This window comes from Delphinus delphis, chromosome 2 (assembly GCF_949987515.2).
Source record: "Delphinus delphis chromosome 2, mDelDel1.2, whole genome shotgun sequence".
In the NCBI taxonomy this organism is placed as follows: domain Eukaryota; kingdom Metazoa; phylum Chordata; class Mammalia; order Artiodactyla; family Delphinidae; genus Delphinus; species Delphinus delphis.
Window position 1 is genome coordinate 41514494 of NC_082684.1, and position 262969 is coordinate 41777462.

At 37.1% G+C, this 262969-nt stretch overlaps 3 protein-coding genes, 1 long non-coding RNA gene and 2 pseudogenes across 7 annotated transcripts; 4 read left to right on the plus strand and 2 right to left on the minus strand.

The window, feature by feature from the left end:
* Positions 1-40276: 40276 nt before the first annotated feature.
* Positions 40277-56771, plus strand: DHRS7 (dehydrogenase/reductase 7). The gene is made up of 7 exons (XM_060004460.1): positions 40277-40568; positions 46731-46883; positions 48642-48748; positions 49218-49457; positions 52043-52165; positions 53373-53588; positions 56258-56771. Exons 1-7 carry the CDS (start codon positions 40436-40438, stop codon positions 56303-56305), a joined length of 1020 nt encoding a protein of 339 aa, XP_059860443.1. The 5' UTR covers positions 40277-40435; the 3' UTR covers positions 56306-56771.
* A 2721-nt stretch (positions 56772-59492) lies between these two features.
* On the minus strand, positions 59493-102917 carry PCNX4 (pecanex 4). Of its 4 annotated transcripts, XM_060004455.1 has the most exons (11): positions 102452-102917; positions 91934-92678; positions 86541-86720; positions 85936-86450; positions 85587-85687; positions 85339-85461; positions 80735-81095; positions 78065-78168; positions 73971-75007; positions 73423-73609; positions 59493-61056 (listed from the first exon to the last, which is right to left on the minus strand). In XM_060004455.1, exons 2-11 carry the CDS (start codon positions 92620-92622, stop codon positions 60805-60807), a joined length of 3549 nt encoding a protein of 1182 aa, XP_059860438.1. In that variant the 5' UTR covers positions 92623-92678; positions 102452-102917; the 3' UTR covers positions 59493-60804. The 4 variants fall into 4 exon arrangements, with proteins under 4 accessions (XP_059860438.1, XP_059860439.1, XP_059860440.1 ...); XM_060004456.1 differs by lacking the exon at positions 102452-102917 and having other exon boundaries at positions 91934-92801; XM_060004457.1 differs by lacking the exon at positions 102452-102917 and having other exon boundaries at positions 86541-91370; positions 91934-92061.
* A 116-nt stretch (positions 102918-103033) lies between these two features.
* On the plus strand, positions 103034-192787 carry LOC132420231 (uncharacterized). The gene is made up of 3 exons (XR_009518333.1): positions 103034-103175; positions 189553-189603; positions 192586-192787. It is a non-coding gene; the product is annotated as an uncharacterized lncRNA (long non-coding RNA).
* LRRC9 (leucine rich repeat containing 9) lies at positions 133981-240613 on the minus strand. The gene is made up of 32 exons (XM_060004461.1): positions 240566-240613; positions 233257-233475; positions 232497-232637; positions 231901-231964; positions 231555-231625; positions 226815-226997; positions 223248-223403; positions 219869-220065; positions 218840-218971; positions 204508-204684; positions 204060-204177; positions 200359-200491; positions 198126-198248; positions 197402-197517; positions 192415-192627; positions 187376-187495; positions 178310-178501; positions 176936-177061; positions 174656-174790; positions 173456-173633; positions 171136-171356; positions 170084-170206; positions 165683-165813; positions 161853-161961; positions 161071-161210; positions 158114-158250; positions 147985-148202; positions 146031-146099; positions 141089-141229; positions 136870-137014; positions 134896-135064; positions 133981-134139 (listed from the first exon to the last, which is right to left on the minus strand). Exons 1-32 carry the CDS (start codon positions 240611-240613, stop codon positions 134100-134102), a joined length of 4485 nt encoding a protein of 1494 aa, XP_059860444.1. The 3' UTR covers positions 133981-134099.
* LOC132421345 (U2 spliceosomal RNA) lies at positions 143249-143346 on the plus strand (annotated as a pseudogene).
* Positions 240614-250779: 10166 nt separating the features above from the next.
* Positions 250780-251322, plus strand: LOC132417782 (transformer-2 protein homolog alpha pseudogene; annotated as a pseudogene).
* The last annotated feature ends 11647 nt before the right edge of the window (positions 251323-262969 follow it).

Genomic DNA, 262969 nt, shown 5'->3' on the forward strand with positions numbered 1-262969 from the left:
AAGTAAAATAGCTGGTGGGAAGCAGCCGCACAGCACAGGGAGATCAGCTTGGTGCTTTGTGACCACCCTGGAGGGGTGGGATGGGGAGGGTAGGAGGGAGGGAGATGCAAGAGGGAGGAGATATGGGGACATATGTATATGTATAGCTGATTCACTTTGTTGTGGAGCAGAAATTAACACACCATTGTGAAGCAATTATATTCCAATAAAGATGTTAAAAAAACAAAACAAAACAAAAACACTGGCTTATAAAGTTTAATACTGATTTTTTTACAGTTTTTTTTTTTCTTTTTGGCTGCCCAGAGCAGCATGTGGGATCTTAGTTCCCCAACCAGAGATTAAACCCATGCCCCCTGCATTGGAAGCGCAGAGTCTTAACCACTGGACTGCCAGGAAGTCCCAATACTGGTGTTTTTTAATACTGATATTTTCAATATAAATTTTAAAGAGGCTAGAAGGATATACTTTAGAGTCTTAATAGTGGTTTTTTTTTAAGTGATGAAACTGAGAATTATTTTATTTTTCTTTTTCCTTTTTCTTTTTCTATATTTTCCACAGAGAGCACTTATTGTTATTTTAGCTGAAATGTTAGTTGAGATAAGTGTATTCTCACATGCAATTATCACAACCAGGATATTGACACTGATATAATCCATGGATTTTGTGCAGATTTTTTTTTTAAGTATTTTTGGGGTTTTTGTTTGTTTTGTTTTTTGTTCGCACCATGCAGCTTGTGGGATCTTGGTGCCCTGGCAGTGAAAGGGCTGAGTCCTGGATAGCCAGGGAATTCTCTGAATTTCTTACTTTATTGTACTCATTTGCGTGTGTGTGTTTAGTTCTATATAACTTTTATCACACCTGTAGGTTCATGTATCCATCACAAGCAAAATACAGAACAGTAAGAAGCATCCCTCCTGTTTTCTTTTATACCAACATCTACCTCCCTAGTCTCCCACCCACCCTCCTGATCCCTAACCCTGAAAACCACTATTATGTTCTCCATTTCTAAAATGTTATATTAAATAAGTTAAATAAATGTTTAAATTTGTTAAATAATTTAAAACATGGAATGTTAAATAAATGGAGTTAAAAGTTCAAAATGTTAAAAATATGTATTAAGTATTGGAATGTTAAATGTTAACATTTAAATGTTAAATAAATAGAATCATACTGTATGTAACCTTTCAGGACTGGCTTTTTTTTTTTTTTCACTTAGCATAACTCCCTAGAAATTAATCCAAGTTGTCACGTGTACCGGTAGTTTTTCTCTTTTTTTTGCTGAGTAGTATTTCATGGTATGGCTGTGTCACAGTTTGTCGAATCATCCAACCGCTGACGGACTTTTGGGGCTATTCTGGATAATGCTGCTGTGAACATTTGTGTACAGGTTTTCATTTAGACATAAATTCTCATTTCTCTGGGGTAAATGCCCAAGAATAGAATTGCTACATCTTAAGGTATTTGTGTGTTTACTTCTCTGAAAAACTACTAAACTGTTTTCCAGAGGGCTGTGACATTTTACATTCTCCCAGCAGTGTAAGAGTGATTCAGCTTCTCTGCATTCCTCGCCAGCATTTAGTGTTGTCACTACCTTTTATTTTCACCATTCTGATAGGTGTATAGTAATATCTCATTGTGGTTTTATTTGGAATTTCCTTAATAGCTAATGATGGTGAACATCTTTTGATGTCCTTATTTACCATCTTCAGTGAAATATCTGTTCATGACTTTGACTCATTTTCTAATTGGATATTATTGGGGGATATTTTTAGTGTTGAGTTTTTATTTTTATATATTCTAGATACAAGTCTTTGCTGGATATGTGGTTTGCAAGTATTCTCTTTCAGTTTGTAGTTTGTTTAACCTATTCACATGGTCTGTCACAGAGTGAAGTTTCCTTTTTTCTTTTCCTTATGAATTTCTAATTGATTTTAAAACCTATCCAAAGAGCATTTGAGAAACTGGGTATTTTTGACAATGCTAGTATAAGATTGCTGGGTTATATAAAACTAGTTAATGTCCAAAAGGCCATACTATAACCTTTGGGATTATCTGTTCCACCAGACAGAAATTATTTGTATACCAGATATATAAATTCACCTCCACTTCTACAGAACTGTAAATAGCCCAAACAATAGAAAGTCGAGCTCAGCACTATATCGCAAGAGTACTGAGTAACCTCTTTTGTTTCTTTCCAAGTTGAACAATGTGCCAGGAACACAAAACTAAACTACAGCCAGTGAGAATCTTCAGGTCTTGCACTTTATTTTATTTTATTTTTTTAAACAACTTTACTGGAGTATAATTGCTTTACAATGGTGTGTTATTTTCTGCTATATAACAAAGTGAATCAGTTATACATATATCACCCTATCTCCTCCCTCTTGCATCTCCCTCCCACCCTCCCTATCCAACCCCTCTAGGTGGTCACAAAGCACTGAGCTGATCTCCCTGTGCTATGTAGCTGCTTCCCACTAGCTATGTATTTTACATTTGATAGTATATATAAGTCCATGCTACTTTCTCACTTTGTCGCAGATTACCCTTCCCCCTCCATGTGTCCTCAAGTCCATTCTCTACATCTGCGTCTTTATTCCTGTCCTGCTCCTAGGTTCTTCATAAACTTTTTTTTTTTTTTTAGATTCCATATATACGTGTTAGCATCTGGTATTTGTTTTTCTCTTTCGGACTTACTTCATTCTGTATGACAGACTCTAGGTCCATCCACCTCACTACAAATAACTCAATTTCGTTTCTTTTTATGGTTGAGTAATATTCCATTGTATATATGTGCCACATCTTCTTTATCCATTCATCTGCTGATGGACACTTAGGTTGCTTCCATGTCCTGGCTATTGTAAATAGAGCTGCAATAAACATTGTGGTACATGTCTCTTTTTGAATTATGGTTTTCTCAGGGTATATGCCCAGTAGTGGGATTGCTGGGTCGTATGGTAGTTCTATTTTTAGCTTTTTAAGGAACCTCCATACTGTTCTCCATAGTGACTGTATCAATTTACATTCCCACCAACAGTTCAAGAGGGTTCCCTTTCCTCCACACCCTCTCCAGCATTTATTGTTTGTAGATTTTTTGATGGTTTCTGCCCATTTTTGGATTGGGTTGTTTGTTTTTCTGATATGGAGCTGCATGAGCTGCTTGTATATTTTGGAGATTAATCATTTGTCAGTTGCTTCGTTTGCAAATATTTTCTCCCATTCTGAGGGGTGTCTTTACGTCTTGTTTATGGTTTCCTTTACTCTGCAAAGGTTTTTAAATTTCATTAGGTTTATTTTTGTTTTAATTTCCATTTCTCTAGGAGGTGGGTCAAAAAGGATCTTGCTGTGATTTATGTCATAGCGAGTTCTGCCTATGTTTTCCTTTAAGAGTTTTATGGTGTCTGGCCTTACATTTAGTTCTTTAATCCATTTTGAGTTTATTTTTGTGTATGGTATTAGGAAATGTTCTAATTTCATTCTTTTACATGTAGCTGTCCAGTTTTCCCAGCTCCACTTATTGAAGAGGCTGTCTTTTCTCCATTGAATATTCTTGCCTCCTTTATCAAAGATAAGGTGACCATATGTGCATGGGTTTATCTCTGGGCTTTCTACCCTGTTCCATTGATCTATATTTCTGTTTTTGTGCCAGTACCATACTGTCTTGATTACTGTAGCTTTGTAGTATAGTCTGAAGTCAGGGAGCCTGATTCCTCTAGCTCCATTTTTCGTTCTCAGGATTGTTGTGGCTATTCAGGGTTTTTTCTGTGTCCATACAAATTGTGAAATTTTTTGTTCTAGTTCTGTGAAAAATACCAGTGGTAGTTTGATAGGGATTGCATTGAATCTGCAGATTGCTTTGAGTAGTACAGTCATTTTCACAATGTTGATTCTTCCACTCCAGGAACATGGTATATCTCTCCATCTGTTTGTATCATCTTTAATTTCTTTCAACAGTGTTTTACGGTTTTCTGCATACAGGTCTTTTGTCTCCTTAGGTAAGTTTATTCCTAGGTATTTTTTTCAATTCTTTCAGAATTTTTTCATTAGTGTATAGGAATGCAAGAGATTTCTGTACATTAATTTTGTATCCTGCTACTTTACCAAATTCATTGATTAGCTCTAATAGTTTTCTGGTAGCATCTTTAGGATCCTCTATGTATGGTATAACGTCTCATGCAAAAGGTGACAGTTTTACTTCATCTTTTCCGATTTGGATTCCTTTTCTTTCTTTTTCTTGCCTGACTCCTGTGATAAAACTTCCAAAACTATGTTGAATAATAGTGGTGAGACTGGGCAACCTTGTCTTGTTCCTGATCTTAGAGGAAATGGTTTCAATTTTTCACCATTGAGAATGATGTTGGCTGTGGGTTTGTCATATATGACCTTTATTATGTTGAGGTAAGTTCCCTCTATGCCCACTTTCTGGAGAGTTTTTATCATAAATTGATGTTAAATTTTGTCTAAAGCTTTTTCTGCATCTATTGAGATGATCATATGGTTTTTCTCCTTCAATTTGTTAACGTGGTGTATCACATTGATTTTGTGTGTATATTGAAGAATCCTTGCATTCCTGGAATAAACCCCACTTGATCATGGTGTATGATATTTTAATGTGCTGTTGGATTCTGTTTGCTAGTATTTTGTTGAGGATTTTTGCATCTATGTTCATCAGTGATATTGGCTTGCAGTTTTCTTTTTGTGTGACATCTTTGTCTGGTTTTGGTATCAGGGTAATGGTGGCCTCGTAGAATGAGTTTGGGAGTGTTCCTCCCTCTGCTATATTTTCGAAGAGTTTGAGAAGGATAAGTGTTAGCTCTTCTCTAAATGTTTGACAGAATTCGCCTGTGAAGCCATCTGGTCCTGGGCCTTTGTTTGTTGGAAGAATTTTAATCACAGTTTCCATTTCAGTGCTTGTGGTTGGTCTGCTTATATTTTCTCTTTCTTCCTGGTTCAGTCTCGGAAGGTTGCGCTTTTCTAAGAATTTGTCCATTTGTTCCAGGTTGTCCATTTTATTGGCATACAGTTGCGTGTAGTAGTAATCCCACGTGATTCTTTGTATTTCTGCAGTGTCAGTTGTTACCTCTTTTTCATTTCTAATTCTGTTGATTTGAGTTCTCCCTTTTTTCTTGATGAGTATTGCTAATGGTTTATCAATTTTGTTTATCTTCTCAAAGAACAAGCTTTTAGGTTTATTGATCTTTGCTATTCTGCCCTTCACTTCTTTTTCATTTATTTCTGATCTGATCTTTATGATTTCTTTCCTTCTGCTAACTTTGAGGTTTTTTGATCTTCTTTCTCTAATTGCTTTAGGTGTAAGTTTAGGTTGTTTATTTGAGATGTTTCTTGTTTCTTGAAGTAGGATTGTATTGCTATAAACTTCCCTCTTAGAACTGCTTTTGCAGCATCCCATAGGTTTTGGGTCATCATGTTTTCATTGTCATTTTCTTCTAGGTATTTTTCTATTTCCTCATTGATTTCTTCAGTGATCTCTTGGTTATTTATTAGTATATTGTTTAGCCTTCATGTGTTTGTATTTTTTACAGAAACTTTCCTGTAATTGATATCTAGTCTCATAGCATTGTGGTCGGAAAAGATACTTGATACGATTTCAATTCTCTTAAATTTACTAAGGCTTGATTTGTGACCCATGATATGATCTATCCTGGAGAATGTTCCATGAACACTTGAGAAGAAAGTGTATTCTGTTGTTTTTGGATGGAACATACTATAAATATCAATTAAGTCCATCTTGTGTAATGTATCATTTAAAGCTTGTGTTTCCTTATTTATTTTCATTTTGGATGATCTGTCCATTGGTGAAAGTGGAGTGTTAAAGTCCCCTACTATGATTGTGTTACTGTCAATTTCCCCTTTTATGGCTGTTAGCATTTGCCTTATGTATTGAGGTGCTCCTATGCTGGGTGCATAAATATTTACAATTGTTATATCTTCTTCTTGGATCAATCCCTTGATCATTATGTAGTGTCCTTCTTTGTCTCTTGTAATAGTCTTTATTTTAATGTCTATTTTATCTGATATGAGAATTGCTACTCCAGCTTTCTTTTGATTTCCATTTGCATGGAATATCTTTTTCCATCCCCTCACTTTCAGTCTGTATGTATCACTAGGTCTGAAGTGGGTCTCTTGCAGACAGCATATATACAGATCTTGTTTTTGTATCCATTCAGCGAGTCTATGTCTTTTGGTGGGAGCATTTAGTCCATTTACATTTAAGGTAATTATTGATATGTATGTTCCTATTACCATTTTCTTAATTGTTTTGCATTTGTTACTGTAGGGCTTTTCCTTCACTTGTGTTTCTTGCCTAGAGAAGTTCCTTCAGCATTTGTTGTAAAGCTGGTTTGGTGGTGCTGAATTCTCTTAACTTTTGCTTGTCTGTAAACGTTTTAATTTCTCCATTGAATCTGAATGAGATCCTTGCTGGGTAGAGTAATCTTGGTTGTAGGTTTTTCTCCTTCATCACTTTAAATATGTCCTGCCAGTCCCTTCTTGCTTGCAGAGTTTCTGTTGAAAGATCAGCTGTTAATCTTACAGAGATTCCCTTGTGTGTTTTCTGTTGCTTTTCCCTTGCTGCTTTTAATATATTTTCTTTGTATTTAATTTCTGATAATTTGATTAATATGTGTCTTTGCATGTTTCTCCTTGGATTTATCCTGTATGGGATTCTCTGTGCTTCCTGGACTTGCTTGACTATTTCCTTTCCCATGTTAGGGATGTTTTCAACTATAATCTCTTCAAGTATTTTCTCAGTCCCTTTCTTTTCCTCTTCTTCTGGGACCCCTATAATTCGAATGTTGGTGCATTTAACGTTGTCCCAGAAGTTTCTGAGATTGTCCTCAATTCTTTTCATTCTTTTTTCTGCTCTTGGTAGTTATTTCCACTCTTTTATCTTCCAGATCACTTATCCGTTCTTCTGACTCAGTTATTCTGTTATTGATTCCTTCTAGAGAATTTTTAATTTCATTTATTGTTTTGTTCATCATTGTTTGTTTCCTCTTTAGTTCTTCTAGTTCCTTGCTAATCATTTTTTTTAAATTTTCTCCATTATATTTTCAAGATTTTGTATCATCTTCACTATGATTACTCTGAATTGTTTTTCAGGTAGACTGCCTATTTCTTCTTCATTTGTTACGTCTGGTGGGTTTTTGCCTTGCTCCTTCATCTGCTGTGTGTTTCTCTGTCTTCTCATTTTGCTTAACTTATTTTGTTTGGCGTCTTTTCACAGGCTGCTGTTTCATAGTTCCCGTTTCTTTTGGTGTCTGCCCCTAGTGGGTGAGGTTGGTTCAGTGGCTTGTGTATGCTTCCCGGTGGAGGGGACTGGTGCCTATGTTCTGATGGGTGGGGCTGGATCTTGCCTTTCTGGTGGGCAGGGCCACATCAGGTTGTGTGTTTTGGGGTGTCTGTGGACCTATTATGATTTTAGGCAGCCTCTCTGCTAATGGGTGGGGTTGTTTTCCTGTTTTGCTAATTGTTTGGCATGGGGCATCCAGCAGTGGAGCTTGCTGGCTGTTGGGTAGCTCGATCTTAGCATTGAGATGGAGATCTCTGGGAGAGCTCTCGCCGATTGATATTATGTGGGGCAAGGAGGTGTCTGGTGGTCCAATGTCCTGAACTTGGCTCTCCCACTTCAGAGGCTCAGGCCTGACACCAGGCCAGAGCACCAAGACCCTGTCAGCCACACGGCTCAGAAGAAGAGGGAGAAAAAAGAAAGAAAAACTAAAAAATTTTTTTAATAAATAAAATTAAGGAGGAGTCAAGATGGCGGTATGAGAAGATATGGAGTTAGCATCTCCCCACATCTAGGGCGCCTTCTGGCTGCTGGTGGTCGACTCAGACACCCAAGGAGAACAGAGGAACTCTAAAGTGAACTGGTAGGATGTAGGGAGACTAAGGGAGGAGGAGAAGTGGAGGCCAGACAGGATTGGCACCCCTGAGGCCAGGGAGATCAGGAGAGGCAGTCGGGAGGGGCCCTCAGGGAGGAGCGGAAGAGGAGTGGAGGGCGATTGCCCCACCCACTCAGGCATGGGGAGCCTGCTGAGCTCCCAGGCCAATCCCCTGCCCTCCAAAGTCCCCTCCGCGTGGGTCCTTGGGGGCATAGGAGGGAGGCCGGGGAGATTAGGAGAGGCAGGTGAGAGGGGCCCTCCCAGACCAGAGGAGCAGGAGAAGAGAGGAGAGCGTGTGTCCCACCCACTCGAGTCCAGGAAGCCTGCTGGCCTCCCAGGTGGGGTCCCCTGCCCTCTGAGACCAGGGGTGGAGGGCACGCCTGGGTCCCATCTTTTCCTTGAGCCTGAGCCCCACCCCCTACATCCCCCAGGGCCTTTTCCATCCCTGTGGGTCCTGAGCATTGGCCCCGCCCACCACCCAAACTTCACCCTTGCTTAGGCCCTGCCCCCCACAGCCAAGGCCTTTTGCTCTCATCTTTTTTTTTTCTTCTCTTTTCCCTCCTCCTCTTTTTTACTACTGTGGTTGATGTACCTTCCAGTTGTTGACTCATCTATATTTTAATTTTTATATTCTTCCTAACGTATCTGTTAGTTTCCTAGTCTAATTTTATATTTTACTTTGTTATTGTTCTCTTTTTTTTTTTTTTTTTTGCACCTCATGCAGCTTGCGGGATCTTGGCTCACGAGCCTGGGGTTGGGCCAAAGCTCCTGTGGTGGGAGCTCCGAGTCTGAACCACTGGACTAACAGAGAACCTCAGATCCCAGGGAATATTCAGCAGAGTGAGTTCTCACGGAGTTCCTCATCTCAGCACTAAGACACAGCTCTACCCAATAGCCTACAAACTCCACTGTAGGAAGCCTCAGGCCAAACAACCAGTAAGACAGGAACAGACTCCCACTCATAAAAAATAAAATAAAATGAGATAACAAAAAACATGTCACAGATGAAGGAGCAAGGTAAAAACCTACAAGACCAAATAAATGAAGATGAAATAGGCAATCTACCTGAAAAAGCATTCAGAGTAATTATAGTAAAGATGATCCAGAATCTCAGATATAGAATGGAGGCATGGATTGAGAAAATACAAGAAATGTTTAACAAAGATCTAGAAGAACTAAAGAACAAACAAACAGAGATGAACAACACAATAACTGAAATGAAAAATACACTAGAAGGAATCAATAACAGAATAACTGAGGAAGAATAACAAATAAGTTAAAATGGTGGAAAAAACTGCCAAGGACCAGAATAAAGAAAAAAGAATGAAAAGAATTGAGGACAGTCTCAGAGACCTCTCGGACAACAATAAATGCACCACCATTCGAATTATAGGAGTCCCCAGAAGAAGAAGAGAAAATATTTGAAGAGATTACAGTTGAAAACTTCCCTAATATGGGAATGAAAATAGTCAATCAAGTCCAGGAAGCACAGAGAATCCCATACAGGATAAACCCTAGGAAAAACACAACAAGACATGTATTAATCAAACTAACAAAAATTAAATTCAAAGAACAAATATTAAAAGCAGCAAGGGAAAAACAAAAAATAACATACAAAGGAATCCCCATAGGTTATCAGCTGATTTTTCAGCAGAAACTCTGCAGGCCAGAAGGGAGTGGCAGGATATATTTAAGGTGATGAAAGAGAAAATCCTACAAACAAGATTACTCTACCCAGCAAGGATCTCATTCAGATTCAATGGAAAATTCAAAAGCTTTTCAGACAAACAAAAGCTAAGAGAATTCAGCACCACCAAACCAGCTTTACAACAAATGGTAAAGAAACTTCTCTAAGTGGGAAACACAAGAGAAGGAAAAGACCCACAGAAACAAATCCAAAACAATTAAGAAAATGGTAATAGGAACATACATATCGTTAATAACCTTGAATGTAAATGGATTAAATGCCCCAACCAAAAGACACAGACTGGCTGAATGGATACAGAAACAAGACCCATATATATGCTGTCTACAAGAGACCCACTTCAGGGTGGGTCAGTGTAGGGACACATACAGACTGAAAGTGAAGGGATGGAAAAAGATATTCCATGCAAATGGAAATCAAAAGAAAGCTGGAGTAGCAATACTCGTATCTGATCATATAGACTTTAAAATAAAAACTGTTACAAGAGATAAGGAGGGACAATACATAATGATCAAAGGATCAATCCAAGAAGAAGATATAACAATTACAAATGTTTAAGCACCCAGCATAGGAGCACCTCAATACATAAGGCAAATGCTAACAACCATGAAAGGAGAAACTGACAGTAACACAATAATAGTAGTGGACTTTAACACCCCATTTTCACCAATGGACAGATCATCCACAGAGAAAATAAATAAGGAAGCAAAGCTTTAAATTACACAATAGACAGGAAATATCTAATTGATATTCATAGAACATTCCACCCCAAAGTGGCAGAATACACTTTCTTCTCAAGTGCACATGGAACATTCTCCAGGATAGATCACATCTTGGGTCACAAATGAAGCCTCGGAAAATTTAAGAAAATTGAAATCGTATCAAGCATCTTTTCCGACCACAATGCTATGAGATTGGAAATCAATTACAGGAAAAAACTGTAAAACACACAAACACATGGAGGCTATATAGTATGCTACTAAATAACAAAGAGATCACTGAAGAAATGAAAAAAGAAATTAAAAACTACATAGAAACAAATGACAATGAAAACACAATGACCCAAAACATATGGGATGCAGTGAAAGCAGTTCTAAGAGGGAAGTTTATAGCAATACAATCTCACTTTAAGAAACAAGAAAAATCTCAAATAAACAATCTAACCCTATGCCTAAAACAACTCGAGAAAGAAGAACAAAGAAAACCCAAAGTCAGTAGAAGGAAAGAAATCATAAAGTTCAGAGCGGAAATAAATGAAATAGAAATGAAGAAAACAGTAGTAAAAATCAATAAAACTAAAATCTGGTTCTTTGAGAACATAAACAAAATTGATAAACCCTTAGCCAGATTCATCCAGAAAAAAAGGGAGAAGACTCAAATCAATAGAATTAGAAATGAAAAAGGAGAAACCCAAATGACACTGCAGAAACACAAAGGATTATAAGAGACTACTACAAACAACTATATGCCAATAAAATGGACAACCACGAAGAAATGGACAAATTCTTGGAAAGGTACAATTTTCCAAGACAGAACCAGGAAGAATTAGAAAACATAAACAGACCTATCACACGTAATGAAATTGAAACCATAATTAAAAATCTTCCAGCAAAGGGCTTCCCTGGTGGCGCAGTGGTTGAGAGTCTGCCTGGCGATGCAGGGGACACGGGTTCATGCCCCAGTCTGGGAAGATCCCACATGCCGTGGAGCGGCTGGGCCCGTGAGCCATGGCCGCTGAGCCTGTGCGTCCGGAGCCTGTGCTCCGCAACGGGAGAGGCCACAACAGTGAGAGGCCCGCATACCGCAAAAAAAAAAAAAAAAAAATCTTCCAGCAACAAAAGTCCAGGACCAGATGGCTTCACAGGCGAATTCTATCAAACACATAGAGAAGAGCTAACACCCATCCTTTTCAAACTCTTCCAAAAAATTGCAGAGGGAAAAACACTCCCAAATTCATTCTACAAAACCACCATCACTCTGATACCCAAACCAGAAAAGGATCACAAAAAAAGAAAATTATAGCAAATATCACTGATGAACATAGATGCAAAAAATCCTCAACAAAATACTAGCAAACAGAATCCAACAGCACATTAAAAGGATCATACACTATGATCATGTGGGGTTTATGCCAGGAATAAAAGAATTCTTTAATATGCACAAATCAATCAATGTGATACACCATATTAACAAAATGAAGGATAAAAACCATATGATCATCTCAATAGATGCAGAAAAAGCTTTTGACAAAATTCAACACCCATTTATGATAAAAACTCCCCAGAGTAGGCATAGAGGCAACCTACCTCAACATAATGAAGGCCATATATGACAAACCCACAGCAAGCATCATAGTCAATGGTGAAAAAAGAAAGCATTTCCACTAAGATCAGGAAAAAGACAAGGATGTCTACTCTCACCACTCTTATTCAACATAGTTTTGGAAGTCCTAGTCACAGCAATCAGAGAAGGAAAATAAATAAAAAGAATCCAAATTGGAAAAGAAGAAGTAAAACTGTCACTGTTTGCTGATGACATGATACTGTACATAGAAAATCCTAAACATGCCACCAGAAAACTACTAGAAGTAATCAATGAATTTGGTAAGGTTGCAGGACACAAAATTGATGCACAGAAATCTCTGGCATTCCTATACACCAACAACGAAAAATCAGAAAGAGAATTTAAGGAAACACTCCCATTTACCATTGCAACAAAAATAATAAAATACCTAGGAATAAACCTGTCTAAGGAGGCAAAAGACTTCTACTCAGGAAACTATAAAACACTGATGAAAGAAATCAAAGATGACATAAACAGATGGAGAAATATACCATGTTCTTGGATTGGAAGAATCAATATTGTGAAAATGACTATACAACCCAAAGCAATCTACAGATTCAATGCAATCCCTATCAAACTACCAATGGCATTCTTCACAGAATTAGAACAAAAAATCTTACAATTCGTATGGAAACACAAAAGACCCTAAATAGACAAAGCAATCTTGAGAAAGAAAAACAGAGTTGGAGGAATCAGGCTTCCCAAGTTCAAACTATACCATAAAGCTACAGTAATCAAGACAGTATGGTACTGGCACAGAAACAGAAACATAGATCAATGGAACAGGATAGAAAGCCCAGAGATAAATCCACACACATATGGGCACCTAATTTATGACAAACGAGGCAAGAACATACAATGGAGAAAAGACAGCCTCTTCAATAAGCAGTGCTGGGAAAACTGGACAGCTACAATGTAAAAGAATGAAATTAGAACACTCCCTAACACCATACACAAAAATAAACTCCAAATGGATTAAAGACATAAATGTAAGACCAGACACTATAAAACCCTTAGAGGAACACATAGGAAAAACACTCTTTTACATAAACCACAGCAAGATCTTTTTTGACCCACCTCCTAGAGTAACAGAAATAAAAATAAACAAATGGGAATTAATTAAACTTAAAAGCTTTTACACAACAAAGGAAACCATAAGCAAGACAAGAAGACAACCCTCAGAATGGGTGAAAATATTTGTAAATGAAACAAAAGGAAAGGATTAATCTCCAAAATATACAAACAGCTCATGGAGCTCAATATCCAAAAAACAAACAATCCAGTAAAAAAATGGGCAGAAGACCTAAATAGACATTTCACCAAGGAAGACATACAGATGGCCAAGAGGCACATGAAAATATGCTCAACATCACTAATTATTAGAGAATTGCAAATCAACCTCACACCAGTCAGAATGGCTATTATCAAAACATCTAGAAACGGGGCTTCCCTGGTGGCGCAGTGGTTGAGAGTCTGCCTGCTGATGTAGGGGACACAGATTTGTGCCCCGGTCCAGGAAGATCCCACATGCTGCAGAGCGGCTGGGCCTGTGAGCCATGGCCACTGAGCCTGCGCATCTGGAGCCTGTGCTCTGCAATGGGAGAGGCCACAACAGTGAGAGGCCCATGTATCACACACAAAAAAAAAAATCTAGAAACAATAAATGCTGGAAAGAATGTGGTGAACAGGGAACCCTCCTGCACTGTTGGCGGGAATGTAAATTGATACAACCACTATGGAAAACAGTATGGAGGTTCCTTTAAAAACTGAAAATAGAACTACCATATGACCCAGCAATCCAACTACTGGGCATATACCCTGAGGAAACCATAATTCTAAAAGTCATGTACCACAATGTTCACTGCAGCTCTATTTACAATACCCAGGACATGGAAGCAACCTAGGTATCCATCAACAGATGAATGGATAAAGATGTGCCACACTTATACAGTGGAATATTACTCAGCCATAAAAAGACATGAAACTGAGTTATTTGTAGTGAGGTGGATGGACCTAGAGTCTGTGATACAGAGTAAAGTAAGTCAGAGAAAAACAAATACCGTATGCTAACACATATATATGGAATCTAAAAAAAAAAAAAAAGGTTCTCATGAACCTAGTTGCAGGGCAGGAATAAAGAGGTAGACATAGAAAATGGACTTGAGGACATGGGGTGGGAGGGTGAAGCTGGGGTGAAGTGAGAGTAGCATCAACATATATAAACTACCGAATGTGAAATAGTTGGCTGGTGGGAAGCAGCAGCATAGCAGAGGAAGATCAGCTTGGTGCTTTGTGATGACCTAGAGGGGTGGGATAGGGAGGATGGGAGGGAGGCTCAAGAGGGAGGGGACATGGGGACATGTGTATGCATATGGCTGATTCACTTTGTTGTGCAACAGAAACTAACAGTATTATGAAGCAATTATATTCCAATAAAGATCTATTAAAAATTTTTTTTAATTTTAAAAAAGTATTAAATAAAATAATTTTAAAAAAGGAAAAAAGAAGAGAACAACCAAACCAATAAACCAATCCACCAATGGTAACAAGTGCTAAAAACTAAACTAAGATTAACATAAAAATCAGAAACTAATCAGTCACAAACAGCAAACCCCAAATCTACCATTGCTCCCAAAGTCCACCGCCTCAATTTTGGGATGATTCGTTGTCTATTCATGTATTCCACAGATGCAGGGTACATCAAGTTGATTGTGGGGATTTAATCCACTGCTCCTGAGGCTGCATAGAGAAATTTCCCTTTCTCTTCTTTGTTCACACAGCTCCTGAGGTTCAGGTTTGGTTGGCCACACCTCTGTGTGTAGGTCACCCTCAGGCATCTCTTCCCCACCCAGACAGCAGGGGCTAAAGCCACGGCTGATTAGGGTGCTCTTGCTCACTCAGGCGGGGTGGGGGAGGGAGGGGTATGGTAGTCATAACTGGAATGCAGAGCGAGCCTGCAGCAGCAGAGGCTAATGTGACGTTGCACCAGCCTGAGGTCCACCGTGTGTTCTCCCAGGGAAGTTGTCTCTGGATCATGGGACCCTGGCAGAGGTGGGCTGCACAGGCTCCTGGGAGGGGGGTGTGGATAGTGACCTGCACTTGCACACAGGATTCTTGGTGGCAGCAGCAGCATTAGCATTTCATGCCCATCTCTGAGGTCTGAGCTGACAGCCACAGCTTGCGCCTGTCTCTGGAGCTTCAGGTGTTGCTCTGCCTTCTGTGGGCACAAGGGAAAGCAATCCCCTCTCCTCGCACACCCCGAAACAATGGTCTCTTGCCTCTTAGGCAGGTCCAGACTTTTTACCGGACTCCCTCCCGGCTAGCTGTGGCGTACTAGCTCCCTTCAGGCTGTGTTCATGCAGCCAACCCCAGTCCTCTCCCTGGAATCTGACCTCCAAAGCCTGAGTCTCAGCTCCCAGCCCCCACCTGCCGAGGGCTTCCTAGTGCGTGGAAACTTTTCCTCCTTCACAGCTCCCTCCCAGAGGTGCAGTTCTTTTGTCTCTGTTTTTTCTTTTGCCCTACCCAGGTACGTGGGGGATTTTCTTGCCTTTTGGGAGGCCTGAGGTCTTTTGCCAGCGTTCAGTAGGTGGTCTGTAGAAGTTCTTCCACATGTAGATGTATTTTTGATGTATTCGTGGGGAGGAAGGTGATCTCTGTCTTACACCTCCTCCATCTTGAAGATCCCTCACGTCTTGCGCTTTAAATGATCGATTTCCAATACACAGGTAATCGATACAAACTTGGGGTTCTTGGCCGATTGTTTAGCTTAGGGCAGACCATCTAGTTGATGCTGACCAATCAACGAATAAATTGCTAAGTATTTGCTTTCCAAGTCACTTTGAGGAAGGCTTAATAAGCTTCCCTTAAATTTTCCAGGGCAACAGTTTATAATGAGGGCAGTGAGTCAGGTGTCCATATTGGTCATGGCAAAGTGTAGTGACAACTCCCTACTGCTTACTACTCCATCATTCTAGGTTCCATTTAAAATTGTTGGAATCCTGTCTCCAGGCTAGCAGTCCCTGAGATGTTTTCCCGTTCATCTCAGAGCACTTTCATGGGCCACAAAGCCCTATGGGGATTGGCCAGTTAGAACACATGCCTGTGTTCATGACTCTTCATGACAGCAATGGATAACCCTAATTCAGATCAAGAAGCTGCAACCTCAACTCCTCTGTTGTCCGGAGACGGCAGTGGCATGAACTAAAAGAGGACTCCTTCTCCTGGGGCACCAGCCTTCAGGACCTGCAGAGGGCTCTCATTTCCACTGTTTGGAGCCTTCCAAATGCACAATTCCTGGTGGTCTATCTAATACCTTGTTTGCGGAATTCAAAAGCTTACATTTATTCATTAAGTAGTGTTTCTGAGCCATGCTCCTGGATAACCAGATCCTGGAGGTGGCTCCATTTCATTAATCAAGGTCTCGACTAACTTCTCCACCCTTCAACCTCTACTTCAATGAAATGAAAGTGGTTTCTGTTTCTAGAAGAGGTGCCTTCTCAACCTCCTCAGCCCTGACAGACACCCCTGACACACTAGAGTTTGCTCTCTTTCTTTTTTTCAAAACATGAACTATCGTGTACACAAAGAGTGTAAAACACAAACGTACCACTGTTTAATGTGAAATTATGGAGTGAAAATCTGCAAAACACCATTAATCAAGGAAGAACATTGCCATCCCAGAAGCCCCAGTGTGCCCCTTTCCAAACACAACTCCTTCTCCCTCCCCAGAGGTAACTACTATCTTGACATTTGAACTCATTATTTCCTTACTTTACTTTGTAGTTTTACCAATTTTGTATGCATCCCTAAATAGCATAGTTTAATTTTGCCTACTTTAAAATTCTTTGTGAATGAAGTCTTACCATATATCTTGCTTCTTTCATTCATCGTTATGTTTATGAGCTTTATTCATTTGGTTGAGTCTAAATGTAGTTTGTATACATTCATTGTCCCATTTTTTATTCGTTCTACTGTTGATGAACATTGACTTTTTTTTCAGTTTTTGGTGAATAGGAACATAAACTATAAAGATTCTTGCACATATTTACTGGTGCAAATGTGCCAATAGTTTCTCCAGGGTAAATACCTAGGAGTAGAATTTCTGGGTCATAGTGTAAGGATATCTCTGACTTTAGTAGATAATGCCAAAGAGGTCTGCCAATTTACTCTCCCAGCAGTCCCCATAACTCCATGTGAGCAGTTATATTTTTAGAGTTCTGATGGAAAGGCCTATGTGGCTGGTGATTTCATAGAGTAATGCTTTTTTCCTTTGCTCCCATGGGTCCACGCATGTCAAAAGTAGCCAGGTTACCCAGAGCCCAGATTGAGTCTAACTCCACCAAAAGATAATAGGTGTCAAAGTCAACCTGAGGAGGTGGCCATATTGCCACAATATCATGGACACACTGCCAAAGAAAAGATATAATTTTGAACACTTTAGATAATTTTGTAAAGCATAAAAATATTTGTTGCATTAAATGACATTAGCAGAAAACAAGAACAAAATATTTATTGACAATTCTGCCACTCAGCGAATCATACTGTCTTTCCGTTGTTTCCTGCCAGACCTGGCCTAATTTACTGTTATCATTTTTTTACACTACTGTAGTCACAACATAATTTTGTGCTTTGCTCTATTCCCTTCACAAGATACCATGAGCATTTTTTTCCTACCTTGCTATATAAACTTCCTAATAATTATTTTATTCACTGTGCAATATACTGCCTATAGTGGCAGCTCTGGAGCATAGCTGGGGCAGGTTTTAGTGCCCCCCAATTCCATTCTTCATTCCCCACAAAAAGCCTCAAATAAATATTTAGCCCAAGTAAAAAGAGCAGGCGCTCTGTTGAAATGCAGCTTTAAGCCCCCAACTTCCCTCCAACAAAATTATGTATCTCAAACACTTATCATGCAGAAATGCTGAGATTCTACTGACTACCAAGGGTATTACCATAACTGATTTAATTGTTCCCCTGTTGGTGAGCCTTCAGGTTGTTCCTAATCCCTAGAAATTTTAAATCATGCCCATTCATAGGGCCATTTTCCTTCCTTTGGGCTATTTCTCTAGCATAAATTCTTAGAAGAGGGTTAATGAGTCAGAAATGAATGTTTTTTCTGGATCTTGATATATAATACTACAGCACTTTACAGAAGTGGTGTTGCAATTTATATTTGCATGGAGGATGTATGAATGTGTATACTATATTAATCAAAGTCTTTAGTTGCAAACTAAAGAATTATTGGCCCTTCCAGAGGTCCAGAGAATATGTCTTGGAGGCTCCACAGCCATGAAGAATGCCTACACCACACTATGGGACAGTTCCAGAGAAGATTCTGTTGTTGTCATCAGGAGACAACACTGCAGCTCACCTGCTGAGCCTGGGTACTGGTTGATGATAGAAACTCTGCTCTCTCCAAAGCTGCACACCTCTGCTGTCATCTCCATCAGAAAATGAATTCTGTGCATCATCTGCTTCCTCCTGTTTCCCTCTTCTATACCAAATTCTTAACTGGATGTATTTGTAAGTTACAAGCCTATATCCCTGTTGCAAAGGAGCTTGGGAAAATGAGTTCTGTATTTTCCCTTAAGAGGTAGGACTTAAAACTTGACAACTTCCTCAAATATAAAAAGATTGTTCAAAAGATGCTGGTGGCCACAGACATAATATGAATATGTGTCTGCCTCACCTTCCGTAACTGCCAGCATTAGGTGATTAAGTTGCTTTTGCTAACCAGTTAAAAAATAGTTCTTTTTTCATTTATCTGATTACTAATTAAAGTTTCTGTATACTATTTTTATATCCACTCACATAAACTATCAGTCCACCTTCTTCATCTTTTAGAAACACCTGTGAATATATTTATTAATATATTTCTCATGGATGTAGAGGAACTTTTATATGCGATAGAGATTAACCTTACAGGTCAGTGTTTTCATCTCTCAGCATCTAAATGTCACACTCATTTCTATGCAGGGCAAAGGTTAGGTAGGCTCAGCTTATTTGGCTTTTGTGCCCTTTTATTGCCAAGATAAAGAAGAGAAGAAAAAAAGAATCCAAAAATCACAAATATTTGTTTTAAGCCTTTGCACATTTCATGGATCTAGTTATTCTAGGAGGCATGAGAATATTGTGCGCTTAAGTGGCTGAGATGGATCCTCATCATGTCTCAGGTGATATTTTTCTGAACCAGACAGACAGACTTGACCTTGACATTTTTCTCCCGTTTTCATTATGGACTGATGAAACAAAGGAAATAATATTTGTTCTTTATGTCTAATCTTTCACCCAAAGGATCATTAGTTTACAAACATTGACCTCAAGATGAACCCAAGCTCTAATTCTACACTCTGTAAGCAGCCATTTTACATATGGGGGAAAACAGCCCAGTTATTTTATTAAGGTTATAAATATTTTATCAACAGAGTCAGGAATTGTCCCTTTCTCCATTCTGGTCGCTTACTATTATTATCTCATATGCCCCTTATACAGAATTGTACAACTGCCAAATCACATTCTCAACGGCCGGGGAATTGCGCAGCATTCTTTGGGTGCTCTAGGACATGATTTTCTCCTCTACCATGAAAGCACAAAAGGTGCAGCTTACCTCATAGACCACTGGACAAATGCCTAAATCTTTCTGGATTAGATCTGCCCATGTTTTCTGACACATATGGATTTGCCCTAGCTAATGCTGCCCATGATTGGGAACGTCTCTGGAAGGACTTTGACGGATGAATGGCTCTTTCCACTACTTGGTGAATTGTGTGCTCCCATGGATAATAAAATAAATCCAACCGACAAGACTGCATTTCAGAGAAGGGGTAGCAGAGGAGTAAGCAACCAATCAAAAGTATCTAAAGCACCAAATTATGCCCCAGAGGAGTAATCCTGCATATCCTTGGTTCTGTTTCCATGGTAGTAAGGAGTGCTTGGGATATTCAAAGGTAATTTAAATGCATTTAGGCTACAGCTTACAAGGGGATCATCTTCGGAAAATCAGAAGTGAGTAAACATTAACTGCTAGTAAAAATAAGCAGTCTTAAAAACGACACTCCATCTTGCTCGCTTTTTTATTTAGTAAAAAATAAACAATTTTTTGACATCTGGAAACTTATGTTTGCTTCTAACTTGGGCTTAGGATGACTCATTTCAAGAGAGCACCACAATTGCCATAGGCTAGAATACAGAAATTTGAGGCCGCTTTTTTTTTTTTTGCGGTACGCGGGCCTCTCACTGTTGTGGCCTCTCCCGTTGTGGAGCACAGGCTCCGGACGCGCAGGCTCAGCGGCCATGGCTCACGGGCCTAGATGCTTTGTGGCATGTGGGATCTTCCCGGACCAGGGCACGAACCCGTGTCCCCTGCATCGGCAGGCGGACTCTCAACCACTGCGCCACCAGGGAATCCCCGAGGCCGCTTATTTTTTTAATTTAATTTTTAAGCTCAAAACTGTTAACTTACATTACCATTCTCCCCAGGGCCAGCATCAGGAGTGTGAGACCAGGTACAGGAAGTGTACCCTCACCTGAAAATACAACTCCTCAGTGATGTGTCAGTGTTGGAGATTCATTTCTTTAAGCTCTGGTGACTTTCTCAGCCTTTTAGAGTCTCTGTGGAATTCAAAGTACCCTCTAGAAGAAGCTTATCCAGGCACCTTAAAACATTACCAGTTGTGATCTGCTAACACCCTGGTAGGAACCTTGAAAGGGGGCTAAAGATGAACATAGAAAAAAGAAGAAGGGATTGAAAGAAGGAATTGTGGGTAGGAAAGACAAAAAGCTTACTTCTGAATTTTTCCCCTAGGGCGTTGTTTGATTGCAATAATGGGACCAAAGCCTCATGTTGTTTTATCTATTTTATAATTTTGTTTAACGAATACTTTCATAGCACTCGCTCGATGTTAGACACTATTCTATGCACTTTACAAATATTAGCTCATTTGTATCTCATAACCACCTTAAGAAGTAGGCATTTTTATTATCTCAGTTGGATAGATAAGGAAACACAGAGGCTGAGGTGAGGGTACCAAGGGTCCTCACGAGCCAGTAAGTGGCAGATCTAGCTCCAAACTCCCCACTTTTAACCATTCCACTCTGCTCATATACAAACTATGCATGTTTTCAGCTCTCTTTTAGAGCTTTGGTGGTAGGGGATGCGGACAAGGAGAGGTCAGGTTAATGGTAACAGCTAGCTCCCAGGATTCAGCTCCCAAGTGGAGAATATACAATAATGTCTACAGAGGACTCAGGAGACATAAATCCTGGAATTTGATTCTTTCCTCTGCTTTGTGTAACCTTCAGAGAGCTACAGCAACTCACTGCCTCTGTATTCATCTTTGAATGGAGATTTTGATGTTGATCAGATAAGAATTCTAATTTTCATATAAAAGAGAGGCTGAACTCCCCCAGGGGGCAGTTGGGCATTAGCATGATGGCCTGTGAAGGAAACTTTACTTTTTGCTCCTTTGAAAGCAGAGAATAGTCGGATGGTAGAAAACAGTAGGGAACTCAAAGTATTTTGTGGAATCTGAAACTCTTCTCTGTGGCTGAGTATCATGGGAATTTTCTTGGCCTGTGCTGTGAAGGTAGCATGACCCTCTCTCTATGAGGGATGTGAGTTATTCACTATTTCCAACCATACAATTGCTTCATTATGTCCACACCCACATTTTTCTGTTTACAGCCAAAGAAAAGGCCCATTGTTGATGCCAAATCAGCACCTGAAAACAAATGTATCATAATTCACCTAAAATGTCTTAGACTGTTCTGAGGAGCAGTATATTTTATTTGAAACTGGAAAGCAATTTTCAATCATCCCTTATTTAAGAAAATGGTAATAAATCTTTCTAGGGTATTAAAATACCTAGATCTTTAAAGGTATTCAGTCTTAAAAGGTATTGCAAATAATCTTTCACTACCCTCAAAACTGTGTTTTTCTCTTAAAAATGTTATGTGTTTTTGTGTATTCATAGTTTATCCACAGAAGCCTGGGTTTCTGGCCTTTGAGAGCTGCAGAGGACTGAAGTGGCTGTAAGCCATTGTTCAGAGACCATTGCATTCCAAAGCCTCAGTGGAGAGCGATTTTGGTCCCTCAGGGGACATTTCCTGGCTATAAACAGAAAACTGGCGGTGGGATGTTGTTACTGGCATCTAGCGGGTCGAAGCCAGAGATGCTGCTAAATATCCTACAATGCCCTGGACAGTTTCCTACAACAAAGAATTATCTGGTCTAAAATGTTGATAGTGCTGGGATGGAGAAACCCTGCAATAGAGATGTTCAAAACATTATTTGTAGGACTTTTTACTTAGGCCCTTCATTTTATGCTGCTTGCCTTACAAACCTCCTTTATACATAACTAGTCCGTCCATCTTGGAGCTTACCAGCTCGCAAGGGTGCCCGGCAGGACTCCTTGTTCACAGAGGATCAGAGAAGCTCTATTTCAGAGCTTAAGGTTCCAAACCACACTAAAAGCAGTTCTGTAAGCTAGTCCAAGAACCTAACCCTCATTTATAATTTAGAACAAGTATTTGCTAAGTCCTAGTCTTAGAATGAACTTTTAAAATGTACCTGTTTGAAAACTGGGTGCTGCCTTGATGGTATTTCTTGTTTCAGGTCACTGGGAAAACAGTGGTGCTTGCATTGTTCAACTTCATGCTCTTTAGCTCCTGGAACTACTAAAGAATAAGTCACTACTAGTAAGATCTCTGTCTGAAGAGGACGAAGTATCACGGGGTGGGGTAAGATGATGGGCTTTGGAGCCAGTGTCATTGCTTTCGGATGTGTGGTCTTCGCGGCTCTAATCCTCAGTATACTCATCTGAAGATACCAATTTTTACAGACTTGTTTGAATGATATGAAATGATTTAACCAAATCATGTGCTCCAGTACCTGGCACATAATAGATGTTCACTTAATGCTAATTTTCTTCTCCCCACCTATTTTTCTTAAGAAGAACTCTTCCTTTCTTCTCCTAGCTCATAAAAAATGAAACATCCACCATTTTGCAAGCAAGGGGAAGGGAGTTTCCATCCTTTCTTCCATCTGTTGAATTCTTCTCCAGGGAAGGGGGAAAGACTCATCTGATTGGCGAGATTTGAGGAAAGCATATGTAGTAGAGCCCCATGAGTTCACATGGAGCTTTTGTACAAATGAGACAAAGGTCCCTCTCTGGATGGACACAGCCCTTTAAACACAGGGCTTGACAAGCAAATGGTATTTTTATTCAACACAGACTCAAACTGGTGTGCCCAGCTTGGCTAGCAGAGTGTGAGCTGGATTTCAGCCCCCTCCTGCCCCTCAGCTGGCACCCCATGCAGAGAACAACTTGCACTAAAACATGCATTCTCGGGACTTCCCTGGTGGCGCAGTGGTTAAGAATCCGCCTGCCAATGCAGAGGACACGGGTTCGAGCCCTGGTCCGGCAAGACCCACATGCCACGGAGCAACTAAGCCCATGCGCCACAACTACTGAGCCTGCGCTCTACAGCCTGCGAGCCACAACTACTAAGCCTGTGCGCCTAGAGTCCGTGCTCAGCAACAAGAGAAGCCACCACAACGAGAAGCCCACACACCACAAAGAAGAGTAGCCCCCACTTGCTGCAACTAGAGAAAGCCCACGTGTAGCAACAAAGACCCAACACAGCCAAAAATAAAAACTTAAAAAATTAAAAAAGAGCATCCTCATTTTTATAACTGGCTTCCCTGCAAAAAGCACACATTTCCCTCTGCCCTTGATTCTGTGGGTAAGCACACCTGGGTCAAGGCCCATGGACGAGCTTCCAGAGGCAGGCCTCTCTCTACTCTACATGTGATAGGCGTAAGGCAGGTGGCCACGTCCCCTGTGGGATGATGGCTGCTCAGCAGACCTTGTCTGACTTCCAGGGTCTAGAAATCTAAACTTCGGGGGAGGAACAGGAAGCCTGATCCTGGCTTGTGGGTTCTGATGTCATTCTCCATCTGACTCCTAACTCTGTTGCCCCATAAAGGAAAGAGGTGAGAGTACCATTTTGGAAACTCCAAGAACATATTCATTAATCCTTACCTCTATTCATTTATTCCACAAATGTTTTTCAGTATTCTCATGTGGCAAGTACGATGTTAGAACTTGCGGGTAAAATTTTGAACAAGACAATCTCTGCTCTAAAAGTACTCACAGCCCAGTGGGAAAGAGAAACAAGTCACAAAATGGTATAACCAGTTCTCTAATAGACATATCTTTGGGGTGCCTTGGGAACATGGGACCAGATTGAGAACTTAACTCAGCCTGAGAGGACCAGGGAAATCTAGGTTCTTCCCAGGAGAGGAACATCTAGTGAGTCATGAAGGCAGAGGAGTTTTTGTTTGTTTGTTTGTTTGTTTTGCGGTATGTGGGCCTCTCACTGTTGTGGCCTCTCCCGTTGCGGAGCACAGGCTCCAGACGCGCAGGCTCAGCAGCCATGGCTCACGGGCCCAGTCGCTCAGCGGCATGTGGGATCTTCCCGGACCGGGGCACAAACCCGTGTCCCCTGCATCGGCAGGCGGACTCTCAACCACTGCGCCACCAGGGAAGCCCGACAGAGGAGTTTTTTAGACACATGGAGGTAAGCAGGAGGATGGCATCTAGGGTGATGTTGAGGTGTCTGGCTTGGACAACTAGGTGAATAACGGTGGCAGTAATTAGGAAAGAGGATGTAAAGGGAGACGAATCTTAGACATGTTGCTTAGAATTGATGACCTGTGTGTCACCTGGAGTTGTCTAGTAACCAGGTAGCTATAAGAATTTGGAGGAAAGGGAAAAGAGAACACCAGAGTTTTGTTGAAAACCTAATATATGCCAGATACTAAGTGATTTACATGCTTTATTTCATTGAACTTTCCTCAGACTCTGTGATTTATGTCTTATTATTTCCACCTTGCAGATAAGGAAAACAAGGTCTTTCTCAAAGCCACACAATGGCAGAGCTGGAATTTGAATCCAGGTTGTTTATGCTAAAGCCCATGATCCTTCCAGGATCCTGGAGAGATGATGGAGGTCAGGGTTGGAGAGTCTGGTTTAGGATTTTTAACCCAGAAATGATGGTTTATTCTGAATTTGCATTTTGTCTTATTATGGCTGCATCCAGGTGTTCTTGTCGGGACAATTTATGGCACATAGTGTAATTTACATTGGGTTTTCCTTTTTTTTTTTCCTTGCAAGAGCTATTCATGTAGTAGTATCTTTTAATTACTATTTTTTTTCTTGTAAGTCTGAATTTGGGCTAGATATCAGTTGGTTTTCATGCTGTTACTATGTTGGATACAGCAGTTTGCTGGCTGACTCTCAACCAACAACAATTCTATCAAAGCATAACTTTTTCGCAGCAGGAGAACCAATCATTATAGTTGACCAGGCTTACAGCTTAAATTTTGTCTCAAGAAGATAAAAAGTTTATCTCATGAGCTAGAATTAGCATACACATTGTAAGAACTGCAGCTGGTGATGTCACAAAGAAAGCATTTACTTGAGTTTATTTTTGAGGTTGCCAAAGTAGGAAACCAGTACCCATTTACTCTGATGAGAACTGGCTCTCCTTCTCTGGCTATCTGTCTCTTTCTCCCGGTCTCTCCCTGTTTCTTTCCCTCATCTCTACCTCTGTCTTTCTGCCTCTCTGACTCTTTCTCTTTGTTGTTAATGCATTGGAATTCATTTTTTAAACTTGCAATTCTAAAAATTAGAAAAGGAAGCCTCCTCCTTTTTTTAAAAAAAATCTTTATCGGAGTATAATTGCTTTACAATGGTGTGTTAGTTTCTGCTGTATAACAAAGTGAATCAGCTATACATATACATACATCCCCATATCTTCTCCCTCTTGCGTCTCCCTCCCACCCTCCCTGTCCCACCCCTCTAGGTGGACACAAAGCACCGACCTGATCTCCCTGTGCTATGTGGCTGCTTCCCACTAGCTATCTATTTTACGTTTGGTAGTGTATATATGTCCATGCCACTCTCTCACTCCGTCCCAGCTTACCCTTCCCCCTCCCCATGTCCTCAAGTCCATTCTCTACGTCTGTGTCTTAATTCCTGTCCTGCCCCTAGGTTCATCAGAACCATTTTTTTTTTTAGATTCCATATATATGAGTTAGCATACTGTATTTGTTTTTCTCTTTCTGACTTACTTCACTCTGTATGACAGACGCTAGGTCCATCCACCTCACGGCAAGTAACTCACTTTCATTTCTTTTTATGGCTGACTAATATTCCATTGTATATATGTGCCATATCTTCTTTATCCATTCATTTGCCAATGGACACCTAGGTTGCTTCCATGTCCTGGCTATTGTAAATAGTGCTGCAATGAACATTGTGGTACATGACTCTTTTTGAATTATGGTTTTCTCAGGGTATAGGCCCAGCAGTGGGATTGCTGGGTCATATGGTAGTTCTATTTGTAGTTTTTTAAGGAGCCTCCAGACTGTTCTCCATAGTGGCTGTATCAATTTACATTCCCACCAACATGTTACTCTCTCACTTCGTCCCAGGGAAGCCTCCTTTTTGAGGAACATATTATTTGACCATACTAATAGGCATGGAGGAATATCCAGACAGCTCGGATGTCTTAGTTTCCATGCAGCTTTCACTGAAATTCAGAAAAAAAAAAAAAAATCAAAGATTCTATTTAAATCACCTTGGACACAATTGAGTAGTAAACAAAGATTATCCAGTAGAGGGCGGTGCTGACTTATTCATGGATGCCTTCCATAGAAGATGCAAAATTTAGTAATGAAAGCCCCTCACCCCCTTTTGTTTACTTTAAAGGAACCCCCTGATAGACAATAGGTAGTTTTACCTGAGATCCTTTGAATTCAGCAAAAGTGCCTTTGTTGGAAAGAAGAAGTGTGGTCATCAGCTTTAGTCTCTGAACACCTAGGTTTTGGTGCTACCTCAACCCAAGTACCGATGAAAAGGTACATTTCTGACTGCTAAACCTAGACTAAGGTAATGTAGACTCCACATTCCCCCACGACTCAAGTCCCAGCCCCCATCAGTGTCCCTTCATAGACTCTGGTTGGGGACTTGTGCTGGGGAAATGATTCAGCATATCAGTGGTGCCTGCTCTCCTTAACTGGTCCACAGGCTGGTTTGCAGCTCCCATGGAGAGAAGGGTTTGATGCTGATAGGATCTGGTAGACTTACACTAGCTTTGTGAGACTGAGCACAGAGAATAGTACATAAGGCATGGGGGAGGAAGAAGATGCTTTCCTTCCTTGCAACCTACAGACAGAAACCTTGGAAACAGAAGCCTGGACACCAAACTTGAGGTTCTTGCAGTGGTGGGTGGAAGCAGTGAGATTTCCACAATTCATTCTGCAAAATCATTTAAGGACAAGTTGGAGCAGAGGCAAAAGATTAGGGCAGATGAGTTGTGGTTGTTGCTGACACTCTGCTTTGCAGGTCCATGTGAATCTCTTTTTTGGGGACACCCGACTATGGGTGAGAGACATCTTTTTTTTTTGAATTAGTACTTCATCATATTTTTACAAATTGAGATATAATTGACATATAACATTATATTAGTTTCAGGTGAATAACTTAATGATTTGATATTTGTATATATTGCAAAATGATCACCACTAAAGTCTAGTTAACATCCATCACTACAGTTACAATATTTCCTCTTGTGATAAGAGCTTTAAAGATCTACTCTATAGCAACTTACAAATATACAATGCAGTATTACTAACTATAGTCACCATACTGTACATTGCATCTCCATGACTTATTTATCTTATAAGTACTTTTGACTATCTTCACTCATTTCGCCCACCCCTACCCCCTGCCTCTGGCAACCTCCAGTCTGTTCTCTGTATCTATTTGTGTATACTGAAGAATCTTTTTATTTTACATTGCACATATAAGTGAGATCATGCACTACTTGTCTTTCTCTATCTGACTAATTTCACTTAGTATAATGTCCTTAATTTTCTTTCATCCATATGGTTGCAAATGGCAGGATTTCCCTTTTTTCTATAGATGAATAATGATCCATTGTATTCCACTATATATATATTTCACGTTTTCTTTACCTACTCATCCATTAATGGACACTTAGATTGCTTCCATGTGTTGGCAATGCTGCAATGAAAATGGTGGTGCCATTTTCACTAACTTATTTGAGTTAATGTGGTTATTTTTTAACATCTTTATTGGAGTATAATTTACAATGTTGTGTTAGTTTCTGCTGTATAACAAAGTGAATCAACTATATATATACACATATCCTCATATCGTCTCCCTCTTGTGTCTCCCTCCTACACTCCCTATCCCATCCCTCTAGGTGGTCACAAAGCACCAAGCTGATCTCCCTGTGCTATGTGGCTGCTTCCCACTAGCTATCTATTTTACGTTTGGTAGTGTATATATGTCCATGCCACTCTCTCACTCCGTCCCAGCTTACCCTTCCCCCTCCCCATGTCCTCAAGTCCATTCTCTACGTCTGTGTCTTAATTCCTGTCCTGCCCCTAGGTTCATCAGAACCATTTTTTTTTTTAGATTCCATATATATGCGTTAGCATACTGTATTTGCTTTTCTCTTTCTGACTTACTCCACTCTGTATGACAGACTCTAGGTCCATCCACCTCACGGCAAATAACTCACTTTCATTTCTTTTTATGGCTGACTAATATTCCATTGTATATATGTGCCACATCTTCTTTATCCATTCATCTGCCAGTGGACATCTAGGTTGCTTCCATGTCCTGGCTATTGTAAATAGTGCTGCAATGAACATTGTGGTACATGACTCTTTTTGAATTATGGTTTTCTCAGGGTATAGGCCCAGCAGTGGGATTGCTGGGTCATATGGTAGTTCTATTTGTAGTTTTTTAAGGAGCCTCCAGACTGTTCTCCATAGTGGCTGTATCAATTTACATTCCCACCAACAGTGGAAGAGGGTTCTCTATCTCCACACCCTCTCCAGCATTTATTGTTTGTAGATTTTTTAATGATGGCCATTCTGACCGGTGTGAGGTGATACCTCATTGTAGTTTTGATTTGCATTTCTCTAACGATTAGTGATGTTGAGTATCCTTTCATGTCTTTCTTGGCAACCTGTATATCTTCTTTGGAGAAATGTCTATTTAGGTCTTCCACCCATTTTTGGATTGGGTTGGGTTTTTTTTTGATATTGAGCTGCATGAACTGCTTGTATATTTTGGATATTAATCCTTTGTCTGTTGCTTCATTTGCAAATATTTTCTCCCACTCTGAGGGTTGTATTTTCATCTTGTTTATGGTTTCCTTTGCTGTGCAAAAGCTTTTAATTTTCATTAGGTCCCAGTTGTTTATTTTTGTTTTTATTTCCATTACTCTAGGAAGTGGGTCAAAAAGGATCTTGCTGTGATTTATGTCAAAGAGTGTTCTGCCTATGTTTTCCTCTAAGACTTTTATAGCGTCTGGCCTTACATATAGACTTTAATCCATTTTGAGTTTATTTTTGTGTATGGTGTTAGGGTGTGTTCTAATTTCATTCTTTTACATGTAGCTGTCCAGTTTTCCCAGCACCACTTATTAAAGAGGCTGTCTTTTCTCCATTGAATATTCTTGCCTCCTTTATCAAAGATAAGGTGACCATATGTGCATGGGTTTATCTCTGGGCTTTCTATCTTGTACCATTGATCTATATTTCTGTTTTTATGCCAGTACCATACTGTCTTGATTATTATAGCTTTGTAGTACAGTCTAAAGTCAGGGAGCCTGATTCCTCCAGCTCTGTTTTTCTTTCTCAAGATTGCTTTGGCTATTTGGGGTCTTTTGTGTTTGCATACAAATTGTGAAATTATTTGTTCTGGTTGTGTGAAAAATGCCCTTGGTAGTTTGATAGGGATTGCATTGAATCTGTAGATTGTTTGGGTAGCATAGTCATTTTCACAATGTTGATTCTTCCAATCCAAGAACATGGTATATCTCTCCATCTGTCTGTATCGTCTTTAATTTCTTTCATCAGTGTTTTATAGTATTCTGCAAACAAGTCTTTTGTCTTCTTAGGTGGGTTTATTCCTAGCTATTTTATTCTTTTTGTTGCAGTGGTAAATGGGAGTGTTTCCTTAATTTCTCTTTCAGATTTTTCATTGTTATTGTATAAGAATTCAAGCAATTTCTGTGCATTAACTTTTTATCCTGCTACTTTACCAAATTCACTGATTAGCTCTAGTAGCTTTCTGGTAGCATCTTTAGGATTCTCCATGTATAGGATCATGTCATCTGCAAACAGTGACAGCTTTACTTCTTCTTTTCTGATTTGGATTACTTTTATTTCTTTTGCTTCTCTGATTGCTGTGGCTAAACCTTCCAAAACTATGTTGACTAATAGTGGTGAGAGTGGGATCCTTGTCTTGTTTCTGATTTTAGAGGAAATGGTTTCAGTTTTTCATCATTGAGAACGATGTTGGCTGTGGGTTTGTCATATATGGCCTTTATTATGTTGAGGTAAGTTCCCTCTCTGCCTTCTTTCTGAAGAGTTTTTATCATAAATCGGTGTTGAATTTTTCAAAAGCTTTTTCTGCATCTATTGAGATGATCATATGGTTTTTATCCTTCAATTTGTTAATATGGTGTATAACGTTGATTGATTTGTGTATACTGAAGAATCCTTATATTCCTGGGATAAACATCACTTGATCATGGTGTGTGATCCTTTTAATGTACTGTTGGATTCGGTTGCTAGTATTTTGTTGAGGATTTTTGCATCTGTGTTCATCAGTGATATTGGCCTGTAGTTTTCTTTTTGTGTGACATCTTTGTCTGGTTTTGGTATCAAGGTGATGGTGGCCTCTTAGAATGAGTTTGGGAGTGTTCCTCCCTCTGCTATATTTTGGATGAGTTTGAGAAGGATAGGTGTTGGCTCTTCTCTAAATGTTTGATAGAATTTGTCTGTGAAGCCATCTGGTCCTGGGCTTTTGTTTGTTGGAAGATTTTTAATCACAGTTTCAATTTCAGTGCTTGTGATTGGTCTGTTCATATTTTCTATTCCCCTTCCTGGTTCAGTCTCAGAAGGTTGTGCTTTTCTAAGAATTTGTCCATTTCTTCCAGGTTGTCCACTTTATTGGCATATAGTTGCTTGTAGTAATCTCTCATGATTCTTTGTATTTCTTGACTGTCAGTTGTTACTTCTCCTTTTTCATTTCCAATTCTATTGATTTGAGTCTTCTTCCTTTTTTTCTTGATGAGTCTGGCTACTGGTTTATCAATTTTGTTTATCTTCTCAAAGAACCAGATTTCAGTTTTATTGATCTTTGCTATTGTTTCCTTCATTTCTTTTTCATTTATTTCTGATCTGATCTTTATGATTTCTTTCCTTCTGCTAACTGGGGATTTTTGTTCTTCTTTCTCTAATTGCTTTAGGTGTAAGGTTAGGTTGTTTATTTGAGATGTTTCTTGTTTCTTGAGGTAGGATTGTATTGCTATAAACTTCCCTCCTAGAACTGCTTTCACTGCATCCCATAGGTTTTGGGTCATTGTGTTTTCATTGTCATTTGTTTCTAGGTATTTTTTGATTTCCTTTTTGATTTCTTCAGTTTAAATTTAAAGTGTTTCTTTTTTAAAAAAATTAATTAATTATTTTAATTTTTGGCTGATTTGGGTCTTCTTTGCTGTGTGCAGGCTTTCTCTAGTTGTGGCAAGTGGGGGCTACTCTTCGTTGCGGTGCGCGGGCTTCTCATTGTGGTGGCTTCTCTTGTTGTGGAGCACGGGCTCTAGGCATGTGGGCTTCAGCAGTTGTGGCTCGCGGGCTCTAGAGTGCAGGCTCAGTAGTTGTGGCGCACGGGCTTAGTTGCTCCACGGCATGTGGGATCTTCCCGGACCAGGGCTCGAACCCGTGTCTCCTGCATTGGCAGGCGGATTCTTAAACACTGTGCCACCAGGGAAGCCCTAAAGTGAGTTTCTTATAGATAACATTTAACTGGGTATTGTTTTTTGATCTACTCTGACAATCTGTGCCTTTTAATTTTTGTTTTTAGACCACTGACATTCAAAGTGCTTATTGATATAATTGGACTAATATCCACCGTATTTGTTATTGTTTATTGCTCTATTTATTGCCTTTGTTCTTTGTTCCTAATTTTGTCTTCCACACTTTTTCTGCCTTTTGTGGTTTTTAACTGAATATTTTATATGAGTGTATTTTCTCTCTGTGATGGTTAATTTTATGTGGTAATTTGAGTGGGCTAAAGGGATGCCCAGATAGCTGATAAAACATTATTTCTGAGTGTGTCTGTAAGGGTGTTTCTGGGAGACTGCATTTGAATAAGTAGACTGAGTAAAGAAGATCACCCTCACCAATACAGGTGGGCATCATCCAATCTGTTGAAGGCCTGAATGGAACAAAAAAGCAGAGGAAGGGTGTATTTGCTCTCTGCTTGAGCTGGAACATCCATCTTCTCCAGATCTCAGATATCAGTGCTTTTGGGCATTTGGACTTGGATGGGGACTTATACCACTGGCTCTTCTGGTTTTCAGGCCTCTGGCTAAGACTGAATTACACCACTGGCTTTCATGGTTCTCCAGTTGGCAGATGGCAGATCATGGGACTTCTCAGTCTCCATGATTGCATGAACCAATTCCCATAATAAATTTCCACACACACACATCTTATTGGCTCTGTTTCTCTGAAGAACTGCCTAATACGCTCTCCTGTATTAGCATATAAATTATATTTCTTTTTTGTTAACTTTTTAAAGTAGTTGCCCTAGAATTTGCAATATACATTTATAATTAATCCAAGTCTACTTTCAAATAACACTACTTTAGAGCAAGCATGTTATAACAAAATATTCCTACTTTAAAATGATTATAGATTCATAGGAAGTTGAAAAAATGAAACAGAGAGAGGTTCTGTTTACCCTTTACCCCGTTTTCCCCATTATGTAAAATGGTAACATTCTATATAATTTCAGAACAATGACAGAGCCAGCAAATTGATATTGGCACAATCCACAGAACTTATTCAGATTTTGCCAGCTTTACGTGGGTGCGCATGCGCGCTCAGGCACGCATGTTTAATTTTACACAATTTTACCACAAGTGTAGATTTGAGTAACCAGCACCACTGACTAAATGATTTACTGAGATATGTAAAAGGAAGTTTGAAATGAGGCATTCAATGAGAGAGACAGGGAAACAGAGAGGGAACCATATGGTGAACTTTTCATGTTTAAGAGACTCAAGATAATCTTGAAATCAGCTAATCTAAAGAAATGCAATGATATGCAGAACAACATGTGGCCAGCAGTGCAGTGAGATGTTCCTATTGAGGAATCCCATGAGATTATCAAAGAGAAGGAAGCAACTTCTGTAAGAGATGCAAGACCCTTCAGGTAAGATGTTGTCTGCCTGCAGAATATCAGGATACTAAACAGTAACCCGAATGCTTGTACATGCAGTATGGCCCAGGAGATGCACAGGGTATGGAGGAATCCTTCCCTTAAGCAGGGGATAGACCACAAAGCCTCTCTCCACCATGGCCAGGATGCAGTATTTCTGGACAGGCACTGTGGGCATTTTGGGCCAGACAATTCTTTATTGGGTATGTCTTTACACGCTGCACAGATATTTAGCACACCTGGTCCTTGGCCACCAGGCACTATGAAAACAAAGCACGTCCAACAGATTTCCAAAAGTACCCAGGGGTTGTAAACATGTCTGCAAGCAAAAGCCACAAACCCCTTCTTGTTCTTGAGGGAGAATATTCTCTCTCCAGACTTCCTCAGTCTCTGTTTCCACGCACAGGGTCTTTCTTTTTTCTTCTCCCAGATACTGCCAATCTTGGAGGATCTGGATTTTCTAAGTTATTTTTAATATATGCTTTTATTATGGAAGGTGACAATTTTCTTATACACCACTGCTTACATCTTGGCTGATCTACTTTGATTGGTCCTGAGCCCATACATCAAAAGTGACCATTACTAAAAGGAGGGAAGGTGGGGTATCATTCTATCACAGCTGGAATTAAAAACTAAGGTTACAGATTATACAAAAGCCCTTGCTTGGGACTTTATTCAAAGCATTTTAATGACACTAGGAGAAGTTTGAATTATTAAATTCTAGGAACTCTCATTCTAATAATCAACTTGAGCTGAGAGCTTCATGGAGGTTTAACTTTCAAAGAAAGGAGAATTTAATTCAATTTGGGGCTTACCGTTTGTTATATTTACACTAAGCTAAATATTGCAGACCCTTCAAAAGAAACATTAGCTTTGCTACTTTATTTCAAGGAGCTTAAAGTTTCATTGAAGCAATAATATATTAGCCCTAAACATAATTAGAGATATCAGAAATAGTTCCAATCAGAAGTAATTGTAAAAAGAGGTAAGACTAGGAGGAGGTGATATCGCTCCAGACAGCCAGAAAAAACTTTCTAGAGAAGGATGGGAGTGGGCAGGGGTTGGTGGAGGTTTGCAATGGGATTGGAAAGAGACAAAGAAGAGCCGTTTAAGGAAATTTAATTATTGCAAGCAACATTCTTCAAAAACTTTTGAAGACGAAAGAAAAGGAAGTTTCATAACTGGAAAATAAAACATTGAGGAAGGAAGCCGCTATCTCACTTTCATGACTGTTATAAAGTTATATTTGGCTTCTGCCAAAGAACAGCCTTAGATGTCAGAGCATACAAGGTATTGCAGGAGTTAGAATGGAAGTTCTGTTGCATCAATGCCTAGAACATTCTCCATCTGACTATATATTGTCATCAACTATGACCTCGTTTCTCTGCATGCTACCTGGGCCCCCATGAGGCTTGTGGATTGAAACACTTTTGCTTTTAAATGCTTACGAATAAGAAAGTTGCTGCTGTTGATGCTTGTCTAACATATGTAGGTGTTTAGGAGGAAGCAATTAAATGCTTTGAAGCATATTTCTAGTGGAAATTAATCAAGAATAGTATCTTAATGTTTTGTGAATTAGAGTGGTGTTTTGATTACTTTCTGTTTTCACTGTATTGTGAAATTTAGGATGTGAATCATGGCTTAGGTAGGGGGATGATTTAGCACCAAACTAGGATTTATTTGCCAAAATGGATACTTTTGATGAGAGTAAGTTTGTGTGTTTGTAGAATCATGTTGTAAGGTGCTGAAATATATTGGGTTGGCCAAAAAGTTCCTTCAGTTTTTAAGTAAAAATAAAAGACACATTTTTCATTTTCATCAGGAACTTTACTGAACAACATATTCACTCTTTTGTTCCACTACCTTCTGCCATTTTTCAGGCAACTTCATCATAATTCCATCTTCCCCAAACTTTTTATCTTTCTGAGCAAAGAACTGTTCCAGGTGCCTTTTACAGTCTTCCAGGGAATTGAAAGTTTTTCCATTAGGAGAATTTCGTAAAGACTGAAATAAATGGAAATCCGAAGGTGTAACGTCTGGTGAATACGTTGGATGAATCAGAACTTCCCAGCCAAGCTCTAACAGTTTTTGCCTGGTCATCAAAGAAACATGCAGTCTTGCGTTATCCTGATGGAAGATTATGCGTTTTCTGTTGACTAATTCTGGATGCTTTTCATTGAGTGCTGCTTTCAGTTGGTCTAACTGGGGGCAGTACTTGGTTGAATTAATCATTCGGTTTTCTGGAAGGCGCTCATAATAGTGGACTCCCTTCCAATCCCACCATATACACAACATCACTTTCTTTGGATCAAGACTGGCCTTTGGTGTGGTTGGTGGTGGTTAATTCAGCCTGCCCCATGATCTCTTCCGTTCCACATTATTGTACAGTATCCACTTTTCATTGCCCATCACATTTTTTTTGAACAAAAACAGAACGTTTTCGTAACGTTTAAATAGAGAATTGCATGCAGAAATACGGACAAGAAGGTTTTTTACTTAACTTATGTGGAACCCAAATATCAAAGCGATGAACATAACCAAGCTGGTGCAAATGGTTTTCAATGCTTGATTTGGATATTTTGAGTATGTCGGCTATCTCCCGCGTGGTATAATGTTGACTGTTCTCAATTAATGTCTTGATTTGATCGTATCAACTTCAACTGCTCTACCCGACTGTGGAGCATCAACCAGCGAGAAATCTCCAGCACGAAACTTCACAAACCACCTTTGACATGTTTGATCAGTCACAGCACCTTCTCCATACACTGCACAAATCTTTTTTTGCGTTTCAGTTGCGTTTTTACCTTTCTTGAAACAATAAAGCATAATATGCTGAAAATGTTGTTTTTCTTCCATCTTCAATATTAAAATGGCTACACAAAAATTCACCAATTTTGATGTTTTTTTTAAAAATGCACACTGATATGACAGCTGTCACAATACAATCTAACAAAATTGTTTCGAATGAAGTTAAAGACAACTAAGCGCTGCTAGAGTCATCTTACAGAAAAAAACCAAACAAACCTTTTGGCCAACCCAATAGTATATGGTTTCAGCCTTTTTTCTCTAATTGTGAAAGGCCCCTGTCCTAACTGAGGGACCACTGCCTTGGCTCGTGGGGACTTAAGTGATGGCCACACTCATCAGTGCTGTCCTGACCTCATAAAAATATACTGAGACGTGAGGAAAGGAGAATCCACTGCTCTTTCCAAATGGGAATGGCATAGGGTCTGAAGTGACAATGATTCTCTCCTTGTCTCTTGGCAATTGTTTAAGTTGCTCTGTTCATAGAGGAAATAATGTAGCTTATGTTTGAATAAGTTTTTTAAAAAATTAGTGGAATGTTATATTTCAGTGGTTAAAATTTGTCAGCTCATGAATGGACTGATTCAGGAGAGGCCAGATTTCCACTGCTCTGCCTCTTATGCCCCACTGGCCTCAGAAGAGTCCCTTCATTTGTTCATCTGTCTTTCATTTGCTTTGAGCACTTTGGCTCCAAGTTTTAAGGTAAATTCTGTGCAAAATGGGAAGAGGCAACCCTAATGGACACTATTTATGAAAAGAATTTGCTGAGTATCTTCACCAGAGGCGGCAGATCTGAAGCTGGATTTTTCTCACTGGTAAATAGAACAAATGGGGACATTTTATATTGCAAAGGTGTTAGTTATAATAGTTATTTTTTCTGATGATAGTAACTAAATCTTTAGACATATACTTGAATTCCAAAATGAATTATGCCTGTATTCAGGTAAAATAAAATTTCTGATGTGGAAATTTATACATTAATTTGTTGTTTTCATTTTCCAATGCAAGAACTGCTGGTGAGGTGAAATGACTGTGCGGTTTTATTATAGCTTGTGTACTAGTTAGGGTTCTCCATAGAAACAGAACCAATAGGAGATACACACACACACACACACACACACACACACACACACACACATATACCTATACCTATACATATACAGAGAGAGAGATGTATTTTAAGGAGCTGACTCACACAATTGTGGCGGCCAGCAAGTCTGAAATGTGTAGGGCAGGCCTGCAGGCTGGAGACTCAGGGAAGAGCTGACATTGCAACCCAAGTTCAAAGGCAGTCTGGAGTCAGAATTCCCTCTTCTCGGGACCTCTGTCTTTTTTTTACCTAAGGCCTTTAACTGATTGGATGAGACCCACCCTATGGAGGCTGGTCTGCTTTACTCAAAGTCTACCGACTTAAATATTAATCATATCTAAAAAAATTACCTTCACAGCAACATCTAGACTAGTGTTTGACCAAAAACTGGGCACCATGGCCTAGCCAAGTCAACACATAAAATTAAGCATTATAGCTTGTTAATTAATAAATGTCCATAAGTTTACAACAAGTACATACCCTGGAATGAATGAGACATTCATACTGCACCAAATCATCTGATTAAAAGACAAAAACACAGGGATAGATTGGGAGTTTGGGACTGACATGTACACACTGCTATCTTTAAAATAAAATGCTTTTCCATTAAAAAAAAAAAAAGACAAAGACATATTTTTGAGACTTAGATGTTCAGAGCTCACGTAGACCTCTTACTCACCAGGGATGGGCAGACCAAAAATCATATTCTTTGGGCCAGTTTTTCCCAGCCCTGGGCCTGCTTCCCAGCTCCCACTCCCATAACTGCCATCTGCAGACCTGTCCCCTTTCACACACACACACCCACCACCACCACCCCCAGCTGGAGTTTGTGATGGAGAACAGAGTGTACCCATCCATGGGTATGGTCTGGCTTGGGACATTAAGTCTAACTCAACCATTTCATTTTACAGAAGGAGAAAAAGGCTCAGAGGAAACTCTTGAAAAGAATTTGTTCACTGTAGTAGTATTGAAACCGAGCAGGACCCTGCGGGGCCCTCCCAGGTACAAAAGCGCTTCCATGTACAAAAGCGCTTCCATGTCCCGTTTCTTGTTTGTAGAAAAGCTGTAGTCTCTGAGGCCCCCCCTGAGTCGCAAAAGAGCAGGCTCAAGCAGTTCATGATTAGGACAACAGAGTCACAGAATCTTTAGTTCCTCCCTGAAGAACGTAGATAACAGTGTCTGATGCACATTCCTGAATTGTTTTGCAAAATACTAAAACCACTACCATATGGAAAAAGCTAACTGTATGATGACTAGACTATAGCCATGACATAAGCTGCTCCATCTTACACAATTTGCAAGAACCGGCCTCAAGGAAATGGAGACAAATCGACCTGGAATTGAAGATTAACTGCACTTAAAACAATCAAGATGACACCGACCAGACCACCACATGACCAGTTTCAAGATGCTTGTCGGAGCTGACTGTGCTGTTCTGCACACTCCTGAAACTTCTCCATTTTTCCCTGTAAAACCCTTTCCCTCTAACTGACAAGTGGGAAATGGTTTGGGGGTTGCTAGTCCACCATCTCCCTAGGTTGCCGGCTTCCTGAATAAAGCATCTTTCTATTTTCAACAACCCTTGTCTCTTGGAACACTGAGCAAGAGCAGCTGAACCTGAGATCGGTTCCAGCTCCAGCTGGTAACTATTTATAAGCACCTTATTTGAAAAGTCATTTGTCATAAGGAAAACAAAACCCATATTGTAAAGGTGACAAGGCAATAAGGGTAACTCTTGAGCAATATTATTCCAAGTTGTGATGAGGATAAACTACCAGTCAGGGTCAAGGTTTAGCTAGGTAGGGCACATCTTCCTCCAGGAACCCAGAACAATATCACAACAATTTCTGATTCAACACAGTGTAAACATTCTTATGGCTTTCAGGTGTAAGAGAACTCTATAGGTGTAGAATATAGAGTTTATAAATAAAGCCCTCACCTTTCAGGTTGGAGTCTAAGAAATGATAATTATAATAGAAACAATAAATAATAATAATAATTAATTCTAATAACTACAAAAGAATGAATATAATTACTGCATATGAGCCACTGTGCTCCTCTCACAGGCATTTTTCTCATTTAAATTACATATTCTTGGGCTTCCCTGGTGGCACAGTGGTTAAGAATCTGCCTGTCAATGCAGAGGACATGGGTTCGAGCCCTGGTCCGGGAGGATCCCACATGCGCGGAGCAACTAAGCCCGTGTGCCACAACTACTGAGCCTGCGCTCTAGAGCCCGCAAGCCACAACTACTGAGCCCACGTGCCACAACTACTGAAGCCCGTGCGCCTAGAGCCTGTGCTCCTCAATAAGAGAAACCACCAGAATGAGAAGCCGGCGCACCACAACGAAGAGTAGCCCCCGCTCACCGCAACCAGAGAAAAGCCCGCGCGCAGCAAAGAAGGCCCAACGCAGCCAAAGATAAATAAATAAATTTGTTTTAAAAAATTACATATTCTTTGTGGGTACAGATAAGGAAAAAATTTACTCAGGGTCACTGAGGGCTCAGCTACCCGGACTCCAACTGAGTTGGCTCAAGTCCCCAGTCCGTGCTCCTAGCACTAGACTCAAGTTGCCCAACCTGCACTTTCTCATTCAGCAATGGGGCCAGGGTCACTTTTCAAGGTGCTTTCCAAATTTAGGTGGACACGGGGCCAGTCTTACTCAGCCACTGGGTTAATTCGGTGAGGCGGTGGGGGTGGCGTGGGGTGGAAACAAATTGACGGTTTGTTGGGTTCATCTAGTTAAGGAAAGAAAGATAAGAAGAGGGAGGAGGAGGTCGAATTCATAGGTTGGAATATTTGTGCTCCTCCTGAGCTTCGAAAACTATTTGCCCGCAAAACAACTGTAAAAGAATCGTTCTTGAGATTATAAATGCTGTAACTACCGTACCAACAGGAGTATCGCCAAGTGCTTAAGTCATCCACGCCGTCTGTTCCTACTGCAACCCCTTATTAGGAGCACAAGCAGGCAAAACCTGGGAAGCGATCGCCGGGCTGGGCGCTGGTCCGGCATTGCCCACGCCCAACGCGCGCAGCCGAGGGGCGGATCCCGGCCGGCGGGGAGCCGGTCTGGGAGCACCTGGCCACTCCTCCCTTATGCCGGCTCTCTGGGCGGGCCCGGGCCAGGGGCGGGCGCGGCGGCGGCGGAGGCGGTGGCGCTGAGGCACGACCGCTGCCGCGCGGCTTAAGACTAGGGCGGTGGCTCTGTTGGTCTGTCGGCCTTCGTCCTACGTAGCAGGGCGCGCGCGGCCGCGATGAGCTGGAACCTGCTGCTCTGGCTGCTGGCGCTGTGCGCGCTGCTCGCTCTCGTGGTGCAGCTGCTACGCTTCCTGCGGGCCGACGGCGACCTGACCCTGCTGTGGGCCGAGTGGCAGGGGCGACGCCCAGGTGAGGACCCACAGTCGCCTTTCCGGAGTGGGAGGCCGGGCTTCGTGCGGTCCGATTTCCGCTGCCTTTGCGTCCCTCGCGAAGGGTGGCGTGGAGCTTCCGGGAAGCGAGGCTGCGTCTTTCCCCGGGGCTGCGGTTCGGGGAGGAAGAGGCCGGGGACTTTTGTCTTCTGTCCTGGTCCATATGGACTTCCCTGGTTGCCAGCATAAGAGAGCATTGTGGGGTGCCCACAGATCTCAGAATTCTCAACCCCGCTCCCAGGGATTCAGATGCAGCGTGGGAGAACAATACTTTGAGAAAGTGCGTTCGTAAAGGAGACTCCTTTTGAGGCTACTTTGTGCGGTTGTTTATCTGCCATTTCTCACTCTACTCAGAGTAGAGAAATTAAATTTGAGGTAATCCAGAGTCACCCACATACCTGCTTACTCACTGGGATAAAAGTATAACCATAGAAAGAACTGGATTGGCGTTTTGCCTGGAGGAAGATCATTACTGGCATACTAAAAGGCGTTCTGCCTGTCTCACTTTTATCTTTGCCCTGCTTAATATTTGATGGTCGTTTACTAAACGCATTCTATGTGCTAAGCACTGGGCTAGGCCCTTTTCGCACATGACAGGTCACCTTTTCAGTGACTCTTAAGCTTATTTTCCAGATAGGGAAACTAATGCTCAGAGAAATTCAATAGACTACCCAGAGCTAGGCTTTGGATCTGTAAGGGCCAGGGGGGAAGTGGGATTTCCCTGGACCTAGTTTCCTGTATGAAACTATCCAAATTATGTGAGGAGGTTTGCTTGGAAGTGATAACTAGTATGCTTTAAAAATGGAGCCAGGCATATACCCTGAGAAAACCATAATTCAAAAAGAGACATGTACCCCAATGTTCGTTGCAGCACTATTTACAATAGCCAAGAGGACATGGAAGCAACCTAAATGTCCATTGACAGATGAATGGATAAAGAAGATGTGGCACATATATACAATGGAATGTTACTCAGTCATAAAAAGGAACGAAAGTGAGTTATTTGTAATGAGGTGGATGGACCTAGAGTCTGTCATACAGGGTGAAGTAAGTCAGAAAGAGAAAAACAAATACCGTATGCTAACGCACATATATGGAATCTAAATAAAAGGTAATGATGAACCTAGTGGCAGGGCAGGAATAGAGATGCAGATATAGAGAACGGACTGTAGGACACGGCGTGGCGGTGGGGGGGCGAGGCGGGGTTGGGAAGCTGGGACGAAGTGAGAGAGTAGCACTGACATATATACCTTACCAAATGTAAAATAGGTAGCTGGTGGGAAGCTGCTGCCTAGCACAGGGAGATCAGCTCAATGTTTTGTGATGACCTAGAGGGGTGGGATAAGGAGGGTGGGAGGGAGGCTCCAGAGGGAGAGGATATGGGGATATATGTATACATATGGCTGATTCACTTTGCTGTACTGCAGAAACTAACACAACAGTGTAAAGCAATTATACTCCATTAAAACTGTTAAAAAAAAAAAAACCCCAAAAACTGGAGCCAGGGAGGGGAGAGGAGCCATATCACTTACACAGGGGTGAGAATTGGTTCTTGGGGACAGAAAAAATTCTTAGATGGTACAATGTTTTATGCCCCTCCAAAGCTCATCTCTACCCAACAAAATATTATTCCTTAGTAGTTCATTTTTCTTCTTGGGTTTTTTGGGGGTATAGCATGTGTAGGGCTGACATTGAGTTCATGGAAAATACATAACACATGTGCAAGATCAGGGCTACAGAACTATGGTAAATAGATGGCTGTGATTGGTAGACTTTCTCTTAGTCATTTGCTCCATCTCAACAGATGGAATGCATGTGCCTATTGGCTGCTTTGTGGATGTTTGTGTTTGATCCTCAGTGCTTTTGTGTTAAATTGGACTTTGAGAATTCCATAAAAATATCTTATATTTTAATATTCTATAAAAGTTATTCAACTGATAATGTCAAGTGCTGAAAAGGAAAAATGTTGACAATATCTAGCAGCTAGTTAAATGAAAAGTTATTTTAACATATCAAGTAAAAGTTAAGGTGGCTAAAGGTAATTTTTAAGAAATTCATTTAGTTTTTTCAGTGTCTTACTTTTGCTGGAAAAGTATCAGTTTTGAAGGGTTTTTTAATACATTTAATTACTTTGCTATTATTATGTAGCTGTATAATTTGCCAATTTACATATGTAATATAATACATTACAATTTAAGTAAATACATTACAAGTTATTTAGCAAAATAACTTTTGTAAGTTTACAGTTGTAAAGTTAAATGTTAATAGCTTTTAAATTTTAACTTAACTTTTAACTTAATTTTTAAAGTTCACCATTCTTAAACCTGCATTGACTGAAGAGTAAACTTTATAGAACTCCTTTTATGTGTAAAGCAAGATAGATATATGTAAATACATAAACAGATGTACAGTATATCTGTGAAATTAAAATGTCTTGGAGGAGTTATTAGGAAAAAATGACTAAAAAGACATTTAGGGGCTGGGGGTGGGGGTGAGGTGATAATGAAAAAAAGTTAAAGGAACATGAAGATAGACTCAAGATCCCAAAACAGCTCAGCCTGCAAAGATGGGTAGACTCTTTGAAGGTTAAAAAAAAATTATCCTCTTTTTCTTCTCTATAGGTTTATTACTTTTTGTCACTTTAAAAAATAGACAATATACTCACATAAGGCAAATTTTAAAAATACAAAGGGATGTGTGGTGACAAGTAAAGCTCTCTTCCACCCTTGTCTCCCAGCCACCCAGCATGCCTCTTTGGAGGCAACCACCATTTCCTGCCTTTTATGTATCCTTCTGGAGATAGTCTCTGCATTTCCAAGCATGTATCTCACATGGTGAAATTTAAGAGTGACTAATTTTAGTTATTGCATGTAGATGCAGAAAAATCCATGGCACCAGTCCAGAGTAGGAAAAGTCTCAACAGCAGCACATGTGAGGAAGACTCAGATTTTAGTTGGCCGTAACCTCGATGTGAGTCAACTGTGAAGTGCCAGAAAAGATTAGGCAATCCTGGGAGATGTTTAGTGTCTGATGGAACAAACTGCAAACAACAGCAGATGTCTTCTGAATACCTGCTTGTGTTGGCCTCTGTGCTGGGCACTGGGGACACAGCAGTGACTGAGCCAGCCACTGCCTGGGCCCTCACGGAGCCTCCCTTCTGAGGGACAAGGGAAGCGATTTAGTCATGTCACCTTGCTCTGAACTGTCCAGACCCCATGGGAATCCTGTGTCCTGCTCTGGCCGGCTCCTTTCAGTAGGAACATTGACCAGCTGGAGCTTGTGCAGAGGGTATGAGCAGAAGAGTGAGGAAATCGGATGCCATGTCATCTGAGGGAAGGTAGCAGAAATTGGAGGTGTTTAGCCTTAGAGAAGCAAGAGATGAAAGGATGTAGGGAGGACATAACAGCTGTCTTCAAATAAATGAGACACTGTCATGTGCAAAACAGGCTTGATTTATTCTTCCTGACACCACAAGGCAGAAGTGCTGCCAATGGCTGCTGGTCCATAGAAGTTAAAAAGTTATCGGTATAAGAAAGAATCTCTGAACCCCTTAAATGATTAGACTTGCCTTAAAAAGGAACCGGTGCCTCAGAGATAAAGATAACTAGCTTACTCTTCCTGTGAGGAAATTAAGTAGATCCTAGTCAACAGCCTGAGGGGAGAATTCTGAAACTGGGTTGAGGGTTGAACTCTAAGTGTCCTTCCAACTCCAAGAATCTGCTTTCAGAAGCTCTTTAGGGGAGGCCAGTTATGTATGCCAGATTCTGTTGAATTGTTAAACAAAAGTTGGTGCTGAATAAAAAAGTTTTCTTCTCCAGAGTGGGAAGAAGGGTGCCAGAACTGCAGGTGTACTAAGGTAAATGTGAGCCTGTGGGTTTTCATTGTTGCCTTTAAATAATGTTTGCATATTGGTATACAAATGAAGAAATCTTTGTTAGTTCTGTGCTAGTTAGTAAATAGTTACAAACAAATTATATTCACCTTGGAGTCTTGTGTATTGCAGAACTTTGGAACAATGAGTCGTCAATGAATGACTATGAATGTACATTCTGCTATTCCTGATAAAGTCCTTCAGGAAGGATGCTCAGTTGAGCCTTTCCACAAAAGTACATCAGATGTGGGAGTTCCCTGGTGGTCTAGTGGTTAGGACTTGGAGCTTTCACTGCCGTGGCCCAGGTTGGGGAACTGAGATCCTTCAAGCTGCAGCCAAAAAAAAAAAAAAGAAAAAAGATGATAGGAAAGCATTGTAGCCCAGACACAGTATTTGGGATGTTTCTGTCCTTACTTCAGATATTTACATGACACCTCCTTCCTGAGGACATTTTCTTGAATGGCTAAGATAGTTGGGTTCTAAGATATTGATCTTATTAAAACGTGGTCAGTGTAGGCTAGTGATCACAGTGTGGGCTTTGGAGCTAGATATACCTGGACTCCTATCCTAGCTCTGCCAGGGTTCTTGGGTGTTTATTCAACAGTGATTTATGGAGTGCTTTCTCTATGCGAGTCTCTGTGCGATGCACTGAGGACACAGCAGTGAATAAGGGAGTCAGGGTTCTAGCCTTAAGGAAATTTACAGTCTAGTGCTGTAAATTAATCTCTGTAAACCTCAGTTTCCTTTTCTATAAAACTGAGATAATTCTTGTTTCATGAGGTCCTTGTGAGGGTTTTCATAAGGTAATATGTTTAAGCACATAGGAAGCAATGAAAAAATGTTAAGCCATTAAAGTTAGTAACCCCATTGCCCCTGGCTGGAGAAATTACAACATACAATGTGTTTTGCTGCCAAAAAGTCCATTTGTTAATCAATTTTAGCAACAATTACAGTTGACATTTTATTAAGCACTGAGTATGTGTCACACACTGCTCTGAGTGCTTTACACATTTTAACTCATTTCTCTCAACAGTCCTATGAAGGAGGTTTTATTATTAATTCAGTTTTCCAGGTTTGGAAAATTAAGGCACCGAGTTCTCACATGGGAGCATTTCATTGCTGTGTGTGACACAGCTGGAACTTAAGCCGATAGTCTCCAGAGCTCGTACTGATTACCCGCCAGTTAGGTTTTAGAATTGTTTGACTAAAACAGTAAACTAGTTTCCTGATTTTAACTTTTCTGATCTAAAATCAGCAAGGTGTATCTTAAATAAAACCTTGTTTGCTATTTTTGATAAATAACACATTTTAATAAACAAGGCACACAGGAACACTGCACTACAGTGACTCTCTATGAATTCAGATGGACGGTGGCTATCGTGTGCTTCAGTGCAAATAAGTTTTTCACTGGAGAATAAACCACTCATCATTGCTTTATTTTTACAATTTTTACAATCTTTAACAAGATGATACTTGGGCAAGCAGAGTACATTTCATTGCTCATATGTATTTCTTCTTGGGTGAACTACTAGATTCTTCTAAGGTGAAAGCTCAGGCATTTGGGGGGCACTAAAAACCTTTAGTTGATAGGCATCAGATATGATTGACAAATGGGGAAAACATGACTTTAAAAATCCAGGGTGATTCTACCATACCCTAGAGTAGAACTTGGTATATTCAGATTTGCAAGAAATTAGAATAATAGAATTGAAAACTGGATGGGACTTTTAGTGATCATCTTATCTGAATCCCTCATTTATGAATAAGGAAAGTGAGAATGTGAATCCAGATACTTTCTATTTACTTACCCTTACTTTTCTTGATCAAATATACAGATAAATAGAGTCTTAGAGTCAGACCATGGAGTTATACCTTGAAGTAAAGTCTGGAAAACTCACCAAGAGTCTAGAATACACAAAATAACATGTTGATAACTGCTACTAATGTGATTTGTAGCACTAAGTAGGAAGTGTTTTCTTAGGATATTTAATTAAAAAAAATTTAAACCACTTTATTGAGGTATGATTATAAGAAACTGTCCATATTTAATGTATACAACTGGATGAGTTTGGGGATAAGTATACACCTGTGAGACCATCACCACAATCAAGGCTGTAAACATAGGATATTTAAATTTTTAAGCGCCACACATTATGTCTTCATATTCAGTGATATTGTTTAAAACTACTTTTTTCCTTTGGTTAATCTTTGATTTATGGATGTAACTCATAGCTTATTTTCTCCCCTCAATCCCCACTCCTTTTTCAATAGAATGGGAGCTGACTGATATGGTGGTGTGGGTGACTGGAGCATCAAGTGGGATTGGTGAAGAGCTGGCTTACCAGCTGTCCAAACTAGGAGTTTCTCTTGTGCTGTCATCCAGAAGAGTGCATGAGCTGGAAAGGGTGAAAAGAAGATGCCTTGGTAAGTACATCTAAAAGAGCAGCAGTGCTTCCTAGAAGTAAATCAGAACCCAAAGTCAAAATTTGGCAATTTTAGAGAGAAGAGGGGGATTCTCCTGGGCAGTGGACTCTGTTTCCAAATGCTCTACGTGCTTTGATCCAAGTCCTCTTCCTTTTGTCATCTCTTAGTTAGCTGGCCTGGCCTTTTTCTTCTTTTTTTCTGCCACATTTCTACTTTTTTTTTGACACTGGTTCTTAGCATTAGGGAGTGACCATCAATTCTCTCAAATGCTAGTGGATTTTTAGTGACCAAATAAATGTCTTACACTTTTGTCTTAAAGAAAGAACAGTTTGGTTCTTATGTATGATATACATGTATGTAACCAGAAAAATTTAATTGACATTTTGGTAAAACATCAGATATTAAAATCATAGGAAATGGTATAAGATTTTTGTTACCAGGAATAAACAGGAATAGAGTTAAATTTTTTGGGGGGGGGGGGGATGCCACACATGTGGGAATCTTAGTTCCCGGACCAAGGATCGTACCCATGCCACTTTGCAGTGGAAGCACGGAGTCTTAATCACTGGACCACTAGGGAAGTCTCGGAATAGAATTAAGTTTGAAAAATGCAACTTGAGGTAGTATTTTTCATATATATAGGACAACAGTGTTTTTGTCGGTTTGGGTTTTGGTGTAGTTATGTTCACAGTGAAAGCAGCCTCAAGTAATAAAGTTATTATTTCTCATGGGACATTTAGTATCTACACTGAAATAATTTTGAATTTTCCAGTAGACCATTTTTTGGGTCATTTACCTGTCATTCTTTAAAAATCTTTCTTTCACTTTGCTGATGGAACTAACCACCCAGAAACAGAGTTAGTTGCCAAGGCCACAAGCCCTCTTTCACGATATTGCTTTCAAAGGCTTCTTGTGTTTTTGAACTGGGCCACTTCTTAACGGCAGTTGCTCCTCCTCTGTTGAGACTTGCACTGGCAGAAATGAACCATAACAGCATTTCTTAGCTGGAGTAAGGCTGTTTCCTTTTGTCAGATCATTAGTCCAAACTATTTCTTTTAAAAAACAGTTACTGTTTCACAATTTACTCCTTTGCCCATAAAGCCTTTACACCTCTTGTTTTCTCTACTTACTTGTTTTTCTTATTGAAACACAACCTTGTTGTATTTCAAGGTTATTCAAGGAAATTAGTTTCAGTTGCTCTTTTGATGAACAGAAATAGAAAGGGCCATTACAGCACAACTTGTTTCTTGGTTGCGAATTTCAGGATTGTATCCTTTTCCTTGTTTGCCTCCTAGAAACCTTAGCCTCTGGAAGGAAGCTTCTATGTGTCATGGGACTGGAGGACTCAACTTATTGATTTTCAGCATAAAATTTTTAAAAATGTGCTTAAAAATCAAGTAGTGAACCTGTCATATAACAGTTGTACAGATGTACCTCTGTACTTCTAAAGAAATTGCTCTAAAATTTTTGCTTTTTTTAGTTTGTAATATAATCTTGATTTCTTCCAGAGTCTGTTCCAATATTAGGCTGTATATATTCAAGCTGAAGAGAGGAATTCTGCTTCCTGTGTACCCAGCTTTTTGTCCGATGATATGTTGCCATATCACCACCAGTCCTCTTCTTGGTCACTGAAGAGAACCTCATCCACAGGGCCACCCAGAAACAAGTTCATTGCCAAATGTGGTTGTAGGGTGGGTGTTAAATGTTAATGTAAATAGCACATGACTTCCACATTAATTTTTAAGTGTCTTTATTTAGAGAACGGCAATTTGAAAGGAAAAGATATACTCATTTTGCCCCTTGACCTGACTAACAGAAGTTCCCATGAAATGGCTACCAAAGCGGTTCTCCAGGAGTTTGGCAAAGTAAGTAGCATTTTGAGTGCATGAATCTTGCTTTGAAGTAGCTGCAAAAGAGATTCCCATCTATGGTGCTGTCATTCAAAGGGCTTTAGGCAAATGGGTTCATGCAGTGTGATGAAGGCCCATGAGTTGGGCCTCTTAATCTCTGAGTCTGTGGCTTTATGTAATTAGAACTTTTCCTCCCTTAACAAATACTAACTCCTCCATGTAGAAGAAAAGAAACTAAAAATCCACTGTGCCTATTATTTTTGTGACACATTATTTTCCATAAAAAGTCACTTAAGTTGAGAATTTAGTTCCATAGGTGAATTCTGATTTTCATTTTATCTTTTTTATTGCTGACTTCTGGAAATATACCATCCTGTTCCATTGATTTATCAAGTTAACAATATAACCAGCCATCCCTGGGAATTCCAGCAATACATTTACAGGTCATCTCTAAAGTGCCTCTTTTCTGATTTTCTTTAATTAGATTGACATTCTGGTCAACAATGGTGGAGTATCCCAGCGTTCTTTGTGTGTGGACACCAGCCTGGACGTCTACAAGGAGCTAATAGAGGTTAACTACTTAGGGACGGTGTCCTTGACAAAGTGTGTTCTGCCTCACATGATTGAGAGGAAGCAAGGAAAAATTGTTACTGTGACTAGCCTCCTGGGTGTTATATCTGCACCCCTTTCTGCTGGATATTGTGCCAGCAAACATGCTCTTCAGGTAAGGCTGCCAAAACTGAACTCGGATAGAACTGACCTGAATGTGTATATGGGGCATATGGCCTTCACTGCAAGAGATCAACGGAACTGGGTAGTGATGTACGGAGACAGAGAGAGACCCAAGGAGATCTCGGGTAGAAGACTTACCCAGAAGATGCTAAAAAAGACTTGAGTCTTACATGCCTCTTCCTAATTTAGCAAACATGTCTTGAGCACCTACACTGTGTCGTGCACTGCAACAGGTCCTGGGAGTATAAAGGTGATAAGATATGATATGATCCCTGCCCTTGAAAACTGTATAGTCTAGTTGACATGTCACCCTTTACCTTATCCTCGTTTCTAACACATCTTCATGGCAAATTTGGGGTCTACCCCTTGTTTCTTCTACACACATTTCAGGATGTACTTGTCCTCCTCATTTCTGTGACTTCTTTTTCCTTCCCCATTGTTGTTGGTGTTTATTTTACCTGAATTTCTAAATGTACATGCATGTCAGATGTAGGAACTGCCCACTGAATGATGAGCCCTGCGTTTCATATCCCTACTGGGACTAGCCTTGACTCTGTTTACTCTGATTTCATTGGAAGAAGAAAATCTAGTTAAGGCAGAGTCTTGGAGAAAGCTTAATTTGGCTTGCATAATTTATGAGATGTGAATATTAGAAACGAATGAATTTTTAATGTTGGCTCAAGAGTGGATAAGAAATGTTACTAAACTATAACATGGAGCAAATTAAATCATAAGGCCAGTAGGAGGAGAATGATTAAGAAAGACAAATGATTTATAATTAATGCTGTTGAAGGTCAGTTTAAGTAGAATGTTTCACTGTTGGAATAATGAGATGCAATAGTTGAATGGTCATCAGTTTCATGAAAATTTGAAGCTTTGGTTCCTTAGGATCCTCTTTCTGCTGTGAAGAGCAGACAGTTGCAGAGTGATGAAATGAAATACGGGAGTGATGATTTCCTCATATTTGGTAATGGGGTATCATTTACTTCCTGCAGAGCAGTTGGGCAAGTCTCAGGCAGGCAGATGAGGGAAGTTGGCCACCCCATCTGTTTCACACTTAGTGTCTCATAAGACATGCAGGATGCTTTCAGTCAAACACAATATGAGTTGTCTGGCCTGCCCTCCAAGACTCACTGTTTTATTATTGGATTTGATCATCTGATACCATGTGGCAGGTTGAGACTCTGGTTATACCAGTAGCTGAACACTGAGACCAGGAGGCTCTTTTTGAAGAGCACATTTCCTTCCCCAATACCCAGCAAGCTAGAGAGTGAACTTATTTGTCATTCAGAGGTTCACACACTATACTAGATGTGATTTCAAACAAGGAGAGGTTTTCGTGTCTGGTGTATTGGCTTTCATGGTGTCCTCTCCCTTCTTTTGCTTACAGTGGCAGAAGGTTAAGGGTGCAGGAGTTCATTCATGAAGCCTTTTTTCCTGTCCATCAGTCAGGCACTGTATTAGTCTCTGACAGCGTGAACCCTCAAAGACCCTGTGTTTGTTAGGCATCAGCATTAAAGGCTGGTAACTGTTTGATGTTATTGGATCATAAATGAATGTACCCTGGGTTAGCTGCTTAGGCTTTTCAGTTAATTCAGTTTATCACAATGTAGTCTTGGAATATTTCCTGATTTAGAGAGGAGATGAAGGGATGTAGATGTTTACTCCCTATTTGGTTTAGAAATGGGCAGTATCCTGTAAGTCTAGAGGGTCCAGCTTGTTTTTACAAAAGCCATTGAGTAAGCAATCATATTACATTTTTAACTAGCTGTGTACTCTCTTACTACCCCCAAAATATAAATCTTTGCTGAAACTAATTATCTATTCAAATAGTAATTGAAAAGGTTGAACTGTTCCTCTATGATAGTTTCGGTTTAGTACTAATCCCCGCTTGCTCCCCCTTGCCCCAACATCTGCACTTTAGGCCACTTCGAGGGAGAAAAAGAAACCCAGCCTCAGTGATGCTCAATGGAGAACATGCAACCCTTTTGGAGTGGGGAGCTGGCGGCGACTAGGTGGGAGGGTGTATCAGACTCTCCAGGGGTAGTCTCTCACTTATTCAGTGCTAAATCACTGGTGGCACGAGCTGCCACTGCCAATGCGGGGATGAAACATTCATACCTGGAAAGAGCTGAGAATGCCTCTTCTAGATTGCCTTCAGTCTTACACTTAAAAATGCCTCATCTTGCGTAATTACATTTCCTATCCTTTACTCAGGCATTTCAGAACATATTTTCTGCTGCTGTTGTCCTTTATAAAAAGTTGAAGAGGGGCTTCCCTGGTGGCGCAGTGGTTGAGAGTCCACCTGCCGATGCAGGGGACACGGGTTCGTGCCCCGGTCCGGGAAGATCCCACATGCCGCGGAGCGGCTGGGCCCATGAGCCATGGCCGCTGAGCCTGCGCGTCCGGAGCCTGTGCTCCGCAACGGGAGAGGCCACAACAGTGAGAGGCCCGCGTATCACAAAGAAAAAAGAAACAAAAAAGTTGAAGAAAAGTAATTCCATGCTATTAGTAAACATGAGATATGTGTCTGTATTTAATTTTACTTGCTTTTTTTTTTTTTTTTTTGCCTTTTAGGGGTTTTTTAATACGCTCCGAATTGAACTTGCTACATACCCAGGTATAATAGTTTCTAACATTTGCCCAGGACCTGTGCAATCAAATATTGTGAAGAATGCCCTAACTGAAGAAGTCACCAAGGTAAAAATTTCTAGTTGGGGAATAATTTGAGTGCTTTAGTAGTTATACACTGGCATCATATCACTATGCCTCAGGGTTTTCATGTTAGAATTGCTTATGAACTCTTTACAGAACTTAACTCAGCATTAGGAAAATGGTTAAGGTTAGCTGATAGGGCTTTGGCATCCAGTTTTAATAAAAGCTAAAGAAATTACTAAGATACTGCTAATAAGTAATCCACTATTATGTGCACTATCAGTATTTTAAAAACCCAGTTTTAATCAATTCACAAATTATGGCAACACTGAAAGGTTCTGTGTGGCTGAATTTTGGTACATTAAATCTTACTGGGATTTTAAAAAGGGATTATGGTGAAGGAGCTTAGAAAAAAGCTTGTTGAGTTGTACTAATTTTAGGTTAGCCTCACCCAGGCCTGTGCTTCCCTCAGCTCATAGATTACACATGTGATCTATCAAATGAATAGTGAATGTCTCATGAAGAATCCAGTATCACTCACTAATACAAAAATCCCTCTAAAGGCCATGAAATTTTCCTTCTTCTCCACTAATATTTCTACTGAGATATAAATCTATATATGCTTCTATGTAAATGTTTACATATACAGTTTACATTTTCACATTTTCTGTGGAGGCACTATGGTAAAATAGAATAAGCACTCTATTATAGGAATCAAGGGACTTGGAATATAGAACTGGCTACTACTAAATGATCTGTGTGAGCACAGGTAAGTTACTGCCTTTCTGGGCCTCAGTTTATTTGTAGAATGGTAGTGGGTTAACTAGAGTAGCAGTACCAGATTTGTTCAATACCAAGAAACCGCTTTTATCTTCTTCCTCCATTTCATCCTCATGGACTCCATATTTTATAGAATTTCTATGTATTAATTTAAAATTTTTTACTAAGTGACATGGAATTATCATTAAGTACTTTAAGACGGTACAATTCTAATTAAAAGCAGAGAACTTTTATCTTGTAGTTAGCCTGCACAATCTTATCTGGTTAAGTGTATGAATTCCATTAGGCTTTTTGAAATATTACAAATAGCTTATAGGAACCCATTAGTACCTGTGGGGACTCCTAAGGGGCATGAGGCCACTTTAAAGGAGTCACTCAACTAGATGTCTTCTGGGTCCTTTCTAGCCTAAAAGTTCTGTGAGATAACTTGGATAAATACACATCCCTCACTAATTTTTCAAAATTTTCTTAGACTACAGGCAGCAATGCAGATCAGTCCCACAAGATGGCAGCCAGTCGTTGTGTGCAGCTGATGTTAATCAGCATGGCCAATGATTTGAAGGAAGTTTGGATCGCGGATCAGCCTTTTTTGTTAATGGCATATTTGTGGCAGTATATGCCAACCTGGGCCTGGTGGATAACCGACAAATTAGGGAAGAAAAGGATTGAGAACTTTAAGAATGGTGTGGTAAGACCGATTTATACATTTCTGAATACATATCCGTCTTGTAGGAAAGTATGACATCTTCTAGTGCTTGAAAACTAACCTTCCACCAACCTCATGATATAAATACAAAAGGTATAGAAAGTTTTCCATTCCCCCATGCATATCTGTTGGTTTACTATAAATTACTACTGGTCTTGGAGAAAGTTTTCTACAAGGTAAAATCAAATCAAGGATTGCCATTTTTTCTTCTATACTTACTGTTTGGCTAGTGTATGGGCCAAAATGCTTTTTCTCTACCATGTGTCCCCACAAACTCCAACCCATCTTACAAGTTTACATCCTACAAGTGTCACCTCCTTGGGTTGATACCTGGCCTCCCCTCCCATTTCTCCCCAGGACTTGGTGTACCTCAGCCCTGTGCCTACCTCCGTCAAAGCACTTCCACACTATTAAAAGAGATGCACTCTTACATGTAGTGCTGGTTCCTTTGACTTTGTTCCAGAAGCACTTTGCACATCTGAGATGTGTCTAGGAAAATACGCTGATCGCTCATTCTTTCAGCACTCATTCTTCCAGAAAAGTAAGGAATGTTATAAACTATTTCTGAGAAAATTGTGACCATCAAAAGAGTTTAATGTATAAACAGCACAGGATATGTAATGAGTTAAGCTAAAAATTATAGATCATATAGATATGATTATGCAAAGAAGCATTATTTCTGTGGATGGTTTTTACTGTTAAAGTATTTCTTTCAGTGATTACTACCTTCTTTTAGAAATGTTAGCAGGGATTGTATATAAGGAGAATTATAAAATGGGATCATACCATTTGTATCATTATATAACCTACCACTATTTAAGCAATCACAAATTGTTAGACATTTGTTCCAGCTTTTTGCAGGACGGTGAAAATGAATTAGTGAAAAAAGCGAAAAACAAAAGAAAACAAAATACTTAAAGAGACTTAAAGGTTCTAATACTTTCAGTATGCACTAACATGTCTAGAGCTTGAAAAATCATGAAGGGGGCTATTCATTTTCTACTAACTAGTTTGCTTTGGGCCAAAACATTTATAAGTGTTTTGGTAACATTAAGTCCCAACACTGGGACTTGGTAGTGTGGGATGGTTCCGAAGGTAGAGCTTCATCAAATATTACAACTGGGTTTGAAATTTAGAGGACAGCAGATATAGTGGCATTGTGCCCAGTGATGGATAAGAGTTGAGAGGGAAAGGCCACCTTACTAAAGAGGTGACACAGCATCCTGGTTAAGAGCATGGAGCCTGGTGCCGGTCTACCTAGGTTGAAATCCCAGCTCTACCCCATACTCGTCCCATGACCCCAGGCAAGTTACTTCTCTCTCAGTCTCCCCATCTACAAAATGGAGACTACTGATAGCACCTAGGCATAGGACTGTTATGGGGAGTAAATAAGTTAGTATGTGGAAAGCTCTTAAAACATACCGTGGAGTGTTATGATTATTAAGTATTAGCTGTTAATGCTTTTGTTTTGATGGCAGGAGGATATTCAGCAAACAGTAAAGATCAAAGAGTTAAATAATATGGCAGAGAGAGAATGCATTATAGAAATAATTGTTTCAGAGGGCAAAGAAGGACTAGGGGCTAGAGTTTCAGTCCCAGTGTAGCAGCTGTTCTTTCAGGAATGTCCGTAAGAAGGATTTTTTTTTGTTTACAGAATACCTAACTGCAAGATATAAACATCACTCAGTAAATCTAGGCACTTCATTAATCTCACATTTGCTAAAAATAATGACCTCTCTCTTCCTACCGACATCTTTAAAATATTGCTTATTACGTGGTCTTACTGCTTTATCACTTTATGATAAACTGGGCATCCTTTCATTTCCCAAAACCATTTCTGAGATATACCTTATTCTTTACACAAAACCCTAGAAACTTTTAAAAGTTGTTCCTCTTTTTTTTTTAACTTAATTCTCTCCTCCTTGCTTCTTTCCTCCCCACTGTTATTTTGTATTGTATATATCCATCTCCTTATTGAAATTTGTTTATAAGCATCTAAGTTAAGAGATGCCAGTATTATCCCAAACTAAATGTACTTGTTGATAATACTTGAATTTGTTTCTGTCATTTAAGGTAGGAACATTATGTCTGGAACTTTGTTTTGATGAATCGTTATTAATTTTAGGCATAAAGAATTGCATTGAATTTTGTGTTATAATTTATGTCTTATTTAGTGCAAATTCTTGAAAGTGGTAAATGGATATCTTCCCAAATGAAATGTCACCTCTTAGAGACTGAGTTGCCTTGTTTTACTCTTTAAGCAATGTACTCAAAGTCCACAAAAGATTTTGAAGTTGTCTGTCAATTATTTTAATTCTAAAGACACTGTTCTTTGTATTTACTAAGGCAAGTCAGTGTAGGTATGACATGCTGATCCAGAAGAGTAATAATAGAAATTTCAGCATTTATGAAATGGCATAGTCAGATGCTAACAAATGACAGGGAAATAACTATGCTAAGCCCATTAGAGATATTTTTGTGTAGATCTAGAATTTTGGCTATGATTTTTATTCTGACTTAAGCATTTGCCCAGGTTTTATAAGGATTCTCAACAGTGAATCATAATGATATAGCTCCTCAAAACAGAAGAAATTAATTGTCAAAAACCGGGGTAGAAGAGACTGATTCATGTTTCTGTCATTCTGTTATAGGATGCAGATTCCTCTTATTTTAAAATCTGGAAGACAAAATATCAGTGAAGGAGTACTTGCATTTTTCAAGCCAATGGAAAGAGAAACGGAAAACATAACAACAGCAATTTTCTTATGCACTGAAGACTTATTTGTGATTTTACTTCTTAATAGATACAACTTTCCTTTCAATGTGTAATAAATAAGATTGCCAGGAGTCTTGCAATAAGGGTATTAATACATACTACATTCCTGGATTAAAGAGCATTTTAACATACTCTAGCATGTATGCTTAAAATCTAGGTTAGCAGAATGCCAACCAAAGAATTACAGTAATCCATTTAGCATAAATGCATGGAATATTACATGAAGCAGAGTGCTGGGGAATGGGCAGATATAAAGAAGTGTCTGAAATGGCATGCTTCCAAGGTGCTTACACTCTCTTGGAAGAGCTGACAGGTACAAATGTCTGGAATTTGAAGCTGTAGGTAGGACTCATAGCAGCCATAATTTATTAAAAATCTATTATATGTCATTTGCTGTACTGAGGTGCTTTGTAATTAGTTAATTCACTTATTTCTCATAACAGCCCTCTAAGGTAGGTGGTATTATCCACCTTAATAGATGAAGAAAGAAATGACCAAAGCAAGTAGGTGTTACTTTCCCAAGGTCACAGAGCTCGTAAGGGGTAAAGCCTGGGTTAAACTCAGCTCAGGAAGATTCCATTGGCAACTTCTTATTTTAGTTATTATCATTAATTTTACTTTAATCTTTAGCACCTTATAGTAGAAAACATGCATAGGCCATAATAGAAGGGAGAAGAACAGGGGAAGAAGAACATGGTTCTTATGTATAAGCAGTTCACAGTTTACCTATAGACAAGGTAACACCCATAAAATAACTGGAATAGTTGGTGGAGAAGTTGAAGACCACCCCGGTGGCTATCTTTGGGAAATGGGGAAGGTGTAAATGGTGGAGTGATACCATGAGGTACAGCAAGTAAAAGCAATGGAATAAATGCATACATGGCAAGATGGATATATCCTAGAAGCACGGTGATGAGTGAAGAAAGTAAATGATGACTATAACAATTCTGTTTACATATACTTAAATTTATGTGCACAGAAGATAGTGCTCATTTTGTCCACAGGGGATCCCAGATAATGGAATTATTAAACACAGGCTTGAAAATTATGTTTGGTATATTTAAAGATATAAAACACAAGATTGAGAATCTCAGCAGCAACCTAAGTGTCCATTGATGAATAAAGAAGATGTTGTGTATTTATATAAAATGTAATATTACTCAGCCATTAAAAAAAGAAATCTTGCCACTTGATACAACATGGATGGATCTAGAGGGTATTATGCTAAGTGAAATATGTCAAAGAAAAATACCACATCATCTCACTAATATGTGTAATTTAAAAAAAAGAAAACAAGGGCTTCCCTGGTGGCGCAGTGGTTGAGAGTCCGCCTGCCGATGCAGGGGACACGGGTTCGTGCCCCGGTCCGGGAAGATCCCACATGCCACGGAGCGGCTGGGCCTGTGAGCCATGGCCACTGAGCCTGCGCGTCCGGAGCCTGTGCTCCGTAACGGGAGAGGCCACAACAGTGAGAGGCCTGCGTACCACAAAAAAAAAGAAAACAAAAAACAGACACGCAGCCACAGAGAAAACATGGGTGATTATTGTGGGGTAGGGGGCAAAATAGGTGAAGGGGATTAAGAGGAAAAAGCCTCCAGTTATAAACCCCTGTGGGTTTGTTCCTATTGTCTGTTGTTTCTCTTGGATTTGGCTCATGTTGTCTTATCTCCTCAGGTGCTTTATTTTAGATGGTCCAACATAGATATGAAAAATTATAAAAATAACTTAAAAGGTCCAGAGAAGATGTACAGTTGCTCTGGGTATTAGCTAGGTACACTACAAATCCAGGGTCACCTTAATCCAGTTTTAGAGATTGAAAAGATTGAAAATGTATCTATTTTTTTTGTTCACCCTCTTTCTTTGGAGAGCCCTGGACTCCATTTTTTAACCCTCTAACTTAGTAGCAAGTCTGCCAAAAGTGTTATCTTCTCAGCCACCTCTTCCTTAATTGGCAAATATTCCTAGAAGAAAAGCAGCTCAAATGCTGAGCTCAGGTCTCTTAAGTTTCATTTTGCCTTGGATCTTGGTTGGTGATATAATTCTTCACTGTCTTCTTGGTTCTCTGATACCTTTAAACAGACTTAAAAATATTATTTTGCCCAGCTTTCCTAATTCTCTGTGAGATGTCTCATGTGAATTACCTAGGCAGTACTAAGGTAGAAGTCAGAAAAGCTGGTATTAGGGCAAGTTCAATCAGGTCAGATATTTTGAATATATGAGATGGAGATAAATAGTTACACATACAGGTTCAGTGCTAAGAAGAGAGGTTGAGTACATGTATTTGAACATCATCGACTTATTGATGATATTTTAGGTCTTGGGAGTGAATGAGAATTGTCTGTGGTGAAATGTAGAGTAAGAAAAGGGGGCCTGAACCAGTTGTTAAGAAATTCCAAAATTTAGATGTCAGGTGGAAAAGGAAAAGCAGCAAAGGTGATTGAGAAGGAGTAGTCAGGGAGACAGGAAGAAAATGAAGATAATGTAGTGTCAGGGAAGCCCAAAAGAAAAAAATTCAAGGAGTTGTCAAATGTGTCAAATGCTACTTAGAAAACAAATAAGACGAGAATATAAAAGTAACTATAGTTGACCCTCGAATAGTGCTGGGGTTTTAATCTGCATATAATTTAGAGTGGGCCCTCTGTATCCGTGGTTCCTCCTTATCTGTGGATTCAATCGACTTTGTATCTTAGTATTTACTACTGAAAAAAATCCATGTACAAGTGGACCTGCACAGTTCAAACCCACGTTGTTCAAGGGCCAGCTGTAGTTGGTTTGACAGTATGAAGGTAAACAATGACTTTAATAAAAACTTTCTTTATCTGGGGGGATAGTAGAGATGGAATCCAGACTGGAATGTTTTGACAAGTGAATGAAGATGAGGAAACGTGGCCATGAAAAGAAATGGAGGGACATGGCGGTAGTTTGAGAAAAATTCATGGTAAAGGGAAAGCATGGCTTGGCACTATTATAATACTGAAAATCTTTAAACAACTTAAGATGCCCATTATTTAGGGGACAGTCTAATAATCTGTCATATCTATCAATGTTATACAGTCATTAAAACTGGTAACTAGTGTTTTTAATGATATGAGAAAATTCCCCTAGGTGACAAAAAGGTATATATATGTAATTTTCCAGCTAATAAATCTGTTACATAAATCATAAGCCTGAGATCTGAACTCAGATGTAACACCAAACCCTATCTTATTAACTATACTATATTGCTTCCCCCAAAATGACTTAACACATGAATCTCGTGAATTCATTAATTGAAATTAGTCCAAAAAGCTATCCTTTAACACTGCTGTATTGAAGTGTTCCACTTAATAAAGGAGTAATAGTAATAAAAACCTAATTGGTACATTTCAAATAATTTCAATCATTACTAAAGAGAATATATTACTGTACTACCTACTCAGGAGGCTACTACAGATTAAATAACAGGTACTATAGACGGAAATAAATAAGGTGTAGAGGAAATTCATGTCCCAAATGATGCAGATTCATTGTTCATCCTCCTTATAAGTACCTGTAAAAAGTTCTAAGCAGCAAAAGGGTGAAAATAAAAGCCTGATCACATTATGAAAAATTTTCTCCCATCTCTTTCTGCCTTTAGTTCAAACACCTTAAGACACTAGTAACTGGTAGTCCTACTGGATAAGTCGTTCTTCAGAAGCCGTATATTCAGTTGAAAAGAAATGCATGAGGAGCCAGATCTACAGAATGGCCTCTAACAGTCATAATCAGATTACCTTAATGTTGCTGATCCTGTGAGTATTCACATGATGAATGGGATGACCTTTTCCTTTCAAACATATCAAAAGGATACTTGGGAAAAAAAAGAAAGATTTTTTTGGAAGAGATTTTATTGAAAATTTTTAAGGTTTCTGAATTGAAGTATATGAAAAGAAAATGAATAGATTATATGGAAACAGACCATGTTAAATATTAAAATAAAATAGCACAAAGTTTGAAAATACTGTAAAATTTAATATTTCAAATAAATATATATACATTATGTAACCTTCAGTAGGATCCATTATCTTGACTTAAAAACACTGGTATGTGTATCTTTTAAGCATGTAAAAATTACATAGTTGTTGACTAAGGGCAGTCACTTATACATTTAAGAAAGCATTAAAAAATTCATTATATTATCTTACACAAATGTTTTATATTTACCAAAGCCTACCACACTCAATAGGGCACAAATATTGGCCAACTAATTTTAACTTTTATGTTAGACATAAAGTTGTTGTTTTAAACCATTAAGATACCTAAGAGAATCAACTTTATAGAGCTTAGCTTTTCTTAGGCATCTGACTTGTGGGAGGAGAGAGAGAAGTCCAGTGAAGTTATGAGGAATCATATTGTTAATTTTCTAGACATCTCATTTGCTCACAATACAAGTTAAAATGGGTTCTAAAACAAATGTATATGGAGAGGTTTTGAAGAATAAATTGGATATCCCAGGGGAGGATCAGCCGCTTGTACTGTAAGGTTTCTTAAAAGTAGTGGATGAGCTTGTATACTATAACGTTCCTCATCATCATTGGTGGCATAAAGCAATTCCCATGAAAGATTGGCCCACTGACCTCTAACAGCTTCAGCATTTAACTTCCCAACTTGGATCAATAATTCTTGAAGGGTAAGTACTCTCCCAGTGTAAACTCCCTGTAAAGAATAAACGAGGTGGGAGGGAAAGCAAAAGAAAAGAGATTATATTCAGGCCTTTATTTATAAAATTAGAGAAAAATTCCATTGTAGTTAGGCAAACTTAAACAGAAAGTAGTGTATCAAAATGTACACGAGTTGCTTGTCTTCAGAATCAAGAATCACATCTATCTGATTGCTCTCCAAATAAGTGCAAGAGAAAAAAATTTCCTGATAGCCACTGCACTCACTTCTCTTTACTTTCCTCTCTATTCCCTCATCTCATCTGGCCTCAGCAATGCATAAGTCATAAATACTAGTCAGTGAACAATCATCCAATAGGCTCTTTTCAAAAGCAGCTTTATTGAGATATAATTCACATTCCATATAATTCACTGATGTGAAATATATAATTCAATGACTTTTTAGTATGTTCAGATACGTACAACTATCTCCACAACTGCAGAATATTTTCATGACCTCAAAAAGAAACCTTGTACTCTTTAGCTATTATCCTCCTATCCCTTAATTTCCCCAGTCATTAGCAACCACTAATATATTTTCTAATCTAATGTATTGATTTGCCTCGTCTTGGAAATTTTACATGAATGGAATCATGTGTTTTTTTGTGACTGGCTTTAATTCAGCATGTTTTCAAGGTTGATTCATGTTGTAGCATGTATCAAGTAAATTCACTCCTTTTTATGGCCAAATAATATTCCATTGAATGAATATACCACTATTTGTTTATTCATTCATCAGTTGATGGACAGTTGGGTGTGTCCATCTTTCAGCAATTATGAATAATGCTGCTATATTTGAATTTTCATGTGGATTTATGTTTTCATTTATCTTGGGTATATAGGAGTGGAATTACTGGATCATATGGTAACTCTATGTCTAGTTGAGAAAATGCCAGAATGTTTTCCGAAGTGGTAGTACCATTTTACATTTCTGCCAGCACTGTATCAGAGTTCCAATTTCTCCATATCCTCACCAACGCTTATTATCTAACTTTTTGATTTTAGACATCCTACCATGAAGTGATGTCATTGTGGTTTTGACTTGCATTTTGCTGATGATGAATGATATTGAGCATCTTCTCATGTGCTTATTGTTCCATTTGTATATTTCCTTTGAAGAAATGTCTATACAATCCTTTGTTATTTTTAAATTGGGTTAAGTTATGCTATTTATGGTCTAGCCCTCTAGTATATTTTTCATTTAGTTCTTTTTTATAATTTCTATCTCTATTGATATTCTTTCTCTATTTGATGTGAGATTGTCATCATACCTTCCTTTACCTCCCTTTTTAAATTGAAATATAATTGACATATTAGTTTCAGGTGTACAGCATGATTCAATATTTGGATATATTGTGAAATAATCACAATAAGTCTAATTAACATCCATCACTTCTTGAGATGAGAACTTTTATGATCTACTCTCTTAGCAATATAACAATATACAATCAGTATTATTAACCACACTGTGCATTGCATCCCCAGGTCTTATTTATTTTGTAACTGGAAGTTTGTACCTTTACCAATTGCACCCACTCCCACCCTCTGGCAACCACCAATCTTTTCTCTGTGTCTGTGAGTTTGGTTTCTTTCTCTTTAATTTTTTAGATCCCACAGATAAGTGAGATCAAATGATATTTATCTTTGTCTTATTTCACTTAGCATAATACCCTTAAGGTTTATCCATTTTGTCACAAATGGCAAGATTTCCTTTTTTATGGATGAATAATATTCCTCTGTGTGTGTGTGTGTGTGTGTGTGTGTGTGTGTGTGTGTGTGTGTGTGTATTTTCTTTATCCATACATCTGTAGGTATACAGGTTATTTCCATGACTTCGCTATTAAAAATAATGCTGCATTGAGCATGGGGGTACAGGTATGGTTCTGAATTAGTATTTTCATTTCCTTTGAATAAACATTAAAAATTGAAATTGCTGGATCATACGGTAGTTCTGTTTTTAATTTTCTGAGGAACATCCATATTGTTTTCCAGAGTGGCTGCATTAATTTACATTCCCTTTCTCCACATCTTAGCCAACACTTGTTACTTCCTATCTTTTTGATAAGAGCCATTCTAACAGGTTATGAGGTGATAGTGGTTTTGATTTGCATTTCCCTCATGATTAGTGATGTTGAGAACCTTTTCATGTCCCTGTTGGCAAACTGTGTATCTTCTTTGGAAAAATTCATATTCAGTCTACTCATATCCCCTGCCCATTTTAAAAACAGATTTTTTTTTTTGCTATTGAGTTATATGAGTTCTTTATATATTTTAAAACATAATAACCCATTATTAGATATATGTTTTACAAATATTTCTCCCACTTTGTAGATTGTCTTTTCGTTTTGTTGATGATTTCCTTTGCTGTGCTGAATGAAGCTTTTTATTTTTAAATTTAATTTTTTCTGAGCCACACAGCATGTAAGATCTTAGTTCCCCAACCAGGGATCAAACCTGTGCCCCTGCAGTGGAAATGCAGAGTCTTAACCACTGGACTGCCAGGGAAGTCCCTGAATGAAGCTTTTAAGTTTGAAGTAATCCCACTTGTTTATTTTTGCTTTTGTTGTCAAATCCAAAAAATCATTACCAAGACCGATGTCAAGGAGCTACCACCTATGTTTTCCTCTAGGAGTTTTATGGTTTCAGGTCTTACATTTAAGTCTTTAATCCATTTTGAGTTAACGTTTGTGTATAGTGGTAAGACAGTGGCCCAGTTTTCATAACATCATTTATTGAAGAGACCGTCTTTCCCCCATTGCATATTATTGGCTCTTTTGTCATAAATTAATTGACCATATATATGTGCGTTTATTTCTGGGCTCTCTATTCTGTTCCATTAACCTATGTGTCTGTTTTTATGCCAATACCATACTGTTTTGATTACTATGGCTTTGTAATATAGTTTGAAATCAGGAAGCATGATGCCTCCAGTTTTGCTCTTTCTCAAGATTGCTTTAGCTATTTGGGATCTTCTGTGGATCCATACAAAGTTTAGGATTGTTTATTCTATTTCTGTGAAAAATGCCATTGGAATTTTGACAGGGATTGCACTGCATCTGTAGACTGCTTTGGGTGGTATGGACATCTTAACAATATTAATTCTTCCAACCCATGAGCATGGAATATCTTTCCATTTATTTGTGTCTTCAATTTCTTTCATCGATGCCTTATAGTTTTTAGTGTCTTTCACATTCTTTTAAACATTTACTCCTAGGTCTTCCTAACTTGCCTTTCTGATAGTTCATTATTAGTGTGTAGAAATGCAACATATTTCTGTATATTAAGTTTGTATACTGCAACTTTACCAAATTGATGTATGAGTTCTAGTAGTTTTTGGTGGTGTCATTAGGATTTTCTATGTATACTATCACATCATCTGCAAACAGTGACAGTTTTACTTCTATCTTTCCAGTTTCGATTCCTTTCTGTCTCTTCTCTGGTTGCTGTGGCTAGGACTTTCAATACTATGTTGAATAAAAGTGGTGAGAGTGGAAATCTTTGTCATGTTCCTTATCTTAGAGGAAGTACTTTCAGCTCTTCACCCCTGAGTATGATGTTAGCTGTAGGCTTCTTATATATGGCCTTTATTATGTTGAGGTATGTTCCCTTTATACCCACTCTGTTAAAGAGTTTTATCATAAATGGTTGTTGAATTTTGTCAAAAGCTTTTTCTGCATCTATTGAGATGATCATATGATTTTTTAAAAAACTGAAGTATAGTTGATTTACAATGTTGTGTAAGTTTCAGGTGTACAGCAAAGTGATTCAGTTATACATATTCATAAATACATATATATAATATATTCTTTTTCAGATTCTTTTCCATTATAGGTTATTACAAGATATTGAATATAGTTCCCTGTGTGATATAGTAGGTCCTTTTTGTTTATCTATTTTACATATAGTATGTATAGTATCTGTTAATATATGTATAGTATCTGTTAATCCAAACTCCTAATTTATCCCTCCTCCCCTTTCCTCTTTGGTAAAAATAAGTTTGTTTTCTGTGTCTGTGCGTCTATTTCTGTTTTGTAAGTAAGTTCATTTGTATTATTATTTTAGATTCCACATATAAGTGATATGATACTTGTCCTTCTCTGTTGGACTTACTTCATTTAGTACGATAATCTCTAGGTCCAAACATATTGCTGCAAATGGCGTTATTTCATTCTTTTTATGGTTAAGTAATATTCCACTGTGTGTATATATCTATGTATGTATGTGTGTATGTATATATATGTGTGTGTGTGTAAATTGGGTTGGCCAGAAAGTTCGTTTGGGTTTTCCCATAACATCTTACAGACAAACCTGAACAAACTTTTTGGCCAACCCAATATATACTACATCTTCTTTATCCATTCATCTGTCGATGGACATTTAGGTTGCTTCCATGTCTTGGCTATTATAATAGTGCTGTTATGAACAGTGGGGTGCATGCACCTTTTTGAATTAGAGTTTTTGTATTTTCCAGATATATGCCCAGGAGTGGGATTGCTGGATCATATGGTAACTCTAGTTCTAGTTTATTAAGGAATTTCTATATTGTTCTCCATAGTAGCTGCACCAGTTTACATTCCCACCAACAGTGTAAGAGGGTTCCATTTTCTCCACAACCTCTCCAGCATTTATTGTTTGTAGACTTTTTGATGATGACCATTTTGACTGGTGTGAGGTGATATCTCACTGTAGTTTTGATTTGCATTTTTCTAAAAATTAGCAGTGTTGAGCATCTTTTCATGTGCCAGTTGGCCATCTGTATGTCTTCTTTGGAGAAATGTCTATTTAGGTCTTCTGCCCATTTTTTGATTGGGTTGTTTGGTTTTTTAATATTGAGCTGTGTGAGTTTGCATATTTTGGAAATTAATCCCTTGTCGGTCTCATTGTTTTGCAAACATTTTCTCCCAAACCATAGGTTGCCTTTTAGTTTTGTTTATGGTTTTCTTTGCGTGAAAAAGCTTTTAAGTTTAATTAGGTCCCATTTGTTTATTTTCCTTTCATTTCCATTGTTCTAGGAGGCAGATCCAAAAAATTTGCTGCGATTTATCTCAAAGTGTTCTGCCTATGTTTTCCTCTAGGAGTTTTATAGTATCTGGTCTTAAATTTAGGTCTTTAATCCATTTTGAGTTTATTTTTGTATACAGTGTTAGAGAATTTCTAATTTCATTCTTTTATATGCAGTTGTCCAGCTTTCCCAGTACCACTTATTGAAAAGAATATCTTTTCTCCATTGTATATTCTTGCCTCCTTTGTCAAAGATTAATTGACCATAAGTGTATGGACTTATTTCTGAGCTTTCTATCCTGTTCCATTGATCTATGTGTCTGTTTTTGTGCCAGTACCATACTATTTTGATTACTGAAGCTTTATAGTATAGTCTGAAGTCAGGAAGCATAATTCCTCTAGCTCGTTCTTCTTTCTCAAGATTGTTTTGGCTATTCAGGGTCTTCTGTGTTTCTCCATACAAATTTTAAAATTATTTCTTCTAGGTCTGTGAAAAATGCCATTGTTAATTTGATAGGGATTACACTGAATCTGTAGATTGCCTTGGTTAATACAGTTATTTTAACAATACCGATTCTTCCAATCCAAGAACACGGTATATCTTTCCATCTGTGTTGTCTTCAATTTCTTTCATCAGCATCTTACAGTTTTCAGAGTACAGGTCTTTTGCCTCCTTAGGTAGCTTTATTCCTAGGTTTTTATTCTTTTTGATGCAATGGTAAATGGGATTGTTCCCTAAATTTTTCTTTCTGATATTTCGTTTTTTTGTGTATAGAAATGCAACAGATTTCTGTATATTAATTTTATATCCTGCAACTTTACCAAATTCACTAATGAGCTCTAGTAGTTTTCTGGTGGCATCTTTAGGGTTTTCTATGTAAAGTATCATGTTATCAGTCAACAGTGATAGATTTACTTCTTCCTTTCCAATGTGGATTCTTTTTCTTTCTTTTTCTTCTCTGATTGCTGTGGCTAGGACTTCCAAACTATGTTGAATGAAAGTGGAAAGAGTGGGCATTGTCTTGCCTGCAAGTCCTTGTCTTGTTCCTGATCTTAGAGAAAATGCTTTCAGCTTTTCACCACTAAGTATGATGTTAGCTGTGCGTTTGTCATATATGGCCTTTATTATGTTGAGGTATGTTCCCTCTATGCCCCTACTTTCTGGAGAATATATATATTTTTTTATCATAAATGGATGTTGAATTTTGTCAAAATCTTTTTCTGTATCTATTGAGATGATATGTTTTTTTACTTAATTTGTTAATGTGATGTATCGCATTGATTGATTTGCAGATATTGAAAAATCCTTGCATCCCTGGGAAAAAATCCCACTTGATCCCAGTGTATGATCCTTTTAATGTACTGTTGGGTTCAGTTTGCTAGTATTTCGTTGAGCATTTTTGCATTTATATTCATCAGTGATACTGCCTGTAGTTTTCTTTTTTTGTGATATCTTTGTTTTTAGAATAGTTTCAGAAGAATAGGTGTTAACTCTTCTCTAAATGTTTGGTAGAATTCACCTATGAAGCTATGGTCCTGGACTTCTATTTGTTGGGAGTTTTAAAATTACTGATTAAATTTCAGTACTGGTAATTGGTCAGTTCATATTTTCTATTTCTTCCTGGTTCAGTTGTGGGAGACTGCACCTTTCTTAGAATTTGTCCATTTCTTCTAGGTTGTCCATTTTACTGGTGTATAGTTGCTCACAGCACTATCTTATGATCCTTTTTGTTTCTGTAGTGTCAGTTGTAACTTCTCCTTTTCCATTTCTGATTTTACTGATTTGGGCCCTCTCCCTTTTTTTCTTGATGAGTCTGGCAAAAGGTATATGGATTTTACTTATTTTTTCAAAAAACCAGCTCTTAATTTCATTGATCTTTTCTATTATTTTAGTCTCTATTTATTTCTGCCCTGCTCTTTGTTTCTCTCTCTCTCTCTCTGTTTCTTCTAACTTTGGGTTTTGTTTGCTTTTCTTTTCCTAGTTCCTTTAGGTGTAAGGTTAAGTTATTTGAGATTTTTCTTGTTTCCTGCGGTAGGCTTGTATTACTATAAACTTCCTTCTTAGAACTGCTTTTGCTGCAGATTTTGGATCATTGTATTTTCATTTTCATCTGTCTCTAGGTATTTTTTAAATTTATTATTTGATTTATTCAGTGATCCATTAGTTTCTCAGCAGTATATTATTTAGCCTCCAGGTGTTTGTGGTTTTTTGCAGGTTTTTTCTTGTATTGATTTCTAGTCTCATATTGTTGTGGTTGTAAAAGATGCCTGATATGATTTCAGTTTTCTTAAATTTACTGTGACTTGTTTTGTGGTCTAGCATGTGATCTATCCTGGAAAACGTTCCATGTGCACTTGAAAAGAATGTGTATTCTGCTGCTTTCAGATGGAATGTTCTGTATACACCTATAAAGTCAATCTGGTTTAATGTGTCATTTAACACCAGTGTTTCCCTATTGATTTTCTGTCTGGAGAATCTGTCCATTGATGCAAGTGGGGTAATTAAAGTCCCCTACTGTTATTGTGATACTGTTAACTTCTCCCTTTATGTCTGTTAATATTTGCTTTAAGTATTTAAGTGCTTCTATGTTGGGCGCATAATATTTACAATTGTTATATCGTTTTGTTGGATTGATCCCTTGATCGTTATGTAATGTCCTTCTTTGTCTCTTGTTACAGTCCTTGTTTTAAAGTCTCTTTTGTCTGATATAAGCATTGCTAACCCAGCTTTCTTTTGGGAAAACAACCCCATTCACAATTGCATCAAAAAGAATAAAATACCTAGGAATAAATCTAACTAAGGAGGTAAAAGACCTGTACTCATTAAACTATAAGATACTGATGAAAGAAATAGAAGATGACACAAACAGACGGAAAGAGATACTGTGTTCATGGATTGGAATAATTAATATTGCTAAAATGACCATACTGCCCAAGGTAATCTACAGATTCAGTGCAATCCCTATAAAAATACCAATGGCATTCTCCACATAACTAGAACAAATAATCTAAAATTCGTATAGAAACACAAAAGACCCCAAATAGTCAAAACAATCTTGAGAGGAAACAAAGCTGCAGGTATCACACTCTCTGAATTCAAAATATATTACAAAGCTACAGTAATCAAAAGTATGGTACTGGCAAAAAAACAGTACATAGACCAATGGAACAGAACAGAGAGCCCAGAAATGAACCCACACATATGTGGGTGGTTAATCTATGACAAAGGGGACAAAAACATACAGTGGGAAAAAGACAGCCTCTTCAATAAACAGTGTTGGGAAAACTGGACAGCTACGTACAAATGAATGAAACTGGAGTATTCTCGCATATCATACACAAATTCAAAATGGATTAAAGACTTAAATGTAAGACCTGAAACTATAAAACCTCTAGAAGAAAACACAGGCAGTAAGTTATTTTACATGAGACTTGCAATACATATTTTTGATATGTCTCCTCAGGCAAAGGAAACAAAAGCAAAAATAAACAAATGGGACTACATCAAACTAAAAAGCTTTTGCACAGTGAAGGAAACTATAAACTAAACGAAAAGACCACTTACTGAATTGCAGAAGATATTTGCAAATAATATACCTGATAAAGCATGAATGTCCAAAATATACAAAGAACTCATACAACTCAACATCAAAAAAAGAAACAACCCAATTTAAAAATGGGCAGAGGACTTGAATAGACATTTTTCCAAAGAAGACATATAGATGGCCTAAAGGCACATGAAAAGATGATCAACATCACTGATCATCAGGGCAAGGCAAATCAAAACCACAATGAGATATCACCTCACACCTGTCAGAATGGCTATTATCAAAAAAACAACAAATAACAAGTGTTGGTGAGGATGTGGAGAAAAAAGAACCCTCACGCACTGTTGGTGGGAATGTAAATTGGTGCAGCCACCATGAAAATCAGTAAGGAGAGTCCTCAAAAAATTAAAAATAGACCTACCACACTAACAAACGTAGTAAGGTAGATAGCTAGTGGGAAGCAGCCGCATGGCACAGGGATATTGGCTCGGTGCTTTGTGACAGCCTGGAGGGGTGGGATAGGGAGGGTGGGAGGGAGGGAGACGCAAGAGGGAAGACATATGGGAACATATGTATATGTATAACTGATTCACTTTGTTATAAAGCAGAAACTAACACACCATTGTAAAGCAATTATATCTCAATAAAGATATTAAAAAAAAAATAGACCTACCATATGATCCAGCAATTCTGCTCCTTGGTATTTATCTAATTAAAATAAGTATAGGACTTCCTTGGTGGCGCAGTGGTTAAGAGTCCACCTGCCAATGCAGCGGACACTGGTTTGAGCCCTGGTCTGGGGAAGATCCCACATGCCACGGAGCAACTAAGCCCGTATGCCACAACTACTGAGCCTGTGCTCTAGAGCCCGTGAGCCACAACTACTGAGCCCGAGTGCCACAACTACTGAAGCCTGCGTGCCTAGAGCCCATACTCCACAACAAAGAGAAACCCCCTCAATGAGAAGCCCGCGCACCACAACAAAGAGTATCCCTCGCCCCCTGCAACTAGAGAAAGCCTATGCACAGCAACAAAGAACCAATGCAGCCAAAAATAAAAAATAAATAAATTTTTAAAAAAAGAAAAGAAATATGTGCACCCCTATGTTCATTGCATCATTATTTATAATAGCCAAGATATGGAAGCAACTTAAGTGCCCATCAATAGATGAATGAAGAAGATGTGGCATATATACAATGAAATATTAATCAGCCATAAAAAAGAATGAAATCTTGCCATTTGTGACAACATGGATGGACCTAGAGGCTATTATGCTAAATGCAATAAGTCACACAGAAAAAGACAAATATGATTTTGTTTATATTTGGAATCTAAAAAAACAAAACAAATGAACAAACATTAAAAAAAAACAAACAGAAACAGACATAGGAAACAAACAAGTGGTTGCCGGAGGGGAGGGAGAAGGGGAAGGGGATGGAGAGAGGAAAGAAGTAGGTGCAGGAGATTAAGAGGTACAAACTTCCAATTACAAAAAAAATTTATTCCTAGGTATTTTATTCTTTTAATGCAATTGTAAATGGACTGTTGTCTTAATTTCTCTTTCTGATAGTTTGTTATAGAGTATAGGGTTTTCTATATACAATATCACATCATCTGCAAATAGTACCAGTTTTACTTCTTCCTCTCCAATTTGGATGCCTTTTATTTCTTTTTCTTAACTAAAGTGCTCTGGCTAGGACTTCCAATACTATGTTGAATACAAGTGGTGAGAGTGGGCAACCTTGTCATTTTCCTGATCTTAGAGGAAATACCTTCAGTTCTTCACCACTGAGTATGTTGTTAGCTGTGGGCTTCTCATATATGGCCCTTATTATGTTGAGGTAGGTTCCCTCTATAAGCACTTCGTTTCCCACTTTGTTTAGTTCTTTAATCATAATTTCCTTCAGTCCTTTGAACATATATATAAAATGGTTACTTTGATATCTTTGTTAAACCTGACATGTTGTTGATCTCACAGGCCATTTCTGTCATGTCCCCCTTCCCACCACCCTACACATGGGTCAGACTTTCTTGTTATTTTTGTTTTTTTTCATATCGCCTAATTTTTGTTGAAAACTGGACATTTTAGGTAACACTGCAGCAATTCTGGGTACTGATCCTCTCTACCCCACACCCCAGCGCTTGTTATTATTATTTGCATATTTGCTTAGTGAATGGCTGGATGACTTTAGTGAAGTTAATCCTACCTCCCGTTCAATTGTGAAGTCTTTGATATTGCTCCTCAGGGAGTGCAGCCTTGTGAGTGCCCACAGTTATGATGGGATGGCAGTGGTTTTGGCAAGGTTTTCTTTGTTAAATGCTCACACCCAGCTGGTTGCTCTACATTTTCAACAATGACCTGGGACCTAAATTGCTCCAGAGTGATCCAATTAAATTTGGGCTCCTTTGAAAGAACAGTTTTGGAGGTCAGTGTTTGAGATTCGTTTTGACCCCAGGAGGGCTCTTCTCCGCTGTTTCTTTCCCTGGTTCTCTCTGTTAATCTACCTGGCCTGCAGTTCAGCTGAGACCTCTAAATTTTACCAATTGCCTCTAGTAACTTTCACCACCACCTCCACTGTTTTTTGAGGAACATCTTAAGCTTCAGTGTGTCCAAACTATGTGCAAATGAAGTCACTTCCTTTGGTAAGAGATCTAGAGCTTTTTTTTTTTTTTTAATGGTCTGCTTCTCCCAGTGGGCAGAATCTCTGAGCCAGAGCGCTGGAACTGGGATGTAAGATAATGACGCACTTCTGAGTAACACCTATGCTTCAGGACATGTGTTTGGTAGAGGGGGAGCAGTAAACTCAGGTCTTCTTGGCTTGCCACTCCCACTGTGGAACATCCATAGACAAGAGGAATCAGGCCCCGCTATTGTCAGTGACACCAGGCCCAGGTAAAGCCTCCATCCAACAAGTTAGGGGTGGCCAGAGGGAGTTCCAACCTCTTGATTACACATGCCGAGAACCAAGCCTCACAATAGGCAGGTGGGAGGAAGATGAGAAATGCTGAAGTCCTTCCTCTTCTGGGAAAACAGTCCTCCAACTGGGAGCTGAGGGGAGAGGGAGCCCTGTGTTCTTGGCCATACCAGTCTGAGTGGAGTTTCTGTCTTGCTGAGCTGGGAGGCAATGGGTCTTGGTTCAAATGATGTAGTCTCTAACTGTTCTTAGGTTTCAGAAGATTTTCTTTAATAAATGTTTATTTGCTATATGCCCTTAGGACCATTTCTAAGACTTTAAATGGTTGTTTTTAAAAAATAACTTTCATCATTTTCATTGGGAAGCACATGTGCAGTAACACCACATGTGGAACCCACAATAAGCTCATAACACTGACTCTTTCATATTGTGCACACTCAATGACATTTTAAATGCAATGAGAACAAGTACTAAATCTTAAAAAAGGCATTCCTTATTTAGAGTCTCTGAATTTTCACAAGTCAGACTTGCTTACAAATTACAAATTTTTCTTCTAGGATTCAAATCCAAAGTAATAATTCATACACTTGAATTTGCCGTACAAATACAACCCATTTAGTCAAATATGCTATAGCAAATTACATTTACTTGACTATCTTATAGCTCAGTTACTGCATAATAGCTACACAACATTCTTTATTGGCTCCTATTAGCTTTGCCAAAGTAAATAATCAGTCATTCTAGGACTGGATTATGTTGGCCATAAAGTCATGATTACAAATACCTTAATACTATAATTAATATATTTATCTCTATCACTTAGGTTAAATACTTTATAACTGATTTCTATTCTTTAAGGTTAATATACGAAAATGTTTAAGAACACATTTTTAACCTTACCATATTAGGATCATACCCCAGAGAAAACAAGTATGGTTTTTCTTGTAAAATTGCTTCCTTCCACTTTTCATCAGATACCAAACCAATGTACCAGTCACTTTCATATTCTTCAAGGCAGTTAGTCAGCTCTTTAAAGTCTTCTATTGGACCTAAACTCGCTTTATCAATCATTAGTTTCAGAGTATACCTAAAAAATGGAGAAACAAAGAATTTTAGAATTTTTAAAATCAACTTTATAGATGAAATAGATTTTTAAAGACACTGAACTGAAATCATATATATTTCAGAAAAAAAGATCTGGGAGAAATGATAAGAGTTAAAGCAAAACAATCCAGTAAGCCATACAAAAAACAGGTTCTCCACATAAAAAGAAAGTACAAATTTAAGTGTGCTCCCGATATAATCAGAGTACATACCAAGCATTTTTCATTTTTTGGAAAGTGATTATTTTTTAAAATTAGAAATGAAAGAGCACCTCCTTCTACGTTATAAAAAAATCAACATTTTTTGGCCAATGTTACAACTTATATGTAATCAAAATGAATTACCTGAAAGCTTTTAGGGCTAGTTGGAACAGTTCTGGCTTTTCTGTGAGCCAATCCAAGGCAAGAGACCAAGGGAAAACACCACTGTAGACTCTCAATATATGACCAGGACTAGGAATCATATTGTCTACTCCAAACAAACTAAAATAACAAGTCATTACTGCATGAACATAAAAGTCTTTTAAAACTTTGTCCTTTGCAATTTCTTCCACTACATTTGAGGCATTTTCTTCTGAATGAAAACATTCCAACTGCCTTAAAACAAAGTGGTACCAGTCTTCTGGAAATAATGAGCTCATCTCCTTCACTTTGGAATTAGGCAAACAATTAGATATCCACTCTTCAGGTAAGCTTAACAAGTGAGAATGAGAACAACTGAACTCCATGAGAGGGATGTATGCCATGGCTTCTTGTTTCCCTTTGTCAGTAGCAGGGTATCCCAATGCAACTGCTTGGTAAAGACTATTTTCAGTAACTGTGCCTGTAGAATGTTTACCAACCCTCTGTGATTCCACTGATCCTGGAATAGGCAAATTTATACCTGGTAAAACTTTCAACTGATCTTTTTCTTCTTTTCCTTTTTTGATAGTTGGCTCTTCACCAAAAACATCATCAGACCAGTCATCCAAATTTTCTGAATTTAAACTATCTGTGTCTTCTGGGGATTCGGTTTGTGGTGAAGTATTCAAAGGAGGAAGGATTATTAGAGATGCTTTCCCTTTATTTTCAGTTTTGTGAACATTTTCCTGCATGTTGGACCTTCTGGAACAGTACTGAAGAAGTATCCACACAAGTACTTTAACAAGGTCACCTTTAAATTCTTTTAAGTTGTCATGGGAATCAATTATGCCAGACAGGACATTCCTGGCATCAGAATAGAGTTTCACAGGCAAAACAGTACAGGGTGTCAAGACATTTCCAAAGTGTTCATTAATGGAACATACTCTTGCATATTCTTCTTGTTCAAAGGCACCTTCAAAAACTTCGTCAACTCTTCGAGCTTCAGCAGTATGACAGGATGTCTCTTGCAATTCTAACCCCTAAAGAGGAAATAAGAAAATACTTGAGTTTATGATCACTTATTACACAGAGAAAAGTAACTAGTTTTGTAAATACTCATGGATTGGATTCTCAAAATAAAAATATGTAAAATGCAAAAAAAGTCTTTAACCCAAGAGCTACACCTTAATTCAAACTTAATGGCACAATATATTTGATGTTGGATACAGATATGAAAAATAATGTTATATTTTTAAAGAAATTTTAGAAATTCCACTGGAAATTAGCAAAACAATTTTAATGAGTATGACCATAATTTTAAGACTGTACATCAAGGTTGAATCACACTTGTTAAAAACTTTTAAAAATTGTACAAATTTGAGGGGGGAGCAAAATTGGAACTACACAATATGCACATTAGCTTTGTATCCTTTCCAGCCTACTTTATATGAGAGCAGTATTCTACTATATGGATATGCCATAATCTATCTAACTATTCCTTTGTTCCAGTTAAAAAAATTATAATAACGTAATAATAATACAGATTTATGTATTTGATTATTATCTATCTCCTCCAACTACAATATAAACTCCACAGAGCAGCTCTCTTTTGGTTACTACTGTATCCTCAGTGCCTAAACTAGTAGTTGGCACACAATGAGGGATGCAACAAATATATGCTGAAAGAATGAATACTATGAATATGTCCTTATATGAATTTTAAACCCATTTTGATTACTTCGCTAGAAGGAATCACTTGAAGAGGATACCTCAGGTCACTGTTTACTATTATTATTAATTATTGCTTATTTATTTATACATCTTTACAAAACTACCAGTGATTTTAATAAAAGGCAATGCTGTTAGGTTGTATTATGATCCAGGGAAAGAACACGGAATGTGATATCAGAATCTGCTTTTAAATCATGGCTCTGCCAGATGCTAGTACACAATCTTGAGTAGGTCACTTACCCCCTGAGATTCCTTTTGCTTCTCTTTCAAAGAAAAATAACCCTGGCACATAGGGTTGTGAAGAGAAAAGCAAGTAATGAAAGTGTCTTGTCAAATTTAAAGTGTTATATAAATGTTAGTAGATGGTATATCTAAGCAAGCTTGTGTCCGGAAAAATGAAAAGGAAAGAAAGAAAGACTGCCACCAAAAAGTATATCTATATATCATATATTTCATGGAGCATAAAAGATCAATAAAAGGACCCACATTATTAGGTATTATAAAACTGTACCATTAAAAAAATAGAACTAAATTAAGCAATGAAAATGTCCTCCATATTTTACATGATTTTTTGCCTTCTCCTACTTGTAGATGTTAGACTAGAGCAGTAGTTCTCAAACTTTAGGTGAGTCCGAATCACTGGAGGACTTGTTAAAACACAGACTGCTGGGCACCCCCCCCCCGAGTTTCTGATTCAGTAGGTCTGGGGTGAGGCCTAAGAATTTCCATTTCTAAAAAGTTCCCAGGACATGTTAAAATTACTAATCTGGAGAACTGCATTTTGAGAACCACTGGACTAAAGGAACAGCTTTTTAGTCACCAGCAATTTTATCCAATCCGCATTAAGACAAAAAAATTCATTAATTCACTACTCATTCAACAAATATTTATTAAGGGCCTACTATGTGCCAGGCCCTGTTCCAGGGGCTCAGGATATATTCTCCAAATAAAAACAGAGATCCTTGCTCTTGCAACATTTATATTAGAGAGTGGAGGAACACAGGTAATCAACAATAAAATTAATAAGCAAATTACATAGTTTGCTAGAAGGTATAAGTGTTATGAAAATAGAGAAAAAGTAAAGCAAGCAAGGAGGATTGGAAATGCAGGCAGGAATGGGAGTGGGTATTCAATTTTAAATAGGATGCCCACAGTAGACCTCATTGGGAAGGTGACATTTGAGCAAAGCCCTAAAGGTGGTGATGGAATTAGCTGTGTGGCTGTCTGAGGAAGAGTGCTCCAGGCAGAGGGAACAGCCAGTATGCTGGGGTAGGGTGAGATGGTTAAAGGAGCAGATGAGACCAAATAGGGAGCCTGACCCTTTAGGGCCTTGGCTTTTACTCTGAACAAAAGAAGATATTCACTGTCGGATTTTGAGTAGGGAAGTGACATGATCTGACTTAGATTTTAAAGATCATTCTGGTTGATAATAGGCTGTAGGGGGCCAGAGGCAGAAGCGGAGAGACCAATTAGGAAGTGATTGCAGCTATCCAGGAAAGAAATGAAGGTGACTGAAAGTAGGGTGGTGAGAAGTGGTGGGATACAGGATATGACTTAAAGGCAGAGCCAACAGGATTTCTTGTTGGATTGGATATGCAGTATAGAAGTAAACAAGGAGTCAAATATCACTGGACTAAAGCCCAAATGTTTTTGATCTGAGCCACTAGAGGATGGAGTTGTCAGCAAGGACTGGGGCAGTCTGATATTAACAGGTCAAGGAAAGAGAAGGAACCATCAAAGGAGACTGTCAAGGATTAATCCATGAAACAAGTGAAGAGATGAACTCTGTCAAATTCTGCTGACAGGTCAAGAACGGGTCTGAGAATCAATCCTTGGATTTAGCAATGCCACAGCCACTGGAGACCTTGACAACAGCAGTTTTTACTAGAGTAATAGGTAATAGGGTCAAAAACCTAGAGTAAGTTGAAGAGAAAAATGGAAGTAATGAAATTGGAGACATGATTATAAGTGACTCTAATAAGGCATTTTGCTCTGAAAGGAGAAAAACAGTATTAGCAGGTAAGGGCAGTGGGGTCAAAAGAAGTTTTTTATATTAAGTTGAGAATGCTTGTATGATATAGGAGTGAAGAAAATATTACTGAGTCACCTTTTTGAGATGCTCAACTAGATAGGGATAAAAAGAATAAGACTGGATAAAAAAGGGGCAAGTGTATTTTGTTACTATGCTCTATCATACAGTCAACACTAGTCTGTCTATCAATATGTGCATACTGAAATACACTTTAACAATCCTAAGTGTTTTCACAAGTAAAAAAATACTCTTCCAAAGTGAGCTGTTAATTCTTTGATGTGTGCATAACAAAATTTTTACACATGTACTAGAGAGGTTTCAAATGCACATTGACCTTAATGTTAATACAGCAATAAGTATAGCCACATTCTAGAATCATTATCCATATTAAACGATCCTGAAAACGGCCCAAGTAATGAGACCCAGGTAAGAGGAGACCTAAAACAAATTAGAAAAAAAAAGTAAGTAATTGTTAAAGCTTGTTTTATTTTGCCACGTGAATCTTTAAAATTAACAACACACTTGGGACTAATTAATAATTCTTTCTACCCTCTTTTTAGGTCAAGAATACAAACAACTATCCATTGCATATCAGGAGGCATTAAATTAAGCTCTTTACAGGAACAGTTGGAAGAGAAAATCTATAGGTGATAATTTATAAGAATTAAGAATATATTTTCCAGAAAAACAACAAATTAGAACCTGTTATGTAAAACCCTAAATACATATTAAATATATTAGGAAAATATATTAAATATATAAAAGCCAACTTCACATTAATGATTTAAAACATTTTGGACATTTTTATATACATGCCTATAAATTTGTGGTGTTAAAAATTTACATAAAATGCTATCTACCACACTGTACAAATACTCTTAAAACTTAGTTTTTCTCTCAACATTGTCTCTGAGACATTATATATCGACTACAAAGCTCCTTCACTCTAACTATACTGAGAATTCATTGTACAAATATAGCTGAATTTAAATATTCATTTCCCTGATAACATTTCAGATGTTTTCCAATTTTTCACTATTATAAATAATGCTATATAAATTATCTTTGTACAAGTCTGCTTGTACAATGTATTATGTAGAAAGAGTTAACATAGCAGAAATAACTGCTGTCTGTTGAAAGGCCTGCTTACAAAGTTGGCCCTTGGCTGGAAACTGGGAACTTGTATTTCAAAAGAGCTCTCACCACCCTACCTGATAAACAGTCTCGCATTGTGCCTAAACTGTCTGTGCAAAGAATACAGTTTATACTGAGCACTTGCTTTCCTTTTGGGAGGCTGAAATTTTGGTATTTCGTAGGCAGCGGGTGCCTACATGACCAGCCCTCAATATAAGCCTTAGGCATTGAGTCTCAAATAAGCTTCCCCAGTAGTCAACATATCACACATACTGTCACAACAAGGCGCTGGGGAATTAAGCACGTTCTGTGTAACTCCACTGGGAAAGGATGCCTGGAAGCTTTCACCCAGTCTCTCACCCCATGTGACTTTTCCTTTGCTGTATTTGTTCTGCATCCTTTTACTATACTAAATCTTAGCTATGAGCACAACTATATGCTGTCCTATGTGTCCCCCTAGAAAATCATCAAATTTGGGAATGGTCTTGGGGACCCTCAAGACACACGTCCAAGAGTTTCTCTAGAATTGCAATCACTGGATCATGGAATTTAAAACTGGAATTCCTAGGCCATGGGATATGTACATCTTTACTACAGACTATTAAGTTTACTCTTCAAGGTAGCTGTATGAATTTACACATTCCCTTTCAACAGGGTTTGAGAGTTCCTGTTCCCCACTCCCTAGCCAATACTTGTTAATGTCAGACTTTTTTTATATTTTTGTCAATCAGATGTGTGTGAAATGTTACCTCACTGTTTTCTGTTTTTCTCCCAGGAAATACTTTACAACACACTTACTGGTTGAATATAATTGATTTGATAATAACGTATAATTTCTACCTTATTACTAAGGTATTTATTATTTCAGATGTGAGTTTAACGTTACAGGCATTTTAAAAAGTGGCATTGCACTATATAATAAAAATTAATTGGAAGTGTATGAAAGTATTAAAAGTGTAGAATATTTCCTATAAGGAAAATGCTTATTCATAAAAAATTTATATCAGAAAAATAAAATTTTTCCTAAATTATCTCACATAATAGATAATTAGAAAAGTTCAACCCAAATAAACATTTCATTAAAATTCTAATTTTAAATTGCTACTCTCTGCCAGGGGAGTCAGTCTGCTAGGAAGTCACTGGACATACCTAAAACAAGTTCAGGGGCTAAAGCATACCGTAGGAGACAACACACTATTGTCATCGGCTTGTACTTTATCTAAAACCAACCTTGAGAAGTACAATATAGCTGAATTTACAGTTAGTGTATGATGAAATTATAAAATTATCACAAAATTATAATTATAATATTAGCTCATTCTCATCAAAAATCTTGCTAATATTCGTATAGCACTTCATTTTGGGAGGTTACCGATCACTGACCAAAGCTTTTATGTTCCCTTACCCTCTAACCTTGTCAGACAAGTTGCTAGACATTAACTAATAAGATACAAGCAGACTCCTTTAAGCTCTTCAATCTGATATTTATATAATGCTAGTTTTCACTCTTTATGGACCTAAGCTGTTATATCTACTTGACATGAACTCATTAAAATTCATGAAAATTTTGGGATAAGGTGTTTCATGTTTCATAGGGGGACTATAACTTGATTTTAGTCAAGAAAATGTTTTTTAAAAATTGTCAAATCACCTAAATGAAATTTTCACTTCATATTTTTATCTTATAACTTTATTTCCCTCAAAATAAGGAGTAGGAGATATACTTCTTCATATTTAGTCTTTCTGCCTGCACATCAAAGTATTAGAATCTGTATAACAGCTGGATCAAAAGACTGTTTTTCTGTCTGTTCATTTTTTTGTACTTTATATGCATTTGTGAGGATTTCTTAAGCACAACCCATTTACTTACCTAAACTTCCAGCTGCCATTGCAGACTGCAGGGCAGTGTTCAAACTCGGGACCATCTGGTAGTAGTACACTGTATCTGCACACACACAGGCTGTGGTACCCACAACTCCTGGCCAACTCTGAATAGGTCGAGGAAACCCCACCAAGAACAAAGGAAGGGTGAAGAGGGGGAGTAAGGGAGAAGAGAGTAGTGCAGAAAAAACTATGAAGATCAACACAAATGGAGAGAAGACAATGTTGAGTACACATAAAGTGGTGGTTGATTTTCTACGTTTTTTCTCTGTCCATGACGCCAAGAGTATGGTCACAGCAAACTGCAATTTAGAGATGAATTGAATCAGACGATCACGCATGATACCAACCTGCAGAGACATAAAAATGAAGTTTTTATTCTTAAATACCTTTCATAAATTTTCAAGATCATATAAGAAAAACAGTATAATTTTATTACTGCTCCAATATTTTTGAGGAAATAGCCCTTACATGAGATCCTTTGTTATAATTTTCTCCAATCTCACAGTTAATAAATGAGACTACATTTTTAAGTTTCACCTCTCTTAAAAAAAAAGTAGTACTAAAGAGAACACAGTGCTATGTCTATCTTAAGGTTGATTAAGCTTTGCATTACATGCTTGTTAAGTCATGAGAACTAGCAGTAGTAAACAGTTAAGCAACTATCCTTAATTTATCCTTATTTTAGAGAATATTTTACAGATTAAAAAACAGACATCATGCCATAAGACAAACCTCAATAGACTGAAATCATACTAAGTGTATTCATATGAATCATGAAAAGTATGTTCTTCAATCAAAACTGAATTAAATCAACAACAGAAAGAAATCTGGAAATTAAAAGACAAATTCCTAAATAACCAACAGGTCAAAGAAGAAATCACAAGATAAACAAGAAAACATTTTCAGATGAATGAAACACACAACAAAACTTGTGATACAGCAAACCCAGTCCTCAGAGGGAAATTTATAGCTACAAATGAAAGAGCAGAAAGATCTTAAACCAATAACCTAATCTTCCACCTTAGGAAACTAGAAAACAAAGAGCAACTAAATCTCAAGTAAGCAGAGGTAAGGAAATAATAAAGATTGGAGTGGAAATTAATAAAACAGAGAATAGAAAAATAATAGAGAAAAATCAATGAAACCAAAAGCTGTTTTTTTGAGATCAGCAAAACTGACAAACCTTTAGCCAGACTGACCAAGAAAAATACATAGAAGACTCAAATTACTAAAATCAGGAAGGAAAGAGATAACATTGCCAGCAATCTTACAGAACAAAATAAAAAGAATTATAAGAGAATATTATGAACAACGATATGCCAATAAAGTAGATCACTTAGATGAAACTGACAACCTCCTAGAAAAAGACATAAATTACTGAAACCAACTCAAGAAGAAATAGAAAATCTGAATATACCTATAACAAGTAGAGAAACTGAATTAACAATTTAAAAGCTACCCAAAGAGAAAAGCTGAGGCCCAGATGGCTTCCATACTACAAAATACTACATAGTACAGAATATTTTAAGATACATACTGAATACTACATTCAAGATTATTGATATGAAATTCCCACCTCATTCTATGAGGTCACTGCTATTCTGATATCTAAACGAAAGATACGAAAAGAAAGCCACAAATATATACATCAGACAAAAATTCTCAACAAAACACTAGCCAACTGAATCCTGCAACATAAAGACAAGACTATACACCAAGACTGAGTGAGATTTATTACAGGAATGCAAGATTGGTTTAACAACTGAAAATCAATATATTACACCATGTTAGTAGATTAAAAAACCAAAACCACATGACTATTTCAATAGATATAGAAGAGGCAAAATCCAACACCCTCCAGGATAAAAAAGTTTAACTAGGAATAGAAGCAGGAATGGTAAAAGACAGACATCAACTTAATGGAGAAAGACTGAATGCTTTCCTCATTAAGATGTCCACTCTTACCTCTTCTATTCAACATTATACTGGAGGTTCTAGCCAGGGCAATTAGGTAAGAAAAAGAAATGAAAGACATCCAGATTGGAAAGGAATGGAAAGGAAGAAGTAAAACTATATCTAATTTGCAGATGACATGATCTCATATACAGAATATCCTAAGAAATCCACTAAAAATCTATTAGAAACAATAAAACATTTCAGTGAGGTTTCAGGATATAAGATTAACATTAACTAATCAACTGCAGTTTATACTTGAGCAATAAACAACCCAAAAAATTAAGAAAACAATCTACTTATAATATCATCAAAAAGAATAAAATACTTAGGAATAATATTTAATAAAACTGTAAGACTTGTACACTGAAAACTACAAAACAATGTTGACAATAAAGAAGATATAAATAAACATGAAGACATGTCATGTAGATGAATGGGAAGAATTAATATTTCTAAGACAGCAACGAAGCCAAATCTAGCCTCTGTATCCCGACACTGAATTGAACCTCGGAGACAAGAGTTTTGGGTGAAGTAGAATAGTTTTATTGCTTTGCCAGGCAAAGGGGGCCACAACGGGTTAGTGTGTTCAAAACTGTGTGTCCCAAACCCGGGGGTGGTGGTGGTGGAGGTGGGGTGAGGAGTTTTATAGTCAAGGGGAGCAGTGTTGCTGGTAAGGATCAGGGTGCCTTGCTGCATTCCTTCAATCCAAAGATTATATGGCATCAGGTGATGATGGGCAAACTGTGACCTTCTCTGGAATGAAGAGTGCTTCATCAAGTAGTTAACACCTTCCATTTGGTGGGGGTTTTAGTTCTGCAGAAGAGCTCAAAGATATTGTTATGTGTATCCCTTGAGCGGGAACCAGGACCCTGCTCCTAAGGCTGCACTATTGTTTCTTGACTGCTCCTCATTTGTCTCTCCATCCTCTCCCTTCCCCGATTAGCAACTGTTTGAACCTGCCCTTTGGAACTCAGGGAAGGGGACACAGAAAGGTTTTTGTGCCCAGGAGCCCCACAGGGTCCTACTCGGTTTCAGCAATATTCCCCAAATTTTATCTACAGATCTAAGGCAATCTCTATCAAAGTCTCAGATGCCTTTTTGAAAAACTTGAAAAGCCAAAACCAATATTTCTATGGTAACACAAAGGTACCAGAATAGTCTAAACAATCTTGAAAAAGAAAAACAAAGTCATAACATTCACACTTTCCAATTTTAAAACCTACTACAAAGCTACTGTAATCAAGACAGTGTAGTACTGGCATAAGGACAGACATAGATGAATGGAAAAAAGAATAAGAGCCCAGAAATAAACCCTTACATTTGTTTGATTTCTGGCAGGGTGCCAAGAAAAGTCATTGAGGGAAGAACAGCTTTTTCAATAAATTATGCTGAAACCATTGTACATTCATATACAAAAGAATGGATTTGGAATCCTACCTCATAACATATACAAAAATTAACTCCGAGTAGATCATAGACCCAAATGTAAGAGCTAAAACTATAAAACTCTTAGAAGAAAACATAGCACATCTTTACGATCTTGAATAGGCAGTGTTTATTAGATATGACACCAAAAATACAAGCAACAAAAGAAAAAAATAGATAGATTGAATTTCATCAAAATTAAAACTTTTTTGCTTCAAGGGACATTATCAAGAAAGCTAAAGACAACCTACAGAATGGGAGAAAACTTTTGCTTGTCATATATCTGTCAAGGAACTTGTATCCAGAATATATAAAGAACTCTTAAACTTAACAGTAAGAAGTCAAGTAGCCCAGGTAAAAATGGGCAAAGAAGTTGAACAGACATTTCCCCAAAAACATACACATAGGGCCAAGAAACATATGTAAAGATGAATCATTAGTATTCAGAGAAATGCAGTATCAAAATCGTGAAAAGACCCATGACAATGCTATAATGAAAAAGTCAGATAACAACTGTTGATGAGAATGTAGAGAAATTAGAATCCTCATACACTGCTGGTGAGAATGTAAAATGGTGCAATCATTTTGGAAAAATGTTTGGCAATACCTTGAAGTGTTAAGACATAAAGTTCGTGTGTAACTGAAATTCCAGTCCTAGGTAAACATACCTGACAGAAACGAACTCACATGTCCATATAAAAACTTGTACTTGAATGTTCATAGCAGCATTATTCATAATAGTCAAAAAGTGGCGGCAACCTAAGTATCTATCATTTAATGAATGAATCAACTAAATGTGATATATCCATACAATGGAATATTTTTCAGCAATAAAAAAGAATAAAATACTGATACATGCTACAACATGGATGAATCTTGAAAACATTAAGAGAAAGAAGCCAGATGCAAAAGACAACATACTGTATAATCATATTCGTGTGAAATGTCCAGAATTGGCAAATCCTTAGAGACAGAAAGTAGATTAATGGTTGCTGCGGCTGGAGTAGGGAGTAGATGAGATGGAGAGCAGAATGGAAATGACTATTAATGTGTATGAGGTTTCTTTTTGGGATGTTGTAAATGTTCTAAAATTAGATTGTGGTGATGGCTGCAAAGTTCTGAATATACATCGCAGAACTTTACACTTTAAGTGAATGATTTTATGGTATATGAAATACATCTCATTAAAGCTGTTAAAAATATATTTACCAGTAAGAGTCTGATTCCTGTATCCAGATTTCGGTTCCACCATATGTCTGTATTGGAGATCAACAAGTGCACTGATGATACAATGACTGTCTCCAATAAAGCATTTTCTGTATTCTGCCATACCTGCAGTACACAAATTTACCACTTTATTAGGCAGAATTTGATAATCTAAGTAAACTGTTAGAGTAAACAAAATCATAATTAAATTTGGGAATAGTAAAATACTATTAAGTGCATATTAGCATTACCATTCTAAAAGCTCTTGTGAATCCAATGGAGACAGACACAGAGTGGAGTCCTTGTAAGGAACTGTCCAATGAAAGAAATGCTATCATAGCAAAAGGTGACACTAAGGCAAACAAGAAAAGAGACAAATTTAATGAAGGCAAAATAACCCCTTCTACCATATTTTATTTTGGCCTATGAGTATTTTTATGAGCACATTTAAGCAATGAGCTAAAAAAAACAATAAATAAACCAAAACATAAACGAATAAACACTTGTATGCAGTATAACATTATACAAATACAGGAATTCCATAATATTTTTGTACACTTCCTAGATAAAATACAAGTTTATTAATATTTGTCTTCCTACCTAGATTTATCAAAATCCGTCTGACAACACCAATCTTCATGAGCGTTGTTTGCTTCTCTAGGAATAAAGTCACAGTCCGCACATGCTTTGGATAGATAGGGTTCCGGAAAATTCCAAATATATAGACACTTTGAATTTCTTTAAGTATCCATAGTATTATAAATAATATCATCAAAATATAGCCAACAATAGCCTGGGGACTGTTTTTGGAATTCTGTGAGAAACCAGCAAAGTGATGCAACAAACCAGTTTCTAAGAGAGCCAAGACTAATACAATGCTGTAGAAAAGGTATTCCTTCCAAGTAAACTGTTTTTCCAAACCGTTGGGTAAAGCCTTAGATTTGGTTCCAACTCTGTGTCCGGTCACACTGTGTTTGAAGCCAAAAACAATCTCACTTAGGTTAAGACTCAGTAAGAATCCAAGTCCAGTCATGAAAAGAACCACACCAACAGTGCTGGGAATGAAATATGATGTTACAGCTGTTCCAGTAGAAATGATGAACATTATTAACAACCTGCAGAGGGGAAAAAAAAAGATCTGCTTGAAAAGAAAAAATGTTCTTTGAGAATAAATTACATATCACTTTAATATTTAAAATAATTACCGTAGGTGGGTTGACATAGATGAGCCTCCAAGGCCAAACTCTAAAACCTGCTCCATTGCCCATAAGAAAAGTGCATCAGGTGGGGGTAGGGTCCCGAGTGCCCACAGAAAGGGTAAAAATATAAACAAGATGTGTAAAATCTGATTAATTTGTTCTAGAACTGGTATATTTACCATAAACCTACAATAAAAAGAAAATATTTAAATCATACAAAACAATAAATAGAAGATCTTTAAAGGAAAAACAAAACACTTACACCTCCCTTTATACCCCACCTCTGCCCTGAAACAAAAGAATATTTACAGGAAGGTCCTAATCCCAAATTGCAAAAGATCAAAAACATAAATTGTGACCACTGTCCTTCCTCTATACCAGCAAGTACTCAATTGTATACAAGTGTAGTACAGGACAAAAATATTTCTCCCTTAAATCTTTAAATTACATTGGCTGCAATTCCACTAATGATTCTATAGAGTTTAAAAATTTTAAATTTAAAATTGCAAGCAACCCTAGGAAAGCCAAAGCCTTCCTGCTGTTCATATCTTAGTAGCTAGCAAAGAGAGTAAGCTCTTCTCTTTTTCCTACTCTCTCCTGTACTGTCTTGCTCCCAGGTCCTGGAATTTGAAATCAGTATATTTAAAATCAGAGGTCAGCAACATTAGGTTATGAACATGTCTCTGGGTTAGCCTGGGAATTTAACAAACATATAATATTGTTTCTATTTTGTATAAACAGTGGTATGGATTTGAGAACACAAACTTGTACAACACAGTCTCATAAATTAGTGAAGGCTTCTATCTTAACTGGAGGAACTGGTTTTTGGTACAGCACTTACCAGTTAAACGTAACATTATCAAATTGTTTCAAATAATTTAACAAAAACTTTAAAGCACAGAGGAATAAACATTATCAATATGTTACTAAGTTTTTGGAATAAGGTTAGCCAAACACCTTGCCTGGAAGCCAACAACGCTGTAGTACTTATGGAGTTCCAAAGACAACTTTCAAAAGAGAAAACTAAATCTCAAAACTTATAGCATAATAATTGTACTTGAATATCTGAGCTGCTAGGAATCAAAGTCAAGGAGAAAGCCAACTAATATTTATACACTTAAGTGTATGTTAATAGCCGAGAAGCAAATGCATAGCAACTATGATTATAATAATGGTATAATGTGCTTCCTTACACAGATATCAGGACGATGCCAGCTAATGCACTCTGCTTCATAATGTATGTCCTTCAAATTTTTATAAGCAGAGAGAATTAACGAACACAAGGTTAACAATGTGATGCTAAATTAGAGGATACTTTCTGTAGTGTAGTTTTAAAAAAAAATTCATTTCATTCTGAGAAGAAAACACTCCAGTAACAAAAAAGAAAATCAAACCACACACAATAAGCCATAGGAAGGTCAAGGAAAACATGTAGATTTGTATAGTTTTTTTGTTTTTTTAAAAGACAACACTTCTCTTGCTAACATATTCAAGGAAAGGATAATTTGTGTAAAAATAATGTATACTTAGGAAATATGTTATCCAAGTTCTATTTTACCCCCCAATCTCTTTTTGTTCTTAAGTAAACAAGCAATAGTACAGAAAAGTGTTTATACACAAGAATAGCACAATATAAGAATACATAATTGAAATAACCAAACATTGTGATTACTTTCCTGTGTGTATGACTCAGGATGATCAAACAGATGATTACTGTGGTTCTTTTATAACAGAAAAATGTTTAAATCCTAAAATTTCTGATAACATTACAGTAATTTTCTAGAGCAAAAAAATCTAAGCCCACAAGAAAAAACTGTTTTTCTAATAACCATAAAAATATTTCAAATTCTGTACACTAAGATCCACATGCCCAGAAAAAGATGTTCCTAATATGTAGTGGCTAAGATGATATAAACATGCATCATTCATTCAAACAGTTCCTGAGAGTCTATGAACTAAGCACTGAAGGTTTCACACTTGTCTTTGATAAAAATGCATAGAAAAAGTCATTTAAAATTATTAATATACAACTGTACTAGGTAGACTAAAGAATGCAGGAAGAGAAAAGATCACTACACTGTAGGGCTTGTCTCTTCAACTTTCACATTCTCTGAAAGAATATTAAGATACAACTTGACATATCTGACAACTCTCCAAATTCGAATAGAGTACACATTTCATACAGTATTTATATGCAGTATCACACCTACTACTGCATAAAGAACATCTTGATTATTATTTTGTTAATAAGAAGATAAAATTTTTCTAAAATTGAAATGGAAGGTTAATTTTTCTATATAAACTTCATATTTTCGTTAAAAATAGGTTCGAGGACTGCCTCTTTTATAGTTGAAAAAATCTTTTTATAATCATTAAACTGTAAACATTAAAACTATATTAAATCCAACTTGAATATAGTAAAAAAAACATTTTATGCTCTTTTATTGAGAAATGAAAAATGAGTAGTCAAGGTAACCAAATTATAAATTAACTGAGATTTTTAAAAAGATTAAAAGAACCTAGGGCATCATTTAAATGCAAAGATGTTTTATAGCAGGTAATTTCTGATATCAGAAATGGCACAGTGAGATAGTAACTCAATAATTTATATTCTGAAAATAAGAATGTTATAAATAAATCTTTCAAAAGGGGTCAAATGTATACATATACATTTAAACTCAATTTTATTGCTAATTTTTCAAAATCAAGTTTTTAATTGTAATATATTTTATAGTTAGTAAATGGTTGTGGTACTAAGAAATCAATTACAATAGAATTTCCATAAATTAATTCTCCTCTTACAATATTTGATTAGGTGAAGAACTACAAGGGTATTATAGTGTTCTTTGGTCCATAAATGTAGCACAATTAGAAGAGGTTAAGAGTTAAGGAATAGCAGAAATCTAAGAATCGGTCAGTTTCAGCACACAAGCTGGCTATATATTTTTAAATGCCTTGTCTTCTTTTGGGCTACCATAACAAAGTACCATAGACTAGGTGGCTCAAACAATAGAAATTTATTTCTCACAATCTGAGATCAGAGTGCCATTACGATTGGGTTCGGATGAGAACTCTTCCCGGCTTGCAGAGAGCCAGCTTCTCACTGTATTCTCACATAGTGGAGAAAGAGAGAGAGATGGAACTCTCTGGTGTCTCTTCTTATAAGGGCACCAATTCCATCAGGAACTAGGGCCACCCTGATGACCTAATTACCTCCCAAAGACTCTCTTAAAATATCACTACATTGGGGGTTACGGCTTCAACAGAAGAATTTTGAAGAGACACACACATTCAGCCCGTAACATTCCACCCTGATCTCCCAAATTCATGTTCTTCTTACATGCAAAATACATTCATTCCTTCTCAACAGCGACAAAATTCTTAACTCATTCCAGCATCAACTCTAAAGTCCATCCTGAGGCAAAATCCTCTCCAGCTGTGAACCTGTGAAACCAGAAATGCTTTGTGCTTCCAAAACACAGTGGTGGGACCGGCAAAGGACGGACATTCCCATTCCAAAAGGGAGAAACAGGAAAGAAGGGGTGATAGGTCCCCAAAAAAGTCCAACATCTGGCAAGGCAAATTCCATTAGATTTTAAGGTTGTAGAATAATCCTCTTTGTTTCATACTCTGCCCTCCAGGCCCCCAGGGCAGCAACATCACTCAAAAAGTTCTAGGTGAGGGTACCACCCCAAGAGCTCTGCAGGGTATTACCAGCCCCAAGGCTTCCAGAAGAGGCTTTCTAGCTTGTTGAAACCTGATAATCTCTGAATCACTTTTCAGATCATTTGGTGCTTAAGAAAAGCGCCATGTTCAGCATCAAATAGCTCTAATATCCCTGTCCTGTCAAATTTAATAACTTTAATAGCCTTCATCCATTACATCTTTAGTTCAAACTGGAAGTGTTTCTGCTCTTATAATCCCAGAAACTCTTCACTGAGCGACAGTCCAGCCACACCCCTGGTGTTCCCTTCAGAACATGCTTTCTCATTTTTTGCAATATGTATACACTGAAAATTTCCCAAATCTTCAAGTTCTGGTTCCATTTTGTTTAGCAATTGCTTCTTCAATTCATCTCTCTCCTTTTATATTTTACTATAAGCAGTCAGGAGAAATCAAGCTGTTCATTCAACACTTTGCTTAGAAATCTCCTCGGCTATATATCCAAATGTATCACTCTCAAGTTCTGCCTTTCACAAAATATTAGAAAATGATTCAGCTAAGTTCTTTGCCACTTTATAACTAGGATCGCCCTCTCCTCCAGTTTCCAATAACATGCTCTCACTGCTGTCTTGAGACTTCACCAGAATTACCTTTAATGTCCACATTTCTAGCACACACTTCAAAACTCTTCCAGCCTCTACCCATTACCCAATTCCAAAGCCACTTCTACACTTTTAGGTGTTTGTTATGGGAGCACCCATCTTCTTGGTATCAAAATCTTAGCCAGCTCATAATCAAATAACATAGTCGGGTGACTTAAACAACAGAAATTTATTTCTCACAGACCTGGAGTCTGGAAGTCTGAGATTAGAGTGCTACCATGATCAGGGTATGGTGAAAACTCTCTTGCTGGCTTGAAGACAGCTGCCTTCTTATTTCATCTTCATATGTTGGAGGGAGAAATCAGGCTCTTTAGTGTGTCTTCCTATAAGGGTACTAATCCCATCATAGCAGGGCCCCACCCTCATTATCCTAATTAGCTCCCAAAGACCCCATCTCCAAATATCACCACATTGGGGGTTAGGGATTTAATATATGAATGGGGGTGGTACAAACACTCAGTCCATAAAGTGGTGCCTGTACATTTCTACCTGTGATAGAGAATGCTGCAATCTATAGGAACAGAGAAAGAAATGTCAGATTTAGAAAAGGCAAGCAAAAGAAGTCATCAAATAATTTTGTTTAAAATTGCTATTTTCTATTTTTCTTCCATAGCAAATTGATTTAAAAAAAACAATATTCTATATAATTACTATAACAAAATTAAATAAGTTATTCTGTTCATCTTAAATCCACTCAATCTGTGCATTAACATTTATGTGTATAAATTCTCTATTTTCCCTTCACAGGAAAGTTCCATCTCATTTCACAGGTTTCACCCAGGCCCAGGCTATCTTACAGATTCATAGCTCCTTATTTAAAGTAAAACACAGGATTGAAATTTTGCTTATTTATCTTATAAAGGGTTTTCTTTTTACTCTTCAACAAGATTTAATTACTGCTTTAGGATGAATGTTTAACAAAGATTAGTCCTATGAGATTATTCATCAAAACAACCTATCACCCAATGGTTTGGTGACTTTTAATTCATAGATTCTTTTCTTTTAATACTAAGGAGAGTGCTCTTACTATGTATGCTTAAAAATAAAGTTATAAAGTATTTGATAGCTTATTACCTGTGTGCAAGATCTATAGAAACAAAGAAAAAAATATAAAGAGGTCTCATAAGAGGAGTGATTTCATAAGTATCCTGGGTTTGGAAAGTTGCAGTCTCTGTAGCTGTGTTTACAATTAATGAATATTCTCCTATACACAATGTCATCCATCCAAAGAAAAATAGTAGAACAGTGCCTCCCGCGCTGCTATAAAGCAGGGTTATTCTATTCGGAAGCAAATACCATGTTCCAAGACCACACACTAAGCCAGCAAGAACAGAATGAAAAACGGTATTGGCTGTATGTTTTTTGCCAGGAATTAGAAATTTGATGGTCTCAGCACCAGCACAACTTGTAAATTCATGTTCATCTTCCTCTGCTAAGATATCTGTGGTCAGCATTCTTTCCACTGTCACCCATCTGCTTCTGGCATATAAACTTGTGAACTGGATGACAAATGCAGTGAAAAGCATTAGTCCACCTGAAAGTGCTGCTGTATAATAGTCCTCCAGGATGCCTAACTGGTACAAAAGTGTTCCTATTCCACCCAAAACCCATGGCATCAAAAAAAGGATAATCTGATTAACATATATGTAAGGAGGGGCACAATAGCCTAAATTGAGTCGAGGGCCTCCAAGAACAGTCTGTGGAAAGCGCTTCAGAAAGAAGTCCTGTTTGTAATCATTCAGCAGAGGCACATCTGGACTCATCCTTCTCACTCAGGATTATTCTGAAAGTCACATCCTTTTCTGTAACACAGCAGTCTCTAAGAAAAAGAAAAAAAAAACTATTTGAAAATATCATACTTAAAACATGAGGGAGAAAAATCCCATATTTCCATTAGTTAGTTCCCTAGTGCAGGATTTGTAACTTCACTTCTCTAGCTCCTTCCCATTGCCTGACACATACTTGGCACAAAACAAATAGTTGCTAAGTACTTTTTTTTAATTTGGAAAAAAGTCATATTCACTATTAATTTACCTGGAACTTAGATAAACTTGGAATTTCAGATTTTGAGGTCAAAGGAAAGTTCAAAAAGCCAGTACTCTCAACTCAAAGCTACTAGTGGTTTAACCAATCATTTCCCTGAGTGCTTCTGTTGTTTGTTTCTTAACTTTTCTATTACAAGGGTAAGCAAAATTTTTCTATAAAGGGTCAAATAGTAAATATTTTTCTGTTACAATGACTCAACCCAGCTGTTGTTGCAGAAAAGCAGCCATAGATAAGTGGATATTAGTAGCTGTCTTCCAATATAACTTTATAGTATTTATATACAAACAGGCTATGGGCCAGATTAGCCTGTGGGCCATAGTTTGCCAACCCCTGCTCTATAAAATAAGGATATTCTCTATAATTCCTTTGAATTGAAATGGAAATAGAAGTGGAAAGTAGAAATACTAAGTGTGAGTCACATCACTTAACAATTATAGTAAACTTTTCTGATAATTCAAAAAGTCAAACCCTGCTAAAATAGCATTTCAATAAAAAGCCACTGGCAGCTCAACATGCAGTAGGAAGGACAATGAACTGGAAACCAAAGGACTCCAAGAGTCAGATTACATGCTTATTATTAAGCATATTATTACTATGTTACCACATGCAAACCACTTCATGCCTCAATTTTTAGCCTCTCTTTCTCTTGTCAGTTTCCAAAATCTACCAGAACTAGCAAAACATGAAATAATAAAAGGACCCATATATGCTTTAGTCTAGATTATTTTCATTTAAGGGCCATAAAAAACTAAGGATCAAATAATATGGATTCCGTTCTCTTCAACTTTCCCTTTTCCTGTTTCTGAAAAACAGTTGCCTGTTAACAAGATCAGCTAGTGAAGCATTACCTCAGGGGTCATATACTAAGTTAGAAATGAAAAATTAAGTTTAAAGCCATCTTCATAAGGACAGACATATACACCAATAGAATAGAATAAAGCGTCCAGAAATAAACCCTCACATATACAGTCAAATATTTGACAAGGGTACCAAGATCATTCAATGAGGAAAGAACAGTCTGCAAAAAATGGTGCTGGGAAAACTGGGTGTCCACATGCAAAAGGATGAAGTTAGATCCTTACCTAACACCATATACAAAAGGTAACTCAAAATGGATCAAGAGCTTTAAAGTATAAGACCTAAAACAACAACATTCTTAAAAGAAAACATAGGACAAAGCTTCTGATATTGGATTTGGCAATGATTTCTTGGGTATGACACCAAAGGTACAGGTAACAAAAGAAATAGACAAAATGGACTTCACAAAAATTAAATCATGTGCATCAAAAGACACTATCAACAGAGTGAAAAGACAATTGACAGAATGGGAGAAAAAAATAAGTTGTGAATATCCAGGATATATAAAGACCTCCTAAAACTCAACAACAGAAAAACAATCTAATTCAAAAACTGGCAAAGAACTTGAACAGACATTTCTCTAAAGAAGATATATAAATGGCAATAAGTACATGAAAAGATGCTCAACATCACTAATCATTAGGGAAATGCAAATCAGAATATAATGAAATAACACTTCATGTTCATTAGGATAGCTACTATCAAAAAAAAAAAAAAAAAACCCAGAAAATAAGTGTTGCCAAGGATGTGGAAAAATTGGAACCCTGTGCACTGATGGTAGGAAGGTAAAACGGTACAGTTGCTGTGGAAAACAGTATGGTAGTTCCTCAAAACATTAAAAATTGAATTACCATATGATCTAAGAATTCCACTTCTTGATATATACTACAAAGAATTGAAAGCAGGGTCTCAAAGAAATAATTTGTATACTCACGTTTACAGCAGCATTATTCACAATAATTAAAAGGTGGAAGCAAACCAAGTGTTCATCAAAGGATGAATAAATAAGCAAAATTTAGTATATACACACAATGGAATATTATTCACCCTTAAAAAGAAAGGAAATCCTGCAAATTGCTATATCTTGGGTGAAACTTTAGGACATTATGCGTGGTGAAATAAGCCAGTCACAATAAGACAAATACTATATAAATCTACAAGGTACTTAGTCAAAATCACAGACAGAAAGCAGAATAGTGGTTGCCATGGGCTGAGGGGAGAGGAGAATGGGTCGTTACTGTTTAATTGGTATAGAGTTTTACAAGATGAAAAGAATCACGGAGAGAGACAGTGATGATGCCTGCACAACAATGTGAATGCATTGAGTATCACTGAACTGTACACTTAGAAATGGTCAAGATGGTAAAGTTTATGCTCTGTGTATTTTACCACACACAAAAAATTTAAAGCCATCTTAAAGTAACCTTTCTTCCTATCAGTTTAGAAGAGTCTTCCTGCAAGTCACTTCTACCCAACCAACATCAGCCATGGAGGGAGCTTTTGGGTATCACAAAAGGTTTTTTGGTCATCACTAAGAATTACTACCTTAGAGCACCTCTTGCTATACTTTTGGGAAATTCTTTATACTATAAATGTTTATCATCTTATATCTTCCAGCTACTAGCCTTAGCTCTATATAGAAAGTCATAGCTTTTACTCACATGACAGCCCTGCAAGTACTCACAAAATAACAGAACCACAGGGCCAGATGGAACCTTAATGGTTGATCGTTTAATCTCAGGAAATGAAAAGATTGCCTTCCTCCCCTCTGAATGAGCATATCTCCTGTACCGATGTCAGTGATGTCAGTGTATTGTACTGATATGCTTGTTCAGTACAAGCCATAGGTAAGTAAGGACATGCTCCTATGAGTGTGGGTAAAGATTCTGATTTCAATTATCTATGGATGATACTATCAGACAGGAAATTGAGCTTGGATGGCTGGCCTGAGCATTTTGAAGAATCTAGATGTACCTGAAATTTCCCCAGGGAGTTAGGTAAAAGCTGACCCCTCCTTTTCCACTGAGGCAAGTGAGGAACAAGGTGAGATGGCTCGCTGGGAAAGGAAGCCAGAAATCGAAGATATCTTATAAACTAGATTATCTAGCTGCATGTTACTATCCATATTCATTAACCTTTTAGTACTTCTGAGTCTTTTGTAAATTTAGTTTAAATGTTCACCCATTTGATGGAATACTCTGTGATTAGATTCCAAACAGTGGAATATTCTCAAGATCTACTGTTGATTTGGAAACATGGAAAGATGCCCACAATATACTGCAAAGTACAATAAACACACTGATGATCCCATTTGTATAAAAAAAAAAATAGTACACACACTTGTCCGTATACATGGTTATTCGGTGTGTATAAGTGTAAAAAATTTCAAAAGTCATACTCACTAGGCTGTGTTTGTGTGTATTTTACATATAACATTTTGACACCTCTTTAAAGTACCAAATATCCTCTAGAACTCTCAACCCATGCCCTGTAAACACATCCTGTGGCCTTCTGGCCGTCTGCTCATACCCTTTCCTTTGCCCAGGATGTCTTCTCCTTCCTTCCATAATTACTAATCTTAGTCAACTTTCAAGATTCAGTTTAATCCATACTGAAAATTTTGCAGAGCACTTAGACCAAACTATGCCTCTCTCCTATCTGTGTATCAAAAACATTGCTTGTTCATAGTACTCATCTTGTAACATGTATCAACAGAGGGCATTTCTTGTATTGTTCACCTCTTTACATGTTATCTTTTCAAATGTTTTTCTTTTCTCTGCTATTAAGTTATTTGTGGGTAAGGGCCAAATCTTGAGATACTTCTGGTTCTCCATAATATTTAGTAAAATACTGTACCTTGGCACAGAAAGGCATGTATTTAGTACATTACTGGCATAGCTTAAGTAAGATGATTAAAGTTGGAGAACATTAAATATTGTTGTTAAAAGGGAAGTTGGATGTTATTTACTGTTTTTGAAAACTTCTTCCAGCATATCCTGCCTCATTCAAAACAGTAAATCCATAAACTCTTTATTCCCAGTTTTTAAATGTTTGGAAAGTATCTTCATTTATTTTTCTTATGGACTAAATAATGGCGTCTAATGATAGTACTATTGGCTCAGAGAAGATTTTGCCTAGAGCAGTATAGTATCCCAGTAATACTGGAGCAGGATGGGCCTGAGGGAGAAACATGGCTGGGTTTCTCCCATGGAGAAGGAAATGGCTAGAGGATTTTAACATGTCAGAAGTCCAATTTTAATTTGCTCCTTGTCTTATGCTACGCTTTAATCTCCTTCATTACCAGGAAGGAGCAACTAGCTCTTACTGGGAGAGAAAAACAGGAAGAACGGCAGACACAAGAGGCAAAATAAGGCAGGAGCGATAATAAAGTGAGGGCAGATGAAAAAGTATGAAGGGTGTAAGTTCCCTCAAGAAGCCTTTAGGAGAATGGGGGAGGACACTGGGATGGCGATTTATTTTAATGGAATATAAAAAGAAAGGCTGAAGGATACAGGATTGTTTGCCCTACAGAATGTTTTTTGAAAAGGTGTCTGTGGTCAAAGAAGTTTGAGAAACTATATACCAGATTGCAATCTTGAAGAGTCACAATGGATATCAGCAGACTAAAGACTCTGAGACATCTTCAAGTTAAAAAAAAATACCACTGCAAATCTGCTTAAAATATGTCATTTGAGATTTCCAAACTTATTTGTCCTTGGAACCCATTTTTCCCTTGATATCTAATAACAGATCATGTGTGCAGTGTTTTATGGAAACTGCTTTCAGAAATATCGGCCTGGGCTTCAATCACAACCTTAAAGATTTAGGTAGGTGAAGTAGAGTTAAAAAGATATACCAGTTAAGGAGGAATGTCATGAACAAAGGTACACGAGAAAAAAAATTATGGAAATTTGATAGCAAGTACATCAGGTTGTTTTTTCTAGTATTTTAAGGATAAAAGAGGATTACATGACAGATATTGTAAATTCATTTAGGCAAAAATTATGATAAATTGGTACTGTTTGACTTAAACTTTAATTACAGATCCTGGAATACTTCAAAAATATTTTATTTGTATGAAATGACAGTTACATTTCTATAGAGAGATCTTCTAAGTCCTAATCTGGATTAGTAGCGTGAAAAAATAAAATCAGAATAATTAAAACTAACTCCCTGGGGCTTCCCTGGTGGCGCAGTGGTTGAGAGTCCGCCTGCCGATGCAGGGGACACGGGTTCGTGCCCTGGTCCGGGAAGATCCCGCATGCCGCGGAGCGGCTGGGTCCGTGAGCCATGGCCGCTGAGCCTGCGCGTCCGGAGCCTGTGCTCCGCAACGGGAGAAGCCACAGCAGTGAGAGGCCCGCGTACCACAAAAAAAAAAAAAAAAAAAACTAACTCCCTGAATGAGAATTTGGCATATGCTCTGAAAGACTGTTAAAGACAGATTGATGCATTTATATGGCTGCTACCTCCAACATGTTAAAATGAAAAATGGCTCAAGGCTTAGGGAAAAAAATTTTAAAGCTGTGAAAAGAGAAGTTAAGGGATAAAGGTGGCATCACAATAATCATTTAGGCCATATGCTTTCTTCATATGCTACTCTGAAAGCAGGCCAACAAAATAGCCATAGAAATGTTACTTTTTTTGGAATTTGAGCCACATTTCTTACCCATTATCCAAAAGGGTAGGAAACAGAGATCAATTTAGCAATGACCTAGAAAGGAGTACTTAGTTACCAAAACTTTAACTCAGTAACCATGCAATATATCAGACTGAAAATCCCTTAAAACAAAGAAAGAGATAACAAAAAGTGGCAGTTTTGGGGGATTATACTGAATTTATAGTTCTCTAAATTTGGCAAAAAGAATTCCTAGAAATAGAAGTTTTAGCAATTGCCTGATTTTGGTTAGCAAAGGTTACTTTTTTTTTTTAATCTAGCATATTGTTTTTATTGTTGGTTGATTTCATTCATTGAATCCACACATTTATTTTCTGTTCTATTACATTAGATTTTTTTTTTACGGCAAGGACACTTAACATATGATCTACCCCCTTAAATTTTCAAATGTACAATACAGTATTGTTAACTAACAACACAATGTTGTACAGTAGATCTCTAGAACTTATTTATCTTGTATAACTAAAACTTGTTAAACAGCAACTCTCCATTTATTCCTCCCCCAAGTGCCTGGCACATCATTCTACTCCCTGTTTCTAGGACTTGGATGATTTTAGATACCTCATGCAAGTGGAATCATGCAGTATTTGTCCTTCCATGATTGTCTTATTTCATTTACCATGTCTTAGGCTCATCCATGTTGTCACATATGGCAGGATTTCTTTCCTTTTCAGGGCTTACTAATATTCCATTTTATGTATATACTACATTTTCTTTATCCATTCATCAGCTGATGGACATTTGGTTTGCTTCCACTTTTTGGCTATTATGAATAATGCTTCAGTAAACATGAAAGTGCAAATATGTTGAAAGACCTTGCTTTCAATTCTTTTGGATAAATACCCAGAAGCAGAATTGCTGGATCACATGGCAGTTTTATTTTTAATTTTTTGAGGATTCCCCATACTGTTTTCAGTAGCACTGTCCTACTTCTGTGTGATGTACCATTTTGTATTCCCACCAACAGTAGGAAGCTTCCAATTTCTCCACATCCTCCCCAACACTTGTTATCTTTTGTTTTTTTATAACAGCTATCCTAACAGGTGTGAGGTGATATTGAATCCACACATATTTACTGAGCACTTCTGCACTGTACCTCAACTATAGTTTTGTTGTACTTTCAGGAAACTTATTATGTTTTAATATACTTGTCAAATTTTACTAAATCTGGCAAGATATGAAACAACTTAATTCTCAGTTACTCTGGATAGAAATCATCTGTCATCACCAGAACACATATGTGTATTTTTTAGATAGCCAAGTACTAACTGTTGAGGGTACTAATAGGAATCTACAGATGCAAAGATAGTTACCCCTGTAATTATGAAAATACTCTATGGAATCTGAACCAAATGCTATGCCATGGATTAACAGCTAGATTCTTGAAGAGTCTTTTGAAAGACATCTGGTGCTTAAAGATGAAAAATACATTTCGTGCTTTAGTTTATCGATTATGTAGTAAGCACACTCCTCCCTTACCAGTAAAAGGAAAATCTACCCAAGTGCCTAAAAAGAACAAGGACGTTAACATCTCTTTGGCTATACAAAATGGTAATTTTTTAAATTCCAGATTTTGAAGGGTCTTTCAATTTAAGAGTTTTCTGTAAATTCACAGGAATTGGTATGTAGGGAAAACTCTGACTGGATGGGAGGGGTGATTAGATAGCTCAAAGGATCTATTTATTGCAGATTATGTATTGGCAAAGCTTCCCAGGTGGAAGTTGTTGGTTCTATGATTCACACTTCCCAAATGTACAACACTAGAACATGAACTGATAGCATTCCATTACTTACAGAAAACTAAGATGGTAGGAAATAGCCAAAGGTCACATCAGAGCATCATAAATGTGCAGCACTGCCAGTAATACTTCTGCTCCTATCCCAATCTACCCTTCCCACACCTCACACATCTTAGCCATTATAAATTCAAATGGATTAATAAGCTCTTCCTTCAAAATCAAGTATCAGGCAAATGAAGTCTACCACTCACATGAATTACCAGAAATAAATCAATATATTTTACAGAAAGTAAAATTGAGAACCTGTGATATTAAGTGACTGAACCAACACATAATGTCAGCTGGAAGAATACAGAGTTTTTCAATCACACCAAGCTACTGACATATGAAAGGAAAGTTTCTTTCGTGAATTAAGAAATAGAAGGACAAATTTGGAAAAAGGGTTTTCCGAGGAAGGTGGACCTAAGAGAAATCTACAAATGTCAAAATAGGAAGCTTTTGTTAGCTAAGCCAGCATGGCCATGGCAGGTAGGACTGCTTGATAAGACATAAACACAAGTGGGGAAAGCGTCTAAAAGAAAAGGTTCTCACCATGAAGAAAGTGAAAACAACTCACAGAATGGGAGAAAATTATTGCAAAAAATATATATGTTAAGGGACTTATAACTAGAATATAGAAAAATCTCTTACAACTTAATAATGAAAAAAAAAATAATTTAAAAATGGGCAAAGGATCTGAATTTCTCCAAAGATAATATACCAATGGCCAGTATAAGCACACAAAATGATGCTCAACACAAAAAATGCACACAAAATGATACTCATTGGGGAAATGCAAACCAAAACCACAATGAGATATCACTTCAAATCCACTTGACTGGCCATCAGAAAGACGGACAATAACAAGTACTGCTGAGTTTATGGAGAAATCAGAACCCTCAAGTGATAATGTAAAATACTGCAGCTGCTTTGGAAACAGTCTAGCAGTTCCTCAAAAGGCTAAACATAGAGTTACCCTATGACCTAACAATTTCATTCCTAGGTATTTACCCAAGAGAAATGAAAACATAAGTCTACACAAAAATTTGTACATGAACATTCATAGCAGAAATATTATTAATAGCCAAAAAATGGAAACAACATAAACGGCCATCAACAGATGAAATAAAATGTAATATATCCATACAATAGAATAGTAATAGACTATAAATGACATTGAAGTACTGATGCATGCCGCAACATGAATGAACCCTGAAAACAGAATGCTAAGTGGAAGAAGCCAATCACAAAAGGCTACATATTGTATAATTCCATTTATATGAATTGTCCAGGACCAGCAAATCTATAAAGACAGAAAACAGATTAGGGTATGCCTGGGCTGGTGGATATAGTGAGGACTGGGGGCAGGGAGAGTGACTGCTAAAGGGTACAGTGCTTCTTTTGGGAGTGATGAACATGTTTTAAAATTGAATTGTATGGAATGTGAATTTTTATCTCAATAAAGTTCTTACAGAAGAAAAAGAAACAGAAAAGATCCCCAACGTGGTATTTTCTGTGGCAGTTAATAACTAGCAGGCATCTCTTTAAGTAGGAAATTTTAAAGCAATGGTCAGGTGCCCAAACAGTTAAATTACTAAAATGGCAACGTGTGAACTGGCTTTGGATGCTATGATAACGGTTTGGAAATTTGGCACAGGTGGTAGTAGACACTCAATAATATAAAGGATGGTCTTTGCCCTAAATGCAGAAATGAGCTAACAAAGGAAAAATCCACCTAATATTATACAGCTGAATAAGAGAGAAAATCAGTTCAGAGGCCTGATAAGTGACTTCTGATGGAGTAGACTTCATTGAAGTAAATGTTGGCCCTTGATAAACAGCGGGCTGTGGAGAGAGGATGCAGATCAGTGGGGAAAGAGTTGTTCCTGTTCAGGGGTCCATGATTTGACCACTATGGGGCAAAAGGGGAGATAAAAGAGAGAATGAACACAGTAGTAAGGGGCATAGTGTGTAAACTTTATTGGGATAACAAAGCCATCCCTAAACTAAGACTGAAAGGGCCATTTTCCATTTCGCAAGTGTCTCTTAGAAATAAAATGCTAAAACTCAACGGGCTAACGCTGCCTTACGAAAGAAAATTAAAATCACACCAGATTGATGCCTCTAGCGACTGAGCTCATCTCACGTCTTAAAAAGTGCAATAATCACTCTGCACAGCCTTGGAAATTAAGGCTACCAAGAAGTTCCCAGGTGGGTGTCGGGAATCTAACGTACCTCGAGTCACCTGAAGGAAGAGGCGACGCGAAGGCATCCCGGGGACTGCGTTTTTGCAGGTAAACCCGTATAGGGCGCTCCCGCCGGGAGGCTGCCTGCGGTCCGAACGCGGAGGCAGAAGAGCTGTGGCGGCCGGGGCAACCAGCTTACCGCGGTGACGTCTCGACCCGCTCCCCGTTTCCATGGCTAACGTCAACTCCAGCGGGCGCCACCCGGCGCGGAACGGAGCTCGCGTGCTCTGGGGAGGGCCGGGCGCTCCGCTCGCCCCGCCCCTTAGCCTGAGGTCGCGTCTGGGCGTCCAGCCTCCGGCCCACCAGGCGAGGCCGAGGGCAGGGAGAGGCGCGCTTCGTCCGCTCCCAGCCCCGGGCCAACGCTCGCCTGGCCGAAAACCTTGGGAGTCGCTTGGGTTCCAGCCTCGCCTTGGGCCCAGACGCGGCGCCAGGGTTCGCAGCGTTAGGGTTCGCAGCGTCAGGGTTCACAGCGTCGGCCCTGAACTTTCACCCGCGTCGCGCCCTTACGCAAGAGCGTCGTTGCCCTGGTGACGTGACGTTCCTCTGGGGTAGTGCTCTCTGGTGGGTAGAGGCGCGGCCGCCATTTTTAGAGCGTGAGGTGCCCAGTGATCCGATTGACGAGTCCCGGCGTAGTGCGACTCCAGCCGCTCAGGGTTCTGCGACGTACATTAACCACAGCCGCACTTTGGCCGTCACCACCCAACACACCGACGGTAATAAATGCTTTTAAGTGATACTTCATACATATACGTGTTCGCTGTCGCCCCTTTATTGCATTTTCCCCCCCATGATTGGATTTGTGACTGTATTTTAAATACTAGGAACCAAAATACCCATAAGTGAAACATGCCACTAAAGTATCTGTTTATTAATAAAATAAGGCAAAGTTACCGTGTTCCATCAAAAACAAAACAAAACAAAAAAACTGGCAGACTATTATTGTGGTATTAATTTCAGGGCCGGGAATCTTTACAGGGTGCCCGCGAAGTCCCCAGTTTTGCTAGTTTAAAAATTAAATGCATGCCCATCACCCACTGCCTCCATTTTCCACCAAGTTTCATTGCTTCTCCAAGTTCTGGACACCTTCCAAGTTGCTAGTTGGGAGCCCAGGAGGCGGCCCCTGAGATCTTTAAATTGGTCTCTGACGATTTAGAGGTACGTGTACCGGAACGTTGAAGCCAATTGGTCGGTATCAAGGTACCCGAGTTTTCCCACGTGATTGATAACCTAGCAGTTCTGCATACACGAGACTTCTGATTGGCTTGAGGACCGTCTTTAGATAAGGATCTCCTTATCTAAAAACTATGAATGCGCCCTTTTTTGTTTCTTTTGTGGCTTTACTGAAAATGATGGCTTAGTTCTTAAGCACTTAGGTTTTCAGGCCATAATGGGGAAAACCTTTTGGTATTAATCAAAGGAAAGCCAAGGCTTATAAAAAAAGAAGATATAAATCTATCTAGAGGAAAAATGTAGTTTGTTTAAAGCATATGGAAGAAAACCCTGGGCGCCATCCATGACAATGAGGTACATATATACTTGCTTTCGACGATACAATTTGCAGATAGGACTTTTCCTAGTTTGATGTGAAGAGGAAGTGTGTATTTGGTTCATCCCTAATGTTTTCCAGTCTTTTGGGGAACCTCAGTCCTCATGGGTCACGGTACCACATTAAGCATCTTTGAAGCATCAGCTACCGCTAGGAAGTCAATATAGAGTGGTTGAGAGTAGAAGCTCTGGGGTCTGGAAGCCTGAGTTAGAACTACTGGGGCCTGGGCAGGCCACCCCAAAATATTCCACAGTGGCATATTGATTATTTTGAATTAAAGTTACTTAAGGAATAGCGGATGCAAGAGGGTCCTTTGAACCTCCTTTCAGTCTCCCTGAAACCAAGGAGCTCCTATGTGAAAGTTACCCTCTCTGTACCCTCCCAGTATTCTACATTTTTAAAAAAGTTGAAATCACAGTATTGGAATTGAATGCCAAGATTTGGATATTAGTGGCTGCAAAGAAAAGCATCAGGAGAGAAGACGAAAGGGACTATAAAATGATTGATTTCTTACATGGCTTGTTGAAATTCATCTCATTGCATTTATATCACAGATCGTGATATGCATGTAAATGTATACAAAGGCCAAGTGAATGGGCATGTGATGGGTAGAAATTTTAGTATGTTCCAGCATATTCACAGGCACTTGAGTTGGGTGACATTGGGTTATGAGGATATTAAAGACAGGGAGTGACCACTTGTTAATTGTAAAGTTTCATACTGAAGCTTCCTTTATTATAGAAAATATCTCATACCACACAAACATTCATAAGTAGAACAAATAATGTATAATATAATCATAGCTTTGCCATTAATTGGTTTTAAGCTTTGTTATAAAAGACAATATATTTTAAATTACAGTTCTGAAAATCTTATAGTAATTCCTGTAGGGTGAAAGGATAGAGTTTCTCAGGTTTTGATTTTGATGAAGAAATTTGAATTTTATTGTGTAGCTTTTAAATTTAATTATTTCACATCAGTAACTCCACAGATTAGATTTTTAATTCTAGAGGTGGTTCAATTAATATTGTTTTAGAAAGTTATCACCACTGGAACTTACTTTACATAGTCATTTAAAAAGGAACACAAAATTATTAGTAGCCTGGAAATCACTAAATTGCAGTATTTAAAAGGCTAAAGTTTCATTTTTTAAAGTTATGTTACATTTTGTAAAAGTTTGTGAATATAACTTCACTGAAAGATCAAATTTTAAGCGTAACCAAACTCTGTAAATATCCCCAGGCATATTTACAATTTCACTCTTTACAAAAATTAAGTTACATGCAGATCTGAATTAATAACAATGATTCCCCTTTATTTTGGCATATATAAATAAGAGTTGACTCTGCAGATTTCATAGTCTTTATCCCCAGTGTCCTGTATTAAGTTTGGAACATCAGTTAACCTCTTCTGTTGACAATGTTACCAAGAAAAAGATGTCTTATTATTAGTAACATTAATTTCTAATGCTAGAACTGAAGTTAGTAACCTCAAGTGGGTGTCCTTTTCCTGGCATTTGCCTGCTAACTTCTTTGTTTATAAGTGTACCAATTGTTTAGAATTGTGTGAACATTATTTTCACTTTCCTATGGAATGAATATATAAGGAAATGCAGTAAACAGTTTGCCTGATAAAATTTCTGTTTGAAGTTGTAATTAAATAAGAATGTGGCGGTGGGGGAGGGTTAGGTGTAATTTGCCTAAAGGTAGAAGAAAGCTTATATACCCTCTCATAATGTCTCCAGACTCATGATACTATTGCTGTTGAATGGAAAAGTCCACACTGGTTAGAATTACTTCCTAGAGCTTGCATTGTGATGCCCTCTTCAGGTTAATATATTTAAAAACATGAAAATTGGAGGTTACTCACAGATAAATAATTTAGGGGATATGAAACCACATTTGGCAAATAAAATTATACAAAAAATATAAATAACAACAACAATATCAACAATAACCAGCTTTGGTGGGATAGCAGTTTAGAGGTACGTTTTGAAACTTAGCTTGGCTCCATCTAGAAATTTTAAATGCAATTCTCTTTGACAGAGAAATTTTATCTCTAGAAACATACCTTACAGATACCCTCCTTTACAGATATCTCACCTAAGTAGGTAGCAATATTTGTACAAAAATGTACTTAAAACATTTGCAATAGCAAAATGCAAAACATTCTTAAATAGGGAACAGTTTTAAATAAATTAATTTAAAAAGGATGTACACCTACATGTACTGCTATGCAAGCATGTCCAACTTAAGTATGAAATTTTTAAATTACACTACAGTTTGTATAGTATGATCTTATGTAAAAACTAGATGTATACATGAGCGTGGTTTGTATAAACTTATCTTTAATGGACACATAGGAAACTATGATATAATTCAACCTCTGAAGAGGTAAACTGGGGGTTTTTTTGGTTTTTTTTTTTTGCGGTATGCGGGCCTCTCACTGTTGTGGCCTCTCCCGTTGCGGAGCACAGGCTCCGGACGCGCAGGCTCAGCGGCCACGGCTCACGGGCCTAGCCGCTCCGCGGCATGTGAGATCTTCCCGAACTGGGGCATGAACCCGTGTCCCCCTGCATCGGCAGGCGGACTCTCAACTACTGCACCACTAGGGAAGCCCATCTGGGGTTTTATAGGAAGGGGACTTTTACTTTTTACCTTTACTCTTACACTGGTAATTTATTTTTAGCAATCAATATGTATTGCGTTTATAATCTTTAAATCGTAAAATAGCCAACAAACAAAAATAAGTTGACAATCAAAAACACCCCCCCTACCCTTCCCCAAACTCCACCAAGCTGCTGTATAACCAGAAAACTGGCACAGTGGATTTTTGTTTTTATAATAATACTTGTAATCCAGAAAATAATTTGAAAAATGTAGTTGCTAGTTTCTGTGAATAAATGATTACAGTATTGATGCTTTCATAGGGAGAAAAATGCTATTTTTTAGTGTTATATTACAGTTAAAAGTTACAATAAGTCATTTGGTATACTGGTAAGTTGTGAGCTCTGATCATCAGAGACTGCTTAAAATCTTGACCACTTCAGAGTTACATCGATAGGAATCCTTAAAGTTAGTTCATTTTATGCTAAATGAGAACATTTACTGAATTTATGTATACATTCTCAAAATTATTAGGGTTTCTTTCTAATGCTGGGTATAAAATCCTAATTTTAGTATATGTGTAAAATATACACAGATTAGTGTATTCATACACATATATACATAAAATATACATATCAAAAGTATCTGTTATATATAACATATAAAATAAAATACATGATAATCCTGTTTTATTGAACCAGCAATGACTAGGTATTAATGGAAAAAATTTTCATACGTGGTTTGTCTTTAGCAATATAATTTTAAAGCACAACAATTTTTAATAAAATTTATGCTAGTAATTTAAAAAAAATTTGCCAGAGGTGCTTTTTAGGCTCTTGGTTTAAACGAAAACCAGTGTATAGAAATGAATATCGGAACAATCATTAATCCTACTGCATTAAAAAAACTCTGTCTATAAATTTCAAGCCAGTAACATTCATGTTTTTACATAGAAATTTTCCTCCTAAAAGACTTTGTAATTAGTGGAAAATGTATATACCAGTAAAGAGCAGCGTGCAAGAAAGAGATGCATTTACTTGTAGAAATAACCATATGTTAAGAAACAATGAGGGTTTCCCTGGTGGCAGAGTGGTTGAGAGTCCGCCTGCCGATGCAGGGGGACACGGGTTCGTGGCCCGGTCCAGGAAGATCCCACATGCTGCGGAGCGGCTAGGTCCGTGAGCCATGGCCTCTGAGCCTGCGCATCTGGAGCCTGTGCTCCGCAACGGGAGAGGCCACAACAGTGAGAGGCCCATGTACCGCAAAAAAAAAAAAAGAAACAATGAATCATTTTTGTTTGTGTTTTTTATATAAAACTTGTCTGTGGATTCTTTTTTCCCTGTGAATTTTTTCCCTTATAACTTTTTCTCCTGGCAACAATAATGAATAAAATTTTAGAGATAAGCTTTATTTTAAGGGCATAAGGGCATATATGCCCTTCCTAACACATGTAATACCAAACAAATACTCATACTCTCTACTGAAAAAATCAAATGAAACTCCCCCCATCTCCGCCAAATGGCCCAGTTAGAGTACAGTCGTACACTCTGAATTCTACAATCCAGTATCCCTGGGCAACTTGTTCTTGTATCATTGATATGCCCAAATGTACGCTGGGCTAGAACATTGGGCTATGAAAACCTAAAACTTACATTTACTCTATAAAAAGACTTCCTTTGTTCATCTATGTCTCTTTCCCCCACTATACATTTTCTTTAAAACTATAATACATCATAAAAATACAAAGTTGAATATGATGTGGATTCTTCCGGAAATAAAATTTATTCCTTTTTCTCCTGATTCTCCTGATGCACGTAGTGAATAGTGTTTGCCTTATTAGACAATGAACAGTCGTTAAGAACAATGAGGAGGGCACTGAGCTGTTTTTCCCCTCCTTTCGATTATAACCCCAACATCCCATCCATTACTGCCTCCTCCCAAAGAGAATGACTCCTTCTATTCAGAAATAAAAGCAGCTCTACCTGACAACATTCTGAAATACTTTGCCCACTTTTCTTTTCATAACCTCCATTTACTAGACCGGTATTTTCCTCTCTCCTTATCGAAGCATGAACTCAACAACTGCTTTCTTCTTCCATGTTGGATAAATGGATGTGGGAACTTTATTGCAGATTAAAATAGTGGAAAATTAAGAAAACAGTGCTCTTAGTGTGAAGGGCAAGGCCAATGATTTTCATAGAACTATAGAAAGCATATTTAATCAGAAATAATGAGATCTGAATTATAATTCACTCTCTGCAAGAAACTCAATAATTTGACATTGAACAAGTCAAACTCTCTGGACTTCACTTTCCTCCTTTTAAGAGATTGGGCTACATCTCATAAATTTCCATTTAATTCTGTATTTTTGCTTTTGTATTATTTTCGTGTTAAACATCTCATGGTATGGGTGGAAATAAAGACAGGCTATAACATTTTTGTGTGTTCAAAATTTTTAAGGTGTATGAGTTTTCTAAATAACAATCTTTTAACAAAAGATTGAGCCTTATTTATTGTCGGGCAGACCTAAACAAACATGATTATCATTGGAAAGCTAAACTCTGCTAACTTCAGTATTGACCACTTTTTCCTGGGACAGTGATTTCTGTCAATGTTAACAGCGGGTAATGTGTCACCTTAATCAGAATTCACTAAGTGCCAACAGTTTACTTTCTGAGGAATCTCTGTTTAAGGTCAATTAAATAAAAATGTCAAAGCCAGTGTTGTTAAGATTTTTGCCACATAAGAGTCAAATTATTTTATGTTTAGCCTTTTTGATTAAAAGTAGTGGTCAAAAGATGTTGAAACCCTCAAAGGTGATTTTGAAGATAGAGAAGTGCTGGAGCTACCCAGGCAGCAACCAGAAACAGTTAGGAAAAATGTACTAAATGCTTCATTCTTTCTCTAGGCTGCATTGCAAATTACATTTAATATTTCAGGCTTGTTGCATTTTAAAATAAAGCCTCCAACTAAGCAATTTTCAAGACAGTCAAAAGATATTGCTTAAAATTTTCCTTTTGCTATAGAAGTGAAAAGAGTGATTGTCTATGTTGATTAGCTTGAAGATTGCTTTGGGAAGAATTTGACAGTTCTAGTAATATTCCCATTATAATTTACAATCTATGAAGAAGACTTGAATACTACATTAAACATTAGGATAGTTAAAGCTTCCTTTTTATCTGATAATTTTATTCTACTACTTTAACATAAAGAGGGGATCTTTGTAATGTGTATTTTTAATGCATATATACTTTATTTGTATCATGATTCTTTAAAATTATTCTCAATTAGATCAAATAGAAAATAAATATATAGCGTAATAAATATACCAGAATATTTATTGTTACCTACTATGTACAGATCCTTTTTTTGTGCTAGTCAGTTTGGCAGATACAAAGATGAAAAGAAACATTTAATGTCAAAGGACTCAACAGTTTAATCAATAGAAAATTCATAAGAAAAAAGAACAAAGAAAACAGAGCCAGTTATACTTCAGTTATGATAAGTAGAGTATGGCTGATACTATTTTATTTGCTTATACATAAATGCTAAATAGGAGATGTATCTACCTAATACCATAAACTATGCAAGTTAGGAAAGTGGTCCCACAGTAATATTTTATGTTTAGAAAGAAAGGTTATAATTGAGTGGAATTATATTACACTTGGAAATGTATAGGAAAATGTGTAAATGCCAAGAAGACCTACATATTGTCATTCTTTTATGGACCTCCTGATTTGAAGGCCAAATTTTTAACTGTGTTAAAATAAATAGTTTAAACCAGTCCAAAATGCACTGGTTCTCTTAAATTAGCAAACGAAATAAGATTCAGTGATAGTTAGGATTCAGTTAAATGGCATTCTCATTTATTCATTCATGAATTCTATTAGTAAACATGTGTGTTTGCTAGGTGATAAGCAATCTGTTAGAGAATTAGTGATACGAAGAAGGATAACGGTACCTCCCATCACAGCTCCTTCTGGTGAGAGTGCTGGGGTAATACAAATCTATATGATTCCTTTGTTAAAAAAAAAATTAGTGATATTTACCAAAAACTCTGTAAAAAAGTGCATATCTTTTAGCTGATTAATACCTTCCTATGGAAAGTATTCAACAGAAGAAAAAGGATTTATACGTGTATGTGTTTATTGCATATTTTTAATGGTGTAAAAGTGGAAGCAATTTGAATGTTCAGAGGTATGATTAAGAAAATATTTCCCTTTAGTTGAATATAATTCAAATATTAAAATGATAATTACGTTGGGTTTCTAATATCATGGAAAATGCTTAGATTTATAATGTGGAAAAACCCAAAAAATATATAAAGTATAATTCTGTAAAAATATACAAGTGAGAAAGCATTTAGATTTTAGAAAATGATAGTTGTATTAGCATGGTGGTGTTTTAGACAATCATTTCAGTGTTGTTTTGGAAGCACTATATGTTATTTAAAAATAATTAATTTTTTTATGTTTAAAAGTATTCCCAAGCTGGAACCCTCATGCACTGCTGATGAGAATATGAAATGGTGCAAATGCTGTGGAAAATGATATGGTGGTTCCTCAAAAAAATTAAACTTGGAATTTGATTCAGAAATTCTAGTTCTGGGTATATACCAAAAGAATTGAAAACAGGGACTTGAACAGATTTTTTTTTTTTTTTTTTTTTTTTTTTTTTTTGCGGTACGTGGGCCTCTCACTGCTGTGGCCTCTCCCGCTGCGGAGCACAGGCTCCGGACGCGCAAGCTCAGCGGCCACGGCTCACGGGCCCAGCAGCTCCGCGGCATATGGAATCCTCCCGGACCAGGGCACGAACCCGCGTCCCCTGCATCGGCAGGCGGACTCTCAACCACTGCACCACCAGGGAAGCTCGAACAGATATTTTTACACCAATGTTCATAGCAGCATTATTCACAATATCCAAAAGGGGGAAACAAACCTTGTCTGTCGACAGGCGAATGGATAAGCAAAATATGGTATATACTTACGATGGAATATTATTACAATGGAATATCAGTTTTGCAAGGTGAAAAGAGGTCTAGAGATAGATGGCTGTGCAACAGTGTACTTAATGCCACTGGACTGTACAATTAAAGGTGGTTCAGATGGTAAATTTTATGTATCTTTTACCACAATTAAAAAATAAAAAAGTTAAAATGGTAAATTTTATGTTCTATATTTTACTACAATGATCACAAAGTTATGGATGGATTTCTAGATATGTATCAGAAGTTGTAAAAAGGGCCAGTTAATAGATTTAAGAGTACAAGACAATGAAAAAATGAAATGCATAAAGCAGTTGGAAAAAGAATTTTTAAAATGAACATCCCCAAATTCTGTTCTCTGTTATGCTCAAATTAGTATTTTGACATCTGTCCTACTAGCGCATGTATGTTGGTAGTTTAAAGAAATGTAATTGTGAGACCAAGATGAGCTTTTAATGCTCAGTCACAATTAGAGGTGAAAGAGATGCTTGTGTTAAGAGGTGAGAGGGCTTCCCAGGTGGCGCAGTGGTTGAGAGTCTGCCTGCCGATGCAGGGGACATGGGTTCGTGCCCCAGTCCAGGAAGATCCCACATGCCGCGGAGCGGCTAGGCCTGTGAGCCATGGCCGCTGAGCCTGCGCGTCTGGAGCCTGTGCTCCGCGACGGAAGAGGCCACAACAGTGAGAGGCCCACGTACCGCGAAAAAAAAAAAAAGGGGTGAGAAAACAGGGGTCCAGAGAAGTTAAGATTATATTGATAGGTAATGACAGAAATGACTACAATGGGTCCCTTCACGGTTTTTTTTTTCATTTTTATTTATTTATTTTTTATTTTATTTATTTTATTTAATTTTTTAACGTCTTTATTGCTTTACAATGGTGTGTTAGTTTCTGCAGTATAACAAAGTGAATCAGCTATACATTTACATATATCCCCATATCTCCTCCCTCTTTTTTTAAATTTTTAAATTTAATTTTATTTTTTATACAGCAGGGCCTTATTAGTCATCAATTCTATACACATCAGTGTATACATGTCAATCCCAATCACCCAATTCATCACACCACCACCACCACCACCACCACCACTTTCCCCCCTTGGTGTCCATACGTTTCTTCTCTACATCTGTGTCTCAATTTCTGCCCTGCAAAGAGGTTCATCTGTACCATTTTTCTAGGTTCCACATATATGCGTTAATATACGATATTTGTTTTTCTCTTTCTGACTTACTTCGCTCTGTGTGACAGTCTCTAGATCCATCCATGTCTCAACAAATTACCGAATTTCATTCCTTTTATGGCTGAGTAATATTCCATTGTATATATGTACCACATCTTCTTTATCCATTCATTTGTCGATGGGCATTTAGGTTGCTTCCATGACCTGGCTATTGTAAATAATGCTGCAATAAAATTGGGGTGCATGTGTCTTTTTGAATTATGGTTTTCTCTGGGTATATGCCCAGTAGTGTGATTGCTGGATCATATGGTAATTCTATTTTTAGTTTTTTAAGGAACCTCCATACTGTTCTCCATAGTGGCTGTATCAATTTACATTCCCACCAACAGTGCAAGAGGGTTCCCTTTTCTCCACACCTTCTCCAGCATTTGTTGTTTGTAGATTTTCTGATGATGCCCATTCTAACTGGTGTGAGGTGATACCTCATTGTAGTTTTGATTTGCATTTCTCTAATAATTAGTGGTGTTAAGCAACTTTTCATGTGCTTCTTGGCCATCTGTATGTCTTCTTTGGAGAAATGTCTATTTAGGTCTTCTGCCCATTTTTGGATTGGGTTGTTTGTTTTTTTAAAATTGAGCTGCATGAGCTGTTTATATATTTTGGAGATTAATCCTTTGTTGATTTGTTTGCAAATACTTTCTCCCATTCTGAGGGTTGTCTTTTCATCTTGTTTATGGTTTCCTTTGCTGTGCAAAAGCTTTGAAGTTTCATTAGGTCCCATTTGTTTATTTTTGTTTTTACTTCCATTACTCTAGGAGGTGGATCAAAAAAGATCTTGCTGTGATTTATGTCAAAGAGTGTTCTTCCTATGTTTTCCTCTAAGAGTTTTATAGTGTCCAGTCTTACACTTAGGTCTCAAATCCATTTTGAGTTTATTTTTATATATGGTGTTAGGAAGTGTTTTCATTTCATTCTTTTACATGTAGCTGTCCAGCTTTCCCAGTACCACTTATTGAAGAGACTGTCTTTTCTCCATTGTATATCCTTGCCTCCTTTGTCATAGGTTAGTTGAACATAGGTGCATGGGTTTATCTCTGAGCTTTCTATCTTGTTCCATTGATCTATGTTTCTGTTTTTGTGCCAGTACCATATTGTCTTGATTACTGTACTTTGAAGTATAGTCTGAAGTCAGGGAGTCTGATTCCTCCAACTCTGTTTCTTTCCCTCAAGACTGCTTTGGCTATTCGGGGTTTTTTCTGTCTCCATACAAATTTTAAGACTTTTGTTCTAGTTCTGTAAAAAATGCCAGTGGTAATTTGATAGGGATTCCATTGAATCTGTAGATTGCTTTGGGTAGCATAGTCATTTTCACAATATTGTTTCTTCCAATCCAAGAACGTGGTATATCTCCCCATCTGTTGGTATCATCTTTAATTTCTTTCATCAGTGTCTTATAGTTTTCTGCCTACAGGTTTTTTTTTCTCCCAGGTAGGTTTATACCTAGGTATTTTATTCTTTTTGTTGCAGTGGTAAATGGGAGAGTTTCCTTAATTTCTCTTTCAGATTTTTCATCATTAGTGTTTTGGAATGCAAGAGATTTCTGTGCATTAATTTTGTATCCTGTGACTTTACCAAATTCATTGATTAGCTCTAGTAGTTTCCTGGTGGCATCTTTAGGATTCTTTATGTACAGTATCATATCATCTGCAAACAGTGACAGTTTTACGTCTTCTTTTCCAATTTGTATTCCTTTTATTTCTTTTTCTTCTCTGATTTTCCTTTTATTTCTTTTTCTTCTCTAGGACTTCCAAAATTATGTTGAATAATAGTGGTGAGAGTGGACATCCCTGTCTTATTCCTGATCTTAGAGGAAACGGTTTCAGTTTTTCACCATTGAGAATGATGTTGGCTGTGAGTTCGTTGTATATGGCCTTTATTATGTAGAGGTAGGTTCCCTCTATGCCCACTTTCTGGAGAGTTTTTATCATAAATGGGAGTTGAATTTTGTCAAAAGCGTTTTCTGCATCTATTGAGATGATCATATGGTTTTTCTTCTTCAATTTTTTAATATGGTGTATCACATTGATTGATTTACGTATATTGAAGAATCCTTGCATCCCTCGGATAAATGCCACTTGATCATGGTTTATGATCCTTTTAATGTGATGTTGGATTCTGTTTGCAAGTATTTTGTTGAGGATTTTTGCATCTATATTCATCAATGATATTGGTCTGTAATTTTCTTTCTTTGTAGTATCTTGCCTGGTTTTGGTATCAGGGTGATGGTGGCCTCATAGGATGAGTTTGGGAGTGTTCCTTCCTCCGCAATTTTTAGAAGAGTTTGAGAAGGATAGGTGTTAACTGTTCTGTAAATGTTTGATAGAATTCACCTGTGAAGCCATCTGGTCCTGGACTTTTGTTTGTTGGAAAATTTTTTTTTTTTTTTTTTTTTTTGCGTTACGCAGGCATCTCACTGTTGTGGCCTCTCCCGTTGCGGAGCAGCAGCTCCGGATGCACAGGCTCAGCGGCCATGGCTCACGGGCCTAGCCGCTCCACGGCATGTGGGATCTTCCCAGACCGGGGCATGAACCCGTGTCCCCTGCATCGGCAAGCGGACGCTCAACCACTGCGCCACCAGGGAAGCCCTGTTGGAAGATTTTTAATCACAGTTTCAATTTTATTACTTGTGATTGGTCTGTTCATATTTTCTATTTCTTCCTGGTTCAGTCTTGGAAGGTTATACCTTTCTAAGAATTTGTCCATTTTATTGGCATAGAGTTGCTTTTAGTAGTCTCTTAGTATGCTTTGTATTTCTGTGGTGTCTGTTGTAACTTCTCCTTTTTCATTTCTAATTTTATTGATTTGAGTCCTCTCCCTCTTTTTCTTGATGAGTCTGGCTAATGGTTTATCAATTTTGTTTATCTTCTCAAAGAACCAGCTCTAGTTTTATTGATCTTTGCTATTGTTTTCTTTGTTTCTATTTCATTTATTTCTGCTCTGATATTTATGATTTCTTTCCTTCTGCTAACTTCGGGGTTTTTTTGTTCTTCTTTCTCTAGTTCCTTTAGGTGTAAGGTTGGATTGTTTATTTGAGATTTTTCTTGTTTCTTGAGGTAGGCCTGTATAGCTATAAACTTCCCTCTTAGAACCTCTTTTGCTGCATCCCATAGGTTTTGGATCATCGTGTTTTCATTGTCATTTCTCTCTAGTTATTTTTTGAGTTCCTCTTTGATTTCTTCAGTGATCTCTTGGTTATTTAGTAACATATTGTTTAGTCTCCATGTGTTTGTGTTTTTTATGCTTTTTCCCTGTAATGCATTTCTAATCTCATAGCGATGTGGTCAGAAAAGATGCTTGATATGATTTCAATTTTCTTATATTTACTGAGGCTTGATTTGTGACCCAAGATGTGATCTATCCTGGAGAATGTTCCATGCGCACTTGAGAAGAAAGTGTAATCTGTTGTTTTTGGATGGAATGTCCTGTAAATATCAGTTAAATCTATCTGGTCTATTGTGTCACTTAAAGCTTCTCTTTCCTTATCTATTTTCATTTTGGATGATCTGTCCATTAGTGTAAGTGAGGTGTTTAATTCCCCCACTATTATTGTGTTACTGTCGATTTCCCCTTTTATAGTTGTTAGCAGTTGCCTTATGTATTGTGGTTCCCCTACGTTGGGTGCATATATATTTATAATTGTTATATCTTCTTCTTGGATTGATCCCCTGATCATTATGTAGTGTCCTTCCTTGTCTCTTGTAACATTCTTTATTTTACAGTCTATTTTATCTGATATGAGTATTGCTACTCCAGCTTTCTTTTGATTTCCATTTGCATGGAATATGTTTTTCCATCCCCTCACTTTCAGTCTGTTTGTGTCCCTAGGTCTGAAGTGGGTCTCTTGTAGACAGCATATAGATGGGTCTTGTTTTTGTATCCATTCAGCAAGCCTGTGTCTTTTGGTTGGAGCATTTAATCCATTCATGTTTAAGGTAATTATCGATATGTATGTTCCTATGACCATTTTCTTAATTCTTTTTGGTTTGTTTTTGTAGGTCCTTTTCTTCTCTTATGTTTCCCACTTAGAGAAGTTCCTTTAGCATATGTTGTAGAGTTGGTTTGGTGGTGCTGAATTCTCTTAGCTTTTTTTTTTTTTTTTTGGCAGTATGCGGGCCTCTCACTGTTGTGGCCTCTCCCGTTGCAGAGCACAGGCTCAGCGGCCATGGCTCACAGGCCCAGCCACCCCACGGCATGTGGGATCTTCCCAGACCGGGGCACGAACCCGTGTCCCCTGCATTGGCAGGCGGACTCTCAACCACTGCACCACCAGGGAAGCTCAATTCTCTTAGCATTTGCTTGTCTGTAAAGCTTTAGATTTCTCCATCGAATCTGAATGATATCCTTGCCAGGTAGAGTAATCTTGGTTGTAGTTTCTTCCCTTTCATCACTTTAAATATATCATGCCACTCCCTTCTGGCTTGTAGAGTTTCTGCTGAGAAATCAGCTAACATTATGGGAGTTCCCTTGTATGTTATTTGTCATTTTTCCTTTGCTGCTTTCAGTTATTTTTCTTTGTCTTTAATTTTTGCCCATTTGATTACTATGTGTCTCGGTGTGTTTCTCCTTGAGTTTATCCTATATGGGACTCTCTGCCTTCCTGGACTTGTGTGGCTGTTTCCTTTCCCATGTTAGGGAAGTTTTCCACTGTAATCTCTTCAAATACTTTCTCAGGTCCTTTCTCTCTCTCTTCTCCTTCTGGGACCCCTATAATGTGAATGTTGTTGCATTTAATGTTGTCCCAGAGGTCTCTTAGGCTGTCTTCATTTATTTTCATTCTTTTTTCTTTATTCTGTTCTGCTGCTGTGAATTCCACCATTGTGTCTTCCAGGTCACATATCGGTTCTTCTGCATCAGTTATCCTGCTATTGATTCCTTCTAGTGTAGTTTTCATTTCAGTTATTGTATTGTTCATCTCTGTTTGTTTGTTCTTTAATTCTTCTAGGTCTTTGTTAAACATTTCTTACATCTTCTCGATCTTTGCCTCCATTCTTTTTCCGAGGTCCTGGATCATCTTCACTATCATTATTCTGAATTCTTTTTCTGGAAGGTTGTCTATCTCCACTTCATTTAGTTATTTTTCTGGGATTTTATCTTGTTCCTTCATCTCATACATTGCTCTCTGCCTTTTCATCTTGTCTATCTTTCTGTGAATGTGGTTTTTGTTCCACAGGCTGCAGGATTGTAGTTCTTGCTTCTGCTGTTTGCTCTCTGGTGGATGAGGCTATCTAAGAGGCTTGTGCAAGTTTCCTGATGGGAGGGACCAGTGGTGGGTAGAGCTGGCTGTTGCTCTGGTGGGCAGAGCTCAGTAAAACTGTAATCCGCTTGACTGCTGATGGGTGGGGCTGGGTTCCCTCCCTGTTGGACGTTTGGCCTGAGGCACCCCAACACTGGAGCCTACCTGGGCTCTTTTGTGGGGCTAATGGCAGACTCTGGGAGGGCTCACGCCAAGGAGTACTTCCCAGAACTTCTGCTGCCAGTGTCCTTGTCTCCTCGGTGAGCCACAGCCACCCCCTGCCTCTGCAGGAGACCCTCCAATACTAGCAGGTAGGTCTGGTTCAGTCTCCCCTGGGGTCACTGCTCCTTCCCCTGGGTCCCGATGCACACTCTAGTTTGTGTGTGCCCTCCAAGAGTGGAGTCTCTGTATCCCCCAGTCCTGTCGAAGTCCTGCAATGAAATCCTGCTAGACTTCAAATTCTGATTCTCTGGGAATTCCTCCTCCCATTGCCAGACCTCCAGGTTGGGAAGCCTGACATGGGGCTCAGAACCTTCACTCCAGTGGGTGGACTTCTGTGGTATGTGTTCTCCAGTCTGTGAGTCACTCACCCACCAGTTATGGGATTTGATTTTACTGTGATTGCTCCCCTCCTACCGTCTCATTGTGGCTTCTCCTTTGTCTTTGGATGTGGGGTATCTCTTCTTTGGCGAGTTCCAGTGTCTTCCTGTCGATGATTTTCTAGCAGCTAGTTGTGATTCTGGTGTTCTCTCAAGAGAGAGTGAGAGCACGTCCTTCTACTCCACCATCTTGGTTCCTCTCCCTTCACTTTTACTACAATGTTATTTAAGCTTTATACCACATCAAACAGGCCAGATTCTTATCTTTTTAAAAAGTTAATCTTATGAAACATTCAATTACTTATTTTCTACTAGGAAATTCTTACATCAAACATGAATTTCCTGTAGTATAGCTTAAATCTGTGCCTTTTACTTCTGCTTTTGACTTTTTCAAGCAATTGTTAACTTCACACCTTTTGTTTTCCCAAGCCATAGTTCCTCTGATGCTCAGAGAAGATGCATTTTCATTAGTTTTAAAACTATTTTATGAACTTGTTTTTTTAGTGCTTCATATTTTATGAACTGATGGCCAAATATCCTTCCTACCCCCACTGTAAGAAGTGAGGGAACTGTATTTTTTCAAATTACTCTTTAATTGTAGGACTCAAAATAGAGACAATATTATCTCCTAGATCTTATGTATTATACTAAGTCAGAACACTTTTGGTTGCAAATGACAGTAATTGAACCCCCAGAAGGATTTATTGGCTCATGTAATTGAGAAGTCCAAGTGTAGATCTTAAGGAAAGACTGCATCCAGAGATTCAAATACCACTGTCAGGACTGTCTCCATCTCTTGGTTTGCATTATTTTATCTTTCAAATAGATTCTCTCCTAGTGGCAGGCAAATACCTCCAGAGGCTTCAGACTCACATCCTCCTGGTTAAGCAGTTACAGTAGAGGAAATAAAGAACCCTCTCCCAGTGTCCGTATCTCAATTTCAGGTCCTGTGTGCCTACCCGTATGATCAGCAGCCCCAACAGTACTCATATGTTCAAGGAGGAGTTTCCCAAAGGAATCTGAAGAGAGGGTGGGTGGGAATTATCTGGGCTGACAAAAAGAGCAACTCTCATAGTCTACTATACCCACTTTATAGATGTGAAGCAACTTAAAACATTTTTTAGATAAACATCAATGTTCCTGTTCAACTCCATTAAAATATTTCAAATTATTTAATGTATTGCATATTTGTCTCTTTTTGGGTGCTCACTGTTTGAATCCCATTCATTTGCCACTGTGGGAGCCAGTGTGGGAGCCACTGTGGGAGCCACTGTGGGAGCCTTAGTGGAAAGGCAGGCCACATCTCCTACCATGGAAGTTCAAAAATACAGACGTTTTTTAAAAACTCTCATAAAGTTTTGGGAAGCAACCTACGTTTGGCCATCTTCCTGGAGCTTTCAATGTAAAACACGAGAAGTAAAGAAGCAGGAATAGTTAGAATTCATTCTCATGGCAGCAGGACCATTCAGGGCCCAGCAGCACCCATGTAGCAGCAAGGTATTGGCACCCTAATTGAGTTGATCCATGTCATAAGCAGTGTTATGCTGTGTTCTGATCACCCATCTTCCCTTGGTAATTACTCATTCTATGACCCTGGTTTTCCAGTTTTCCTGGTGATTGTATAAGCTATTCAATATCCTATGAATTCCTTTTCTATTTACATTAACCAGAGTAATTTTCTTTTCCTTGCAACTAAAGCCAATGACTAGTACAATCTGCCAAATTTTATCCAAATAATTTTGAAGTATAATTATTTTCTCTAAGGTTCTAATCATTTAGAACCTTAGAGAATTTAAGTATGATTTCTTTTTTCATCTTTATTTAATAGCCCCAAATTCTAGTTTATTCTTCTGTGCCGCCCCTTATACTGATACTAAAGGACTTTGCAGTGACCTTCTAATATAACTCATTCAGAACCAGTTGCTGCCTTCATTTTACATCTTCCATTTTATACTCTTTCTTAAGATCTACATTTCTTATTTGCTGTCTTCCTCACTTATCACTGAGTTGTATTTGTCTGCTAAAATTTTAATATAAAAGTCCTTCACATCTCTTTTCTGATAATGTTCCTGTATCAGTTAGGAATGGGTTGAGCTTCATGTAACAGAGAAATCATAGCAACAGTGGTTTAACAACATATAATTTATTTCTCTGCCATATAGAGTAAGTCTGGATTTAGGTGTTCCAGGATCAGTATGGCAGTTCTGTGGGCTGGTGGGTCCATCCATTTTATTATGCCATCATCCTTAGGGTCTTTTCCCTCCTGATCCAACTAGAACTCCTCCGTCATATTCTACACCACAGGACGAAGGAAAGGGACATTGTTTTCCTTTTCGTTTTTAAGGAGACTTCCAGAAAGTTCCCATACAGCACTAGCCCATGTATGTCATTGGCCAAAATAAATGGCCACACTTAGCTTCAAGGGAAGCACTGTACCTAGCTAATAATCAGAGTTCTTTTACTAAAGGAAAATGATGAACAGATGCTGGGAGGTAACTAGTTGTCTCCTCCACAATTCCACTTCTTTTAGCTATGTCACTAAGTAACTTCTCATCTTTCTAGCTAAGACATAGTTTGCTTTTTGTTCTGGGACGACTTTGTACATTTTTAGTTCAATTAATTAGTAAAAAACTTGGAACAAAAAGCCAAAATAATGCTTCTTTTGTAATAAAAAAAGTTTTTTGGACATTATAACGTTTTTATTATATAATTATACTTATTCCAGTTGCCTGAATAGAGTGCTTAAATTTCTGTACCAAAAATTCCTATTAGTTCGATTTTTTTCAAACTATGATGGCTTCATTATGAGTTAAGTTCTCATAAAAGGAAGGCATGTTTTAAAATAAACTACATTACTTGTTGATTCTGATATGAAAATAAAATACAGAAGATCCCTAAGACCTTCCTGGATCCCCAGTTTCATGAAGAATGTATGAAATACAGTGGTAATAGAGCTTACTGATAGTTTTGCTCCTACACATAAGCATCAGTAAAATGACAATTTGAGTCAGGAACATTGTCCAAAATTTACATTTCAAATTCCTAATTCTTTTTTTAAAGAAATAATTTTGAACATATAGTAAAGCTGAAAAAATAGTGCACTTCCCTTCACCCAGCTTCCCCTAATGTTAGCATTTTACATAACATTTTATGTAACAGAACGATGATTGAAACCAAGCAGTCAACAATAATAAATACTCTTAACTAATCTGCAGACTTTATCAGCTTTCACTAGCTTTCCCCACTAATGTCCTTTTTCTTGTCCAAGACCCAATCCAGAACCCACATATTACACTTAGTTATGTCTCCTTAGTTTCCTCCAATCTGTGACTGTTCTCCAGTTTTCATCATTCAATACTCTTGACCTTTTTGAAGAGTTATTGACCACTTATATGTAGAATGTCCATTAGTTTGGGTTTTTCTGACATTTTCTCACGATCAGGTTGTGTATTTTTGGCAAGAATATCACAGAAATGCTGTTGTACCCTTAGTGCATCATATCAGGATATTGACATTGGTGATGGTTATGATGATGATATTATTATGAATTATTATTCTGATCATTAGTGATGTTAACTTTGATCACTTAAAGTGGTGTTTACCAGGTTTTTCCACTATAAAGGTACTATTTTTCTATTTGTAATTAAAAAGTATCATGTGGAGAAATTCTTAGAAATTCTTCTGCTCAAATATCTTCTTTATACTACCATCTACTAATTTAGGAATCCATAGATGATTTTTACCTGCAATAATTATTACTGTGGTGTTTGCATAGTCATCAGTATTCTTTACTCATTTCAGTGTGTTTTTTTTTTTTCCCACACCACCAAGCAATTCTCTCAGGAGACACTGACTAGGTGTACTATCAATACAAATTTAACTCAATTCTGACACTCTCTATCTGGAGATAGTATCAGATCCCACAGGGTAAGGACTCAGTCTCACAAGACTGGCCCCACTTTAGACACCAGTTGCAAGTTCAGGTTGTTACCTGTGCTTCTGACAACCTCTTATCAGGGTTCCCACAACCCTCTTATCAGGATTAATTTGCTAGAGTGGCTCACAGAACTCAGAGAAACATTTATGTTTACCAGTTTATTATGAAAGATATTATAAAGGATACAGATGAAGAGGTACATGGAGTGGGGTCCAGAAGGGTCCTAAGCACAGGAGCTTCTGTCCCCGTAGAACTAGGTGGCATCACCCTCCCACCACATGGATGTGTTTACTAACCTGTAAGCTCATCAAACTCTCATTGTTCAAGAGTTCTTGTAGATCTTTAATCTCCAGCCCCCAACCACCTTCCTCTTCCCAGAGGTTGGGGGTGGGGTTGAAAGTTCCAACTCTAATTACATGGTCTTTCTGGTGACCCTCTCCTAGGTTACCACCCTAAGTTATCCCATTAGCATAAACTATCTAGGACCCCAGTCTTAAGTAATCTCATTAGTATATACTCAGATGTGCTCTAAAGGGGCTCCTATGAATGACAAAGGAACTCCTACCACTCAGGAAATTCCAAGGATTTTAGGAGGTTTATGCCAGGAACCAGAGAGAAAGACCAAATATATTTCTTATTAAACCACACAGTCTATTGAATGCAGGAGAAAATTACTCTGATTAGGAACAAAGATCTGTAAATGTGAACCTGATTGGAAATTCTCATCAGTAGGCTGAAGAAATGACTGAAAGATACAGGAAAAAATGTGTGCAAATGTTAAATTGTGGTGTTTTCTACTTCAGCTGAGAAAAACAGATAGATGATTCAGTTATCTCTATTTGTGGGGTCAGTATGATTCTTGATGGGATCCAGGAACTTCTGTGTTGACTCTTGGTTCTAATCTCACCTTTGTCTTTGTGCAGAATAAAACTTCTTGGCCTGTAGCTATATAAGAAACAAGGAATTAGAACTCCCTAGATCTTCAGCCAGCCTATACATATATATTTATGTATGGCGTATATATATATATACATAAATATATATGTATATATGTATATATATGGCATGTCTTCTTTATCAATTCATTTTTTGATGAGCACTTAGGTTGCTTCCACATATTAGCTATTATAAATAATGCTGCTATGAACTTTGGGGTGCATATATCTTTTCAAATTAGTATTTTCATTTTCTTAGGATATATACCTAGCAGTGGAATTGCTGGATCATATGGTGATTCTACTTTTAGTTTTTTGAGGAACCTCCATACTGTTTTCCATAGTGGCTACACCAATTTGCAATCCCACCAACAGTGTACTAGGATTCCATTTTCTCCATGTCCTCACCAACATTTTTTATTTGTAGACTTTTTGATAGCCATTTTGACAGGTGTGAGGTGATATCTTATTGTGGTTTTGATTTGCATTTCTCTGATGATTAGCAATGTTGAGCATTTTTACATGTGTCTTTTGGCCATCTGTATGTCTTCTTTGGAAAAATGTCTATCCAGGTCTTCGGCCCATTTTTAAATTATGTTCATTTTTTTTATAATGAGTTTTATGAGCTGTTTGTATATTTTGGATATTAACCCCTTATCAGTCATATCACTTGCAAATACTTCCTCTTTCCATAGGTTGTCTTTTTGTTTTGTTGATTGTTTCCTTTGCTGTGCAAGAGCTTTTAATTAGGTCCCATTTATTTTTACTTTTCTTTTGCCTTAGGAAACAGATTCAAAAAAATATTGCTATGATTTATGTTAGAGTGTTCCACCTATGTTCTCTTCTAGGAGTTTTATGGTTTCAGGTCTTTCATTTAGGTCTATAATCTATTTTGATTTTTTTTGTTATTTTTTATATGATATGAGGAAATGTCCTAATCTCATTGTTTTACATGTAGATGTCCAGTTTTCCCAGCACCACTTATTGAAGAGATGGTCTTTTCTCCATTGTGTATTCTTACCTCCATTGTATAGTTGTTGTAGATTAATTGACCATAAGTGTGTGAGTTTATTTCTGGGCTCTCTATTCTGTTCCATTGATCTGTGTGTCTGTTTTTATGCCAGTACTGTACTGTTTTACTTTTTTTTTTTAGTGATCTCTGGACCTCATTTTCTTTCTTTTTTTTTAATTAATTAATTAATTAATTTTTGGCTGTGTTGGGTCTTCGTTGCTGTGTATGGGCTTTCTCTAGTTGCAGCGAGCGAGGGCTATTCCTCACTGCAGTGTGCAGGCTTCTCATTGCGGTGGCTTCTCTTTGTTGCAGAGCACGGGCTCTAGGCGTGCGGGCTTCAGTAGTGGTGGCACGCAGGCTCAGTCATTGTGGCTCACAGGCTCTAGAGTGCAGGCTCAATAGTTGTGGTGCACGGGCTTAGTTTCTCTGCGGCATGTGGGATCTTCCTGAACCAGGGCTCGAACCTGTGTCCCCTGCCTTGGCAGGTGGATTCTCAACCACAGCACCACCAGGGAAGTTCCTACCATGCTGTTTTGATTACTGTAGCTTTGTAGTATAGTCTGATCATTTGAGGATTTGATAAGAGACTACGTAGCTCATTTTTTTTACATCTTTTATAAATGTGAAAGGATAATAAAAGTATGATGTCATGAAATAGAAATGATCCAGTATGTAGTAGGACAACTTTTTGATTTATATCATTCTTTTTGTTAGTTGTGTGTCCTCTATTCTCTGCTATAATATTATTCATGTGCTTACTTCTTTAATACATAGGCCATTCAGCTACAGTAAGCTCAATCATATATCCAAATGTATAAATGGATTTATATCAGAAGAATAGCATTAATTTTTAAAAACTTATAAGCCCATAAGTTTCAAATATTTTACATAATCTTATTCCTTCATTTAAACTAGTGAGTAGATTGATTTTATTATTTTTTAAAAATCAATTTTGTTCTTTCCCCCACAAACATCATGAAAAGACTCATAAACATAATGAATAAAATTACAAAATTCAGTGGAAATAAAACAGTATGTAAATGTCAATAATTGATCTCAAGACAAAATAACTTAAACAGTTATGATCCAGTAAGGGAATTCAAGCTTCTTTATAACCAAATATGAATAACATTACTCTGGTTACCAATATTCTGCTTTGTTTTCATTTGCTTTTCCCCATCTAGTCTCACAATTGTATTCTTTATTGATTTTTGAATATAATTGAAAATAATTGATCAAAAACTATGCAAGATTGAATAGTAGAAACAAATAACTCACTTTTTAAAGTTGTTTTTGAGTTTCAAGAGAAAAGTGTTTCCTAACCCAAAACTAATTTCTTTCATGTTTGTTTCTTCCATGGAAATAATACTCTTTAAAAGTAAGTTTCGGGGGGCTTCCCTGGTGGCGCAGTGGTTGAGAGTCCATCTGCCGATGCAGGGGACATGGATTTGTGCCCCGGTCCAGGAGGATCCCGCATGCCGCAGAGCGGCTGGGCCCATGAGCCATGGCTGCTGAGCCTGCGTGTCCGCAGCCTGTGTTCCGCAACGGGAGAGGCCACACAGTGAGAGGCCCACGTACCACAAAAAAGAAAAAAAAAAAAGTAAGTTTGGGGCTTCCCTGGTGGCGCAGTGGTTGAGAATCCACCTGCCAATGCAGGGGACACGGGTTCGATCCCCAGTCTGGGAAGATCCCATATGCTGCGGAGCAGCTAAGCCTGTGCACCACAACTACTGAACCTGCACTCTAGAGCCCATGAGCCACAACTACTGAAGCCAATGCGCCTAGAGCCTATGCTCCGCAACAAGAGAAGCCACCGCAGTGAGAAGCCCACGCACCGTGACAAAGAGTAGCCCCCGCTCACTGCAACTAGAGAAAGCCCGCGCACAGCAACGAAGACCCAACACAGCCAAAAATAAATAAATAAGTAAATTTATTTAAAAAAAAAAAAGTTTGGCTTTTATTATCTTTAATAGCTGTTCATGATGATTTCTCTTCTAAATATTGAAGTGACTGAAATACTCATGTGGTAAATACATACATTTCTACTCTTATCTTCTGACAATGTATTGGAAAAAAGTCTGGAAATAGCAGTATATTAAAACAGTTCTATGGTAATAGGAAATCTTCACTCTTTCTGAAGTCTGTTGTAGCTGTTGTTTAAATTCTTGATAATGTCAATATTAGTTAAAAGTAAGTCTTAAAAAGAATAGGTATTTAAAACTTTCAGTAACGAAGTATTAAAGGATGACATTATATGGCTGACGTTTTCATATTCTTTTTGAGAGTTAACAATGGCCCAACTTGTTAACATTGACAGATATTTGGGCTTTAGTTTTATTTAGTTTCTATCTACAGAGGTTTTAGATCTATTTCCATAAATATAATTAATACCTTCATTCAAAACTTAATAATATAGTAATGCTTAAGTTTACTATACATGAAAAATATTAGAACTTTCACCTAACTTGAAAAATTATTTAAGCATCTTAGTCATTGAAGGAACACACACAAAATGCAAGCCAGAAGACAAAAGCAAAAATCACGAATCTTGGTCTTAAGCAACTTCCAAGGTTAAATTGTCAATTCCAGTCACATTCTACACAGTTTTCTTAGCTACATTTTTTTAAAATTGTAAATCATGCACAACTATCACCTGAGACACTATAAATCATTGAAAATAAAATTTTATTTCATTTATTCTGCTTACTAAAACAGGAAAGTATGTCAATACATTTAATAAAAGTTTTCCCAAAATGTAGAAAACAAATGTTCTGATTGACTTCCAGCTAATTAAAAAACTTAAGTCATCTGATTATTCGAAAGTATACTATTCTGTGAGTTGCATGTGTTATCTAGATGAGCTTTCTTTTTCAAGTTTTTGTAATAGTACACTTGCACCTTTGCCATTAACTCTAAATTAGCCTTTTTTTGTTTTTGATTTTGGAGGATAGGAAGTTTGATATAGTGTACTGATTGCTATAGACCATAATATTAAATTATTACAATTATATGAGAGCTATATGTTGTATTTTTACTTGTATGTATCTGTGTATGTTTATGTGGTGTTAGGACCACCCCAAAATATGCCTCAATGGCATATTGATTATTTTGAGTTAAAGTTACTTAAAACACGACTGATGCAAGAGGGACATATTGACCCCTCCTCTCTGTCTCTCTGAAGGTAGGAAATAAACCTCCCATGTGAAATGTGCCCTCGCTGTACCTAGAGGCAAAAAGACATAGGGAATTCAGGGCCTAGAAGCTTGTATTAACAAACCTTGTTACTTCTTTACTAATTTACTACCCAAGCCTAAACTTTGCATAAATTCCTTACTAATTAAGAACCCAAACCTGAGTTTATTTATCCTGTCAAATCCTCACAAATTTATTTTTCTTCATGTAAAAAGATACAAAAGCTGCCTGCTTTTGGTCAGTCTCTGAGCATCATTTTATGATCTTCTGTGTGCACAAAATTCAGCTGGTTTTTCTACTGTTATCTGTCGTGTGTAAATTTTATTATTATTCCAGCTATAAGAACTCAGGGGTAGAGGGGGAAATTTCGCCCCCTGTCCCCAACTGTTAGTTGCATGTATTCATTAAATTCACGGATGTACACTATGTTGTTGCTTAAAAACTCCAATGGTGGCAATTTAAAGACTGTTTTGTTGCTAATAATGGCTTAATACCTAAAACTGAACAGAGTTGGTCACAAGGTAAATTAACCAGGGAAATATGCCAATTTGGACTTCATTTCCATCCTATTGAATGACTGCATTCACTCTCTTTAGATTTAAAGCTCTTCATTCTACTGTTCCTCAACACTCTTTATAGAATTCCATCTTGCTTTTCACCTATATTTTAACAGTTTAACATAGATGGCTGGATCAAGTCCATTGTTCCAATTGTATGTAGCTTAAAAAGCTCTGCAGTATTTTACTCTTTCCATTGTATCTGGCTTCTCTGAGTGCTCTGCTCACTACATTTTACTCCTGTTCTCTGTTTTCTAAACCCATTTATGCCTATTCTTTCTGAAGACACTTGTTCATCTGAGTGCTCAAATTGACTTCTCATTCTACTTTCTTAACTAAAAATGCACCATTAAGGTTGATTGAAATCATTTAAAGAACTGCATAAAAAAATGAAAGGCTATAAGAAAGTAGGCTACCAGTGTTTGTAAATACCTGTTTTCAGCTAAATTGGTAGGATGAAATAAGAAATAATTGGAAACTTAAAAATGTTATTGATATATTTTTTACAGATTAGTCTTTTTTGGTTGTTCTTTGAGAAACATACTTGTAAAACATTTGGGGGCAGGGAGGGAAGGGAAGGTGTTATGCTGTAAATAAAGATGAAACAAACAGTCAAAGAGTAGAGCCAAACTACTAAAATTATTTAAAACATTTTAATGTTTTACAGTAAGCAATATGTAAAACATGCAGGTCCATGATTAAAATCTACAGCTTTTAAACCACATGGTCTTAATTTTTTTCTGTTTAAAATACAGATATTGTTGTTTAAAAATAAATGTAATCATAATGGTTTACAAAACTATAAACTGTAAATGATTTATTTAATATCATCACTAACCTTTTGTTCTATTTGTAATGTTTAAAAATGGAACTCTGTTGGTATGAAATACTTTTAAGCATTTGGAAGTTCATTAGAATTATAAAATTAAAAACTAGAAGAAAATGTAGAATACTATTTGTGAAAAATACTTCACATCCATTTTCATTTTATTGTTTGATCAAAATGAAATGAATTTTTAAAAGGTACCAAAATATGTTATCCCAATGGATTTTTATTCAGAGCATATGGAAATAGATACTCTTATTTTTAATGATACAATATAAGGAAAAATATTCTAATTTTAAAATTAGCATTTCAGAATCACCAATATTTTATATGGAAAATGATGTTGACGAATTTGCTTTCTGATTTACCTAAAAGAGCATATAGTTAAGGTAAGGCCTAATAGATTACACATGAATGATAAATAATTTGATTTAAGGTAATTAACACTTTCAAAGCTCCTTCTAAGTTCCTTTGAATGTATTATTCTATTCTTAGGTCACAGAATTTCATGTTTTTGCTATAAAATCATTTATCTATATTTTACTTTAATTATAAGGAAAAATCATCACCAAAACTAAATTTGAGATAAAAAAACACATAAATTGGGCCTGAGAAATGTCTTTTCTGTAGATTACAAAGCGATTTTATTCATAAATTGAAGAAAAAGAGTAATAATATAATTCATATTTTTATGAGATATAGACTTGTAGAAATAAAATATTAGTGATAAAATAACTGTGTACTTTTTGCTGACCTAGTTCTGAAAGGCAACTGCAAACTAAAATTTCAATTTGGTACAGGTTTTTCTTTAAAAATACTTCAATAATGTGGATGTATGTAGAGGGTATTTTGCTAAGTGAAGTAAGTCAGACAAAGACAAATACCATATAATCTCACTTACATGTGGAATCTAAAAAACAAAACAAACAAAACAAAAAACAGATTCATAGATACAAAGAATGGGTGTTTGCTAGAGGGGAGGCAGAGAGGCGTGGAGGGTGAAACAGGTGAAGCAGATTAAGAGGTACAAACCTCTAGTTATAAAATAAATAAGCCAAGGGATGTAATATACAGCATAAGGAATATGGTCAATAATATTGTTAATAACTTTGTATGGGGACAGATGGTTACAAGACTTAGAGTGGCGATCATGTCAAATCACCATGTAGTACATCTAAAACTAACAATATTGTACATCATCTATATTTCAATTTAAAAAAAGAAAGAAAAAAAATTCAGTAATAGAGGAAAGTACAGAGAGATGAACAAGAGAAGTAGTTAAGCACTTGGAGTTGTCCAAAAGTTCTAAGTTTTATAGCAGAGGAATTTAAAAAAAACAGCCAGTTTCTATACCAAAACAAACTGATAATAGATTCATTGAATAACCAACAGAACTCAAGACGTAAGTGCTTTCTTCTACTCTTATAGAAATATAAATAATTTACTTCTTTTTATGTAACATTTAATTGAAGCTAAGCGCCTATAGCATGACTAACAGTAAGATCTAATGTTTTAAAACATTAAACACTTCTCATAATATAGGATAGCTTATGAATAAATAATGAAATGACACGTTACTTAAACATAAGGACTATTTTAAAACTAGTCATGAGTGCCTGCAAACACACACGCACAGATCCACACTAAATATTCTGTGCAAAAATATGTTCACAACCATAGTTAATTTTGTGTCAGTAGTAGAGAAATCAAGTAAATAATAAAGTTTTAATAAACAGTTATAGTCAATCTTCATAAATAGAAATCAGAAGATCACTTTGACATCATCTATATGCAGTTCAGCAAGGTAGGCTCCTTGTCTATAGTTAAAGTGCCCTAAATTTTAGCTTTCCAGGTTGTTTGTGGAATTCTCCTTTAATTTAAAACAAGTCATACAATTATGCATATGACTGCATGCAAAATAAATTTATCATGACATTTGCTGGGGGGCAAAGAACTAATTTTACTGCAGAAATTATACATTTTCCGTAAGTTAAATACACTGAAAGAGAATGAATAGTTTACAATTTTTACACACATTAGGGCTCGACAACAGCTGATTAAACAGCACATTAGGAATAATTAACTGTCAGTTCATTTGTAGTCATCAAAACAATGAATTTAGAGTTGAAAAAATCTAGGATTTGGTGTGATATCTTTTCCTTTTAAGGCCAGTTTTTTGTTTTTTTTTTTTTGTGGTACGCGTACCTCTCACTGTTGTGGTCTCACCCACTGAGGAGCACAGGCTCCGGACGCGCAGGCTCAGCGGCCATGGCTCACAGACCCAGCCGCTCTGCGGCATGTGGGATCTTCCCGGACCGGGGCACAAACCCGCGTCCCCTGCATCAGCAGGCGGCCTCTCAACCACTGCGCCACCAGGGAAGCCCAAGGCCAGGTTTTTAAATCTATAAATTGAGACAGTACATGTCACATCTATTTCATAAGTTTGTTATTAGGATAAACCATGTAAAATATGGACTAGTGGTTTATAGTAATAAGCACTACCTGCTTGTTTTGTTACAATCGGTTGTGAAATGTATTATGAATAATTTAAAATTTCACAGTTGGTGAATGATCTACTTAAAAAAATTTTTAGAGCAGATCTAAAGCAGACCCGTAAAAACATCTCTCATATTCAATTACATTTTCATTTGTTTTGTTGAATAGGAAGGGGATGAAGTTATAGCAACTGCTTTAAGAACTGCAGATAACCAACAGCTTAACCTGTCCAGGAGAGTATGTATCATCATCTGCTTTCATGGCAGAAAAACTTCAGAACTACTGTGCCAAATTATCTTAGTAATTATCCCCCTCATTGCTTTTATATGGAAGTATTGATTGTATATTTATATTTAAAATGTTCTTAAGGTTGGGTCAATGTCTGTTTCTGTACAGCACCTAGCAATGCCTGTATACGTTTATTATTTATTTATTTATTATTATTATTATTTTTTTTTTTTGTGGTACGCGGGCCTCCCACTGTTGTGGCCTCTCCCGTTGCGGAGCACAGGCTCCGGACGCGCAGGCTCAGCGGCCATGGCTCACGGGACCAGCCGCTCCGCGGCATGTGGGATCTTCCCGGACCGGAGCACGAACCCGTGTCCCCTGCATCGGCAGGCGGACTCTCAACCACTGCGCCACCAGGGAAGCTATATACGTTTATTATTCTTCTTAGTGTTTGTTACTATTAAATTATCACAAATTTACTTTCTAGAACAAATTCGAATTAAAATTTTATAATAAAATATCTCAAAATTGAACAATGTGTTCAAAAAAATCAAGTGATATCAAATATATTAGAAATGCATAGAAGAAAATGGAATAGAAGAAAATACATAGAAGAAATGGCTACACGAAAAAAATGTCAAATGTTAAGTGGATGCTGAATAATAAGTTATGTTTTTCCTGCTTTATACTTTTCTGCTCTTGTAAATTTTTCTCCAGTGAAAACCTGTTACTTTATTTTTCCCATCCAGTTTATTATTTACAAAGACACCTTTTACTATAAAAGTAGCATATATTGAGCATTTCATTTATACATAATCATAAGAGAAAGAAAAAGCAAATGATGTCAAGTTAGTAACAAATAGTGAAGAGCAGGTGCTTATCACAACACTGTAATGAAAACAGTTGTCAGAACTAAAGGGCAACAAAGACATCTTCTGGACATCTTAAGAACTGCATGGTTCCTTTTTAAACAAAGGATCTTATTTCTACCTTAGAGTAATAGGTGTTTAAAAACCACACATTAAGAAGGGTAAAATCAATCTGTATTAGGTTTGAAATTTTAAATATTACATCATTAAATTACAAACATACAGTATTTAAAGAAGACACAAAATTGTTGCATACATATTGGCATTAGTTTCCAAAATATCCTTAAAACTATTTCCAGATAGATTATAAAATACAAATATTTTAGTAAAAATAATTTATTTTCATGTAAGGAACACATAAAATAATATGAAAATTACATGTAGCATTGAACCACTACTTGAAAAATTTAAACAATACTTCATGAATCTTGGAGCCCATTGATATAAAAATATGATTGGCAATTTAATCATTAATTTAAAGAACTGTGTTTAATAAATAAATTCAAAACCACACTTGATTTATGATTTTTCCTAGTACTATACAATGTAATTGTCAATATTTTAGAAAATTTATTTCCAGTAAAATATAATTGAGTCCAAATTTTAAATGTGTCCACTTATTTTGAACATGTGTTTATTTAGCCTAAAACTTGTTTGTAAAATTATATCACTATGGGCACATTCAATGAATTGTGTATATGAAATACTATTCTTTTATTCTTAGAGCATGAATGGCTGGTTGCACTCATAGCTACCTTCAGGAAGTACTATTGATGCCTATGAGTTCCATCTCTAAACAATTCTTAGGGCGGACTCAGTTTGAGGCTATTTTTTTCAAAATATAGTCCTAAAAAACTAATCTGTAGTTCAACTAGCACAACTCAACTTGCTTTAGTAATAGTTGTGTTTGGTAAGAAATGTGTGCTTTAGCTTTAGGTAAGCCTAAATGAACAGATATTCTACAAATGAAAGTATGCTTATTTCCTAAAATTACCTTTTCTTAGTATCTTTATATGAGAAGCCAAAATGAGATTTTACAACTAAATGCTTCCAATACCCCAGGACTAAACATTTGATTCTTTGAACTTTGTTTTATGCCACTTGTATCTTTTCAATTGTTGTATGATATATTTCATGATTTTTCTAACATAGAAAATCAAATGAATAATTAAGATAACCATAAAGAAAGTTTAAGAAAGATGATATTAAATAAAATTCACCAAGGGTGATAGAGAGTATCTTCATATGGAACAGAGGTGCTTCAGTAACATAAGTAACGTGATTGTCTTATATTTTTTATCACCAACACTGGCTGCTAGTTTTGCACAACTACTAAACAGAAATAGGTTTCTTGGTATATATTCATTTCTCTTTAGGCAGTTACATTCGATTTGATCTTGGAAAGTGTCTGCCAGGAATTCTGTCAGAAACAAAATATTTATGAGTCAAGTAATGGTGACAATTTCTTAATGGATCAGCTCACTTAAGGTAATTCTGCAGTAAATAATTTTTGTATTTTATATGTGTACAATTTCAAAAAGACAACACAAGAAAGAATAATATCCTATTTTTGGCTATCTATAAATCAGGTCATCATGAGGATAAACCATTGATACCAAAATATGGTATCAGTATATTACACTCACTAAATATATTCTCAGTGGGACACGACTGATTATAGCAGGGAAGTTAGTACAGCAAGAACCAGGCTTAAGCTAGATTTGCTGCTAGGTCACTCTAATAGACGCTGCAGAGATTGGCTACAAAGAAGCTAGAGGACAGGTATTAACTGGAAATCTGGGTGGACAGGTGTTGAGCAGCAGAGTGAATTCTTAATGAGAAGTAGCATGTTCTTAGGCCTTCAGCTGGCCTCTAGGGCTAGGATCCAAATTGGAGGAAGGGCAACTGGGAATTATAAGAAGCTTGAAAAATTTACATAATTCTCAGCCTTTGTGATTTCAGAGTTGAATTTATCTGTTGTTCAAAATGTAAGTGAACTGCTTTGCATATTCAGTGATTAGAAGTGACTTGGGAGAGAATACAATTAAAAGTAGTTCCCATAATAGTAGTTCCCAATTAATAGTTTCCTATTTCTATAGATGACAAGCAAATTGGGGAAGTTTTTTTTTTTTTTTTTAATGATGACAAGTGATATTAAAACACAGAAAAGCTTTACCTTCCCTCATCTTGGTTGCTCTGGTATATTTCTGCACTTGGAGATGCCATATTCTGATGTGATAAAAGAGATGGAGAGAGATTTGTCCCTCCGAGTTGCTGAAAAGCTATTTCTGCATGGATGCTCTGAGGATTACTTGTTAGAATCCCTGCATTCTTGTCTTTTTTGTCTGAAATTAGGAATTATGAAACAATGAAAAGCATTAATAAATTAATAAGGTTTGGTTGTCCTTCAGTTGACTGTGTGCTATACATATTTCATAACATGAATTAAAATTTTTAAATAAAAATAAAAATCGGACTATATTTCTAGCACTTAATGCTGCTTAAATTTTTCTGAGCTAGTGGATCAGTTTGATACCTTCTTGGTAATTTTTTTTTTTTTAACATCTTTATTGGGGTATAATTGCTTTACAATGGTGTGTTAGTTTCTGCTTTATAACAAAGTGAATCAGTTATACATATACATATGTTCCCATATCTCTTCCCTCTTGCGTCTCCCTCCCTCCCACCCTCCCGGTAATTTTTAAAAATATAAATATCCAGAGCTGTGTGCTATAATAAATGTATCAATAAAATGACCATACTTTTCAAAACAAAAATTGGGGCAACACAGTCAGAAAATAGGAAAGAAATAGGACTTTTCCAGAAAATCCTAAAAAAGTAGTTGCATAATGAATCTTAAAGATATCTGAGAAGAAACTTATGGAAATGAATCCAGGGTTGAACTAATGCCCCCCCCAAAGATATTGAAGACATTCCTGAAGATGACAGTGATGACACTGTACTATTAAGGAGGCTAATAACAATTTGGTATGTCTAGTTTTACTGATAGTTCTATCTACTGGACAAAAGCATTAAATTTCTCACTATGATTAAAATCTTGAAGCCATAAGTAGGTAGAAGTATGAAAAATAAGTTAAACAAAAAATAACATCTTAGAGTAAATTATGTTGAATTTCTTTTAACTGAGTTTCCTTTAAAACAATTGCATATTCTTAGTAGGCTTTTAGATCATTTTATTATTATTGTGATGTTCAGTTTTATTGTCTAACAGTAGTCTGAGGCAAAGTGGGATGTTAGAAAGAATGGAAGAGGTGAGCCCTCAGGGAAAGAGTAGCTACCCCCAATTTCACCAAAATGGTAGCCAGTGAAGATCTGGAATTAGAGAAAAGGCATGATCTAAGTCTGAATGAAAATGTATATAATAGAACGAAACATTTCCATGCCTTGTCCTTTTAATATACTCCCTTCCTTTAGAGAGCTACCTCTTGAAACACTTCCCTACTAATAGCTTCATGAATATATAAAATAATATTGTGGTTTCAAGGATGAAGTTTGATCTTCTCTCTGTAAGATACCCTTTGAACCCCAAGAGTCTGTTGTTACCAATATTTTTAAACCTCTGATTTCTACTTTTAGCAGGATGTACTACAGGTTTTAGTAGTCGTTTGCTATGAAATACACAAAATGTAATAAAAGCTTTGAAAAGAAATGTCAAGAACAATTGTGCAAGTATCACAAAGTTCAAATTGCAAGCAAATGTGTAGTTACAACATATTAGTAGTTGAGTAGAACCAAAAAATACTATATAGGGCTTCCCTGGTGGCGCAGTGGTTGAGAGTCCGCCTGCCGATGCAGGGGACACGGGTTCATGCCCCGGTACGGGAAGATCCCACGTGCTGCGGAGTGGCTAGGCCCGTGAGCCATGGCGGCTGAGCCTGCGCGTCCGGAGCCTGTGCTCCGCAACGGGAGAGGCCCCAACGTCAGAGGCCCGCGTACCACAAAAATAAAAAAATAAAAAAATACTGTAGATTCTTTGAAATCAGAATGGTCACATGAAACTTGAACAAACATTCAATTTTAGGAAATGTAAAATATGCAATTTTAAGTAGTATTAGAAATCAAAGTGAGATTTTTGTTTCAAATGAAGTGTTTTTGCTTTTTTACATTCACTCAGAAACTGTCAAAATACCTTCAACTTCAGGAGTTAAAGTGAAGTCAGATCCCAAGTAATGGCCAAATCCACCAGGCCGAATTACATTTGTTATCTTTATGGGAGGAGCTTTCACTTGGCCAAACGATCCACCATCCACAGGAGAGTTGGTAACAGGAATAGACTACATAATAAAAGAAAAGTTAAGAATGCCTTATCTCAAAAACTCAGATCAGTAGTCTTAGCCTTACCACAAGCCCCACTTGATAATCACCTTAAAATTTTTTAGGTCAGAAATTATATGCTTCCCTAAACTCAGAGTTTGTATGAGGCAAAAACTGTGAAACAGACAGATTTTTGGGCCCTTAAACCCCCTCAGAACCTTATGTTCTGTTTTTTTCAGACTGCATTGTACTCATTACAACAGTCTAGGGTGATGGCACCTCCCCATTCCAAAGAGTCTTAACAAGGTAAGTGTAGAATTAAGAAAATTAAGCCTTTACCCCTTTGTGATATCTTTTCTTTTTTTCTGAACAGGAATTTCTAGATGGTAAGAGTTGTATCTTCCACATCTTTGTGTTCCTCACATTACCTCACCAGGTGTCTTGCAGTTAATTAGTTTTTCAAGAACAAACAAGTAAATAAAATGGGGACTAAGAAAAGCATCTTATAACAATCACTTTTAATGAGTGTGCTAACTCTCTAAACAGTGTTTACATTTTATGTTAGTTGAGAATTAAGAGGCTTTTAAAAGATTTTCAGGAATCAGCAAATGGAGGAGAGAAGTATTTTAGGCTGGAGACTCTTGGTTTCCCTAGAAATTTATGCCTGCTCTGTCTTTAGTAAGACTGACCTTGTTTATACTTTAAAAAATATGAATTCTGAATATATGTTTTAATTTATTTAGAGATACAGGCTTTTGCCATTTGTGTAAAATTACCCATTTCCCTCATATTTCAGTAAACGTAACCAAAATGCAGCTTCATAATGAGCACTAAGTTATCAGGCCTTTTACTAAAGCTGATCCCAAATTCCCTAATTCCTTCATAGGAGTTTCTTCCCATCATTAAACTAGAATATTGTCAAATTTTCTTCTGAAACAAGAGCACCAAAATGTTCTGGTTTAAAGGACAACTTTAGATTTCATTTATTTCCTCTTTATTTGCTGTTAAAAAGAAAGAACAGCAGCAACTAAAACAAAGAAAAATACATTAGACTGAACCGATGAAACTTGAAAAGTATTCTGTTCTTGTGTCTTCTGAACAGCTAAATGAATAGCTCAATTTTTTTCTGGCCAGGAAAATAAAAATTATTATTGCATCTTAAAATAGATTTCTCTGAAATAAAGACTTCAAATACCCCCTTTATTTTACTAACCATATATAGATGAATTCTTTAAAACCCAATTTTTAAATAAAGTATTTACATATAGAGTAAATGGAAAGGTAATTAAATTCTTATGTACGGCACCGATTTGAATGGCAAGAATAGGTATCTAGAATCACTGAAGACGACATGGTAGTACAGAATTGGAAAAATCTTAGTTCACTATATGAGAAATAGAAAAGAATAGCCAACAAGCAAAACCTTTAGTGAAATAATCATCCATCATTGACTACAATTTGAGTTTATGTACTTTTTTTGCTATATGAAACTAATTAAAAAATATGTATGGAAATTGGGATCTTTAAAGTTGCTGTAAGTGATTTCTTTATATGGAATTTAGTGAGTATTTATGAAGTTATATGGAATTTTTAAAATGTAGCCAACATTACCTTAAAATAGAATTTATCAAATGTTACAATTTGTATAGGTCTCTCACTGGAGGCCTCACATTTGTGGTATGATAGACAGAATAATGCCGCCCCCCAAGATGTCCACATCCTAATCTCTAAAACCTGTGAATGCTTTACGTGGCAAAAAAGGACTTTACAGGCATAATTAAATTAAGGATTTTGAGATGGGGAGAATATCCTGGATTATCTAGGTGGGCCCAATACAATCACAAGGGTCCTTATAAGAGGGAGGCAGGGAGGGTCAGTGTGAGAGAAGATGTAATGATGGAAGCAGAGGTCAAAGTGATGCCATTGCTGGAAGAGGGCCATGAGCCAAGGAATGCAGATAGCCTCTAGAAGTTTGAAAGGCAAGGAACAAATTCTCTCCTAGAAGGTATGCAGCCCTGCCGATACTTGTGATTTTAGCTCTGTAAGACTGATTTTTTGGACTTACGACCTCCAGAATTGTAAGATAATAAATTTGTGTTGTTTCAAGACACCAAATTTGAGGTAATTTGTTACAACAGCAATAAGAGACTAAAGTTTCCTTTAGTTTTCCACTTCTGGAAGCAAGAAGTGACTTGCTCATGGAATATAAGAGAGAAAGGGAAAGGAGGCATAAATCATTGAACTAACTTTTAATTATTCTCTTTTTAAAGACTAGAGACTGTGACAATAATTAGGTAGATGACATTAGATGGTGCTGTCTCTTAGTTATACAGATTAGTAGCTAAGCTTTTTTTCACAAAGCATAGTTTTTAGAAAAACATTTGTAAATATAACCCATAAATGAACCAATTTCCTCTGCCTAATCTAGATAATCTTTTTTTTTTTTTAGATAATCTTTATTAACATTGTACAGCTCTAAGTTTCACAGGTCTCTATAGCTATTTTGACCCATAATAGAATCCCCTTGGTTAATTTTAAAAAGTCAGGGAATAATAAGAATTAGATCTATAATTCTTTTTATAATTCTTAAAAAAAATTTTAAAACATAAAAGTACATGTGCCCACACATCTTTTGATGAAGGGTCAAGTCCTTTTCTTTAAGAAAGAGTCCCTTGACTGGTATTTTATCTGATTGATAAATCCACCCTTAAGGGCTTTACCTACAATTTCCAGTTTTGGTTTCGTTAAAGTAGCAAGACTTCAACAACATGTGGAGAAAATTTGAATACAAGAAACTGTCTAGATTTAAAGAAATTTTCCCACATATTAGTCTGAATTTTTATAATTTTCTTCCTTATTTTGCAGGTTTTTTTCCTCCCAACCTAATTTGATATTATTTGTGTATGTGTAATCAATTATTTGTGGTTTGTGTAATTGACCTTTTTCCAGACTTTACAGAGAATCCCATTTGGCTTTCATAGAAACATAGAAATAATAATTTAAAATTTGTACTTGTGTATCTGTTTATTTAAAATAAAAGTTATAAGTTTTTGAAAAAACACAGCCCACTCAATAAATATGTGAATCAATTGCTGAAGGCAGAAGTGAGCTTAGAGAGTAGCCTACTAGTATCAAACGTTCAATGTGCTCTGGGAACTCGTTAGTTTGTTTTACAAAGGGAGTGGAGAGGGTTGGGTAAGCCAGTGAGATAAATGAAAGCATCTACAGTAGTCTTATCGCTTTCCTCTTCAACTCAACTTTTAAAAGTAATCTTTGTTCACTGACTAATGCCCTTGCTCTCTTGCTTTCACTGACAGTAGAGGTTCATTTACACTCTCACTGCCCCACCTTAGTCCAGGTTTTCATAATCTCTCTTGGATTATTCTAAAAGCCTCTTAGCTGGTTTCTCTGCCTCCAGCTCCTTCTTCCTTAAACCTTGCAAAGGCACAGCTCTAATAGTGTTACTTCTTTGTTCAAAAACCATAGCTTTTCTGTGTTAAATTTAGTCTTTTAAGATAGTTATGAAAAATCCTGGTGGTCAATGATAGAATTTCCAAATTATATGCTTTTGTGGCTTCTCTCTCTAACCTCTTCCCTGTCATGCTCAGATACCCTACTAGGGTTCATAGGCAAAAGGCCCAATTATTCTGCCAATATACAAGAAAAGAGGCACACACCTCCCTTGTTAGATGAACTACACAGTCCAGAGAGTTTGAGGTCATTATTCCTTCCTTCCCTTTCTATCTCCTAAGTGGAGAGAGTTTTATTGTTAGTCACTGTTTATAAGAGTGATACGTTACAGTTTCTTACCTTCTAGCATTATCTGACATATGGAACAAGAGGCACAGTTTAAAATAATTTGCTTTATGTCAAAGTATGTTTTTTGAATAAGGAGCTTTCCTAGCTTCTATGTGTATATGCTCTATTCACCAGATCAAGCTGCTTTTGACAGTAATCACCAAATACATACTAAAATTATCTAGAAAAACATCATACATCAGGTTTAAACATTACGTAAAAACTCATGACAGAATGTTCATCTACTAATAATTTATGTATTTTAAAAGAAAAAGTGTAAATAATAGAATTATTACCAAATTTTTCTTTGCTTGTGGTTCAGAGAAGTGAAATTCAGCTTTTGCCCTATCATCTGAATTCACAGGGATTCCATCTAACATCTGTAAGTTAGGCAGTCGAAATATAAGCACGTGGCGATGTAGCATTTTTCTACAAATCTGAATAAAGTTAAAAATAACAATTCATTCCTTAAAAAAACTTTTTATTTCAAAGATTAACCTTTATAGAGAAGCATAGACAGCAGAGATCACATGTAACAGCTAATTTGTAGTATTAAATGATATAAATACGAATTCCCTTATTGAAAGATTCCTCAATTCCCTGTTATGCCAAATGAAGATGAGAAGTTTTTTTTTTTTTTAAACAAGGCTACCACTTGGAGATTTAATGTCTTTTTAGAGTATATGATATTGTTCATTAACTACAGGCAATCCCAACTCATGAATAGGATTATATTATAAAAGTTCACTTATAAGTAATTAGTTTGAAACTTGTATGATAATTTCCCATAGACACTATGCAGTTTAATTCAATACACATCTATTGAACTATATGATCCATCACTTCATAGTATTAACCTACTATAAAAATACTTGCATAAGTACATAAGAGAGTGTGTAGAAAGTGTTAACATAGTAGGCTTGAGGCTGTTATCTTTAGAAGGATCTGTTTGCAAGGAGCTCTTGACAAGAGTTTGGTACTTGGATTTTGGAAGCTCTCCCACCATTCCTTAACTGATAAGGGTAGTTCACTATGCCTAGACTGCTTATACAAACAATAGGATTCATGTTCAACCTGCTCTCCTTCTGGGAGTCTGGAATTTTGGTATGTGATTGGCACAGGGTACCTACATGACCAGCTTCCAAAAAAACCCTTGAATGCTATTAAGTCTAATGGGATTTCCTGGGCAGAAATATAACACATTTGTTGCTGCATTTTTGTTGGTGTGTGAAGAGTGCACACTGTGATCCCCTCATGTGAGGGAAAGAGCATAAGGAAGCCTGCACATGGATTCCTCCAGACTCTGCCCATGTGTTTTTCCTTCATCACTTGGCTGTGTATCCTCATTACGTCACAGTAATAAATCTTAGCCATGAGTATAGCTATATGCTGAGTCCCTTGACTTTTAGCAAATCTCCGAATATAGGGATGATCTGGGGTACTGACAACACAGAAGAAGTATGCAGCACTGTTTGTGATAACAAAAGAAAGAAAGAAAGATTATCATCAGAGGGGAATAAACTATTTTTTAAAAATGTAGTAGATACATATACATTAATGGAGAGGGATCTCTAAGCCGTAAATTGAGTTAAAAAAATGAGCACATTCAAGGCCACAAAGCCAGTTTCATAAAACCAAAGAATGTATAGACTGTCTCTTCTGATTAAAATGTAATAACACTAGAAATAAATAATAACGAGATAGCTAAAAATACCTAATAGGTTTGAAATTAACACACATAATCCTCAATAATTCACAGATTAAAGAAGAAATCTTTTGTAAAGTAGATTCTAAGATTTTTTTTTTGATGTGGACCATTTTTTTAAAAGTCTATTGAATTCGTTATAATATTGCTTCTGTTTCATGTTTTGGTTTTGTGGCTGCAAGGCATGTGGGATCCTAGCTCCCTGACCAGGGATCAAATCCACACCCGCTGCATTGGAGGGCAAAATCTTAACCACTGGACCACCAGGGAAGTCCCTGTAAAGTAGATTCTAAGAAATAGCAGGAAAAACACAACATATCAAAACTTTTAGGCTATTGCTAAAGCAGTATTTTGTAACCTAAAATTTATTCATTTAGAAGAAATATTAAAAATTAATGAGCTAGGCATTCTACTCCAGAATATTTTAAAAAAGTAAATTCCAAGAAACTAAAGGTAAAGGGTAGAAATTAATGAACAAAAAAGAAAAATTACACTTGATAAAACCAAAATATGGTTATTTGAAGAGATTAATATGATAGACAAACCTTTAGTAAGACTCATCAAGAATAAAAGAGAAAAAGCAAAAAAACACCAACAAATTTAGATATAAAAAAGGTGACAAAACACAGATATAGTAGAGATTTTTAAAATTCATGAAAGTATTATGATGGAAGTGCATTTAAAATTTAGATAAAAGGACAATTTTATTGAAAAATATAAGTTCTTAATATTGACTTTTGAATAAATAGAAATTGCTTCTTGCCTTTTTGTTAAGAACAAGTGTAGTATCTGTTCTTATCAGTTTAATAGAAAATGGCTAGATAATATATATCAATTAAAGGATTTGAATAAGTAGTTTAAAATCTAACTTCAAAAAATATTAAGTTCACATGGTTTTAGAGACAGGATCTAATTATCCTTCAAGGAACACACAAGTCTTCTTTTATATAAATTAATTCATAGACTAGAAAAAGAGGGAGAACTCCCCAATTAATTTTATGAGGCAAGAACAGCCTTGATGAACTTGAAAAGAATAGTATAATAAAGTAAAATTACAGAATAATTTTACTTATTTCCATAGAGATATGCTACATGAAATTTTAGCAAATTGAATCCAATAAAGTATAAAAGATGACCAAGTAGTATTCATCCCAAGAATTTAAGGATGGTTTAGCACCAGAATCTATTAATATAATTTGCATATTAACAGATTAAAGAGAAATACTATATTTCCAATTAGTTAAAATCCAGTGTCCATTCCTGATAAAAACAAGTAGTAAACTGGAATTAGAAAGGAACTGCCTTAAAATGTTGAAGGTTATCTACCCATAACCTACAGCAAACATATTTAATAGTGACAATTTAGAAGCATTCTTTTGAGGTCAGTAACTATCAGTGTGTCTATTCAGCACTGTACTAGAAGTCCTAGTCAGCACACTGACAGAAGTAAAGGAAATAAAACCATAAGGATTGGAAAGAAAGAGTCATTATTTGTAGATACTATGATTGTCTACAGAGAAAATCCAACAAAATTTACAATCCATTAGAATTTAAAAGAGAGTTCAGCAAGCTTCCTGGATAAAGAGTAATATGCAAAAATCAGAATTTCTATACTTTAGCAACAAACAACTAGAAAAATATAAAAAAGATATTGTTTAAAACAGCTATTAAAACAACAGAATAGGGCTTCCCTGGTGGCACAGTGGTTGAGAATCTGCCTGCCGATGCAGGGGACACAGGTTCGTGCCCCGGTCCAGGAAGATCCCACATGCCGCGGAGCGGCTAGGCCCATAAGCCATGGCCGCTGAGCCTGTGCGTCCAGAGCCTGTACTCCGCAATGGGAGAGGCCACAACAGTGAGAGGCCCGCGTACCGCAAAAACAAAACAAAACAAAACAAAACAAAAAACAACAGAATAAATCTAACGAAAGATGATTAAAACCTTTAGGAGAAAATCACAAACCTTTATTGAAGGACATAAAATAAACACAGCGATATTTGTGTTTGTGGAAGAGAAGGCTCAATGCTATAAATATTACGGGAGACTGCTTATTGTATTTCTTTCTTGGTGGAAGTAGCTCTATGATGTGGCACTACTGGCTCTCTCAGTCCCTTCACTCCTTCACTCGGGGAAGGAGAGCGACTTAACTGATAAATCTGGGAAGATTTTTTTAAAAATAAATTTATTTATTTATGTTGTTGTGGGGTTTTTTTTGTTTTGTTTTGTTTTGTTTTGTTTTTGCGGTACGCGGGCCTCTCCCTGTGTGGCCTCTCCCGTTGCAGAGCAACAGGCTCCGGACGCGCAGGCTCAGCGGCCATGGCTCACGGGCACAGCCGCTCCACGGCATGTAGGATCTTCCCAGACCGGGGCACGAACCCGTGTCCCCTGCATCGGCAGGCGGACTCTCAACCACTGCGCCACCAGGGAAGCCCTATTTATTTTATTAATTTTGGCTGCATTGGGTCTTTGCTGCTGCACACGGGCTTTCTCTAGTTGTGGCAAGCGGGGGCTACCCTTCGTTGCAGTGCGCGGGCTTCTCATTGCAGTGGCTTCTCTTGTTGTGGAGCACAGGCTCTAGGTGCATGGGCTTCAGTAGTTGTGGTACATGGGCTTAGTTGCTCTGCGGCATGTGGGATCTTCCTGGACCAGGGCTCGAACCCGTGTCCCCTGCATTGGCAGGTAGATTCTTAACCACTGCGCCACCAGGGAAGGCCCAATCTGGGAAGATTAAACTGGGTATGTTTAGCTCCTGTCTTTCCTCTTGAGAAGGAGCTTATTGCTGGGAGAATGCCTTCTGCTCCTCCAGGAGAAGCTCTCCTCCCATGTGAAAAGGCCTCAGTAAAGTATTTCCTGCTACTGGGTCATCATGACTTACTTTTGGCATCTGTTAGCAGGCCCATTTGGCTTTCTCACTAAGCTAAGCAAAATATTCTCAGCTCTCTATCTGCCACTGTCATATTTCTCAATTCGTTCAAATGTTAGGTGAGTAAGGATGCTACTTATTTGATCCCTTCGAAGACTCCAACGGGAAAGGTGGCAAATTTTTCCCAAAATTAATATATAAATTCAGTGCAATTCCAATTAAAATATCAACAAGATTCTCATATAACTTGAGAAGCTGTTTACTGAAACTCATAGGAAGTGTAAAGGGCCAGGGATAGCCAAGACAGTGAAGAAAAAAAAAGAGAAGGTGGAAGACAAGGAAAATTAGAGGTGCTTACTCTACTGGACATCAAGACTTAATGTAAAACTTTAGTGATTAACACAGTGTAATGTTATAGGGATTGACAAATAGGCCAATGAATACAAAGTAGAACCAAGAAGTAGACCCTCTTGTATATGACAATGACAGTTTATATTGTAATCAGTTGGAAGAAGACGCTAGTCAATAAATTGTGCTTGGATAACTGTTTATGCATATGGAAACAGATAAAATTAAATCTTTTCTCACATTATATAAAAATAAGTTATATACAACTATAAATTATATTTAAAATAAATTAACTAATAAATTAGAAAAATAACACACTCACTGGATTGCCATAAACTGTAAGCTCTCTGAGGGAAGAGATACCATCAAGTTTTTCCAGTTCTGCCATATCCTATTAAAAAATTAAGCAGTAAGTTATTATTTGGTTAGACCCAACATCTTTAAATATATGCTGATTTGACGTAATTATATGTAAGTGTTGGATTGCAACGAGTTCATGATTGAATCTTCTGAAGTGAGCTTGATTGACAATATTCTGTATTGTTGATTAAAGACAGATCTGTGTACTATTGATTCCAAATACATGACTGGGTAAAGATGACAAGCTAACATGGGAAACAGGCCATACAGCAGCGCTTACTAGGAAAGACCATATTTTTTTCAGAAGACTTATGATCTATTCTAAAACTCAGATTATATTTGGTTAATTCCCAAGAGGACTGACCTAGATGTGTAGAAAAGGAGGTGAATCTAGTCTAAACAATTTCAAAGGTGCATATCAAACACAACCTTAACCATGAAGGAGCATGTCATATTGAATGGACTTAATACTGATATATTTGATGGTAATGTATATAGTTGAAAAACTATTTCTCTAGTTGAATGACTTGCCTTTGCTACTGGATGGGATTATTTATTATTATCTATTTAACATTGGTGAAAGTTTGCAAATACATTTTAGTTTCTGCAAAGTTATTTCTAAAATGCTATTGCTGACAAAATTTAGGCAACAAGATCAGCTTCAGGTTGTTGCTAGTTCATAGTAATAAAACAAAGTTATTGATATGCTCCTCTTCTTATTTGGGATGACTAGTGGGTTTAGCCAATTCATCTAGTAACTATAAAAATATTTAGACCTATTTTAGATCACTTGGAAGTGGAATTTGAGAAGCCACAGGAATGCCCCAGACCCTGTGTATCCTTGAAATTATTAGTAAGGCTTGATACTGGGTAAGGTCTCAGATTCAAGTAAGTCTGATTTGACATATTCTTTGTGTTAGCTCAGTTGCTATCACTGGAAAGAGTTCCTATAGGATAGCAATTATCCTAATTTAGATTTCTTCTGGATAAAGCTTTGGAAGAACCATTGCCAGTTTTGGCAGGCTTTTTCTCAGATGAATGTTGTTTGACCCTTGATGTGTGAGTTGTATGTAATTTTCTCTGTATATGTATTTACTAGTTGCTGTGTAGAAAGGGGCACTGATCATGATTTCCTTGTAGCCTTGAACAGGCTTTTATATCACTCCAGAAAAGGCTTCCTGAACTCCAGCAAGAAGAGCCACTAACAAGTATTGATCATGTATCTACTATGTACCAGATGCTTTGCTATATACTAATACAAATGTGGGCAAGAAAGACATGGTCCCTGCCCTTGCAGGGCAGTATACAGTTCAGTTTGTCTTCAAGATTGTCTTAGAGGTATGGGCAGAAATATCAAAATTGGTAAAAGGAGGGCTAACTGATCATCAGCAAAACACTGAGAGAAATGTTAGGAGAAATACCTTCAACCCTCTTATCTGCATACTATCTCAGAAGAGAGTTTGGGCAGGCTCAGTTGGGGCAGTGGCCTAATGGAAACAGGCTGAATTATGAGCAGGTGAAACAAATGCAGGATGCTAGCTTAGGAAGCCTTGAGTGGGGAAAGATGGATTATTAAAGCCAAGTCGAAGTCCATTATCAGGAGTTGATTCAAATGTCAGGTAGAACAAGTACGTATGTTAAGTTTAAAGGGGCAGAGGGAGTCTAGGATTGAGATGCACAAATAGCTTGGACCAAGAGAAGTCAGGAACAAAAAATATCTCTTAGAGGATCTGCAGGTAGATGCATGTGGGTTGGTTGGGTTTATAAGTCTAGCAGCAAGGTGAGCATTTCTGCATCCCAGAGTATTTACATGTCATATAAATGATAAATAACACACTAGCAAAATTTTCATTGGTGTGCTTGGAAGCTTTATATTCAAAGGAGTTAAGTCTTTTAAATCTCATAAATAATGTTACCTGGATTTTATTATATCCTAGGAAGAGTTTCTCTAGTTTTACCAAAGGTTGTAATTTGCTCAGCTCTCGTAGTCTGTTTTCCTCTAGGTGAAGTGCCAACAGAGAGCTTGGTTTGGCAAAGGCACTATCATTAAAGGCTCTGATGCGGTTATGGTCCACTACCAATTCCTGAAGGAATTCTAAGTTGTCAAGCCCTTCAACTTGACTGATTTCATTCCCTGAAAAAGATAATTCATGATATGTTAAGTGAGCCCAAACTGAATAAAAGTTATCTATCTTCATTTAAATATTTTTTTATCAAATGAGTCTTTAAGAAGTGAAGTATTAAAAAGAACATATTTCCAAGGAGAAACAGAAATGTAATTTATAGGAAGGTAGCATCATCATCAAATAATATTTGGCAAAATTTTTCCTTTAAGATATGATGCACAAAATGTACTGAATTGACCCAATCTGTCTGTTCAACAGTTAAGTGCTAAAATAGTTGATACTGATAAAAGTAGATGTATAAAAGTGCTGCAGAAGATATGCTTCCTAGCTCATACAGCTCAATAACAAAAAAACAACCCAATCAAAAAATGGGCAGAGGACCTAAATAGACATTTCTCCAAAGAAGACATACAGATGGCTGAAGTATATGAAAAGATGCTCAACATTGCTAATTATTAGAGAAATGCAAATCAAAACTACAATGAGGTACCACCTCACACTGGTCAGAATGGCTGTCATTAAAAAGTCTATAGACACTTAGGTTGCTTCCATGTCCTGGCTATTGTAAATAGTGCTGCAATGAACATTGTGGTACATGACTCTTTTTGAGTTATGGTTTTCTCAGGGTATATGCCCAGTAGTGGGACTGCTGGGTCATATGGTAGTTCTATTTTTAGTTTTTCAAGGAATCTCCATACTGTTCTCCATAGTGGCTGTATCAATTTACATTCCCATCAGATGAATGGATAAAGAAGATGTGGCACCTATGTACAATGGAATATTAGCCATAAAAAGAAACGAAACTGAGTTATTTGTAGTGTGGTGGATGGACCTAGAATCTGTCATACAGAGTGAAGTAAGTCAGAAAGAGAAAAACAAATACCGTACGCTCACACATATATATGGAATCTAAATTTTAAAAAAATGGTTCTGAAGAACCTAGGGGCAGGACAGGAATAAAGACGCAGACGTAAAGAGTGGACTTAACGACTTGGGGAGGGGGAAGGGTAAGCTGGGATGAAGTGAGAGAGTGGCATGGACATATATACACTACCAAATGTAAAATAGATAGCTAGTGGGAAGCAGCCGCATAGCACAGGGAGATCAGCTTGGTGCTTTGTGACCATCTGGGGGGTGGGATGCTGGAGAGGTTGTGGAGAAAAGGGAACCCTCCTACACTGTTGGTGGGAATGTAAATTGGTGCAGCCACTATGCAAAACAATATGGAGGTGGCTGAAAAAACTAAAAATAGAGTTGCCATATGATCCAGCAATTCAAAAAGATGCATGCACCCCAATGTTCACTGCAGCACTATTTACAATATCCAAGACATGGAAGCAACCTAAATGTCCATCAACAGATAAATGGATAAAGAAGATATGGTACATAGATACAATGGAATGTTACTCAGCCATAAAAAAGAATGAGATAATGCCATTTGCAGCTACACGTATGGACCTAGAGATTATCATACTAACCGAATTAAGTCGGAAAGAGAAAAACAAATACCATATGATATCACTTCAATGTGGAATCTAAAATATGACACAAATGAACCCATCCACAAAACAGAAACAGACTTACAGACAGAGAACAGACTTGTGGTTGCCAAGAGGGAGAGGTGGTGGGGGAAATATGTACTGGAGTTTGGGACTAGCAGATGCAAACTATTATATATAGAATGGATAAACAACAAGAGACTACTGTGTAGCACAGGGAACTGTGCTTATTATCAATATCCTATAATAAGTCATAATGGAAAAGAATATGAAAAAGACTATATATATGTATAACTGAATCACTTTGATGTACACCAGAAACTAACACAGCATTGTAAATCAACTATAATTTAATTTTAAAAACAAACAAAAACAACTTAAAAAGAAAGACCAAAATGCACCAGGAAGTAGTTAGAAAAGCAAAAAAAAAAAAAGATACACTTCCTGAGTATACTGGGTTATTCTAATTATTATTCTAATAGGTATTCAAATAGGTATATCTAATTATTAAAATAAACTAATTTGTTGTAATGTTAGGTTGGAAGAATATACCTTAATTATGCTGTTCTTTCTTTCTCAACATATTTTTGCACTGCAACTACATTAAAAAATTAAGAATTTATTACGTTAATTAAAACCTCAATCCTTTCATTATAACCTATGATTTCTCTCAGCTGTAGCAATCAATAGTTTTATAAGTATGAATGATAACTTATATAAGAAGAGAACCTTTGAGTTGACCAAATGCTTTTATGTGTGTTTTCTATTCGATTCTTAAAATAGCACAGGGAAAATTTTATCCTTTTTTCTTTTTTTTTTGCTGTATTCGGGCCTCTCACTGTTGTGGCCTCTCCCGTTGCGGAGCACAGGCTCCGGACGCACCGGCTCAGCGGCCATGGCTCACGGGCCCAGCCGCTCCGCGGCATGTGGGATCTTCCCGGACCGGGGCACGAACCCGTGTCCCCTAGCATCGGCAGGCGGACTCTCAACCACTGCGCCACCAGGGAAGCCTATCCTTTTTTAGTGATCAGAAAACTGAGGGTCAGAGAAACTGTCTTGCTCAATGACATAAAAGTGGCAACACCAGGCCTACCCTAGACCTTTTACAATGCTGCTTCTGTGCCATTCTTTCATCCACTATTTATCCTCTTTGTTACTGGACTGAATTGTGTCCCCCCCCAATTAATATGTGGAAGTCTTAACCCCTAGCCCCTCAGAACATGGCTGTATTTCGGTCTTTAAAGAGGTAACTAACGTTAAATGAGGTCATTGGGTGATCACTAATCCAATATCACTGGTGTCCTTATGTGAAGAGGAGATTAGGACACAGAGGGAAGACCATGTGAAGATACAGAATACAATTATAAGCCAAGAAGAGAGGCCCTCAGAAGTGACCAACCCTGCTGATATCTTGATCTTGGACTTCTGGCCTCCAGAACTGTGAGGAAATAAATTTTTGTTTAAGCCACCCAGGCTGTGGTACTTTGTTATGGCAGTCCTAGCAAACTAATATACTACTGAACATGTGATCCCACTTTTTTGGAATTCTTCTCTTTGTAATTTAACATATTTAGTCGAACTTAAGATGCCAATGATTGTTAAGATAGGTCAATATTTTATGTATACTAAGGAAAAAAAACATGGCTAGGTAAACTATGTTATGCCATCAATTAAGATACAATCTGATTTCAAGACATGTTAAAATATAAAAAGTGGGTGTCTCATAATTGATGAAATATGAGAAAGTTACCTTATTTTGTTTTATCCCTTAGAGAAACTGATAACATCATAACCTTCAATAAAATTGCTCACGGAATTAAATCACAGACTTTGAAACATTACCACTGCCTTACTTAAGAATGAAAAAAAGACTATTCAAGTCAGACTGAGAAAAATGACTCAGTTGTGTTAATATATTACTTTCATGAAATCATGTATTTGGACGGTCACTTTTAATAAAGTCCAGTGGTATAAAAATCACGTGACATAGCTTTAAGTGCTGAATAATGTCTACAGTAGCATATTTTTGGCTATTTTTCATTTTAGAATGTTCACTAAACATATTTAAGAAAGAAAACTCCAAAACAACAGTGCTAAATGTGATTTCAGGGATCTTATATTTAACTAGTAGAATTTGCCATTGTTAGAAAACTCTCACTTATTTACTTCTAAATTAAAAAAATTTTTTTTACTTATGAGATATTATTTATTTCCCTTCTTAACAGTTCATTTTTCTTTAATATCTTTATTGGAGTATAAGTTGCTGCTGTACAACAAAGTGAATCAGATATATATATACATATATCCCCATATCCCCTCCCTCTTGCACCTCCCTCCCACCCTCCTTATCCCACCCCTCTAGGTGGTCACAAAGCACCAAGCTGATCACCCTGTGCGATGCAGCTGCTTCCCACTAGCTAGTTATTTTACATTTGGTAGTGTATGGACATCATCAAAAAATCTACAGTATAGGCTGAAGTCAGGGAGCTCCACTAGCCCAGAGATAAACCCATGCACATATGGTCACCTTATCTTTGAAAAAGGAGGCAAGAATAAAGAATGGAGAAAAAACAGCCTGTTCAGTAAGTGGTGCTGGGAAAACTGGACAGCTATAAGTAAAAGAATGAAATTAGAACACTTCCTAACACCATACACAAAAATAAAATCAAAATGGATTAGAGACCTAAATGTAAGGCTAGACACTAGCTAGTTATTTTACATTTGGTAGTGTATGGACATCATCAAAAAATCTACAGTATAGGCTGAAGTCAGGGAGCTCCATTTTTCTTTTTCAAGATTGCTTTGGCTATTTGGGGTCTTTCCACACAAATTGTGAAATTTTTTGTTCTAGTACTGTGAAAAATGCCCTTGGTAGTTTGATAGGGATTGCAATGAATCTGTAAATAGCTTTGGGTAGTATAGTCATTTTCACAATGTTGATTCTTCCAATTCAAAACATGGTATATCTCTCCACCTGTTGGTATCATCTTTAATACCTTTCATCAGTGTCTTATACTTTTCTGCATACAGGTCTTTTGTCTCCTTAGGTAGGTTTATTCCTAGGCATTTTATTCTTTTTGTTGCAGTGGTAAATGGGAGTGTTTCCTTAATTTCTCTTTCATATTTTTCAACATTAGTGTATAGGAATGCAAGAGATTTCTGTGCATTAATTTTGTATCCTGCTACTTAACCAGATTCACTGATTAGCTTTACTAGTTTTCTGGTAGCATCTTTAGGATTCTCTCTGTAAAGTATCATGTCATCTGCAAACAGTGACAGCTTTACTTCTTCTTCTCTGATTTGGATTCCTTTTATTTCTTTTTATTCTCTGATTGCTGTAGCTAAAACTTCCAAAACTATGTTGAATAATAGTGGTGAGAGTGGGATCCTTGTCTTGTTCCTGATTTTAGAGGAAATGGTTTCAGTTTTTCACCATTGATGATGATGTTGGCTGTGGGTTTGTCATATATGGCCTTTATTATGTTGAGGTAAGTTCCCTCTATGCCTGCTTTCTGGAGAGTTTTTATCATAAATGGGTGTTGAATTTTGTTGAAAGCTTTTTCTACAGCTATGGAGATGATCATATGGTTTTTATCCTTCAGTTTGTTAATATGGGGTATCACATTGATTGATTTGTGTATATTGAAGAATCCTTGCATCCCTGGGATACACCCCCACTTGATCATGGTGTATGATCCTTTTAATGTGCTGTTGGATTCTGTTTGCTAGTATTTTGTTGAGGATTTTTGCATCTATGTTCATGAGTGATATTGGTCTTTAGTTTTCTTTTTTGTGCCATCTTTGTCTGATTTTGGCATCAGGGTGATGGTGACCTTGTAGAATGAGTTTGGGAGCATTCCTCCCTCTGCTATATTTTGGAAGAGTTTGAGAAGGATAGGTGTTAGCTTTTCTCCAAACTGATAGAATTCGCCTGTGAAGCAGTCTGGTCCTGGGCTTTATGTTTGTTGGAAGATTTTTAATCACAGTTTCAATTTCAGTGCTTGTGGTTGGTCTGCTTATATTTTCTATTTCTTCCTGGTTCAGTCTCAGAAGGTTGTGCTTTTCTAAGAATTTGTCCCTTTCTTCCAGGTTGTCCATTTTTTTGGCATACAGTTCCGTGTAGTAATCCCTCATGATTCTTTGATTTCTGCAGTGTCAGTTGTTACTTCTCCTTTTTCATTTCTAATTCTGTTGATTTGAGTCTTCTCCCTTTTTTTCTTGAAGAGTCTGGCTAATGGCTTATCAATTCAGTTTATCTTCTAAAAGAACCAACTTTTAGTTTTATTGATCTTTGCTATTGTGTCCTTCACTTCTTTTTCATTCATTTCTGACCTTATCTTTATGATTTCTTTCCTTCTGCTAACTTTGGGGTTTTTTTGTTCTTCTTCCTCTAATTGCTTTAGGTGTAAGATTAGATTGTTTATTTGAGATTTTTCTTGTTTCTTGATGTAGGATTGTATTGCTATAAACTTCCCTCTTAGACCTGCTGTTGATGCATCCCATAGGTTTTGGGTTGTTGTGTTTTCATTGTCATTTGTTTCTAGGTATTTTTTGATTTCCTCTTTGATTTCTTCAGTGATCTCTTCATTATTTGGTAGTGTATTGTTTAGCCTCCATGTGTTTGTATTTTTTACATTTTCTTTCCTGTAATTGATATCTAGTCTCATAGCGTTGTGGTCAGAAAAGATACTTGATATGATTTCAATTTTCTTAAATTTACCAAGGCTTGATTTGTGGCCCAAGATATGATCTATCCTGGAGAATGTTCCATGAGCACTTGAGAAGAAATTGTATTCTGTCATTTTTGGATGGAATGTCCTATAAATATCAATTAAGTCCATCTTGTCTAATGTGTCATTTAAAGCTTGTGTTTCCGTATTTATTTTCATTTTGGATGATCTGTCCATTGGTGAAAGTGGGGTGTTAAAGTCCCCTACTATGATTGTGTTACTGTTGATGGCCCCTTTTATGGCTGTTAGCATTTGCCTTATGTATTGAGGTGCTCCTATATTGGGTGCATAAATATTTACAATTGTTATATCTTCTTGTTGGATTGATCCTTAGATCATTATGTAGTGTCCTTGTCTCTTGTAATAGTCTTTATTTTAAAGTCTATTTTGTCAGATATGAGAATTGCTACTCCAGCTTTCTTTTGATTTCCATTTGCATGGAATATCTTTTTCCATCCCCTCACTTTCAGTCTGTATGTGTCCCTAGGTCTGAAGTGGGTGTCTTGTAGACAGCATATATATGGGTCTTGTTTTTGTATCCATTCAGCCAGTCTACGTCTTTTGGTTGGAGCATTCAATCCATTTACATTTAAGATTATTCTCAGTATGTATGTTCCTACTCCCATTTGCTTAATTGTTTTGGGTTTGTTACTGTAGGTCTTTTCCTTCTCTTGTGTCTCCTGCCTATAGAAGTTCCTTAGGCATTTGTTGTAAAGCTGGTTTGTTAGTGCTGAATTCTCTTCACTTTTGCTTGTCTGTAAAGGTTTTAATTTCTCCATTGAATCTGAATGAGATCCTTGCTGGGTAGAGTAATCTTGGTTGTAGGTTTTTCCCTTTCATCACTTTAAACATGTCCCTTCTGGCTTGCATAGTTTCTGCTGAAAGATCAGCTGTTAACCTTATGGGGATTCCCTTGTATGTTATTTGTTGTTTTTCCCATTCTGCCTTTAATATTTTTTATTTGTATTTAATTTTTGATAGTTTGATTAATATGTGTCTTGGTGTGTTTCCCCTTGGATTTATCCTGTATGGGACTCTCTGCAATTCCTGGACTTGATTGACTATTTCCTTTCCCATGTTAGGGAAGTCTTCAACTATAATCTCTTCAAATATTTTCTCAGACCCTTTTTTCTCTTCTTCTGGGACCCCTATAATTCGAATGTTGGTGCATTTAATGTTTTCCCTGAGGTCTCTGAGACTGTCCTCAATTCTTCTCATTCTTTTTTGTTTTTTCTGCTCTGTGGTAGTTATTTCCACTATTTTATCTTCCAGGTCACTTATCCGTTCTTATCTTCCAGGTCACTTATCCGACAAATTTCTATCTTTCCATTTAGATTAACTCTGTGTTTAGGGTCTCCTTTTCACAGGATGCAGGTTTGTAATTCCTGTTGTTTTTGGTGTCTGCCCCCTGTGGGTAAGGTTGGTTCAGTGGCTTGTGTAGGCTTCCTGGTGGAGGGCACTGGTGCCTGGGTTCTGGTGGGTTGGGCTGGCTCTTTTCTTTCTGGTGGGCAGGGCTGCATCCGGTGGTGTGTTTTTGGGGTGTCTGTGCATTCAGTATGATTTTAGGTAGCCTCTCTGCTAATCTGTGGGATTGTGTTCCTGTCTTGCTTTGGCATGGGGTGTTCAGCACTGGAGCTTGCTAGCCATTGGGTGGCGCTAGGTCTTAGTGTTGAGACAGAGATCTCTGGGAGAGCTCTTGCCAATTGTTATTACTTGGGGCTGGGAGGTCTATGGCGGGCCAATGTCCTTAACTCAGCTCTCCCACCACAGACGCTCAGGCCTGATATCAGGCTGGAGCATCAAGACCCTGTCAGCCACATGGCTCAGAAGAAAAGGGAGAAAAAAAGAAAGAAAAAATTAAATTAAAATTTAAAAACTTTTTAAAAATTATTAAAATTAAAAAATTAAAAAGTAATTTAAAAAAGAAGAGAGCAACCAAACCAATAAACAAATCCACCAATGATAACAAGTGCTAAAAACTATACTAAGCATAAAAATCAGAAACAAGTCAGTCTCAGACAGCAAACCTGAAGTCTACAATTTACCGTCTCCACCAGTGAAGGGGCTTCCTATTGTGTGGAAACTTTTCCTCCTTCACAGCTCCCTCCCAGATGTGGAAGTCCCGACCCTATTCTTTTGTCTCTGTTTTTACTTTTTTCTTTTGTTCCACCCAGATACATAGGGATTTCTTGCCCTTGGGAAGTTGAGGTCTTCTGCCAACGTTCAGTAGGTGTTCTGTAGGAGTGTTCCACATGCAGATGTATTTTTGATGTATTTGTGAAGAGGAAGGTGATCTCCACATCCTACTCCTCCGCCATCTTGATGGTCTCCCAATTCCCACTTATTTAACTAGATAGTTATATTTTAGATAAATTTGACCCTTATCCCTTAAGATTCTAACTTGCTTCCCTACAGCCCCACCCTGCCCTTTCCCTAAAGACTGTACCTTTCCCACCATCTTGCAAACTTAACACAATATGTGAAATGTAAGTTCATTAACTCTCTGGTAGACCATGGCATGGCGTCATCTTATCACTGCCTACATTTGTGTACTCCTCTACAACTTTTGCCCTCTTCCCTCTTTAGACTGACCTTAGAATTATCTCCTCCTGTTCAGTATCTTTAACCTAACTCACCTCTTTACAAACCTTTAAAATATGCTTATAATTTCACTAGCTACCTTCTGATCTCTTACCTTCTTTTCAGGGACAAGTTCCTTGAGCATCCAACCTCTGTTTGTTGTCTTTACTGCCTATCCAACCACTTCCCTCTATATTATTTTCACTTTGGCTTTTGCTCTTCCCACACTTCCAAATCTGATACTCTGAAGGTTACTAATGGTCTCCTTTTTTGTTGAATCCAATTGTGTACATCCAGTATGTTTTTCATAGGCCTCATTCTTTTTATCATTTGACTTTAGGTCAATCACCCTCTTTTCTCCTGACATTTAGAGTTTGTATTTCTTGGTTTTCTTTCAAAATTTTGTGAATGTCTCCTTTGCTGGTGCTTATTCCACCCTTCTTAATACTGGGTGTGGGGTATGGAAGGGAATTGCTGAGAGGTAGTGGGTTTGTCTCCACATCCCTTTTTGGCTTTTCATTCTTTCTCTATACTTATTTCCTAAGTAAGCACATATGCTATGACTTTACCTGTTACCTCCACTGGGATAATTCTAAAATATACATCTCCAGTTCTGACCTGTGGTGCAGTACTACAACTTGAAAAAGTTTCCATTTTCATGTCTGAAAGTTGTCACAACACTAACTAATCTTTCCCTAGCTTTAGTACCTCATTTTGCCCAATCTCTTAATAAAAGCATGCAAACATCTTGAACTATTTTTCTTTCCTTGTATATCTAGTCATTAAGTACTAATATTTACTTCTTTTAAACTGCATTTTGGACTCACCCTTTCCAATGAGACCACTCTAGCCCCATTATGTCATTCATGCTGCATAGAAAATGCCATGTGTTTTGGTGTCAGAGCTAGAATGCAATATTCTATAGCTCTAGAATATCACATTTACATTATTTATATAAATAACCCAAGATAAACCCATTAGTGATTACTGAAATATTTTTGTCAATGAATCTGTTTTAATGTTGATGCTTATATTTGCTTTCAAAACAGGATGATAATCAAATCAGTTTTTAATAATAAAGACTTATACATGAATAGTGTTGCTACTCACCCTGAAGAAAGAGGAATTTTAAATTTCTTAGTCTGTTAAGCTGTAGCTGAATGAGATTACAAATTCCGTTGTAGCCCAAATGAAGAACTTCTAAACTGTGCATTATTGGAGGCAAATTTTCACTGCTCATTGTATCTCTGAAACACACATGTAAGTTTGAGCCCATAAACTTAATTTCAAACCAGCTGTTTGTATAAACATGAAAAGACAGTTTGGTATGTATTTACTATAAATTGAAGTTTAAAAAGAAAAAGAATGAATTTAGTAATAAATCAAACTATAATATTCTGTCTTCATAATTTATATAATAATCACATTTTCTTCTTTAAAAACAGTTTTATATGCTAAAGAACAAAGAAATACAGAAAGAGTTACTTGAAATAAAAAGCAAGAGCCAGTGCAATCAGGCAAGAAAAAGAAAAAAACAAATGTATTCAGATTGGAAAGGAATTAGTAAAACTGTCCTTATTCTCAGATGACAGGATCTTATATTTAGAAAATCCTTAGGAATCCACCAAAAAACTATTATTGCACCAATAAATGAGTTCAGCAAGATTACAGGGTAAAAGATTAATATACAAAAATCAACTGAATTTCTATACATCTTCAATAAACTGAGAATGAAATTAAGACTTCTATTCACAATAGTATAAAAAAGGATAAAATGCTTCACAAAAAATTAACAAAAGGAGTACAAAATGTATACACAGAAGATTACAAAACATTGCTGAGATAAATTAAAGATCTAAATAAATGGAGAAATATTCTGTGTTCACAGATTAGAAGACTCACTATTACTACTAAGATGGTAGTTGTCCCAAAATTGATCAATAGATTCAATGCAATCTCTATCTAAAGTCCAGCAGGTTTTCTTTCTTCTTTTTTTCTCCAGAAAATAACCATCTCATCATAACAGTTATAAGGAAATGCAAATAACCCAGAATATCCAAAACAATCTTTAAAGGAACAAGGTTGGAGGGCTTACATGTCCTGATTTCAAAACTTATAAAGCTGCAGTAATCAAACCAGTCTGGAACTGGCAAAAGGACAGACACCTAGATCAATGGAATAGAATTAAGAGTCCAGAAACAAACTTTTATATTTATGGTCAATTGCTTTTCAACAAAGGTACCAAGGCAACTCAGTGGGGGAAAGGATAGTATATTAAACAAATGGTGCTAGGACAAATGAATATACACGTGCAAAAAGATGGATTTAGTCCTCACATTTTACCTCACAACGTGTACAAAAATAAACTCAAAATGGATCATAGTCCTAAATGTAAGAGGAAAAAAATTTTTTTGAAGAAAACATATGAGAAAATCTTTGTGAACTTAGGTTAGGCAAAGAGTTCTTAGGTACAACAACAAAATCATAATCTGTAAAAGAAAAAGTTGATAAATTGGACTTTATCAAAATTAAAATTCTTTTAAAAGACACTGTTTAAGAAAATAAAAAGACAAGCCACACATTGAGAGAAAATACTTGTAAATCATTTATTTGATAAAGGGCTTGTATCCAGAATATTTAAAGAACTCAGTAATAAAAAACCAAACAACATAATTGAAAAATAAGCAAAAGATTTAAACAGTCACAAATAAGATATAATAATGGCTAATGGGGGCTTCCCTGGTGGCGCAGTGGTTGAGAGTCCGCCTGCCGATGCAGGGGACACGGGTTCGTGCCCTGGTCCGGGAGCATCCCACATGCCGCGGAGCGGCTGGGCCCGTGAGCCATGGCCGCTAAGCCTGCGTGTCCGGGGCCTGTGCTCCGCAACGGGAGAGGCCACAACAGTGAGAGACCCGCATACCGCAAAAAAAAAAAAAAAAAAGCAAATTAAAACCACAATAAGGTACTTCTTTAACTCCACTAGAATGGCTGTAATCAAAAACACAGACAACAAGTGTTGGTGTGGATGTGGGGAAATTAGAACCTTCAAAAATTTTTGGTAATGTAAAGTGGTGCAACCACTTTGGAAAACAGTGTGGCAGTTTCTTAAAAAGTTAAACATTAAATTACCATACGACTCAGGAATTTCACTCTTAGGTGTCTACTCAAGAGAAATGTGAACATGAGCACATACAAATACTTCTACACAAATCTTTATAGCATCATTATTCATACCAACCCCAAAGTGGGACCAGTCCAAATGTCTATCAACTGGTGAATAGATAAACATGATGTGGAATATATCCAGACAATGGAATGCCCAACATATTCAGCAATAAAAAAAGAATGAACTAATAGATGCTATAACATGGATGAATCTCAAAAACATTATGCTAAGTGTAAGAAGTCAAATGCAAAAGACCACATATTATATTATTCCATTTATATAAAATGTCTGGAAAACATAACTCTCTAGAAAGTAGATTAGTGGTATCTTGGACCTAGAGGTGCAAAAGGGAATTGACTCCAAATAGACACAAGGCATCTCTCTGTTGTGTGATGGAAATGTTCTAAAACTGTACTGCAGTAGGTAGTAATTGCACAATTCTATAAATTTAGTAAAAATTATACACTTAAAATGAGTGAATATGGTAAGTAAATTGTACTTCAGTAAAGCTGTTAAAAAACAAATCTGAGTAGTCTCCAATATAAAGGAGGGGTATAAATTTTCATAGCAACTTTAATCAAAATAGCTTCAAACTGGAAACAACCCAAATGTTCATCAATGATAAAAGATAAACAACTTGTCATATAATGGAATACTACTTAGCAATAAAATGAAATTTATTTATCATACAATATAAGTATGAAATGGAGAAGGCTGGGAAAAAACAATAACAAAGAAGTATTTTGGTATCTTTTTATTTGTGAAGTTTATTTTTGGCACGTAGCTATTAAATTAAGTATTAAAATAAGCTAAATGTACGTACTGCTGTCATTAATGTGACTAACTGCTTTTTAAATTCCCAACCAAAATTATTTATAGTTGTAAAAAAAAAGAATAATACCTGTTTATTTTTGAAGTTCCTTGCTGCCCATAGCCACTTGAAGGCACTTTCTGGTAGAGTAGTTGTCTATTGGTCAAGTGAGTCTGAGGCTTTAGTCGGGGCATGATTGATTCAATATGATTATAGTTGAGGCATAAGACCTACAGAAGGAATCCATTATTAATCAGATATTAACATAGGAATGATGCTGTAAATATATCTTTGGCTATACAACATAATTTAATATATTAGTGTTAAAAATGACAAATTTTTATGTCCTAAATTGTCTGGATTTGGCTTTGAATGTGTTTTTTATCATCTCACATGCTGAAAAATACACCATTTCAAACAAAATAATGGAGACCTCGAAAGTTGCTCAACTTTCTCAATCTGTACTCCTGACTTCTCCAAGCCTTATTTAGATGAAATAACTCTAGTTGGAGAGATCGTTATTTCCCTAAGTTTAAAAGGCATTAGTAGATGGCTCAAAGCTGTAGGACAGGAGGCGATGAGGCTGCTTTGAGAACCACAGTATCCTCCAACTTCACTCACTACAGAGGCAGCCTTCCATCCCATCTCCTATTAGACAGGAAGACTCACTGCTTATAAGACAATCGCATAAAATTGAGATCAACTGAAATAACTTTGGGAAGTAATGCTTTTTTTCTTGGTGAAAAAATACTTTCAGAAAATTAATTTCTCTTCTTTAATGACATGAATATACATTTTAGCCCAAAGTAAAGAAGATTACAACTTGCACTGAAAACCTTGAAAGAAAAAAAGAAAATTTGTGAGTGACTCACCTTCACGTTAGGCAGATAGATTAATCCACTGAATGAGGTAAGATTATTGTTCTGTAGATTCACATTACACACATTTCTAAATTGGTCAACTGGAATCAAATCCACAGTTCTGAATTTAGACAGAGTAAATACAGTTATAATTTTAACAGGCAAATTATATTGGTGAATCTCTCATGTGTAACCCCAAAGGCGTTTTTAAAAGATCTGATCTGACAAATTCTATGGAAAAGAATTGCCTTAATATAAAATATATGCGTCAGGGCTTCCCTGGTGGCGCAGTGGTTGAGAATCCACCTGCCAATACTGGGGACACAGGTTCGAGCCCTGGTCCAGGAAGATCCCACATGCTACGGAGCAACTAAGCCTGTACACCACAACTACTGAGCCTGCGCCCAGAGCCCACGAGCCACAACTACTGAGCCCACGTGCCACAACTACTGAAGCCCACGCACCTAAAGCCCTTGCCCTGCAACAAGAGAAGCCACCACAATGAGAAGCCCGCGCACTGCAACAAAGAGTAGCTCCTGCTCGCTGCAAACAGAGAAAGCCACGCACAGCAACGAAGAACCAAAGCAGCCAAAAATAAATAAATTATTTATTTATTTATTTTTAAAAATAAATAAATAAATTTATTTATTTATTTTTAAAAATAAATAAAAAGTAAAGTTAGTTTAAAAAAATAAAATATATGGGCCAAATGATCAGATAAATACACATTTTTGTTGGGTACATGTGTAAGAAAATGACATACAATTTCATTGACTTAAAAAAACATGTCTATTATCACATAAATATAGAACTATCATAAAAGAAACGTTAAAAATAAACATTTCCAATTTCTTTATAATTCCATACATGTTCATGAAGTCATAGTGAAGTTGATATGGTAAACCATAAGATTTTCAGGTTGTAAACTGCAGAGGATATATATGAAATAGGTTATTTCTGAAATGCCAGGAAGGGGTTTGGGATAGGAAAGAAAAGGAGAAAGTAGGTAATTTCTTTGAAAACAGAGTTTTCTGTGGAATCTCCTGAAAACTTTTATGGCATTCCACCTAGTAAGGATGTTTTGGTAATTGGTCAGAATGCTTGATTCCTAGTCCACAGCTTTAAAAGTGTTTTACCTTCCTTTGAGCTATGAGGGAGAAGAGCATAAAGCTTAATCACCTTGTTCTAAACACTTCTTTTTTTCATATATCCCAATTTGTTTCATTTATATATTCTTTTAATTGAGGTATAATTGATATACAATATTATGTAAGTTTCAGGTGTACAACATACTGATTCACAATTTTTAAAGATTATATTCCATTTATATTTGTTATAAAATACTGGCTATATTCCCTGTGTTGTACAGTATATCCTTGTGGCTTATTTATTTTATACATAGTAGTTTGTACCTCTTAATCTCCTACCCTTATCTTGTCTCACCCCCTTCCTTCTCCCCACTAGTAACCACTAGTTTGTTCTCTATATCTGAGTCTTTTTTGTTATATTCAGTTTATTTTTTACATATAAGTAATATCATACAGTATTTGTCTATCTCTGTCTGACATATTTCACTTAGCATGATACCCTCCATGTCCATCCATGTTGTTGCAAATAGCAAAAACAAAATTTCCTGCTTTTTTGTGGCTGAGTACTATTCCATTTTATATGTATATACCACATCTTCTTTATTCATCTGTTTATGGTCACTTAGGTTTCTTCCATATCTTGGCAATTGTAAATAATGTTGCTATGAACATTGGGGTGCATGTATCTTTTTTGAATTAGTGTTTTCATTTTTTCCCAGGAGTGGAATTGCTGGGTCACATGATAGTTCTATTTTTAGTTTTTTTGAGAAACCATACTGTTTTTCATAGTGGCTGTACCAATTTACATTCCTACCAACAGTATATGAGAGTTCCTTTTTCTCCACATCCTCGTCAACATTTGTTGTTTGTGGTCTTTTTGATGATAGCCATTCTGACAAGTGTGAGATGATATCTCATTGTGTTTTTTGTTTGTTTGTTTGTTTGTTTTTTGCGGTAAGCGGGCCTCTCACTGTTGTGGCCTCTCCCGTTGTGGAGCACAGGCTCCAGATGCGCAGGCTCAATGGCCATGGCTCACAGGCCCAGCCGCTCCACGGCATGTGGGATGCTCCCGGACCAGGGCACGAACCCGTGTCCCCTACATCGGCAGGCGGACTCTCAACCACTGCGCCACCAGGGAAGCCCTCATTGTGGTTTTCATTTGCATTTCTCTGATGATAAACGATGTTGAGCATCTTTTCATGTGCCCATTGGCTATCTGTATGTCTTCTTTGGGAAATGTCAGTTCAGATCTCTTCTGCCCATTTTTAATCAGGTTGGTTGTTTTTTTTTTTTTGATGTTGAATTGTATCGTCTGTTTATATATTTTGGATATTAACTTCTTGTTGGTCATATATTTAATTTGCAAATACTTTTTCACATTCAGTAGGTTGTCCTTTCATTTTGTTGATGGTTTCCTTGGCTGTGCAAAAGCCTACCACACCTTTAAAGAAATGCTCACCCCTAAAGTTATAATTACGATACACTTTATACATTAAAAGTCATTTATTCTTTTGACATGTTTTCATTAGTTTGTTTCCTAAGTGCAGACAATATGTTTGGAAAGGCTACAACAAATATGAAAGTCACTGTCTGTGTCCTCAAGAAATGGGATTCAGAAAAACTATAATAAAAAAGGAAGGGCCTTCTATGTTGTACAAAGAGATTTAAAATTTTATTCTGTAGACAGTGGAAAGACACTGAACAATGTTGAGAAGGGAAGTGATCTGATAAAACTTGCATCTTAGAAGGCGGTATGGATAATAGATGAATTTGCAGGTAAGGTTGTATAAGACAAAAAAAAAAACAGTTTCTAAATTAGTTAATTCCCCAACCTAGGACAAGGGCAATGACTATGGAAAGAAGGGGGGAACTATGACACATACTTAAGACACAGACTCTATAGAATGTAGTGATTAATTAAAAACGGAGGACAAGGGCTTCCCTGGTGGCACAGTGGTTGGGGGTCTGCCTGCCGATGCAGGGGACGCGGGTTCGTGCCCCGGTCCGGGAGGATCCCACGTGCCACGGAGTGGCTGGGCCCGTGAGCCGTGGCCGCTGAACCTACGGGTCCGGAGTCTGTGCTCCGCAATGGGAGAGGCCGCAGCGGTGAGAGGCCCGCGTACCGCAAAAAAACAAACAAACAAACAAACAAAAAAATGGAGGACAAAGGAGAGAGAGTGGACTCTAGATTTTTGGCTTGGGCGACAACAGGTGAATGTTGTTTCCTAGATGCTATCTAGAGAGCAATCGAATATTCAAATTAGGAGGCTAGATTTGGGGTAAATTAGGGGGTCATCGTCATAAATTAAAACTATGGCTAAAGATGTCTGCCTGTGAAGAGTGCAGAATAGAAAAAGAAGAGAAACGGATTTATTAAACAGGAGGACAATGATAACATTCATGAGAACAGCATCAGAGGAATGGTGGCAGTGGTAGCCAGAGAGCATTGGATTAGAGTGGTACAATGTGAGGAGCAAACCTAGTATGTTCTAATTTTAAAAGCTTGATTGTAAAAGAAAAGGGAAATATAAGGTCTTAGAAAGAGCTTGATGACATTTTTAATCATAGTGTGTGATAATAAAAGTTATTAATGCAATTCAAAGATGGTAAAGTTAGTATGAGATTGTGAAGTAGTGTAGATGATTTTCTGAATTACTGGTTATATTTGGATAAGATGTATAAATTATAAACCTTAGAAAAATAATAATAACTATATATTATAATATCAAATAGCATAGAATAAAATGATTGTACCTGATGGATGATGAAGTCCAATTTAGTTCTTGCATTTGGGTGAAGTTTGAATGTCCTTGTCGTTCAGCAATCATGTCAGAAGTAAGTCTGCCACCAAACAAATCTTTTGCACACTCAATCTCTGGTGGTTCCTGTATATGAGGATATTTAGAAAGTGAGGTTCTCTCTTACAAATGACTAAATGACATTAATTCTTTGGTTCCAGGTCAAAATGGAATAGCCTCATTTCTCCCTATTTCCTACTAAGTACAGCTAAACCCTTGGATATTATATATAAAATAAATATAGGAGACTGAAAGGTGCAGAGAAGAAGGCAGACCACCTAGGGACCTTGGGACCTGAGGAATGACACTGTGGTGAGTCCTCTGGTGTGTTACTGAGATAATAATAAGAAACCTTCATCTACTGTTCCTGGCCTGGCCATATGGTCAGGCAGGAGGGCAATGGAAAACTGACCTATTAAAAAGATGCCCATATGGGGCACAGCCTTATGGAAATTTGAGGTGTACATTAAAGTAGGACACATTGATGCCCATCTGAACTCTCTTCCCATTTTGGAAGGTGATTGGAATTGACAAGCAGATATGCCCATATGCTCACTTAAGGTGGCCACCTGGGTCTATAAAATAGGTGGACATTGGGGGTCTACAGCAGTGCGGAGATGGGCTGAATCTAGACATATTCCTCTTGCACCCTCTGAGGCACTAAATGCCAATAAGAACTGTTCTGTCTGCCAGCAAAAGAGACAGAGACTGCAGATGGCTATGTGGCAGATTTCCCTGTGGTAAAGCCCTGAATATAGCTGGCAAGTCAGACTGAGGCTGGTAGCCCTGGGGGACTACAAATGGGTCTTGACAGGAATATATACTGACTCTGGACTGGGATTTGCTTACCCAGTGTAAATGCAAATGCACATAATGCTATAAAAGAACTGGAACAGAAGATATTGCACCAATCTGGACAGTTGACTTATTTCTTCAGACCAAGGAACACACTGAACAGCCCATAATGTCTAACAGTGGGCAGAAAGATATCCCCCTCAGAGTAGTAGTTCAATAGAGAACTAGAATGGGCAATTAAAACATTGGTTGTCTAAAATGCGGGGGGAGATAAAAGCATGATGGGCTGGCTTAAATAGCTTCCTAAGAGTGCTCATACTCAGTGTGAACATGAATGGGGCTAAAGGAGGGTCCCCACTGGATAGACTTCTGTTTTTCTGGTGCATCTGGGGGATGGGGCAAGGATGCTGATATGACCATGCAATTCTTGCGAAAGAAGGATGATGCTGGTATAACCATTATATTTTTTCTTTCATTCTTCCTCACATCACCTCAAATTTTTTTTCTACCTGATGCAGTGGCCACAGGACCACAGCTACAACTACAAATACTGGAAACAGGGATAATTCCTAAGCGAGAAACTATGTTTTTAAGCCTTTTGTCAGGATTCCTAAAGGCCTGATGGGGGTAGGTTTTACCTTCACCCCATCTGGCAAAACTGGGGTTAACAGTGAATGCATCTGTATTTCCTGGTGGCAAAAATAGCCCACTAGTTTTGCACCTATATAACCTTGTCCTATCTGAAGTGGGGTGGACTGAGGGGAGGTATATGCTAGACTAGACCAGCACAGTGGCTGAATCTAATATCCCTTCCAAAGGTGGAAAAGTATGGGTATAAATGGAGAGAACAGGGAAGGGCACTTACGGGTAAAGGAATTAATAAATAGATTATGTAATGAGGAAATCCAATATTATATTACCTCAAAAGGGGTTCAGAGCAAGAGATGATATTGTCTCAGTTCAATTATATCAGATGCCTGAAGAAAGGATTAAGCTATGTGTTTTGAGACCACTCCTGCTTTTGGAACCTGACAAAGTCTCCAATGGAAACCTGCAAATCTGAGTGGCCTCACTGGGAGAGACATTTCTATATGATTATGGACTGGATAATTACTGAATGGGATTACAGTAATATTCCAATATATTTTGAATTTTCTGATCATTTTGCTGTAAAGGATCTGTGTTCAAAGGCCAGAGCATAAGCTGTGATATTGTGATTTATAATAAGAAACCTATATTTGGTCTTTGTCTACTGTTCCTGGCACATAGCTCCTCAAACCCTCATAATTTCCTATATAAGAGCCATAGGGGCATCTTTTATTATAATATTTGGTTTTTTGTTTTCAGTTTCTGAAATAGGTCCAGAGCCATAAAGGTGAAAGGACTGTGTTGCTATTTATGACAAGCTCCTTTCAACCAGTCTGAGTATCTTAACAAGATGACTTTTGGAAAGTCCTTAAGAATGGGGGCTGGTTGCCAGGGGCAGCAACCATGATTAGAGGGTTGGAACTTCCAGTACCACTCCCTTACTTCCTGGTATGATTATATATCCATGGAGCCTTGGGCACAGAGTGAGGCTCAGCTGTCCATACTTTACCATTAAAAAGTCATGTCACTTGGAATGTCATTTAAATTCTCTGGAGTTCTTTGCGCTCATTGATAAAATAAAGGATTTAGACTATGTCATTTCTAAAGTCCAGGTCCATTTACCTCTCAAACACTCTAGGATTATATTGCTCTTCTACTTCCCTCTGTGTCTACTTTTGGTGGCTTCTTTTCCTCTTTACATTTCCTAAATGGAAGTATTAAAGGCTCACTTGGATTTCTTTACTTTCTTTACTCTCTTTCCTTAGTCAATGTTATATCCTTTTGGTTTTAATTATCAGCTTTCTTCGTGTGTCTAACACTAATCATCTTATTCCTGAAAATGCTTTTCTTCCTGTAATCATATTTCTGTTATGATATCTCTTAGTGGAATAGACTCAAGTCTTGTAGACATCTTTTATTCTTCCATTTCCTCGTCCTTCAAATTTCATTGGTTGCCAAGTTCTGTCAATTCTTCCCAGTATTTCTGCTACCTTTCAGCTCTCCATTTTTAAAACCACTTCCCCTTGGTTTATTTCAGTTTCTCATTACCTCACATGTAGACCACGCTAATAGCCTCCTATTGGTTTTTCATCAATCACTTTAAACACTGCTGTTAAATTTCCTAATATATGGTTTTCAAAATGTTATTCCCCAATTCAAAAATCTTCAATGCCTTCCCATTACCTCTCAATTAAAGTCTAAATTATTCAATCTAGTCTTCATGTCCATTATTAATTCATATATTTATATTCTACCTCATTCCACAAAGAATTTATGGCAGCTTACAGGAGGAACATATACTCAAATAGTAAAATGCAAATAATAAATAGTGAAGATCAAGACTGAGGATGATGTAAGTTAAATAGATCAAAACTGGGGATAGGGACAGATAGACCATAAGTCCTACAGGGTTTCTGTCATTGAACCATAAATGTGGCCCTGAGCTTTTAGGTAGTCAAAGTGAAAAGGAAAATAGTTTAAAAATACTCATTGTCAGTGAGGACAGCATAACTTTTCCTCAGGGGGGAAAGGTTTTCCTACACTGACTTCTAAAAGCACTTTCTCAGGTGGCCCTTCAAATGAGGGCACAGAGAGATAGGAAGGATAAGATACTCAACACCACCATTGGAGCACATACAGTACTAGTTTCATGAGACTGTTTTTAAAACGTCCCTCAATGAAAGCCAACACCTAAATAAAACCCAGTATACAAGATTCTAGAGAATTGTTTGTGTTTGGGGGAGAATATTTTTGATTCTTCATTCTGAGAAGGGCCCTGAAAAAAATCAGGGTTAGAATTAGTAATTTTCTCAGAGCACCTCAAAGTCCCAAATAATCATGAACTATCTCTCAGTTTCCTAGAAATTTGATGAGTTTTATTGTCTGACAGGGGCTAGGCAATGTTACACAGGGAACCTTTTTATTCTTCACCCATTTGTTTTGCACTTATCCTGTTACATGGAAATCAGGAGCCCTGTATGAACTTACTAGTTATAGAATCCAAGTTTCCAAATATTGCTTTCATATTCAGTCCTATGTTCTGTGTTATTTTTTACACAGTATAAAAAGTTATTTTTTACTAGTATAGTTTACTAGTAATGTTGACATACCATTTTTTGGTTCAAATATGTTTTTCTTAAACCTTAACAACTGTATTTTTCCAGGTAACAGGAAGCTGTTTTTAGGCCCAAGAGGACGGTAGGGGTCCAGGGCAGTTTCTCCTATCCTGTCTCATAAATTTGTTAGGCACTGAATTCAGTGGGTGCAAATGTACGCAGCATCTTCCCTCCCAGACTACCTCAATTTAAACAATTAAAACCCAGATCTAAAATGTGCTTTGGAGACCTAGATTTTAATAAGCATAATAAGTTTGGGTAACATACTAGTGATAAAGCAACATTCAAAATGATTATGGCCTATGGATATATTAATATGAAGCCTGGACCAAATGCTATGAGTCAATAAAACAACTTACAATTGAGATTCCATCCAGACCTTTCAGTTCTGGAAGATGAAATATTACAAACAACCGGTAGTTTTCTTGATTCCATACAATAATGTTTCCATACATGTCTAGAATGACCAGGTTGCATAAACCCTGGTAATAAAAATACATACATTTAAAGTGATATACATATATATCTCACTCTAACAAGTTTTTTTCCCCTTAAGAGTTTAATCATCCTTGAATTTTAATATTAAATTACTCTATCATTTCATAGTGATTTGAGTGCTTTTAAGTATGCTGCTGTTTAGTGCAAGCATTATACTTTCATACTGTTAAGGTCTAATTTTGTGCGGTATTTCAGTGGTCTATATTATATGATCAGAATCCCTTTTTGGATGCTGGTGCTAAATGTATTACCCATGATAAAGATTTGCAAAGAAACTTAGCAAAGTTTAAAACATATACTTTGTTTATGGAATAATGATCTGTTAAATAGTATGTGTGTATACAGATACAACAGTGAAATGAAACAATGAAAAACAGTCTTCTGATGAGGGATAAAACTGAAGTGCTTCTGCCTTGTAAGAGAGTAGCAGAATTCATCTTAAGGGAAAATGTGCTTCCTTATTAGATAAGACGTTTGTTGTGAAGGAAGGGCCCTGAGTAGATATGGATGGGAGAGGTTAAGACAAGAGGGAGTAAAACTAATCCTCATCTATAATGTAAAATGGTTTGTTTTGTTGCTGTTGTTGATTAGGTTGACTCTGCAGCTCTAGAAGTAGTTGTATTGGGGGAATACAATGAGGATAAGGCTGCAAGTAAGGAAAGATGGGAAATGGACATAAGTTTTTGGTAGGAGATAAAGCCCTAGCAATATGGTATCAGCAAAAGGAAAGAGGCCACTGCAAGTCCCAATGGTAGGAAATGGACATCAAATACATTTTTCTTGATTTTTATTTTCTTCCTTACATTTTTCTATATTTTCCAAATTCTGTACAGTGAACATGCATTACTTTCATAGTATAAAGAAATAAGAAAATATTTAGAAAACCAAAAACATTAGTACTCCAGATAGTCACCTTTAAATTGTAGATCTCCTGATTGAGAGCAATATAGTTATTGCCTATGTATAATTCAATTAGTGTAAAAGCTTTTTGTAAACCACTCAATGAAGTGATTTTGTTGTTCTCAAGAGAAAGGGAATGAAGATGAAGCATGTTATCAAAAGTATGCTTTTCCAAACCAGTGAGGAGATTATTATTTATGCTGAGGCGGGTTAATTTAGTCAGCTTGGAAATGCCTAGAAAAATAAGCAAATTCAAGAAAAGATTCAGACAGCACTGAAAAGTTAATTTAAAAAATACCTGGCTGGTTGTTTTACTGTTTATCTTTTTCTAAGTTCAAATGGCTTTACAGATTTTATAGTATTAACCATCATTGTTTTTCCTTTTGTTAAAGAAGAATAAAATGTGTACTAGATAATATATTAAATTCCAATTTTGGATTTCCAAGTAGACACATTTTTTTTAGGTGTTAAGGGAAGGTATTGTATAGGAAATACTGAATTAAGCTTTCAAATAACCTTTAAATTATGTAATTAATTAAGGTTTTCACCATCACAATAATATAAAGCTCTACTTTACAAAGCTCAAAATAATCACCAACCCCCATTGTAAAACATTAAGGGTAAGGAACTAGAATACAACACTCTGGAAAGTATTCCTTACTGTGCGATCATTTGTATTAAAAAGAACCTAATTCTACCTTTGTATGCTTGAAAGCAGTCTAAGACAGAACTTTAGAAAATGCTTCCTCTCACCACAATCTAACCCCCTATGTACATTATGTGCTGTAGACACTTTATAACTGTAGGTAGGATGGTGCAGTTGACAGATAAGAACTCTGGAGTTAGAACTGGTTTTAAATGTTGGTTTCACACTAGATTTGGGACCATAGGTAAATTATGTAAAATTATGTAACCTCTGAGACAAATTTTCTTCATCCATGAAATGGATATACTGAAATCTACTTCTAACGGTTATGGAATTAAACGGAATGGCATTTGAAAAGTATCAGTTATAGCTTTTGGCAAATAAATAATCAGTCCTCAATAAATTTTATTCATGCACCCCTTTCACACCAGCCTTTATCATGGGACTATGAAATGCTGAAAGCAAATCAATCTAGGGCAAGTTAGGATGTAGTATCAAAGCAAAAATCCTTAAATGCATATTAAGCCTATCTATGTTTGGAAAAAAGAAGATAAATATCTGTTAAAGTTTAGTGGGGTAGCTATGTTTGAAAAGTGGGTATAGGGAAAATACAGGTTGAAGGAGTCTTCCCTTCAGTAGGCTTATGGAGGGGAATAAAAAGGAAATAGGGTTCTCAATTGTTACATACATAGCAAAATTAACACCCTATTGTATGGGAATGGAGACTAGTGATAGTTGTAAACACAGATGCCTGACCTACACCTCCGCCCCCCCACCCCCAACCCCCCGCACTGTTTACTTAGCTAAAATCTACAGAGGAGAGGCCTGTGGATCTATATACTCAATAAGTATCCTAAGTGATTCTTATGATCAAGCAATTTTTAGAAACTATTGTTAACAGCCATTAAAATGAAGTATAACAAATGTTATACATGCTGTTTTTAATACTTGCTTTTGCATATGTAATTTTTTAAAGTAAAATTTTCTATTTTATGAAAAAGGTAGTACACACATGCTAAAAACAATTCAAAAGCTAATAAAGTGTAAATTAAGTCTCTTTCTCAGGCATGATTTTCAATTCCTACCTTCTCTCCTTGACAAGGACAGCCTTGTTACCAAAATGCACATCCAGAAATGTATTATACCTAGATAAGTATGCATGATGTGTGTGTGTGTACACTTATGCAGGCATTAATAAAGCTGCTTAATTTGTACTTGTATGTGGATCCCAGTAAAAGTTTATATAGTACATCTGATTTTCAACCTCCAGTGAATAAAATGTTCATTTTGTTGAAAGTCTTCAAATTTCCAAATGTAACCTTAATTCCATATTTTGAAAAATGAACTGAGCTGCTTTATCTTTTTCAAAAGCACACCTCATTCTTTCATTTATTTACTCAATGGTACAGATTTTGAACACTGACTAGTTTGTAATGTGCTAAGTTTGGTAATAGATGGTAAACACTGGTTAAGAGAGGGGAGGGAAGGCAGCTAGTTGGGCTCATTATATATAGCAGTCAGTCACAGATCCCACTAAAGAGGTGTTTAGAATACTCTACTCCAAACCTTCTTGGAAATTCTCTGAAGACCTTCCTCTTCAGAAATTCTATCCTCAGTGTTATTCACTTTTTGCTCTTGTTAATTAGACATTCATATTTTAAGACTTTAGAATTCTCTAATACCTTACCTTCTATCTTTGAGATGCAGTTTCCATCTAATGTGAGCTCTTCCAGGTTAACACAAGATTCTAAGCCTTCCATTTTAGTGAGATTATTGTTGCTGAATGATGCCCACTTCAAATTTTCCAATTTTTCTAAATTTGTGATTTCAAAAAGATGTTGCCCATCTAAATTTAAGGCAGTTATCTGTAGAATAATTCACATTATATGTTGCTTCTGGATGACATCAATAACTTCAATGTTATAAGATAAAAAGGCTAATGAAATAATTCAAATGTGGTAAGTAACATAAAAAGTCCTCTAGGAACTAAAGATATTGCAAAGCTCTTAGTTTACAGAAAAGTAAAATTTGACAAGATTATAACTCAGAGGGACTTATATGGTATTACAGACACTGAGCTGTGCCAGTCAGATTCCCAGCAGTGAAGGACTTGTCCCAGTTGCTGCAAGTGCTGTTGGCAGAAAGCCTTCAACTGTCAGTCCCTTCAGGGACAGCATCAGCAGCAGAGAGCTGCCTTGTCCAAGGTCATGCTCCTTCCCAGGTTGGCCCACATCCAATGATGAAAGGAAAGAAAGGCCTGGCCATCTCAGCCCAACTTGGGACAGATTTAAAGGGCCATTCTAATTTCACAACTCCCTGTGGAGTCAGCTAAGACTATCACAGAGCCGGCATCACAACTAAATATCTATGTATATTCTGTAATAAAAAGAATGCCACTAATATCTTCCATTTTCAAGGGTCAGATTCTCTTAGCCCAGTTTCTATCTTTGGCAAGAGGTAAAAGGGTGCTTCTTGAGCAAGAAGCTGCTAGTGCTCCATAACTTTTCCCTTAGCCTTGGCTGAATTCTGACCAGTTCCTCCATTCTCTTGCCAGGATTCTTGATCCCTTTTACCTTGCCATCCAAATTTTTGGCTTGGTCTCTGGCTCTGAGCTTTAAAGTTTTCTTGTTTATTTTGATATATTCTCAGAATCTACCCTTTGGTTTTGCAGTGTACCTTTATCCTAAATTTCCTGTTCTGTAGTGACCACTGCTGAGTTCTAGCCCCTGTGACATAACTACTCATGACTTGACTTCTCTTTTACTTTTAATTTAGCTCTTCCAGTTTTCTGCCCATTACCTATCTATGCCCTCGTTATGATACAAAGGCCAAAGCTGACTAAAAAAACAATTAAATTTTTATATTAGGTTTAATAAATTGTCTTTACCTTCAAGTACCAGTTTCCACTCAGATGTGAATGTGGTCCTAATTTTGAAATCTGTGTCAGAATTTTGGCAGAAGGCCATATACTAAGAATCCGTGATCTCTCCTCTTTAGTACTAGAATGCCGTAAGAGAGATAACTAATAAAACGAAAAACACATAAGGGAAATAGCACAGAGAGGTCCATATATATATAGTTAAAAGAATTGTTTCCTAGATGAGCGGCCCAATGAATACTTTTAAAATATGACATTTTCTTTACCTTAAAATGTTTTCAGTATCTGGATATACTTTATATATCTCACTCATTTTTTTGTTTTAGCAGACATTTAACCACAAAATAATATTTATAAAACTGTGAAAGGATTATTATAAAACAAACACCATATAATCCATCATGAAACCAGTTTAAGAGCCAGAATATTCCTACTACCCTAGAAGCTCCCTGGGTGCCCCATCCTAATCTTTTTTTCTCTCCTTCTCCTTGGAAGCCATCACTCATCTCAAGTGAATCAATTCCCTAAGAAGCATTCAATTGATCTCAAATTTTGTATCTATCATACTTTCTTTCTTTATAGACTTATGTTTATATCCATAAATAAAATATTAGTCTTATACATATTCAAATTTTATGTAAATTGAATGTTTATATTCTTCTATGACTTGCTTTTTTGCTCAGTATTATATCCATGAGATTCTTCTATGCTTCTTCCTGTAGATGTAGTTCATTCATATGTCATTGCTATATAATATTTCCTTATCAATTCTCCCATCAATGAACATTGAGCTGATTTCAGTTTTTTGCTATTATAAGCATTGCTGTCATAAATATTCTTGTGCATGACTCTTGGTATATATATGCAAGAGTTTCTTTAGAGTATATAACTTGCTAGGTTTAGGGTATGTATATATTTAGCTTTACTAGATAGGGCCAATTTGTTATCCAAGATGGTTGTACCAATTGTAACCTTTACTTCAAACCTTTGCTAAAACTTGATATTATCAAGGGTTTTTTTCCCCCCAGTAGTGACCATAAATTGGTAGATCATTTAAGTTTTAATGTTTATTTTCTTGAGTATTAATGTGGTAGAGCATCTTTTCCTAAGTTGTTTGGCTGTTCTGATTTCCTCTCCAGTGAAGTGTCTGTTTAAATGTTTTGCTCAGTTTTCTGTTTGATTGGTTGTCTTTTTCCTGATATATTTTGGATATATAAAGAATATTTTTTGTCAGATGTGTTTCAAATTTCTTTTCCCAGTATATAGCTTGTCTTTTCACTTTCTGCCCTTTGAGGAATAGATGTATTAATTTTAACATAGACAAATCTAACCTTTTATAGTATATGCTCTTTGTTTCTTGCATAATAAATTCTTCCCTCATTCAAGGTTATAATGATAATCTCTGATCTTTTCTTCTAAAACATTTTTGGTTTTGCTTTTTGTAGTGAAAGCCTTAATGCACTTGTTCCAGTGCCTTTTATTGACTAGCTCCCTGATTTGTACACGCAGCTCTGTTATTTATCAATTTTCCAGGTATGTGTGGGTCTACACTGGGTCTTTATACTCTGTTGTATTGGTCTATTTGTCTAACTCTTCCAATTCCACATTGTCTTACAGGATTTTAGTAAGTTTTGATTTCTGGTAGGATAAATCCCCAACTCTTCTTCAGGAGTTAATTATATTCTTATCAACAAAAGAGTTTCTTTCCTTCACTTTGAACAGATACAAAATTAAACATTACATTAAGGAATTAATATTCAAATATTCCACAAAAAGTAAATAGCTAGATAACTAGAGTGGAGATATTTAGGATGTTGAAGCTACTTTGGCCAAAGTAGCGTTCTTAATCTGGATAATATAGGTATTTCCCCTTCCCTAAGTTAATAGGTTTTGTTTTCTTTCAGCCAGACACATATAATATCAATACTAGGTAAATAATTTACTAAATGCTTTCTCAAGGCCTCGAAGCTTACCTTATCCACAGAAAGTTGCTTATTTTCATGTAGGTTCTAAAGGACTCTGGTGAGTTCAGGTTGACTAGGAAAGAAACAGTTACCCTAGAGGTATTTTGGGGGTAGTGTGCAGGGATGAGAATCCATACAACCAGTTGGTATTTAAATGGAATACATTTAAACAGAAAAAAAATTCAAGTGATATGATTGTTATAGACTGATCTTTTTATTAGCATGCTAAGAGAGAATATAAAATCTCAATAACAAAATAAGAGTATGGGAAATATTATTTGTATATTCTAAATAGAACAAGAAATATTAAACAGTAAAATCCAACCTGAGTAATCTTTGTCCCAGAAATAAATTTCTTAGCTGCTGTTGCTTCTTCTTCAGAAATAAGGACTCCATCTAACTGAGTAAGAGTCTTTAATCTGCCAATAACACTCAGTCTTAATGTGGCTGGCTTGGGAAAAATACCAAAAGTTAATTTTTACAAAATATTACATGTGCTATGACATGGAAAGGAGTTCTTTGTTCCTTCCCACATAATTCAAATTATGCATCTCCTACTTTATTATATTTGTCTAAAAATAAAGGCTTAATTCTTTAAACAATAGTTGAAATTAAATTATATTTAAGAATTAATCTTTTTTGTTTGAAGGTGGATAGTTCTACTCTTGTGGAGAGAGGAAATCCCACAAGCTGTTGAAAAGTGACTGTGGTGAAAAGTGTTCACAGAACAACTGCAGTGCCTCCTGCTTATCTAGATCAGCATTTAGCTAGTCAGCTCCATGGGTGATCCAATACAGATCTTCAGCTCTTGACATTTAATTTGGCAACAGGGCTACAGCTGTACTGTGATCATTCAGGAAGTCTGATTTGGCAAAAGATAAATATTCTTCAATTTTACTGAGCTAAAAAGGAGAAATACAATAGTATAAACATCGTAATACGGCCAGTTTAAAAGAACCAATCATGCTTTAGTCCCTTTTAAAAATGTTGAACACAGTCTATATACATTTTTGAAAAGCAAGGAAAGGAATAGTCTTGAAATTATAAACTTGGGGCTTATTTTAAATACTTGGAGATACTCTTCAGTATAATCATTGAATATTGAAATTTCTTAGCATGAATCTACATATTTTTGTGATGAGAAAGAATAGCGTTCAATCAAATTTCCTTTTATAACAGAACATAAATAAGACTTTATAATTCAGGTTCATCAGGGAATGTGAAGCATAGGAACCAAGAATAATAGAATACAGTGAGAGAAACATACTATTGTTAATTTAAAAGTAAACGTGCTTTTGTTAATTTTTCCCCCTTTAATAGTATGTTTCTCTCACTGTATTCTATTATTCTTGGTTCCTATGCCTCATTACAGTAGGGTTCTAGCATGCTGAGCTATACTGCACTATGAAAATTCTCTGAAGGTGTGCAAATGGCAGTGACATCTAACACTTTTAAAACCACAATACTCTTAAACTATTAGAGGTTGCAAAAAAAGTCTGATGTGAAATTAAAGACTTTTCTTATAGTAACATTTTATTCACTTGATCACTACACTAAATTCAACTTATGAAATACTTAAGGGAATTCTAGCGAGACAAAGATAGTTTGCCTATTTCTGGCTATTCTTGAATAGTAGTGAGAAAACAGCTTTGAAATAAAAATGATTGTTTGCTTTTTTATAAACATTTCTGTTTCATACCTTTTGCCATGGATTATGTCGAATATCCAGAGTGAGAAGGCTTGTGGTGTGTTTGCATAACATATTTATTTCATCGCCAGATTTTTTCAGTTGATTCCAGCTCAAGTCTAAGTGCTTAAGTTTCATCAGACCTCTAAATCCCTCAAGAGTTATCACATGGTTATGACTTGCATCCAAATATTCAAGGTTATCCTGCAACACATACAAATAGAAGTGATGCTAGAAGGATCACGGTTTGTATTTACACAGTTCTTTTCTCTCTGATTCTCTAAGTATTTTACGTGCTTTTTTGGTAATCCTCACAGAAAACCCAAACACTAGTTATACTGCAGCAATGGTATCAATGTACATATTTTCCTAGTCATTTTCTCTTAATTCTCACTTCAGCCTTTTAACATAGAGTGGCAATGTTTGTTTTCATGGAGGAGAAGGAAAAGAGAAACTGGCAAGATAATTGTCTCCAACAAACAAAGAATTACATTTCTTATATCTAGGCTTCTAGTTTATACAATTGAACTCATGGCCTGGTTAAAAAAGTTTCGTCTTCAGAGGCAGAAACTAAATCTATTCCATTCTATAATTTCCTTTTTTAGAAGTACATGATTTTTTTTTTTTTTTTTTTTTTGCGGTACGCCGGCCTCTCACTGCTGTGGCCTCTCCCATTGCGGAGCACAGGCTCCAGACGTGCAGGCTCAGCGGCCATGGCTCACGGGCCCAGCCACTCCGCGGCATGTGGGATCCTCCCGGACCGGGGCATGAACCCGTGTCCCCTGCATCGGCAGGCAGACTCTCAACCACTGCGCCACCAGGGAAGCCCTATATTTTTTCTTATATAAAACATATTATTCTGTTATATAGAATTTTGTACCCTTCTAACATATTCACACACCATTAAGTATTCTTCAAAATGATTTTTCATGGGGCTTCCCTGGTGACACAGTGGTTTAGAGTCCGCCTGCCAATGTGGGGGACATGGGTTCTACCCCTGATCTGGGAAGATCCCACATGCCGTGGAGCAACTAAGCCCATGTGTCACAACTACTGAGGCTTCAGTCTAGAGCCCACGAGCCACAACTACTGAGCCCACATGCCACAACTACAGAAGCCCATGCACCTAGAGCCCATGCTCCATGACAAGAGAGGCCACTGCAGTGAGAAGCCCACGCACTGCAATGAAGAGTAGGCCCTGCTCGCCGCAACTAGAGAAAGCCTGCGCACAGCAACCAAGGCCCAATGCCACCAAAACTAAATAAATAAATTTATTTTTAAAAATGATTTTTCATGATTGCATAGTATTCTAATATGTGAATTATTAGTATTGTTTTAAACATTTCATTATGGACAATTATGTGGCTTCTAATTGTTGTCAACACTGCAACAAATGTCCGTGGTCATAATACTTTAACCGAGACGCCAATATACTTTCAGAAAAGGTTTTTAGGAATAAGATTACTGGTTTTATGGATTTCTGTATTGTTAAGACTCTTGATAAATGTTGCCAAATAGTTTTAAGGAAGTTTGTACCAGTTTTTTCTTCCAGCAATGGAATTTGAGAATGCTCGTTTCCTTAAATACCCACCAACCCACCCGCCTTATTTTAATTTATATTATTATCAGTGAAGTTGCACATCTTTTCCATGTGTTTATATTAGACATTTAAAAATTTTGTTTGTTTGTTTGTTGTGTTTCTCATCTTTGGCCATTTATATATTCAGATCTTTATTTTACATATTTGTAAGAAGTCTTTAAGACTTTAATTTGTTACTTCTATTTGTTGCAAACAAAATTTTCTTTTAAAGTATATACGAACTCAGACCCAGAACAAGAAAGAGATAAAGAGTACTTGAAGAAAATATTTTGCAACATATTTTTTAAAATAAAAATAATATTACTATAAATTAAAAATAAACTTGATTTCTTTACAGTTTAAAACAAACAATTGTTTGAATTCACCATAGAATTAGTCACTGCTTATATAACGCATAGTTCATATTGTTGGAATAGCGTCTATTATAGTGACTCAGGTTTCAAGAGTTGAGTGTTCAGATCATTAAAATCTAAAAAATTTCTGGAAATCAAATAGTGTTACTGACTTTTTAATCTCCATAAGTAAGCATAGTAAAAATAAATCCTATAATTTACTATGATTATAATTTCTTGAACAAAAGGATATTTGGCAGTAAAAAAGTATTAAGGATATAATCTTAGAACAGTATTTTAAATTAAATTAATTTAGATTTATAAAAATTTACTATATGGCCCATCTTCTCCTATTTTTCATCAAAAAGTGGTTAAAAACTTGTCCCAAATTCCGGCACTTGCATGCAGACTAGCATTTGTGAATCATTCATCATATAAAGATAACTGCCTTCTTTCCTTGAAAATAGGGGTGCGATCTTCACTTTTTTATATTCCCAGAATATAAAACAGACTCCATACACTCCATAAATATTCAAGGAATAATATTTTCAGTTTTGTAGCAGAGTTTTGTGTTTTAACATTCCTTGTGCTTCAGTTTAAATCTTTTGTAAGTTACAGTACAATGTAGCCCAACTTACAAAAATTAAAACCCACAAGACCTCTTTAAAATATTTTAGGGGTAATAGTTCAATCTCTAAATGTAGATTAGCTGTCTCAAGGCATTAGAAACACTTTAACAATAAATTTCTCATTGGAAAAGATAAGACAGAAGTACTATTTCCATAAAAAATTAGGCCCATAATCTATGAAAGTTGCAGATAGCCATACATATTTGTCTTTCCTTGGCCAATTCTGACTATGGTGTAACTATTTTCAGAGAAAAATAAATCTGTTCCTATTCATTTTGCTTGGATACTCTCCTTTTCTGATAGTTCAGGTGAGTGAATGACAGGCATACAGCTTATGCCCTTTCAATTTACCTTATGTGGATATCTTATTTAGATTTTTAAAAACTATATAGTGTATTTCCACCATTTATGAAGCCCAGGTCTTTCATTATATAAACAGTCACAGATTGGGTATTTTGACTCACAAGGCAAGGCCAGGGTGATGAACACATAGTAACAATATGTTTGCTTTCTGCAACCTAGTATAACTAATGCCTAGCATGCAAGATGGGTATGGAAACTCTCCATGTTAGAGACACACTTAAGGAAAATGATAGTAAAAATGAGAGGCAAATTAAAAAACTTAGAAGACAATAGGAATAATAGGTGAGTGATTAAATTAGATCATAGCCTTTTATGATGCTGAGATAAATATAATTAATATTAAACACACATACAAAGTAGATTACTGTAGAATATAGAGCCTATGCAGCATAGGTGTTCAATCTCTCTGAATCCCCACATAAAAAGAGGGTTAAAAATAAAACCAAAATTCTATGGACAACATTTATAACAAAGCTACATAACAAGGTAGCCCCATAAGTCTCAAAGAAGTTGGTGGGGATAAACCACCACCAACCACAAGACCTACATGGTGTCCAGGTCTATGTGAGAGGAAGAAGGAAGCATCAGGGCAGCCTCTGAGGGACCTGAGAATAAGAGAGCCCCAAAATAGCCAACCAATATTCAGTGGAAGGTATGAGGGCCAACTGAATACAGCAGTTGAAAGTGGGAGGAGTTTTGCCCTCTTTGATACCAGGTGAGTGCATGGGACCTACAGTAAAAAGGTCTGAAGGGGATGGAGCAGTCTAGCCCCTACGAATCTTCAAACTGCCCCACCCGGGCCCCCTTACAGAACTGAATCTTTCTTGGAGAAGAAACTGCTGGGCTAAATAAAAATTAAACAGGATAAGGACAAAAAAGGCAAATAAAAGAGAAAGTTCAAACTGAAGTGGAAGAAGGGAATAGAGCCAGGAAATTTCAGAAAGTAAGTGCTACAGTTTTTAAACAGTACATATAAACAGCAGAAGAGGGAGATCTGTGAAATTAGAAAAGCTTTCCCAAACCCCACTTTTGTTTTAAAAGTTAAGAACTAATTTCACTGGAAAATGAGCAGCAAAAAAGTATTAAGGTCAAATCCCAGATAAAGCTGTGTGCGTGTGTGTGTGTGTGTGTGTGTGTGTGTGTGTGTGTGTGTGTGTGTAAGACAGAGAGAGAGAAATATTGCTATATTGCTGCAGGCAATAAAAGTATACCAGAAATATATGCCCAAGAAACATATCATAACCATAAACCTATTATTTCAGAAAAAGCAAAAAGATTTAAGAATGATACAAGATACAAAATAACAACATAAATCTGGATTAGAAAAACTCAGAAATGAGATGAAAGAACCCAGAAAAGAATTCGAAATAAAATAATAAAAGCATTTCAGAAATGAAGATTAAACTAGTCAAAGACAAAAGACGTAAACACAACAAATAATGCCTTAAGATAAATAGAAGGTGAAAAAGATGAAAATTTAAAAAATCAAATCAATTTAAAATCTAAATGGAGAGATAAAAAGGACTCAAGAGAAAGTGACAAATAGTGAAGATAGGTAAAGATTCAACATATGGATAATGGGAGTTCCTAAAGAAGAGAACCAAAGAAAGGAAACAGAAAAATTGCTAAAAACCTCCAGTTCAAAAAAACAAAAGAAAAAATGATTTTAATCTACATTTTGGAAAAGCATACTGTGAATCCGAAATATTGACCCGGAACAATGAAGCCTGTGACTTACAAGGGAAAAAATTATACATTCTCATCAGACTTTTCTACCGCAACACTTTATGCCAGAAGAAAATGAAATAACATTTAAGATGCCCAAGAAAAGAAATTGTGAGCCAAGGATTTTATATCTAACAAAACTGCCTTTCAAGTATAAAGGACATAGATAAATTATCATCAACATTCAGTAACCGAAGGGATACTGTTTCCATAAGCCCTTCCTGAGGAATCTATAATAGAATATTTTTCAGACAATCAAAATGTTTGATACCACCCTAAGAACTGGTGATAAGAATTAAATACACAATTACCAATGAACTAAAAGGGAGAGTGTACAGAATGTAAGGGCTACATGCTCTAACAAAGTAGATATAGTATGATAATTTTAATTATTTTTTAAAATAGAGAAGAATGAAAAGAACATACACAAAATTTTTAAAAAATCTTTCCAGTAACATGTTGATGAGAGTATTAGCGCTATCATTCTGAGACTTTTGTGTGTGTAATAGGGGATAAAACAAATGAGTGATTATTAAATATCCTAATTCTATCACCTTGTATCCCTGAGAATCAGGATTATTGGTGTGGGAAAAAAAGATATAGATGTAAGTAACAGAGAAAGGTTAAGTTAAATGATTTGCAGTCTTAAATTCGAATTGGAAGCATCAATATAAATTCATGAGGTTAGTTTTACTTGCACATATACCACACACACACACACACACACACACACACACCTCCCCCACAACAAATTCTGTCCAATGGAAAGACCTAGAAACAATGACAAACCCAGATTGTGGCCCTTAAATACCACTTCTCTAAAAGAAACCAGGGCTCCTTGAAGAAATAGTTGATCCCATGTCTGCAACAGAAAAATACATAAAATGTGTATGGAACATCTTTCATACCAGGTGGCAAAGAAGCTATCACAGACTACTAGGGTCATGGCAAAAGGAGCTAACCTTATGATGCTTCCACTGGCTAAGGATGAGAAAATTTGAGCTTCAATCATGATAGTAATTGCAGTAAATTGAATATCATCAAATATGTTTAAGTCCTTGCATTCCTAATGATATTAAAACTAAAAAAGTATTGCTTATCTTTGGGAATTCGTAAGGAACTAATTCATTATCTTCAAAGTTGGTAAATAAAATCAAATAAACATCTATTCTGCATTTTCTATATGAATAGTCCTACTGGGTATCCAAATAATAGATAAGGGGAAACGTCTCTATGTAAAAGTGTTCCAATTAATAAATGAAAAAGAAATTCTAGAATAAGAATGTTGCTATTTTGTAATCTCCAATGAATTAAAAGATACAGGCATTAATAATGGCTCCTAGAATCAGAAAAGTGAGACAACTAGACATTATGTGTCCCTGTAGTCTCGCCAGAGGAATGGAACCAGAGTCTGATCCAATCTCTGGATCCAGTTGCCAATTTGTAGAAAATCTGGAGGGTGGAGGGCATGTAGGGTGTATCATAGGTAAGCAAATTGGCAGGATCTGGACTGTGGTAAACTCTGGTTTTGAAGGTCCAAGTATTTCTACAGATAAACAGTGGGGAGCAGATGGGGATAGAAGGGAAACTTAAAAGAGACTTTAAAAATACAGTACATTAAAAAAAAAAAGGGAAAACCAAATTTCTGTGCTAGGGATACACATTTGGGGTGATGGAACTATAGGGGGAAAGAGCAGGGAGAGGATAACTATTAGCAGTCAGGATAATGATTTCTTGAAGGAATGGGGCATATAGAAGGGGTTTATGCTGTAGGTGGCAAAGTTTTATTTCTTGACTTGGACGCTAGTTAACAAGCATGTTCACCTTATAATAATTTACTAAACCACTTGTTTGTAATATGTAGTTTTCAGTATCCGTGTTTTATTTTACATACAATATCTCCTCTCTCTGAACATCCGAAGATCCTTACAGTCATTTTTAGAGACATGTTTATACACTGGATTCTTAATGTCTGAGGGGTCTATATCTAGCTAGCTACCTTTACTAGTTCTAAAATTTGAAAATACCACTTGGGCATAAAATTTGTCCAGTTCCCTTACCTGTAAAATAACTGTGGTAATAGTCATCCAATAAGCAGGCTGTGAGGCTATGATGATGAAAGAAATCTTTGTATTAAAGAACAACAAAGCTACATTGCAAATACATGCTGGGCAGCTGGCTAAGCTCACTCACCTTGCATGACTTAAGAGTTTAGTCTTTAAATCTGTGCCTAAGCAAAATTATAATGCTTGTTATAACCTTTGGAACTGCAAGCAAATCATTAGAAGAAAATTAAACAAAAATGCCCAAAATTTATATATAGTCCTGGGACCTCTATTAAACTACCTTCTTTCCTCAGTTGCATACCAAACCCAAGGGAATTCTATTAAAAAGGACTTTGGCCTTGCAGTTAAGTCCTTAATCCATTTTGCATGTGGCCGTCCAGTTTCACAACACCATTAAAATTCCTAGAAGAAATATAGGCAGTATGCTCTTTTATGTTGGTCTTAGCAATGTCTTTCTAGATATGTCTCCTAAACAAAAGCAAAAATAAACAAATGGGACTACACCAAACTATAAAGCTTCTGTACAGCAAAGGAAACCATCAACAAAATGAAAGGACAACCTACTGAATTGGAGAAGATATTTGCAAATCATATATCTGATAAGGGGCTGATATCCAAAATATATTAAAAAACTCGTTCACCTCAACAACAAAAATACCCCAAACAACCCAATTTTAAAAATGGGCACAGGAGCTTTTTCCAAAGAAGACATACAGATGGCCAACAGGTGCATGAAAAGATGTTCATCACTAATTATTAGGGGAACACAAATCAAAACCACGAGATATCACCTCATGCCTATTAGAATAGCTATTATCAAAAAGGCAAGAATTAAAAAGAGGATGTGGAGAAAAGTAAACCCTCATACACTGTTGGTGAGAATGTAAATTGGTGCAGCCACTGTGAAAAACAGTATGGAGATTCCTCAAAAATTAAGAATAGAACCACCATATGATCCAGCTTTTCTACTTCTATTTATCTGAAGAGTACAAAAAACACTAATTCAAAATATGCACCCCTATGTTCATAGCATCATTATTTACAATTGCCAAGATATGGAAGCAACCCATTGTCCATCAACAGATGAATGGATAAAGAAGATGTGGTACATATATACAATGGAATATTACTCAGACATAAAAACGATGAAATCTTGCCATTTTCAACAACATGGATGGACTTGGAGGGTATTATGCTAAGTGAAATAAGTCAGACAAAGACAAATACTGTATGATATCACTTGTATGTGGAGTAAAAAAACCAAAATAAATGAACAAACCAAACTAAATAAAAACAAACATATAGATAAAAGGAACACAGTAGTGATTACCAGAGGGGAAGTAGGGTGGAGGGAGGGCAAAATGGGTAAAGGTGGTCAACTGTATGGTGATACATAGAAACTAAACTTTTGGTGGTGAGAGCACTGTAGTATATACAGAAGTTGAAATATAATATTGTACACACTTTTATAAACTTATATAATGTCATAAACCAATGTTACCTCAATTTAAAAAAAAGGACTTTGGCTTAGTAAAAGAAAAAAGGAAGAGGGTTTAATACTAAAATCTAAGGCCAATAAGCAAAGCAGCAACTCTCACCACAGTTGCAGAAGTAGCAGTACAAGGGCCTTGACATGGTTGCAAGGAGATAGAGAATGAGCAAGACCTGATAATGATGATATATTCTGAAAATGTATGTCAGTGACTTGGGACCTATGGAAACAGGGGATGCTGGGTTGGAGTTCTGGAACCCATATGTAATTATTTTTGTTATATGACATATAACAGGGAAAACAAAAGCCAGATAAGATCCATACGTGTGTGTACATGTGTATTACTGTATTTGTCCTTGATTTATAAGAAGGCAAACACAAATCAAACAAGATCTATGTGTGTGATGAGGGTAGAAAGGACAAGGCAGAGAGAAAGAGAACTAACCATATGGATAATGAACAGATGGGAAGACCTGACAACATTAGCTGTGAAGTGGTAAACTAGAAAGTGAAGAAGAAATAAAGACTCACAATAAGGAGAAAAAAAAAGAGTGAGAAAAAAAGAGCAGAAGAAATTGGAAATGACACTTTATAAATGCCATTTTAAAAACAGGTCTGGAGTAATTTTACATTTATTTTCAAGTAGTTAGAAATCAGATATGGCCACAGGTGTATATTTGGTTTGTAAACAGAATCTAAATCTAAGGCGTATTTTAGAGAAAGTAACATACTATATATATAGTTTATGTATGTTTTGTTCCTGAATTGGGCTGTTAATATGGTATATATGAGGTCTAAATTACAAAAATAATTTATTCATTAAATTAATAATTTTATTTTACTTAAATAATTTCAAAAAGACAGTTCTTACCAGGTGGTATATATCATCTAAACAAGTAAATTCATTAAAGCTGATATTAAGTTTTCGAAGTCCTGTTAACTTGGAGAGATCTCTCAATTTACTCAAGCTGTTTCCATGTAGATTCAGACTCTGAAGTAAAATAAAATGTAAATAAAAAACAAGACAGATTATATCCTAATTATAGCTATTTAAATAACATTAAGAGAGAGCCAATGAGAAAAAAATATAATTTTGAAAGTATAGTCTGATTTTATAATATGATTTTAAAAGGTATAGTTTCTAATAGCAGCATTGCATCTGGTTCTTGATTAATTTGATCTTCCACTTGCTCTAAGTTTATCAATAATCGGCATGAAATTCTTTTTAGAAAATGGCTAAATATTTTGTTGTGATATTCATTAGGGCAGACTTATTTCTCAGGCTAGTGAACAGTGTAGGCCCTAAAGATTTTGGGTATTGGCTAGGTCGCCTCGCAAGAAAAAGGATGGCAAGGATACATCCTGATTACAGGAAACCATATGAGGGCACTGGACTAAGGAAGAAAGGCTGAGGGTGTTAAAGTGGGAGACACAACATCAAAGAAGGAATTGGGAGAGTGTCTAAGACAGTTTCTACATCAGAATTTGGCCCAGATTTTCCCTGCCCATTTGATCCTGGGCTGTATAAAAATGAATGTTATGGGCTTCCCTGGTGGCGCAGTGGTTGAGAGTCCGCCTGCCGATGCAGCGGACACGGGTTTGTGCCCCGGTCTGGGAAGATCCCACATGCCGTGGAGCAGCTGGGCCCGTGAGCCATGGCCGCTGAGCCGGCGCGTCCGGAGCCTGTGCTCCGCAACGGGAGAAGCCACAACAGTGAGAGGCCCGCGTACCACAAAAAAAAAAAAAAAAAAAAAAGAATGTTACTATATTTTTATATTTAGGGGAAACCCTGATGTCTACATAATTTTTCTCTTTAAACTATAACATTGTTAATGGTATCAAATGAAGATTTATGCATAGTCTACAAAATAAATAGTGGCACAAGAAAATGTCAATATAATTGACCACCTTATTCACAACAAATGGGTATCATGATAAAATCAGGTATCTACCTCCCAACCCTCTTCACTTACCACCACCATCTTATACCCTATTATACTGTGGACATAACTAAATTCCTGGCAGGGAGAAACAATTGAATGTCAAATAGTTATCAAAATTTTGCTAAAATTAAGAAGGGCCAATTTATGCAGACTAGTTTACAGGTCACACATGACAGATTCTACAGATAACTTACACTTAACATGTTCACAATTGAATTCATCATCTTCTCTTATCTGCTTGGCAGTCCATATTTTCAATCCTGATTAAGAGTTTCACCATCTAACAGATATTGTTGATCATCCATTTCCCCTCTTTTCTACATACATTTGACTCTAGAAATGTTTCTTAAATCAACCGCTCCATACCATCACCACTACAGTGCCTTAGTTCAGACTATTATTTGTCCTTTGGACTACTACAATAGTTTCTACTGGATTTCTATACCACCAGTCTGACCACAGTTAAATCTAAACACAAGCTATCAAAGGTAGGGTCTTTAAAAACAGAGAGCCTATTCCCTAAACAAAAGAATGTAAACTTATAAATTTGCCTTCTGAAATCCATCCCGATGTGGCTATAACCTCTTACTCTTCCATCCACAGCCTCATGTATCTTCTTTGTATTCCAACCTACACCTATACTTCCACTGTCACACACCCTATGTTCTAGTCACACTGAATTCCTCAGTGTTCCCTGAAGACACCAGGATCTTTCAAAACCATGTGCTTACAGATAAAGTATTTCCTCTGCTTGGAAGACAAAAACAATGAAATCTCTCATATCCTTCAAAAATCCACAAAAAACCCACCTCTTTCTGTGGACCTCTCCCAGCAACTCCAAACTTCCTGTATTTGTTTCCATATCTGTCTCCTCCACTGAAATAATATCCTTGGGGCAGGGAAAATAACTTATTCATTGAACCCCCAATACTTATTTCATTGCCTAAAATACAGCAAATCTCAGTAAATGCTAAATGAGTAAACCAGTACAAAAGCCAGACATAACTGACAACTCTAAGTTTCAGTATTTAATTGTGCTGTAAGAGAATATAAAATTATGTTACTCTGGGTTTTTTATTTCTACATATTTTATTTATTTTTATAGATGTCCTCATGAAACTCGACCTGGTGGGGATAACTGAAAAGAAAATAAGAGGTATGTACCCTCCCCTCAGTTTCTCTTACAGTAACGGCACAAAGAAGGGAGAACAAAGGGTGTGATATCTAAATATCCTTCTTCTAATATCTAGTATTCTTACTGGAAACCCTAGAAAATTTGCTGGCTTTTAAGCAATATAGGCAAATTTAATATGAAAAAGCCCCTCCATTCTTATGTTATGCGTGTTGACCAAATTAATACAGTCAGGTGGAGGTCACAAGCTGCCCAAGGTGTTCTGAAGTCTTAACTCTCCTCTGTTTCTTATCACAAACCAAAGATAATAAAAAAGACCTACCTTCTGGTGCTGTTTTTTTTTAAAACTTTTATTTAATCCCTTTAAATCTATAGGAATACATGTTCTATAAGCTCAGTCCAATCAGAGCGCATTCATTTATTAAACCTTTCATTACTGAAGCTTTATTATCAAGAATTCATTACTCAAATATGAAATCTTGACAATATAGTTCAGAAACAATTTTTCCATGCTGTCAGCTGGAAGACTGCTCCTGTAATAAGTATACTGCACACTTATGATAAAGGTGGTGATATTGCCATCATGTTATGAAGTTTTCCTTCCTCTCTAATAATAATCCTCTAAGGTAACGACAGTCTCCTAGACTTGAAGATTTGGTGGATGATGCTAACACAGTTTAACCAACGCAATCGCATAAACTTTCTTAAAAAAGTGTTTCAAATATTTTTAGAAGCAGACTGAAAACTGTTGACCTCACTTATTATTTTAAAAAATATTTTTTACTTTCTGTTTCACACAATCACTTGAGAAAAAACTGTCATCATAAACAATGGATTTAGAAATGTAACGATGGAGCAAAGTAATTGACTTTCAAGATAAAAATCATTTCAGAATTTTTATCTGTACCTTAGCTTTCAATGCATGCATAGAAAGATAGCGTCATGTAAGAATAATTTGTCTTCTTAAGTATTCTTATCAATTTATCAGTTAATATCAATTTGTTTACTACTTCTGCAGGTTCAAGTAAACAACCCACTTTCTTTGTTAAGAACCACTCAAGACATTCTGTTTTAAAACAAGTAACTAATGAGTATCTCATGTGTGCTAGGTATTGTGCTAGATAATGGCAGAGTTGATGCTAGTCCACTCAGTGTTTATGAGTAAATTAGAAAAAGGCATCCTTACCTCAAGATGCCTTTATTTTCCAGCTTTTAGAAAATTGTTACAATAGGCTGATTTTGTTAGTAAAAGAAATTTTACCAACAGTCATCAAAAAATTGTTGTAGTAAATATACTACTCTTATTTGAAAGTTGCCCCTTAGGTGTGGCCCTTTTGTTCAATGTACACTGTACAATCTTATATTTTTGCCCTCACGCTGGGAATATAAATGACTAAGAACAGCCTAATCTCTGCCCTTGTGGAATTTATAGTTTAGGAAGGCATATGACAAAGGAATCTTACTTAGATTCTTAACTAGACCTAGAGGTAAGAGGATTTAATGCTAAAGTATAGATCAAAAATATGTGTGGGAGTTAACTAGGAGAAACGGGGTCAGCGGAGAACATTCCATGCAGGAGTACAGTGCAGGAGTACAGTACAAGTGCAGAGGCTCTGTGTGGCTGCAAACAGGGTACATTAAAAAACAAGAAGGAGGCTGAGCACAGGTTGCTAAAGGGAGGGTAATATGAGAAGAGTGTGGATAGACAGGCCAGGAACCAGGTCATGCAAAACCTTATAGGCCATATTAAGGACTCTGGTTTTATTTTTAAAACAATGGAAAATCATTTGAGCATTTCAAATAGGAGTAGTGAGGGGTGACAAATCAGACTTGCTATTTGAAAAGACTCCTCTCGCTTCAACATGGAGAATGGGTTGTGGCCTTAAAGCGGAAGCAGGACAAGGCCTCTTTTGCATAGCTCTAGTAGGCATGTACCTCCCCAGCCCCCAACACACAGACACACACACCTTGTATTGAGTTATAGTCAAGTTATATAGTGAATGGCATCCAAAGAGCACATTAACAGAATACAATGTGCATGGTGCCTCCTGGAGTTGTGTAGTAGCCCTATGGAAGTAGTCTAGGTTGGAGATAAAGGGAGTTTGGACAGAATGGTAGCAGATTTGAAATGGACAGATTGAGAGTCAAGATATAGAGGGAGGCTTAATATCTCAATAGAATTTCCTCAGTGTAAAGTAAGTTGCTTCAATAAGTTACTCAAATTCTGTTGATTAATTTTGTAAAGATAAAACTCCTGTATTCTATGTTGATTGGTCCTGGAAACTGTTTTGAAACTTACTATCTTAATCAGTTAAAGAGAGTTTATTTGTTATTCAGGAATGAAATTCCTTGCAAATTACAAGGCTACCTCTAGACCTCCACTGTCCTCTATGATAGCCCCTAGCCACGTGGGGCTATTGAGCACTTGAACTGTGAACTGAGATGTACTGTGAGTGTAAAATATGCTCCAGGTTTCAGAGACTTAGCATGAAACTATCTGTTAATGAATCTTCATATTGCCTGTATGTTGAAATGATAATATTTGGGATATATTGAGTTAACTATAATATATTATTAAAATTAATCTTACCTTTTAATCTTAAAAATCTTTAAAAATGTGGCTAATAGAAAATTCAAAATTACATATGTGGTTCATATTATATTACTACTGGACAACACTGATCAGTAGAAGAAAAGGGCTGGGCACTTTTAAGCATGCCTGGCATGGACAGCATGCTGCCTGGCATCATCAGATAGGTGGTTTAATATCTTTAGATTTCATGCGATAGATTCTGACCAAATTCAAGGTTCATGTCCCCAAATTTTAATACTCACCACAATATGACTGTAAATGCTAGTCTTGGCAAGGGAAAGTATTGTTTTATCATCCAAGCGAGTAAGTTTTGGTCTGGGCTTGATCCTGGGATCCATTTTTATAACTTCATCATCAAATTTCAAATCCTGGGACAATACTGATCCTTCTGAATTTTTTTTGCTCTCTTCTAGGATAACATTGTTGAATGCAGAAAATAAAGAGTGAGCCTTGACCTAAAAAATTTATTAAAAATGTTGAAAATTTGGTTGCTGTATTTATCATTTTGAAAAAGAAATAGGCTATGTAGGAAAGATGAATTAACTTTTGTTCCTGTTATATAGTAATATCTATGATGAGTATCACATTAGGAAATCTATGAGAGTAGATTAAAACTGTGGGCTAAGAATGGGTGTGTCCTCCTGCTGAAAATTCCCTAAAACTAGCAAAAGACAAGTTAAAAATATTTTATAACAGTGGAGAGGGTACCAACGAAAGACTAAAAATTGTGAGATATAAATCAGAAGGGACTGAACTGACAGACAAATAGGAGCAGAAATGTAACCTGCAGCCAAAATATGCGCAGGAGATAACCACTTCAAAGAGCAGATCCCAAGAAACTTGACGTTCAGAGTGAACAAGTAAAATAGCAGGAGGATGCTCTAGGTAATTATCAGGCAACTAAGTAATTATCATAAGAACTGTGGATGAATGGGCAAAAACAACATGAACAAACAGAAATGGGTCTAGGAAAAACCAAAATGGTCCGTAAGAGAATTTTTTTTTTACTTTTTCATTTTATATTTATTTATTTATTTTGGCTGCACCGGGTCCTAGTTGCAGCATGTGGGATCTTCATTGCGGCATGCGGGATTTTTAGTTGCGGCACACAAACTCTCAGTTGCAGCAGGCATGGGGGATCTAGTTCCCCAACCAGGGATCGAACCTGGGCCTCCTGTGTTGGGAGCATGGAGTCTTACTCACTGGACCACCAGGGAAGTCCCCATAAGAGAATTTTTTAAAATCTGGGAGAACAAAGCATCTATAAAAGAATAGGCTGCTACAGAAAAGAATAGGGTAAATGCTTTGAAGTCAAAGTAAAAACAATTAGTGAAATAGAAAATATTCAATAAACGTTCTGAGAAAGCAAATGGATATGACAGCAAATCAAATTAGCAAGTGGAAGCTAATATTGAGGACATCTTCCAGAGCACAGAATTTAAAAACAGAAATGTAAATACAAGAGAAAAAAAATTAAAATACATGCAGGATCAGTTCAGAATGTCCAATGTTTAACAAACAGAGGTTCCAGAGGGCTTAACAGAGAATGGAAGAGAAGAAATGATCAAGGAATTAAGAGAAAGAAACTTCCCAGAGGTGATGAAAGAACTGAATATTCCGATTAAAAGAGTTCATGAAGTGGCAAAGCAGAAGGATGATGGAGGTCTTTGCCGACATCACTGAAGTCAGTCACAACAGCCAGGGACTTGGCCTCACTACTTCTTGTTATTTCAGTTATTCTGTTTTCTGTTTGTTTGGATTTCTGTGTCTTTTGCTGAAAGCATATTTGACTGATACAATCCGCTTCATAACAATATAAAATATAAATGCCCAGAACTATACTTAACAAGAAATGTTTAAGACGTATATAAAGGAAAATATTGGAGAGGACTTGAGTAAATGGAATAACTTATCATGTTCCTGGATGAGGGGCCCAATACTACAAAGTAGTCAGTTTGCCCCAAATTAAATTTAAATTCAATACAATCACAATCAAATCCTAATAGGACTTTTAAATAGAACTTAACAAACTGTTTCTAAATTTTATTTGGAAAGGAAAATGTTCAAGAATAGCCAAGAATTAAAAAAATATACATAAGTGGGGACAGGGGAAGAGAATTTGCCCTATCACATATCAAAACATATCATCAGGTTGTAATAACCAAAATAATGTGGTAGGTGTCCAAGATTAGACAGAGAGATCAATGGAACAGAAATAGAAGGATCTATAAATAGACCACTTATATATGAAAATAATTTTAATGATAGCTAATATTTCAAAATAGATTAAAAAAGATGATGCTTGGTCCATTTTTAAGGATAAAATTATTTGACCTCCCCAACCTCACACAGAATAAAACAATTTCTAGATAGAATTAAAAAGCTAAAAGTTTTAGGTACTTCCCTGGTGGTCCAGTGGTAAAGAATCTGCCTTCCAGTGCAGGGGAAGTGGGTTTGATCCCTGGTCGAGGAACTAAGATCCCACATGCCGTGGGGCCAGCTAAGCCCGTGCACCACAACTACTGAGCCTGGGCACCTCAACTAGAGAGCCACCTGCCACAACTACAGAGCCCATGCTCCCTGGAGCCCGCGCACCACAACTAGAGAAGAGAAAACCCGCACGCCACAACTAGAGAAGAGAAAACCTGCACACCACAACTAGAGAAGAGAAAACCCACATGCCACAACTAGTGAGAAGCCCGCACACCGCAACAAAAGAAGAGCCTGTGTGCCGCAACAAAAGATCCCACGTGCCTCAACGAAGATTCCGTGTACTGCAACTAAGACCCAACACAGCCAAAAAAAAAAAAGGCTAAAATTTTTAGAACAACCTATATTAGTATTGGAAGAAAATAAAAGAGAATATTTATATAAGCCTTATGAAGTGAGACATAAAATTCAGAATCCATAATGTAAAAGATGGAGAGATCTGATCTCTTAAAAATTAACTTGTAAATTACAAATGAAAATGACAAATACTTTTTTTGCTACAAATAAAATGAAAATACAAGTGACAGAAAACATTTGCATATATATAAAAGATAAAGGATTAACATCTAGAATGCATATAAAGATTTTTCCAATCAATATGAAAAAGATAGAGTCCAATAGAAAATGATCAAAGGATATAACAGGTGATTCATAAAACTGTAAATAATCTATAAGCACATGAAAGGATAAAATATCTTTTCTTTGGCCATAAGATATAAACAAAAAGATTGATAACACCTGTGTTGGTAAAGATGTAAAGAAACAAGCACTGTCACACACTGTTGGAAATTTATAAAATGGTTCAACTTCTGTAAAGAGTACTGGCAAAATCTATCAAAATTAAAACACATATATCCATATATCCTTTGACTAGCCAATTCTTCTACAAATATGTGCTGCAGAAAAACTTCCATATTTGTATGGAAGATGCATCTGCAATGATACTCACTGAAATATTGTTTTAAGTAGTAATAAAATTGGAGACAACCTATGTTTCATCAACAGGGGAACAGTCAAATAAATCAGAGTATTACTGAATAGTATGAAGTCACCAAAAGACTGAAGTATAGACCTATGTGTACTGAAGTGAAATTTGTCCAAAACATATTGTTAAAGGCAAAAAATTTACAGAATACTCAGAACTTGACTCTACTACGTAAAATGGTATATGTTGTCATATGTGTAAATGCACAGAAAAAAAGGTTGAAAGCAAACCCACAAAGCTATTAACAGTGGATGCCTTCAGGAAAGGGAGTGGTGGTGGGATTGAGGTGAAAGCAGATTTTCATGTTTATTCTATATTCTTCAATACAGTTTGAATCTTTTCCAGTGAGACTACAGTTATATATTACTCATGTAATATATTTGCATGATAAAATATTTAGGTGTCATAATGATTTGTTTTGAAAATTAAGTCCTTTAAAGAATAATCATATTATATTTATACATAGGCATACCTTGTTTTATTGTGTTTTGGTTTATTGCCATTTTTTACAAATTGAAGACATCAAGCAAGTCTATCGGTGCTATTTTTCCAACAGCCTTTGCTCACTTCATGTCTCTGTGTTACATTTGGTAATTCTCATAATATTTCAAACTTTTTCGTTATTATTATATATGTTATGGTGATCTGTGATCTGTGATGTTACTCTTGTAATTGTTTTGGAGTGCCACAAACCATGCTCATATAAGATGGTGAACTTAATAAATGTTGTGTGTGTTCTGACTACTCCACTGACCAGCCATTTCCCTCTCTCCCTCTCTTTGGGTTTCTCTATTACCTGAGACAAGACAGTCTTAAAATAAGGCCAGTTAGGGGCTTCCTACGTGGCGCAGTGGTTTGAGAGTCCGCCTGCCGATGCAGACGACACGGGTTCGTGCTCCGTTCCTTGAAGATCCCACATGCCGTGGAGCGGATGGGCCCGTGAGCCATGGCCGCTGAGCCTGTGCGTCCGGAGCCTGAGCTCCGCAACGGGAGAGGCCACAGCAGTGCGGAGGCCTGCGTACCGCAAAAATAAATAAATGAATAAATAAGGCCAGTTAGTAAGCTTACAATGGCCTCTAAGTGTTCGCGTGAAAGGACGAGTCACATACCTCTCATTTTAAATCAAAAGCTAGAAATGACTAAGTCTAGTGAGGAGGCATGCTGAACGCTGAGATAGGCTGAGAGCTAGGCCGCCTGCTCCAAATAGTTAGCCAAGCTGTGGATGCAAAGGAAAAGTTCTTGAAGAAAATTAAAAGTACTATTCCAGTGAACACATGAATGATAAGAAAGTGAAACAGGCTTATTACTGATATGGCAAAATATTTAGTGCTCTGGACAGAAGATCAAACCAGCCACAACATTCCCTTAAGCCAAAGCCTAATCCAGAGCAAGGCCCTAACTCTCTTCAATTCTATGAAGGCTGAGAGAGGTGAGGAAACTGCAGAAGAAAAGTTTGAAACTAGCAGAGGTTGGTTCAATGCGGTTCAAGGAAAGAAGCCGTCTCCATAACATAGAATGCTGGGGACGTGGGTTCGATCCCTGGTCGGGGAACGGAGATCCCACATGCCTGGGGCAACTAAGCCCACGTACCACAGCTACAGAGCCCTCGTGCCCGGAGCCCATGTGCCACACAGAGAGAAGCCTGTGTGCCACAACGAAAGATCCTGCATGCCTCAACGATGATTCCGCGTGCTGCAACTAAGACCCGCCGCAGCCAAAAAAATAAAGAAAATTTTTAAAAAATGAATTCATACCACTGTAATATACTCAAATTCTACGATGTATTCAGGCAAAACAAGGTCATGATCAAAGACAAACCACTTGTACTGCCGAATGCTGCAATCACAGTTTCTTTGTCCCATGATAGAATCTAGGGTAAAATAAAAAACAAGCAAAACAAACACTCTTCAAAATGATATTTAATATTTTTCACCCTTACATAGATTAATAAACAACAAACTCAGTAAGTTCCAAATATTATGTCATTGAGGTTTTTTTCTCTTATATCTTCCCACCACTGTAGACAATTTCTTAATTCTATAAATACTAGTCACCCTTTCACTACACAGACTAGTAGGGTTTAGTTATATTCATCTCCTTTCCCTTTTCATACTTTTTCACTTTTCCATTCAATGTTTAGCCATATAGTTTTTGACAAATATATTACTTTTTTGTTGTTAAAAGTTGAGTAGGTTCTATTTTTTGAAATACATATAATATATTATACATATATATATATCTGTGTATATAAAACATAAAACAAACTTTTACAAAATAAAATATCTACACGCACACATATATAAATGTCACTGAAATAGGAAATAGAAATATAGAAGTTCATTAGTAGCTAGGAACAGGTTTTTATAAAAAAGTTAATAAGTTTTGTTAGGTAGAGGTTAAACTGTAAGCATCTGTATTAAATGAAAACATTTTGTATTCAGAAAGATGAAAAAAGATTTATCTTCATCGCAGACATACTTAGTAAATATTTTCGAGGAATGAATACTGAATTAATCATTGGGTAGTTGGCTTGACTGATGGAGTCCTGATCATGAGCCTGAACACTCTGGCCAAGGAAAACCTTTGTAATCAGGAGGATGCCTAGTGTGAAAAAACAAAATGTTTTAACACTAATTCATCTGAATAATTTTCCCATATCATCTTCCTTATTGGCCCCAGACTTGACTGTATATTTTGTAAAGGTAGAGATCCTGGCTATCTTGTCTGCCACCGTAAAGCACACAGCACACTGCTTGATCCAAAATAGAAGCTCAATAAATATTTGTTGCATAAATAAAATGTTTATAAAAGAGAATTCCTGTGATTATATCAAGCAAAGCTTTACAGAGAAGGAAGAAGGAAAGAAGACAATATTTATCAATATTTTTATGAATTAATTTAAGAAACTTGTTGTTCTTGTTAACTGGGTAAAAATTCATCTCTGTATCATCAGCACATAGCTTAGATCATAAGAGGCACTCATACAGGCACTCATGTCTACTGAATGGATGCACATTTCTCTTCCCTTTAGATATTAAGGAACCTTGAAATTCACTAAATCCTAAGGATCTCTAGGAGTCACTGAATCCTATGAAACAACTTCTAATTACTATGCATAAAGTATTCAGATGACTTTTTAAAACTATGTACAAGTTATGAAATGTAAATTGGGAGAACCTAATTGTTTTAGAAAGAATATTCCAGAAGGATCAAGAAAAACATCATGGATATTTCTTTTTATTTTAAAGATTTTTTTTGATGTGGACTATTGTTAAAGTCTTTATTGAATTTGTTACAATATTGCTTCTGTTTTATGCTTTGGTTTGTTGGCCACAAGGCATGTGGGATCTCAGCTCCCCGGCCAGGGATGGAACCAGCACCCTCTGCAATGGAAGGTGAAGTATTAACAACTGGACTGCCAGGGAAGTCCCTATAATGGATATTTCTTAAATGAGAATGGAGAAGGATGAGAAAAAAAGCAAGTGGTTTTTTCAAATAGGAGTTCTTTCTAGATTCAGTAATCTGCTTAATTTTCTGATTATTATTAACTGAATGAAAGACTGCAGAACACACATAATTTAGTTCAGCATGCATCATCTTAACAGAGCTAGAGTCTGGAACCTAGAATATTACTTTTATAGAATTCAGTTAACCAAATTTCTGACTACCCAGTCCTTAGAAGGTTGAATAGTTGAGACCAAAGAATAGATGTCCCTTACTCCCTGACCTGATCAATTCTGTTTATTTTACATTCTTTGGTACTATGCATTAATACTTCATCTTTGTAGCTCTTATTATAATTGTAATTTTACATTTATTTGGATATTATTATTTGTAAGCACCATAACGGAGAAACTGTCTAGTCTGTATTGACTAAATCCCTATCACCAACCAAGTGCCTAATACCCAGTAAGCATTCAATAAATACTGGTGGAACTGAAGAATGAAAAGTGGAAGAGGGTGGGGCAAGAGAGGACATGATGAGCTGGTCTTTGTCTCCAGTCTGTGGGTACCTGGGAACCTCTCCCAGAAGTGTCCTACAAACTGACTCATGTACTTTTATTTACATATATTCAAGATGCAAATAAAGTACTAATAACTGTGACTAAGTTAAAATACCAAACATTTATCTTCTATAAGGCAACTTTAAAGCAATCCACACACTTCACAATTTGTCTTTAGCCAACTTTAGATATATAACCAGATTTTCTTATCATCTTATATTTTGATAATTAAGGACAAATAAGGCCTGTCTTCCTGAGTGCTTTATATAATGATTATCATATAAATAGGCCAAGTTCTCTTTTCTCTTTCCTATGAATTTGGGGTTTGTATGGTGATTGTGTGTGTGTGTTTGTGTATAACATGTACATAAATATGTTAAGTTTATTTTTAGGACACAACTTAATGAACAAAAGCAGATTATGAAAAGTGTTTATTTCATATAAGATGGATTAAATATGATTAACGAATGAGTCTCATCCTATTGATGTTGCTGATAATAATCACTCAGTAAATATTTGTTGACAACCTGACTAAAGTAATAATAATCAGAAAGTCATGTATCACTACACTGGTAAACACTAAATAAAATGGGTTTCAGAAAACCTCCCAGGTTGATAAAACCAAGTATCAAAAATATTATGCAAATAATTAATGAATTTGAATACTTAGAACTTAAAAGTTCAGAAACACTGCATACTTGTATTACCATGTCTGAAGAGCTCATGCTCAAGAGAGTTTTTCTTCTCATTCTTGTACTTTTGCTGTAGAAATTCAATTCTGGGACACTCACATATACTTAGGCTGTTAGCAAGAATAACAGCTTCTTTTCTGAGAGGCAGCTGTAAAGAAAAAACAAAGTATGAGTATTTTTACAAGATTGACAATACTTCAACTTTAGTAAGATGGTTTATCATTTTATGTTTATGTGTCTGTACAAGGAAACTGCAGGTCAGACTCACTGAAAAGAAGTAGATAACCTTCAGGTGCAACTTCATTCTATAAAACCATTTATATATTTTAAATTTATATGCAAATAGATTTATGAAAAGTAATACAGAACAACATTTGTTCCTGTAAAACCAGCCAGAGTCAAAACTGACCACTCTGTGTGGTGCAGGAGCTATAGTTTTGCACGTTTTCAAGGATACTCCACTAGCAACTGTGCAAATTCCAAAAAGAAAATTCTGTGGGAAATTACACTGAAGATTCTTATTTAAATAAATAAAAGTCTAATAATTGGTCTAATAATCTACATTATTTTCCAAATACATCTCATTGTGCTAATGCATGGAAATTTTAGTTTTCATTGTGATTAGAGTTACTTCTTTAAAAGTGTTTTATCAGAAATATTCATATTACTTGCTGTGAAAGCAGCTCTAAAACAAACAAAAATCTCTGTTTTTAACAGTAAAAAAAAAAAAAAACCTAAGAGAGTTTATATGATCTATCCAAGGACTGAAGCAGAAATTGGCAAAGTCATGACTTGGACTCAGGTCTACTCCTCCTTGTCACTTCTTGGAGTTTTGAAATTATTACTAGCTTAATATTAGTAGCCAAATTATCTAAAATATATCTTTTATATAAATGCTGAATTGCCTATTTTCTTATTGAAACCTGTTATTCAAAGAGATTTAGAAAAATAAATACTAAAATGTGGCTCATCTGATCACAAATTCCACATTCTAGTAATTATAATCTCAGATTTCCCATGAACATCACTAAATATCCATTAGATAGAGGCTATGTGCATGGCTCTCTGCCTGGACCAGACACTGCCACACTAAGCCAAATCCTCCTTCTCAGCTGCTTACACAGCATATCTTTTTAATCAGATCCCGTCTCTTAAATGATGCAGAACATAAATATCAATCTTTACTCATTGTGTGCACAACATAACATAGAAATTTAGCTTATCTGAGCTTTGTGCTACCCAGTGATTTTTCTAGCCAATTATCTTGCCCCATTTCTAAGATCTTAACAATGAGAGTAATTGATGGTGTGTGGAGAAAGAAGGGCAGAATAGTAAACTTTAACCTTCTGGTATTTTCTTGTTTAGAGGCAAGACGGGGAAAGAAAAGGAAACAAAGATGGGACAATCAGAAAAATGTGAGGATAACAATAGTGTATGGATGCTAAAGGAGAGTTTCAAAATGGAAAGAGCAATCAAAAGTATCAAATGTTTTAGCAATAACCTGCCTCCTTAGCACAGAAGGCTGCGTGTCAGTCTCATAATCAAATGTTTCAGCAATAATGGTGAATTTAATAAAAAATTTTCTATGTGCCAGAAACTGGTCTAAGAACGTTTTTGGTAAATTTTAATAATATATTTTAAATCTAATATTTCGCAAATATTATCATTTTAATATGTAATCAATATAAGAAATTATAGTCTTTTTTTCTGTACTAAGTCTTCAAAAACTGGTATTATATGTCTTAAACTTTTAGCACACCTTAATTCTGATCAGTCACATTTCAAATGCTCAGTAGTCACATGTGGGTGGTGCCTACTATATTGGACAGAGCAGTGTAGAGCACTGCTGGAAGGATTAGAGATATTGTATCTCCTTTAGGAGATGCAGGGGATAAAGTGCTAGCACAGTGTCTGGCAGGCAGAAAACACACAGAAATAGCCCCATCCTTCCTCTACCCTTTGTGCCCATGATGGTTCAGAGTTCTCTGATATGACCCTGAGCACTTCACTCACCTTCCTCAATTCTTCACCTCCTTCCTACTTCTCTTCCAGAAAGTACAGTGAGGGCACTCTCACTATACCACCCTGCTGAAGCTACCATCATCTCTGGCCTGAGCTGCTGTAGGACCTCCCCCGTATAGTGGCCCTGTCATTGCTTCTACTCCCTCCAATTTATTCTCCACCAAGAGGTTGGAAAGCTATATTGTGATTTTTTTTTTATTGTGGTAAAAAAAACACATAAGGTTAAAAGCTACCATTTTAACCATTTTAAAGTGTACAATTCATTGGCATTAAGTACATTCACGATGTTGTACAACCATCACCACTATCCATTTCCAGAACGTCATCCCAAATTGAACCTGTATACTCATTAAACAATAACTCTCTGTCCCTCTATCCTCCCCATCCCCTGGTAACCTCTATTCTACTTTCTGTCTCTACCAATTTGCCTATTCTAGATATCTTATGTAAGTGGAATCGTACAGTATTTGTCCCTTTGTGTCTGGCTTCTTTTATTTAACATAATGTTTTCAAGGTTCATCCATGTTGTAGCATGTATCAGAATTTGATTTCTTCTTATGACTGAATAATATTCTCTTGTATGTATATACCACATTTTATTTATCCATTCATCAGTTAATGGACATTTGGGTTGCTCCTACTTTTTGGCTATTGTGAATAATGATGCTATGAACAAGTATCCAAGAACCTTTTTGCACATATCTCACTAAATCCTAACCATTCTGTTAAGAAGATACTATTATTATCTTCACTTTACAGAATGGATGAAACAGGCACAGAGAGGTGAAGTCACCCAGCTGGTGAGTAGGAAAGCCAGGATTCAAATACAGCAATACTTTGATTTTATGCGTGCCATGATGAGAAAAGGATTAGGAAACACTGCTCTATACCAGTGTGCTACAGCTGCCTCGTCAAATGGGTGGAGGACCGAGAAAGGTTGATTGGATATTTTGGAGCTCAGGAGTGACCAAGGATAAAGCAATATCAGTATCAAGGTGGGGAAAATGAAGTAGAGAATAAAGAAATGGTGGCAGTAAAAGTAAAGAGAAAAATAGGATGATAGAAAGCACAGCAGTGTTAACTGAATGAATTTTTTCAAGATGGAGAAGACCTCGATGAGTTTAAAACAGATTAAAGAAGTGGATTTCAAAATCATCCACAAAAGGATCACAATATAAAATATAAGATGCCTAGAAAGATTAAATAGATAATAATGAAGATAAAGTAATTCATGATTCAACCAACTGTAGATTGAAAATATTTTTAAAAAAGAATTCTGGAAAGTTCCAAAAAGCAAAACTTGAATTTGCCCTGCTTCCACAACTATTTACATAGAATTTACATTGTACTTACAACTATTTACACAGCATTTACATTGTATTAGGTATTACAAGTAATCTAGAGATGATTTAAAGTATACAAAAGGATGTGCATAGGTTACATGCCAATAGTATGCCATTTCATATAAGGGACTTGAGCATCCTTGGATTTCGGTATTTGTGGGAGGTCCTGGAACCAATCCCCCTGGGATACTGAGGAATTGTACTTTCCATGATAGCACTAAGCTTTTTTGTGAAACAGTGTAAGTTTGCTCTAACATGAATGAAAGCATTGAGAATCAAACCACGCTTAATCAGTGGCAAAGTTTTATTCATTAGGAAGAAAGCATTATTCTGAATGACATTTTATGTTACCTTGCTCGTTTCACTGTCTTTGAATCCTTTTTCAAGTATTTGTAGCAGATGCTTTTTCTTCACTGTAACTTCAGGATCAAAAACATAAAAAAGGCATTCCAGCATCTGTCGATAGCTCCTTAAGAATAATTAAGACAAAAAAAGTTTTAGAATTGATTTCAGAAAAGCCTAGCTGTAGATAAGTGACCATATGCCTTGCCCAGGATATTTCCCATTTACGCTGGATGTTCCAGTGTCATTATTAAACTTGCACTCCTCCTCAGTCTCAAAAAGAGCTCCAATGTGGATAAACTATGAGGTCATCCTAGTCAAGGAAGATGCATGAAAAGGAACTATTTACTGACAAGGATATTTTCAACATTGTAAACTTTTAAAACAGAAAGACTTTCTTTTACAAAATAAAATCAGACTGTTGTAAAAATGTTCCTTATGGAAGTTAACTTCTTACTCCGAATCATGCATATCTTCATTGTCCAAAAACTTTTGGAATTTCTCTTCAAATTTTAGTCTCAGAATACGGTTGTTAACCTTGATGACACGTTTTACTTTCACTCCTCTAATACCATACGTTCTGAAGTCCCATGTACAAAAACGTGATAGAATTAATTCATAGCAGGAATTAAACCTATATGGGAATACAAAATATATGCAAAGAAAAGAGATTTTCCTTAAAATGTTGAGAACACAAAGTTACATATGAAAAAAGTAATAGCTAATTTTTTTTTTTTTTTTGCTAAAGATAAATGGTCATATAGTATAGCTCTGATTTGGTTCTTATTCAATCAGTAAAAGAGGCGCTAAACTTTGAAACATAAAATAATAGTTCTTTCATTAATTATTATATATTTGTTCTGACTAAAAGATATGGAGCAATCCTCCTTTATTGAAACACTTCATTTTTTGGCTTCAGTAAAACTACATGCTTCTGGCTTTCATCTTACTGGCTGCTCTTTGATGTTTTTCTTTGCTGCTTCTCTTTCCTCTGACAGACTTCTAAATGTTGGATTGCCCCAGCAATCAGTCTTTGGCTCTCCTCTTGTTTCCATAAACTCTATCCCTAGGTGATTTCACCTGGTCCTTTGGGAATACATATTTTAAATATATTATATATATATATATAAATACATATACATATATATTTATTATACTAGTAAATTCCAACATTTTATTTTCAGGCTTTACCCTTACCCCACTTAGCTGGATATACCTACTCTTGAACATCCAACTACCTGCTTGCTGTGTTCACTTGTATATGTAATAGGCCTCTCAAATTTAACTCACCCAACACACCTGCCTTTAAACCTGCTCCTCCTGAGTGTTTTCCACCTCAGTATATGGCAACATCACCTAACTGGTAGCTTAGGTTAAAATCCCAGGAATAAACCTTGCCTCCTCTCTTCCTCACCAATATCCAAGTCTTCAGCAAGTCTGTTTGATTCTACATCTAAAATACATCCTGAATATGACCCTATTTAATCATTACCGCTGCTATTTTCCTAGTTAAAATCACCATCATCTCTTAGTTGGGCTATTGCAATAACTTCATAGCTAGGGATATAGAAGTGAAAGAGGCAGGGTCCCTGCTCTCATGGACCCTATCTTCCAAGGGAGTTGGACAAAAAAATAAACAAGACATAAAAAAAATCTAAACTGGTAAGTACTCTGAAGAAAGAGAGGCTTGGGGTAAGAGAGGCTTGGAGAGGCAGGGGCTACTTAAGACAAGTCTTGGGTAAGACGTTCAGAGAAGATATTTGAGCTAAAAATTGAAGGAGAAGTAGGGGCCTGCTGTGTGAAGATCTCAGGAAAATGTACACAATGCTCATTTGCTCTCTGCTGCCCTTGCCTGGCCACGCTCACAGTAATAATTCTGGCACTGTCTTAAAGTAGCACAGAATTTAGATTAATTTGAAATTTAAGGGGGGGGGGTCAACTGTATGGTGACAGATGAAACTAAATATTTGGTGGTGAGCACACTGTAATGTATACAAAAGTAGAAGTATAATGTTGTACACATGAAACATATAATGTTATAAACCAATGTTACCTTAATGAAAAGAAGTAAAAATAAAAAATAAATTTGAAAAAAATGGATCAGTTTGAAAAGGAAGTTAAGTGCTCCTATATGGGGTACATCTGCCTTTGAATGAGATGACTGGTCCTCACTGGGATAATCAACCAGGGCCTGAGCGTGGGTGTGGGCTAAGATCACAAAGGTAAGCTTCCTGATGGGGTGTCTCTTCCTAAGACTAACATCTGAGCTCCTAATTTAGAGCATTCGCCTTTCTCACTAGCAAAGACTGAACCAGTGCAGCTAGGAACTGCCCAGTTACTCTTCCCCAAGAGTTGAAAAGTGAGCTGCCCAAACCAAACTAATCCCAGAGGAGCTCGCAGTCTGGTAAAGGAGACAGAAATAGTGCTGCAATCCAGCATAATGCTGCTAACTAGTTCAGAGGTCCGGCTAAACAACCAGATCATCATGTGCAGTGGGAAACCTACAGTGTCATGTATAGGGGGATCATTTCCTGGGTGGGCCTAATTTAGTCCAAGTCACCCCTAAACAACATGTCCTGGAACCACTGAAACTCATTATTACTTGCACTCTAATTGTTATTATTATCATTATTATTGTGCTTTGATAGAAACTAGTGCTATAGGCGTTTTATGTAGATAAGGTTTTTGTTATAAAGTAACAAAAGGGTAATCGAGAATTGCCCTTGAGAGTAATCGAGAATAGATGGAAGTGATGAATGGACAGTTCCCAGCTTCTAGCCTGGTCTCCCAGGAATGCAAGAACCAGGAATGGCACAGGAAACTCCAAGTAGTATGATCCTTTCATAGAGCTTTTCTTTGGGAATTAAGCAGCTGATCCCTTCCTCATATGGAATTCCTAGAGCCCTGGAGATACAGAACCCTGGTGCTGAGAGGACAAGGGCTCTGTGCTACCTGGGGTCACAGAAGTAAAGCAATTCATTCAATCACCTGGCCACACCGTGGATGAGAAAACATCATTCAGAGGCTGCAATACTGCTGGAGGAGGGAGAACAGACCTATGCTGATAGAGAAGTACTGAGACTTACAATATTATCAGTACGTCATGGAGGATGATAACTTCTTACAGCATTGTTGAATATGTGCTACATGCAACTGGGGAGCACGTCATTACTGGTCTGATGTATACACATTTTAGTCTGAACCTGAAATAATGACTCTGTAGGACTTTGTATAAAATAATATTGAAATCTGCTACACCTTTCTTTCAGTCTGATAGATTTAAGGGCAAAATTGAAACTACCCAGCCCAGCCTGCAAGACCCTTAATGATCAGGCCCTTGTCATGTGGAACTACTGAGTTCTCCAAACATATTATACTATTTCCACACCCTTTCACATGCTGTTTCCTCTGCCTGCAAAGTCCTTCCTCTAATTCTTCGTATAGTTAACTTCTATCAGTCCTTCAAAACTCAGATCAAAGCATCTCCCTCAAGTGTCCCCACTTCCACAATACTTTCTGTAACTTGCCACTCTGCTTTGATCTTCACATAGCTGCCCTCTCCTACATTCTCCATGTGTACAATCATCCCAGAACTTATTACTATTTCATTACCATAGTCTTCTACAGCAGATTGTAGGCTTGATTAGAGAGGGAACTATATCTTATTTGACTTTTATCACTAGCACCTAGCATAGAATGTGACTTATGGTAGAAGCTCAGTGGATGAATGCTGAGCAAGTGAACAAAGTAGAAAAGACTCAAAGATTAAAAAGATGCAGTCTCTATCTTCACCGAGTTTATAAACCAATAAAGTGAAGAAGTAATGGATAAGTACAAGCAAAATTATAATAGAGTATAAGATAGGAGAGATAAAACTCAGTGCTATGAAGATTCAAAAAGAAGAAGAAGAAATGACTATAGCTGATGGAGATGACAAGAAAATTCCTCACAAAGGAATGGCTTTTGATGTCATCCTTGAAGATAAAGTAAGTTTTGACAGGCAATGATAGAGCCAGGGCCTGGGATGCGAGGCATTCTGGGTGAAGGAAGTAGAACAAAGAAAACCACTTATGTGATGGTGTACCAGATATATTCCAAGAGCAGTGAGGCATGAACAGTTCAGCTGACTCTGAAAGGGTTTGAAAAGGGGTTAGGGTAGTTTGGAGACTATACAGTGAAGGACACTGAATGTCAGTGTGAAGAGTTAGAATGTAATTTGGAAGATAACAGGTTGCTACAGGAGGCTTTTGTGTTTTTTTTTTTTTTTTTTTAACATCTTTATTGGAGTATAATTGCTTTACAATGGTATGTTAGTTTCAGCTTCACAACAAAATGAATCAGTTATATATATACATATATTCCCATATCTCTTCCCGCTTGCGTCTCCCTCCCTCCCACCCTCCCTATCCCACCCCTCCAGGCGGTCACAAAGCACCGAGCTGATCTCCCTGTGCTATGCGGCTGCTTCCCACTAGCTATCTACCTTACGTTTGGTAGTGTATATATGTCCATGCCTCTCTCTCGCTTTGTCACCGTTTACACTTCCCCCTCCCCATAGCCTCAAGTCCATTCTCTAGTAAGTCTGTGTCTTTATTCCTGTTTCACCCCTAGGTTTTTCATGACATTTTTTTTTTTAAATTCCATATATATGTGTTAGCATACGGTATTTGTCTCTCTCTTTCTGACTTACTTCACTCTGTATGACAGACTCTAGGTCTATCCACCTCATTACAAATAGCTCAATTTCGTCTCTTTTTATGGCTGAGTAATATTCCATTGTATATATGTGCCACATCTTCTTTATCCATTCATCCGATGATGGACACTTAGGTTGTTTCCATCTCTGGGCTATTGTAAATAGAGCTGCAATGAACATTTTGGTACATGACTCTTTTTGAATTATGGTTTTCTCAGGGTATATGGCCAGTAGTGGGATTGCTGGGTCATATGGTAGTTCTATTTGTAGCTTTTTAAGGAACCTCCATACTGTTCTCCACAGTGGCTGTATCAATTTACATTCCCACCAACAGTGTAAGAGGGTTCCCTTTTCTCCACATCCTCTCCAGCATTTATTGTTTCTAGATTTTTTGATGATAGCCATTCTGACTGGTGTGAGATGATATCTCATTGTAGTTTTGATTTGCATTTCTCTCATGATTAGTGATGTTGAGCATTCTTTCATGTGTTTGTTGGCACTCTGTATATCTTCTTTGGAGAAATGTCTATTTAGGTCTTCTGCCCATTTTTGGATTGGGTTGTTTGTTTTTTTGTTATTAAGCTGCATGAGCTGCTTATAAATTTTGGAGATCAATCCTTTGTCAGTTGCTTCATTTGCAAATATTTTCTCCCATTCTGAGGGTTGTCTTTTGGTCTTGTTTATGGTTTCCTTTGCTGCGCAAAAGCTTTTAAGTTTCATTAGGTCCCATTTGTTTACTCTTGTTTTTATTTCCATTATTCTAGGAGGTGGGTCAGAAAGAATCTTGCTGTGATTTATGTCATAGAGTGTTCTGCCTATGTTTTCCTCTAAGAGTTTGATAGTTTCTGGCCTTACATTTAGGTCTTTAATCCATTTTGAGCTTATTTTTGTGTATGGTGTTAGGGAGTGATCTAACTTCATACTTTTACATGTAGCTGTCCAGTTTTCCCAGCACCACTTATTGAATAGGCTGTCCTTTCTCCACGGTACATTTCTGCCTCCTTTGTCAAAGATAAGGTGACCATATGTGTGTTTATCTCTGGGCTTTCTATCCTGTTCCATTGATCTATCTTTCTGTTTTTGTGCCAGTACCATACTGTTTTGATAACTGTAGCTTTGTAGTATAGTCTGAAGTCTGGGAGCCTGATTCCTCCAGTTCCTTCTTTCGTTCTCAAGATTGCTTTGGCTATTCGGGGTCTTTTGTGTTTCCATACAAATTGCGAAATTTTTTGTTCTAGTTCTGTGAAAAATGCCAGTGGTAGTTTGATAGGGATTGCATTGAATCTATAGATTGCTTTGGGTAGTAGAGTCATTTTCACAATGTTGATTCTTCCAATCCAAGAACATGGTATATCTCTCCATCTATTTGTATCATCTTTAATTTCTTTCATCAGTGTCTTATAATTTTCTGCATACAGATCTTTTGTCTCCTTAGGTAGGTTTATTCCTAGATATTTTATTCTTTTTGTTGCAATGGTAAATGGGAGTGTTTTCTTGATTTCACTTTCAGATTTTTCATCATTAGTATATAGGAATGCCAGAGATTTCTGTGCATTAATTTTGTATCCTGCCACTTTACCAAATTCATTGATTAGCTCTAGTAGTTTTCTGGTAGCATCTTTAGGGTTCTCTATGTATAGGATCATGTCATCTGCAAACAGTGACAGCTTTACTTCTTCTTTTCCGATTTGGATTCCTTTTATTTCCTTTTCTTCTCTGATTGCTGTGGCTAAAACTTCCAAAACTATGTTGAATAAGAGTGGTGAGAGTGGGCAACCTTGTCTTGTTCCTGATCTTAGTGGAAATGCTTTCAGTTTTTCACCATTGAGGATGATGTTTGCTGTGGGCTTGTCATATATGGCCTTTATTATGTTGAGGAAAGTTCCCTCTATGCCTACTTTCTGCAGGGTTTTTATCATAAATGGGTGTTGAATTTTGTCAAAAGCTTTCTCTGCATCTATTGAGATGATCATATGGTTTTTCTCCTTCAGTTTGTTAATATGGTTTATCACATTGATAGATTTGCGTATATTGAAATATCCTTGCATTCCTGGAATAAACCCCACTTGATCATGGTGTATGATCCTTTTAATGTGCTGTTGGATTCTATTTGCTAGTATTTTGTTGAGGATTTTTGCATGTATGTTCATCAGTGATATTGGCCTGTAGTTTTCTTTCTTTGTGACATCCTTGTCTGGTTTTGGTATCAAGGTGATGGTGGCCTCGTAGAAGGAGTTTGGGAGTGTTCCTCCCTCTGCTATATTTTGGAAGAGTTTGAGAAGGATAGGTGTTAGCTCTTCTCTAAATGTTTGATAGAATTCGCCTGTGAAGCCATCTGGTCCTGGGCTTTTCTTTGTTGGAAGATTTTTAATCACAGTTTCAATTTCAGTGCTTGTGATTGGTCTGTTCATATTTTCTATTTCTTCCTGATTCAGTCTTGGCAGGTTGTGCATTTCTAAGAATTTGTCCATTTCTTCCAGATTGTCCATTTTATTGGCATAGAGTTGCTTGTCGTAATCTCTCATGATCTCTTTTATTTCTGCAGTGTCAGTTGTTACCTCTCCTTTTTCATTTCTAATTCTATTGATTTGAGTCTTCTCCCTTTTTTTCTTAATGAGTCTGGCTAGTGGTTTATCTATTTTGTTTATCTTCTCAAAGAACCAGCTTTTAGTTTTATTGATCTTTGCTATTGTTTCCTTCATTTCTTTTTCATTTATTTCTGTTCTGATTTTTATGATTTCTTTCCTTCTGCTAACTTTGGGGTTTTTTTGTTCTTCTTTCTCTAATTGCTTGAGGTGCAAGGTTAGGTTGTTTATTCGAGATGTTTCCTGCTTCTTAAGGTGGGCTTGTATTGCTATAAACTTCCCCCTTAGAACTGCTTTTTCTGCATCCCACAGGTTTTGGGTCGTTGTGTCTCCATTGTCATTTGTTTCTAGGTATTTTTTGATTTCCTCTTTGATTTCTTCAGTGATCACTTCATTATTAAGTAGTGTATTGTTTAGCCTCCATGTGTTTGTATTTTTTACAGATCTTTTCCTGTAATTGATATCTAGTCTCATGGCGTTGTGGTCACAAAAGATACTTGATACAATTTCAATTTTCTTAAATTTACCAAGGCTTGATTTGTGACCCAAGATATGATCTATCCTGGAGAATGTTCCATGAGCACTTGAGAAAAATGTGTATTCTGTTGTTTTTGGATGGAATGTCCTATAAATATCAATTAACTCCATCTCGTTTAATGTATCATTTAAAGCTTGTGTTTCCTTATTTATTTTCATTTTGGATGATCTGTCCATTGGTGAAAGTGGGGTGTTAAAGTCCCCTACTATGAATGTGTTACTGTCGATTTCCCCTTTTATGGTTGTCAGTATTTGCCTTATGTATTGAGGTGCACCTATGTTGGGTGCATAAATATTTACAATTGTTATATCTTCCTCTTGGATCGATCCCTTGATCATTATGTAGTGTCCTTCTTTGTCTCTTCTAATAGTCTTTGTTTTAAAGTCTATTTTGTCTGATATGAGAATTGCTACTCCAGCTTTCTTTTGGTTTCCATTTGCATGAAATACCTTTTTCCATCCCCTTACTTTCAGTCTGTATGTGTCTCTAGGTCTGAAGTGGGTCTCTTGTAGACAGCAAATATATGGGTCTTGTTTTTGTATCCATTCAGCCAATCTGTGTCTTTTGGTGGGAGCATTTAGTCCATTTACATTTAAGGTAATTATCGATATGTGTGTTCCTATTCCCATTTTCTTAATTGTTTTGGGTTCGTTATTGTAGGTCCTTTCCTTCTTTTGTGTTTCTTGCCTAGAGAAGTTCCTTTAGCAGTTGTTGTAGAGCTGGTTTGGTGGTGCTGAACTGTCTCAGCTTTTGCTTGTCTGTAAAGGTTTTCATTTCTCCATCAAATCTGAATGAGATCCTTGCTGGGTAGAGTAATCTTGGTTGCAGGTTTTTCTCCTTCAACACTTTCAATATGTCCTGCCACTCCCTTCTGGCTTGCAGAGTTTCTGCTGAAAGATCAGCTGTTAACCTTATGGGGATTCCCTTGTGTGTTATTTGTTGTTTTTCCCTTGCTGCTTTTAATATGTTTTCTTTGTATTTAATTTTTGACAATTTGATTAATATGTGTCTTGGCGTATTTCTCCTTGGATTTGTCCTGTATGGGACTCTCTGTGCTTCCTGGACTTGATTAACGATTTCTTTTCCCATATTAGGGAAGTTTTCAACTATAATCTCTTCAAATATTTTCTCAGTCCCTTTCTTTTTCTCTTCTTCTTCTGGAACCCCTATAATTCGAATGTTGGTGCGTTTAATGTTGTCCTAGAGGTCTCTGAGACTGTCCTCAGTTCTTTTCATTCTTTTCTCTTTATTCTGCTCTGCAGTAGTTATTTCCACTATTTTATCTTCCAGGTCACTTATCCGTTCTTCTGCCTCAGTTATTCTGCTATTGATCCCATCTAGAGTACTTTTAATTTCATTTATTGTGTTGTTCATCGTTGCTTGCTTCATCTTTAGTTCTTCTAGGTCCTTGTTAACTGATTCTTGCATTTTGTCCATTCTATTGTCCATTCTATCTCCAAGATTTCGGATCAACCTTACTATCATTATTCTGAATTCTTTTTCAGGTAGACTGCCTATTTCCTCTTCATTTGTTAGGTCTGATGGGTTTTTATCTTGCTCCTTCATCTGCGGTGTGTTTTTCTGTCTTTTCATTTTGCTTATCTTACTGTGTTTGGGGTCTCCTTTTTTGCAGGCTGAAGGTTCGTAGTTCCTGTTGTTTTTTGTGTCTGTCCCCAGTGGCTAAGGTTGGTTCAGTGGGATGTGTAGGCTTCCTGGTGGAGGGTACTAGTGCCTGTGTTCTGGTGGATGAGGCTGGATCTTGTCTTTCTGGTGGGCAGGTCCACGTCTGGTGGTGTGTTTTGGGGTGTCTGTAGACTTACTATGATTTTGGGCAGCCTCTCTGCTAATGGGTGGGGTTGTGTTCCTGTCTTGGTAGCTGTTTGGCATAGGATGTCCAGCACTGTAGCTTGCTGGTCGTTGAGTGAAGCTGGGTGCTGGCGTTGAGATGGAGATCTCTCGGAGATTTTTGCTGTTTGATATTATGTGCAGCTGAGAGGCCTCTTGTGGACCAGTGTCCTGAAGTTGGCTCTCCCACCTCAGAGGCACAGCACTGAGTCCTGGCTGCAGCACCAAGAGCCTTTCATCCACAGGGCTCCTTAATTTGGGATGATTCGTTGTCTATTCAGGTATTCCACAGATGCAGGGTATATCAAGTTGATTGTGGAGCTTTAATCCGCTGCTTCTGAGGCTGCTGGGAGAGATTTCCCTTTCTCGTCTTTGTTCTGACAGTTCTCAGGGGCTCAGCTTTGGATTTGGCCCCGCCTGTGCGTGTAGGTCGCCGGAGGGCGTCTGTTCTTTGCTCAGACAGGACGAGGTTAAAGGAGCCGCTGATTCGGAGGCTCTGGCTCACCCAGGCCGGGGGGTAGGGAGGGTCACGGAGTGCGGGGCGGGCCTGCAGCGGCAGAGGCCGGCGTGACGTTGCAGCCTGAGGCGCGCCGTGCGCTCTCCCGGGGAGCCGTCCCTGGATCCCGGGACCCTGGCAGTGGCGGGCTGCACAGGCTCCCCGGAAGGGCGCGTGGCTGGTGACCTGTGTTCGCACACAGGCCTCCTGGCGGCGGCAGCAGCGGCCTTAGCGTCCCATGTCCGTCTCTGGGCTCCACACTCTTAGCCGCGGCTCGCGCCCGTCCCTGGAGCTCTCTCAAGCAGCGTTCTTAATCCCCTCTCCTCGTGCACCAGGAAACAAAGAGGGACGTAAAAGTCTCTTGCCTCTTCGGCAGGTCCAGACCCGTCCCCGGACTCTCTCCCGGCCAGCCGCGGCGCACCAACGCCCTGCAGGCTATGTTCACGCCGCCAACCTCAGTCCTCTCCCGGCGCTCCGACAAAAGCCGGAGCCTCAGCTCCCAGTCCTGCCCGCCCCGGCGGGCGAGCAGACAAGCCTCTCGGCTGGTGAGTGCCGGTCGGCCCCGATCCTCTGCGCTGGAGTCTGTCCGCTTTGCCCTCCGCACCCCTGTTGCTGTGCTCTCCTCCGCGGCTCCCAAGCTCCCCCACTCCGCCTCCCGAATCTCCACCCGCGAAGGGGCTTCCTAGTGTGTGGACACTTTTCCTCCTTCACAGCTCTCTCCCGCTGGTGCAGGACCCGTCCCTATCCTTTTGTCTCTGTTTAGTTTTTTCTTTTGCCCTAACCAGGTACGTGGGGGGTTCCTTGCCTTTTGGGAGGCCTGAGGTCTTCTGCCAGCGTTCAGTAGGTGTTCTGTAGGAGTTGTTCCACGCGTAGATGTATTTCTGGTGTATCTGTTGAGGCTTTTGTTTTGTTTTTAACAGAGTGCTCTTGGCATAGGCAGGGACCAGCTATATGTAGCAATAGTCTAAGAGGAAGGTTATGATGGCCCATGTGCAGGAGATTTTGGTTACAAAGAGGGAGAGAACGAATGCAAGAGACATTATGGAGAGAACCTGTGGGTCTTAGGCTGATTGGATATGGAGATGGAGGAAGAGAATGGAGTCAAGAATGGCTTCAGTGTTTGTTGTGCCTCTATGACTAAGAGGGTGGTAGTGCTACAAACAGGAATGGAGGAGTCAGAAGGAAGGGGTGGTTTGTGGGCAGGAAGAGGAAAACAAAAGCAAAAAGATTAAGAACTAAATATTTTTACATCACCTTGTCTAATCCTAACAGTAACCTTTTGTGATAGTTTTTTTTTTTCTCATTTTACAGATGACATTCAGATGAGTTAAATAACTGTTTTAAGACTATGCAGATAGAGTTTGAACCTAGGCTTTCTGACTCTAACCCCACTGTCTATTTTTTAGTTTACAGCTGATTCCCTTTTAAATGTGTTGAGTTTGCCTTGCCAGTTGGACATTCGGCTAGAAATGTCTAATAGGTAGAAATTCAGGACTGGGGTAAAGGAGAGAGATTGTAACTTTAAATAATTTTTGAAAGTGCAGGAGTAGAAGAGACTGTCAAGGGAGAGTGTAAAAAGAAAATAGGAAATGTCTAAGTACAAGAAAAAAAAAAGAGAGAGAGAGAGGTGAAGTTACACGGAAGGAATGGCTAAAAGCAACAAGATCTGCAGAGGTTAGGAGAGTGAGGGCCCCTCATGTCACTGGGTGCCCCCACTCATTCAGTAAGACCTGAATGTGTGAGCATCCACAGTGGTGATATACACATTGACTAAGATATTCAGTTACACAGAGAGATGCCTACAAACGTTCTTAATATACAAATGATGCACCCATTTAGCAAATGTAGAATGCACATGGTTTTAAATGGCTGAAGCATAATATAATCTATTAAAATCACTTCAAAATCCTAAACAAGCATTTAATAAATACTGTTAACTGACTTGCTGACTTAAACCATATCAAAAACAAATATAAAACAGTATAAAACAAGAAGTCTGAGTTTCTGTAGCTCTCTAAAACAGTACAGCCTGAAATGTTTATATATAAAAAGTTAGATTAATTACTGAAAGTTATTTTATAGACAAAAGTGAACCTACTAAGTGAATATCTATATATTGATATAGAGACTTAAATTAGTTATCTATTGAGTTATGAATCCAGCCAGCCCTATGCTAGATGTAATGACTTATAAGGCACATCCTATCTGTCCCCAAGGATCTCACAGAGTCACTTATATATTGTTTTGTGGTACTTTGAAGTTATTTCTTTAAATTGTAAATGCCATGCATGTATCTATAACCAGGTTAAAAAAGCTTCTCAAGCACAAGGACAGCATCTTTGATGCATTGGAGTCCCCATATGATAAATGTTGATAAATGTTGTCTGTTGTCAATAGATATAACTCAGTTGGCAATACAGAGGTAAATAATATGATCTATAATGAAAATGCTGTAGTGGCAACAATCTACTCAACAGACAAGTCTCTGTAAAATCAGGACTTTTTTAAACTGAAAAATAAAGCTCTTCAATTTCAAAAAAGAAATGAAGCTAAGAAATTTTTTTTTTTTTTTTTTTTTGCGGTACGTGGGCCTCTCACTGTTGTGGCCTCTCCCGTTGCGGAGCACAGGCTCCGGACGCGCAGGCTCAGCGGCCATGGCTCACGGGCCTAGCTGCTCCGCGGCATGTGGGATCTTCCTGGACCGGGGCACGAACCCGCGTCCCCTGCATTGGCAGGCGGACTCTCAACCACTGCACCACCAGGGAAGCCCACTAAGAAATTTTTAACGATATACAATTAGAAATCTGCAATGCTCTTTTACTATAAACATAGGCTTTTCTGAGAGAAAACCTTTATGTTTTAGTTCTAGCTCTACTCCAGTACTTTTTATTTAAATGCTAAATACTGGCCTTAAAAATATTAAAGAAAAGTCAGTGTTTAAATTATAAAATGACTAGATATGTACCACACAGAGCAATTTAAAGCACTTTAATAGTTATTTCCTAATATACATAAACGATCAGAGCTAAGGTAGCCAAGCTTGTAGTATGCTAAAAGTAACAAACAGTCCTTGAAATTCTGCCAACATGTATTTGATTTTCTCCTTAAAATGGATCAAGGTTATTTTTATTAAAACCAAGTAAACAATTATTAATGCTTATTAAAATCCACCAAAGCTATCTAAATTACTATCAGGCTGACACGGTTACCTAAATGGCTTTTTAGTTATTTTGCTTTTACATAGTTTTTTTCACTAATGTACTTGTTTTATAAAGAGCTTACTTTGTGATAAGTTAAAAAGAAACAAATAATAAAAAGCAATTCTGTTTAGGTTGAGTGAATACAAATAAAAGACTGAAGAATTATGCATACATCCTGCAGAGAGACACCATTCAATTCTTAACACTTGAAAAATCAAGGCCTCTACTTGTTTACATGGGGACTGGGATGAATACCTTTTATATCTTTGTACATAAAAATCAAATATTGTGGTTAAGCAACAGTGATAACTGTTGGGCAAATGGATCTACTGATACAAAAGAAAGTATTTTAGAAGATCCCTTTGTCCCTTGGGCAGAGCGTCTTAGACTTTTCCACCAAAGTACCCCCAAGGCCCTTCAGAAGCTTTTACTCACAGAGGTGAGTTAGAGCCACATCTAATAGAATCAGCGGGCTTGGCTTAAAGTAATGGATAACAGTCACACATTTTTCTTTCTAAAAGGTTATTGTAAGTTTTGTAGTTTACTTCACAAAAATCGTGTTTGTTTCAACAGTGACAGTGAGTAAAACCATCCTCTGGGGTGATATATCAAGTCCATGCTATAGCTTTACATGTTTCCTTGTTCACGGGCTTCTCAATTTTGAGAAAGTGACTGCAGAAATATGAAAGTTATGATATTTTTGTGCCAAGGCTCTCTTTTTTTAGGATCATATTTTGGGTTGTACCCTCTAGTTGAAGCAACACAACCACTTCCTTGTGTCTACCAGTAGGACTTGATTCTGAAGTGTGGATCCCTTTTTCCTGTTTCCATTTTGGGTGGCTTTGCCATTTTTGTCCAAATGGGCTTTTCACCCGAATTCCTGGTTTTTAAGCGTCTGCCTTATTTTAACTCATAAAGTCTATGTGCACCCTGACTCTATCTAGCTCTAGACAACTGGTTTCACTTTGATCATGGGCCCCCAGGAAATTTACTAGGCAGCCTCCTCCAGTATTTGCAACTTGCTGTTGCCAATCCTGCTTTGCCACTCCTTCCCTATTCTAGCCTCTCACCCAGTATTCAGAATCCAGGGCTATATTCAGTCCAGAAATAAACCGTATAAACATACATAAAATTAATTCGTGACCATAAGCTTTTCTAAATTATATTCTGCTCTTGGGCTAAGGAAAATTAAGTAAAGAGCAAAGAAATACTATTAGGATGTTTTCAAGTTAGCTCATGGCAATAGTATAAACAGAGAAATGTATATATGGTAAAGTAGGTAACTGCCAGTTTTCAGTGGATGAATACTCTATATGGTAAGTGTTTTGAAATGGGACATTTTAAAATTTTTATAAGTTGATATTTTGGTTGATGATCCTAAGCACTTAAAATTAGTTTTAAAGCTATAACTAAATATCAAAAGATTTACCAGTCATCAGATCGAGTGCCTTCTTCAAAGTAGATGTTTCCCACAGTCTCCAACTCAATTAACAAAAATGGGATTAATAAACTATGACTTTTCTTCTTTTGTTTTACTTCAATATGATAAATTCCTTCAATTCTATTTAAGAAAAAAATAAAGCTATTAAAATGATCTAAAATTCACAACATTAAAATTCATGATAGTTTCTTCTAAGCTGATGTTAAAATATAAGGCTTTCATCAATGAATAAAGAAAGCTTGGTGCTAACAGTTAAACCAAGTAAAAGACATTCTGTTTTTGGCAATTAAAATCACCTAAAATTTTGTTAACCTCAGAGTAAGTGAAGGTTAGAAGACTCTCCTGGCTCCACCATTTATGATTCTCAGATCTTAGACAAGTCACAACATTTTTCTGCTGCAACTTCTTAGAAAATGACAAGATTGATAGTACCTACACCTGAATAGGCTTTTTGAAGATTATAGGCAAAATATATGAAAAGCTCTTAGCCAAGAGCTTGGCACAGAGTAAGAACTCAATAAATATTAGTTATTATTTTGTTACTATTTATTATTACAGGGCAAACTAACTTATCCACTTAGTGCCTTAGTAAATTAAAAAAAAAATTCACAGCACTTAATAAGTCTTCTTGCTTTATGTTTCTAGTTGATACTCAACCTGAGTTTCTTTCTACATGATTCCAGACAACTTTTGTATGTGCTTTCTGCACCAGTAGCAACTAACGTTAAAAAAACTAATGTTTTTAATTTGCAGACACTAGAGTCATGTGACAAGAAGCCACTCAGGGGAAGTCCAGTGTTCCTAGTAAAGTATTGCTTCTTTAAAAAACTATATGCTAACTTTGAACCAATGATGCCTACCTCTACTAAGAACTGGACTGAAAAAACATGTTGTGTTTTACTTCATACTGTAATTCTTTCCATTCCTGAAGAAGAGAATTGAGCTCGACCAGTGGCCCAGAACATTCTTTTCCCTCATGTTTCAAATTTGAACAACGAGATAATTCATTAAACGTACTCATCTAGTTTTTTGTTCCAGAATGTTACCCTTCCATTCAAGGCATTTAGTTTGGTCACTATCTTCTGCTGAAGACTTGGTTCTTCTGTGACAGTTTCACAGTTTTTTGATTTTTCAAGCTCAGTTACTTTATTGTTACTGGATCTATCATTGTGCCCTTTGCCAGATCCTCTGAGTTCAGTCAGTTCCCGTTCCAACTGTTGAAATCAATGTGCCAGAGAGCAAAATTGTTCAGTGGAATCTATTAAATATTTAGTTAACTTAAATTAACAAAGTAGCAATCTAGATAATAAATAAGCCAAACTTCATAAAAACATGGCAAGCATGTGATTATAACTTTAGTACAAGTTTGGTCAACGAATTTCTCTTGACCAAGTGAAATTAAATACTTCAGACATGGCAGTTCTCTCAACTGAAAATAAGAAAAGCAAAGAAATAAATTTTAAAATATTATTGATGAGTTAGCTTCTAATAAAGCCAAAGTAAAATGATAAGAAATGCTGGTTTTGGAAGAAAGAGAATAAGCTTGAAATAATGTGACTTTTATCACTCCTACTTTTCAATTTTTCAACTACTTTGGTATTCTGGGAAACAACATAAAAAATATACACAAGCATGGATATAGGGGTGCACATTTTTCTCTTTGCCTCAGTCTCCTATACGGCTCTGCACAGCAATGTCCTTATTTAAAATTTTGATATTTGTGATTTTTTCTTGTTGTTCGTAATGGACTTTTTTTGCATTCATTTGTATTTTTAAGAAATATTATAATAGGGACTTCCCTGGTGGTGCATTGGTTAAGACTCCATGCTCCCAATGCAGGGGGCCTGGGTTTAGTCTCTGGTCAGGGAACTAGATCCCACATGCATGCCACAACTAAGAGTTCACATGCCACAACTAAGGAGCCCACATGCCGCAACTAAGACCAGCGCAACCAAATAAATTTAAATAAATATTTTTAAAATATATATTATAATAAAATACATGATTTATCTTAATTATGGAGGTTTTAGACCTTTCCTTAAACTTTGGGCCCAGGGTGAGTGCCTCATTTGCCTTACCCTAACCCCAGCATCGTAGAATGGATTTCAAGATAAATTGTACTGTACACAGAGAAGTGCATACAAATAGAAATTTGCTAAGTATCTGTACTCCTTTCTCTATAATGGCTACATACAGCTGTTAAAAAAATGAAGTAAGCATATTTTATAAAAATACCTATAGTTTATATAATCTATAACTATTATTTTTCACATATTAATACATCCATTTGCACATGAAAATGGCAGATATAAAATGATTTCCATATACTGGTTTTCCTGTCGTTTTTTATTCAAATAAATAAATTACGTTAATGTTTTAAGAATACCTTTCTGATTATAATATGAATTTAAACCTGTTCATTTCATAAAGAGTACTAAATATATTTTTAAAAATTGATTTTTAATCGCTACATACCATTCAATCTTAAGAATGAGTAATTCTGCCTCTCTTTTTAAACATTTAGGTAGTTTCCAATTTTTTGTTGTTATTAATAGTACAGTGATGAATATTCTCATATAAATATTTATCCAAATCTTTAAATGGAGTGCTAGAAGTAGATTTACTGGGTCAAAGGCTATGAGCATTTTTAGGCTGTTAGTAATATATATGACCCAATTACACTCTCATCAGTGGTGTAATAGTGTCACACCCATCTTCACCAGGCAGGCTATGACAAATTTATAGGTGAAAATGGTTGCTTGTTGTCTTATTTCATATTAGGAAATTAATAATCAGATTGAGGTCCTCTTTCACATGTTTATTAGTTTTTATTTCTTCTTTTGTAAAAAGATAGTTTATGGAATTTGCTTAATTTTTCTATTTGGATATATACTTTCTTGTCTTCTTTAAAATTTTTTAATTAATTTATTTATCTTTGGCGGCATTGGGTCTTCGTTGGTGCGTGTGGGCTTTCTCTAGTTGCAGTGAGTGGGGGCTACTCTTCATTGTGGTGCACAGGCTTCTCATTACAGTGGCTTCTCTTGTTGCGGAGCACAGGCTCTAAGCACGTGGGCTTCATGGGCTTAGTTGCTCCGTGGCATGTGGGATTTTCCCAGACCAGGGATTGAACCCGTGTCCCCTGCATTGGCAGGCGGATTCTTAACCACTGTGCCACCAGGGAAGTCCCTTTTTGTCTTGTTTTACTTATGAGTACTTTTATACTAAGGATATTATGTTTGTCCTTCATGTTTGTTGAAAACAATTTTTCAGACTGTCATTTATTGTTTATTTTCATTAATGATGCTTTTTAGTACAAAAGCGTTTTACTTTTTTTTTTTCAATCAAAGCTAAATTCTGTTCCCTGTGATTTCTAGTATTTTTCTTACTTGGCAGGCTGAGATCAGTTAAATATATTAATCCATATACTCTTCTGCTTTTTTATGTTTTCATTTTTACATTTAATTCTATTTTCCCCACTGTATTTACTTTTAGTAAAGTATAAACTAAGGATCCAAGTCCCCTATTCCCAAGTAGTTTGACTATTTTTGTAACACCATTTTTTGAATAAACCATTATTTTCTTATACCTTTTTTTTTAATACAATAAGTTCTTATACATACAAAGTTCTGTTTTGACGTAAGCCTTCATTTCTCAGAGTCTACTTTTAGTAAAGGAAATCCAATTTATTCTAAATTAAAAAAGCACATATAACTACTAAAGCACAAACTATTGAAGTATACAACATTATGGGAACTTTATAACAAGCTATACTTTAATAGTATACAACATACAATAGTAAAGAGTACTTTAGCATTTTAGACAAGAAAATGAATTTTGAGCACAGCCTGCTGGTATCTAATAAAAATGTAGTGAAATAAGTCTAACAGATCTCTATAACTCACTGAATCATATTGAATTACACAGCATTTTTAAAACTTTATAAATTAATATGCCTATACTTTTTTTTTTTTTTTTTGCGGTATGCGGGCCTCTCACTGCTGTGGCCTCTCGCGTTGCTGAGCACAGGCTCCTGACGCGCAGGCTCAGCGGCCATGGCTCAAGGGCCCAGCCGCTCTGCGGCATGTGGGATCTTCCCGGACCGGGGCACGACCCGCGTCCCCTGAATCGGCAGGCGGACTCTCTACCACTGCGCCACCAGGGAAGCCCTGCCTATACCTTTTTTAAATGGCAGATTTCTAAGCACAGAATGAAGCTTAGTTAAGTACCTAGAATCAAAACATTTTCAGGGCAAACTTACTTGAAACTTAGTATTAATTTTAAAAGGTATGCATATTTATAAATGTATACATACATATAAAATTTAAAAGATAATAGTATCTTATCTGCCAGTTTTCTTAAGACAAGGCTATTGAAATTTTACAATATTAAATCTCACATTTTTTTTCAAAAGGCTGAATAATTTTATTCGTTCTTCTGGCAACTTCTGTAATTTACATTTTCGATCATTCAGTTTTTCAAGGTCTTCATTAAGATGCCTCTGAACAGTTTTTATACGCATATTGTAATACATTATTTTTTTCATTGCTGTGGTCTAAAAGTGAGAAAAAAGGTTAGCTGAAACAAAAAACATTATAGGTAATTATTAGTGGTATTATATGAGTGTGGTATGTTCTATATAATTATTTTTAAGTTTTACATGCTCAGTTACTAATAATGATATTAGTTGAAATGATAATGGCTACACAGAATCCTCTATTTAAATTTAATAAGCAAAACATAAAATTTCAGAGATGTTCTTTGTGTGTAATATTTTAAGTGTGAGGCATATTTACTTTCAGTGACAACATAAAGAGACTATAGAAAGAACTCAATTTACAAAATAGTGTCATTTAGCTAATGTGGCAGTACTACTGAAGCTAACATATTATTCCTATTTGATTAATTTAGAGAAAAAATAAATTTAAAAGAATAAAATCAAATGTAACATTATTCATTTTTTAAATGCATGGTTAAGAAATAGGATTTCATGGGTTTTTTCCCCCAAATCTATAAAAGAATGCTCTAAATGAACTTGTTTTAGATTGAGCAAATTACTAAATTGTCAATCTAATCCAGTTATCTTGAATTCCTTAATATCAATGGATCATGCAGTTACTAATGTTTATCATGATAAATTGATTAAATCCACCATTAAGAAATATACCAGGTAAATGGTGCTCAAGAGTTATATTAGTCAAAAGAACTAGCTAAGAAAATAAACAAATCAGGTGCATGTTATAATGTGACCTAGTTTTAACTGTTTACCTGAAATAATGAAGGCATTATCGGCAAATCTGTACCTCAATTAAGTTGGAAGGCTTGTACACTGTTGTGTGATTTATTTAGTAGAAAGTGGATAGTCAAGATCCCAACAGAATTATTTGGCATAACAGATAGAATGGAAACAAATATATGGCTTGATGAACAGACAAAAGAATTCCTTCTCCACACATAATATGAAATTCTGAAACTGAATTCTTCTGCAAAAAATCAGGCATTCATAACATAGAAGAGTTAAGGGGGAAAAGGCTGTTTTAGGGTGATGATTAGCAGATAAAAATTCCTGATCAAGAAGAGCTTGTTTCTCAGGTGCAATTGAGTAGAAAAAACTGTAACTAAGGAAATGGCAGATGGTGTTTCTTGATTTTTTTTTTTTTTTTTTTGCCTACAAGTGGCAAGTAAAGTCAGAACTTACCTACCCAAGTGACACACTTCCCCACCCACAACATTCCCTTGGTGATTCATCCAGTCCTCGGCTTGGTATCATCCTTCTGCTTTCAATTCCCATATCTTTATCTCCAATCCAGGCAACTCTCTTAAATAACAGTCTCATATATCCATCTTGGATATTCAAAAGATTGTTCAAACTTTATATGCTTAACATTATGCTGTGATTCTTCCTTCTAAATTTACTCCTCCCATACTCTTCCTCATCTCATCAAATAGCAACTCCTTCCCTCCTTCAGTTGCTTGGGTTAGTTGCTTGGAATTATTCTCTACCTTTTCATCTACACTTCAAATTCAATCTATCAGCAAATCCAGATGGATTCTACCTTCTAACTACTGCTACAATTACTTTTGATTACTTTTTACTACCCCCTCTACAGTGTCCTGTATCAAACCATCAGCATCTCTCATCCAAGTTTCTGGAATCTAACTGGTCTCTCTGCTTTCACCTTTTCCTTTAATCCTCTATTCTTAATTCATTAACCAAAAGGATCCCTTTAAAACATAAGTCATCTTGTTTCCTCCTCCTCTCAAAATTTTCCAGTGGCCTCATATCACTCAAAGTAAAAGCCAAAGTCCTTACAACATTCTTCAGTCTCACGTGATCTGCCCCCCACCACTCCTGTATTCATCTCTTCTTTCTTTCCTCTTTGCTTACTCAGCTCCAGCCATACTAGCCTCCTTGTTGTGCTTAAAATATGAGGCATGCTCCTGCTCAAGGTCTTTGTACTTGCTGATCCCTGAAAAACTTGCTCCCTTATTTCCTTCAGGTCTCTGCTCAAATGTTGCCTTAGTAAATCCTTTCCCAACAGTTTTGTAGAAAAGAGCCTACAGCCCTTTCTCTGCCCCTACCAACAATCTTGTTTCCTTCACCCTTATTTCATTTTCCTCCATAGCATTTATCACCATCTGACATACTAGTTTTTCACTCATTTAGCTGCTTACTATCTGTCTTCTCTCACTAAATGTAAACTCCAAGGAAGCAGGGTTTTTTTTTCTGTTTTGGTCACTCTATTTCTAGTGCCTTGAACTGTGCCTCGAATGTAATAGGCATTAAATATTTGTTAGATAAATTAATCAGCCAAGTAATTTAGTGAAGCACATTCATCCTGCTCACCTTTTCAGAAAGTGTGTGATGAAAAACTACAGAGATGATAATGGAAATTTCAAAAATATGGTTGTCACTGCAAAGTTTTGTCATTATTTTTGATTTAACCTTGTTAGAGAAGACATTCCTCCCTGACCCTCCAATGACTCTGGACATCTGCTAGTAGACAATAACTCTAGCCTTTTGCTCAATATTACAAGACAGCTCACTTCTTAGATTGGGATGGGAGAGAGGATAATCTCAGTTTTGAAAAGATGAGAGGAGACAGTGGAACTTGAGAATAAATCCTCAAGCTACCAAGAGAAGAGATACAAGAGAAATGGATAAAGACATTCTTTATCTATGTTGAGATGATGGATGAGCCACAAGGAAAGAATGGGAGGGCTTCATGTGGGCACATTCTGGACACTCATAAACTATTTATCGAATGGTTAACTGAATAAACAAATGGGACTCAATGGACTAGAAGGAGAGGCAGAAATATAATGTGGGAAGAATATTAAAAAACATGGTAAATTCCTATGAACTCTACTCTCAAATTATAAAGCCTTTCATACCATGGCATAGTAGTCCCCTTACTGGGAGATTCACCATCAGTGACAGCCCAGGAAAAGCCCTTTTCAAGATTTTGGAGATCTTCAAGATTTTGGCAGTGTGGGAAGATTCACTTATACTTACAGAGAACCCCAAACCATCTTTAATTAGATTAAAATCTACCTAATCCTGGCATACTACCATCAACCATGGGTATCTTCTAATTTTGATATATAATACTCCAAATGAGAGGAGGTTACTTGTTTCATTTCTACTTTATTTAGGCTTAATTTTCGTATATATAGCATTAGTTTAATTATTCTTAACACTGATAATTTTTCAGATTTCCTTCAAGTTTTATATAAGTTTAAACGTTTTTCTATTATTTTACCTTCCAATACTGTCATCAAAATTGAGATTCTAGTACTAATGTTATTATCTGTATGCATCTATGTGAAATATCCAGTTCACTGGGCAAAAGTAGAATTGGTGACAACACTGACAAGATCATACTACCTACCACATGTTGACACAGCCAGAAAGAAGGAGTTAATTAAACTTAAGACACAGACACCTGATTAGGTATGCACTTACATCTGCCAGTTCCTTGATTTGCTTTGCTGACACATCAAACGTGTCAAGTCTTTGAAGGCAAGGCAAATGATATAACACATGTGTGGAATAATTACACAGCAGACAAACTGGATTGGTTTTATACTGAGGATCATTGAGACATAAATCCTTTAAGCGACGCAGCCTGGTTAAGTTAGTGAGGTCCTAAAACAACAGCAACAATAATGGTCAATTGATTAATTGCAACTCTCCATTTCTAAAGGAGGCATTTTAGCTCTTAAGATCACCCATAACTTAATGTAATGCATTCTAATTATGTGCTTTAATATGTTAAAGGTATTTAGATGCATAAAGTGTTATTCTCTATTGAAAAAGATGCTAAATACATGAAAAATGGATCAACAATAATTAAACAGCAGACTCTATATAACTATACATTTTAAATGTAAAATGACAAAGAGTATTTACTAAATGATGTATTCTACATGAAACCCTGAAGCCCATTTATTCCTTAAGACACCATTCCCTCTCTGCACAGCCCCTTTGCTAACACGTGCCCCAGGAATAACAAGGATGTAGGTCTCCTACCTCCTTCACCATACTCCCCACACTGACCACCCAGGAACACAGCTCGCTATTTTCCTCAGCCTCCAGGTCTGCTCTTCTCACCAAAGGCTATGGCACCTATGTTTTAATATAATTAACACTGAACTCCTGATTTTTAGGGTTTGAGGTTTTTGTTGTTGTTGTTGTTGTTTGTTTCTATAAATGCCCTTTCTGCCTATTAAGGGCAACTGAAAGCTAGCTTTCTCCTGAGGGCCTCATTTTCCTCACAGCCTCTGGAGGGGTAGGGGTTGACGATGCACTTTCAGACCAATGTGATTCCTTAACATCTTTTGTCTTGAAGTTTAAGTCACTGTTTATACCTTCCTTTATTTGGCATCTGGCCCTTGCTTAACTCTTCAGTCTTGTCCCTTCTATTTAAACCCTGACATTTTATGTTTTAGCCATACTGAACAACTTGAAGTTTCAGAATGTCCCAGACCATTTAGACATTCACTCACGCTTCTGCCTTTGAATGGACTGAACTTCACCCCAATTTTACCTTTTAATCTGTCAAGACTCAACCTAGGTATCTTCTTCTTTGAGAGCCTTGTTTCATCCCCCAGGCTTGGGGTAGATGCTCCTCCTATGAACTCTCTTAGCCACGGGGCTTACCCTTGTTATAGAATTTATCACACCCTATTGTCAATTATCCACAAGTCTATAAGCCAAGGGTCTGTATGTGCTTTGGCCCTCAATCCACAAGCTAAGAATGGTGATTGCATTTTTAAAGTGTTGGGAAAAAATAAAGAAGAATGTGTGACAGAGGCCATATATGGCCCACAAAACCTGAAATATTTTCTTTCTGGCCTTTTATAGAAAAAGTTTGCCAATTCCTGAGATAAACTCTTTGAGAACAGGGTTTGTGTCCTGTTAACACTGCATTCCCAGCATTCAGCATTTAGAACACAGCAGGCACTAAATAAATAATGTGAATTGAATTGAATGCTTATTACTTTCTACCAACCTCTAAGACACGCTCACATCTTTCTCAATAATAGTATTACTAGGGTGGTGCCTGGGGTAGGAAGGTACTATGGTAGAGTTGGACTTAAATGAATGCACTGCTAGTTAAGAGACTCAGAATCAGAATTAAAGGAAATCCAAAGCAAGGACCAGGAGGCACTAATTTAGAAGATAAAGTATCAATACAAATGGAATCGGGAAGCAAGTAGTGAAATCAGGCTGCTAGAATTAAGAGTAAGACAGGGTGAGGTGGATAATGTGTGTCCAAACTCTCTCTGGACAAGTGATAACTTGGCTTACTGGCTGGACCTAAGGCTATGGCTAGGCCCATAGCATGAGTGGGACTAACTAATCAGGGTGACTCTAAAAAGGAGATTTCTGAATAGAGCTGTGCAGAGAATTATTTGGTCAAATTCTGCAGGGCAAGGAAGGTAAACCATTGACTATGCTGAAGAGTAAAGATACTGTTTGATTTCTGGGTGGCTGTGTTGCATTTGACCATCAGTCTGGGCTATGGCGGGTGTGAACTTTGAAGTCTTATGCAGGAATCCTCCACATACACTCAGAAGTTAGATGACGCTGGAGTCTATGAAAGCACATCTCACTTTCACCAGGATAGTATCTTTTTAGGGTGACTGGAAAGGGTAGACATAAAAATTCAGAATAATAATATTTCAGGAATATTCCTAATATTTGAATAATAAAGGTTGCTGTGAGTCATGTTCAATGTTTTTATGAGAAGCCATAATTATTATAGAGAGCCTTTTTAATTTTATGCCATACAATGAACCTTCACAATAATCCTATTTTTATCCCCATCCTTTTGATGAGGAGATTGAAATAGGTTAACGTCATTAAAGTGATAGTAATAATAATAAAATGGCATATCTATTGAGTGCTTACTGTGTTTAGTCATTGTTCTAGGAGCTTTATTTTATTATTTCACTTCAACTTCATGTTACCATTGTATTATGCTGCCCTTAGTCTGTGGCAGGGCTAGAAGTGACAGATCTTTCTGCCTGTGCAGCCTCTGCTCTTTACCACAAGGCTGCCGTGGCTGGCCAGGGTGAGATAAACTTCCATATGGCTTCTTGGCAGGGTGATACCTTATCCTCCCAGCCTTCTGCACTTATCTTCTTCAGCCTCAACTCATGATTCTCTCCCTCATTCCGTTCCAGGCACAGAGGATTTCTAGTTTTCTATATTTGCCACACTCTTTCCACCACTTAGGTCCTTCACACCTTTGCTTGGAATGCTATTTCCCTAGGTAACTCCTGCTTATGTCTCATTTGTTACCTTAAACATTACCTGCTACAGCATTCTGAATTTACCTTTCACAGCTCCCTCTGATCTCTGCTGCTGATGTTACTCAAATAACACTGATTTCTTACCTCCACACCTTTTTGCATATTGTTCTTCTCATCTTGGAATGCCTACTTCCCACTGCGTTGTAGAAAATCCTCCCTACAATGCCTGTTGAAATTCTGTCAACCCTTCAATGTTCACATCAGATATTTCCTCTTGAATTTGACTAATAAAATTAAATTTTATTGAAATTTCTTTTTAAGGTGTTTATAACATTCTGCCTCATTCTATAGATTTTTGGTGTCTTATATTCTTCTCTGAGTAAAAGAATGCCTACTTTAATATTGATCAATTCAAAATTATTTCTATAGCTAATTTGCTCACCTATTGTCTAGAGGAAGTGTTTGAAAATGTACCTTCAGTCTGACACTGTCAGAATTATGAATGCCATATGCTTTCACCCACATTATATACCATAAACATTGTCTTCTTATTTGTTTTTTCTCTCTCATTTATGTGCTTGACAAATGGTTATTGAGATTCATTACAAGTCAAGTACTGCTTTAAGTATTGTAGATATAGAAGTGAACAAAACAAGCCAAATTCCTGTACTCATGGAGCTTGTATTCTAGTAAGGGTTGTGGGTAAGTGCCAATAGGAAAAATAAAACAGGGGAAAAGTAATGGAATGCTTCCACTTGAGGAGGGTAGTAGGGGTCATTGCTATTTTACTTAATTAGGCAGGAAAGGTGTCACCAAGAACATAACATTTGAATAACATCCAGAAAGAAATGAGATGAGTCACGAAGATATACGGGGTAAGAATACTCCAGCAAGTGCAAAGGCCCTAAGGTGAATGTGTCCTCGATATATGTAAGGAACAGTGAGGAGACCAGAGTGGCTAGAATGATGAAAACAAAGGGGAGAGTGGTAGAAGCTGTGGTCAGGGAGACAGTGGGGAGACTAGATTATATAGAGTCTGGTGGGCCATTGTAAGAACTGACTCTTACTTTGAAAGAGATGAGAAGCCAGGGGAGGGTTTTGAGCAGAAATGATTTGATCTGACATATTTTTAAAGGAGTGGGCTTCTATGTGGAGAACAGACTGAGTGCAGTGAAAGGGTAAACACAGGGAGAACTGTTAGGAGGCTTTTTTTTTTTCCAATAATGCAGGAAAGAGATGATGGTGTCTTCAACCAGGTTGATAGTGATGCAGGTGGTAAAAAATGGTCAGACTTTGGATATATTCTGAAGGTAGAGCCAACAGAATTTGCTGATGGACTGGTTATGGGGTATGAATGAATAAGAGGAGTCAAAAATGACTCAAGGATTTTGGCTTAAGTTATTAGAAGAATTGAGATGACATTTAGAGAAATGGAGAAGGCTGCAGGAGACAAAGGTTCGGTAGAGGGGAAATCAGTTTGAGTTAGGATAGGAGATGTCTATCATTTGGAGTAATTGTTAGGGAAAGTAGAGATACCAATTTAGGAGTAATAAGTGGATAAAGGTATTTTAAGTTATAAGATGATTAGATTAGAGAATGAATGCAGATAGAAATGAGAAAAGATCTTGGACTAACTTGGGGCAATCCATTTTTTAGATGCTAGGAGAGGATGAAAAACCAGAAAACCAAAGAGGTGTAGCCAGAAAGATGGGAGAAAAACTAAGAGAAAGTGGTATCCTAAGACCAAGTAAATAGTTATTTGTTTGGTTTTAATAGTGTCAGATCGTTAGGGCCAATTTAATCAGGTAACTCTCAAATTTCTGGGAGTATTGGGTAGTCCAAAATAAATTACTCTTTAAGTGGGGACTCTTTAGTCCATTTTCTGCAAAAAGATGGTTCATGATCCAGGTTGATGAATAAAATAAATTATTCCACTTAAACATACCTTGAAAGAACATATTTGGTTACCAGAAAGGTTTAATCTTTCTAGTTGTTCATTGGGATCAAGACATCGACCTTTAATTAAAAAAAAACAAGATGAGAAAAAAGTTAAATTTCTCATTTTACCTCCTGTTCATATCTTGTCATATTTCTGAGTTGTATATGACCATCTTTTCTTGCATATAAATGAGACTAACAGTAACGTTGTATAATTAGTAACCACTGATCAATGGGTAGTATTTTCACATCCTGTAATTATAGATTTAGAAATGCTTTTCAAGACTGTACTTTTCATATTGACAAAAAATTATTGTAACATTCTCTCATATTCCAAATGAAACTGTACATACCAATGCTGCTTATTAGATTTCCAGCAAGGTTGAGATCACTTAAATTCTTCAAAGTTTGCAAACCCTAAAATTTTAGACAATATATAATTTAGAAGAAATCATTAAAATCTATGTTTATAAATCATCTGAGCAATCTGGTTAGTTCTCCAGGTGTTCCAAGCACCAGGTGCTGTTTACTTTACAAACTTAGAAGTAAGTGGGTGCCTCAGTGAAGTCTACTTTGTTCTCTGGAAACTGGAAAGAATTTTTGAAGGAGAAGGGAACAGGGAGGGAAGCAGAGAGGAAAAGAGGAGGAGGAGTAGCAAAAAGAACACATCACACAGAGTGTGTTTAAAATCTTAGGCAAGTTATATTCAAAACTTCTCTAAACCTCCTTTTTTTTTTTTTAACCTTCAGAGAAGAAATAACACCTTACCTCCCAGACACGGTGGGAGGAGTAAAGAAAATGATGCATACGAAGTTCTCTATATGTTACAATATGCTACATACACATTAGTTCTTCTTAACTAATTAAACTAGTCATGAATATTTCTTGGACATTGTGGTTAAACTCTACAGGAGTTGACTTTAAATATAAATCACTGAAATTATCTTACCTCAATATTTTTAATTGCATTGTGGTTCAGCCAAAGAACCTCCAATCTGGATAATTTCTCTAAATTTTCTATTTTAGAAATTTTATTAAAATATAAGTACAGTTTTTCTAAATTTCTACATTCTTGAATACCTTCAATTTTCTGTTAAAAAAAAAAGAAGAGCCTGAATAGTGTTAACTTGTGTTTTTCTATTAATCCTTCAATAAAGTAGATTTTAAGTACATTTTCCTTAAAAATCACATTTTCAGAATAGATTGCAAAATCAACACCCAGCGAAATGTACTAAAATATAAAAAATCATACAATCCCTCTGCCTAAATACTATTTTCAATTTTCATATTCTTTTTAAATCAACTTGATACCTATTTTTATATGGTTATAATCATAACCATATACATTTTGCAATATTGCTTTTCAATATAGATGTTATAATTTTCACACAACCAATAGGGTCAAAGTAAACCAATTTCACTAGCAGTACTGGGTATTATTTGATCTGATTTGATTATTAAAAAGTAGAATGTGTCTATGTTTTGGCTCTTTATTTCTATTTTCTCCTTTGTATAAATCTATTTTTATATTTTGTCCATTTATCTGTTTTTGTTCTGTTTTGTTTTACTGGGCAAAGGGTTTAATTGCAATTCATCATGTATGAATCTATCTGTTTTGATCCATGCCTCAAGCATATACTTCAATGAATTATTTTTCCAAAGCCAAAGGACTTAGCATAATCTTCATGTAAGGTTATGTTTAGACTTACCTCTATGTAGCATTCGGCAATCCAAAGTTCTTTAAGCCGTAAACAAGTTTCTAGTCCTGAAATTTCTTTTATATCTTGAGCAACAATTGTGAGACTTGTTAAATTAGGAAATAATGATAATCCGAGTATACGAGGGTACCCTGAGAAAAACATTTCCAGTTTTGAAGTATCTGATCCTTCTTCTCCAATCATCTCATAAGATAAACCATTGCATAAACACTGTTTTCAAAAAAGAAATTGGATTATTACCTGTTGAAGATAATAAAGGAAGATGGCGGAAGAGTAAGACGCGGAGATCACCTTCCTCCCCACAGATAACACCAGAAATACATCTACACGTGGAACAACTCCTACAGAGCACCTACTGAATGCTGGCAGAAGACCTCAGACCTCCCAAAAGGCAAGAAACCCCCCACGTACCTGGTTAGGGCAAAACAAAAAAATAAACAGAGACAAAAGGATAGGGACGGGTCCTGCACCAGCGGGAAGGAGCTGTGAGGGAGGAAAAGTGTCCACACACTAGGAAGCCCCTTCGCGGGCGGAGACTGCGGGTGGCGGAGTGGGGGAGCTTCGGAGCTGCGGAGGAGAGCACAGCAACAGGGGTGCGGAGGGCAAAGCGGTGAGATTCCAGCACAGAGGATCAGGGCCGACCTGACCGGCACTCACCAGCCGAGAGGCTTGTCTGCTCACCCGGCTGGGCGGGCGGGGCTGGGAGCTGAGGCTCCGGCTTCAGTCGGAGCGCCGGGAGAGGACTGGGGTTGGCGGCGTGAACACAGCCTGCAGGGCGTTAGTGCACCGCGGCTAGCTGGGAAGGAGTCCGGGGAAAAGTCTGCACCTGCCGAAGAGGCAAAAGACTTTTTCTTCCCTCTTTATTTCCTGGTGCGCGAGGAGAGGGGATTAAGAGCGCTGCTTAAAGGTGCTCCAGAGACGGGCGCGAGCCGCGGCTAAAAGTGCGGACCCCAGAGACAGACATGAGACGCTAAGGCCACTGCTGCCGCCACCAAGAAGCCTGTGTGCGAACACAGGTCCCCTTTCGGGGAGCCTGTGCAGCGCGCCACTGCCAGGGTCCCGGGATCCAGGGACAACTCCCCCGGGAGACCGCACGGTGCGCCTCAGGCTAGCGACATCATGTTGGCCTCTGCCGCCGCAGGCCCGCCCCGCACTCCGTGACCCTCCCTACCGCCTGCCCCCGGCCTGAGTGAGCCAGAGCCTCCGAATCAGCGGCTCCTTTAACCCGGTCCTGTCTGAGCAAAGAACAGACGCCCTCCGGCGACCAACACGAACAGGCAGGGCCAAATCCAAAGCTGAGCCCCTGGGAGCTGTGAGAACAAAGAAGAGAAAGGGAAATCTCTCCCAGCAGCCTCAGAAGCAGCGGATTAAAGCTCCACAATCAACTTGATGTACCCTGCATCTGTGGAATACCTGAATAGACAACGAATCATCCCAAATTAAGGAGCCCTGTGGATGAAAGGCTCTTGGTGCTGCAGCCAGGACTCAGTGCTGTGCCTCTGAGGTGGGAGAGCCAACTTCAGGACACTGGTCCACAAGAGACCTCCCAGCTCCACATAATATCAAACGACGAAAATCTCCCAGAGATCTCCATCTCAACGCCAGCACCCAGCTTCACTCAACGACCAGCAAGCTACAGTGCTGGACATCCTATGCCAAACAACTAGCAAGACAGGAAAACAACCCCACCCATTAGCAAAGAGGCTGCCCCAAATCATAATAAGTCTACGGACACCCCAAAACACACCACCAGACGTGGACCTGCCTACCAGAAAGACAAGATCCAGCCTCATCCACCAGAACACAGGCACTAGTACCCTCCACCAGGAAGCCTACACAACCCACTGAACCAACCTTAGCCACTGGGGACAGACACTAAAAACAACAGGAACTACGAACCTTCAGCCTGCAAAAAGGAGACCCCAAACACAGTAAGATAAGCAAAATGAAAAGACAGAAAAACACACAGCAGATGAAGGAGCAAGATAAAAACCCACCAGACCTAACAAATGAAGAGGAAACAGGAAGTCTACCGGAAAAAGAATTCAGAATAATGATAGTAAAGATGATCCAAAATCTTGGAAACAGAATAGACAAAATGCAAGAAACATTTAACAAGGACCTAGAAGAACTAAAGATGAAACAAACAATGATGAACAACACAATAAATGAAATGAAAAATACTCTAGATGGGATCAATAGCAGAATAACTGAGGCAGAAGAACGGATAAGTGACCTGGAAGATAAAATAGTGGAAATAACTAATGCAGAGCAGAATAAAGAAAAAAGAATGAAAAGAACTGAAGACAGTCTCAGAGACCTCTGGGACAACACTAACGCACCAACATTCGAATTATAGGGGTTCCAGAAGAAGAAGAGAAAAAGAAAGGGACTGAGAAAATATTTGAAGAGATTATAGTTGAAAACTTCCCTAATATGGGAAAGGAAATAGTTAATCAAGTCCAGGAAGCACAGAGAGTCCCATACAGGATAAATCCAAGGAGAAATACGCCAAGACACATATTAGTCAAACTGTCAAAAATTAAATACAAAGAAAACATATTAAAAGCAGCAAGGGAAAAATAACACACAAGAGAATCCCCATAAGGTTAACAGCTGATCTTTCAGCAGAAACTCTGCAAGCCAGAAGGGAGTGGCAGGACATATTGAAAGTGTTGAAGGAGAAAAACCTGCAACCAAGATTACTCTACCCAGCAAGGATCTCATTCAGATTTGATGGAGAAATGAAAACCTTTACAGACAAGCAAAAGCTGAGAGAGTTCAGCACCACCAAACCAGCTCTACAACAACTGCTAAAGGAAATTTCTCTAGGCAAGAAACACAAAAGAAGGAAAAGACCTACAATAACGAACCCAAAACAATTAAGAAAATGGGAATGGGAACATACACATCGATAATTACCTTAAATGTAAATGGACTAAATGCTCCCACCAAAAGACACAGCTTGGCTGAATGGATACAAAAACAAGACGCATATATTTGCTGTCTACAAGAGACCCACTTCAGACCTAGAGACACATACAGACTGAAAGTAAGGGGATGGAAAAAGGTATTTCATGCACATGGAAACCAAAAGAAAGCTGGAGTAGCAATTCTCATATCAGACAAAATAGACTTTAAAATAAAGACTATTAGAAGAGGCAAAGAAGGACACTACATAATGATCAAGGGATCGATCCAAGAAGAAGATATAACAATTGTAAATATTTATGCACCCAACATAGGAGCACCTCAATACATAAGGCAAATACTAACAGCCATAAAAGGGGAAATCGACAGTAACACATTCATAGTAGGGGACTTTAACACCCCACTTTCACCAATGGACAGATCATCCAAAATGAAAATAAATAAGGAAACACAAGCTTTAAATGATACATTAAACAAGATGGACTTAATTGATATTTATAGGACATTCCATCCAAAAACAACAGAATACACATTTTTCTCAAGTGCTCATGGAACATTCTCCAGGATCGATCATATCTTGGGTCACAAATCAAGCCTTGGTAAATTTAAGAAAATTGAAATTGTATCAAGTATCTTCTCCGACCACAATGCTATGAGACTAGATATCAATTACAGGAAAAGATCTGTAAAAAATACAAACACATGGAGGCTAAACAATACACTACTTAATAACGAAGTGATCACTGAAGAAATCAAAGAGGAAATCAAAAAATACCTAGATACAAATGACAATGGAGACACGACAACTCAAAATCTATGGGATGCAGCAAAAGCAGTTCTAAGAGGGAAGTTTATAGCAATACAATCCTACCTTAAGAAACAGGAAACATCTCGAATAAACAACTTAACCTTGCACCTCAAGCAATTAGAGAAAGAAGAACAAAAAACCCCCAAAGTTAGCAGAAGGAAAGAAATCATAAAAATCAGATCAGAAATAAATGAAAAAGAAATGAAGGAAACGATAGCAAAGATCAATAAAACTAAAAGCTGGTTCTTTGAAAGGATAAACAAAATTGATAAACCATTAGCCAGACTCATCAAGAAAAAAAGGGAGAAGACTCAAATCAATAGAATTAGAAATGAAAAAGGAGAAGTAACAACTGACACTGCAGAAATACAAAAGATCATGAGAGATTACTACAAGCAACTCTATGCCAATAAAATGGACAACCTGGAAGAAATGGACAAATTCTTAGAAATGCACAACCTGCCAAGACTGAAGCAGGAAGAAATAGAAAGTATGAACAGACCAATCACAAGCACTGAAATTGAAACTGTGATTAAAAATCTTCCAACAAGCAAAAGCCCAGACCAGATGGCTTCACAGGCGAATTCTATCAAACATTTAGAGAAGAGGTATCACCTATCCTTCTCAAACTCTTTCAAAATATAGCAGAGGGAGGAACACTCCCCAACTCATTCTATGAGGCCACCATCATCCTGATACCAAAGCCAGACAAGGATGTCACAAAGAAAGAAAACTACAGGCCAATATCACTGATGAACATAGATGCAAAAATCCTCAACAAAATACTAGCAAACAGAATCCAACAGCACATTAAAAGGATCATACACCATGATCAAGTGGGGTTTATTCCAGGAATGCAAGCATTCTTCAATATATGCAAATCAATCAACGTGATACACCATATTAACAAATTGAAGGAGAAAAACCATATGATCATCTCAATAGATGCAGAGAAAGCTTTTGACAAAATTCAACACCGATTTATGATAAAAACCCTGCAGAAAGTAGGCATAGAGGGAAAATTTCCTCAACATAATAAAGGCCATATATGACAAACCCACAGCCAACATCGTCCTCAATGGTGAAAAACTGAAAGCATTTCCACTAAGATCAGGAACAAGACAAGGTTGCCCACTCTCACCACTCTTATTCAACACAGTTTTGGAAGTTTTAGCCACAGCAATCAGAGAAGAAAAGGAAATAAAAGGAATCCAAATCGGAAAAGAAGAAGTAAAGCTGTCACTATTTGCAGATGACATGATACTATACATAGAGAATCCTAAAGATGCTACCAGAAAACTACTAGAGCTAATCAATGAATTTGGTAAAGTAGCAGGATACAAAATTAATGCACAGAAATCTCTGGCATTCCTATACACTAAGGATGAAAAATCTGAAAGTGAAATCAAGAAAACACTCCCATTTACCATTGCAACAAAAAGAATAAAATATCTAGAAATAAACCTACCTAAGGAGGCAAAAGACCTGTATGCAGAAAATTATAAGACACTGATGAAAGAAATTAAAGATGATACAAATAGATGGAGAGATATACCATGTTCTTGGATTGGAAGAATCAACATTGTGAAAATGACTCTACTACCCAAAGCAATCTACAGATTCAATGCAATCCCTATCAAACTACCACTGGCATTTTTCACAGAACTAGAACAAAAAATTTCACAATTTGTATGGAAACACAAAAGACCCCGAATAGCCAAAGCAATCTTGAGAACGAAAAACGCAGCTGGAGGAATCAGGCTTCCTGACTTCAGACTATACTACAAAGTAATAAAGACAGTATGGTACTGGCACTAAAACAGAAATATAGATCAATGGAACAGGATAGAAAGCCCAGAGATCAACCCACACACATATGGTCACCTTATCTTTGATAAAGGAGGCAGGAATGTACAGTGGAGAAAGGACAGCCTCTTCAATAAGTGGTGCTGGGAAAACTGGACAGGTACATGTAAAAGTATGAGATTAGATCACTCCCAAACACCATACACAAAAATAAGCTCAAAATGGATTAAAGACCTAAATGTAAGGCCAGAAACTATCAAACTCTTAGAGGAAAACATAGGCAGGACACTCTATGACATAAATCACAGCAAGGTCTTTTTTGACCCACCTCCTAGAGAAATGGAAATAAAAACAAAAATAAACAAATGGGACCTAATGAAACTTCAAAGCTTTTGCACAGCAAAGGAAACCATAAACAAGACCAAAAGACAACCCTCTGAATGGGAGAAAATATTTGCAAATGAAGCAACCGACAAAGGATTAATTTCCAAAATTTATAAGCAGCTCATGCAGCTTAATAACAAAAAAAAAAACCCAATCCAAAAATGGGCAGAAGACCTAAATAGACATTTCTCCAAAGAAGATATACGGACTGCCAACAAACACATGAAAGAATGCTCAACATCACTAATCATTAGAGAAATGCAAATCAAAACTACAATGAGATATCATCTCACACCAGTCAGAATGGCCATCATCAAAAAATCTAGAAACAATAAATGCTGGAGAGGATGTGGAGAAAAGGGAACCCTCTTACACTGTTGGTGGGAATGTAAATTGATACAGCCACTGTGGAGAACAGTATGGAGGTTCCTTAAAAAACTACAAATAGAACTACCATATGACCCAGCAATCCCACTACTGGCCATATACCCTGAGAAAACCATAATTTAAAAAGGGTCATGTACCAAAGTGTTCATTGCAGCTCTATTTACAATAGCCCAGAGATGGAAACAACCTAAGTGTCCATCATCGGATGAATGGATAAAGAAGATGTGGCACATATATACAATGGAATATTACTCAGCCATAAAAAGAAACGAAATTGAGCTATTTGTAATGACGTGGATAGACCTAGAGTCTGTCATACAGAGTGAAGTAAGTCAGAAAGAGAGAGACAAATACCGTATGCTAACACATATGTATGGAATTTAAGAAAAAAAATGTCATGAAAAACCTAAGAGTGAAACAGGAATAAAGACACAGACTTAATAAAGAATGGACTTGAGGCTATGGGGAGGGGTAAGGGTAAACTGTGACAAAGCGAGAGAGAGGCATGGACATATATACACTACCAAACGTAAGGTAGATAGCTAGTGGGAAGCAGCCGCATAGCACAGGGAGATCAGCTTGGTGCTTTGTGACCACCTGGAGGGGTGGGATAGGGAGGGTGGGAGGGAGGGAGACGCAAGCGGGAAGAGATATGGGAACATATGTAGATATATAACTGATTCATTTTGTTGTGAAGCTGAAACTAACATACCACTGTAAAGCAATTATACTCCAATAAAGATGTTAAAATGAAAAAAAAAAGATAAAAACTTATTTTTGCCATTAGAAATTATAAACGGCCAGTTTCACTGATGTCATTTTTCACTCACAAGAAGAAAAGTTGTGTCATATATATGATTTTTCTCTATTTCCAAAGATCATGGTGTAGAAGAAATCTCTAGATAAGCTCCAGAAAGGAGTGTAGAAATGTTCCATTTAATATTCTTACAAATGTAGTTGAAAAGAAACCTGGCTTTGACTCACCAGTTCTTTAATTATGTCTTCTTGGTTTAGGTTTTCACATTCAATCATCTTCCATTAAAAATGAAGGCTATAATAATATAACTGTTAAGGAAAAGGAAAAGTTGAAATAAGTACTAGAGTCATGCCATATCATTTAAAGGAGCCTTAAAGTTACTTAGGTGGAATTACTCACCTGTGGCTTGACATTTCCCAACAGTACATTACCAAGTATGTCTGGACCCCAAGACAGTCCATTCCATCTATGAAGTTTTCTCTTAGACAGTTATTTTTTATTCTGAATTTAATTCTCTCTCTCCATAACTCCTCCCCATTCACTGTCATTTTACCTCCTGGGTTCAAATAAAACAAGCATAATTTTTCTTTCACACTATGACCCTTTAATACTTGAAGAACATAGTCATCTCTCATCTATATGTTCACCTTGCCCTCAGTTCATGTCTTTTAGTTCTCTCACTAGAAAGAGCCCTGTTTTCTCCCTTGAACCAGTTCCAGTTCACTCATCCTGTTATACTATGGTGTTCCAAACTGAATACAGTTCTCTAAGTATAGTTAGAAAAGAAAAGAATTTTCAGGGCTTAATGACATACCATAGGCATGGTAATAAATGTTTATTAAAATGAATTAGTCAACTTCCTCATTTTAGATGGTATGAACTACTAAATACCTAAGTAGCTTCAATAAAATTTAACCAAATTTTTCATAATTTTTAATATATTCATTATATTATTCCAGACATATACTATTTTAAAAATATAGGAATCCTGGTTTTAATATGAGGACATGACAAAGCAATATGTAGAAATTGTATTTATTTGTTTATTGTGATTCTACCTTTTACGATAATAACTCCTCCACAGATATGTGTGTACATACATGTGTGTATAGATATAGAATAGAGATATGTATGTGTGTTTATGATTATGCATATGTAAGGAGAAATATGTAAAGATACATACTAAGTTGTTAACATGAGTTACCTTGGATATAGGTGAAAGCTGGTGTGGTTATAATAGGCATGAGAGGTTGCATGGAGATGGATCTAGGTAAAAAGGAAAAAAAAAACCCTACACTTTAAAAAAGCATGTTTAGTATTGTATAATATGGATATATAACCATTTACTTATTCATTCTACTGTTAGTAGACATTTGGACTGTCTCCAGTTTGGAGCTGAATAGTGTTTCCCTGGACATTTTTATTATGCAGGACATAGGTACAGTTTTCTTTGGGGTTTATACCTAGGAGTAGAATGAGAAAGAAACTATTGGTGTACATAACATGGATGATTCTCACAAACACAATATTGAACAAACGAAAACACAAACACAATGAGTTCATACTGCATGACTCCACTCATATAAAATCTGGAAACTAATCTATGGTATTAGAAGTCAAGATAGTCATTACCTTTCAGGGCTGATTGACTAGGAGGAGGAGGCAAAAGATAGGTTCTGGAGTGCTGATGAAGATAAATTTTTTGATCTAGGTGCTAATGGAATGCATTTACTTCGAGAGAATAAAATTAGATACCTAAGATTTGTGTGGTTTCTACATACATGTTATGAAATTTTACATAAATGTTTATTTTTAAAGTATTTATATGCTCACTTTTAATCATTTATGCAAAACTTTATACATGTGCAGGTGTACATGTAAATTAAAATTTTAAGGAAAAAAAGATGGTGACTTGAGGCCATGTATTTACCTACCTTCTCTGCTCAAATCTCACTGGAATGACTAGGGAACTAGGAAAATAAGAAAGGAATGTGTAGCAGTGCTAGCAAAAGAGCACTGATGGCCAGAGATGTTGAGAAAGGTCTTTTGAATGAAGATAAAGCAGATGACATCAGACTGAGAGAAAAAGCCCATCAGTACAGACCAGCCCAAAATTCAAGGTACCAGAGGAAGAAATTTTACAAAACTATCCTTTAAAATTCCCCAGGGCTTCCCTGGTGGCGCAGTGGTTGAGAATCCACCTGCTGATGCAGGGGACACAGGTTCATGCCCCGGTCCGGGAGGATCCCACATGCCGCGGAGTGGCTGGGCCCATGAGCTATGGCCGCTGAGCCTGCGCGTCCGGAGCCTGTGCTCCGCAATGGGAGAGGCCACAACAGTGAGAGGCCCGCGTACCACAAAAAAAAGAAAAAAAAAATTCCCCAAACTCAGAGCAGCAGTGATTGGGAAGAAAGTGGCTGTGGGCCATCCAAAGAGTCCAAATCAAAGGATTTTGAGATCTGTATCAGGGTAATATTTACAGCCTATATTTGTACTCAGGCTTTGTAAACTGGAGACATTGCTCCACTATGCTGAGGAAGGGATCCCAGCTAGCACCACAAAGAAAAGTACACCCAGAAAGTTATCCTCATACAATGGAATCTCTGTTCATTCACTCATTCATTCATTTATGCATTGAGGACTAATATCTACCAGTTAGAGAATAATAGATATGGGAGAAAAGAGAAGACCTCTTTGATAATGTGGAATCTGGGCAAAGAACTGCGGAAAATGAGGCAGTACGGGCTATGAGGAATCTTGGGGAAAAGCATCAAAGTATGGGGAAAAGAAAATGCAAAAAAAAATGGGTGAAAGTATACTTGACATGTTTGTAGAATAGCAAGTGAGATGATGTAGCTGGAGCACAGTGAGGGAGATGGAGACCAGTAGGATGTGGGGTCAGAGAGGTTCTGTGGGGTCAGATCATGTGCTATCCTGTAGGCTTTTATGAGGATTTTGGATTTCATTATGAGTAAGATGGAAAGCTGTATGAAGATTTTGAAAGAAAGAATAACACAAGCTGTCTTAGGTTTCAGAAAGGATCGCCCTAGCTATTCTGTTGAAAATGGACTGTAGGGGTTGAAGGGAGAAGCAAGGAGATCAGTCAAGGGGCAGTTATAATAACGTGAGAGAGGATGGCAGCCGGAATAGGGTGGTAGTAGTGAGGATGGTGAGCAGTGATTAGATGATGGATCTATATTAAAAGTAATATTGATCATTCCTTCCCTGCTTCCAATTGGCAACTGTCTCTTTACCCCATTCTTGGACAACCCCCAGATATTACAGCATAGGAGTGGCCAGGCAAGGGAGCATGTAGCAAGGAACAACCTGAAGGAATTTAGATAATCCATCAGAGGCCCATACAGAGATGCAGGCCACAGTCTTCCTTCCTTAGGTTTACTTGGATGGCACCCCAAGTAAAGGAGGGCTTTGTAGTACCTCTTCTTATCAGAAGAGAAGCCCCTACATTCTGGTTTAATGTCTGTGAGCACCAAAGGAAAAGTCTGTCTGCCCACCACCACACAAGGGATAAAACCTGCCTTTAACACCCCCAAAGTCAACAAACAGCCATCCAAGTTTTCTAGTCCACGTCCAAGATACCTATTACAGAAGAAATTAACTGCTCCCTTCATTATTCACTAAATTATCACATATACTTGAGCCTAATTTTGGACTTTCTAATCTGCTTTCCCTTAGCTCTATCTATTCCTACAGTATTATCCTGTATTGATTACTGTGATTCATGTTGTAAATTTCTATCTCATTTTCTTTTTTGGAAATTTCCAGTTATTCTTTCATATTTATTTTCCCAAATAAGACTTATGATTATTTTGCATTTAGTTTTTAAAAATTCACTTGGGATTTTGACTGAGATGTGATTGTAAAGATTAATTTAGGGAGAACTTCCATCTTTACAGTATTGAGTCTTCCTCTAGAACAAGATATAACTCTCCATTTATTCAAGAAGACTACTATGCATATTTGGGGTACCAACCTTTTCTTTCACTTCACCTTATCCTCCCTTCACCAATGCCCTCATTTAGGAAAAACCTTGTTGTAATTCAATAGTTAATTAGCAAAACAAAATTTAACTTAAAACCCCCAAATTCTATAATTTGCATAACTACATCTGAATTATGTGATTGTGCGTAATTAATTATGCATAATTATGGGCCTTCCTGGTATTTACAAGTCTTGTATGTTTTCTCCAGTCACAAGTGGTCCCAAGGCTTCCAGTTTCTGATTCCATCAAGAGGTGAGTGTCCTGATGCCCAGCTTGCACCCACTCTTCTGCGCCTTGGGAAAGCTCTTTTCAGGGCCTGCCCATCTAAGAAACTACAGATCTTCTCTAGTTTCTCCAGGGAGCCAGGAGCTACCAGGAGCTTCTATAGCTTTCACGCTTCCAATCTCAAACCTTGGGTTGATCTAGTCACCTGTGCTCTCTGCTTTGGAGTGCTGCTGGAAGATTTCACATGGCCAGTTGGTCATGTGAGTTGAAATCACTGCAAATGTATGGTCTCTAACTTGAGTTGAATCCAACAACAGACATTTTATATTTTCCTCTTCAACTTCCTCTCCTAGGGAGTAGGACTAGAGATACAGATCTGGGATTCACAACGTCTGGACTATTCTAAACTTTCACCACTCTTCTCAAGTTCTCTCTCTCAGCAGATGATCTTGTCCCCATTTTCACAGAGAACAGTGACACCATCAGATATACACTCCTTAAATTCCCACACCTCTTAAAATATACAATTGACTCTTGAACAATGCAGGTTTGAACTGCACAGACCCACTTATATGCAGATATTTTTCCACAGTAAATACTGCAATACTACATGGTCCATGCCTTTTGAATCCGAGGATAAGGAGAAACGAAGGATAAGAGGGCCGACTATAAGTTATACATGGATTAACCCCCAGTTAATCAGTTCAAGGGTCAACTGTATTTCTTTCACTTTCTGATTCCTGTCTTAGTAAAAGTATTCTTTCTCTTGCCCAAAATGAATCCCTTTTCCTGTGTACTCATCCCATCCTCTTCAGTCTCTTTCAGAACTTTGGTCTGTTAAATTTTCCTTCTTTTCATTTATTCCCCTCTTTCTTTCTCTAGGGTCTCTTTTCTCTCCATATATGAATGTTAGGTCATTACTATCGTTAAAAAAAGCTCTCCTATCCTGTGTTCAATGAACAGCTGATTTTAGATTCCTTTACAGGAAAACTTTTAGATGTAAGTCATTAGTACCATATTATAGCATTAGGAAACATTACAAAAGATATGTAGTCATTAGCAATACTTCAGTACCTCTATTCAGTTCTCAGTTTACTGCAGTCTCAGTGAGGACACCTCAGGCCACTGCAGTTTCTTTTTCCAGGTCAACAATAATCTAATTGCCAAAGACACTAGACATGTTTCAGCTCTCAATTTGACCCTGTCATCGAATCTGATGATGCTGATGGCTCTTTTTCTGCTTTGGTGTGACTTTTTCTCCTTGGCGTCTCTCTATTTGTTATGTAAAACTTAATTTTCTGATTAATAGTTTCCTTCTTGCTGAAGAATTACTAATTTTTATCTTCCTCTTTTCTGTGCAACACCCAACTACACACATGGAAAGCTCCACCTGAATGTGTCTCAAACTCAGTATGTTCAAAACTGAACTCTATATTTTCCAGCCAGCCTGCTTCTCCTAATGCATGTTTTCTCTTGGTAAGTGACACCATTCTTTTAATCATCCAAGTCAGAAGCCTGGAACTTATGCTCAACCACTCTTTTATTCTTTCCCCCACTTTTGCTCACTCATTAAATCTTTCTGCATATACCTCTTAAATGTCTATCACGTTGTTGTTGTTTTTTTTTCCTCCCCTCTATCCAATTGCCTCTGCTTTGATTCAGGCTCTCATCACTTCAACTTAACCAATGCTTTCCCTATAGTCCCACTTCCTGCCAATCGATCCTCTACTCTACTGTGACAGCAACCTCCTGAAAGGGAAATCCACTCACGCTGCTCCTCTTGGCAGGTATTCATGGTCTCCAAACTCTAACTCCTGTCTACCTCTCAAGCTCATCAACCACAAACTCCCAGGAACAACCCAGGCTCTGGCCACAACTATAGTTCTCTGAATGGCATGGGGTATTTCTGTTCTTGGCACATGCTGTTCCCCCTCCCTAACTGTCCCTTGACTTTACGGCATACTCCATATACCCTTAAAGATTTAAATCAAGGGTCTTCTCTGTGAAGACTTTAATTCTCTCTGATAGTATTATAATCATTCTTTTCCTCATGACTCCAATTAAAGCCAGCATATGCCCTATATACAACACCTGTTCCACTGTATTGTGATGCTTCCAGGTCTTTCCTCCTTGACAGGTTACATGTTCACTGAAGGCAGGGACAAAGAACCTACCACAGTGCCTGACACATGCTTGGTGTTTGATAAAAATTTGTTGAATGGTTTGAATTAATTGTCATGCCACAGGGTCCTATATGATATAACTTAAATACTTTCTGTACATGACCAATCAGAGTAGAACAATAATTAGAGTACAAAGAGTAATGTTTTTGTCTGCCATGAGAGCTGGGGAGGGTGTCATTGTGAGAAAATCAAATTTCTTTTCTACAAACTAGAAGCCCTGTATGGTCAAGTAAAACTGCTTTCTCATGAAAAATATGAGTGCAGATTTTTAAATATATTTTCATTTCAAATATTTTATCTGTAATATTGACTGTTTATAAACATACATAAACATAGAAAAAGAAAAAATAATTTTACCTGTACATTTTTTTATTTCACAGAAATTTCAGTTTCTGTCATTAATTAGTTAAAAATTAATTGGGTACAAATGGATCAGAATCCATCCATTATTACTGATGGGCAAAAAAACGCCCTTCCAGCTCTAGGTGAGCAGTATCAAGTGTGTCCAAGGAGCAGTTCGTTCCCTCAGTAAAGGCTGCACAGGCGGCTGTGGGCCACCCTCCCTCTCCTCCTCCTCCTCCTCCTCTTCAGCTTTGCTCTGGCAACCGTGACGGCCTCAGATAAAGTCATGTCACTGTCTCTCATTATCATGATCGCCACTGCACCGTTACAGGGGTCTTTTGACCTCAACGTTGCTTCTCTCCTGTCTTCCTCCCAGCGTAGCCAGAGAGAAGAGAGGGGAGCAGAGACTCCTGGGGCCTGCCTACAGGTGAGGTACTCCCAAAGGCCACCAGGGGATAGTCACTCACCTTATCCCAGAGAGAGGATGGATTCCGGGGCAATCCGAGACAGAACAGAGTCCACTCCCACTTCTTAATCCCTGTCTTGCAGCAGCAGGCACGACACCCCCTCTACCGTGGGGCCTGGTGTGTACACACTACCCCGCTGCGGTTGCCTAGGAAACCCGCCCTCCGCCTCCCGCGACCTCTGGGTGGGGAGGGGGAGAAAGGGGCGGGGAAAGCGGTGGCCGACTCGTTTCTGGATCACGTGGTGGCAAGCGCCAACCAATCAGCAGAGGTCGGGGTCCACCCGGAAGACCCTGCTGGTGCTCCTGGGAAAGGGTGGGGAGCTTCCCGAGCTGCGGGTCATTTGATCCCTGCAGGTAGCTTTTCACTCACCTTCGCCGGATCAGAGGCCCGGACGGGAAGCGACGACTTATGACGGGGACTTAGTCGTTGCCTCTTCCAGTCCCGGCTCTTTCCTACTGAAAATCTTTGACCTTCATTGGAAGCCCGGAGCCTCGCTGGACTTGAACCCCGAAGACACGACGCTGTGATGTCAAGGCGGCCAGATGGTCGGAACAGGCCCTGATGCCCCCCGCGCGCTCTTGGTCCTGCGGCCCGCCACCACCGCCCTCCAGGAGTGTAGCTGACTGCAGCCCGAAGCCGCTGAGCGCAGAGCGAGCCGAATGGAAGGACAGCGCAGGCCTACGTAACGCCCTGATGCCCTTCAGAGAAGACATAGGACCTCCAAGGGTCTTCTTGTCGTTCGTCGACAGACTTTTGAGGGCCGTTTATGTATTCCAAAGTGTACAGGAGGCCAAAAAATTTTACAAGATAAAATTTAAAGAGGGAAAGGAAAGAACTTTTAAAAGAGTGGGCAGAGGGGCTGAGAAATGAATGAACTTAGGCAAATCAAAGTAACTGCAGGTCTCGTTTCATTTTCTAGATCTGCGCTGTCCCACATGGCAGCCACTAGCCACAGCCACGTGAAATGTGGCTAGTCCGAATTGAGTTGTGCTGTGAAACACACATGGTATTTTGAAGACCTAGCATGAAAAAAATATGTATTGATTACATGTTGAAATGATAATGTGTTTTGATATATTGGTTTAAATAAAAATGCCTTATTAAAATTACTGTTTCTTTTTACTTTTTAAAAGCGGCGATTAGGAAATTTTAAATTACATATGTGATTTCTATTATATTTCTGTTGGAGAGCACTACTATATTTTTTGAGGTTAAGTTGATTTGTGTAGAATATTTATGACGTTCAGTTCATGCAAGATAGTGTCTGTAGTGCTCTTTTCCGTCACCAGATGGCTGCCTCATTCAATAGACTATAGTTTAAAACTGCTTTCTCATGAAAAATATGAGTGCAGATTTTTAAATATATTTTCATTCCAAATATTTTATCTGTAATATTGACTGTTTATAAACATACATAAACACAGAAAAAGAAAAAATAATTTTACCTGTACATTTTTTTATTTCACAGAAATTTCAGTTTCTGTCATTAATTAGTTAAAAATTAATTAAAATATTTATGGTTTAAGGGTTTAAAAAAAGGACCAGAAAAATCTGATTCATATTTGTACTTTTACTATTAACTTCTCTGAAAATCTAGTTGAACAAGATGACCTGTCTGGGTAAATTTTCATCTTAGAGTGTAAAAGCTAGATAACAATAGTTTAGAAATTTAAACTTTTAAATTAAATTAAGAAATTGGATCAGAAATCAATTAGGTGAATTATCTACATCAAGCTTCTCATTTTGGGAGATGCAACTCTTGCATAAAAGTATAGAGATTATCTACTTTGATATTGTTAGAAATTTTTATTGTGACTTTCCTAACCAGTAAAGGACTAGGAGAAAGCTAACACAGTTTTCGTTATATTATATAAATGAGTAATTTTAAGAATTTTATTTTTAGGTAAAGCTCAAGGATTTGGTCAGCAACTGAGTCAGAGTTCCTGTATAGCTGTAGACTGATAACCATTGGTGAGTTGCCAAACTAAAGCCCTTGTCCTAGTAATTCTTAAAGGAAGAATTGCCTGTTAGCGTGTTCTAGATGGTATTTGGAGCAAAAGGTGATTACAGTTAAAACCAGAGAAAGCATACAGAATCAGTGACCATTCTTGTTAATCTCCTTTTCTTATTTTAAAGCTTCTTTATGATATGGTTTTATGTGTCTGTACCAGAAACAACAGAAGTAGAAGCCACTAAAAGTCAAGCAAAGTAAAACATTCTAAGTGAAATAAGACTTCATTTCATTCATCAGTCTGTTCATACTCCTAGACAAAGGCCAAAACATATAAATTTAAATCTACTTTATTTATGGATAAAGGTATCCAGGTAATTGTAAAAAGATACTCCACTTCAGACAACATAACCTCCTTATTTTACCTTCCTAATTCTATTTGTATTTAGCTTTATGGTAGCAAATTGAAGGATAGTGAATTTAAGAAGGGATGGTAGTCTTAATTCGCTAGAGAGCTGACCAGTTCTTTGTGTGGGAGAATTCTTTCCTCTACCTCCTTTCTTTTGTGTCTTTTATTTATTTATTATACCTGAGGCTCAGAAAGTTGATTGTATTCCTCAGATCACAGCACATTATCGACATTTGTCTATATAAGGCCCTTGTTTTATTTTATATCCAGTCCCACCCCCATCCCAATAATAGGCATACATTTGATGTTTCTTATAAACCTTGAGTTGTGCATCTATCTTTGAAAGACAGGCAGTACTGTTTTGTGTGTCTGTATTTTTTATTTATAAAAAGTTATTGTGGATTTTTGCCAGAGCCTGCGACCGAGTGGGAGTGGAGTGGAGCGGCTGTTGTTGCCAACTCTTTCCTCCTCCCCATGGTCCAGTCAGCTGGTTGATTAGGCCATCGGCCCTCAAGCCGAGACCTGTCTCTTATTTAGTTCTGGGGAGTGCCTGGCTGACATGAGTGTTGTAGAGAGAACAACTTCGAGGGCAGAGAGCCTCGCTCTCAGTCAAAATCTCCAACGGGAACTCCTGCTCATGTAAAATCAGAGAGCAGGTCAGGATCTCATAGTCCATCAAGAGTTTCCAAACACTCTCAATCCCATTCTCGATCAAGATTAAAATCCAGGTCGAGGTCAAGGAGGCATTCTCATAGACGTTACACTTGATCCAGATCCCGTTCTCACTCTCATAGAAGACAGTCTCAAAGTAGGTCCTATACACTAGAATACCGGCGTCTCAGGAGCCGAAGTCATTCTCCAATGTCTAACCAGAGAAGACATACAGGCAGCAGGGCAAATCCAGATCCCAACACTTGTCTAGGAGTGTTTGGCCTCAGTTTGTACACGACAGAGAGAGATCTTCGTGAAGTATTTTCTTGATATGGACCATTGAGTGGTGTCAATGTGGTTTATGACCAGTGAACTGGACGATCACAAGGATTTGCTTTTGTTTATTTTGAGAGAATAGATGACTCAAAGGAGGCTATGGAAAGGGAAAATGGAATGGAGCTGGATGGTAGAAGAATTCGTGTAGATTATTCTATCACCAAGAGAGTGCACACACCCACACCAGGCATATACATGGGCAGACCAACTCACAGTGGTGGTGGAGGCGGTGGAGGTGGAGGTGGAGGTGGAGGAGGTGGCAGACGTCGAGATTCTTACTATGATAGAGGATATGATCGTGGGTACGACAGATGTGAAGATGATGATTACTGGTACAGAAAAAGATCACCTTCTCCTTACTATAGTCGATACAGATCACAATAAAGATCTTGTTCCTACAGCCCAAAACGCTATTGATAAACAGAGTGGCTGCTGTTGAGGACATCTTTTTCTTTTTTTTTTTTCCCTTTCTCTTTTTTTGTTTAATTCTGGATTTCTCCAAGCTTCTAATCCTTCCTACTCCTTAAAAAGAACCCTTAAAAACATCTTTGGTTTATTTAGCATCTACACTTTGTCGATTGTATTGCTGTTTTCACCCCTTTTATTATATTCTTAAAGATGTAATTGTTGTCATTTTGAGTAGTTAAACATCTTGAGTAAAACAGGAACCCCTAGTGTTATGCTTTTGTAAATGGTTTTTTGTTTGTTTGTTGCTTTTACAGAAAATTAACTCCTGACTAATCGAATGAAGAAAGAAATGATCTTTTTAAAGCTTCTTTTGTGTTAGATATTGTATTAGACATGGTATTAGAGAGCTGCATTTACTACAAACTCCTTTTTTAACTTTCTTTTGGGGAAGTTAGTAACATAAAGTAGTTCAGTCATGTCAGGTTTGTCTGGGGTGGCATGGAGCAATCAAATAATTGAGTGTAGAAAGTTTGAAGCTATAGAAGAAAACACTTGGTCATTTCTTTTGAAGAATGGAATTTTTGAACCCTAAAAATTATGTCATTTTTTTAGAGATGAAAAGCTTGTGGACTCCTACAAAACATGTTGTATTTAAAATACATTCGTTAAAACTTAAAAACGTAAAGTTTGATTTTTGTGTTGAAATTTTTGAAGTTTAATCAGTGAAGGACAAGCCTTATTATTTAGAGCAGTTGTATGCTTTGCTGTTAGAAATTTTGGTATTGGGGAAATGGTTTAAGTAGGCTATTGTATAGAGTCCTTAGAAATAGTGAGGGGAAGGGTAGTCTCCTTTCAAATAAAAGTTAATTTCTTTGAAAAAAATAAGTTATTGTGCTATAAATTGTATTTTGATTCTCTTTCATTCAGTGCTATTTTAGGATCTATCCTTGTTTCTGTATGTTCATGTAGTTCATTGTTTCTGTATTATGCACATTATTCCATAATATATATCTACCATGTTTTATCTTTCATTTGTTCCCCTAGTGATGGGCACCTATTTTGACTACAATAAACAATAGGGTATTGAACAGCCTTGAAATTGTTTTCTTAAGGACATTTTCTCTGGGGTATATGCCAGGAATAGAATTATTGGGCAAAAGGCAAACATATACTTCACTAGATATCATCTGATAACTTTCCAGAATGGCTGTTCCAGATTTCCCTCCCACCAGTAGTGCTTGACAATTCTCATTCCCCTTTTTGGGGAAATATAATTAAAACCAAAATCTCCTGGCTACCCAGAAAACCTCTCCACAAAGGTAGAAGGAAAAGAAAGCAATTTTATTACTGAATAAACGTTAAACCAGAATATGATTCATATCACAGGCAATCCCCTGAAGAGATGGAAGACAGAAAGAAACCTAACCCTTTTATATAGCCAAGCAGATACAACCCATCCCATACATGTTCTCAAATGATAACTAGGCCTTAAACAAGAGGACGTGACATAGAGAATGGACTTGAGGACACGGGGACGGGGAAGGGTAAGCTGGGACGAAGTGAGAGAGTAGCATGGACATATATACACTACCAACTGTAAAATAGATAGCTAGTGGGAAGCAGCTACATAACACAGCTCTGTGCTTTATGACCACCTAGAGGGGTGAGATAGGGAGGATGGGAGGGAGATGCAACAGGGAGGGGATATGGGAATATATGTATACATATAGCTGATTCACTTTGTTATGCAGCAGAAATGAACACAGCATTGTAAAGCAATTATACTTCAATAAAGATGTTAAAAAAATAATATACTGCAAAGGCAAAGGTCGGGGAGGACCAAAAACACAGGCCGTATTAAATAGAAGGTCAGGGGACAGCCAGCACATTCACTAACCCGAGTTCTCATTTGTAATAGGGGAAAAATCTCCCAACCATGATTATCTGATCAAATTCCTCCCTCCACACTTCCCCTCCCCCCAATACCTTACCATCCTGCCTTCCTTAATAATTCTATTAAGTTCTTTTGGCCAGAAACCCCCTTATCCTTGATGTTTCCTCTTGGCAATTTTTTTTTATCCACTGACCCCTCTTTACCTTGCTCCTTGGCTGTAAGTCCCCACTTGTCCTTGTTGTATTCAGAATGGAGCTTCATACTCATGTCTCTCTTCCCCTATTACAATAGTTCCTGCATGAAATTTACCTTCACCACTTTAATTTCTGTCTGGCTCTGGTTTTCTCTGACACTATCTTCCTTGATGATTCCATTTCAAAAAGATGGCTCCAAGGTCCTTGAGAAAGACATTCCTGGGTTATAAAGTTGGCAAGAGGCTTAGGTTTTTAAAAGGGACAAAGAAAGAATTCGCAATTACAAGTACTCTAAAGAAATGCTCTGAAAGAAAAGGAGGAGAGAAGAGTCTCTTTACCATTTTTATACCAGGGAAAATTAATTTCTTTTTCTTTTTGGATTTGTATTTACTCTTACACCTATATCTTTGCTGAATGTTTAATGTCTGCCTCCACCACTACGCTTTGAGCTCTGTGAGGGCAGGAATCGCATCTCTCTCATTTCCCGTTGTGTTCCCAGCATCTACCTTAGTGGCTGTCACATAGCAAGTGCTCAAGAAAGATTTGTGGAATGTATGAATACCAAGTAATATGCCAAGGGCTTTATATGAACAGTCTCTTATTTCGATCACTTTGGTGTATTAGGCCTCTAGAACACACCCATAGAATCCTATCCCTCCTTCACTTTCTTTGGGAAAGCAAGAGTTAGCAAATAATTTTTTTCATCTGCAAACTTACAGGAAATTCCAAGATGAAGATTGTGATTTATAAAACACAAATTGATAATGATAGTTTACCCTAAATGTCCACCTCCTTTCTCTGGAAGATAGTGGTGTCTCTCCAAAATTCAAGTCCATGTGGAACCTCACAATATGACCTTATTTAGATTTAGGTTCTTCACAGATGTAATTAATTAAGATGCAGTCATACTGGATTAGAGTAGCCCCTAAATCCAGTGACTGTGTCCTTATAAGGATGCCATGTGAAGACACAAACACAGAGAGAAAATCATGTGAAGACAGAAGCAGAGATTACGGTCATGCACCTGCAAGCCAAGGAATGCCAAGGATAGCTAGCACACACCAGAACCCAGGAAGAGGCAAAGAAGGACTCTTCCTGAGAACCTTCAGAGAGAGCATGACCTTGCCCACACCTTGATTGCAGACTTCTAGCCTTCAGAGCTGTGAGAGAATAAGTTTCCGCTTTATACCACCCAGTTTGTGGTAATTTGTTATAGCAGCTCTAGGAAATAATTACAGGTACTGTTAGGAAGGGGAAAGTATCTTGCCCAAAGTTATACATACAGGAAGGGATCCAAAGCAGAACTTAATAAAAGAGCCAGAAATAAGATTAGAGTTGAGAGCAGAGCCCAGTTTGAGCCAGGCAGAGACAAGAAGAGTGTAGCCAGACTTTTCTGCCCCACCTCAGGTATGAGGCAAGTTAACTCATACTAACATCCCTATATACACTTTGACCATCCCGTTTTCTTTCCTAATTCCTGCCCCAGTTGGTCCAGCTCATCTCCTTCTCTCTATTTCTAACACTACTGCCTTAGTTCAGGGTACAAAATTTTTTTTTATCAATAGCCCCTAAATTATTTTCCAGCCACTAATCTTTGCCCACTAGCCTATCTTCCTCATTACCTCCACGGTTATGGTCTTAAAAAACAGATCTGATAAAGTCATGCTTTAATAGACCTCCCATGCATCATCCTTTACATGTGTGTTCATTTGTGCATTCATTAACTCAGCAAATATTTATTGAACTTCCACTGTGAGCCAAGCACTCTTCTAGACACTAGAGATACAGTTAGTGAACAAAATAGGTTAAAATATCTATCTTTATGTAGCTTGCATTCTAATGGAGAAAAGACAAATAAATAAAATGTATAGCAGGTTAGCTAGAGATAAGTGCTAAGAAGAAAAGTAAAGAAGAGAAAGGAGATAAGAAGTGTGTGTGTTTGTGTTTATGCAATTTCAAATTGGATGTCCAGGGAAGGCCACTGTCAGTAGATGATATCTGAGTAATGACTGGAAGGAGGCAAGGCATGAATCATGATGTCTGGGGAAGACTATACAGGATTGGATGTGGGGTGTGAAAAAAATGAGAGGATGATTCCAAGGCTTTGACCTGAGCAGTTGTAGAAAAGACATGGCATTTTCTGAAAAAGGAAAGCTGCAAATGAAACAGGATTTAGGGGTGGGAGGATATTAAAGCATAGACTTAGATATTTTAGGTTGAAGATTCCTATTAGAAATGTAAGTAGAGAAGCTAAGTAAGAAGTTGGACTTATGAGTCTGGAGTCCAGGAGAGAGATCCAGGCTGGAAATACAAATTTCATCAGCCTAAAGATGATATTTAAAGTCATTAGACTGGATTAAATGTCCAAAAGAGTAGGTGTGGGTAGAAAAGAGAAGAGGTTGAAAGATTAAGCTGTGGGACACTTGGATACTTAAGTTAAGAGAGATGAGAAAGAACCACCAAAGACTAAGAATCTTAGCCAAAAAAGTGGGAGGAAAACCAGGAAAGTATGGTGTTCTAGAGCCAAATGAAGAAAATTGAGTAATGATAGGTCAAGGAAGATGGACAGTTTCTAAGGAGTGGGTTCAAGAAGAATGGAAGGAGAGAAATCAGAGAACATGAGTATTACAGAAAACTCTTTCAAAGAGTTTTGCTATAAAAGGAAGAAGAGAAATGGGGGCATAAGCTAGAGGAGAAGTAGGGTCAATGAAGATATTTTTCAAGTTGGGAGAATAACAGCATGCTTTTATGCTAATTAGAATGATCCAGTGGGGACCAAAATGTATCCAGGAGATAGAGGGAGAATTGTTGCAGCAACATCCTTGAGGAGTTGAGAGAAGGTGGGTGCACACAGGTCACAGGGTTAGCCCTAGCTAAGAGCTTGGACAGGAGATCAGGTACAGTGGATTCGTACAGAAGCAGGTGGGTAGGTATATATGGTGGTAGAGGTGTGTAGAAGCCTTCTTTTCATGGTTTCAGTTTTCTCAGTGAAGTAGAAAGAAGGTCATCTGAGAGTAAGACTTTGGAAAGATGCTGAGGTTTGATGAGAGATGAAAAAGTACGATGTAATGATCCAGGTGAATGAGTGGACTAGGGCAACAGCATATGATTGCCTAACAGCATTACTTTCTTATGAGTTTAGTGATCAGGAGTGTAAGTGATACTTGTCAGTATGGTTGTGATTCTCCTCCATCCACAGTCAGCTGTGTGGCTGCTAGCATGGAAGATAAGAAGAGTTGAATTTGGCCAGATATATGCAGCAAAGTGAAAGAGCGCGGATAGCTTGAGAGTGTATTCACAGGAAGGTTAATAGTGATTGACCTTGGAATTTAAGCTGGATGTGGAAGGAAGTGACTTCATGAAGAAGGTAAGGGGATAAGAGTAGTAGGATCTATGGATTATGAATACCAGTGGGGCCACACAAGAAAATCCCAAATTTTTAGCACTTCATAAAATACAAGCTCAAATTACCTCTTGCTTCCTCAACCCCACACCCCACTTGGCAGCAATTCCTCCATCCACACCAAACTTATTTCCAGAGTATTGCAAGGCCTTGTACCACATTACCCTTTTGTACCTACTAGTTCCTAGGCCTCAAATGCTTTTTTCCCCTTCCTGCCTATCTTATCCTACAAATCCCTTTCAACACCTTAATTCAATACCCCAGCAGAGTAAGCTGTTCTCTCTTCCCAACTTGCACCCAGGTTTTGGTTCATGCTTCCATTATAGATATAGCACATTTATCTATGGTGAGTCTCTTCAAACAGACTGTGATCTTTATGAGTCAGGACTACATCTCATTCATCCTTGCATTTCTGTAGATAATAACAAAGTAGAAACCTAAAAATAATGCCTGAATGAATAAATGAATGAATGAATACCACTAGGCTAAAGAACCACCACCTTAGTCTAAAACAAAATAGACTGCAAACCTATTGTTTGCAAACCTATCTGATAATTAGAATCACTTGTAGAATGTTTTTAAGATTCTAAGGACATATCCCAGAGAATACCATTCAGTAGGTTTAGAGTAAGGTTCACAAATTTGTGTTTTAAAAACTTTTCCAGATGCTGTTAGTAATCAGTCATGTTGAGATACCCTAGCTAATTATCAAGCTCTAACTAGAAGCTGATTCGATGATGAAGAAATTAGCTTCTTTATCTCTTTATTTTCCTTAGAAAAAATACAAGCATCCTTGATAAAAATGTCCATTATCCCAGTGTCCTTTCTCAAAAAAACTGGTCAAAAAATTAACACTAAGATGATAGTTAACACTAAGAATTGATAGTATAATACTTCTCCCAGGAAAAGATTCCTCTTGTGGCACAATTTTAGGTTTCTGGAAAAAAAATTTTTTTGGCAAGGGAGTTTATTAACCTGGAATCTTTTTGATGTTAAGTGAAGAAAATCCAATTCAAATGTTTAAGAAAATTGAAAAAAATTGACCTTCACAAGCAACAGGTCAAATGTCCAGGGGTAGGAATAGGTTTAGGGAAAGCTACACATCCAGGATTCATTCAAATGAAAATATCTGGACTCAGTTTCTCCATGACTCTGATCTATTTTAATCAGCTTCATTTTCAGAGAGGAGCATCTCCACATAGTGCCATCTGCCAGCTTAAGGACCCTAATGGAAAGAGGGGGTCTTTTTCCTACTAGTTTCAACACAAGTTCTGGTATTCAAGCCTGATTGGCCTAACTTGGGTCATATGCTCAACTGGAATGCTCTGATTGGTCTGGGCTGAGGGGTGGGGTCAGGTCCACCAGAATCTCAGGTATACTGTAAGAAGAGAGTTGATACTTGAGGAAAAATTGAGGTGTTCTTACTGAATGTTGAATGCTGGGAAGGCAAAACCAGCAGATGTGCACTGTAGAGAGAGTGGCTGTCTCCACAACCTTTATATCACAATGTGTAGGTAAGCATTACACCCACATACACCAAACTAGGGCTGCTTTGACTTTGTATAGATTTATCCTCGTTTATTTTCCATCTGTAGTATTTTACAGTAAAATATTTGAGAAGTTAAGAGAGCAAATGTGAGACCCCACCCCCCTTCCCCACTCCCAATCTACTACAGGAGATTTGCTCCTGATTTCATCTGTTGGTGCCCCCAGATTAGTGGGAGGCAGCAATTTTGCCTAAGTGAATCGCCTGAATAGACCCAAATTTTCCCTCGAGTGCGCTCTAGCAAGATCTAGTGGGAATAGGGGATGCTAGTGAGCCTTTCTATACAGATACACAACGATTCTCCCAATGGCTTTTCCAGTATTAAAGCTGATATTTTAATCTCCAGTTATCTGTCTCATGTCTATTTCCCAGTTGGTTCCAAGCTTGGGAAGGCAAGAAAGAGGTATTATTTATTTGCTTTTTAAAGCCTAATTCTATAGTTTGGGTTAAGTGTACTTTTGTGTAATCCAAATATTTGTAATTTAAAATGAATATTGACACTGAAAAAAACAAAGTATTCCATTATTCAGAATAAGGAACTCTTTTTCAATTTCGGGAAAGTGAAAGTTTGCTATACTGTTACTACAGGCTTACTTCTTAGCCACATGTACACAAAGATGACAGTATCTGTAGAAATTAGAGCCAGCCTACATAGAAACACTTGATTTGCTTTACAAACCATGGCTAAAGTACACATCTGTTCACTTGACAAGAGATCTTGGAAAAAGATGTAACACTGTTATTAAATACAGAGAACTCTGAGACAATTCCTAGTGGTGGCCAGCACCATTTTGCTAGCTATGCCAGAATGATCATTATATGATCCAACCTGCAAACACAACACCTGAACAGAAGCAGAATTTTAATTGTGCATATACAAGATGAATACCAAGCTGAACATTAGATTATAATTAACTTTAAATGACCCTCTTAAATCAAATCCAGGACCTCAAAAATAAGCCATTCATGCCCTTGAAAACATTAGTAACATATGGTACATGTATAATGTTAATGTCTCATATGTATTTTCATTTATATATATGTATTTATACATATACTGAAGAATTTTACCTAAGATAGTGCATTTTGTATCAGAGTTATCAGAGTTTTAAAATTTGTGTGCTTATGAGACCTTGGCCATTTAATTCACCTTTTGTCTTAAAACAGAGTCACATTAAAAAATCATCCCAGATACTCTTTATTTAAAAGATATGTTAGCAATCTTTCAGTTTAATTTTTAAAAATCCCTATTGACAGAATGTTTATCTCCAAGCCTGACCTAAACCTGAAATTCTATAGACTCTACCTTTTTTTGTCTGTTTTCATCTTCAGTGAAGACAGCTACTGACCCCCATATTAAAAAGTTTGTATTCTAGATCAACCCTGTTCAGTAGAAACAAAATGTGGGCCATATATGTAATTTTATTTTAAAAATATTGATTGATTGATCGATTTAATGATTTACTTATTTATTTATTATTGAAGTATAGTTGATTTACAATATTATATTAGTTTTTGCACAACATAGTGATTCAATATTTTTATAGATTATACTCCATTTAAAGTTATTACAAAATAATGGCTATATTTCCCTGTGCTGTGCAATATATCCTTTTTGCTTATCTATTTCATACATAGTACTTTGTATCTCTTAATCTCATATGCATATATGTAATTTTAAATGTTCTATTAGCCATAGTAAAAAAGTAAAACAAACGTGTAAAATTAATGTTTTTACAATATTTAAAATATCACATATATTATCATCAGAAAAGTCTTTTTTTAAAATTGAAGTATAATTGACATACAACATTATATTAGTCTCAGGTGTACAATGTAATGATTTGATATTTGTATGTATTGTGAAATGATCACCACAGTAAGTCTAGTTGATATCCATCACCATACTTAGTTACAGATTTTTTTTCTTTTGATGAGAACTTTTAAGATTTACTCTTTTAGCAACTTTCAAATATGCAATACAGCACTATTAACTATAGTTGCCATGCTGCACATTAATTCCTCATGACTTATTTATTTTATAACTGGAAGTTTATATCTTTTGACTCCATTTACCCTTTCATCACACCTACCCCCAACCTCCACCTCTGGCAACCACCAATCTGTTCTCTGTATCTGTGAGCTTGGTTTTCTTTTGTTGTTGTTTGTTTTTGATTCCATATGTAAGTGAGATCATACAGTATTTGTCTCTCTCTGTCTGACTTATTTCACTCTGCATAATGCCTCAAGGTCAATCCATGTTGTCACAAATGGTAAGATTTTATTCTTTTTCATGGCTGAGTTTTACATATGTGTGTATATATATATATATATATATCACATTTTTCTTTATCCATTCGTCTATCAGTGGACACTTTGGTTGTTTCCATATCTTGGCTCTTGTAAATAATGCTGCAATGAATCTGGGGGTCCATATATCTTTTCAAGCTAGTGTTTTTGTTCTCTTCAGACAAATACCCGGAAGTGGAACTGCTGGATCAAATGGTAGTTCTATTTTTAATTTTTTGAGGAACCTCTATACTGTTTTCCACAATAGCTGCATCAATTTATATTCCCATCAACAGTGCTCAAGAGTTCCCTTTTTGCCATATCCTTGACAACACATATTTTTGTCTTTTTGATGATAGCCATTCTGACAGGTGTGAGGTGGTATCTCATTGTGGTTTTAATTTGCATTTCCCTGATGGTTAGTGATGTTAACCATCTTTTCATGTGTCTGTTGACCATCTTTATGTCTTCTTTGGAAAAATGTCTATTCAGATCCTCTGCCCATATTTTAATTGAATTATTTGGTTTCTTTGCTATTCAGCTGTATGAGTCCTTTATGTATTTTGAATATTAACCCCTTATCATACATATGATTTCCAAATATTTTCTCCCATTTAGTATGTTCCCTTTTCATTTTGTTGATGGTTCCCTTTACTGTGCAGATGAAATTAATTTTAATGATATTTTTTTAACCCAACATATCAAAATATTTTCATTTCAACATCTAATCAATATAAAACATCATTAATGAGTGATTTTACATTCTTTATTTCATATGAAGTTTTCAAAATCCAGTGTATATTTTATCCTTGCAGTATATCTAAATTCAGACTAGCCACACTTCAAGTGCTCATAGACACACCTGTGAATAGTGGCTACCATATTCAAATGTGCAATTCTAAATGATTGTTTTTAATTTAGAATTTAGATGTATATTAAACTTAGGTTTGGCTGCAGTGAAAGAAGACACAAAATAATCATGGCTTTATAAATATAGAAGTTTATTTCTCTCTTATACAATGTTGGGACATAGTGGTCTGGGATTAGTAAGGTGTCAGGGACCCAGCTTTTTTATCTTGTTGCTTTGCTTTGTACGGCCTCGATTAATAAGATCACCTCATGGTCTAAGATGCTTGCAGCAGAGAGGAGGAAAGAGAAGGCGGAAATTTCATATGATAGTCATATACCATCAGCCAGAACTTAGTCACAAGTCCACAGATAGCTGCAAGAGGTGGTAAAAAATTTTAATGTTAATTTAAGGTAGCCCTATATCCATCTTAAAATTGGAGATTTCACTACTGTAGAAGAAAAGGAAATGGATAATGAGGGGAAACCAGTAGTCTTTATTTCAAGAGGGTCTTTGAAAACTCAATTGATTTTTGAGGAGATTGTCTTGAATATACTCATCACTGTTTGGAAGTGTAACAAGACATCTTTAGGGTTATATCTACTTCAATAGAATTAATCAACAAATTTGTTAATTTACTGGCAAATCTACTGACATTTAACATTCCAGAAGATAGAGATGCAAATGGGTTGTGTGACCTTAGAAGTAGAACAGTATGGTGTGTAACATTCAGAGAGGCTTCTGCTACAGTAAAAAGGTCCCCTCGGTCTTGGCTTATAAGCAGATCACTTGAGATGCCTTTTCTTATTCCAGCTTCCCAATCTTATATTCATACATGCACATATTTAAATGCCTAGTTATTAAATTTGAGTTTTCATGTGTTCAAGAAATGTATTAAATCTAGAAGTTCTCTAAATGTGGAGTAGTTTCTGGAGAAAAAATGGGCTAAGTGGAGGATGGACTCCATTTCTCCTTTTTTGGCAGGTTTGCTTTTTTACCATTTAATCATTTTGTTAGGTGTTTTTTTTCTTCCTAAATATCTCTAAATATCCAGAAGGCAAGGGCCTATATTTTATTGTTTTTGTGTTTCCCAGACACAACTTTAGTAGAGTATTTGAATAAGCAGGTATTTGATATTTCTAATTAAAATGCACCACTACTCTAAGGCTATGAAATCTAGGGCAAATATCCAAGGATCAAGGTTACGGATAGTACAAAAAACTCAAAGCCATACTTTTCCTGCTCTTCTTCAAAAACAGTTTGCCTACTTTCTCAAGATATATCCTAACAGTTGAAATAAAAATTCTCTCATTCTCCATCCCTCAATCAATACTCTTAACTTCTGTTCCAACAAAAAGCATCACTGTTTCTGGAAAATTATTTAAATTGTGTGGAGACTTGAAGCCTGATGATAAATAAATGGGTTTCCAGCTAAGTTTTTATGGCAACTTAGAGTGCCTTCAATAATCTAAACGGCTGCAGC

Bases quoted from the DNA above. Each gene is read 5' to 3' on its own strand.
- LRRC9 (XM_060004461.1), bottom strand. From the start codon at position 240,613: ATGATTGAATGTGAAAACCTAAACCAAGAAGACATAATTAAAGAACTG. The intron at 178,502-187,375 runs GTAAGAACTGTC...TATGTGTTGCAG, and splicing joins TAGATGATATATACCACCTG to GATAACCTTGAATATTTGGA. The intron at 177,062-178,309 runs GTATGAAACAGA...ATTTTTCCCAAG, and splicing joins GACATAATCCATGGCAAAAG to CCAGCCACATTAAGACTGAG.
- DHRS7 (XM_060004460.1), top strand. From the start codon at position 40,436: ATGAGCTGGAACCTGCTGCTCTGGCTGCTGGCGCTGTGCGCGCTGCTC. The intron at 52,166-53,372 runs GTAAAAATTTCT...AAATTTTCTTAG, and splicing joins TAACTGAAGAAGTCACCAAG to ACTACAGGCAGCAATGCAGA. The intron at 53,589-56,257 runs GTAAGACCGATT...ATTCTGTTATAG, and splicing joins AGAACTTTAAGAATGGTGTG to GATGCAGATTCCTCTTATTT.
- PCNX4 (XM_060004455.1), bottom strand. From the start codon at position 92,622: ATGAGTCCAGATGTGCCTCTGCTGAATGATTACAAACAGGACTTCTTT. The intron at 86,721-91,933 runs GTAATAAGCTAT...TTTTTATTGTAG, and splicing joins TCTATAGATCTTGCACACAG to GTTTATGGTAAATATACCAG. The intron at 86,451-86,540 runs GTAATTATTTTA...TCCCCTCTGCAG, and splicing joins TCTATGTCAACCCACCTACG to GTTGTTAATAATGTTCATCA.